At 27.9% G+C, this 288,358-nt stretch overlaps 10 protein-coding genes and 3 long non-coding RNA genes across 21 annotated transcripts in view; all 13 read left to right on the forward strand.

Moving 5' to 3' along the window:
• The window catches only part of LOC107444291 (uncharacterized), a 2,776-nt gene extending 2,468 nt beyond the window's left edge, over window positions 1-308 (forward strand). The window contains exon 3 of the mRNA XM_087156361.1: window positions 284-308. Within this exon, the coding sequence (XP_087012487.1) occupies window positions 284-308 (25 nt within the window). The remainder of the gene's footprint in view (window positions 1-283) is intronic.
• A 13,971-nt stretch (window positions 309-14,279) lies between these two features.
• LOC122268889 (uncharacterized) lies at window positions 14,280-23,416 on the forward strand. The gene is made up of 4 exons (XR_015431248.1): window positions 14,280-14,406; window positions 17,013-17,202; window positions 18,001-18,131; window positions 20,177-23,416. It is a non-coding gene; the product is annotated as an uncharacterized LOC122268889 (long non-coding RNA).
• A 17,198-nt stretch (window positions 23,417-40,614) lies between these two features.
• Window positions 40,615-103,164, forward strand: LOC122268915 (zinc finger and BTB domain-containing protein 8A-like). 6 transcript variants are annotated; one of them, XR_011636053.2, is made up of 4 exons: window positions 40,615-40,952; window positions 89,300-89,471; window positions 93,343-99,276; window positions 101,045-103,164. XR_011636053.2 is itself a non-coding variant. In XM_087156841.1 (3 exons), the coding sequence occupies exons 1-3, from the start codon at window positions 89,174-89,176 to the stop codon at window positions 91,054-91,056; spliced, it is 315 nt and encodes a 104-aa protein (XP_087012967.1). In that variant the 5' UTR covers window positions 88,799-89,173; the 3' UTR covers window positions 91,057-93,067. The 6 variants fall into 6 exon arrangements, 1 of the variants encoding a protein (XP_087012967.1); XR_015431250.1 differs by having other exon boundaries at window positions 89,300-89,350; window positions 90,812-99,276; XR_011636051.2 differs by having other exon boundaries at window positions 40,616-40,952; window positions 90,812-99,276.
• A 6,774-nt stretch (window positions 103,165-109,938) lies between these two features.
• LOC122268917 (uncharacterized) lies at window positions 109,939-118,730 on the forward strand. The gene is made up of 2 exons (XM_087156401.1): window positions 109,939-111,360; window positions 113,050-118,730. The coding sequence occupies exons 1-2, from the start codon at window positions 111,064-111,066 to the stop codon at window positions 113,323-113,325; spliced, it is 573 nt and encodes a 190-aa protein (XP_087012527.1). The 5' UTR covers window positions 109,939-111,063; the 3' UTR covers window positions 113,326-118,730.
• Window positions 118,731-125,126: 6,396 nt separating this feature from the next.
• Window positions 125,127-136,721, forward strand: LOC122268928 (zinc finger and BTB domain-containing protein 8B). Of its 2 annotated transcripts, none has more exons than XR_015431252.1 (3): window positions 125,127-125,371; window positions 126,083-135,132; window positions 135,861-136,721. XR_015431252.1 is itself a non-coding variant. In XM_087156843.1 (3 exons), the coding sequence occupies exons 2-3, from the start codon at window positions 126,442-126,444 to the stop codon at window positions 128,691-128,693; spliced, it is 279 nt and encodes a 92-aa protein (XP_087012969.1). In that variant the 5' UTR covers window positions 125,127-125,371; window positions 126,083-126,441; the 3' UTR covers window positions 128,694-131,755. The 2 variants fall into 2 exon arrangements, 1 of the variants encoding a protein (XP_087012969.1); XM_087156843.1 differs by lacking the exon at window positions 135,861-136,721 and having other exon boundaries at window positions 126,083-126,466; window positions 128,440-131,755.
• Window positions 136,722-138,136: 1,415 nt separating this feature from the next.
• LOC122268914 (uncharacterized) lies at window positions 138,137-142,663 on the forward strand. The gene is made up of 3 exons (XR_015431253.1): window positions 138,137-138,477; window positions 139,095-139,258; window positions 140,163-142,663. It is a non-coding gene; the product is annotated as an uncharacterized LOC122268914 (long non-coding RNA).
• A 920-nt stretch (window positions 142,664-143,583) lies between these two features.
• On the forward strand, window positions 143,584-152,885 carry LOC147814417 (zinc finger protein 711-like; the record flags this gene model as incomplete). Its single annotated transcript, XM_087156415.1, has 2 exons — window positions 143,584-143,835; window positions 149,297-152,885. Coding segments are annotated over 2 exons (492 nt in total), but the record flags the coding sequence as incomplete, so codon positions are not given.
• A 1,650-nt stretch (window positions 152,886-154,535) lies between these two features.
• On the forward strand, window positions 154,536-166,015 carry LOC147814418 (zinc finger and BTB domain-containing protein 8B-like). Its single transcript, XM_087156844.1, has 2 exons — window positions 154,536-159,654; window positions 161,481-166,015. The coding sequence occupies exons 1-2, from the start codon at window positions 159,455-159,457 to the stop codon at window positions 161,491-161,493; spliced, it is 213 nt and encodes a 70-aa protein (XP_087012970.1). The 5' UTR covers window positions 154,536-159,454; the 3' UTR covers window positions 161,494-166,015.
• Window positions 166,016-169,866: 3,851 nt separating this feature from the next.
• LOC147814419 (uncharacterized) lies at window positions 169,867-173,701 on the forward strand. Its single transcript, XM_087156418.1, has 2 exons — window positions 169,867-170,271; window positions 173,459-173,701. Exons 1-2 carry the CDS (start codon window positions 170,003-170,005, stop codon window positions 173,676-173,678), a joined length of 489 nt encoding a protein of 162 aa, XP_087012544.1. The 5' UTR covers window positions 169,867-170,002; the 3' UTR covers window positions 173,679-173,701.
• A 10,709-nt stretch (window positions 173,702-184,410) lies between these two features.
• On the forward strand, window positions 184,411-195,741 carry LOC110282082 (zinc finger and BTB domain-containing protein 8B). Of its 2 annotated transcripts, XR_015431255.1 has the most exons (3): window positions 184,411-190,772; window positions 191,572-191,964; window positions 194,574-195,741. XR_015431255.1 is itself a non-coding variant. In XM_087156848.1 (2 exons), exons 1-2 carry the CDS (start codon window positions 190,587-190,589, stop codon window positions 191,575-191,577), a joined length of 192 nt encoding a protein of 63 aa, XP_087012974.1. In that variant the 5' UTR covers window positions 184,411-190,586; the 3' UTR covers window positions 191,578-195,741. The 2 variants fall into 2 exon arrangements, 1 of the variants encoding a protein (XP_087012974.1); XM_087156848.1 differs by having other exon boundaries at window positions 191,572-195,741.
• A 15,800-nt stretch (window positions 195,742-211,541) lies between these two features.
• Window positions 211,542-219,604, forward strand: LOC107456386 (uncharacterized). Of its 2 annotated transcripts, XM_087156846.1 has the most exons (3): window positions 211,542-215,367; window positions 215,610-216,423; window positions 219,233-219,604. In XM_087156846.1, exons 2-3 carry the CDS (start codon window positions 216,162-216,164, stop codon window positions 219,451-219,453), a joined length of 483 nt encoding a protein of 160 aa, XP_087012972.1. In that variant the 5' UTR covers window positions 211,542-215,367; window positions 215,610-216,161; the 3' UTR covers window positions 219,454-219,604. The 2 variants fall into 2 exon arrangements, with proteins under 2 accessions (XP_087012972.1, XP_087012971.1); XM_087156845.1 differs by having other exon boundaries at window positions 211,542-216,423.
• Window positions 219,605-219,752: 148 nt separating this feature from the next.
• LOC139424933 (uncharacterized) lies at window positions 219,753-242,881 on the forward strand. Its single transcript, XR_015431254.1, has 3 exons — window positions 219,753-226,536; window positions 230,038-237,358; window positions 242,194-242,881. It is a non-coding gene; the product is annotated as an uncharacterized LOC139424933 (long non-coding RNA).
• An 11,794-nt stretch (window positions 242,882-254,675) lies between these two features.
• On the forward strand, window positions 254,676-277,906 carry LOC110282086 (uncharacterized). Its single transcript, XM_087156847.1, has 4 exons — window positions 254,676-265,553; window positions 267,266-267,331; window positions 270,632-273,620; window positions 276,680-277,906. Exons 1-3 carry the CDS (start codon window positions 265,535-265,537, stop codon window positions 270,931-270,933), a joined length of 387 nt encoding a protein of 128 aa, XP_087012973.1. The 5' UTR covers window positions 254,676-265,534; the 3' UTR covers window positions 270,934-273,620; window positions 276,680-277,906.
• Window positions 277,907-288,358: the final 10,452 nt, after the last annotated feature.

Consider the following 288,358-nt stretch of genomic DNA (forward strand, 5'->3'; position numbering starts at 1 on the left):
ATATGAACATTTTTTTAAAAAAAAGATTTTAAAAAAAAATTATTTTTTTGTCTTGCGTTTTTTTTAATAACTTTAAAAAAATTCAATAAAATAAAATAAAAAACGTTTGAATCAATTTTAAATTGATTAAAATATTATTGACATAGAAATTTAAAAAAAAAAATTTGTTAAAAACTGCTCCAAATACGTGTAATTAACGTTTCTTTATACTGCGCATATACGCAAAATAAAAATAACTAAATAAAATAAATAAATAATTTAAAAAATTTTCTTAATTTTGTAGTGAATCTTATTTGACTACTACTTAAGTCCAATTTGAATATCTTAAGCAATTTTTTAAGGAGTTTTTTTTTTTTCTTTTTAAAAGAAACCTCTAAATAATAAACGATTTTCCACAAATTTCATTTTGTACTATTAAACAAGATTTATAAATGACATCGGTTGGAGATTATGCCGATTAAAGTATCCTTTCTTTCGCATGTTTTATTTCCTAATTCCATCACACTTTGTTATCCAGACCATCATTTTCTGGGTATCATCATTTGTTAATAAATCTTGTTTAATAGAACAAAATGAAATTTGTGAAAAAACCCTCATAATTTTGAGTTTTCTCATAAAAGAGTAAGAAAACTACTTAGAAAATTGCTTGAAACTTTTTTCATTTTAAAGATATTCAAATCGGACTTAACTTATTAGTTGTCAAATACGATTCACTGTAAAATTAAGATAATTTTTTTTAAAAAAAATTTCTGCACATGCGCTGTATAAAGCAACTACTTCAATTACTCTTATCTGGCGCAGTTTTAATTATTATTTTTTTTTAGTTTTAAAGCAATAGTTTCGTTATCAGTTTAAAATTGATTCAAACGCTTTGTTTAATTTTTTTTTTAATATTTAAACTATAGCAAAAAAAAATATTATTTTTTTATAAAAATTTTCATACATCTCCAGAAATATTTAACCAAGGTGTACGAAGTTTTGTCCAATTATTGCATATAATATCCAAAATAATAGTTATGAGTTGCAAATTTATTGCCACATTTTTTGGCACAGTTGTTGAAAAACATTTTTTTCCGTTTGTGGTTCATTGTCGGTACCTCAAACTTCAAAAAGCGTTAACTTCATTGATATGTAGGAGAAATCGTACCATCTAATAATTTTTAAATTTATGAACTGATTCTCTAAGTATTTATTTTTAAAATATTAAAAAATGTGTTAGTATCGAAGTGTCTCAATTATTTTGTTAAACTCCTGTATTTATGATTAGACACATACATATATATAAATTTAAAACAAAAATTTTTATTAATGCATGTTATTCCAAATTTTTTTTTCATTTTTATTTAATAAAATCTCCTCTCCTAGAGATTGCATTATTACACTATTCTTTTCATATCCTTCTTATCCTTATTAAAATGACATAATCAGAAAGCTATTATGGGTAAATGTGATATATAATTTTTTCCCTGTCTTAAAGCATTTTAAAACATGTGGTGAATTTATTTTGCTAAAAATTTTATAACACAAATTAAATCTAAGACACAAATTTATTTAATTTTAATTACGTATGAAGCTTTAATGAAAAACAAACTTTTTATTTTAGTTAATCCTTTTGTTTTAAAATATATCTGTGAATAACAAAATAAAATGATTGAAATAAAGGGAAAAGGAAAAAAAAAAAAAAAGAACTATAGAAATGAAGATTGGTACTTGGTCAGTAAGCGAAGAACCACTTTAACTAAACAGAAACTAGCATCCACACAGAAATCGGAACTCTTCTGCTAAAGTTTTCATTCCGGATTCAAAAAATAAAAATAATTGGTTTTGTTGGCGATGATCTCGTAAGGCGATAAAGAATCATGCATAGTACACTCGCAGAGCATTCAGAATTCTTCGCTAACAGCTTCTAATCGTTTTCTAAACGATAATAACAGGGCCTTCGATATTCGACGGGTAAGGAAGGGGGAATGAAATTCTCCTCGAAGGAAAAACGGATGAATACCCCAAGGAACCGTAAAAAGAGTTCCAGAAATAGCAAAACGCCGCCCACTAGATAGCGAAAGACAGGGGTCTAAATATGGTCCTGTTTTTCACCATCACAGATCGTTTTTTGGAGACAACGACTTTCATCCTATTATCATTTTTTGATTGAAAGGCCATCGGTTTGATTTGGAGGAAAGGAAAATGGTAATTTCAATCGCTTAACTTCTGACAGGCTAGGGAAGTGAAAATTCTAAAACATAAAGAATTGTACCGCAGGAAGTTTTTGTGATGATTTGTCTCCCAAATTGTGATGATTTGTCTCCCAAAAAATCATTAAAAACGATATTTTTCGCAATTTTTTTTTACTCATTTTTAAAATATTCTAGTTGTTTTCTTCTGAGCACTCCTAAATATCTTAAATTTTTATCTACGAGAGAGAGATCAAGATGTACCAAGAATCTTCTGAGTTTTCTTGAAGGAAGCTTGGGAATTCTCAAAGAAAGGATTGATGAAAATTTCGAAAACTGTTCAATTTCATTTATAAAGCTTAGGAAATAAAAAGTTTTACAACATGAAATTTTGAACCGCAAAGGGAGATTTGAGGAATATAACCCCTTGAATTTTAAGAAAGTCATTAAAAATTGTTTTTTTTCGCAATTACTATACTATTTTTCTACATATGGCCTCATCATCCTCCCCAAAATGAAGAAGAAAGAATAAGAGCTACGAAATAAGAATATGAAGCCACAATTTTACGTAACAACGGAGATGTCCAGAAGTTCTCACAAGAATGTTTGGAAAAATGACTGTACAAGATCTTGCTGACCTTCCATCCCGTATACACGCTTTTTGCCAAAATTATGTCTCAGTATTTTGTTTTATTTTTCGCTTATTACAATTGTCTGATAGTGGAAAGGGGGTATGAATATATAAAAGTATATAGCAAATTAGTTAGAGAACAGCGAAAGAAAAAAATACAGAAAAAAATTATCTATTTAATGATTTTTTTTTTTTTTTTTATTATCTAAGGTGGGAGATCTCTCTCTTTGCTACATCTCTTCATGTTTTAGAATTTTTCTACTTTCTAGCCTCTCAGATAAAAAAAAATTAATAAATAACGTTGAAAATAATCATTTTCCTTGCTGCGAGAGGTCCAGAAGTTGGATTTTCAATATACGAGATCTTCCTGATCGTTCCCTCTTCATTCGATTTTAGTCAAAATTGTAGCAAAATAATTTTATTATCAAGTAGTATTAAGAAGTTCTGGTGATACTAAGAAGTTCTGGTGGTATTAAGAAGTTTTTAAGAAGATCTGAAAGCAGGAATCTGTTGAAAATAAATTAAAAACCTCAGAAAAAAATTTTTTTTTAAATGTTTTATTTTTCATTTGCAATTTAAGGGGAAATTTCCCTCCAAAATTCCCCACTTTGCTGTACTTTTTCATTTTTTAGAGCTTTTTTCATTTCTAGCATCCCACAAAATATTTGATACGCATTCCATTTAAAGCAATTTTTCCTATAAGGCTGTTTTAATAAGCTCTTTCGTTTCATGAAGCAGCCATTTACCCAATAGCTGTAGTAAGTTGTGAAACTTAATTTCTCAGGAAATACTCAACAGATTTCGCGCAAATATGTATTTTATCATGTAAAATTATATTCTTTTTATGATGCAAAAGTTTGTATCCTTTACAGTTCAAGCATTTTTCGACCTTTATTAAATAAAATAATAAGAAATAATAAATATTTACTGAAAGTTATTTTTTGTATGGATAAATGAATTTAATAATTGGGTACAAATAAATTTCAATTCGCTTAAACATTTCTCGAGATATAGCGAAATACGCAAAAAGTAAAATTAACATTAAGGGATCCAATCTTTGTCGCACTCTCCTGACCGAACTATTGGGACCAGATTTCCCAGATTGCGGCTACCCCTTAAATTTTAAGGGTCAGATATCCGAATCTGTCAAAAAAAGATGTGTTTATTCAGAAAAAAAAAATACGTTTCTGTGTTTGACTTCGTTACTTGAAATATCATCTGCACTAATTAATTACATATTTGAGGTCATCACCCCCCTCGAACCATTAGGATTGAGTCCTAGAACGTGAAGATCCAATCATTAGAACAATAGTTATTCAAGGTGGTCCATTATTTTTATTTTATTTATACTTTTTTTTTTTTGCCCACTGTTTTTGTATCTTGTTTAATGTACTCAAATTTGGCGAAAAAATTTTGGAAATCAGTCTCTTGCAAACCGCAACAACAACTATTGAGAATTTTCCTGCTTTGCCATAGTTTGACAAATCAGCAGTTCCTAAATCTTCTGCGGGGATGAATCAAGATTTTCGATACATATTCTTTGTCTCTTTAACAGTGATAGGCTCACTCTAGTAATATATCAGCTCTACAGCCTACATTCTTTATTTGCATAATAATAAATTGACATGGATAGTAAGAAGATGCTTACGATAATAAATAATCATTTTAGTCACCGGTTTTCAAAAATTTATGCGAATCACTCAGGGTTGGGAGAGTAATTTTCCAGTTTCTTGATTAACATTGAAGGCACTCTCTTTGGCATTGTAATTATAAAGTTACTTTTGGGATAAAATGAGTGTTGTTGACTTCGTCGTATAAGTTTTCCAGCTGATACACTTCTCAAGAAAATGTATTTCAAGACAAGAATTTTTATCAGCCAAGTTTATAATTTTGATTATAAGTTCGCTCATTTATTGACCATTCATTAAATTCAGCGAGAACTAGTTTAAAATTCACGATGTCTTAATCAGTTGGAAAAAAAATTGCTGTTGCCAATGAAAAAGTCAACTCCAAAATCGAAAAGCGAGAACACCATTTTTTGGTTAAATAAATAAACGCAATAAACTGAAGAGGTGAAATGTTACTTGATTAAAAAACTTCATTCGTTTCAAAAATATACAAATTGGAATTAACAGTCGACATGTTTCTAGCGCTCAAAAGCAGGCGCCCATTTTCAAGACTTGTCAGACATAAACGAAAAGAAGTAAAGGTGATTTGAAATATAAAACGAAAAGTAGCCTTTCGAAAAAATGCTTCTCGCCTTTATTTTTTTAATTTTATGTTGGCAACTTTACATTTTATATTTCAAATTACTTTTGTTTCTACTCATTCACATCCCATGAAAATGGGCTACTGTTTTTGTGCGCTTGAAATATGTTGAGTGTTATTTCCAATTTGTATATTTTTGAAGCGAATGAAGTTTTCAATCAAGTAATACCATTTTTTTTTTTTTGGTGTTACTTGATTCAGTTACATACAGTTTACTGCGTAACAAACCCACTTATATATATGCTTTCAGAATCCTTTTATGATCGTCATTGAACAGCTGACCCAATTTTTGGGTTTACGTCTACTAACGTTCAACTCCATGGGCCGCGGCTTTTTGAATCCAATCCAGAAGACAAGGAATCTCCTAGATCAAGTATTGTGAGAAATTTTTATTCGTGGAGGACTTTTTAATGTAACTCATCCGCATTTGCGTCACATGGAGAGGAAAACCTCCCACAGTTAACCTGACGGCAAAGGGGCTTTGACCCACGATCCCGTCTATCACAGGCGATATTTCACGTCAGCACTGTGGTCAGTGCAAGCCGAGTGCGGAATTCGTATCAACCAGCCATCGCTGGGATTCGAACCCGGTTCACTTCATTGAAAGACGAACGCTCTATCCCCTGAGCCACCAGGGCTCTTTCAGAGTCTTTGAAAATAATGAAGCAAACTAATATTCAAATAAGAAAAAAAAACATCAATAAGGGAAAGCCGACACTTAACCTTATTAGAATATCAGTTCAGGGAACACCCGATAAATGTATATTGGGCAATGAACTTCTGCCATTTTAAGCCAAGCATAAAAATTTTATGAACTGTGGTATTATTTTCATTGAAATAGGTTTAAATTGCATTAAGACACAAAAAAATTCCATGCTTAAAAATTAATATACTCTATTTAAGAAGTAAAGTGGTGCGTATATATGTTATCGTGAATGACCAAAATCAAGAGAATGTCGACTTTCACCGGTGAATGTCAACAATCACATAATCGCTTTGGTGAATGTCCGAAATATTTGTTGTATCCGATTTGATATTCATTTATTCGTAGATATTATTATGTTTATTCGAGATTTTAATGTCTGCTGAGGATAAATTAAAGAGAAGCATCAGTGTTCGGAGTACCTGTTAAATGCATATTGGTCACAGGCACTTGACCTTAGAAAAAATTGATGTAGTGAATACCGGGCAGAGGCACTTCACTAGACCTAATATATATCTCGGACATTTACCAAAGCGACTATGTGATTGTCAACATTCACCGGTGGAAGTCAACAAACACCGATTTCCGTCATTCACAGTACACTAATACACCATTGAATAATTACATTGACCAAATGGACGAGCTAATTAGGTAGTTGAACACTTTTTTTTATGACATTGGTTTTATTTTCATTGTATTTATAGAACTTGCAATTTTAGTCCACGATAAAAACATACAATTAATCTCAAGTGAAATAATTATATATTTTCAAAAAGTCGAATCTGATAATAACCGTTTCAAATTAAAGAGAAAAAAACTAGTATAGTAATTCTGTAAATTTCTCTACAGAAAGTGTTTTACCTCAATTGTATTACTAATATTTTATAATTATTTTCAGAACCACCCGTAAGAATAGCAGAAAAATAAAATTAGAAAAAAAATACATCACAGTGTTAATAAAACAATATTTATTAAAATATTTTTTTATTAACACTGGTGCGTTAACCATGGTTAACCATGGTGCGTTTACACACCTTTGGCATAAAATGGATTAAGCTCAGAAAGCATTTTTGTAGAGAATACCACGTAAGTGTGCATTTTTAAATGACCCGAGCAAGTGTAGACCACACATTAACCCTTTAACTTAAAAAAAATTTATAAATGAAAAACAGTGCATGGAATACTGGGCAATTACACATACATTCGTACTAAGTCATTAATCCGATTCATCTGATTATTATCAACAACTGTTATTAATAATAACAACTTGGGGGATAGAGAGTTCGAATTCGAATGAAGTGAACCGGGTTCGAATCCCATACATGGCTGGTCGATTCGAAATCCGCACTCGAATTGCACTGACCTCAGTGTTGTTGTAAAATATCCTCAGTGGTAGACAGATCATGGGTTAGAGTCCTCTTGCAGTCAGTCTAACGATGAAAGATTTCGTGGTTTTCCTCTCCATGTAAGGCAAAAAAGGATTAGTTCCATCAAAAAGTCCTCCACGATGGCAAATTTCTCCCAATACTTGATCCAGGAGTTTGTCGTCTTGATTGGGTTCAGAATTACAAGGCTACGGAGTTGAACATCAGTCGTTGTAAACCTGAAATTAGGTCCGCTGTTCAACGACGGTTATAAAATATAAAATAACAAATAATCACATTACTAATGAAACGCATTCCATTCACTAATTCACAGTACCATTTGCTGATTCACCGTCTTCCATTCACTGATTTCTTCCCTTTTATGATTTGTTGTAAAGGAAAACAATAAAATTTTTATAAAATAAAAATAAAAGTACTTATCCCTTCTACTAAAAAAGTAAAGTACTATTTTAATACAAAATATTATGTTGCACTATATCTAATGCATAAATTATATTTTGAAATTTGTTTTGAAGTCAAACTATAGATTGTGCCACCTAATATGAGATCTCCGCCTAAATCTCCCTTTAAATTAGTCCTCCTGAAAAAAAAAAACAATTTTCATCTTCCGCCTTAATTAAGAGATTTTCTTCCATGCAATTTTAGCAATACCTGTTTTGGCTTAGTACTATTCTATCAGAACTATTTATTTGCTTGGTTATTTTAGTGAATAACGAATATGACTCAATTTTCCGTTATTGCAATAATTAAATAATAATCAATATTTTAATACTTTCAATAGCATTTTAGGTAGAACAGGTTGAAATTATCCTAATAATGAATGAACCTCCTATGGAGAAAATCATTGGAATCAATTTTAAATTAACATTCATGTCATATTTAATACATTGTATTCTTTATACGAAATGTTAGCTCATTCTATTGATGAGAAACTCGTTCTTCATAAATTATTTTTGAAAGGGAAAAAAAAACATTCCTTTCATTTCCTTTCCCATTCTCCTCTGCAGCTAAAGAGATCGTTGTCTTTCGCTCCAAAAACAAAAATTTCTTCCATTCTCTATTTTATCAATTTTCTCGCATCTTAATCTCATTAAACAAAGGCCAGACTTGTTAAAAATATTGAAAAATCCTCCCAACTTACAAAAATACTTTTCTTTTTATCTCAGAAACATGGAAGCGGTAAATTTTGAAAATACTCTTTTTCTTTAAAAAAATATTTCAATGAACAAAATCTTTCTTTTTTAAAAAATAGAAGAAAAAAATATTCATTTCATTGATCGTTGTTTGATACAAACGGGTCGTAACAATTTAATTTTTAAAAGAATTTACTTTTGGAGGATTTGTTGACACTAGTGCCAGTCTTATAACTAAGTTGGCGATATTTTTCATTGTCTGCAGCCAACGAACCTTAATAGAGCTTCCTCGCGAATTTGATTAATTAATGCCTTGGCATGATGAACGCTTTTTCTGAGAGAAAATGACAAGAGTGGCGAAATAAAATAAAAAATGGAAAAATCCATCTTGATGGGATTAGAGCTTTCCATTAATTACCTAAGTCGGCCTTATCAGAAAACCTTAAAGAGAATATTTGCAAAAGAGATAAGATAGAATAAAGAAAGGATTAGAGTGTTTTTGGCGGTAGAATATCTGTTAATGGATTTGCTTATAATTAGCTTCATTTAATAAATATAAAACTTCGTGCCAAAGAAATTTAAAGAAGAATGCATCGACAAAAACCAAGAAAATTCTATTGAGAAAAGAACACGGGGATATATATTTTTTTCCATCAAATTTGTCAAAGAACTTTTTTTTTGAAAAATATTTTAAACAGAATCAAATATTATTTAATTTTAAGGGGATAACCTTTGTTTTTTAAGGAGTTGTGCATATGTCGCAGAGAAATGATGAAAACGGATATTTGATCAAATCCCTAAGGCTGATGATAAATTCACGGAAGATGTTAAAATACAAGTGAGTCATTTCGCTGTGGAAAGTAAATGATTTGATCAAATCCTTAAATTACTTCAGTAAAAAGATGAAATAAACAAAATATAAATTAAACTTGCGGATTTTTACCTGTGTTTTAATTTAAGATAATAAAAGTTCTTTTTTTTTCATATTATATCTATTGATGAAAGATAATTTTTGAAATCTTGAGATTATAAATTTTAATATTGTTACAAATTATAATTTCAAAAATACATTAGTGTATGGAATGCGGCTATCGATAATAATCACGGTTTATTATATCGGATTGATCAATAATCGTTTAATAATCGGATTGATCAAGCGAAATGATTACCATTGCCCTGTTTACCATACACTGATGTTTTTTAAGGTTAATTGCCACTGCCCGGAATACATTTGCCCTGAAAACCCAAAACTAATGCTTTTTTTCAGGTTAATTACCTTTAAAAAATCTAAAACGTATATGAATAAACAAAAAAAATTTTCTAGCAAAGCATTCGCACAACAAATGAGCAATCTTCGTATATAAACTCTACATTTAAAGTAAACAAGCAACTGATATTATCTAGCTGTTTGCGCGGGAAATTACTCTTGCGCATGTGTCTTGGAAATCTCTAGGCAATGAGTTGATGATCATTGCCATTGACCGGCAATTATTAATAATTACCTGCGATTATTTATATTAACCAACAGTAACACATAAACAATATTATTTCATCTTTTCTCTGTAACAATTTAGGGATTTGATCAAATCACTTTCTTTAGGTAAATGACCACACAGAGTTGTATTTTAAAATCTTCCGTGAATTAATCATCTCCTTTAGGGATTCGATTAAATCTTCGCTTCTATCATCTCCGTGACATACATATTTAAGATGAATTAAGCTGTATATAAAAATAAATTTCATTACTATTATTTCTCCAGTTTCTTGCAGCTTAAAATTTGATATCAAGACAAGTAAGTATTGTCTCTGGTGTATTCTTTTACGGTGAATTGAATAAAATCAAACTGAAATCGATAAGAGTAATAGTTGAGAAGTCATAGAGATTTTCTTTGTACTAAACGTAGAGATATTTGTTCTTAACCAACATTAGTGTCTAAAATTAAGGTCACAAACATAAAATCTGGGAAAACTGAAAAATTATTCACTGTGTAGCCACGAAATTCGGCACGGGAATGTATTTAGTATAGGAGAAGGAACATGAAAACACAACAATAAAGAAAAGATCTTAATTGTGATTTGAGAAACAATAAATATAGTGAAACTTCTCGGGAGCGACCACTCTCTGTTCCACAGTAAAGTGGTCGTTAATGGAGGTTGGTCGTTCTTACGGGTTACCTCCATCGACTTCAAAATGTTGTCGAAGGCTCTCCAATGCTCGGGCGAGCGACCATAGCACGCTATCCTCTTCCAATATCCACCACGCCGACCATTATTAAATTTGTGCAATATTCCAATTCCAAATTTGTCATTGGGCTTGGCACCAATCTGTATATGTAGTGGTTTTGCAGAGGAGGTGGCGAATTTCAGTAATCCCCCTTGAAAAAAAAAATCATTTATCCTCTTCAATTTTATTTATTATTATTTTTTTTAAATGTACCACTGCTTTGTTGCCAGAACTTGGCAACAATTCGGAATTATTAAAAAAAGCTTCCCAGATGAAATTTTCTTGTAAAGTTGCTGCATCATCAGTTTAACACTAAAAAAAGACTTTTATCTATGACACACATATTGCAGCCAGAGCCAAGAGAGTAATGCTAGCTGCAAACTTATGTAGAAAATTTTTCCAAGTTATAGCCAAACTTATTCTTTAGCCTTTCAAATGCAGAACTTGTTTCGAGGCTTGTTCAAAGATAGTTTAAACTACAGAAGTCATTTACATTTGTTATAATATCTAGGGTTTGAGGTTTACAGAGTTAAGTCAAGCATTTCGGTTTGAACAATGTAAGATTTAGGGTGATAGTTATTTACATGCAATACTAACTCGGACACGAATTGGACATGAAAGCGCAAAGTTAATATTTGGCTCTTGATTTCATTCAGTTTGGGGAGAAAAACCATTTTCGCCAAGCGTCGTCGTTTAATCACAGCTCATGTCTTATTACTATTATTTATTATTATTGCATATTATTATTATAATTTATTATTATTGTATATTATTATTATTATTATTATTTATTATTATTTTTTTATATTATTATTATTTATTATTCAAAAAAGATGAAAACGGGTATCACAACCATTATGTAATCAGTCTCTATCTTTCTTGTAGAAACAAAACAAAACTCTATATCATAATATATTAGTAGCATTATAAATCTTTCCTTTTTATTTGTAATCCTGGGTATGAGTTTTGTTTTTTTTTTTTTTTTTTTCAAATTTAGGTGGTAGCTAAAATAAGAAAATACCGAACCGATTTTAATAACACTATTTTTCAAATGATACTTTTTACATCACTGTAACACAAAAAGTCGGGAGCTATTGGAAAAAATGATTACGAACACCATTATAAAAAATGTATAATGCGGGATACTTAGCACAAAATACAAGATACTTAGGATACTTAGCAAAATACAGCATACAAAAATAAAAAGTCTAACAGATCCTTGATAATGCCTTTAAATGATGGCGAAATTTAAAAAATTTAGCTTGCTCAAACTTGATACTACTGTGAAATTGTTTCATTCAAAGAACAAGAATTGGCGCATGGATAAAAACGCTTAGAATTAGATAAAACAATGTTAATAAAGATCAATGTTAAGAAGTAAAGAACCTAACAAAATGTTTAGGTCATAATTTATTGAATATACTATTTAAAGAAATCATGTTTTATTTTTTAGTAAAATAGGGCATTCCAATTTATGAATAGCATCTTGTCGAGGTACTTTCCCTGATCGCTAATTTACAATCCAACGGTATTAGCGACTCACTCTCTTTCTCTTCCTTTTCTTATCATTTTTATTTTTAATTAATTAATTTATTTATTTATTTATTTTTGGATAAACCTCTTGGTTGTTGCTGGTCGTAATTATTATGCAAACTTTTATTTCTTTAAAAATTTATTAAATGAACTAAGAAAAAAGCAAAAGTCTTACTTTTCTTTATTTAAAAAAGGAAACCTAAAAGTCGCTGGATTGGAAAATTTCTCCCCGAGCATCCAGAATACTCGACCATACGATTTCTACCGCTTAGGACCCAGTGTTTAATATATGGGACAACATTTAGTTATTATTTTATTACCTAAGAAATAAAATTTTTAGATTCTTTTCTGTTTGCATGCCTTTACAACGCTATTGTGAATACACAAATATAATTAGATTTATCTTCGTTGATCTAAGTATTTATATACATTGAAAAATTGCAAACGAAGTAAGACATTTGATTCAAGTAATATTTTGACAGTTTTATGGCATATAAATTAACTGCGCTGCATATTTCTACGTAAAAATCACATTTTCTGTCATTATTCAAAGCTTGAGTCTGAAAGGATATATTTGGAGTAAACTTAAAATTCCATGCCTTTAAAAATGTAGATCAAAAAATAAGAACATGATAAATCTAAAGAAAAATAGATTTATTGTTGCAATTTTTTAGATGATTTCTCTTTAAGTTTAAAAGACATGATACGGACGCGTAATTGAAAAAACAACGCAAGTGCTTCACAATCGATTCCGAGGCAATATAATATAAGATATATAATGCGAGACAACAAAAAAAACGCTAAATCAGAATTTCAAAAAACTAATTTAAAAAAATTATTATAATTATTTTTTTTTCTTTGCAATTTGTAGTTTACTATACAAAAATGCCAATTATATGAAAGTAACAATTTTAAATTTTCTGTCGTAGATTTTTAAATTATACTATACGACAGTAATAGTGTATGTATTTATCGCTCCATTAAGCGCGAACAGTTCTTAAATTTTTTTTAGAATTGAAATTCATTTTGGTTCGTAAAAAATGATAAGCTTACTACTTTTCGTTTTGATTTGAGCCCCATCATTAGAAAACAAAGAACGATTTTAAAAAGAAGAAACGTTTCAAAACTTCCTATGGAAGGTCAAATATGGCTTAAAATTTTCAGTTCTTCCTGTGTTTGAAAATAATATATCGTTACAAACCAATCTTAGTATGAAATTTATCAAAACAAATTTTTAGATGAAGATTTTAGAATAAAACTTAGAATGGAAAAGAACCAAATTTGTCTTATGTTAACAATTTAAATAAAAAGTTAGAAACCAAAATAAAAAGCAAAGCGAAATTTTAAAGATATGTATATGTAGGCAAAAACAGCACTTCATCAGGGGACGACACACTGTCTGTTAACAGTTAATGGTTAAACCAAAAGCTAATTATGCCCTGAGGCCCCATAATAGAAAAACTTAATAAGAAAATGAAATACTTCAAAAAAGATTGAAATAAAGATGTAAATCCGATAATTATATCGTTACAAACGTTAGAGGAATAACTATTGGCATTGTTTTTATAAAAATAGTGCCAATGTTTTTTTTTGGGGGGAAGGATCAAAATTTATTTAAAAATATCGAATAAATCATCTGAATTTTTTAAATATTATACATTTAAAAAAATTATGAAATTTTACAAATTTTTTAATGAAAAATTTCATATTTCCAAATTTTTTTTTATAAAATATGCATTTCTTATTGAATAATTGCATATTATCGTCTTGATCGAGATCGTCCCTCCTTTTGACTGGAGAGGGGAAATAATTAGTATGATCCTGCCCTGGAAGTAACAAATAAAAGAGACTAGAATAAGTGCAAACTGCTCAATATTGATGCTGTTTTGTTAAACCATTATCTAAGAAAATATATAAAGGAGCATTGAGTGGATCTGAATGGAATATGAAAATTATATGGATTCCTTATGTCTTTATGATTCGAATTAAATTGATGACGAATATAATTTTTAGATTTAGTGACAAATGTAATTTTTCTGTTTCCGGAAAGAAAATTTAATTAAAGATTTGATGAGAGATTGTAAAACACCATTTTTCTATTTTTCCTCAAACTCCTTTTTTTATTTCAATTCTAAGACACAAACAGCAGGAATCAATCACCTCTCAATTAAAGGTCAAAACTAATTTTCTACCGTAAGAGGGCGGCACCATACAAGAGATCTTTCATTGAAATAAAATAAAATCTTAACTGCAATTGCTACCTGTGCATTTGTTTATTTTTCAGGCCAAAATCTTTTGAAAATTTCAAAATATCTGATCATTTATTTTTGGACAACCGAAAAACTTTTGTGTACTTTAGTAAGTTAACTGTTTTCTTTTATTACTTTTCTGTAAATGATTTCTTACAATTTGTCCGTTGTAACTTTTCAATCTCACTATGTGGCCATTTACGAAAATTTCTGGCTGCTGATAATTTTTAAATATTATTTAAAATTTTTAAATATTATTTCTCGTATGTTTAAAATAATGTGGTTTTATTCTAGATTACAGTTATTTTATACATTTTATTATTTCTGTTAAACGTTTTCATATGTTTATTATCTTCGAAATTATTAAAAGAAAATTTTAACACGTCAAGTATCATTTACTGTAGTTCAATAATATTGAAAATGTAGAATCACGTATAAATATCTTATTTGATTTTAAACGCTTAATGCTAGCTTTGAAATCTCAGATGTAATATGTTCTAAACATTGTATCTCAGCTCCTTTTTAAGTATTTGGTGTATCCATTTTTTTTTTTTTTTTTTTGTACCATAGCTCTCTGCTAATCTGAACTAATTATTTATAAATAATTATAATTCGTGAATGTATATCTGATTTTTATACTTTATAAATAGGAAAAAAATTACTTGAGTGTTCCAATTTATTTATTGTGATGGATAATAAATTTTTTGACAGAGTTGAAAGACCTTTCTGATTTGTTTTAGAATTTATAGCCTAAAATATGCTTAAAATTAATTATATTAAAAATATATTAAATTAGTCCTAATGGTTTATATAATTGTGTAATTGCTTATTGTTAAAATTTTAAATGCTTAAATTTTTTAAGAGTGCATAAAATTATGGCTGATAGTATTTAAAATATACATGTAATATTTCCCAAAATAATTTAAATTGTAAAGCTGTAATTGTGATCTTAAGCAATAAGTCTAATTTTTACATGGTCTAGCTTAATGTAAGAATTTCATATTCCTCAAACTCAAAGCTGGTGATTTATTTTATGTGCCTTTGCTTCCCAAAAATATTAAATCTTAATGGATTTGCTTAAAATAAAATTTTATTTATTGCTAAGCTTCTTAATTTATAAGATTGGTATTATTAATGATTTTGAGAGTTAAATTATGTGACAAAAAATATAAACAAAAATAAAAAAATTTTATTAATGCATTTACATAGAGAAAACATTTTTATAATTAAAAAATGGTTATGGTTTTTAAATAAAAATATTAAAATTGTATTTTTGCTGATTTAAAAAAATATTTTGTAATTAGGAATTATTTATAATTAGGTTGATGAATCAGGTTATGGAAATATTCTTATTCATATTCATAATTTTTAAAAAAGCTAACTTTAAATCAAATGCCTTTTCAAAATAAATAGTTCCTAGGATTAAAAAAAAAAAAAAAATTCTTACTTAACTTCTAAACTATGTAATATTTTTACCCATTCTTTCCATACTTTAAGAAAGAGCTACAACGAGTTATTAAAACTTATGACTAATATATTTACTCTATCCTGGATTTTTTATTTTTTAGCTTCAAAGAAGCAAACAATAACTTTCTATCACATAAATTTTTCATTTATTTGAATAAATATAAATTTTTATTTATCATTCACATACATATTTTTCATTTATTAATTCTTCCCAGCATATACTTTTTTTTTAAGGATTATTTTTCCCCCAATTCTCTAAAAAATTTTGCGTTAAGATTTTTTTTTTTTTTTGTGCAATTGTATAAACTTATTAAGATTTCTTTAATTATTTATATTATTCTTGATGTATGTGGGTGCCACTCTTCAGTCCTGAGGACTGAAATTAGTCTTGAGAAAAGATTAATGGGCTGAATTCTGTTCTGTTTATTTTCAATTTGCTTCTTATATTTAGTATTTAAAAATTAAAAAAACACAGTTATTTTCTTTTAACAAACATAAATAAAGAAGAAATTATTGCTTTATATTGAATTGTTATATCATTATTAGCAAAATTATATCACGCTGAAATAAAGTAATGAGATTGACTGAACTTCAGCATCTGCTTGTCTAAACAAACTTTGTTTTCTTGAATTTAAATGTGCCTGAGTTTGTATTTTTTTCCCAACATTTTAAAATGCTCGTCAAGTTATATTATGATTATTGATTACTTTTTGAAAAATGAAATTTATAGATCTAGGACAATAAATGTAGAAAAATAAGTGTTTATTTTTTCTTTTTCAAAAAGGTAATTAAGTTATTGATATTATATGTGCGCCATTCTCATGGAATGTGAATTTATGAAAAATTTTGCTAAGCTATACTTGACTGTGTTAATTGATTTGTGTTATTGATTTGTGTTTTTAGAGTGGCACCCCTATGACTTTATTCTAATTAGATAATAAATCTTGTATATCATTTCCTTGTCACATGGACTAGATCCTCTGTATTTTTTTTTTTTTTTTAAATAATCAAAGTAGTTGTTGCAAGGATAACTTTAAATATTTTATATGCTTATAAATATTTTTTTTTTCTTTTGAGAATGGGGCACATTTTTACCCTATGTTATGTCTATGTTTTAAACAATGTCACTAAAATAGCTATTAAATTTTCTAACTACCTTTGATTCGCCTTTTTTTATTAATTGAATTAATTTCTTATTAACTAACAATTTATCGTTCTATTTGGTTTTCATTTTGCTTTTCGTTTTAGGTCTTGAAACATTGCTACATCTCACTACAAGCGATGATTCTTGTGAAGGTTGCAATGCTTTTGCATTTAATCAATTTATTCATCAGCAAACAGGAGTATTGGTGAAAAAAGATCCTTTAATAAAACAATCATAATTTTCGTATGATTTTAAAAATATAATGAATGCATGCAAGACTTAAATAGAAATGAAGTATTAAAAAAATTTAAAAAACTTCCTTCATCACTGAGATTTAAAATTTATCATTAAATTTATTTATCAAAGATTTTGAAGCATTCATAAATATTAAATATTTTTTTTTTTACTGAATTAGATTTGCTTCGATTGAAATAATCTTAAAATCATTTATCTAGCCTATATTAAAGCTATCATGGTTCTAGTATTGTACTTATATAATGCATTCTATAATAAAAACACAGAATTTCTAGGGAAAAAATTTATAAGTTTTTTTTTCTGTGTCATTGATAATTTGTTTAGTAATGTTAAAATTTTAATTTTTATATCAATTTTATATTTGGTTATTCTATTTATGCATGTTATATTATAATTGCACTATTATTATTCAAAAAAATTTCTGTGTGAAAATAATATGTGTCTTAAATTAAGGCTTTCATGCACTATACATCAATATATTGACAATTTACATTTACTGCTTATTGAAAGTATATTCCAAATACAGCACATTGAAAGTATAGCCTGGTGAGCTGTAGATTGCATTTAGCCTTAGCCTCTGTAGTTTTTCCCTGACAAGTACTTTGCTCATTATTTTTATTATTTATTTAAAAAAGTTTTATTAAATTTTGTCAAGAAAAGGGTTAATCAGGAATTGCCACCTTTGGATGCCCCAACTAAAATACTGTAAAATAAATTTGGAACATGTTTTTTTTTTTTTTTTGTTACCCTACAGAATTATTGATTAGTTGTTTGTCATCATGAGTTTTATAATAAAATCTTGAATCACTCTACTCTAATTTTTCATCTTTTTTACAGATTGTAGAGTCAAAGCATAAAAAGGAATCCAGTAATGTAAAATGAAGAAATTTTCTCTTGTTCTATTTGCAATATTTGAAGAGAAGACAAATCTTATGAACTGTGGATTATTCTTGTTATTAATAGCTCATGTGTTTTATCTTATTTCATTTATACATATGCTTTATATAACTGTGTATAAATATACGATTTTTAATATTCCTACAAGATTTTGGTAAATTTTATTACTTAAATTAATTTCTTTCGAAAGCCTGTTAATGTTTCATTTATAATTTATATCTTAAATGAATATAATTTTGTTTATTTAAAATGCATACATATTTTTCTGTGTTTGTTTCCTTTCCATGCTAAAATTATATTCATAAGTTTCTCTCTAACGAAAAATGTTTCAAAAACACTCTTGAAGTTTAATTTTATTTTTAATAAAATGTTCATTAAGGAAGAAAAAAAAGTTACTCAAAAGACAATGTGTGCTTCTAAAGCAGTGAAATCTAACACTGTTCGATTATAACCAATATAATTTTGGTATATTTTACTACTTATTTTCTTGGAGTACTTATAAAAGTTCAAAAACATGTATGTTTAAATATTATAACAATTAGAAACATAATTTCAAAAGAAATATATCCCACTATGAGGATTTATTATTAATCTTCAAATAACATAATTTAACCAACATTTCTTTATTCACTTTGTTTAACGTGATATTTGCTAATTTAATTACTTAGCATCTTGTTTTCAATATACTTCACCTATTAGGTACTGATAATATGTGTTATTACTATTAAAATACAATCGATAATTTTATTATGTGAAGAAAACTTTTGCTTTTTTAATGCACATAAATTTTTTCATAAATTATTTTAATGATTGAAACAATGATATTATCTTTCTAACTATTATTATAATTCATATAGTTCCTTATTTCCCCATGTTCGTTCGAAAATTCTTTTAATAATATTCTTAATAATTAAGTTATGTTCTAATATTAAGTTGAAAATTGAGTGTTATTTTTTTTATGACTTTGTATTTGATTTGTACTTTATGAATGATTTTTCTGAAATTAATCTTTTCTCCCTTATTTGTATTTACTATTTTTCATGTAATTTAATATGAAAGAAAAAAGTAATGATCAAAGCAAGTGAAGTTCAAATGATGGAAATGAAAGCTTTCCCCTTATTTTTTTCAATGTCATTTGTTTTTGTAAATTCGTATAGCCATAAATCATTTTAAATTTTTTTTATTATTTTTATGTGTATTTAATTTATTGAATTTTCTTATGCTTTTATTTTTTTTTCTTTATAATACAATTGTAATGAAATTTTGCTTACCTGATTTCAGATAACTGATATCTCGCTTAATTTAAGCTTCTGATGTATTTTATGTTGCAGAGAAGGTTTCTTTTTTTCTGTTTGTAAATTTACTTATTTAATACTATTGAGACAATAAGTATTACTATATTATATTAAATTTCAATTTTAAAAAGAACTGTGATGCCAGTTTAACCAAAATTCTTCTATACAAGTTAAATGAGAGCAATAAGTTTTACTACTAAATTGCAATTTTTCTATGTATCAAAAACGAATGTAAAGTTATCAGCTATATTATGTAACGTTTTATTTACTTTTTGATTAAGTTACTTCTTTATTTACAAAACTATGGAATTTTATTTGTCTAATGTGATGGTGCTTGATATTTTCAGAATCACAGTTTAAGTGTAGACAAAAAATGTGCTCTTAATTCACAAGTATGCGCAGGCGCTCTGTGAAAAATTGTTTAAGAACCAATTTTTTAAATTTTATTTTGTTTATCTTCAGTTATGCTAATAAACTCGGTAGCAGAACTTATATGGTGAAGCTATAGCACTATCTTCAAGAAATCCAAATTTTTATGCAACATAAACACAGTCATAGAGATCATTATAAAAATTCTGTTTAATCTTCGATACATGTAGCAAAATTTGATGTAGTGTTCTACTCAGCTGTTTAATTTCTATTAGGAACAATTTTAAGTGTATTTTTAAAAGGAATCTCAACAATTTTTCCCTGTTTTATAATATTTCTTGTTTTAGTAAAATTTATAAAATTTCTTGTTGCACTGTTCCTTTTACAAAATTTACTATTTATATCTAGAATTTTTAAAATAATAACAAAACTTTTTTTTTTTTTTATTTCAGGTTGTGGGGAAAAGAATCCTTTCATTGGAATTATTTCTCGGAAAGATTTCAGCCTTATGCTGCTATTTTTTTTTTCAATTTTATTATGAATGATATTATTAACCATAATATTCATGTCTGTCAAATATATTCACTGAATATTGAAATAATTCCTTTCCATTTGCAGGGATTAACAAAGTGTCCATCACTCGAGTTGTTAGAAAGTCTTCAGATGCTGAGACTCCCGGATTTTCTTGCCCACTGTGTCCTTACGTCTCTGGAAGCAAAAGCCTCTTTATAGCACACATTTTGGACCATGCTAAAAATTATCCCAATGCATGTCCAGTCTGCAAGAAGACATTTTCAGGACAAGCCAGTTTAAAAGTGCACGTGTTCAGCCATTCTGGAACACGTCCTTTTAAATGTCATGAATGTGGACGTGAATTTGCACAAAAGGGCAATTTAAAAGCCCACGTGCATTCGCATGCGGCCAGAAAGTAGCTATCTGTTTTTAAAAAAGACTAAGTATATTGACTTTTTAAGATAGTTTGAATATTTAGTGCTTTATAGAGGTTGTTAGCTGAACCCTAGCTTAATAGATGGGCCTTCACATACCACTGAACTTGTATATATTTGTTCACTTGGCTTCACTGTAGAAAAGGCCTGCTATTTCAGGTTCAAAATTAATTCCTAAATGTTAAATTTTTTTTTTTGATAAGGCATCCTTTTTTTGGTCTAGATAGAATTTTACTTGTTTACAGCTCGTGATTAAAAGGTGAATTAAACTTTGTCCAAACAAGATAGATTTTCAATTGAAAAAAAATAATAATAATAGTCATAAAACCCTTCTTACCTTGTCAACAATATACCAACTTCGAAATTTAAACCTAGTTGATAATTTGTAAAATGAACTTAATTTTGCTGCTCGAACAATATGCTAACATTAATGTATCATGGTGTACGGCTTGCAACAAGAACAAACAGTATCAAACAAGTAAAAAGAGGCCATATCGGAACTGTCAAAAAAGCGAGTTCTTTCTAAATCTTGCAACCATGTCAGCTTTTTTAACAATACAACTATAAATAACTAAAAACAAATTTTCACTCACAAGAATTACTTAATGTCATAAAAATCTTGTGAAATACAGCAGATTTGAGCTCAGAAATTATATCTAATTTTTTTTTCCGTTTGAAAATATCGACTCTCAGAATAAGCTGTAGTAAGCAACTGTATACTTTCTAACTGGAAGTAGAGCTGGTCAAGAACTCGAGATTGTTGTTGTTTATATTTATGCTAAAACACCATCTATTATAATATCATGGATTGTGGATAAAAGTGAAACATTTAATTTTAAAAATTAAAACAACAATAGATTCATCAATCAACAAAAGATATGTGTTCAAATCTTAAAAGTACGCTAAGCAAAAACAAACAAAAAATCTTTCAATTAATTATTTTGAAATAAATTTTTATAAAATATTTTCTATGTAATATTTCATAATTAGTTTATAAAAATATATGTAATATTCTATTATTAGTTTTTAAAAATATGCATTTAAAAATAAAAACAAGTTTTACTTTTTTGAGTTTTAAATAAGTTGTTTTCTGAAATTTTGTACCTTTACATTTTATTTTTAAATAATACTACTCAGTCTGCTTGAATTCATATGGTCTTGTGTCCATATTTTAATAACTTATCACTTATATATACGAAATATTTGAATTTTTTGGGGGAAGCCTAATCAAAACTCTGCACCATTTCACATAACCGCTATTTTTAATTGTGAACTAGAACAATAGACAAAAAAAGGTTTTTATCAATGTTATCAAACTTCAGTGTGTGTGATAAAAATAATGCATAAGACGTTAGTTTGATGGTAATGATTACAGTTAATAATTTACTATTGCAAACTGTGGCTAATATAACTGAAATTTTTGTGGTTACATTATTCTTTATGTATTTACTAAGTAGGAAGTGCTCTGTTAAAATATGAGTACTCATTTTTTATATTATTGTTTCTTTTCATTTTCATGCAATGTTTAATTAATATCTTCAGGTTTTTTAAATTTCTTTGTCTCTCTTGTAATTTCCAAATAAAACCAAATCTTTAGACTTATATAAAAGTTGACTGTAAATTTCTTTTATTTCTATATTATTTTCGTGGTTTAAAAATTTTTTTAATCAAATATTTTTTTGTAATTTGAAGTAAATTGAAAAAAGAGAATGATGAATTTCAACTCCTAAGTATATGTTAATGTTATACAATTTAAAAAGATATCCATTTAGTATGAAGAATATTTTTTTAATTGTTTTCAATATTCTTAACCATTTAATTAGAAAACTTTTTTAAAAAATAAAGTTAACAGTAACTTTTGATGATTTGCTTTGTAATTGTATGTTAAGTTTTTTAATAATAATGTGGCGCCATCTATTGTAATAGAAGAATTTTAGACAACAACAAAGGAATTTTTTTCCTTCCACTCAGTGAAAAAGCCACATGAAAACTATCTAAACTTAGCTGATGTATTATTAATTTAGAATTTTTATTATTATGTGAAATTTCTTTATCATTGTAATTATTTTAATTTTTATTTACTTTTTTTTTGCTTTGCTTTATTGAGTGTTTAAAATAAGGTAGAAATAAATTGTAGGTTCTCTGCTTAATTTGCTTGATACTTGTAGTAAAAAACAATTAATTCTAACTAAAAATTTAATATGTAATTACTATAAAATTTAATCTAAAGAAACAAGCTATTTTTGCAATCTTTGTTGAAGTTCTTTATAACATGGAAAGAGTTAAAAGTGATGTGGTTAAATTGGAATAATAATCAAACCAAACTTATATATATGTATATATATATTTTTTTTTCTTTCAAAAAGCAATTTTTATCCTTTTTGTTTGTATGCTCAAATAAATGAAGAAAATTAGATCAAATTGAAGAATAAAATAGCATACTGCATAATTGTATGTTTAGAATAAAGTCAAAATCCACTTTCTTTTTCAGAGTGTCCATGCACGTGAACAAAGCTTTCAAAATGTGTATTTAATAAAATGTTTTTGGGAGAGAACTCTGTACTTCTTTTTCACGGAATTCCCTCAATGTCCTGGATTGTATGATTTTTTTTTGGCATAAGAACCTCAATTGCGAAAATTCAAGTTAGAACTATTTATAAAAATTATAATCATAATTATGTTCTTTACGTAATAACAAAAATAATTTATTCAGTAAAAGGCAAATAACTGTAGAGGTTATTCAAACTTGTAAGAAAAAATATAAAATTTTTTAAAATTCATTAAAATCGAATGTTTAGTTTTTAAAACGGATGAATAAAAAAATAATCAATGACCTTTTTTAAATATATGTATATTTGCTTCATGGGCATGTTTTTTATTATTATTCTTTTTTGCTTTCATTGAAACATTTTTTATTATTAATATATGATGAACAGTAACCTTTAAAAAAGTTAAAAGGTTAGTAATGTTTACATCTGAATGTTTTTAGTTGTATACAATTTTGAAATTCTATGCGAAAGAGGAGTTTGACATACCCTTACAATTTAATTTGTTATGTACTTATGAAATGTAATGTTTTTTTTGTTTATTTAATCTGCTTTTGTATTTTATTAATATCTACAACTTATGAATTTATGAAGCTAATATTTATGCCTTAAAATGCTTTGCTTGTAAATATGCATTCGTAAAATTCATTCTTAATGGGTACATTTTTATTTAAGTATTATTTTATGCATAAGGAATTGAACAAATGTTATATCTATGTTAAAATGCTTATATCTTAAATACTTTAGTTTTGTTTTTTAGTAACTTGTGTATAGTTCATGAAAAAATATTGTGCGTATATTATAAAATATTGTAATTTAAATTCTCAATATTTATTGCTTTGGCCTATCTTTTATCATAAATTTTTGAAATCAATTTTTATCACCTGTGTTATAATTTTGTTTTTTTCCGTTGAAAAATTTATCTGAATTGATAAGAGAGCTATTATTTTTTTTATTACAGCTTAACTATTAATTGATTATAAGATTTTTAGTTATTAAAGATTTATATTATGTATTTTCGAAATATTTCTTCGTTTATTAAGGTTTCCATAAGGTTTCCATTTTTTTTATACTCAAAATTATGGTAAGAGCAATATCATGTATACATTTTACTGTTATTTGTTATTGTTGAATTCTATTTACTTACAAATTTGTATTGTTTATCTACTTAATAATTTATAATATTATCTACTGAAAGATTTAAGTTTTTATTACCATTTTATACAACATTCTCTGTTTCAATTAATATTTTATTTCAATCCTAAAAGAAAATAGCTCTTTTTTTTCTAACTATTTATTTTTTTAATAAGTTTATATCTGGTTCTAATTAGATTGATTGTATAAGTATTAATGAGAAGGTGTCGTTTTTCTAATATTATGGTTTTGCTTTAGTGTATTTATTATTTCATCTATTTAATCTAGCTAGTTAGATTTATTAAAAATTGTTTTAATAAATTTTTATCAATATCACACAAATATTTGTTTGTTTTATTTATTTTTTATGATTCTATTGAATTAATACGCAGATTTGTTCAGTAATCACGATCATTACTTTGAAATCAAGGATAGGAAGTTTGTTAAAATTTAAAAGTTACAATGATGTCAATGGATCTTTAACCACACAGTGGTGAGAAAGTGCATAAAAACATTTTAGCTCTATTTTGGGCCATTAACAAGTTATCAAAAATGGAGATGGCACTTGCTTTCTCAAGAAGTTTCTTTAAAGTTAGTCCTCTACCCACTTGCGTTCTTCAGATTTCTGACTGGTATACCGCTAAACCCAAATGCAAGAAATGCCACAATGTGGAAGAATTAGACAATTGAAGGAATAAACTATTTTTACTATCTACTAAAATATATTAGGAAATGCAGAGTTCAGTGACATTAATGTGACCACGTGTCAAATATCATATACGCACCTTTCACAAGGTGGACCGCTGCAGGACTTGTTAGAAGATAATCAATTAGGTTCTTGAAGGTGTTCACTGTGATGTCGAGGCAAGCTTGCGACCAGGTTGCGTAGTTTGGGATTCATGGTTTAAACCACCCAGTCAAGGTGGTTCCACAGATTCTTGGTTGACCTTAAAGTCGGGGAGTTGGGTAGCCAGGAGAGTACCACATGCACAAATTGTATGTTGTATGACTCATCGCATTATTCTGCTGGTTGATGCCGTTATCCTAAGGGGGAAAATTCATGTTTAGGAGTGGACATAATTCGCAAGGACAGATGCGTACTTGTTTTGATCCGTTGTACTTTTCACAATAATGAGTACACACACCGATTGTAATTTTCCCATATCATATTGCTCCAATCTCGAGCTTGAACCCTTACAAAAAACAGGATGTTTCACCCCGTATACGCGAACTTCTATTAGTCCGATATAACATAAAACATGATTCATAAAAATAAGCCTCCATCGCCACTCAGCGGACTGCAGTACTAACGTGCAAACTCCAGCCTTCGCCAATGAACTGCAATCAGTACAAGTGCATTAACTAGGCCTCTTCTGCGGAGGCACATGGGCAACACTATTGATAGCTCCTGTGCAATCCAAACGCATTTCCCCAGAAGCCATTCTTTCATCAATGGCCCATGGTGCAGCGTGATTTTGGATACAACCACATGGTATACTTTTACCACTGCGACGCATAGTTTAGGAAATCGGTCTGAACTGACCGTACATGCACAATTCCCAGTAGAACAAAGAAGTCATGCATCACATGCTGCCGTCAGTAAGCGAGTGAGTGGCCACTTTGATCAGCCTGCGTAGGACCAAAGGTGCTTGCTGTTCTACCATAAAGTGGTTGACATCGCACGCAGGTCATCGGGCTACCACAGCAGTGGAGCCGTCCCCTCTGCAGAGGATCAAAATTGCAATGACTTGTCTTTGGATCATCCTCGGGGATGTTTCCCAGATTGTCGCTAATAGCCCATTGTGCAGTTCTAGTGCGATGTAAATAAAGCACCTGCTTAGCCTTTCGGGAAATGTTTCCACCTTGGCCAAAAACCCAATGATCATGCTCTTTGGAACGTCGGATATATCAATCCGTAGCTGTATTATGCCAAAAATTGCAATGTTTTCCAATTCCCTCAGACACCCTCACATGCGCTCTACTGCTATGAACTGCAATCTACATTCGATTCACGTTAATGTCGAAAGCAGGCGGTAGTCACACTAATATGACAGCGTAGGTATGGTGCTAAAATTGAATTACTCTATTTCTTAAAATTCGGTGAAATTAAAATTTCCAGCAGCCTCATGAAATATTTATCACCACCTTTTAAATGTTTCCCTGTTGTAACCACACTAGAAGGATAATTTTATTTCTCACATACTTGTAACAAATAGTAAATTTAAAGTCCATCAAAATGGGCTACAGATGGCCTGCAGCAGAACTCGCTTACTTCGCATGCTTTCACCATTAGTTTGTGGAGAGCTTAGAAGAAGAAAGTTTGTTAGTTTCTATCTTGATTTTTAACTAGATTAAAATCTTTTAAGTTAGGAAATTATATAGAACTGAAAACTGCATTAAACATAGTTCTAAAGAAAGCATCATGGAAATTTTAAGAAATATTTTCAATTAAATACGTCAAATATTAAGAAAAGGAAAAATATCGTAGTACATTCCTATACAACTAAAAAGAGGAGGAAGGGGATGGGTCAAAGGCATTGAAAGCCGGTCTTCTCCGATAGCGTATTCGAGCGTTGTGATCGCGAATGAGAAAAATTTCGAAGTTGTGTGGAATGGGTATAGGTATTTTATTTGCATCGCACTAAAGCTGTGCGTTGACCTATTGGCAACTATCACAATTTTGATCTTCTGCAGGGGGATCTCATTTTTGAAGAAACTGTCTCAATTTAGTCACAGATCTGAAAGGGCAGGAAATTTTCTCCTGATTCCTGAACCCATGGATGCACAGATTGTTTCCGCATACCTCTTATGTAATTTATCATAGTAGCCGATCACACTCTTTTCTAGAAGCCTATTTTCACTGTGTCGGATTCATACATGCTTGAGCCGTACAATGAATCAAATGTGTAGTGTACATAAAAAAAGAATAATGATCGGTTTTGTGGCATCAGCCAGATTAACTGTAACTGTGTGTTAACTGTATAGTTTTAGTTTCAGTTTACATTTATGTTAAGTTTCAGGATGCTAGATCCTGCTCATTTATTTAAGATATACTGAATAATACATAACAACACATGGTGGCAGCGGAAAAAGAAACAAATTAACGCAGTAAGTTTGACTCTCCTTCGATATTCCAAAATTGCATCATGACATCAGCTGCATATCACATAATGCCGCCAGAATCATTTCCTTTTTCGATTCCCTCGGAATGGCCTAAATGGAAACAAAGATTTTTACGTTTCCGAACTGCTTCTGGACTAATAACAAAAACAGATGAGGAGCAAGTGGATGCTCTCATATACGTCATGGGTGATAAAGCCGAGGACATATTTCTTTCGCTCAGTATATCGGAAGAGGATAAAAAGAAATTTCAGGAGGTTTTGAATAGTTTCGACACTCACTTTGTTGTTAAACGAAACATTATATTCGAACGAGCTCAGTTCAATCGGCGAATTCAAAAAGAAGGTGAGTCTGTCAACGATTTTATTACTGCTTTATATGCTCTTGCTGACAAGTGTGAATATGGTAATTTACATGACGAATTGCTTCGTGACCGTATAGTTGTTGGTATTAAAGATCAAACTTTAAGCGAAAAATTACAACTTGATTCTGAACTTACCCTGCAAACTGCAATGGACAAAGTACGTCTTTCGGAATCAGTTAAGAAACAACAATCACTACTAGTTGAAAATTCTACAGTTAATGCTATTAGTCAAAAGAAGAAATATAATAAAACAACTAATGCAGACAAAAGTAATTTTCATGATTCGAGAAGTAAATATCAAGATTCGAAAACTAATTATCAGCGAAAAAATTGCAAATGGTGCGGTAAACAGCCACATGAAAAAAGAAACTGCCCAGCAAAGGACTCAAATTGCAGAAAATGCAAGAAAGAAGGACATTGGGATAATGTTTGTTTATCTACTATTAAAAGAGTCAATGAACTTTGTGATGCTGGTTTTGTAGGACTAGTGGGAAGTACACAAAACACAGATGAGTGGGTTGTTCCTGTTAAAATACTAGGAAAATGCATCCAATTTAAAATTGATAGTGGTGCAGATCACTCTGTTATTCCAAGCAGTATTGCCTCCACAGTACTCAAACATGCAGAACTAAAAAGTACAGATAAAGTGATTTTTGGCCCCGATAAAACACCTTTGAAGTTAATGGGAAAACTGCTTGAAAATGTTGAACATAATGGAAAAAAGTGCTTAGAAGAAATTTATGTTATAGAAGGACTCCAAACATGTTTATTAGGAAAACCTGCCATAAAATTTTTTGGTCTTGGTCCCAATATCCAATCTCAATCTGTGCTCAACATTACAAGTTTTAATCCTTTTCATGAATTTCCTTCGTTATTTCAAGGACTTGGCTTACTGAAAGGAAGTTACCATGTTGAACTTAATAGTGATGTTAAACCATATGCCCTAACTTCTCCACGCCGAATTCCAATACCACTTCTGGAGAAAACTAAACTAGAAATACAGAGAATGCAAGAATTAAATGTTATTCAGAAGGTAGAAAAACCTACTGATTGGTGTTTTCCTGCAGTGGTAGTACGAAAAAAAGATGGAAGTGTGCGAATATGTGTTGACTTAACGACACTCAACAGAAGCATCAAAAGAGAATGGCACCCATTGCCAACAACAGAATACAATTTATCACTTTTGGCTGGGGCGAAAATCTTTTCGAAATTAGATGCAAACTCTGGGTTTTGGCAAATTCCTCTTGATGAAGAATCTTCATATCTCACAACATTCATCACACCCTTTGGCAGATTTCGTTTCTTACGTCTACCATTCGGAATATCATCTGCTCCAGAACATTTTCAACGTAGAATGTCACAAACTTTAGAAGGTCTTCCTGGTATTATATGTCACATGGATGATATACTCGTCTGGGGTTCAAATCAAAAAGAGCATGATGAACGTCTAACATCTACTTTAATCCGTCTGAAAGAAACAGGAATCACTCTTAATAAACAAAAATGCTGTTTCTCTGTTAAATCTATAAAATATCTTGGTCATGTCATTGATGACTCAGGAATACACCCAGATCAGGACAAAGTAAAAGCCATACAAAATTTCTAAGCCCAACAAACAAAACTGAACTGAAACAGCTACTTGGAATGGCAAATTATTTAGCAAGATTTATTCCACGATTTTCAGATATTATGGCACCTTTGATTTCTATGTTATCCACAAAGAATAAATTTGTTTGGAACTCTCCTCAGGAAACCGCACTAAAAAAGTTAAAAGACATTTTGTTATCTGAACCTATACTTACCATCTATGACCCAAACAAACAATCAATTGTTACAGCCGATGCTTCTTCTTATGGATTAGGAGCCACACTGTGTCAGAAGCATGATTCTACAATCAAGGTGGTAGCTTATACATCCAGAACTCTAACTCCTACTGAACAACGTTATGCTCAGATAGAAAAAGAAGCCCTTGCACTTACATGGGCATGCGAAAAATTTTCCAATTATCTAATGGGTACCAAGTTTCTTTTGGAGACAGATCATAAACCTCTTGTCCCAATACTTACTAGAAAATCTTTGGATGATTTAACACCTCGCCTACAACGTCTCAAAATGAGGCTCATGAGACATTCTTTTGATGTTTTCCACACTCCTGGGAAAAATCTTTGCGTAGCAGATGCACTATCTAGAGCACCACATCAACAAGAAACTCCAAATCTGGAATTGGAAGAGGAAGTTGAAGCTTTTATCAATCAAGTTTTAGAATCTGTTCCGATGTCTTCAGAGAGACTTTCCCAGATAAAACTAGAACAAGAGACTGACTCAACATGTAATATGTTGATCAATTACGCTTCTCAAGGTTGGCCTGAGAAAAACCAGATAGTACCATCCTGTTTACCCTTTTGGCCTCTAAGATATGAAATCTCCATACAGAATGGCTTGTTAATGAGAGGAAACCGAATAATCGTGCCAAATAGGCTACGACAAGAAATATTGGGCAAAATCCATGAAGGGCATATGGGAATTAATAAATGTCGAACTTTAGCGAATTCAGCAGTATACTGGCCTGGCATCAGTAAACAAATAGAGGAATTAGTTCGGGACTGTCCTTCATGTATACAGGAAGCTAAAAACTGTTCTGAACCTTTGAAACCAACTAGTTTTCCTCAGAGACCATGGGAAATTGTAGCTATGGACTTATTTAAACTCCATGCAGAATGGTATTTATTAGTTACAGATTTTTACTCACGTTATCCAGAAGTGGCAAAACTGGATAGTTTAACATCAAAAGAAGTAATTTTACACTGCAAATCAATTTTTGCCAGACATGGAATTCCAAATGTTGTAAGATCAGATAATGGACCACAGTTTGAAGTTACTAGAACAGCTGAGTTTCAAAACTTTGCAAAAGTATATGGTTTTAAGCACATTACTTCAAGCCCAAGATATCCTCAAAGCAACGGTTTTGTTGAAGCAGCAGTGAAGATAATTAAATTAAGATTCAAAAAGTCTAAAGATCCTTACTTGGCTTTATTGAGTTATCGGACAACACCTTTAAAGAACGGCTACAGTCCTACTGAATTGTTGATGGGGCGTCGACTACAGTCAACCTTACCTTTAGCAATTTCACTACTTCAACCAAAGCTAATAGAGAAGGAGATATTGGAAGAAAAAGAAGAGAAAAGAATAGAAAGACAGAAAAAGGATTATGATCGGAGGCACAATGCTCATGAATTGAAACCAATACATCCGGGTGACAAGATATGGATAACTGATAGGAAGGCTGTTGGAACTGTACAGAGAAAAGCTGAATCACCAAGGTCATACTTTGTTAAAGAAGGCAAACAAGTGCTTCGACGGAATAGGAAACATTTGATTCCAGGATCTAAACTACAGATTCCACCGCTAAACGATGATGTAGAGGAAGCTCTTTCAGAAAGAGATAACAGAAGGAGCTTACCAGAAATAACGGATCCAGATCCTACAGTGTTAACCCAGAAGAAGGATGTATCTCCAAAAACTGTTGTAACTCGCTCTGGAAGAATTGTGAAAGCTCCCAATAGACTAAATCTTTAAAGGGGGGAGATGTGGCATCAGCCCGATTAACTGTAACTGTGTGTTAACTGTATAGTTTTAGTTTCAGTTTACATTTATGTTAAGTTTCAGTTTGTGTTTGTGTATCTCGTTAAGTTGTTAATAAATGTGTTTGCGAGATGCTAGATCCTGCTCATTTATTTAAGATATACTGAATAATACATAACAACACAGGTTTCTCACGTGCTAGGACTCAATCTTAATGCTTTGAGAGATGACCTCAAATTTGCTAATTAGTAAGTGCTGACGATATTTTAAGTTACGAAATCAGACTTAAAGAAGTATTTTCTCTGAATAAACAACTCTTTTTTTTTTTTTTTTTTTGACGGATTTGTTGTTGTTGTTGTTCATTTACGTCGGACTAGAGCTGCACAATGGGCTATTGGCGACGGTCTGGGAAACATCCCTGAGGATGATCCGAAGACATGCCATCACAATTTTGATCCTCTGCAGAGGGGATGGCACCCCCGCTTCGGTAGCCCGACGACCTGCACGCGAAGTCGAGCACTTTACGGTAGAACAGTTTAACGAGGACCAATACCGCACACCCTCGGTCCCTACGCAGGCTGATCCAAGTGGTCACCCACCCGCACACTGACCGCAGCCAGTGATGCTTGACTTCGGTGATCGGCTGGGAACCGTGTCTTAACGATCAGTCCACTGCGGGACTTGACGGATTTGGAATCCTCAAAAAAGAAGACATGTAACCGCAATCTGGCAAACATGGTTCCGATCGTTAGGTCCAAATAATTTTAGATAGTCAGGAGAGTAGTCCAAAGTTTGAACGCCCTAATGTTCATTTTACTTTTTGCGTATTTTACTGCATCTCAAAAAATGTTTGAGCAAATTGAAATATTATTGCACGAAATTATAAAATTCATTTATTCAAAGATAATTCCATGCAAGAAAAGTAATTTTTAATATTCATTTATTATTTTTCAGTGATTTATTTAACAAAATTCGAAATATTTTTAAGTTGTAAGACATGCAAATTTTTATAATTGTAATATTTGCAGACTCCATGGCGGAACAACTTCCCCAAATTCCGAATATGACAAAGATAAAAGGAAAAAAAAATTAATTATTATTGTTCTTCAAAATCACGAAGGGCATAGAGAAGAAAGCAACAGTTGCTGCTGAGATAAAAAAAAATATATATATATATATTAAAAACTGAAATCACGTAAGACGCGTGGCGGACATAAAAGTTGCTTCAACATCAACAACATTACCATACAAAACGGAAATTAAAGCCCTGGATAGATTAAGTAGCGACGCGCCGCCATCTCTTGGTGACTGCAAATCTCTTGTGACAGCCAGTGGCGTATCTAGGGTATGGCAAGTATGGCGAATGCCATGGGCGCATTATTTCAAAAAGGCGCAAAATTGATCAACATCAACGATTTTTTTACTTAAAAATTTTATTAAGTGTTTTTTTAAATTTATATATATATATATATATATATATATATATATATATATATATATATATATATATATATATATATATATATATATATATATATATATATATATATATATATATATATATATATATATATATATATATATATATATATATATATATTATATATATATATATATATTATATATATATATATATATATATATATATGTATATATGTATATATATATAGAGAGAGAGAGAGAGTTAGTTAGAGGGGGAATTAAAATAAAGCATACAACATTTAACCATTTCATGTGTGCTCGAAAAAAAGACATCGTCTTTTGAGGGACTCTTTTTGTCACTGGGGGAGTGAAGTATGAAAGGGAACCGCTAATCGTAAAACAAAGTAGGTGACAAGCGTCAAACAATTCAGGTTAAATATAATTTGTTAATTTTCATGAATACATTCACGATAAATACTAAAATAAATAACTGAAAAAAATATCTTTGTCCTTTCTGCTGTTATACTCACGACGATTTCGGCAAAAACAAAATTTTAATTATAAAATCATAATTTAAAGAATAATGCTTAATTTTTAATAATTATTACTCTCTTTGCTAACTTTTTGATATATTCCAATTAAAATATTTTTAATTTTAGAAAATTTCCTAAATAATTCCCATTTAATTTTCATCAAAATCCTTTTACTAAAAGTCTTTTAACCACATACATAATTTCAAATGCATTTAAAATTTTCGAAAATGCAGCTTATCATTACTTCACAACAAGTCAAAGCTGTAATAGAAAAAATTTAAGTTATCGATACGACGATACGAAAAAAAAAGAAGAGACAAAATATAAGCTCATTATTCATAATAGAAAATTTAAGAGAATTAAATTCTTTTTTCTCTTCTCAATGTATTATGCATTTCATTTATTTCAATTAAAAATGAGAAATAAAGCATAAACTAAACGTAAAATTAGTTGAGGAAACAAAAAAAAAAGAAAAAAAATTCTGGTATAAGCGATCATAAAATAAGCAATTTAATAATGTTCATTCAAAAGAGTTATTCACGCATAAGAGTTTTAAAGTTCACAATCTTCTAAATAAACAAGACATTATTTATAAGACTTTATTGAAACTAACTCATAGCCAAACTATAATATTGCATAAGTAAAAAAAAACACTGAAATAGCCTCAAAAAATCATGGTTATATATAAAAGTAAAATAATTAACTAAATAAAATAATTTCAATTACAAAAGTATAGAATATGTACTAGTATTAAGAATGAATGTTATTATTATGTGTTAATGTAAATTATGCCATATTTCAAAGGTTTATATAGCCTGTGCTATGTATGATGTTGTAGCTCTTGAGTAGTAAATATATCGATATAAATCAATGTCTTTTTCCTCGGCAATGCATAACGTATTTATTTAAAATCATGTACTTTTCAATAATAAGAACAGAAAACAAATCCTAAAAATATTTATTGATTTTTATTTAGAATAGTTTACTTTGATATTTAAAATTAAATTGTCAATCAATTTAATCAAATCAATTTAAAATAATTTACTTAAAAAAATGCTTTTCGACTTAAATTATTTGATATTATTTATGCATATTTGAAAATAGCGTACTTTAAAATGAAACTATAGTAAAGAAACTGAATTTTTAAATCTAAAATATTTATCCATATGCAAAAATATTACAGACTAAAAAAATGAAAGGAGAACGAACGAAACTTAAGATGTTTAAAAGTAGGTGAGAAATGAAAAGAAAATTTTTTTCCCCTTATCTAAACGAAAGTGAGACCTCCCATAGTGCATCCCACTGTAACTTTATTCTCTTTTTTGTAGAAGTGCCCCGTTCTTAAACTGGAAAAGATTTTAAAAGATAGACCAGAATACAGAGAATCCACAATAAATTTTTATTTTCTTTATTTTTCCACTACCACAAGCGAAAAGAAAAAATAAACAATTCGTTCCTCCTCTTCGTATCACATTGCAAGACTGTAGTCCTTCTAAAAAGGCCGGGAGTAAAGGATGGAACCAATTCAGGCAGAGATAGATCTTTGGTGATGACCAGAGGACAGAGAAATGTAAAAACCATGGGGTGTCTCATGCTTGTAAATCTTTAGTTTAATCAGAGGTTAAAATCTCTTTGAAAAACGTTTTCGGAATCTGATGAATAGATTTCAAAAAGAACCCCAGCTGTAAATTAGTGTAAATCCTTGCAAAACAGGAAATATTTGCCACCCATGGTGAGAATCACCTCCACAGAAGTGTGAAATACTAAAAATAGGAGGTGTCTGTGCCTCTGCTGGCTCATCAACTAATTTGAACCAATGACACGATTTAACCATGAATACACAATGCACCCCACTATTTTGAAAGAAAAATAAAGACATACGTAATTGTAAGTTCTTAGGTGTTCACTCTCATATAAAAAATTCTGCTCCTACGAGTTGTTATTTCTAAATTTAATTCAAGAAAATAAATATTTAAAGTCTATTTTGGAATTTTATAATCTAATTTGATAGGTTACAGCTTTCAAAATTCATTCAATTATTTAAGTGGTAGGATTTTTCTTCCTCGATTGTAAGTAATTATTTCCTAAATATTTAAATAAATGTACTCCTGTAAATGTAATCCCAAATATTTAAATTAAAATACATAAATTATTAGTTAGTATTATAGACGTTCGTTATATTTTCTAGAAATGATGTTTATATGAAGGTTGTTTTATGACAAAACATTTAATATGCACATTGATTGTTTTGTATTAATAATTATACATTCTATGATTAAATACTCGTTAATGCATTATTATTAAAATTAATATGTAATAAAAAAACAACAAATGTTATTGGGTACATAATTTTTAAAATTTCCTGAAAATTAATTGTGATAGGTAAATAATTTTGTGTATATTAAGTGAGTAACATTCATTAAGTTCACAAGTTGCCAACCACCGAAAAATATTTTTATTTTTATTCATTAATGGATAAATTTTGAATTTGTACCACTTGTAAAACTTCGATTTTTTCTTTTTTCCTTTGAATGGTTAGATTAAGAAACATATCGTCAGTTGTTGGCATTTTTTTTCTTCTTTTTTTTGTACTAAGTTACAGAAGTATTATTCACTCACAATTTTTATAATATTTTAATGCTTTTAAATGTGAATTTCAGTAATTCTTCTATTTTCAAATAAAAGAAAAAAAAAGAACTTTTCAATTTTGAAGACATGTTTGTTTTGAATTATTAAATTTTATCAAACTGTCTTCGAGTTATGGAGCACGCTTCCTTACTTCTCGGGCACAAAATTTTGCAAATCTTTCTCCTATATTCTTTCTTTTATTTCAAATTGCCATTTTCTTTCATTAAAAAAAACTACATGAAATAAATACTACTTTTTCAATTTTATATAAATACTAATTTTTTAATTTTTAAGTCTTTTACAATATATATCACTTTCATTAAATTTATGTCACTCCATATCATATTGCTGGAAAATAAAAAATTGTTTACTGTTTTAAAATGGGTTTATAAAGTATCTTCTATTTATATATTTTATTTATTTCTTATAATCAAAGTAAAATAGTGACAAAATAATATTAAGGTTATAATATGTAGTTTATAACCAAATCATTACAACAGTTTAGTAACTTGAAAATAAAAGTTATCAATAAAGATATAATCACAATAATATTTTTTCATTAAATAATTATCTTTATTTTAAGAATAAAAAAATAAGCATCCAATGCATTGAAAAACTAGAGCCTGTATAGTTATGAAGCATGTGTATTCCTATAATGCATTTTCATAAAGATGCAAAATGTCATCTTCTCAAATATTTCAATGATTTATATATTTCTATTTCCTTAAAAACAACTTTTACATCTAATAAATTTTTATTAGTTTTAAATTTTCTTTTCTTTTTTAAACTTGTTCTGCAGGTTAGTCAAAATTCATGTAGTTCGAATATGGAGTTCGGATTCCTGAGAAATCGAATTTTAAAAAAGTCGGATATTTAAAATTTGATTTCTCATTAACTGTTCGACCAATTTTGCTGAACTATTGTATTTTCCCATGTTAAATTACCTTCTTTTAAAACGATATAAATAATGCTTACTTGCAATTCAAATTTTTAAGACTATTATTAAATAAAATAATAAATATTTACTAAAAGTTATTTTGACCTTTATAATTGTGCAAAAAACGTTTTTTCACTTTGCTTAAAAATCTCTCGAGGTACTTCTCAGATTGCGATTACCCCCTACATTTTGAGTTTCAGAAATTCAAATTCGTCGTAAAAATGCGAAATGGCGTCTATAAACAGAAACTTTAGAGAAAGTACGTATTGGTATCTGATTTCGCAACTTAAATTATCATACCTGACCTATTAATTATCATATTTTAATTCACCCCTTGAACCATTGAGACGAGAATAAAGTTTATCTGATCATTAGATCAAAAGTTATCAGGGTAGTCCGTATATTTATTTTTGTATGCACTGAACGTCTAAAAATTTATAATTCAAATCTGTTTAATGTTTTGCTTTATCTTTAATTTGTTCCATTGTGATGCGAAGAGAATTTTTCATAATTTGCTTTGTTTTTTTATTGCACATACCAGAATGTATTCTGGTCTATTTCTTTACTTTTTGCCTTTTTTTTTACTGATAGTAGAAGAATTACTTCTAGATATCCTTAAAACTAAAACGTCAACTTCCTCTAATTCATTTCTCAATAAAGAATGTATTATTGTCGATATTAAGTTTAGTGTTTTGTATATAATTATGTGTATATATTTTTATATTATCTCTTATAATAAAATGTTTATAAAACTTAATTATATTAGGAGCATCGATTTTTTTTTATTGAACAGTAAATAAAATATATCTTTTGATTGTAGCTATTTTATTTGTAATTATCATAACAAATTATTTACACTGTGATCTTTAATGAATTTATTATATCGCGATGATTTTATTGTTTTGATGTTAGCAAATCGTGATTATTTAAAAAAAAAATTATTTCCTTCAGTTTTAATTTTGAAAATGTTGGGTAATCATCCGGTCATGTTATGGTTCTTCTGTAACTCAGAGCTACATTTGTTATGTGTGCGTATTTTTGTTACCAAATTATATTTCTAAAACTTTAAAATATATTTGTGCCTAATTAAACAGCTAGTTAGAATTTTTATTGACTATTGAGAAAACGCAATACAACCTTCTGTAAAAATGACAAAAAAAGGTACTTTATTACTTACCAATGAGGATTTCGAATACACGTAAATTAAAAAGAGATGATTTTATTGTTATTTTTATGTTTATATGTTTATGAATTTTTTTTTTTTTTTTTTTAATTCAATGCAGTCTTTTTGCAATATTGTCAAAAGAGTTAAATACTTCTAACAATGCTTTTATTTTGTATTGGATAAAAAAAGGAAGAAAAATAAAAGAGAATATCAATATTTTAGAAAGGGCACCAGTAAGAGATTTGCCATAGGCGCTTCTTTCCTTAGATACGCCTCTGGTGACAGCAACTCTCAATGTTAAAATACGGAGTTTCTTTTCTTGAGTGCCACTTTTCATTGATTCATATTCTTGAAGATAACCTAAATATTTACTATTTATTATTCTAATACTTTTTCTCTCTTTGAAATTATGCTTTATTTTTATTTCTGTCAGGTAAAATAATATCTAAAAAGTTAAAACTTTCTAATTTCGTCTTTCATAATCTGCAACAACTTTTTTTCTTCTGAACTCCTTGGAATTTTTTGCAATCGGTTTTTCTATGAGGTCGAAAGGGTGATATGATATGGGATTTAAATCATTATGGACATTATTATGCTCAAAGAAAAAGTTTTTCCCCTAACTGTTCAAATCTTTTTCTTTTTAGTCAAAACCAATTGTTATTTGGTCTTTTATAATAAACTATTGCTAACATTCTTAAGTACAACTAATTAAAATTTAAAATAAAATTTTAATTTAAATTCTAAATGCAAATAATAACAGCGAAATCGAAAAATAATTTTACATTTCTGTTTAATTTTTAAAATACTAAATTAAATAAAAATGTATTTGTCAATTAAAATATGAAACATACTATAAATATTAAATCAATAAATTCACTTGAATTGCATTAAAATGTTCAAAAAAGTTTCATTTTTTCAAAATACAATTATCTTGTCTTTAATTGTATTTTCTTATCCATCATCTTATCGGTATCGAGAAAAAAAAAAGAAAAAAAATAGGAGGTGAAGCTACATAATTTATATAAATTCACTAAGATTGAGATAGATTATTTGAGTATTTATAATATTGTATGGTAAATATTTTTTTTTCGTAAATTCTTAACATTTCATAAAAAAAATTAATTTTATAAATTCCATGAAGTAAAACAATAAAACTGAGTGGTATATTAAATGAAAAAATAAATATATACTTCACTGAATTAGTTCAAAGATATTTAAATTGTATTCAATTTGCTTCTTTATATATTTTATTAATATGTAATAATGTTAATAACAAAGTGGAAGATACTTGTTATAAAACAAAGCAATCCAAATTTTTAATATAGATATTTCTTTAAAATGAAAGAGGCAAAATTATATGTATATATATATACAATTTTGCCTTTTGCTTATAAGCAAACAAAATAATGAGCAATATAAAATATAACGGGATCATTTTTTAATATAAAATTTTATCGTACTTAATATCGTTTAGAGTTCATTTATCTCTGACAATTCTATGCAGCCATACTTTCCGTCGTTCTTTTTTGCGATGGTCAAGACTTACTTGGCTTAGAAACATGTACCGAGATATGTGCAAAGCAAAACTAAATGAATGGGAGGAGGTAAAAGGAATGGTTCGACAGTGGGGCCTGGAAAAAGAAACATAACGCCTTAAGGGCCAATTGACGCGAAGAGGACAGGTAGATAGATGTTACGCAATTTGGCTATTGTCCTACTGTCGATATTCTGAAAAACATAGGCAAGGCACCTGAGAACGACAAAGACATGCTATAACAATTATGATTCTTTGCAGAGGAGATGTGTCCCCTGCAGCGGGAATAGAGCATATAAAAATCACGAAGGCTCGTCCCAATCTAAACAATACTATACATAGGAGGCACTTGAATGTAAACGATAAAAGTTACAAAACAAGCAAGTTATGTGCCTTATTTTGGAAAATACCTGACATTACTGTGAATACATGCGCTTGAAATCATTATGTATTGTATCACTCACAGTGGATGCGTCCCGCAGTGGACTGATCGTTAAGACACGGTTCCCAGCAGATCACCGAAGTCAAGCATCACTGACTACGGTCAGTGTGCGGGTGGGTGACCACTTGGATCAGCCTGCGTAGGGACCGAGGGTGTGCGGTATTGGTCCTCGTTAAACTGTGCTACCGTAAAGTGCTGGACTTCGCGCGCATGTCGTCGGGCTACCGAAGCGGGGGTGCCATCCCCCAGCAGAGGATCAAAATTGTGATGGCATGTTTTCGGATCATCCTCAGGGATGTTTCCCAGACCGTCGCCAGTAGCCCATTGTGCAGCTCTAGTGCGACGTAAATGAACTATAACAACAACAGAAATTCGCATATGACAATCCGGAGACGCGAGCGAAATCCTCATTGGAAAAATAAATTTACTCATACTAAACTCGCTCATCGAAATCTCGTTTGCATCTCTGAATTCACATACGCGATTTCTTCGCACTTATGGTTGGGTTCAAAATTGGATTTGGTCGCGCAAACGTGAAACGTAAGTGCACTATTTATACAGTGAAAACGTATTATCACTATGCGGTCACAGTTATTCTTTTCTTCTTTTCTTTTCATTTGTGCAATATTTTTTCGAATTTTTGCTGTGAAAAGTTGATAAGTCTTCGGCGATCTTCTGGTTGTTTGTGTATTTTAATTTTAGTAACTTAGCAATTTTTGTGTAAAAAGTGTTACCGATTTTGTATTTTCGATGCATCTTTCTGCTTTATAAAATATTAAAAATTAAACTTGTGAACTATCAGAACATTTCACATCTCAAAGAACATAGAGGGAAGAACAGATCTGTAGTGATGAATGGTTAATAATAACGAAATGTAAGTGATATAAATTTAATCGTTACGTTTTAAATATTTTTTGTAACTTTATTTATATTTGAATTACCTGTAGGACTTCTGTGTTCTTGGGTTTTAAAGATTGTTTGCATAGTCTTGCATCGTTTGCTAAATGGAAGATTTGATATCGGCTGTTAGTCAAATTGCTCCTTATGAAGTTAAATATCATTTTGTTATTAAGTTTTTTAATGCTACTTTTGCATTTGTATATTGTCGCTATATTTTTAGGAAATAATTGGGTTTTAGTAAACTTGTCAGTTCTTGAATTTTAATTTTTGTTTTGAATTCCTAGTCTTGAATCCTTTGCCATTGTCAAATAATTTATTTACGATTTTATTTGTTGTGATTTATAAACATTTAATAACTTGAACAAAAATAGCATTTAATTATTGTTTAGTATGCATATAAACTTCCTAATGTTAAAATTGTGTGTTCTGTGATTTTTGTTGTGATTTATATTACTATTAAAACTGAAATATATCATCATTCCACTGTTGACTAATCGTAAGACAATAGGTCACCATAGTCAAGTATCACTGCCTGCGATCAGTGAGTGGGTGGGTGACCATTATGATCTTTCTGGGAAGAGATTTAAGGTGTGCAAAATCTGTTAAGTTCTCGATTTTACAGGTTTAAATGCTATAAAGCAGGGGTGCCACCCTCTTTACAGAGGATCAGAATTGTCGTGAGATGTCTATGTATTATCCTCAGGGATGTTTTTTTTGGGGGTGGGATGAAAAAATCTAGCACTTTTTCTTCAATGCCAACAATGATCACTTCCTCTGCTTTTTTGTTCCCTCCTTCAAAAAACCTACTTAGTAACACAGTTTTCATGACAATCTCTCCAATTCGGTCTACTTGCTTTTCTCTAGAGCAGTGTTTCTTAACCTTTTTGGTATAATGGACCCCTTTTAAAATTTTTTAAGAAGTCACGGACCACCCCCCTGTGAAAAAAATAATTGCAAAAACCATCCATTATTAGAAAACATTTAATTTTATTATTTTAATGTTGTTGTTGTAGTAGTTAATTTACGTCGCACTACAGCTGCACAATGGGCTATTGGCGACGGTCTAGGAAACATCCATGAGGATGATCCGAAGACATGCCATCGCAATTTTGATCCTCTGCAGAGCGGATGGCACCCCTGCTTAGGTAGCCCAACGACCTGCCTTATTATTTTAATAGTATTCAAAATTTTATAATTAAAATTTTTAATGTGAAGGTTGCTGCTGCTTCTCCTTAATTAACTAATTGAATTGGGGGATAGTTTTCGACAAAGCAACGCGCATATCATGTTCAACATTCAATCGATTTCGATGTTTTGTTTTTACTGCCACGAGTGTGGAAAATCCCGCTTCTCAAAGATACACAGTAGCAAACGGAATTATAGCTGTCATAGATCGCTTTGCAGGCAATGGGTAGGCTTCCAAACGTTTAAAAAATTAGGAGTAGTTAGTGGACCCCCAAAATATGACTCATGGACCCCTTAGGGGTTCATGAACCACAGGTTAAGAAACCCTGCTCTAGAGTGTCAACTCGAGATAAAAAGGAGTATGGAATTCCAATCTGGAGCTCGAATAACTTTCTAATTGATTTTCCCGCTTCATATGAACGTTTGTTTATGATGTTTCTCTCTTGTGGTGCGCTGTGAGTGCTAGCTGCCATTTTAACTAGCTCTTTACTGTTTTATGCTAGAATTTTTGGAAATGTTTATGAGTGGAGCTGCAGTATATTTGTATTTTGTCATTATTAAAAGAATTAGTAATAGCTTATAGTTTTAATAAACTCACGAATGCTTTGGTCCATGGGTAAAGGTTTATATTTACCTAGCCCTGCACAAACAAATTTGCTCTACGATTTTTCTTATTTCTTTTTATTTTACTATCTATTGAAACAGTAATTCCATCTAGTTGTTGCACTGTTTTGCTGATCACGGGTCTGTCTAGGACAAATTTACTACCGTTTAGCGGACCTAAACAAATTCAACTTAAGGAGAAACCGTAGTTTCACAAAATACTTTTAAAAAAATAAGTTCTAAGATTCCCTTTACCCTGCCTCTTAAAATTTTTTGTTGTATTCCTGTAAAAACAGTAAATCCTGGGTTAATTTAATTACACATTTCAATTTGCAATGGAACTCTCCTGTGAATTGCTATTTTGATTGCTTTTCTGTGTAAAAAGAGCTCTACGAATACTTTGCGTGTGTATGGTGTGGTAAGCCTAACCGGTCGCTAACGCCATATTATAGCGAGCTTTTCTTCGCAGAGTTTTTTAAAATTAAATGACGAGGCTGTCCCTTTGTAAAGTCGAAATTCGAACTATTATTTTAAACATTATTCTTATTTAATTCTGATAGACCTTTATTTTTTTATGAAACAGTTTTTTCTCTGTAAAACTCTTTTCTGTGTGACTCATTCGAAAATGTTCTCATAATGAAGATAACTTTTAATGCTAGTACAGTTAAATGTATGTTTTTATTAAATTTGAGTTGAAATTTGACTGTGGACAAATGATTTTTAAATTTGGATAAAATTTTAAGCCCAAAATTTTACAATAGCAAAATTGTTTTTGAACATATGGGACAAATATATATAGAAATTTACCAGTCATATATGATTTTTGAAAATACTTCTTATTTTACCATGTTTTTGTGTTGATTTTTTTAATTTTCAGAAATTATGTCTAAATTTTCACAAAACCTCTTAAAAAAACCTAGACAGACCCCTGCTGATGTTTCTAATTTATATTTCTGTAGCTTTTTTTATTTATTTTCTTTTGATTTTGATGTTTTGATTAATCTTTTGTAGATTTACCATTAGTTTTTATTTTTATTCATTTTTACATTTGCTTCTTTTGTACTTTTTTTATTTTTGTGATTAATTTTAATTTAATTAAATTTAAATTTTTTTTTCTCCAATAATTATAGAGTGTAATTCATTGGAATTTTGTTTATTTATTTTTGTTGTCTTTTTCTTTTGCTTTTAACTATTATAAGTTATCCCACTCTAGGCAGTTTATATGCATAGTTTGATATAACTTTTCGTGTTAATTATTGTATTTCTTCTTGTAATGTTACAATAAATCTATTTATGGAGCTTGATAAAGTTAGATCTTTCATGCTAGTCAAAATATAATTTTATAAGAAACATATCATTTGGAATTATTTATAATAATTGGCTTTTTAATCAATGAAAATATACTTTCCCAATTCAATAACTGTGCAACAGCTTTGCTATTGCAAATATCCTATATTAGAAGGGTGGTAAAAGAAATTAAAGAAGAAAAAAGATATATAAAAAAATAAAGCTTCAAAATTTTTTTTTTTTCTGAAACATGAGACATTGATATAAAAAATATGCAAAAAGAAATCTGTTAATTTTTAAATTAAATTTGTTTTTGTCAATGATAATTTGTAAGGAAGTGTATACAAATATATACATATTAAACTAGTTATATAAGAATAATCAGATTATAATGTCATTAGTAGGGTTCACACTAGTAATAACAATTTAGTGGTCCAATAAGATCACCAAGGTATTCATTTAGTGGTCCAAAAAACCTAATATGGTTAAGACACTTAAGAGAAAAAAATTTAATTTTACAATTGCATAATTAATGTTATGGTACACACCAAAAATTAATAATTGTCATCTATTACACACTAAAACTAATTAGAGCCATTACCCCATAATGAATAAGGATTAGTATTTATTAAAATTAATGAAAAATTAAAGCTAAATTGATATTACTAAACAGATTCAACATATAGATGGAAATGCTTAGACGAAATAAATAAATGAAGAAAACAGGGACTATAAGAATTAACAAAATATTATATTAAAAATTAATTATCTAAAAATTATAAAATTCTAAATGAAGTCAATTATAAAGGAGCGAAGAACAATGTTTTATTAATGAACAATTATATTAGATTATATTATATTATAAAATTATAGACTAAAATTGGATAAAAGTGACTTGAAATTGTTTAATGATATTTTCATATTAGCTGCGTATAAAATAATTTGCTGGTAATAAACATATTTCAGTTATCTCCATTTAGTTCTTATATTTATTGCATTACAAGTGCTATTCATGCTTATTAAATATGTAGCTATTGTTTATCAATAATGAAGAAAAAAAACTTAAAATAGTTTGTTTTTCTTTAATGTAACTTTAATCGAAACTACTCTTTATTGGATATTTAAATGGCAAATTGCCCCCTTTCTTTATAATCGTAAGATGTTTAGCTTGAACAAAAATAGCTATGATTTTTATTTAGTGCTCAATTTAATTAAATTACTGTTTTTGTAATCTTTAAATAATAATTTTTTGAAACCTTTTCGTTAGAAATATAAATTTTTTTATCTATATAAATTATTTTAAATAATACTAAGTATTTTTAACACATTTTATCAGAAAGTTTGGTGAGTAAATATAAAGAAATAAAATTGTTTTTATTTCAATCAAATAAATCTATTTTTTCTTTATAAAAAAAATCAAAATTTTTGCCAACCCTGCCACATATAGAATAAAACTCTTTATGATATTTTTTAATTGTATGAAGAGTATCGAATTTTAAAATTTACTTTGAAATCAGTAGCTACCAAAAAATAAAAATCATCAAAAAGTAAATACTCTTAATGTGCAATTATTTGTATGTGCGGCCTTGCGGCAGAATTTTTTTGAGCTATCTGCGACAAAACTCTCGGCGACATACACATTGCTGATTTAAAATAGCAAAATTGATGCGTTTACCCGAAAAAAGAAAAAAAACTCTATATAATTTTTTAAATTGAACACATAATAATTTTTTATTTTTATATTTTGGGTGATATTCTCGCATTTTGTTGAGGGGATGCTCTAATTACTTCCTTTGTTTTTTGTAAATAATCATGACAATAAAAAAAATAATTAAATTTCATGAAATGTAGTAGTAATTGCCAAAAAAAAGATCAACGGCGAAATCATACAAATCGGACTTCTAAAAACTATTTAAGAACAAAGTGAAAATCAATATCAGTTACTGCCTAAAGTAAAATTGAAATATTCTATCGATTTACTATACTATTGGGGTAAATTGAGCGCGCCAAAAAGTGCTTATCTAAATTAGTGATTCAAATTTTACATATAAAGATCTGTAGGAAAGAAAACTAAGAATTTTTACTTTTCCAAAAGAAAAGAAAAAAATTTCTGCTAGAACTCTGTAAAGTTCTGCTACAATGTTGCCTTGTCTTTGCGATTCTGTCACCAGGATGTAAGGTTATGTCCATGAGATTCTGTGTTCAAAAGCAACTGATGTTTATTTTCTCATTCCCTCCCTGTGAGAAAATGACACTTTTGTAATAGATTGATTCAAATATTTTTAAGGCCTAGTTAAAAAGATATTTTTGTTTCACTTTATTTTAAATAACAGTTAAAGACTGATGTATACTTAAATACAATCATTAATATTTTGAATATGTTTATAACTAAAATTATTATTCTCTCCCCATGTAATCATTCCCTTTCTTTAATGTTTTTCTTGTCTAGTACTTTATTTCAAAAAATTAAAAGTTTCTGATCCAATTTTTTTCCTTGTTGTCGTCAATACCTGAAAAAACCCTATTTGTAGAGAATGACCCAGTACATGTTATAAGAATGTTACATAGAAACGAAATTTTTTCTTTTGAGGACATTTGTTGTGACATAAAGTCAAGCTTCTGAGGCTAGGTCACTTTGAAACTGACCTAGCCTCAGAAGATCATATACAGAATCAATTGAAAGGTCTAATCTTGCATACCTTTGCCTAATGCATAATTTTGCACTGATATTTGAAGTTTCCTTCTGCTACGATGGGCTAATAAGTTACAGATATATGTATGGACGCTTGTCGTTTTTTTTTACTGAAAAATTTAGGTTTTAAAATGTATAATCTAAAAATTTAAAATCTAAAAATTGGTAGAATTTCTTACTCTTCCATAATTAACACCAGATGTCATTAAAATTGAAGGGGGATTGGTCAAAAAGTGATATGATGTAGAATGAGTTACCTATTCATTTATTTCTTTAATTTATATAAAAATTTCTCCATAATACATAACATTCTCATTGAATATAACAAAGTGGGGAATGGGTTTTTCAAAAGATAAAACAGCTCTCTAGGCTTTGCTGACAAAAAGGCATATTTTGATAATTTTCCTGATTCTGTTAGCTTTTTATGAAACTATTGTGCATAAAAGTAACAGTGACTTTGGTTTTCCAATCATCTCAGAAACATTCAGCTGGTTTAATAATAATAAAAAGATAATGGTGGTTACAAAACTTCTATAATTTTAGAATTTTTTGATAGTTTAATAAAATTGTCAATAAAGAAACAATTCCAATTATGTCTGTATTTATCAGTAAATAATCTTGACATTTTTAATATTGTCATTAATAATGTGAGTTCACAAATGGGCAAGACACATTTTATGCTGAAATTAGTTCATATCAACATCAGTTCACAGTATTTTTAACTGTTTGGAAATTTGTATCTTAACAGTTCAGAAACACTTCGTACAAACATATTGGACTCTACATAACTTACATGCATATTTTATGCATAAACCTATAGATTTAGTTTCATGTCTGTAATTTATTTCATCCCTAAAATATTAATTTACCTATAATCTGATCCTGAGGCATTGAATGTTTTTGTGAAGAACTGGAGCTCAATTCCCATTGGCTAAAGGCCATTTGTGCACAATGATGACTACATTGCCACCATTGGTCATAAACTTGTGGAGCTTTAACCAAAGAATATGTGTAGGAGAGGAAGGCTAACTTTCATAGACGTTAAGTAAACCGGTCTCCCAATGGTTGGTACAGATTTTAAGTATGTTGGAAAAAGCAACATGTAGGGGCACAGCAGTAGAGGTTTTTCTTGAAACGAGCTAACGCACATCTCACCTCTGAACTGCCACAGGCGTTTAGGAGAAGAAATTTTTTCTCTTTATTTATGGTTATTCTGTTACTGTATTTTTGGACTATTTATTAAGAAATTTTTTCATAATTTGTTTATGTTATCCATGTTGATTATGTAACACATTTTGAGATAGAACAAAAAAAATAAAATGGTGGAAGGCGGCGAACTTAATCACTTCAGATGGCGTACTGTCATTTTCTTCGTATGCACTGAATATTAATGCATGTGAACGTTTTCCCAAATCAGAGCATGCTGTTCTTTCTGTTAGTTATTTTTCTGGCACAACATCTCGCACTGACAAGTTCCCGGCGTTAGTTATGTATTTGGAGAGCTGGAGTTCTCCTTTCTATGTTCTTTGCCTTAACTTCCATGACCTCCTGAACTACAGCAGATTGTTGCAGGAATGCTTTGCTTTTTTATAAATCCAGTTCAAAATCTTTTTCCGCTACTATATTTTGAAATATATTTTTTGATTTAAATAATCCTCAATTTTGTTTTTTTTCTTTCTATAATTTATCTTTTTCTATAATTTAATCCCATTTCTATATATTCTTAATTAGTCTTCACCAACTTCATTCAAAATATTTCACATATTCTAAGAATTGGAGATTAAATTTCTTTCTCTTTTCTTAGTACAAATTTCTTTCTCTTTTCTTAGTTACAGAAGGGAAAAAATGGAAAGAATTTTGAACATCAAGTTACATGACTTCTTTTTCCTGTGGCAGGTGTTAGATCTGTCTTTATGAAATGCCTAGATTATCCAAATATAAAGCTTTTCTTGTTTTGAAATTTTTTGTTGAGCCCTTCTATAGATCGAATAATTATAAATACACATATTAATAGAAAAACAAAGTTTAATTTAACCATTTATTAATATGCCATCTATTTATATTATTTTCTCTATACTTGTCAGAGAATTTATCCTTTGTTCAATATCACAGAGCATTTTTTTTTTTTTAAATCTTACTTACTTTTTTTACCCCATTTTTCTCTAGGTTTTGTTTTAATTTTTAAAATATCACTTGAAAATGCACATTTATTTTATCTTATTTTAATATTGCTAGTTTAGACTGTTTTAAACTTCAGTTTTTATTTTACTAAATGTTTGGTTGATTTTTTAAAAAAAAAATCTTCATTTATTTAAAAAGTTGAAAATTATGAAAAATGAGAGTATTTTATGTTAAGTTTTATTTTTAGTTAATTTAACTACTTTAAAATTAACCCTTCCACTGCTCCGTGCTTCTCAAATAAAAATGCTTCGTGCGAGCAGCTGACGTAGCAGTTGCTATCGACTGAATACTTTTTCTCTCAATATATGTCTTGTTGGTGACATAGTAACACTTCATAATGGGTTGTTCCTTTTTTCTCAACAGTTTTATATTTTTTTACAGCGAATTTCACACTTAAGATGCATAATCATTCATTACATAATCTGACAGTTGATATAACAAGGCTTGCTTGTGAAAAAGTTCCATTGATTTTATGTAGTAGTTTTTCATAGGTGCCCTTTCAAATGTGGAAAGTGAAAAGCATAATTTTTTGGCATATTTTGCTTTTTTAAGATGAAAAAGATAAAAATGCTGTTCAGGCAAGAAAAAAATTATCTAATGTATACGTAGAAGATGCATTGGCAGCACGCCTGTGCAAAACTGGTTTGCGAAATTTTGATTAATATGCAATAAAGGCATTAATCAATGCAAACATGCGAGTTACAACTTATGAGATCATTGAGACATTAAATTTATCGAATTCGACTGTTCGTGATCATTTGAAAAGCCTGAGGTTTAATCTTTGAGCTCGACCTATGGGTTCCTCTTGTTCCTACGGAAAGAAATTTGTGTGTCGTGTTGATGTCCGTTAACGTCAAGAAACATTCCAACGTCAAGAAACTTATCCATTCTTAAAACGCATCATCACTAGGGTCGAGAAAAACAAAAATTGTCTACAAAAATTTTCCGATCTCTACAAAGGTTTTTAGACAGTAAAACCTTAATTTAAAATACGAAGGCCATGAACAGTGGTTCGAAAAACATTATTTTTGTAGTTAAATAAACCAACTACTTAGTTACAAATATAGTTAACTACAACTACTTTTTTTTAAATGTAGTGACTACAAACTACTTTGGAGTTGTAGTAACTTCTTCACAACTTTAGTGAGACGAACTTACATTAAATGTTAAGGAATATTTAACAAATATTTATTCATGTTTACATGAGCCAGTTAGTTATTTCGAAACATTTTTTTGTTGTTGTTGTTTTTTTGTATTTGTTCTTTTGATTTTCAACTTTTTCTGCCTTTCTCGATAGCGAATATTTAATTTACGAAATGCCGAATCATTAAATACTTGGAATTGTTTAATGCTCTTTTATTTCTTCTAAAAAATTATGTGCATCGAAAATACGTTCCCATACTTTTAAATAACATCTATGTTTCATGAGTGTACATTCACGTGAGAAAGTGTGACCAAAGTGATCAGTTATCTATTTTTCGTAATGGCTAGTTTAAATATTAGTTACATGTAATTCTATATACGTAATTCCTGTTAACGCTCAGCTGCAGCCACAGGGTCATTTTCATTGCTTGCATTGACGGGGACGCGAAGATTTGTATTCATCAAATTCGAAAAATTGTGTTAGAGCCGTATTTCTTCACTAAACTATCTTTCTTTACTAAAAATAGTTTCCGGGAATCGCTAAAAACTACTGTGTTTTTTTTAGTATCGCAGTAACCTCTACGCTACTTTTTTTTTTTTTATAAAAAAGTTGCTAACTACACTACAAACTACGGAAAAAGTAGCGACTACTGTAGTTTCACTAGTTGTAGTGCGCTACTTCGGACCACGCCAAGAATCAGTTTTTTACCCCCAGCAAAGAACAAATATTTTATTTGCTTGGAACTATGTTTCTACCAGAACGATGGCAAAGGTATTATACCAGAATGAGCAATATATGATTCAATAAAATATTTATTCGCTAAAAGAAAATCGCCTTTCTTTTTCATTAAAAAGTAACAAAATTACTTTTTAAACAATCCTATAATGTATAGTACTCAATCCAATTAATATTATTTTGTTCTTCTAGCATTTTTTTTTTTTGCCTAGTTTTTTCTCCAATGGGGAATTTAAATTCCATGATTTGGTAGTTATAATGTTTGTATTTGGATATTGAAAAAAAAAAAAAAATTACAAGTTGGTAGCATAAATACTTTATATTCGTTTGTTCTAACTTTCTATGTAATTTTTACCCATTGGCAAAATGGGTCTTGATTTGGATTTGATGGCATCCTCATACTTTTCAACTATAACCAGGAACAGTAGTAAACAGTGCACTTGCGTCGTCATTGCATGCGTTGCTATGGTGACAGCTGCTGTTAGAGAATTTTTTTAGAATTATTCTTTTCACTTTTAATTTTGTTATGCATCAATTTGGTGGGTTTGTTTTTGAGGTATGGGACCAGAGAGATCCCATACATACTTCTTGAGTTGTGAATAAAAGAGAATTTCATCATTTGAACGATATTTTTGTTTTTATTGTTTTAATTAAGAATCAGAAATTCTAACCTTCAGTTCAAACTGGATCGTTTTCAATACTAATTCAGGTGAATATCACAAATAAAGTGGGCCCAAACTGATTGACACGGTCCCATAAGTTAAGAGGTGAGGCAAGAAAAAAACGATGCCAAGGCCTAAACTTACCGTGGCTGCGAAAGCCGAAGCCTAATAACGTAGACGGGAATACCTTAAGCTTTATCCACAAACGGAAAAACGAAATGATTTTGTTCGCAAACGCAAACATGAAGCCCGTCCCTCACAAAAGTACCAAAGTGGTTGAGAGAATTGAACCCTACCGAAGAGCAAATGGTGACTCTCCGAACCTCTTTCATGCAAATACGAGAACTGGGTGTTGATCGCCAGTTAGGGATAAAAGGATCCATTGTCAACGTACCCAATGACTTGCTCAAGACCGTAGACTGCCGCAGTATAAATGATTCATTCACTATTCATGTAAAATTGAAAAAAAGCTTAGATTCCAAATTTTATTTCATGTATGAACTTGTGAATCCGAAACGGGTGTATGCTTACAATCTCCTTCAAGCACCATTGTGCCAATCCGAAAATGTTAACATCGATCTCAATTGGCTGTTCTTGATTGTCTATTCAGTCATCAATAGAATTTACTCAGAATGTGTCTGAGCTGCATTCAAATATGTTTGCTAAATTGTGTTCCGAGCAGTTCTGGATTAACAGTTAAAGATGTCCAAGATCAAAACACAATAAAGTTGCTTTTTTCAGAAAAAAAAATGGACAATAACCATTTTGCCAATGAGTAACATGTGATCACCTTGCGACAATCACAATTTTTTAATAATTTTGAATTTTTTTTTACTCTGATTTTTTTTTTTTTTTTTTGAATTTGCATACCCTATAATATTGTGACATTTGGCCTAAATTATAGTTTTGCAAAATTTTATTAGTTTGAAGAATGTTAAGTTACAGCTCAGCGCAATTAAATGTTTAAAAGTACGCGATGTATTACATATTTTTTTACTTTTCTTAAATTTTATAAAATTTCAAACGAATTTCAATATATTATACTTTAATATTAATGCTAGTAAATAATGATTATATTGATTATGATTATTTATAAAGTATTTTTATTTTTAGAGGTTTTTGAAATTTTTTTTTGTGGGGTAATTCTATCTCTTTTTCATGCTACTTCTCTATATAAACATTTAATTGACCTCATTTAATTGACGAGTCAGTTATAAATTAAAATAATTTGTAATGAACTTCTATCGAAATTTTCCGTTTTTTCGTTTTTTACTCATTTGATTTCACATTATTATATTATTATTCATTTCATATTCGTACATATATCAAACTCGTTTCTAAAAGAAAAAAATTAAAATTTTGATAAAAAATAATTCGGCGAAATTTATTTTCAATTGAACAATAATGATGATAAAGTTAGATGCATTTAAACATCTCTCTACGATAATAGATCGAACTCAAAAGAAATTAATTTGTTATTTTGTAATTATTCTTATTATTCTTATTTTTTTGAATGTTTTTTCCCCCAATGCCCACCTGTGTTAACATCCATCAATTCTGCCATATACAGGGCAATTTTGTTTGCCCCTCTTTCAAGGACACCATATTAGGTGGGCCAACGTCGCTCCCACAGTGAGGACAAATTGTACAGAGAAGGAAAGAACATCAATGCCTTGCCCGGGATTCGAACCCAGAACATTTCAGATGCAAGGACAGTTCCCTGCCCCCTACACTGGCCAGTCGGCTTTTTTGGAATGTTTGAAATTTCAGAGCTATTTTTCTTGTACGATACCATTTTTCTATTATTCTATTAGCATTCCCATGTTTTTAAAGTTAAAGGAATTTTTTAATGTTTGGTGAACACTAAGGATAAAATTAAACTTTAGATCATTACAGTGTAAAAAAATAAATGAAACTAAACTAAAAGAGTGAGAACAGTTTAAGTTTCAAATAAATTATATTTCATTTTCAAAAAAGTATGGAGGAGCGAACTGCACAACAGATCCTACAAGAGATAAGACGTTTGGCGATTGCAGTTCGCAATTGGCGATGATATGGTGTGAAACAAAGTAATATTAAATGTGGTGGTAGAACGAAATTATATTGACCTAAACCGCGATTCGATTTTTTTTATTCTGAACTTTTGTTAAATAAAATAAAGTTACTGAATTTTAAAGCGCTTAGGCAAGAGATGTTTTACGTTAAAAGTTTATTCTTTTAGAAATATTGCACAAATTAATAAAAGTAGGCTATTAATTCCTTCTGTTTCATTTGTAAGAGAGGTTGTATTCCCGGTTTTTCCTATCTTCCTTACGGATTTAAAAACTAGGAGCGGGGCATGTAATTTTTTTATCGAATTTCGCGGAATTCCGCGTATCAAAAATCTTATAATCAGACGAAATTTTCACTCGCAATCAAAAACTAACTTTTTGAAACTTTCGGTTCTATTAATTTGGCGGATTATCGCCTTTTCAAATTTTAGGAACTGCGCTGGAATCCGCTGATATCACAATTCTTATTCACGCGGTTTAAATATCAAACATCGATTTTCGTATTTATCTTGTTTTATTTAAAAGTTGCACATTGCGATTCGTATTCACGCGTTTTTAAAATCCCAAATCACGATTCATACATACGCGTCTTTGAAATCCCATATCGTGATTCGTATTCACGCGTTTTTAAAATCCAGTATTGCGATTCTTATTCATCCGTTTTAAAATTCCAATATGTTTACATAGTGTTTACGCGTTTGTAATATCAAACATCGCATTTCGTATTCATAAGCAATTTAAGCTACGAATTGCGAATTCATGTATCGCAATTTTTGTTAAAAAATATAATATCGTAATTCATATTCACGCACTTTAAAATCCAATACCGTGATTTATATTCGCGATTTTAAAATCCAATATCGTGATTCATATTCACACGATTTTAAAATCTCATATATCGGTTGTTATATAAGAACTAAGATTTCTTCTTAAATTGGTTACTATAAAGGTGTGATATTCTTCATTGGTGGGTAATTTAAGTATAAATCTTAGTTCAAAAAATTATGTTAAATATGAAACATTTATATTATATAAATTGATATCTTGATATCGATTTGTTGCTCAGAAAATACTCGTTATAATTCCTATTTGCAGGGAATTAAATACATTGTATTGGTTAGATCACTTAAAATAAGCAGTATTTATATTTTATGAAACACATAACTATCTTTAGACTTCGTTTTTGATATAACATTTAAATTTAATTCACCTGATATTGTTAATTGGATACGGTAAATGTTTAATTACAACTGATTAAGTACGATTTTTACATTTTACCATTCTTTATACCAGGTGTGAAGTGCAGTATAGCCAGGTACTTCGGAATGCCACAGTTTTTAACTATTGCATTAGAAATAGAACTAACCAACAGAATTACGATTCTGTGTAACTTGAACATCGCATGCACTCCAACTTAGGTTAACTAAATAAAAATAAAAGAAAATATGTTTTCACTATGCTTTTAAGTTGAATCAAACTATAATTATTTCTGAAAAAATTTGTGAGGATGTTTTCATAAAGATATGTGAAGGTTATATTTGCAAAGAAATACAATTTTTTAATGATAAAATCATAACGAAAAAATCATGTAACATTTTAATAATATGTTTTTATTGAAACAATATTCCGAAGAATTAATATATAATTTTTTTTATTGTAGGAATCGTGAAAAATATAATCTTTTTTAGGTCACCGATGTTCTCTATTAAATCAATTTTAATAAAAGAAAAGATTTTTAAGAAGTATATAATGACATATTATTTGCTTTAAACACATTAAAAATTTTAAAAAAGTTATCTCCCTTTCTTTAAAGTCACAGAATTCTTACAAATGTTAAATAATTAATATTTCAAATAATCGGAAATTCGTTAGCGCTAAAATGAATAAATATATTGATCTGGAGGGGAAAAAATATGAATATTAGGATTTTCATTGTTTAGTCGTAATTATATTTATCCATCTGAATGTAATCTAATCTGAATCTATAAAAATATCTGATTTTATATGAATGATAACTATCTAATTTTATTTGGTTGAATAATAATGGTTGAGAGAAAATTAGGAAAATAATGAAAATTATTATGTGTGTTTCAATAGATATTTTATCTGCTCAGATTGTAAACCTGGAGTTAACCCAAGTGTTAAAATGTAACCGAGTAAAAAGATAAGTTTTTTTGTTCTTGTTATATTTATTACTTTTTAAAATGCTACATTCTATTGCTAGAAGCGTTTATTTTAAACCATCATTTGTTGGATTTTTTTATATTATCCCCTTGAAAAATTATTTAAATTCCTTTTAGCGGAGTCAAAAAATATGCCGTGCCTCGAATTAATTCTCAGGAATTTGGAATTGATTTTATTTCATATTGAACTAAACAAGTATAGTATGAGTTGGCGATGGTTTCTGAATTGAGCTAAACAATTGAGAGCCAAATAACTACTTAATTTTTGGCCTTACGACATCTAAAAGATCCGTCATACGCAAAATTTAATAGGAAAAAAAAAAGAAAAGAAAAAAAAAGAATTAAAGATATGTAGCAGGGTTGCAAAAAAAAGTCAGCCTTTTCTAAAAAGGGTCTGGCTGGAAAATTTTCCTTAAAATATTCGGCTTCATTTGCAAAAACAGATTATTATTATTTTTTCTAATAATCTTTTATTGATGACTATTAAGAAAAATTATTTAATCAAATTTCAGGGGTCTGTCTAGGTATTTCTGAGAGGTACCTATTTTGTGAAAATTTCGACATAATTTGTGAAAAATTAAAAATTATATTAAAAAATCAACACAAAAATATGGTCAAAATATGGATTTATCGTTTCTTAAGGGATGCAAAAATAAAATTTTAAGAAAAAGTATTTTGTGAAACTACCGTTTTTCCTAAGGTTGAATTTGTGAAACTACCGTTCTTCCTAAAATTGAATTTGTGAAGGTACCGCTAAACGGTAGTAAATTCGGCCTGGACAGACCCCTGGCAGGGGTCTGTCCAGCCAGACATTTTGTGAAAGTTCCGTTTTTATAAAATTGAAAAAATTCCTCGTAATTTGTTAATATAAAATAAACGTTAAGTCACATTCTTTCAACCAGGGTCCACTTTTGTGAATTTGTGCAAATAGGGTTCGTTATTGCAAAATAACTTTTTCAAGGAGTTTTTAAATTGTAAAGACATACAAGATTATGCTCAACACTGTAAAATTATAATAAAAAAAAATATATTTTAAAAAATAAACAGCAATTGCAGCTACTAAATTAGCTATGCAACCTATAAATATTTGGTATTTAGCCTATACTGCTGAACGCAGAATATTCATTTCGGACGAATAAAGGAAGAAGCGTCTGCCGAAGACAAAATTTAGTTCGTTTACATCTGTCTTTGAATGCCGGATCACAGAATTTTCCAGCTGTTACTTCGTCAACTTCGTGAAACAGGTTCGTTCCACGTCACCTGACGTGAAACTGATTGACGAATAGCTATCCGCAGTCCAAGCCTGGGAGAAAGCATGTTGAACGTTGGGGCTTGGCTGATAGACCCGAGTCAAATACAAGAGTTTGTAGTGTGTCTATCGCTACAAAAATACAATTCCAATTCACTAGTATATAAGACATGTTGACTCGATTTTATGGTGAGGTACCTTTTCATAGAAGAAGGTTGACATTATCGATATCTACTGCTCTCACATTGGTGACCTTCGGACGTGATGTGAACACGCCTACTTTGACAGAAACTCCTACTTCAATTTGAGCACGCTTATTTCGATGGATTGTCCACATTGAACAGTTGACTTGTTACTTGTGACTGCGACATTGTCCTCGTCACGCTGTCGCGACTGCTAAAATCAACACAGGAGCGACCACGACCGTGAACTTAATGCAGCTCTCATGATCAGCTCTCAAAAGTACTGTGATCTTAATACAGCTCTCCCGGCTTCTCACAAAACAGCAATGAATCAACTAGTGGTATCCGTTTATCGAATTCTATCACCGATATAATTCTGGTGGAGTAGTGTAGTGTGTTTACCGCTACAAAAATACAATTCCAATTCACTAGTATATAAGGCATGCTTACTCGATTCTATGGTGAGGTACCTTTTCATAGAAGGAGGTTGACATTGTCGATATCTTAACTCCCCACAAGTTGCGCATCACGTAGGTGTGAGTCATCTGATCATTTGTAGAGTGTTAAACGAAAGTCGCTTACACCCCTTCCATTTTCGGCGAATACAACTTTGAATCTGGCAAATTAGCCTGTCCGCCTGATCATCTGCCAATGGGTGGTACAGCAATGTGCTCTGCAGTGGGACTTCATAGCTCATGTGCTATTTTACACATGAAGCGACGTTTACGCTCGAGGGTGTCTTTAATGCTCTCAATTCCCATGTGCGGGCAACCGAGAATCCACATGTAACGCGACCACATGCATATCAACAACAAATCTATGTGAATGTGTGGGCTGGTATTGTCAACGAATGTTTGATTGACCCATACTACCGACGCGACTTAATGGAGAATGTTATCTTATTTTACTAGAACCTGTGTTACCAGAACTACTGCAGGATGTTCCGATCGACATTCGTAACCGCATGTGGTTTCAGCATGATAGCGCCCCAGCAATGTTGCTCTTGCCCACTTCAGCACTGATGTGTACACTTACCTGAATGCCATTTTTGAGGCTCGGTGGATGGGACGTGGGGGACCAGTCCCTTGGTTATCCTGATCACCCGATTTATAGATTCTCGATTTCTTTTTATGGGGAGATCCGAAGAATCTTATTTATGCAACTCCACTTGACTCAGATTTATTGCTAAACACCGTCCCGCCCCAAAAGGGGGCATCCGGGTATTAATATTTACAAAAGTTATAACATGATGAGCTAAAATATTCTTTATACAGATGAAAAGATGATCTCCAATACATTTTCCAGTTTAGACAAGTGGTAACAAGAGATAGGGCTATGACGTAATGAACTGAATTTAAACAGATGAATAGATGCTCTCCAGTTTAAAATTTACAAAAGTTGCGAATTAATGATCTGAAATTTCCCTTTATACAGTTGAAAAGATGTTCGCTAATACACATTACAGTTTAATCGAGTGATTACCCAAGATAGGCTTTGACGTAATAACTTGAATTTGAACAGATGAATCGATGCCCTCCAGTTTACAATATATAAGATTTATGATATGATGAGCTAAAATTTTCTTTATACAAATGAAAAGATGCTTTCCAATACACATTATAATTTAAACAGGTGATTGTAAGAGATAAAACTATGACATAATGAGCTACTTTTGAGCAGATGAATAGATGCTCTCCAGTTTACTTTTTACAAAGATTGTGTTATGATAAACTGAGTTTTCAATATACAGATGAAAAGATGTTCTCCGATACACCTAACAGTTTAAACAGTTAATTACAAGAGATAAAACTATGACGTAGTGAGTTGGATTTGAACAAATGTATAGGTGCTCTCCAGTTTACTTTGTTAGGTTCCAGATCACAATTCATATAGTTGTAGACAAAATTGAAACCAGTCTCAAATGTTTTGAGAAAAGTTGCATACTTCATAGTGTTTCCATTCCTTCACCATGAGGAGGTATGTTGCATTCGTCATATATTTCACTCTATTATTTGCACACTTTTCCATTGGATCCTATTTAGGGAAGTAGTTGGTTTTCATCTTAACTAAATTATTTCTGGTGTATTTTTTTCAAAGTGATCTTTGATGATTTCCCTTATACCCTCTTTTATCTTTTTTTGGTTCCAGTATTTCTTTAAATTTTCGTAGCTAAGATTTCTGGGAAAGTATAATTTTCTTTTATGTTCATAAGTTGGGCATTTTAGCAGTATGTGTTCCAAGTCGTCTGTAACTCTGCATTGATCGCAATTTAAAGGTTTATTATGAAATCTTCGTTGATAGTCTTTTTGTATGCCGTGATTGGTTAAAAATTGGTTTATATAGAAGTCGCTGTATTGAACTTTATAAGAGACCCCAGGTATTAAACTATGAGTATGCCTGCCCTGTGAGGTTGGGCTGTCCCATCTATTCTGCCATGTTATCACGTCTTGGTTTCGACATTCTAGTCTGACCGATCTTTTGGAAGGGAGATTGAATATGTCTATTTTTTCCTTTTTACATGCCTTTTTTGCCCACTTATCTGCTTCTTCGTTTCCTTTAAAACCAGCATGGGCTTTAATCCAGTGTAAGACTATATTTTGTGTGTAGTTGTTTTTGATTATAGTAGTCATGTAGTCACTTGACTCAGATGAGGATCTCGTTGCTCGAATATCAGAAGCGCTTCACGCACGTGTGTGTGTGCGTGAAGTACCTGGCATCTTAGAACGTGTACGCCAATCGCACCGCCGACGTTGTCAAGCATGCCTCGCTACTGATGGACGCAATTTTGAACAGTTATTGTAAACATTACACTTGTCAACGGCACTGTGTTTGCACCTCATCGCGTCGTTTGCTCCCATACAATAAATGATTGTTACAATGACCTGTATCTACTCTTAAAGTTTGTACCATGAATTCGGAACCACCCTGTATAGGGGTTGACAGTTTATAAGTTGGGCAGAGTTACACGTTGAACCAAGCTCAATTATTTTAATAAGTTAAAATGTGTGCCCTTTTTATTTCATCAAACTTTATTTTAGCATAGCTAAGTAATTTTCATAACTGCACAACTTTTAACTTCTAAAATTTGTTTCTATAAGAATAGATCAATAAGTTGCAATTTTGTTACAAGGCTAGATCTTTTATTTAGTAAATACTGGTAGCTATTTAAATTTATATGATAAAGGGAGAAATTGTTGCAATCCTCTGTGGAACTCAGAAAAGGGGGTACGTTTGTCCACTAAATCTCGGTATATTGGACTATCAGAATAATTTAGAGAAACTTTATTCTAAGCTTTATTCTAGTTATTTTATGAAATTATGCAGTAGACTTTTAATATTAATTATTTTTACAGAAAAAAAAATTATATTGTGAGGTAGAAAAGTTTTTAATTTTTTTTTTTTTTTAAAATTCTATTTTACAAATCTGAAATGAATAGCAAAATTTCTGGAAATCAAAGCTTACAAATGTTTCGTAAAAAATTCTACTTAAAAATTTACTTTAATTCTTCTTGTGTATGCATTCTATTAATTTTATTTATAAACATGACAATGAACCAGTTTTATTCACATATAAAATAACAAAATTTGTCATAAATATTGCTTTTTACCTTTTGTCAAACTGGAACAAAATTTTGAACATACAAATAACTGAGCGCGAAAAAAAATTAAACCATATATTGTACCTGTACTCCTAAAAATTACACAAGAAATTTGCTTAATTTAGACATTTTATCAAATATTGCAACCTTTTTAAAGAATTTTGATCAAGAAAAAAAATTTTTATGGCATAAGATTTTGAGATTTGGTCTGTATGTTTTATGTTTTTTTTTTTTTTTTTTTAGATTATTATCAAATTAAGTTTTTCACAGAACATTAAAAAAAAAAAAATCGTAACTGGTGAGAAGAATGTAGATTGTCTTGTTGAAAAAATCCAACTGCAGATACCGTATATCCTGGTGTATAAGACGACCCGTTGTTATAAGTAGACTCCCAATTTTTGATTACGGAATAGCAAATTTCTGGTGTCTCGGCTGTATAAGTCGACTATGCCAAATACTAAAATTAGAAAACGTAAAGGAAAAAAAAAAACTGAATAAATAACTTATTATTAAGTCTACAAAATGTTTTCAAGTTAAAAATATTTCACATTGTTTTTATCTGGATCTGATACATTGCCCTCATATGAAGAGATAGCTCTGAGGCACCCCCTGAAATTTGCATTAACAAATGCTGTGTTCACGCTTCTCCTTTAGATTCCATGTTATCAAATGAAACTAGATTCAATGTAAATGTGGATTCAAATGTTATTGTAAAATAATTTAAAAAGTGTGAAATTTCAAATTCTTTGGATAGGAATAAAAGTTTTTTTTTTTGGGGGGGGGGGGGGGAGAATGAGAAGGATTAGGATGAAGTCCTATTGCCAAGTGGATCCGTACGAAGACACTGCTTTTCTTGTTTTTTCGACACAGATGTTCTGAAAGCTTTTAATTTGTAGCTTTAAGTAGTATGTTTTGAAAGTTTTCATTATATTATTTTTTTCAAATACTCCCGAATAAATTATCTCAAATTTTCTGATTCTTAAATTTTTTTAAAACGTAATTCTAAGTATTTTTTAAAAAAAAGAAGAAAAAAAACATTTATACATTAAAAAAAAAGTAGGCTGAGAGAAAATTATATTGAATATAACGGTATTAATAGAATATAACTTATCAAAAAGAGTTTTTGAAAAAGGTAAATTTGTACAGAGATTTTCATATCTATCAGGGTGCGTAGCGTTTTTAAAAAGTGCTTGTTTTCGATTTTCGTTTTTTAAAAGTCCTTAAAGGTGCTTTTTTCATTGGGTGTTTTTAAAAAGTGCTTAATTTTCCCTCTGTCTAAATGAGATTTTTTTCCTTTACTATGTTGATTTTTTCTTCGAATTATGCAAAAAGACGCAGTTCACATTGTTCTATTCAGCGTCTTCATAATCAATTCAACCCCAATCTAATTCGGCGTATAGTCAGTCCGTAGCGTATGAAACGCCATTCGTTTTACATTATTCAAAATTTCATGATTTTTGACAATTGTCAAAAACAATGCCAAAAGGTTTCTTCTTTTTATTACATGACGGCTAAAACAAGATAAAACCGTCGATTGTCAAAAACTTTCCAATCCTGCCTAATTATGATATTTTTTTAAAGCGCTTAAAAATATTTTTTGAGTGCTTGAAAAGTGCTTAAAATGTGCTTCTTAATTTTTTTGTGTGAATAATTTGGCTACGCATCTTGTCTATCTCATTGTAGTGTATGGATATTTCACGATCAACGAATGTCCGACTTCATAACCGATGTCAACCCATTTATTTTTGTAAAATTTTGGGGGTTTCAAAAGTCTACTGATACACCGGGGTGTACGGTAATTTTTAATTACTACAGTAAAGTAAATACTTTAAAGTGGACCAACTAATTTTGATTTCTCCTACAGATTATTTTTATTTAAATATAATAATCTAATCTATATAATTCTCTTACGTGGCTCCCAAATTTTGGCTGGATTTCTTTTCCGCCTGTGGCAATGTTTGCTTTGTTTTGTTTTGAAAACACCAAAGCATTCTGCCTTTTAATGATGTGTTTCTGATCTAATATATATAATTCTCTTACGTGGCTCCCAAATTTTGGCTGCAGTACTTTGTACAGCTAAATAAGTTTCTTTTCACAACACTTCTGTTAGGTTAAAAAACATTTCGCTAAAAAAATAACGAATTCTAAAAGAAATAAAAATAAACAACTTAATAAGAATGCTGTTGCCCGCCGTAGAATTTTTTGAAAGTTAACTTAGCAACTTAAATCAAAATGACATGGAAGCGCAACTAGATCAAAATTATGATACCTGAGCGCTTGACGTAACAAATCCTTCAATTCTAAAAGTGTTGTATTGCCAAATGACCAAATTAACAATTGTGTTTTTAAAGAAATTCTATAAAATGTTTTAAATAAACAACCTACTTCTACAACTGCTTCTTGAAGAACTTGACTCATTGATTTAAAAATATTGTTTTAATTTTACAGTACTAACTTTACTTCTACTTTCATTATTGCTATGACCCTCTTTCATTACATTTTACAACTTCATGCTAAATTTGAGGACTTTAAGTTGTTTTGTGGTTCAATATTGACATTTAGAAATGTGTACATAAAAAAAAATATTTAGAGGTTAAGAAAAATTTGAATTGTTGATTCAGAAAAATTTGAATTGTTGACATTGAATTTAACAATGGAAACAATGGTTTTTGTGAAAAATTGAATTGTATTGTTGACATCAAAACTAAAAATATTGTGTTTCAACTTAACAATACTACCTTAATTTATAATTGCCTCGGAGAAATTTGAATTGTTAGCAATGACTTAAACAAAGTTTTATTTTGACTGACAAATACTATATTATAATTTTAATTTTTTCTATGACTATATTAATTTTCTTACTCTTTTCTTTGTTTTTTAAACATTTTATATTTTTGTGATAAAATAAAAAAACTTATAGTTGTTCTGCTTCTGGACACTGATGAAAACTCAAAATGATGGGCTTCATCAACAATCAAAAATATATACATTTATTTTACAAATTCCATATTAATAGGGTGGCGCCCTTCAGAGAATTAAAAAAATACAAAATTATCTTAGTAGTAATAGCCGCGGTAGTAATAGCTTAGTAGTAATAGTAATAGCCTATACCGCGGCTATTACTACTTATCTTCATCGATCGTAATTATCAAAATTATCTTCATCGATCGAATTATCTTCATATCTTTATCATATCTTCATCACCGATGCTTTACATCCGGCGTTCAGTGGTAGACTACTATTTCATATTGTTTTACACATGGTTTTAGCCCTCTGATGGGAAAGACTTTAAAACAAAACTTACAACAGTTACTTTTCTCAACAACTGAAATTTAGAATAGTGTGATTAAGAAAAATATGTGAACTGTTTGCAATTTCAAATTAATATTGAAATGTACAGGTTTAGAATTTTCTACAGTGAAAAGTTTTCGGAACTTCAGTATTCAAAAAAGTATACAAAAGCTAGACGTTAAGAACGTATCCAATGAGCGAGCAAAGCGACCATTGAATTGCGAAGCAATCCGAAAAGAACTGCGAAAGCAGTTCCGGGGGTTAGCGAGCGCCAGCGAGCAGGGGGCGAAGCCTCCTAGTATACATTATTATTTAAATTGTTGCAATTACTTAATTAAATTGTAGGTACTAATTATTGATTAAATTGTATGATTATATGTGTATGATAATCTGTGATGTCGTATGCCACTCAAAATATAAAAATAGAATTGAACAAAAATTAAGAACATAATTTAAGAACAATAAGTCAAAATAGAAAAGCGCAAAAAAGCAGCAAAAGCCAAAATGGTCTTAATTAAGCAATATAAATAAAAAAGTAAGAATTTAAATAGTATAAGCAAAACGAAATCTAAAGATACGTTTTTTTTGGTTTTGCTACGGACCACATGATTCGAATTCAACAATAATTACACAAATTGTAATATTAAAAAGGATTTTATTTCATTGTGGTTCAGTGGTTAAATCCAAACTGAAACTTAAGAAGTGAAGAAAAAATAATAAAAAAATTGTTTGCGCTCAGCGCCATCTGGTATTAAAATCCTCAACACTCCCCACTTGAACTCCTCCGAGTTCACTAAAATTTTAAACATAAAAATTAGACAAAAATAACATAAACATATTTTAAAAAAATAACATTTAAATGCAAATAAATTTGAAATGAGATGCAAATATTCACTTGAAAGAAAATAAAAACATAAACTATTAAAGTTTATCATTATTCATTTCAGTCATTGAGTTCTAAAGGATAAATAAGTTGTACTGGGCGTTTATATTCGCCGTTGGATTTGCGAATAAGGCAAGATCTTACAAGTCCATCACGCCCTTGAAATACTTTTGTTATAATACCTATGTCCCATAATAGTTTTGATTTTGTGGTGCCCTCCATCAAAACCACATCTCCTACTTTCAAACATTTTGTTCGGTTAGGAGAAGTAAAGTTGTGTGCAGATCTCAAATTAAACAAATAGCGCTTCTTCCAGTGCTTCCATAAATTAGCCAATAATGTAGCTTGGTATTTTTTTCTTTTTATAAGAATCTTTTTGGTGGATTCTCTATGGATGGTTTCTATGAAATGGGCTGGATACTCTGCCTTTTCTTTACCAGGGGTTAAAAATTGTGATGGGGTAAGAATTTCCGGTTCACCAATTTCGTTAGTGACGTAGGACAAGTGTCGAAGATTAACGATGGTTTCGATTTCAGTCAATATAGTGGTCATCTCTTCAAAATCTAAGAGAGCTTTTCGAAGTATTTTCTTTAGAGGCTCTTTGACACTTTTTACCAATCTTTCATAAAATCCTCCCCACCAAGGGGCAAATTGGACGATGAATTTCCAGGATATTCTTTTAGCAGCAAGAAAGTTTTTGAATTCGGAATTTTCCAAAATATCAAATAATCTCTGAAGCTCTTTATCAGTACATTTAAAAGTCTTGGCTTTGTCGGAGTAGATTGTATGACAATCACCTCTTCTAGAGAGAAATCTTCTGAATGCGAGCAGAAAATTTGAAGTAGACATGTCTGTGACTAATTCAAGATGTATTGCTCTCGTGACTGCACACGTGAACAAGGCTATATATGATTTCTTTATTCCATTTTCACCCTTGATGTAGATTGGTCCGGCAAAATCAATTCAGCATACAGTAAAAGCAGGAGTTTCACTAATTCGATCTTTTGGAAGCTGTCCAGTCATTTGGATAGAAGGCTTGGCTGTGTATCTGCGACAAATCAAACATTTCGAGACAACCTTTTTTACTAATTGTCTTCCTTTAGGCACCCAAAATCTTCTCCGAATTTGTACTAGAGTGCTTTCTTCTCCAGAATGAAATACATTTTCGTGTTCTCGCTTAACAAGCAACTCTGTAAATTTAGACTGTCTTGGTATGATTATAGGCTTTTTCTCAACAAAAGAATAATCTCCTTCGTCCCATCTTCCTGTGATTCTCAGGATACCTTTTTCATCAAGATAAGGAGCTAAATTGAAAATAGTAGAAGAAGCTGGAATAGGCAAACTAGATTGGAGAGCTCGTATCTCACTTTCAAAGAATTTTGCTTGAGTAAGCTTTACTAGTATATCTTCAGAATTTCGGAGCTCTTCTGCAGTCAAAGTGTCCATATTCGGCTTAACTTTCTTTAAACAGTTCAAATATCGCACTACCCACGCTATGATTCTAACAACTTTTTCGAGGTTGCTAAAGTTAGCGATATTTATCAACTCAAGTTCTTCACCATCTACACATTTCATAACGGTGATTTCATTTTTACGATACTCAATTTGTTCATCATTTTCTTTGAAGAGTTTTAATTCTGGCCACATTTCGGTCGGAAGGGACAACCAAGGTGGCCCCTTCCACCAAATGTCGGAATTCTTCAATATACTCATGGAAGCACCTCTACTAATAAGATCGGCAGGATTGTCAATTCCGGGGCAGTGGAACCAGTCCTTAGGTTGAGTAATCTCTTGAATTTCTTCCAATCGGTTACGCACAAATTGTTTAAAACGAATGGCAGGAGTCTTTATCCAACAACACACAATAGAGGAATCGCACCAAAAGAAACTGTCACACGGAATTTTTATGGCTCTAGCAATAGTTCGAAATAATCTAGCAGAGAGGAGGGCACCTAGTAGCTCAAGTCGTGGTAATGTAATCATTTTGAGGGGCGCAATTCTACTTTTAGCTGAAACAAAACATGTAAAAATATGCCCATCACTAGTTTCTGATCTGATATGGGCAACTGTACCATAACCCTTTAAGCTGGCGTCAGAGAAGATATGTAACTGTGAACTTATAATTTCTTTGTTACCTGCTTCGAAAAAATAATAACGCGGTATTTTCAAATCATTAAGTTCACCGAATTGTTTACATATTTCGCGCCACTGATTTTCCATATCTAAGGGTAGCTCTTGATCCCACTCCAATCCGCTTTTCCAAATGCTTTGAACTAGAGATTTTAGAAGCATTGTAAAGGGTCCCAAAAATCCTACTGGATCAAAAATACGCCCAATGATTTTCAAAATAAATCGTTTTGTTATTTGCCCTGTGTCTATCAATTTTAACAGATATTTGGACTCAAAGTAAAATACATCTCTTTCAGGATCCCAACAAACTCCCAAAGCTTTAAATGGAAAACCTGATTGACCTAACGATTCCTTTTCATTCTGAACATCTATACCTGCATTCTTCCATAATTCGCGTAATTTTTTATCATTTGTTTGAAACTTTCTCAATACCATGCCCGCATCCCGAAATATTTCAACACAATCAGAACTTATTTGAAACGCTGTATCTGTACTGTCACTTCCCCCTATGACGTCATCGACATATACCCTTTCATTTAGTAATTCATATGCAAGAGGCTTTGATTTTGCAAACTTTTTAATATGCTCTTTAACCCTTTGAGGCACACGAACATAAATTTTCATATTTTTTTAAAATTGAGAAACTAATTATGATGCTTAGGATCTAAGAATGGGAAAATGACATTTAAAAAAAATTCTGATTCATTGCACCACACAGGGGGTGGTGGTTTCGGTGGTTAACCAGTGTCCACATAGAACATTTTCATGTGAAAAAAAAAATATTATCTTTTTTAACTTTTTTTACAATAAATTTTCACTTTTCAGAAATCAAACAATAAACTTAAAGTACTAAAACTATTTATATAATTTTAAAGACCAAAAAAGGCTTTAACAAATATAATATAATACAAAAATAGTATATAATAAAATATATATTAGTGAAAAATAAAACGCATGAATTTCAAACACAAAAAATATTCTAAGTAAAATATAATATATATTATACAATATCAGGATAAAATAAATAGTACAGAAATATATAATAATAAAAATAAAATGTATAATAATAAAAATAAAATATAAAATAAAATGAATTGATTATCATTGAATTGAAATTGATTATCTTAATTGAAAATCAACAATATAAATAAATAATAATAATAATAAAAAATTTAAATTCTTAATTTTTAAGACAAATAAAATGCAGAAAAATTTTAATAGTAGAAAATAGATATTATAGCATCAACTAAATACGACTGTTCGCTTATTCTAAAAGAACTCAAATGAGCAGAATTAACTTGTTTTAGATAAGAAATTTGAAGTAATAGACTTTATTTTCAATAGAAATAGATAAGAGACACATTGCTCCCCATTTATAAGCCCCATGAAGAAAAAACCCTAATAAATTTTTACCCACTTCACTATCTGAGTGAAGGAAGGGGGAAAAAGAATAAAGACTCGTGTTGGTGGATATAATGTTCTAGGGGCACAGTGGCTTCACTCTGAAACCAAAAAATATAAAGGTAAAAATTAAATACTTTTCTGAGGAATCTTTATTTTGAAAAATTTGTGTGTCAAAAGAAGCTCATAAACAACAAATCTGAGTGATATACTTCAAACTTTTTTTGTATTTTATTGAGTAAAAAAAAAAAAACTTGTAGTAATGAAAAAGGGCCTTGAAAACTTTTTATTTTTTTCAAAGGAAGATATAATCTAAGTGTAGTGCTGCTATCTGGTGATGTTTAGTAAAGTTAAAATAATACTTTAATATTATTGGTTTCGGAGATTGACCTTTGTGCCGCTAGGAATAATTTTTTAAAAAGTGCGGTTTCGCTGTCGTACCACTGTGCTTCAAAGGGTTAATAGTAGCCGCCAAGAGAAAAGGGCTACAGTTGATACCAAATAGCACGCGGCAAAATCTATAAATTACTGTAGACGAATCATTATCGGGGTCATCTGACCAAAGAAATCTTGTGACATCTCGATCTTCTACATTAATCCCTATTTGTAAGAAAGCTTGTTGAACGTCCCCTATAAAAGCAATCTTGTTTTCCCGAAACGCTAGCATAAGTTCATATATATCAGGGTATAAATTTGACCCAATATACAAACAATCGTTAAGAGACAATTCATTTTTTTTATGCGCGGAACCGTCAAATACAATCCTTAATTTGCTAGTTAGTTTATCCTTTCTTATAACCGCCCTATGAGGTAAATAACATTGTTTATAATTTTGGGGATCAGTGTTTTTAACTTTCTCAATTATCCCTTCATTTTCGTAAGTTTTTATAACTTTTTTATATTCTTCAAACAAGGATTTATCATTTTTAAATCTCTTCTTTAATTTGTCAAACCTCTCTGAAGGCAGCTCAAAGTTATCATTTAACAAATGTTTCGTATTTGGTCTCCAGAGAAGTCGCACACTATACCTATTATTTTCAAAATGCAAATCAGAATTAAAACTTTTTAACAATTCACTTTTATTATCAACATTTTCTTCGTTCATAGTATTTATTCCTAATCCTTCAAGGTTCCAAAACAAAGAATAATCAACATCAGATATTATAGTATTGTTTACAATCCTACTTAATTGACAATTATTCATGAATCTCCCTTGAACCACAAAACCAAATAAACTATCGATTGCAACGAGCCCTTTTCCCAGCCTCAAAGACGTATCAAAGATTACGTCATGTAGGAAATCGGCGCCGATCAAAATGTCTATATCAGCAATTTCTCCGGTATCCGAAAGAAAAATATTATTTTTCCTTGCTAATTGTTTAATTTTCTCTTGGGGTGCGGCTATTTTCCCACACGTTATTTTTTCTACTACAAATGCTTCAATGCAAACATTTAATTTTTTATCGTTTTTGTTCTGAAGATTCACTTTCACTAAATCATAAGAACACCCCTTGGAAATTTTTTCTCCAAAACCGAAAACATGCAACCGTTCAGTTTTAATGGTCCTGAGGTTCAACTCATTACAAATATCCCGTTTCAAAAAACTGCGATGGCTACCAGAGTCAAATAAAATTCTAACCAACTTCTTTACATTACCATAAATCAAATACGCTAAAGAAGTCTGTAAATAGATCATTTCATTTTGTTTTCGTTTCGAAACACAAGAAGTGGTAACGGATGCCAAAGTATCGTTTTTCTCTTTCGACTCATTATTTATTGCTGATTTATCACAAATTAATTCGCTATGCGGTTTCTTACATAATGTGCAAATACATTTATTCCAACATTTTTTGGATGTGTGATATTTCTTTAAGCACCGGAAACAGCGAAATTGATCTTTTAGCGTTTGTTTTTTTTTCTTCGATAGTCAGAGAACAATCTTTCGATTCGTGATTTTTGGAATTACAAAACAAACAAAATATGTTAGATGCCGAAACTAATGCTGAGGAAGATGAGAACTTTCGATTATAATTATGTTTACTATGGCTCTCCGACCGTTGCTGTGTTTCGAAATGAACACTTTGTTTTTTAGAACTATTAGACAACACATGTGAGGCTTCTCTACATTCTACCTCTTTTCTAATAAATGAAATTAGTTCATCGATGTCAAAATCTACACTCGATTTTCTATTTTTATTATAATCCAAATTTAAATCCTCTGGTAGCTTTGTAAAATAACAGGACAGAGTAAATTACCATAACTACCTTTTGTTACATTCATTGATTGCAAACTGCGAATGTGGATTTCACATTCGTCATAGAACTTACGTAGAGCTTTAATATCATATGAATTTCTTACAGAATTAATTGATAAAAGTTTATTCATATGACTACTAATAATTAAATCTTGCCTACCAAATCTTTCGGTTAGCAACTTAATTGAAGAATCATAATTACTTTCAGCAGAGGCGTAAATCTCGGATATGGAAAGAAGCGCCTATGGCAAATCTCGCACTTGCGCCCTTCCTAAAATATTTATAGTCACTTAAATAAAAGCATTGTTTGAAGTATTTAAGCCTTTTGGCAATTTTGCAAAAAGAGCCGTGGTGGCTAAGGGGATAGAGCATTCGTCTTCCAACGAGGTGAGCCGGGTTCGATACCCTGCAATGATTGCTCGACACGATTTCCGTATCCGGCTTGCGCCTACCACAGTGCTGACGTAAAGTATCCTCCTTGACGGATCATTGGTTACCCTTGCAGCCAGACTAAGCGCGGGAAGCTTTCGTGATCCTCCTCTCCATGTAACGCAAATGCGGATTAGTGCAATCAATAAATTCCTCCGCGAAGGCAAATTTCTCCAAAATGCTCGATACAGGAGTTCCCTTGTCTTCTGAATTGGGTTCAAAATTACAAGGCTGCGAAGTTGAACATTAGCAGTCGCAAATTCAAACAATTCGATCGGCTGTTCAACAACGGTTATAAAATTTTCCAAAAAGATTGCATTGCATTTTTTTAATAGATTAATAAATAAATAAAAATTAACTATAACAGTAAAATTATCTCTTTTTAATTGTAATGCATTCACGTGTGTTCGAAATTAGCATTAGTTAGGAATAAAAAAAGTCTCCTTTATCATACTTAAAGAAGATTCTCTTGCGTTTCTGCAACTGTCAATAAAAATTCTAACAATTTGTTTAATTAAGCAACAAATATAATTAGGTAACAAAAATACTCACAAAAATACTCACTACACAAATGTCTCTGGGTTAAAGAAGAACTGTAACATAACCGGATTATTACCCATTATTTCCAAAATTTAAACTGAATGAAATTGATTGTTTTTAAACATAATCATGCTTTACTAATACCAAAACAATAATATCATCGAAATATAATAAATTCATCAAAGATCACAGTGTAAATAATTGCGATTTATTATGACAATTACAAATAAAATAGCTACAATCAAATTTTATAATTTGGTTAGTTTTTTATTTACAAAAAACCGATGCTCTTAATATAATTAAGTTGTACAAACATTATATAATAACCGATAATAAGAAAAAATATAAATATAATTAAATGCAGAACTCTAGACAAAATAGCGACAATAATACATTCTTTAATGAGAAATAAATTAGAGGAAGTTATCGTCTTAGTTTAAGAATATCTAGAAATAATTGGAAAAAAAAGGCAAAAAGTTAAGAAATAGAACAAAAAAAATTAAATTATGAAAAATTCTCTTCGCATCAGAATGGAACAAATTAGAGAAAAAGCAGAAAAAAAATTAAACAGATTTGAATTATACGTTTTTAGACGTTCAGTGCGCAAAAAAATAAAATAAATAAACTGACTACCCTGATAACTTTTGATATAATAATCAGATCGTCACGTTCTTCTCATGTCAATGGTTCAAGGAGGTGACTTAAAGTATGCTAATTAATAAATGCAGGGACAATATTTCAAGTTACGAAATCAGACACTAAAACGTACTTTTTCTGAATAAACATGCCATTTTTTCTACTGATTTGGATTTCTGTACCCCTAAGTATTTGGGGTAGCCGCAATATGAGAAGTAACTTGAGAGCTTTCCAATAGAATTTTAAAAAATTTCCCAGAATTATAAAGGTCGTTTGTTAAAAAAATAACTTTTCGTAAATATTTATTATTTTATTTATAATCGTAAAAAAATTAAATTGTAAGGCATACATTTTTTACATCGTTTTAAAAAAAGGTAATTTAACAAGGAAAAATACTATATTGTAGAAAAGATAATTTTACAAAGAAAAATACTGTTTTGTTTTAAAAACAGTATAACAATTTTTATTAAGTAATATAATATGTAGTGATATATATATAATGTAAGTGATATGTACTGTAAAAGACTTATAAAATTTAAAAAAAAGTAATTATTTAATCTCTTTTTTTTTTTTTTTTTTAAAGGAAGAAAATTATAATCTGAAATAAAATAAAAGATATAGGGGAAAGTATAATGCATTAGTTTAAATATTTAGGAAATGATTACTTACAATCAAGGAAAATCCTTGTAGTACGCGCTGTTCACTTAAATCAATGAATCAACGATAAAAGCCCAGAAGCTGCATCAAAATAGATTATAAAAATCTAAAGACTTCAAATATTTGATTTTCTTGTCTTAAATTTGAAACATTAACTAAAACGAGCAGAATTTTTTGTATGAGCGCCTAACTACTTATAAAGCTTGTCCTTTATTTTTCAAAATAGTGGGGTGTATTCATTATTAAATCGCGTCATTGGTTTAAATTATTTGTTGAGCGAGGCAGAGGAACCTGCTATTTTCAGTATTTCACACTTTAGTGGAGGTGATTCCCACCATGGGTGGCAAAAATCTCCTTTTGTGGAAGGATTTACGCTAATTTATAGAAGGGGTTCTATTTGAAATCTATTCAGCAGATTCCGAAAACGTTTTTCAAAGAGATTTCAAAGAGACCCCTGATAAAATTGAAGATTTACAAGCATTTCACAACAGAATAATTAGTCTAAGCTAGACTGGGACACCCCATGGTTTTCACATCTCTCAAGTCATCCTTCTGGTCATCACCATCTGGCCATCTGGTTTTTCTGCCTGAAGGGGTTCCATCCATTTCCTCCCCGGAAAATTGTTCTTTTAACTGGAGGTCTCACTTTCCTTAAGATAAGGGGAGAAAAATTTCTTTACATTTCTGACCAACTTTAGAACTTCCAAAGTTTCTTTCGTTCACCTTTCATTTTTTTAGTCTGTTGTACTACTAATTTTTTTCATATAGATAAATATTTTAAATTTAAAGATTCAGCTTATATTACTATAATTTAATTTTACAGATAGCATTTTCAAATACATAAATAATATCAAATAACCTAAGTAGAAAAGCACAATTATTTTAAATTTAAATGAATGTCTAAGTAAACTAGTTTAAATAAGCGAAATCAATAAATATTATTTTTAGGATTTGTTTTCTGTTCTTATTATAAAAAAGGACACGACTTTAAATAAATACGTTCAGTATTGCCGAGGAAAAAGGCAGTGAATTATATCAATATATTTAATACTCAAGAACTATAACATCATACATAGTACTACAATACACATTCAACACAATTCTACAATATACATTCTTAATGCTAGTACATAATCTATACTTTTGAAATCTAAATTATGTTATTTAGTTAATTATTTTATTTTTATATATAACCATGATTTTTTGTGGCTATTTTGGTGTTTTTTTTTTCATTTGTGCAATATTATAGTTTGACTCTGAGTTACAGTTTCAATGATGTCTTATAAATAATGTCTTGTTTGTTTATAAGATACGGAACTTAAATATTTATAACTCTTACACGTGAATAACCCTTTTGAATGAACATTATTAAACTGTTTATTTTATCATCGTTTATACATGGAAAAAATATTTTTCTTTTCGTTTTACTCAATAAATTTTACATTAAGTTTGTGCTTTATTCTTCGTTTTTAGTTGAAAAAATGAAATTTATAATACGCTAAAAAAAGAAAAAAATTAAATTCCCTATAATTTTACTATAATGAATAATGAGCTTACATTTTGTCTTTTCATTTTATCAGCGATAGTTTAAATTTTTTATAGTACAGCTTTGACATATCGTGAAGCAATGAAAAGCTACATTTTAGAGGGAAAAAAAATTAAATTCCTTTTATTTTAAATATGGGAGCTGCGATGGCTCAGGGGATAGAACGTTCGCCTTCCAATGAAGGAAACCGGGTTCGAATCTCAGTTGATACGAATTCCGCATCCGGCTTGCACCAACCACAGTGCTGATGTGAAATATCATCAATTGTAGACGGATCATGGGTTAGAGTCCCCTTGCGGTTAGGCTAACCGCGGGAGGTTCTCGTGGTCTTCCTCTCCATGTAACGCAAATGCGCGTTAGCTCCACCAAAAAGCCCTCCACGAAGGCAAATTTCTCCCATTACTCGATACAGGAGTTGCCTTGTCTTCTGGATTGGGTTCAAAATTACAAGGCTGCGGAATTGGGTCGGCTGTTCAACGACGGTTATAAAATTAACAATGGGGTTACAGGGGTCTGTCTAGAAAGAAATTTGGGTCCGTTAACGGACCCTTCACAAAATATATTTTCATAAAAACGGACACTTCACAAAATATTTTAACTTAAAAACGGACCCTTCACAAAATGATTTTTCTTTTAATCGAACCTTTCACAAATTTTTTTATCTTAATTATTATTTAATTAATCGAATAAACCCTTTCCAGGGCAGAAAACAAGAAAGATGGATGTAAACGAATTAAGTTTTATCTTCGGCAGACGATTCTTCCATTATTCGTCCGAAATTAATATTCTGCGTTCAGCAGTATAGGCTTAATACCAAATATTTGTATGTTGCATCTCTAATTTAGAAGCAGTAATTGTTATTTATTTTTTAAAATTTAATTTTTTTAATTATAATTTTACAGTGTTGAGCATAATCTTGTATGTCTTTACAAATTAACTCCTTGAAAATAAAAACTCCTTGAAAAAGTTTTTTTTTGTTGCAATAACGGATCCTATTTGCACAAATTCATAAAAGCGGACCCTGGTTGAAAGAATGTGAGTAATTTTTTCACAATTTCACGAAAAACGGATCTTTCACAAAATGTCTGGTCAGACCCCTGGGTTAAAAGTCTTTTTGTCAAAGGATTTTGATGGACATTAAATGTTAATTGCTTAGGAAATTCTCTGATATTAAAAATATTTTTATTGGAGTGTATCAAAAAGTTAGTAAAGAGAGTAAGAGTTATAATTATTAAAAACTCTGCATTATTCTTTAAATTACGATATTATAATTAAAATTTGGCTTTTGCCGAAATCGTCGTAAATGTAATAGTAGAAAAGAAAAAGCTACTTTTTATTACTGATTTTATTTTAGTATTTATCGTGAATGTATTCATGAACATTAAAATTTTTTATTTATTGCGAATCCTCTGTTGCTTAACTTGAAAGTATAATGAAAGGAAAAGTGTCAAGTGAATGAATGCAGAAACGTGTATGAATTGTTATCACACAGACGTCAAGTCGTTTAAAAAGAGTTCGTATGTGGAATGTTTTTTTTTCCTTATTTCCCCCATTTTTCTTAAGGTTGAATTTAATATAACAACTGAAGGAGATTTCTCGCGCTTTTCGAGTTATGCAAAAGAGCTGGAAACCTTGGCCCTCCTATTATCCCTAACTGAGGTGTGAGGTCCTATGATCCCTAACCTCCTATTATCCCTATGAGTTTTTAAACGAAGTTATGAAAAAAATTAAAACAGTGGGAGACTAAAATTGTTTAACGCTCGTCACCTACTTTGTTTTTATTATTAGCGGTTCCCTTTCATACTTCACTCCCCCAGTTAAGAAAAATAGTTCCTCAAAAGACCTCGATGTCTTCTTTTTGAGCCCACGAGGAAAGGTTAAATGTTGTATGCTTTTTTTTTTAATTCTGCCATAACTTGAAAAAAAAAATTAGTGAAATTTTTAATAAAAAATAATCGTCGATATTGATTGATTTTGCGCCTTTTCGAAATAATGCGCCCATGGCACCGCCATACTTGCCATACCCTAGATACGCCACTGACTTTCAGTTAATGAGAATCCAGAAATTGCACTCAAAGCAACTCCCCCTAAATACATCTTAAGATAATTAAATTTATCAATTTTTTTAAGACTCTCATTACTATGTATAGCTATGTTATAGCTATTCCAAAAACTGTGCCACTCACATGCATCACCAAAAAATTTGTTTATCTCCAATTTAGGTAATTTAACGTTAGCAACGTGCGAGATATTTTCATAAGTTATATTTTCTTGCAAATTATTGTTACCACCATTAACCGTTACTTCCTGTCTTGTAGTCTGGCATTTCAGTAAATATCTTTCAATTTTGCCTTTATAAGCCACTACTCGATCTTGATACTCTTGACTTTGTATGATTTCACTTTCTAATTCATCTCTTTTATCAAAATAATTTTCAATTTTCAAATCAAGATCCTTTAAAGTTTCGTTTTTTACATTTAACTGATTTAGTGAATCATACAAATCAGGATAATCAGGAAGTGTTTCTAATAACGATTTATCAATTTTATTAATTAATTTTGTAATCAGCTGTCTGATTACAGCTCTTTTGAACTTTAATTTTTCAAAATCATCCATTATAAACAGCTCGCACGTTACTATAATAAATACAATACAATTAATACAATAAAATATCAAAATAAACTACCGACTTAAGGGAGACCAAAACAAATGTTAACTTACATTTCACGCAGGTGGCCTATTTTTCGGCCGGTGTAGCACCATGATTCGAATTCAACAATAATTACACAAATTGTAATATTAAAAAGGATTTTATTTCATAGTGGTTCAGTGGTTAAATCCAAACTGAAACTTAAGAAGTGAAGAAAAAATAATAAAAAAATTGTTTGCGCTCAGCGCCATCTGGTATTAAAATCCTCAACACCACAGAAAGGCTTAAGCATGTTTGCAAGGCAGTGTGTCACCTAATGAAGTGCTGTTTTTGCTAACATGCATATCTTTAGATTTCGTTTTGCTTATATTTGAATTCTCACATTTTAATTTATATTGATTAATTGTGATGTATGGTTATAAGTGTATGATAACATGTTAATGTGTTGATGATATTCAACAGCGATTTTTTTAAAAATTTATTTATTTTTTTTAAAGAAAAACCATTCTAAACTTCTTTTAATATTTTATATGTTCAGGATTGCAATTTTTTAAAAGTGGCCCCGGTAGCTAACTTTAATTTTAAATTCATTATATCAATTGAAATAGTTTTTATCAATAAAATTTGTTTATAATACTGAAATTAGTGTTACTATTATACAGGGTGCGTAGCGTTTTTAAAAAGTGCTTAAATGTGCTTATATTCGATTTTCGTTTTTTAAAAGCCCTTAACGGTGCTTTTTTCATCAGGTGTTTTTATTTTTATTGTTTTTATTTTCCCTTTTCCAAAAATTAGATTTTTTCTTTGCGATATCAATTTTTGCCCCGAGTTATGCCAAAAGAGTGGTTTTCACATTTTTCTATTCAACGTTTTCACAATTCATACAACCACAATTTCGGCATAACATCAGTCCGTAACGTTTGAAAGCGCCAATCATTTTAAATGTTTGATGAAATACTTGTCGGTCCGCATACTGAGCTGGATTCGGTGGAAAGGATTCTTGCAATCTCATATGCAATTCTACTGCATTTTGCAAGATATTCTCAATTTCAGGCTTCTTTCTTGAAATTATAGATCCGTACCATAATCCTTGAATTGAACTTTGGGATCATTCACTAATTATGTATTTTCATCTGGGTCCCCAGAAAAGTAAAGAATCATGAAGTTTCGTCTCAAAATATCTATTTCCCTTTTATTCATTTATTTTAATTAAAATAAAAATTGAGATTTTAATTCGTAATGTTTTTACATGAGGGACCGTTCACCAATTGCATAAAATTATTAAAACCTAAACTCTGTGGTGCGAAAGTCCATAGGGGCCAAGGCCTACTGTGCCCATCTCAGTTTTCCTGACCTTGGGCTCTGGGTGCAAGAGCAGATATTCCGGTTAGGGGTTCAGCCGAACCCCAGTGCATGCTTGGTATTCATTTTAACGACCCACTGAAGGGATGAAAAGCTGAGTCAACCTTGCCCGGCCCGAGGATTGAACCCAGGATCTGTGGCACATAAGCGCGAAGCGCTACCATTCAGCCACCGGGCGTCGCATAAAAATCATTGTAAACGTTTATTGTAATTTATAACTTTTTTATTTATTACATTGTATTATTGCTTTTAAAATTTTCAGTACTTTTAAGAAGAAACTACACATAATATTTATAGGCAAGATTTTGAAAAAGTATTAAGTGAGGAGGAACTTTCGTTATTTTAAACGAGCAAAACATTTTATGTTACTATTCAGATTTGTCATTGCAAAAAACTTTAATTCATCTATCTCTTATTGATTTCAGTTAAAAACAATTGAAATAAAAAATTCAATCATCTCAGATTTGTTAAATATTATGACTGTAGGGACTGTATAATAGTTTAGTTCCGACAAAAACATTTAGCTTCAATACTCTTATTTACTTATCAAAAGTATTAAAATTTTTTTAAAGTATTTCATTAAAGAAATAATGAGCCAAGTAACAAATTTTAATGAAAATCTATTTGAGGTCATTCACTAATTTACATTTGTGATATGAATTTATTGAAGTTTTCTTAGTTTGCTTAAATTTTTACATATCTTTATAAATTAGGTATGATCAATAATAGTAATCTTGTTAATGTTTTATTGAATATGCTTTTTTATACGTAACTTTTATTCAAATCTAAAAAATATATTTGATAACCTTTTTAAATAATAGTTATTTTTTCCATAATTGTGGGAAATAATTATTAATTTAAAAAATAGAATGCTCCACTCAATATTGAATATATTTAAAATTGTGCATAAGTTGTTTTTTTGGTGGCTAATACAGTGTTTTCATCTCAGAAAAAAAATGGGTGAGAATTTCTCACCCTTTCTCAAAAACAGGGTGAGATTTCAGAAAGTTAAGTGAGATTTCAAAAATTAAAAAAAAAAAAAAAAAAAAAACGCAAAGAGACTTGAAAATTTTTTTTTTTTTTAATTATGATGCATTTTTAACATCTTCTAATTTTTAAAGCATTGAATATTTTTGCTGCATCATCATATGGAAAATGTTCTACATCTACTTTTTCATCAGCTATTCTCATTAGGTTGCTCAAATGCGTATTTGCTTCGTTTTGATCGCTTCTACCCACATTTGTTTCATTTTCATTTGTCCGTTTCGGAGTAGAAGATATTGCCTTTTCAAGGTATTTGTCCATCTTACATTAACGAGCAAAAAATTTGAACATCTTACATGAAGAAACCTTACCTACGGTAAACACGTGGTTGCAGAGAAATGCGTTCTGAAAGAGGTTCCGTGGTTCGGAAGGATGGTGTTCTGTTGTTCTTAAAGGTTCTGAACAATACTGGTAAATAGGGAAGCTAGAAAATGAGGCGGATGTTGAAAATAATAATAGATCCAGGAAAAGTAAAACGGATTTTATTCTAAAAGGCGCAAAAGAGAAATTTTTTTCAAAATGCGAGAAATTCGCGAATTTTGAAATTTTTTTATAGAATGCTCGAATTTCTCGCGGTAATCATTTTTTAATGCGAGAATATAAAAAAATATGCGAGATTCTCGCGCTGTAGTGAAAACACTAGTTTCTGACAAAGAATTCTTTTCTTGATTATATTTAAAATATAATCAAGAAAAGAATTCTTTGTCAGAAACTAGTTATTTTATCACGATCGTGTAACTTTGAAAATTGTTTTGCATTCTGTTAACATAAACTTTTAACAATATGAAGTAAAAAAATTTATTAGTGTGCATATTCTAATTATGATATTTTTTTCAAAGTGCTTAAAAATGTTTTTTGAGTGCTTAAAAAAAGTACGTGAAAGGTTGTTATTTTTTGTTGAAAAATTTGGCTACGCACCCTGTTATAAAATCATTATGTGTAAAACACCGAAAAGCTACAGTTTCATTTCTTTAATATAATCATTAAATTTATTTTCTTATCCAGTTGTGTTAGTTTTAAAGTTTTCACTTACTTAAAAGTGACTTATCTATATATATCTCGTGACTAGGCTTGAAAAATTAATACTATTATTTTAAATTAGGTTATGATCACTAACTGTTTAAAAAGTTGTTTTAACATTTTTGATTTATGTTTAAAAAGAGTTTCTTTCACTTGGGTTTGAAGAAATGATAATTCTTCCAGGCTGTGTGATAGAATCGGGGCCATGTTAAGGGCACGTTACAGAGTTCTTGCAGAAAGATATTTCGTATGGGAAGTAAAACAGTTTGCTTTTCTTTTCTGCAGAATTTTACGAATTTTTTTTTTTTTCTTCCCTAGAATTATTTTTAAAAGATGCCTTCTATATTTAATGAAATATGTTGTGAGGGGGGATTTTGAAACAAATTCAGATTTGTCACAAAACAATTACTAAATCAATTCAGTATACGTCACTCTCTTTTTCTTATTTGGTTGAAATAAAATCGATTTAATATTTTTGTTAAAATATGCTCTTAAAAATTTTAAATCACGCTTTATCACTACTCGCACCAATTCCATTGTAAATATATGTAGTATTTTGATAATTTTTTTCGGCAATTATTGTTGCGAATTGTAAGTTTTTTTTTTTTTTTTTTTTTTTTTTTTTTTTTTTTTTTTTAAATCTCGTTACCTTTTATTGTTCAGTTATTATTGATATTCTCATTATTTTTTTTCCTTTTAATTATCAATATTCTTACGACACGCGAAGTTCGAATCGCGTATTCTAGTAATAACTCTTGGACACGCTCGGTTTGCACCGATATAATTGTAAATCCACGCTGTGTTTCAATCATTTTTTCCTCAGTTTTTGTTACGAATTTTCACATTTAAAAAGAAAACCTGGTGTTTTTTTTTATGCAATTTTATTTCACTCAAAATTTAGTTCTCGCATTTAATTATTTATTTTTAATGTGACGATTCCACTGTTTTTGGACTTTTCGGCAGTTATTGCTATCGATTTCCACGTGGTTTCTGCTTTTCTTATTTGATAATATTTCGGCGCTTGAAATTTGAATCGTTCGCTTAAATAATCACTTTGTCAAGTATTCAATTTACTCTAATAGTATCATAAGTTCATGTGATGCTTCGACTGTTTTTTCTAAATCAAGATTTAAATTGCTTGATTTTATTTTAAAAAAAAAAGGATTTAAATCAATTGTGATTTTTAAAAAAAATCACGAGTTAATTTAAATAGATTGAATTTTTAAAAAAAATTAAATTCTAAAAGATAATTTTCATACAAAAATTTTTCTCAAAGATTTTTTCAACTAACTAATTAATCTGTACATTCGTTAGGGTCTGATTTTTTAAAAAGTCAGATTTTATTGATAATGAAGATTTTTTTACTCAAAAATAATGAAAGGAAAAATGCATGAATATTATTATATTTTAATAAAATGAACCTTTTCTATAGGAGTGGCATGGAACTTTTAAATTATAATTTTACATTATCGAGCTAAATTAATTTACATTTCATTGGATATCTAATTAACTGGTCTCTCAATGTTAAGCATTCAATTGCAAATTGAGCTCGAAAAAAATTTATGTGACTTTGTTTATTCATCAGTTTTTAATAATTAAATAAATTGTTTTTTAAATAATATTTAGTGTTATTAATATATTTTATTAGCTGCTTTGGTTTGTAAATGTTTTTTTTTTTAAAAATAAATAAATAAATCTTGATATTTTTATTCATTTATTTAAAAATTATGACTTTTCCAATCTTGCCAATTAAGCACAGGTGTATTGGATGGGATACGACTTGTTTTTCTGTTAAATTACAATTTTTCTTAATCTTTGATATTATTTATTAAATACATTTTATTTCATTGTAATATTTGTTTGTTTATGCATTCTTTTAGTACAGTCAAACTATTATTTTCTTTTAAAGTTTTTTGGTACGAGGGTTGCTATTTATATTTCTGGCCTTGGCAACAGTAAGTGTTGCTAGGCGACCGCAGACGATTTTAATCGAAAGTTTGATATTTTTAAACATAAATTCAGCAGACGATTTACCATTATAGCTTCATTTGTGTTGTTGACAGTAAATTGAAAAGTTCTTCTCTTTCAAAAAATGGAATTGAATCGTGAAAATTTTCGTGCCATTATTTTTCATAACTTTCGACGTGGATTGTCAAGACAAGAGCGCTTCGATGAACTTAATTCTTTATTCAGCGATAAAGCGCCATCCTACAACACTGTAAAAAATTGGTATAACGAATTTAATCGTGGTCGATGTTCGATCCAGGACGAATCCCGTGCAGGTCGTCCAAAATCCGTTGTTGTGCCAGAAAAGATCGATGCTGTGCGTGAACTGATAAAGCAAGATCGTCGTGTGACATACCGTGAGATAGAGGCGTCTTTGGACATTAGTATGACTAGCATCAATAAAATATTGCATGAACATTTGAGCGTAAAAATTTTTTTTTCGCGTTGGATCCCGCATATTCTGACAAACTCTCAAAAAAAAGGCTCGTGTCGATTGGTGCAAGGAAATGTTGGAAAAATACGTTGAAGTTACATCAAAGGCTGTGTATAACATCTACACAACTGTATGGGTCTCCCAAGGCGAGGCAAAACCAAGAAAAGTTGTTCGAGGAAGAAGCACATCGAAACAAATGATTGCCTGTTTCTTCAGCATTAACGGTCATGTGGCAACAGTGGCATTAGAGCAACGCAGGACGGTCAATTCTGAATGGTACATGTTTGCCAGAAGTCATCGGAGAAATTCGAAAAAAGCAGAAGAACAGGCGAATCATTCTTCATCATGACAATGCGAGCTCTCACACATCGACTCAAACAAAGGCATTTCTGACGGAGCGAAAGATCGAACTGATGGGTGATCCGCCCTACAGCCCTGATTTGGCACCCAATGACCTCTTCTTATTCCCACACATCAAAAATGAATTACGTGGACAACGATTTTCGACCCCCGAAGAAGTGGTTGATGCATTCAAAACGCATGTTTTGGAGTTACCTCAATCGGACTGGAAAAAGTGCTTTGAAAATTGGTTCAAACGCATGCAAAAGTGTATTGATCATCATGGAGAATATTTTGAAAAACAATAAAACCAATTTCGATCCTACATATTTTTTTTTTCATTATTAGGCCAGAAATATAAATAGCAACAATCGTAGAAAAGAAAATGCGTTTTATTGAGCATTTGGGTACAAAAGGAAAAAAAACAACACAATTTGTATTTTTTACTCCCCCCCCCTCCCGGACGGCCAGCAATGTTGAATACATTTGAAGCATCGAGTGAGTGTTAATAAGGGGCTCCCACTCCTGTCCCACTCCTCTAGAAGAGCTCTTTCCAATTCTTGGAGAGTTTGTGGTAGGCGTCCAGCAATATGTCTGCCTAAAGTGTCGTAAGCGTGCTCGATTGGGTTCATGTCCGGAGAAAATGCTGGCCAATCCATTTGTATGATTCCTTCCTCCAAAAGGAAATCATTCGCTGAGTTAGCACTATGTGGTCTGCAATTGTCGTTCATAAACATGCAGTCATTTACAATTGTTGCAGGGTAAGGGACTACTATAGATCTCAGGATCTCAACTCTATATCGGCTACTGGTCAGAGCTCCATTTCGAATGATATGGAGATCAGTGCGCCCATCAATGGAGATGTCAGCAAAGACCATCACTCCCCCACCGCCAAAACTTACACTTTCGTGTTCGAACACACGATTGTTACTAGTGCTACGTAGCCTCAATACGCCTATTATCAGGATAAACAGAAAAACTGGACTCATCAGAGAAAAGAGTATTGTTATTGCACCTGTGGAGAGTGTTATTATCAATATTGTCAACCTTCTTCTATGAAAAGGTACCCCACCATAGAGTCGAGTTAACATGTCTTATATACTAGTGAATTGGAATTGTATGTTTGTAGTGGTAGACACACTACAGTACTCCCCCACCAGAATTATATATCTGTGATAGAATTCGACGAAAGAATACCAGTAGTTGATTCATTGCAGTTTTGTGAGAAGCCGGGAGAGCTGTATTAAGATCACCGTACTTTTGCTGGTCATGAGAGCTGTATTAAGTTCACGGTCGTGGTTGCTCCTGTGTTGCCTTTAGCAGTCGAGTGAATACGGTGTATGTTGTGTGTGATCGAGACTGAATAGCAACAGCAGGAGGAGGTGGATAATGTCACAGTCACAAGTAGCAAGTCAACTGTTCAATATGGATCATCCATCGAAGTAGGCATGTTCAAATCGAAGTGGACGCTGCTGTCAAGTTTGGCGTGTTTGTCGACCTTCTTCTATGAAAAGGTTCCCCACCATAGAATCGAGTTAACATGTCTTATATACTAGTGAATTGGAATTGTGTTTTTGTAGTGGTAGACACACTACATCATTCATTTCTCCTCCAGTTCACATGCTCTGTTGCCCACTCCCTGCGGGCGCGACGGTGCTTTGCTGTTAACGTGACACACACCATTGGTCGTCGAGCATACAGACCTACAGCGTGAAAGCGGTTTCGGACAGTTTGTGTCTGTTAACTGTGGTGCCAGTAGCCGAGCCAAGTTGTTGTTGACGAAGAGTGACATTCATATTTCGGTGTCTCTGAGCCGTTAGCGTTAAATAACGGTTTTCATTGGACATTGTTGCACGCCCGCGTCCTTGCTCTGATCTTCGGTCTGCATTTCCAGCCTCTCAAAAACTGTTCACTCTTTGTGAAACTCCAGTGGCTCCTGCTACTTTGGCTTGTGTTTGGTTCCCTCTAACCGGCCGACAATTTTCTAAGCTACTGATTTGGTTAAATCACGGTGTTGAGATATCGCACTATCGGAGCAATGTGCTTATTGAATGTCGATCATTCTTTTCCGCTTTGTCTTACATTAAGTTGAAAGCCAAATCAAATTCTGAGCCACTAATTCAAAATTTGCATATTGCGAAGTTTAAAAATTAGAAAAATTTGCATTTGTGACTCTCTCCCATTTTGTGCAAAAAAATGTACTTAAACCGTTATTTTATACAAGATTTACAATATCCTTTAGTTGTTTTGAACAGTGTGTATAGGGCCGGGATAGCCTGGTCGGTAGGGCGCTGGACCCATGTCCGAGAGTTCGTGGGTTCGAACCCCGCCGGCCGAAGACGCTCCTTGTGGTAAAATGGTGACTGATGCACGTTAAATCTGTCGAGTCGCAAAGTCCTCCACGTTCCCACATTGTTTGTTCTCTGATTCAGGTCAAAATTACGATCTGTGGATGAATGAATGGGTCCGCTCTATAAACGGGCGTGACGTAATGGAATGTGGCAGAGTTCGAATTCTTGGCCATAGATGGCGCCACTTGAAAACAAGTACAATCGCACCCCTCTGCTTTAACAGGCATAAGAAAGTAAGCAACAGTGTTCATGAACTCTTATCTTTCTTTTCTCTCTCCTTCACTGTATCTTATTCTTCTGATTTTCATGTGAAAATCCTCATTTTTTGCTTCTATTTAACGATTTTCCATGTTAATACTATTTTCTCCCATTTTTTTTATGTATATTTATAAAGAAATAAGAAATTTTAGTGTAAAAAAATATCTGAGTTTTCGTAAAAATGTTTCTTTTTTTGCTTAAATACAGGAACTGTTGAAACTATTAACATTAGTGTATCTGCAAATCCATGTTAGTATCATAGAAATTGCTCCCATTAGAGAAATTATTGGATTAGATTGTCTTTAAATTTGGAGGCAATTTAGTCCTTAATTTTTAGATTCTGGACCCTTGAATGTGTATTTTTAAAGAAATTTTCAGTCTAACTTGATTTGTGTCAATATTTGGTGACATAAGTAAAAGTATAAAAAGGAAAAGGGTTAGTGCCAGGTGTGTTGTGTTAAATAATTGGGCAGAAAAACTCAAATTTTAATGATAATAATAATAATAAAGGCTGACCAGCCTGTGTAGGGGTTAGGGAACTGCCCTTTCATCACAAAGGTTCTGAGTTCGAATCCCGGGCAACGCATGGATGTTCTTTCCTTCTCTGTACTACCTGTCCTTACTGTGGGAGCAACGTTGACCCACCTAATAGGTGCCCCTGAAAGAGTGGCCAACAAATCTGCCCTTCAGGTGCCTGTATGACCTAGGTCATTATCCAGGTGGGTATTGGGGAAAAAAATAATAGCAATAAAAAAAAAACACATTTTATCCTTTTTGATGCATTTTAACCTTTAGTGAGTGTAACTTAAAAAGAAAAAAGTATCTGAGTAATTTTGTTATTAGCATTTTCAGGTTCATTTTTGTGCATCATACATAGCTTTTATTTCTGATCATTTTTCTTGACTTAGTTATGTCAAGCGTTCTGATTTAATGAGCAAATGGCCTTGGTCTTCGTGCGCTTATTATAAGTGCTTTCCTCTGTATATTTGAGAGAGCAGTATTACACTAAGCTAGCGATTCGATTACTATTTTTAATTTATATAGTTATGATTAGGGTTTGAAAAATCTTGGGTGCAGGGATGGTCATTATGGCAATTAAAGAATCGTACTTAGCACCTAATTGTTTTATAAATTTTAAATTGTTTTTTTTTTTAATCCATAAAATTAGAAAGTTTTCATTTAAATTTAATGAATAAAAAAGTCAATTCTTCTTTAAAGAAGTCGCATTTATTTTTAAGGAAGTTGTATTCTTGAAATTCTATTTTTCAGGAACTACGTATTTGGTCAATTTTTTTACAATTTTGTCTTATGCCATTAAAAATTACATTCTTTAAAATAATGAAAAAAAAAATTATACCTTACTAATCAAAAATTTTTGAATATTATTTATAAAAATAATACATATTTGCCAAAAGATATATTTTGCATGGAATTATTTTTGGATAAATGAATTTTAAAATTATGTGCAAAAAGTGAAATTAACATTAAGGTGTCCAAACCTTAACTGCTCTCCTGACCAGACTAACGGGACCATATTTCCCAGATTGCAGCTTCCCCCATAATTTGAAGGTCAAAAATGTGAATTCGTTGAGAAGTATGTTTCTTCAGAATCGTCTAAAATATCGTTTGCACAAATTAATTAGCAAATTTGAATTAACCCCCATGAACCTTGGCTTAGCCTTGGAGCCACACCCTACGAGACATTTTTCAAATTTATTACTTGATAATGTAAATTTATATTAATAATGAACATCTCTCTTTACTTTGGAGCTCCATATATTTCTGAAATAAAACATTTTTATCGTGAATCATTACTGGATTTTTTATTTAAACAGTTTATGTTTAACCTCTTAAAGCAAGAGTTCTTTTTGAAAAATTTGGTAAAAAAAATGATCTAGTTTTTTTTTTTTTTGGATAGAAAATTAATATATAGGTATAGTGTAAGTTATTTTTTTGCAATTTCAGATGTGGGGGTGACTAGGGGGCTAAGGTTGGAAACGTTAGAAAAAAAATTGTTGTACAAACGAAGTTTAAACAATTTGATTACAGGTTTTTTTTGAATTTCAAAAAATTAGAATCAAATTAAATCAACTCAAGAGATCATCGCTGACACTTACTGATAAATTGACTTGTTCAAAATTGGAAGATTCACTCATTAATGGATAACGTTTTTAAAACAAGTTACAAAAACACTTCATAAAACTAATTTATGGTTAATTGTTTACTTTTATGATATTTAACGCAATAAAAATGGATTTATTACCTTTTTCACCCCAAACAACTGCTTTATAACAGAGAATTCCTAACAAACTTATAACTGATCATCAAAATGCACCGCGTCTTTTAGAAAAGAAAATAATTGGAAATACATCTGTCATCTTCTTCAACTAATAGTAAATACATCAACTTCTTCAATCACCAAACTTTTCCTTAATAATTATACATATTCTATATTTACTTAGTTTTAGTAATTTATTTAATTTAATTAAACTAAATGGATATGATTATAATATAGATGTTAAACAACAAATTGTTCTTATTAAAAAATAATGGAAGTTATAATTTTAATGTTTCATCCACATTTGGATCTTTTTTTAAAAATTTATTAGTCCATTTAAAGCATCAAATAATAATTTAGACATAATTTCTGTGGATAAAACCTTCAGTATTAAGGAAATCAGACTTTAAAATGATCATTTTTTAGAAAATCAATGATTTTTGTTTGTTTAAAAAAAATCAATTGATTTAAATCATGATTTTTTTTTACTACTATATTTATTTAATTTGAGACAATATTAGTAAGAATATTTCTCTTTAAAAGTAATTTCTTTAAAATAAACACGATTACATAATACGCTGACTGCCATAATAAATTGGTCTTTGCTTCTAAAAATTGGGAATTTTACTAGACCCATGGTCATGTCATTCTTCTTCTTTGTCAGCGCAACAGCTTCTTGCAGGCCTTGGTTGCCTGAACAGCTGACAAACGCCAGCGCCTCCTATCCATGGCAACTCCCTTCCAATTTCTAATCTTTAGAGTTTTTAAATCATTTTCGATGTTGTTGAGCCATCTAGTAGGAGGTCTGCCTCTGGCACGTGACCCCTCTGGGTTCTTAAAAGTGACTATTCTCATGGCGCTATTTTTAGGGGTCATGTCATTACTAAAGCATTTAAAATAATTAAGCTATAAACTTTATTTATTTGTAAGAAATGAAAAGCAAAACGAAGTGTGTGTTAGCAGTGATAAAATATTTATATTTGTTTTAAATTGAAATTTAATTGCATTACATATTAACTAATCAATTGTCTGATACAGTTTTTTTTTAAACTTTGTAGGTATATCATCCCTAAATTTGCTAACGTGTGCTTCAGCTCAAGTGTACTTTGGTATTAGTACTGATTGAATCTCTCCTTTCGACTTACCTGGATTTTGTGAATATTTTTTCAAACTGCATTTCTTTAAAATTAATAAATATAATATTAGTTATATCAAGCATATAGAATTAAGGTATTGAATGTTTTTCAAATTTATCCAGTTGATTGAATAAGTTACATGTTGAATTAGTTACATTGTGTTTATTAAAATTTTCAGACGTTAATTTTAAAAACTGATATTGTGTTTAGTAATTTATTAGAAATGTTTGTAGAAAAATACATTTTAATTCTAGCATTGATTATCTTTTTAAAGATGTTGTATCCTTCTTAAATGCATATAATATTGACCATGCGTCTTATACTTTCCAAAATGGCTAAAGCAGTGTCCTGACATTGATCTTTTATATTTATATAATAGTGATTGCTGAGTTTTCAAATAAGAAATTGAATGTATCCTCTTTTGGTGTATGTTGAGATATCTGCTTTCACATTGAAAAAATTATGTAAAATATATATTTTGCTTATTACACTAATATTTCTATATTATTTATCCTTCAAGAGCAATGGGAATTTAGAGGAGAATTTCTCCACTTAGAAAATTAAACTATTCTTCACCTTGTAATAGAATGCCTGCCACTACACATGTTACATAGAATGTTTGTTACAACGGAAAGTTTAATATTTAGAAATTGACCCGTTAAGTCAAGTTCGAAATGAAATGTTATTTTATTTACATTTATAGTTTTTTTATCATATCTTAATGATGTTATTTTTAGAATTTCACATAAAAAGGAGTTATGATAGTGTAGTGTTATATCTAATATTATTTAAATTATGTATTTATTTATTTTTTACTTGTTTACTATTTTATTCTTTTAATACTGAATACCTTGAAAAAAAGTTTTGCATGTTTAAGCAGTGATGTAAAATTTAATTATTATTTTCTTTTTTCAGATTCTGACTAACTTATTATTTTCATAATTTTTTTTTAAGTTGCTTAAATTGTTTCATTAATGAAGTAACATCTAAGTTGTGTAAGGTTGTTGCTTGTTTCAATTAAAAAAACTTGTGTTTACAAAAATTATAAAAATTCCTTCAAATTCTAAAATCGTGATGTTTATAAATTTAAAATCTGCTCAATTTGAAAATCAATTAATATTGAGTTAATTCTTGAAGATTCATTTTGTATTTTTTATTCTTACTTTAAGAAATTTTTATGTGTGATCAATTTATTAAAATTCAATAATAATATGAATGTGAATAATGTTTGTGCAGTTCCTTTTATTGCTGATTTATTATTTTTGTTTTAGTTCAAATTATTGCAGCTTTTATTAGTATGAGCTGTTTTTTCATTTCTTCAAAATAATAATGTGGAATTTAAAATGTGGAATTTAACTAGGTTTTTCTTTTCCATTGAAGAACCTCATTCATTTTCAGGATAGTACATAGCACTGATCCTTTATTTTGTTTTAGGTCATAATCAATGTGCTGGTGGAAATGATAATGTTTTGTTATTTTCAAGCATCACTGTGTCCAGTGATGAATTCTTCTCTTGTCCTTTATGTTCATTCTCAACTTTAAGAAAAGCAGATTTTAGACGTCATATGAGAAAACATACTGGTGAAAAACCTTATAACTGTACATTTTGTAATAAAATGTTCAGTAGAAAAGACAACTTAAAGTATCATATGGTCGTTGTTCATTTTAAAAATGCGTGAATATAGAACCTATGTAGATATAGAACCTATGTAGACTTATATTCCAATTTGTTAACCTTCATTAAAATTTTTTGTTTGTGTAGTGTGTTTGTTTGTAAATGTTCAATTTATATGTGATGTATCGCAGTAAAATCATGAACCAACAAAGTTTCATGAAACAATTATTTACTAAGCACAGAAAATGATTTTAAAAAAAATAAAATAGGTAAGCAACAAATGCTGAGTATTTTCAAGTGATTAGCCAAAATATGTCATGGTATTAAGCAGAGCCCGCTCTAAATAGTTGCCACCTCGTCAAATACGATAAAATCATAAATTAGGTGAATGATTTTTTCCTTTGGTAAGAAAAAAATATATTTAACTAGTTCCTCAAAATTACGGCAAAATTTTTGTTGTTGAACAAATCAGTATTTTTAATTCGGTTACAGTAATTTTTGGTAGATGCGCCGCATAACCAATTAGAATTTAGTCCAATTAATAGCCTGAAACAAGCTATTGTAAAATAGTTTTCTATGGAAAAAATTATGCATAGAGATTGTCTTTTAGCATGCCTTTAATTATTGTTAATTAACTACAAATTTTTTTCATAAAAAAGTAGAATAGGGTAATTTAAATTTAAAAATTGTTTAGGATCAAATTCAGTTATCTGATAATATTACACATTATGATCAATTTTTACAGCGTTAAATGAATGCCCTTTCAAAACTCAAAGTGCCCTTTTTTGCAAAGAAGCATCATGGTCTTTTTTATTCCTAGAGAGAACTCTGTTATTCACAAAGAATATTTTTGTTTTCTGACTTGAAGAAAAATATTACAAGAATGATTATAAATATTAGTTTTATATTTATGAAAAAAATAGTTAATTGCAAAAGTAAGTTTGAATAAATAGATATCCATTTTTAATTTCTTTGCTCTTCAGATTTCCAAAGATTTAATTCATTGCCATTGAATATTTTTATTTTTGAAGTATTGAAACATGGTATGATTAATAATTAGAATTTGTGATTTAATTCTTTCTTTTGGTTGTCTATGATATTTATGTATTCCATATTTTTTGTTTTTAGTTAATTTTTTCCTCTCTTATAATATTAATTTGAATTCAGAAAATTCATCAATGATATGCTTTGCTTCAATTCAAGTTGGGAAAATTTCCGTATCGTGATCTGCGACAGAATAATCTCAAAGTCTTGACAACTTCCTGGCCCGCGAGAAACTAAAAAAGAAAAATAATTCTGAAAAGAACCAACTCGGAAGATATTACTCATAAACATCTACATGTTTTTTTTAAAAAAAAAATTTGCAAGTTTAAAATCTATTTGGCACCTTGGTGATTGTAGCTGGCGCAGCAGATCACAATGCAGAAGTATTCCTTTAAAGTTAGTCATTTAAATTATTTAAATGGGGAGCCATGGTAAACGAAAAGCATGTTTTAAAATCGAAATTTGATACATTCGTTAGCTGTTATATTTGGGGAGTAAAATGTAACTATTTTTGTCTTTGTGATTTATTATTGGCTGAAAAACTCTTTTACTTTTAAATGTATAGTAATATGCTAGTATCTGTGCTATCATTAACTCAAATGTGAAATGTTTAAAATTTCAATAATACTCAAATTTTTCTGAACGTAGATTTAATACAAATGGTTATAAAATGTTTTATCTTGTGAAAAAACTTAATAGCATTTTGTTATTTAAAAAAATATCTATTAACCAAAACTTATACACTTGTTTTTTCCTCTTTTTTTTTAAAAAAAAAAAAATTTTTTTTTTTTAGTCTCAATTAGTATCTTACAAACCAGACAAGGAGTCAATTTTTCATTTGTTCAGAGTTGTAAATAACATTTGCCTGATTATGAGCTCGAGCTTAGAATATTTGTTGCTTATGAATTGTGCTAGGAATGTAACTTAAATATTAAATAAATATTAGATCAATACATTTTGCCTGAAAACAGTTTATTTGTGCCATGTTCAAGAATTCTTTGAAAATAAACAGCATTTCTTTCATTATTAAATTTGTATTTTTATTCTTATATATATTTGTGCTACTTATTTTGCAGCTCTTGGAAAAAATGTAAAACATCCTTAATAACCATTTAATGTGCTACATTTTAATTTGATTCTTCTTAAAACTTTTATTTTTTTATAAAGGTGTTAAATGTTAAACGTATATACATATTTATTACAATTCTGGAAACTTAATTTATGTCTATATATTAGATATTTAACTCTGAATGCATTCAAAATATTTCTGATTTTGTTACATATTCTAATGTGTATTTTCTTTTAGGTAGCTTTAAAAAACAGCATAGAAAAATTACTGTCTTTAGCTGTGAGTACTGTACATACAAGAGTCCATGGAAAAATAACTTTGCACGGCATATGCGATCTCATAACAATGAGAAGCCATTCTCATGCAAACTTTGTGAAAGATCTTTTACTTCAAATCAAAGTTTATCTTATCACATGAGCAACAAACATAATTTATTTCCTGGAAAATATTATTGATTTTTTTTTATTAATTTGAAATAAAAATTGTTTTTTTTCTCCATCCCCCCTCTTTTTTTTCGTTTCAACTTATTTATTTTTTTAAAATTCTCTGTCTTTCCTACCATCTCTTTCATCCATATTTATGTGATTCATTCAAAATATTTTAAAAGTTAAATAAGTAATTAACTGATTAACATGCAAGCTGTTAATATATTACCAAAGAAATAACACATTTTCAGGTGTTGTGAAAATGTCACTTTAAGATCTCTTGGGGAAAACTTTTAATGCTAAATTAATAACATACAGAAATTTTGCTAGCTGCTATGATGTAAATTGCTAATATAGTACCTAAAGTTGAATTATTTTAGATTGTATAAAACTCTTCTTCTAGCTCTTGTAGTACTAAAATTTTTAATGTAGCATAAACGAAAAAACTGGAATTAAAAAAAAAAACTGTGCAGCATAATTTAAAATGGTTTGTACTTCAGTAATTAACTTTTTTCTCGCTGAACATTAATTAAAATAAAATAAAAGTGCAGTCAAAAATAAACTTTAATTTGTAAACTGCATAATGTTTTTTTTCCCCTTAACTGCAATAGCATTTATTTTCCATTAAGTTTTTGTGCTAGTAAACGGCACTTGTATCAAAAATTGTAAAAACATCGGATAGCAGTTAAAACTATAAATGGCAACAAATAAATAAAGAATTGTTAACCAAATTTTTTGCAGTCTGATTTTTTTAAAATCTTTTTGCAGATTAAGAAAACTGGTTTCTTAGATAGACTATTTGATTCGTGAATGTATTTTTCTTTCAACAACTTTCTATGAACTTAAAACTTATTCTTTACTTAATTTATTCATTTATTATTATTTTTCTGCCTGTTTGGAAAAATTTTTGAATTGTAATATTGTATTTTTTTTATGCACGTCTTAGGTCGAAGAAATTTTCATGTGGAGATGAATAACTTTGGGGTTTCACAAAGGACTCTTGATCTCAGTAAATATAATGAGTATTTATGCCCATATTGCTCATATAAAACGTTCTACAAATGGAACTTAAAATCACATGTTCGTATTCATACTGGTGAAAAACCATTTGAGTGTAAAATATGCAGAAAAAAATTTAACCTGAACCAACATCTTCGGCGACACATGCTTACTATTCATGAATGGAAATGATTATTTTGCTTCATGTATTTTTTTTTTTATCATTATGCAGTAAAAGGTTAATTATCTTTATTCTACCGATTTTTTTTCTCCAGAAATTTAAAATGTTTTAATGTTTAGCATACCATTAGGATAAATATTTTAAAATTACCTTCCATTAAGTTATTTCAAAGCAAAAATCTGACTTTGTGTAAATAAGAGCCCAGTATAAATTGGTAGTTGTTGGTTAAAGGGTTTTACTGTCTTGTGCTGTATATTTTTAATACTTCTGTTATAGCTCGTTCAATTAATTGTTGTTTGAATGATGTTCTAAACATTTAAAATTTTTGATAGTTTAGATTTTTCTTACATTTATCAAAATTTAAGTATACAGGAAAAATAATTTAATGGAACCTAAAAAACGGATTTTTTTTCCCCTTTGGATTGTTTACTGGATATTTTTTTCCTTAAATCTTTGAGTGTCTAAAGATAAATAATTTGTTATGTTTCATTTTTTTAAGATAAATTATTTATCTATTTACTTATGCTTAAGGAATCGACGCTATACTTAGTTTTTCCTTTTTTATGTGTATGTATTATGTTCTTTTACATCGTTTTTCTCTTATAATTAACAAAAACAAGTAATTATTGTCAGAAAAGAAATATTACATTGCATGATATTAAATTTTAAACTTTTAATAAACTGTTTAATTAAATTTTTACTGCTTATATTTTTAGTTTTTTGAATGTTTGTGGAGAAGTTAATTGATAGGATAATTCAATTTTTAAATGGACTTTCTTCTGTGATCATCATAATTGTAAAAATATTTCCCTGGCTGTAATTAACAAATAACTTGGTATACATTCTCTAAGATGTGTACTTAATTTCTTTATTTTCTTCTTTTTTATTCATATTTTAATTGCTGTAATGAAAACTGCTAAATGCTGTAAACCTAAGTATTAGAAATGTTTTTAAAAATAATATTGCTATTTGGAATTTAATTTCTCATTTTCATTCTGTTACTAGTGAAGATTTCTTTTTTCTATTTTTAATAAATCGGTGTCAAGTTCAAAGTTTCAGACTTTTAAAATAAATATAAGCATTAATGTTATACAAAAATATTTTTATTTATAATATTTTAAGAATAAAAAAATTTGCTAAATGATTATTAAATATTGAACTTCCTACAATTTGTTATAGTGTGAATAATTCGATGAATTTCAGTTTTGTTTTCATTTTATACTACTGCTTTGTTTCCCTTTGAGTAAATCACATTGTAAATTTTTTGTATAATTGTCTTGTCATTGTTAGTTTTCATGCATATTATGTAATAGTCATTTGAATAATAAAAAGTATAGTAGAAAATTAGAGAATTATTGTGTTCAATTAAAATCAAATTTTTTTAATTTACTGATTTACATTTACTGTAATAATATAAGGCAATTGTTTCAAAATTAATTATTATAAGAAATTTTATTTTTAATACTTGTAATTTCTGCTTATTTGTGAAAAAAATGTCTTTAATGAAAATACACCTTTATTCTTTTACAGTGATTTTTATTATTGCTTTAAGCTTTCTAATTTATGTGCTAAAAATTTTTTTTAGATGGCTTTGAGACTTTTGATTTATATACTGAAATGTTTTCTATTATTAAAGCTTAGTTATGCTATTTTTCAATACATTTTTTAAAAGGTTTTAGTTACTAAGAACTTTTAGAAATTATGACTATCAAGGTTCATTTTATCTTTAATTGGCTGACTGTTTTAAATTTTTTTCTAACATCTTTCTTATTACTTTCTAGTTTATACTCAAATGCTTCTGTTTGTTTATTTATTTATTACACTTTATTTAGTAATTGTCATCTTATTGAAAGCTTATAATTTAATTAAAAAATTTTAGTATTTGTTAAAGGTCTTATTTTTTAATTGTTTTTAAGCCATTTTTAATTTTTTTATTTAATTAAATAGTTGAAAAGAAGACTTAGTAAAAAGTATTATGTGTTTATAATGCACTATTGTAGATTGTTTTCTTCTATGTGCTGATTTCTAGCTGCTATGAAAATTTGTGAAAAAATATTAAATGTAATGGTATTTCTTTTCTTTTTATGCACAACCTAGATCGTGGAAAATTTGGTGTTGAAAAGAACAGTGGTGAGTTTTCAAGAAGAATTCTGTATGATAAATTTGTTGAATATTCATGCCCTCATTGCTCTTATACTACTGTCTACAAATGGAACTTAAAATTGCATCTCCGTGCTCACACTGGAGAAAAACCTTATCAGTGTAAATTCTGTAGCAAAAAATTTAGTTCAAACCAATACCTTCGGCAACATACTCGTAATATACACAATCAGAAGTAAAGTTTATAACTCTTAATTTCAGCTGGTTTATGCAGGAAATGCATCACATCTGTTTCTATGTTCTTCAAACGAATAGGATCTACTGTATTACCAAAAAATTATCTGTTGTTTTATTTTATGTTGATTTTGTGTTTATTAGAAAATGTTCCATTTTTGTTAAAAAAGTTTAATTTTTACTTTATTAATATATGTTTATCAAAATATTAAAAAGTTAATATTCAAATTAAAAAGTGTTGAAAAGTTTCACTCATTTTCTTAATTTAATTTTATCTGTTCTTTAGAACGTATATATATGTATATACAGTGCCTACGCTAAGGACTTTAAATTATTAGCCAATACATTAACCAAATATCAAAAGTATTAGCCTAATTTCAAAAATCTTAGCCAAAGGCAAGTCCTAATGATTAACTGTGATTTTTTATGATTTCCCATGAAAACTTTAAACCAAGTTACAAATATATTTTAAATTAAACTATTTTATAAAATTGAAATTTAAATCAAAAGACATTCTACATTTGGTCAGAAATAAATGAGCAATGAATTAAAATGTAGATGTTATTTTTCGTTAGAGGAAAAGAAATGGGATTAATTTTTAATAACTTGCTACACTAGAGCAGTAAAATAAGGATGATCTTAAAGCAACTTTTGATTTTAATTTTTTAGGTTCTAACTATCTTTTCTATAAATATATTTTAAAGAGAACGTTTCATTCTTTAAATCTTTAATTTTTTCTTACTGTCTCACTTATTTTTTACTGACACAATTGCAATCATTCAGAAAAAAGGATCGCGTAAAAGGTTAATTATTTAAATAATTAAATTCTACTTTATTCTCTTATATTGGTTTTTATACTACTCACAGTTTTTCATCACAATTTCGGCCGGGGCTTAACACGTTCATTGCCAGCCAAAGTGCCAGTGGTTATACTATATCTATCATTAAGGAGTGGTAATTTATAACGATAAAACCAAAGTTAAATTTTCTTATTTTAGCAACCATTTTAGTTTTTAAATTTAACAATAAGTTTATTTTAATAAGTAACACGAGAAAGCAAATTTTTTATGGAAATAGTTGGTTGATAATATGCATGTTGATTGCACTTAATCTGTTTTATTGACAACTGTAGGAAAAATTTTGCCCCACAATATCTTGTGATACCGGCAACGAACAGATTCACCTGTATTTTATGGTAGTTTGTTTCATGCTTACATAATCTCTCTTGTTGCTTACATTACCTGGATTTAATATAATTTTAATTGGTTATGAGACATATCTAGCTGAAATTACTGTAATCGAGTTTTAAAAAACAAAACAGGATTTGTTCAAAAAAAAAATGCATTTTGACGTAATTGTAAGGATTGAAGGGAATATATATTTTTCTTTTTAGAAGAAAAAATTGTTTGCCCGTACTTTTGCCAAAACACAATCTGTTTCGCCGAATTTACGATTTTATCTTGTTTGGCAAGGTAGCAAATGCTTAGCGTGGGCCCTGTATCTATACTTACATATATATATATTTTTACTGAACATTTGATCGGGGGATTTTTAGTATTAAATCTGAAGGTTTTCCTGTATAATTAACCTTTTTCTGACTGTTATTTAACAAAAATTTTGTGCAAAGGAAAAAATATTTAATATTCAGTGGATTAAATCTTTTATTTAATGATCTATTTTAATTTTGAAATTTTTCTTATGTTTTGTTTTGTATATTTAGTATTTGTGTTGTATTATGTAGTAAATATTATTACGCTCTTTTAATGCTAAAAATCATATTTTTTCAATGCTAAAACTGTACTCTCTATATTCATGCTGAAGTTTTTTTTTAACTGTTCTACGTAATATATAATATTGTTTTTTTCTTATGCATGTCTTAGGTAAGAGAATAATTCATGTTGAGCCAGCTAAATGTGAGGTTTCACGAAGATCAACCGATGTTACTGAATATTTATGTTCTTACTGCTCTTATAGAACATTTTACAAATGGAACTTAAAAATGCATTCTCGTGTTCATACTGGGGAAAAACCTTATCAGTGTAATTTTTGTAGGAAAAAATTTGCTTCAAACCAAAATTTACAAAGTCACATTCACAGTATTCATAGGTTGAAGTAAAGATAAATGGTTTTTACAATCACCTCAGCATGTGTTCTGAATGCAAAGGTTATAACAATGAGAAGATTATAAGAATAAGCGAAACATTTAATATTATTTTCTTATTCTTCGTTAATGTAAGTAACGACAAAACATTGTGTTTGAAATTTAAATAAATGTTAGAAAATTTAGAAGCTGTTAATTAATTTTCCAAATATAATTATCCTTTAATAATTCTTTCATAATTTCTCTGTTTTTATGTTGTGAAATGTTTTTCAGCTTGAAATAAGATATGCATAAATTTGATTAGTGAAAATTTGTTACAGTGCCCGCCGTTTATTAAAATCCCTTTCGTTTTATGCTCTTTTGATAAAATATGCTCTTTTAATAACTTTTTTTATTAAGCGACTGATTTATTAAGAGGCGATTCAACATTTGAAGAAATTTTTTTTTTTGCGTTATATTCTAAATGCACACACACTTTAAAAGTTGAAATAATGACCACATTAATGCTTAATTTTAACTAATTTAATTATTTTAATAAAGTGAAACCCTACATAAGATTAAATTTACAGAAGTTTTGCAAAAAACCGATCAATGGTTGCTTGAGTTGCAGTATTTAAAATTAACTTTTCAACATCATTGAGAGTTTATAGAAGTTTTTATAGTTTTCGATATTCCTCCTCTTTGTTCTAAAGCTTGCCGCAATACATTAAGTGCTTTTCTGACTTTCATTGAAGGTGTCACTGATGAGTTCATCTTCTGAGTCTGATTCCTCCATTTCTTGATGGGAAATAACTTTGGAATTTTTGATGTCTGTAACAATTTTAGAATCAGATTTTTCTCCTGATGTTTGCAGGTTATCATCAATAGCTACGTAACGTGAAAAATTCTCGTCCATTTCATTTTCTTCATTGCTGATCATTTCTTCAAAACAGTTATGAGCCCCGTCTCCATCTCCATTGAAGCTTCACATTGACTACATTTAGGAAGCTGATCATAGTTTTGCAACGCTTCGAATTTATCTTTAAGACTCAAATCCTTCCTTTTCGGCATGCTGATAAAATTTAACACCAAACGAACTTAAAAATGATTTGTGCTTTAACTATAATTTACTCAAACGACTTAAATAATATGGAACATGTGCACAGACAGTTTTTGGATATCTATTCATGTTCTGTGTTAAGATAGATAACAAAAGAAACTTGTCTCCCTTCTATGGTTCATTCAATAAAAAGTAAGATAAGAATTCGACCCCTGTTGAGTGAGATAGGTTTCTCCAAACTTCATTCAAGTCAAGGAATTAGCATTGATAAATTGATTTCTATGAACTAGCTGCTTACCACCCACATTTTTCCTTAACTCTTACACTATGTATATCGCAGGAAAGTGCTAACCACACCTGTTTCACAGGTTTGTGAGTAACTGTTGCTTCTTCTAAAAAAATCTTTAAACTTCAAAAAAATAAAATTTTTTTTAAATAAGAATAAAAAAAAGTTGAAATATTGCACCTTTGATTTATTATGTAGTCCAAATTTTGATTTCAAAAAGCGGCGGCATTGATTTTATTAAAGGATGTTTTTAACATGTATTAATATTGTAACAATTCGGTTCTTGCCGATTTGATTTTATAAAGCGGCTGATTTTATTATCCTGTGATTTTATTAGTGGCGGGCACTGTATATTGTAAATTGTGTAACATATTTTTGTTATCTTAAAAATTAAATTAATTTTTTTACTAATTTAATTCTATATAGTTTTAAAACACTTCCTCAGTATTTGAACTGAAATAATAATAATAATATTTTCCAATGCTTTAACTGTACTTTCTTTATCATGCTAAAGTTATTTTTATTTGTCCTGTATAGTGTATAATATTGTTTTTTTTTCTCATGCATGTCTTAGGTAAAAGAAATATTTATGTTGAGCCAGCTAAATGTGAGGTTTCAGGAAGATCAACCGATGTTACTGAATATTTATGCTCTTACTGCCCTTATAGAACATTTTACAAATGGAACTTAAAAATGCATTCCCGTGTTCATACTGGGGAAAAACCTTATCAGTGTAAATTTTGTAGGAAAAAATTTACTTCGAACCAAAATTTGCAAAATCACATATACAGTGTTCATAAGTTGTAAAGATAAATGGTTTTTATTATCATCTCAACATGTGTTCTGAATGCAAAGATTATAAGAATGAGATAAACTTTTTATATTATTTTCTTATTCATAGTTTATGTTGGCACCAGCAAAACATTGTGTTTGAATTTTAAATTTAGAAGCTGCTAATTAATTTTCCAATATCTTTTAAGAATTTGTTCATAATTTCTGCTGTGTTTTTATAGTGTGAAATTTTGTTTATAAAATAGGCATGAATTTAAATCGTAAAAATGTGTTATATTCTAAATAGTTTTGCTTATTTTAGTTGCCTTAAAACTTTTCATTATAAACCACTTATGTGTGATATTGAAATGAAATTAATTTTTTTGTATCAATTCAATTCTATATAATTTTTAAACACTTCTTCATTATTTAAACAGGAATAAATAAATAATAACAAAATTCCTCTAATGCAATATTTTTTAAAGCAATATTGTTAATTTTATATTTTTATAATCTTTCACTACCTAAAAATTTGGTTACAGAAATATGACATTAATATTAGTCTACACATTTTTACTACTCATTTCTAGAGCTTCTGTTCCCTATTTCACATTGATGTGTGATTATTTTAATTCGATTTCTCATTAAACAATATCAAGTTATATTTAGTTACCTGTGGTGTTAGCTTTAGAAAAAAATTGTGTTATCAAATATTTGAATTTCATAATTTTTAGCGTTGATGCATAAAATGTATATATGTATTTTGCATTTTGTATATAATGCAAAAGATTAAAAATAGAAAATAAAAAATTTGTATAAATTTATTTTATTTATTTTTGTTCTTCTTTAAGAAACAGAAATTTTTATTGTATATACATTTTTATTTTGAAGAAAGGTATATTTATAATAGTAGATCCCTTCGTTCACCAACTCTTGTAATTCTTCTCATCCTTCTTAGTTTTTTTTTCCTTATAAGTCAAAATTTTTCTCCAAAACAAGGAACATTTTGTTAACAAAACATGCAATTATTGTAGTTTTATGTAAGAACATTTTGTCAATATGTAAATCGTAATGAAATTAACGCTTACCTGAATTTTAAAAATAATCATCTTTCCTTGGAAATTAAATTCATCTAAGAAATACAGATTGTGTGCCTAAATAAGAAGATATTGTATATGCACATCTTAAGTAAGATATTTTTTAAGTATTTAAGATTGTAATACAGTGCACGTTTGTGTTCCATAATTATTAATAAAACTATTTTGTTCCATAAATTATTGATATTTCTTTCCTTATAAAATTTTATTTAAATTAATATGTTTCAATCAACTATATACCTATGTTCCTTTTGTATTATGTATTCAAACAAATGGAAAACTCGAGATTAATAATAAAAAAAAATTTTCAGCGCTATTTGTTCATTCCAAAATAAAAGCTAATTTAGTTAGGCGGTCAATTAATATTTTGTCTTGGGATTTAAAAATGAAAAAGTTTAGTCAATCATTGTCTTAAGATAGGAAACTCTTTCATATTAGGACTTAGTTCGATATGACTTTCCATTTTTATTTTCATTGTTTTGTTTCTTAATTTGATTTTACTTAGAAATTATTAATTTAACAAATTATGAATGTGAATTTAGGTCACAAAAATAAACTTAATAAATGCTTCATGTTTATTAAAAGCAATTATTGTGTTGGATTAGAATCAAATCTGCATTTTTAAGTTCTATCTTAACTTATTTTTTGAAAATTTTGACTTAATTGTATCCCGGATATAACAAGAAAAATTTTATTGTATGGTTGGTTCTTTCTATGTTTAAAAACCTATATAAAACAATGTTGTTTTAAACCTAGCTTGCATTCAATGTAGAAATTTTCACTAACTTGTGGAAAATTGATTTATTGAAATAAACTGAAAAAGTTGAATTACTGTTTGTGAAGATCTCACTCCTTTCAGAAGCGTTCCAAATAATCCCTTCATTCAAATAGTTGAAAAATTCTATGCAGATATGAAATGAAAAGTAATTATGTAAAATTTCTAATGTTATCAAAAATAGCCATGTTAATATATTGTGCTGTTATGCTTAGTATCATGAATGTTGTAGATTAACATAAGTTGATAATAAGAATAAGATAAGAATAAAGTTAAATCATAAATAATGCTCACATATTTTTCACTTTAATGTAAATCATAACAATTAACCCATTTTGAAACATTTTTAATTCAATTTTTGTGCACTATGACTTTTATTTGTGAAAATTTCTATTGAGTGGGATGTAACGAGCACACCTTTTTAAGGAACTGATTATCTCAATCCCTGCATTCTTATTATAATGGGGCTCAGCTTGATAGTTATTAACAGAAATGAAAGGAATTACTTAATAAAATTCTTTTATACTTCAAAACAAGAGTTTTATCCATCATCAAACAGTAAAGAATTATAAGAATCCACTCTGAATGCACAACGGAAACACTTAATCACTTTTCCACAAACTTCCCTGCTTTTTGTTCGGTATGTTGGTCTGATCATACAAAACATAATGCTGTATCTTTATTTAATTCACAATTAATCTAACTGTTCATATAGTTCATTACCTTAGTAATATGTAAAATTGTAAAGTGATAAAATTAGGCAGGAAGCATAATTTTATTTTATTATGTCGTTATATAGTTTTAAACTGCTTGTACTGTATATAAAAATTCTATATTCTAGGAACAGGATTTGTTTTGAAACGAGTTCTTCATTATAAAGACAATGGAATAGACTTGGAATTGTCGAAATTCCGTTTACATCCGTGCATGTATTGCAGCTATTCAACATACAATAAAACTAATTTAAAACACCATCTGGTTACTCATACCAAAGAACGACCATTTGTTTGTAAAGTCTGCAAAAAAGATTTCACTCGCAAGCACAATCTTGTACTGCATGAAGCTAAGCACTATGTAGTTTAATTGGATGTAGTAACTACACTGGTGGACAAAATTAAGAGACAGAAAGCATTTTCGCACATTTCTACGACGCTATATTCTTCTATGACGCTACCTCTGGACGGTTATTGATATGGAGGGAATCTGGAACCTGATACCATCCCAGCAACATTATCGAAAGGGTCCTAGATCCTTTCGGGAGGTCCTAGAACCCTATGTGCATCTTTTCAGGGGTGCTGTTGGCCCCGACTTCATTTTTATGGACGACAATGCACGACCACATAGGGCTCTCATGGTTGATGAGTATCTGGAAAGCGAGGATATTCAACGAATGAATTGGTGAGCCAAATTCCTTGACCTGAATCCAGAGCCGGATTATACCTTTCGTAGGCCCTAGTCATAGCCGTTTTTGGGCCCTCCCCTCCTTCCCCCACTCCTCCCCTCTTTTCAAAATGTATGCTAAAATTTTCTTGCATATTTTTTTTAAACATTTTTATTAATATGGATTTTATTTTACCAATTTGTTTATCGAACTTTATCTGCAATACCGACATACTGCCGATATTGCAGTTGATATCGATTTGGAATTCGACAGCATAATACACGATTTCGTTGAATCCAAAAATCGCAAAAAAGTAATATATTAGATCATAAGATTCTGCAAAATAATTTATTACCGAAAAATATTATATTTTTATTTGTATCTTCATAATTTTGTGCAAAATACACTTGTTGTTTTTAAAGCTAAATTATTTTTGTCAACAAATTTTTTTCTCCCAAGTTTTTCGTAGGCCCTAGGCACGTGCCTGAATCCTATTGAACATGCTTGGGATGCTCTTGGGAGAGCTATTGCGATGCGCCAACCTCTCCCCAAAACCTTCCACAAGTCCTCCTTAACTCCCTTATTAACAGCATGTATACTGGTTGTGCATGCAGTCTGTCTGTCAGGGGTGACCATACACCATACTAGAGGCAACACACGCTGTACAAGCCTCCATTTTATTGTTATCTTTTATCCTTAAGTTCAGACTACATTGGATTTATTGGCAATAGATTTTGCCAGTGAATGGCACTTTCATTTTTGTTTTGCATACTTTATTATCATGGAATAAGCTATATCCATACCAAATTTTATTTATTTCAATTCAGTATTTTTTGAGATATTTGGGAAAATGTTTTCCATCTCTTCATTTTGTCAACCAGTGTAGTTGGTATATATGTATGGTACATACTATATTATAATTAGGTAGTATGGACAAAGTTTATGTCTATAAGTGTATATTAATATTAGCTATTCAAAATGGTGAAATTTGTTTATCTTTTAAAATTCACTAGTTTTTGTGTGTGATAATTTAAAATTTTTTTTTTATTGTCACAACCATAATTTTGATTCTACATTAAATATTCAATTTGAGTATTTTCTTATTTATTTTACTTAATTGCTTTTAATATATGTATTTTAAAATGCACTTCCGTTAAGAAAAGTTGTATGCTTTGTTTAGCAAGTGTTCATTTTCTGCTATAAGTTAGTATTGCAATGTAACTTATTAATATTTTATAATTGGGATTTTTTTTAACACTAAACTGTAAACGGCTTAATACTGTTTTTACTGTCACCTTCATCTACGTCTGAATTTGCTTTTTGGAAAATGTCTTGACTTTACCCTAAAAATAAATTCTATTTAATTAAATGTTACATCGACTCTTGTAACTGTTATTATCTAAGAGCAATAAATGAATATAGTATTGGTAAATCTACAGAAAAAAATTGGTTCTTTGGACCAATTGACTTAAAATTTCAGTAGTTCAGAAATAAAATAACTGGTCTGTTAATGTTAAAGTATGTTCTACCTTTTGCAGCCAACAATGCTTTTTGATTGCAAATTTTAAAAAAAAATTGCTTCTTATTTGAAAAACAAATTTCAGTTTTTGTAAATCTATAATTTTATAGCTTTTTTAAAATAGTTAAAATTGTCTTCATGTATCATTTTCTAGTCTAAAGCTTTATTTATAATGTATGTTATTCCATCTCAATAAGCAAGTGTCACTTTTGGTATGTTCCTTGTCAGTAAATATTATCGCATTGTTGTTGGAACTCTTCTTATTATTGGTTATTTTTTATAATTTAGTAACGAAGGAAAAAAAAATTATAAGTCAATAAATTTTTATGTAATTTAATTCAATGCTATAATTTAATCACTCACTTACCTTAACATTTTTCTATATATGATGCCTTTATTTTGTTTGGAAAGAGATTACTTTTTTAAAATGGCTCTATCCACATCTTAATTCAGCCTAATGTTGTTTGTTTGCTTTAGCTGCTGTATTATTTTAATTTCTGAGGTCATCATTGAGACATTAAAGTAACAAAATTAGATTTTGTACACTTTTGTTTTTTTCCCCACCGTTCTCATCCAAATTTTCTGTTTTATGGTTGAATTATACTACTATTAAAAATAAAAATTCTGTATTTTAGGGACTGGATTTGTTTTGAAAGAAGCTGTTTATTGTGTGGAAAAAGAAATGGACATTGATTTGTTAAACAATCGTTTACATTCGTGCATGTATTGTAACTACACTACCCTTATTAAAACTAATTTGAAGCACCATCTTGTTACTCATACCAAAGAACGGCCATTTGTTTGTAAATTTTGCAAAAAGAGTTTCACTCGCAAACACAACCTCCTACTGCATGAAACTAAGCATTATGTTGTATAACTAGATCTGTACAAGCGTAAAAATATTGATGACTGTAAATTTATACTTTGTGCGTATAAATGGAGAATTTTAAATTTTTTAAAAATAAAATGTCTTTTTTTTTCTTGGGCTTATTTGTATATTTTTATCATTAGGATAATATACTAATCATCTTTACAAATAGCTTTGTATATATTAAGCCTAAATATTTCAATGTATCGGAAAATATTTAGTTGCTGGGCATTATTATTATTATTATTTTTTTTTGTCCACAATTATATTTAGTAAAATCTGTTGTGCAGTAAAGCAACCAGACCATATTATAAACTTCATTTGAGTTCAACATTTAAAAAAATTAAGTCAATGATATGTCTTGTTTTTGAGTTCAATAGTTCAAGGAATCAGGTAGGCAGGAATAAGTGACCAGGAATGACATTACTAGTTGCATATTAGATAGTTTTTTTTATCGAATAACATTTAGAAAAATCTGTTTTGTGCAGTGAACCAGGCCATATTTAATTCAGTTCCAGATTAGTATTTAAAAGGTTATGTTAAAGCTACTTAACTGTTTTGTTCATCAAAAGGGATAATATTTAAGGCTGAAAACTGTGCTAATTGGTCATCATTTTGATCTTTTTCATCATTCTATTTAACTATAGAATTAATGTTTTTCAAGTTTAGTATTTGTCCTTTCCCTCTGGGTGTTTTAGATTGTTGTAAGAGTAAGACCACTTTTTTACATTTATGAAAGCATTAGTACATTATCAATTGCATTCAATGCAATTGGTTTATTGCATTTCAACAGTGTTTTTTTTATTTTTTTTAAATAATTTTATTTAAATGTTACTTAAATCGTGAATGATAAAAATTTAATTTCGTGAATTTACGCCAATATATTTTCTAAACATCATACAAGAAAAACCATCTTATATTTTAGTTATTCGTATTAATAGGAATTATATGCATAAGTGATTTAGATTTTTATAGTTTTGCAATAGAAAACGAATCATAAGAAATTTATCAACCATTTATTAAAGTATTGGCTTTTAACTACAGTGGAGCATCGTTTATACGACGATCATTTATACGACGTTTACATTTATACGACGTTTTAGTGTGGTCCCAAATCATTCCTATTCATTTTAATGTAAAAATATATCGTTTATACGACGCACAGAATCGGTTATACGTCGGTTTTTAGATTTTGTTCACGTTTATTTAATTTTTTATTTTTTCTTGTGTATTTTAAAAAAGGGCGGAATTTGCCAACATGAATGATACAGAAAAGGGTGCCAACAAGAATGCTTGGATGACGACCGTAATTTTTACTAGATGACTGAAAAAACTAGACAATGTTATGAAGAGGCAAAAACGAAAAATTTTGCTATTCATCGACCAATGTCCAGCCCTCCAGCCCACCCATCGATTCTACATACATTCAAATTGCTCACTGCAATTTTTCTTCTTTGCCTATTTGTTTGTTTCGCTTTGTCTAATTTAGAAATTTATGTAAATCGACACGTTATACATTAAAATTAACTGAAAACAGAGTTAGTTTCAGTTTTAGAAGTAAAAATCGATTATACGACGCAATCGTTTATACGACGTTTTTCGGTGGTCCCTTCGGCGTCGTATAAACGATGCTCCACTGTACTTCAATTAGTAAATTTTTAAAATTAATTAGTAAGTTTGAGTGTTAAGCAATATTATCATTTTTTCTTAAACACTTTTCAAATTAAATCATGCATGATTAAAATTCAGTTTCACTGCACAATTAGCCTGCTGTAATTTTTTTTAATATGTCAATTGAATTGTTATTTAATATCTACTAGGAAAAATCTTTCCTGATTAGGTGTGTATTGAAAATAAATCAGTTTCCACTTGTTTAAAACTGACCACTTTATTTCAGTAATTTTTCAGATATATTTTTTTATATTTGTCGTAGGGGTGCATAACCTTTCTTGGAAGAAAGCTACAAAATAATTTCTTCTGTCTTTGGAGTGCTACTATGATTTCAGTTTTTAAATTTCTTAGTTATAACTTCCGTATTCTTTAGTGAAATAATAACAGTATAAATTTTTCTTCAAAATTAAAGGACAAAGTAAAAATTTATTTATTTTTTTACTATGTTTATAAAGAATGTATAATTTCAATCTAATTTTTTGTGCAAAGTTTGGCTTTTTTTGTTGTTCTTACTTAAATACTTATTTTTTCATCACTCGTGCATGAAGCTTAGGGCTTCCATGAACGTCTTCCACCTTACCCGAAAAGTCATCAGCAGCTTCTCATTCTATGATTTGTTAACAATTGTTTTAACTAAGTGGGCTTTCATTTTTTTTATAAAATTAAACTATCTATTTTTTAATGACATTAAATAATGGCAGGTTTATATATGTAAATAGAAATATTTATTTAATTTTTACATTTCACCTTAACTGAGAACAGAACTTTCTATAGCATATTTTGGTTAAAGAAAGTTTTCTTAGCATCAAAATTATATTAGTTTCTCTATATTTTGGAATATTATTGTTACAATATTGTGTTTATTTGTTTGTTAATATTAAAAAAAACAGCTGTTAAATATATTGATGCCTCTAGCTATGTTGTTTTCAATATAATTAATTTTCCTTTTTTTTTTTTTTTTGGTTGTGAAGGTACACATAAAGGCTTTTTAAAGGTTGTGGATTTTGCACCCTTATCTTACCATTTATTAGATAAATTCTTATCTACATTGTATATTTATGCTTTTATATTTGACATCAATTTTCTTATTATAGTCGTTAAAGATTTTAATATTTTTGTTTATGTATCTTATAGACATCTACAATGGACCTGAGGGTATTCCAATTAGAAAAGAAACATCTACTTGTGGTTTTGGAAATATTTCTACATTTTCTTGCTCTTATTGCAATTATTCAAGCAATTTTATGACTAACGTAAAACAACACATTCGTAAACATACTGGTGAACGACCTTTCGTTTGCAAGTTTTGCTGTAAAAGTTTTACTCAAAAACATAATCTCAAAGCTCATGAAGCCAAACATATAGACTCAATATCTTATAAAATTTAAATATGAATAACTGAATTTTTTAAAATAAATCAACCATTTTTTGCAATTATTCGTAAAATATTTTGCCGAGAGTTAAATAACCTGTAACTATATGTGTGCTTTTACCTCGGGCGGTTCATTCTCTCATTTTTGGAAGAAGTTACCTAGTTGTAATTAAATCTTCAACAACCTAAATGCTACATTTAAGTAGGCTTATCTATGTCAATACTCCAAACTTCTTAGAGTTTCTCTTGTTATTTATTTTACGAAGAAAAAAGACTTTAATGAGAAGCGCATTATACAATGCAAGCGTGTGTGTTCTCAAACAAAAAAGGTCATCCATGAAAGAGTATCTTCATCGGTGAAAGATAGGATAAATAAATCAATGTATCTTAATATAGTATCTTAAGGCCTCAAAAAATTCTGGAAGATAACAAGCATTGAATAGAGAACAAAAATCAATGTCCATAAAATAATAGTTGGAGCAATTTTAACAATTGGGGCCGATATAGGGTGCCTTAAACATCCAACAATTTGAGTTTTTTCACTATAACAGACTTGGAAGAACATTCAAAATCTCTTGGTCCATCAAAATAAGAAATAAAACAGTATGAGGGAAAAGCAAACTCCACTATAACAGAAGAAATCAACAGGAAAAGGGGAAATGGATGGGACATGTATTAAAATTGCAAAGACAAAATTTCAGAGATGTTTCACTCTCTTGGGGCCCCTGATGGCAAAAAGAAGTCCGAGGAGTGACTTGGCAAAGGCAAATGCTGGTGGGTTTCACGAGAGAGGTCTAAATCAACTTAAATGACAAATGACCATTTTGTTAAATGGTCTGTGTGAAAGATTGGGATAGATACTTGTTTTTAGGCTGCATGATTTTTAACATTTTTATTTGTGTTTAATTTTTTCTTCTTTTTTTAAAATTTTATTCTATTCATTTCTATTTTTTTTAACTTTCATTCAATCAGAAAAAAGGGAGAAAACTTGTTTTAAAAGTTTTTTATTTTTAATCATACTGTTACTAAAATAAAGGTGCAATATATTTGTATGTTTTAAATCTGTTATAGTTTTGTTAAATTTTTTTTCCTTTCTATTACTGTATGCATCTTTCAGTTTATGTGATTGCTTTAAAAGCATGAATAATAAATTAAAAGAATTAACATTGTTGTTTATGTATATTGTAGACATCTACAAAGGATTTGAAAATAATGCAATTAGGATCCAGAGGACTACAAGTGATTTTGGAACTGTTTCAACATTTTATTGTTCTTTTTGCAATTATTCAAGCTATGTTCTATCTAACGTCAAAAAACATCTCCGTAAACATACTGGAGAGCGACCTTTTGTTTGCAAATTTTGTTCAAAAAGTTTTACTCAAAAACATAATCTCAAGGTTCATGAAGCTAAACATAGACTCAATGAAAATTTTGTTTAAAAAATAAATTTGTTACATCTCACAAAATGTTCCCCAACAGTTAACAGCATGTAAATGTGCATTTTGTGTTTTTATCTCAAGTGATTTGTTCTCCTAATTATGAAAGAAATTGAAGACTTGTAATCTAATAAAACTGATTGATTTTGAATTAAAAATTTATATAGGCTTTATATCATTAAGAATTTGTAACATTACTCATTTTTAAATATTTATGTTTTTAAAAATCTTCTAAAAAATCTATTTATCTTAAAAATCTGTGTTTTATATTTTGTGAAGAAAAAAGGATTGTCACAAGAAATAGATAAAATAATGTCTGTACAGTGTGCCAAAAAAAAAAAAGCGGACCACTCTGAATAACTTTTGATTTAATGATTAGATCTTTATATTATAGGACTCAATCTTAATTATTCAAGAAGGTGACCTCAATTATGCTAATTAATTAGTGCAAGTGATATTTTAAGTTACGAAAACGTACTTTCTCTGAATAAACATACTTTTTTTACAATTGATTTGTGTTTTTGACCCCCAAAATATATGGTCCCCATAGTTAGGCAGGAGAGGGATCAAAAGTTTGGACCCCTTAATGTTAATTTTACTTTTTGCATATTTCGCCATGTCTCGAGAGCTTTTTAGGTGAAACGATAATTTTTTGCACACATATTAAAATTCGATTATCCAAAGATAATTCCATGCAAACTATAAATGTTAGTAAATATTTATTATTTTATTTAAAGATAGTTGAAAAAAATTTGGGTTGTAAAGAAATGTTGAATTGTTTTTAATTCTCCTAAAAAGTTCTTGAGATATGACGAAATAGGCAAAAATTAACATTAAGGGGTCCAACCTTTGAGTGCGTTTTTCAAGCCATTAAAATTGAGTCTTAGAACATAAAGATCCAATCATCAGATTAAAAATTATTCAGGGTGGTCCATTTTTTTTTGGCATACTGTACTGTACACGAACAAAAATAATTTAAAGAAGTATAATAGTTTTTATGTTAAAACAAGTATTGTCCGCAGGACTGTGAGACACAAAATAACAGATTAACTCAAATAATAATGCTTGTTAATAGTATCAAAATTATAGTATGGTTTTTGACCCTTTCTGTTTCTAATTAATTATGTTTTATATTTCTAATAAGTTTTTAAAAATTTATTTTTTGTTTTTCATCTCAAATGCCTTTTAAAAAGATTGTTATGTGCTTTAATTTTAAATTCAATGCTATTAAAAATAAATGTACAATTTTTTTGGAAGTTTTGAATAAATTTGAATTTGTTTACATTTTCTTTTTTATCCTAATATTTATTTTAGGGGCCGTTCAAAAAGTACGTACACAAAAATGGAGAAATTTTAACCCCCTCCCCCCTTTTCGTGCATTACCGTACATAAGGTCTTACTCCCCCCACTTAGAGTACATACATTTTATCAGTCTACCCCCCTTTTTCATAAAAATTAAAATAATTATGTTTTAAATAAAATTAAATATTTATTTAAGGAGTGTGTATAAAAAAGTCAAATTTAAATTTGATGCATGCTTATAATGTACGTACTTTGTATAATACCTCCCCCCCTCCCCATCATACAAAACCGTACAAAATAGCAAATCCTCTCCCTCCCCTTCGGGATGTACGTACTTTTTGAACGGCCCCTAATTGAATATTTTAAAAAATATTAAAAATGAATTAACAATCTCCAAATGCTAACATTTTGTTTATGTATATTGTAGACATCAACAATAGAGCTGAAAACAATGCAATTAGGATCAAGAAAACTTCAAGCGGTTTTGGAAACATTTCAACATTTTATTGTTCTTTTTGCAATTATTCAAGCTATGTTCTATCCAATGTAAAACAACACCTTCGTAAACATACCGGAGAGAGGCCCTTTGTTTGCAAATTTTGCTGTAAAAGTTTTACTCAAAAACATAATCTCAAAGTCCATGAAGCTAAACATAGGCTTTAAAAGATTTTAATAAGTTGGTTTGATTAATTTGTTCTTAAGTTAATAATGTTACTTTTATGTGCAGAAAATTTTTGTATGTTTTTATTCGGAAATTTCTTTCATTTGAAATCTTAACTATTTATGATCCTATTTTTGCTTTCTTTTAGAATTCCTCTTATTCTCTTTATATAATTTCAGTTCCTTTTTGTTATTTTATCCTATTTTTGCTGTTAAATATGATTTTATTTCTACTCTTTTGAAAGTAATTGCTAATGAGACCAATGTCACTAACATACTTTTTGCTGTAGAAGGGTGATAGTTGTCACGCAATGGCATCATAACCGATCAGTTGTCAGCCATCGTTCTATAATATTCACGCCTGAAAGTTAAGCATGTACTTGTTTTACTCATGAATCCACAAAAAGGGACCATATAAAATCATTCCAGTTGTCCATCTAATTTAAGATTTCTTAACAGATTCTGCTGTTAAAAAGTAGACAGCTTGGCTGCTTTCCCCCTCTATATACTGCTTTTGAAAATCGATTGAAAAGACTGATAGTTGCTAGTTATCTTCCATTTCTTTTGATCAGCAGCATTGAATATCTGTTCCTTTTTTGGATTTATAGCATCAATGCTCATTTTAACCTTGTGAATTGGAACCTAACCCAGAAGAAAAAGAACTTCCAAATCTAGGATCTGAACAAACCTGCCCGTGAGGAAATTTTTAGATAAATAAGGAGAGGAAACCCTCCAATAGTTAAAGGGGTTTAACCCTTGAGCCATCTGCATCTGGGCGGGGGGGGGGTTTACATCAGCTCTATTCAGTTTAATTCAGGATCAGTATACGAATCGAGCATTCATCAGCAGTATTTTTTGTTTTATAACTGTTGTTGAACAGCCAACCCAATTTTATGGGTTTACGACTACTAATCTTCTACTCTGTACCCTTGTAATTTTGAACCCAATCCAGATGACAAGGAAACTTCTGGATCGAAGATGGGGAGAAGTTTGCCTTTGTGGAGGACTTTTTTTTGATGGAGCTAACCCGCATTTGCTCTACATGGAGAGGAAGACCATGAGAACCTCCCACGGTTAGCCTGATGGCAAGGGGACTCTAACCCATGATCTGTCTACCACTGAGGATATTTCACATCAGCACTGTGGTCGGTGCAGTCCGGATGCGGAATTCGTAACGACTGGGATTCGAGCCCGTTCCGCCTCATTGAAATGGGCCCACTTTAGCCCCCAAGATGTCCTAGCTATTTTTTTATTTTTTGCATGACAACTACCGCCTTCTACTGAGTGAAAAATGAACAAATCCTTTTCACTCTGGCAGCAACTACGTTTTAGATCTGCTTCAATTTTTCTGTTTACAGTGGTTTTAGTTTACAGTTCACTGATCATTATTAATTTCCCACACCTAAAGCTATGCTTTTAAACCATTGTGGCATCTTTGCATATCCCAATGTGTTTGTACGTTATTGATATTTTATAACAATTAGAAGTAAATAAATGTGTTCTAAATAATAAAAAATTTAAATATTTATCTAAAAAAATATTTGATTTAACTTCTTTTTTTTTCTCTCTATTTTATCTTGTAGTGACTAACAAGGAAGCTAGACATATGTTTATAAAAAGGCATGAATCTGTGAGTGAATTTGGAAGTCTTGTAACATACTCTTGCCCAGTTTGTGATTATACTAGTTATAAACTACATAATGTCAAACAGCATGCTCGTCAGCATACTGGAGCACGACCTTTTGTTTGTAGATTTTGTCATAAGGCGTTCACTCGAAATCAAAATCTTAAGTTTCACGAAACAACTAAACATTGAATTATTTAAATTCTTTACTTCTTCATTTGTTATAACCTCAAGAAGTATTAACTGTAATTTGTTTATACTGTGGTAATAGTATAATTGAACTCATGACTCAGACGATATCTGGAATAATCAAGAAAAATTTTCAGATTTGTTTCTCAATAAAGTTCAAAAAAATGCCCTGCCGTTTATTGAACAAAGTTTCATTGCTCTTCTCACTGTACGAGTGCATTATGTGTCTTCATTGTTTAACTTTCCTGCTTTTTGTGACACACGACATTAACTCTGTTCATTATTTTTAATTCATTTGTTATTAACTAACCATTAACACCTTTCACTCGAAATCAAAATCTTAAGTTTCACGAAACAACTAAACATTGAATTATTCCATTTCTTACTTCTTCATTTGTTTTAACCTCAAGAAGTATTAATTGTAAATTGTTTATACTGTGGAAATAGTATAATTGAACTCCTGACTCGGACGATATCTGGAACAATCAAGGAAAATTTTCAGATTTGTTTCTCAATAAAGCTCAGAAAAATGCCCTGCTAGTTATTGAACGAAGTTTCATTGCTCTTCTCACTATATGAGTGCATTATGTGTCATCATTGTTTAACTTTCTTGCTTTTTGTGACACACACCATTAACTTTCACTCTTTGTGCATTTTGTAATAGTTTTGTGCTAATTAACCACACATTTACGGAGGAAAAATTTGTATAAACTCACCATACTTACAGGTAACATCTTATCTATAAGCATCGTTTTTTTAAGAATCTTTTTCACCTACAAAAAAAATTGTCCATCAGATGTTAATAGTGCATCTTACGAATACAAAAGCAACTGAATCACATTTCAAGAATAATGTGATTTACTGTAAGGTGCATTTAATCTGTGCCCATTTGTTTAAATGTGAAATGAGGTACAACACATGTGCACACTTTATAAAAGTTTTGATAAACTTTGTATATTGCATGAAATATTTTCTTTCTAAAACAGTTTATTAGCAATTATAAAAATACATCTTAATGTATCAATGAGACATTGCTTTCTTCACTGTAAAAAAAAAGTATCTTGTTTGCATAAAATTTTTTATTTGAATTGTGCATACCTCTAGATCATACTGTTTTATCTTCATTTCTTTACTTAATTTGTTCATCTTTGTGTCTAAATTAAAATGGTTCTGTACTGTTTCATCAAATCTTAGAGAGTTATGCCTTTCTCTCATATTTTTTTTCTCCATATAACTTGAGGGTAGACTACTTTCATACATCACACACAGAGAGAAACATCCATGCCTTGAGCAGGATTCGAACCCGCAGCCATTGACTTCACAGTCGCCCACCTGGTCAGCATAGCTTTTAACTTCATAAAGCTAAATATTGAATTATATAATAATAAATGCAACTGATGCATATTGTACCTTTGTTTTTTTTTTGTCCTTCAAAAAGTGATTAGTATAATATTTTTGTGACTAGTATAATATCTGTTTTAATAGGGAATCATTCTGTTAAACTTTTAAGAAATAATATATTTCCACTCTTACGTCCTTTTCTTAAAAATTCATTTCAATATATTTTGCGATTAAGGAAGCTGTTATAACATATAATTTTTGAACTTCACTGCAAGTGGTTTGAATTCTTTCAGATTCAGGGATAATGTTTTGTATAGATATAAAGAAATATTAGTATATATATTATAAAAAAATATTTGTTTCATTATGATGTGCTTTTTTTTTTACATGAAGATTAGTTTTTTAGGGTAATCGTATGAATTTATATCTTAATCAATGTTTTTGTTTTGTAAAATTGACTTAAATTTCCGCTAGAGTATAATTTAAACCCTTTTTCTTTAAAAATGTAATTTTTTTTTAAAGCATGAATTGATTAAAATTAATTCTTTAAAAAAACATTATTAAATATTTGTGTTTACAAAACATTATATTACTTATTAGAAATTTATATATAATGTAAAGCTCACATTTCCATATATGTTCCTTTCATCTTGTAGAGACTGATTTGGGAGCTGTGAATATAACAATTAAAAGACAGGAATCCTGAAGTGATTTTGGAAATATTGTGATGTATTCTTGCCCTTTTTGTAATTATTCAAGTTACAAGCTATTTAATGTTAAACAACATGTACGCAAGCATACTGGAGAACGACCTTTTGTTTGTAGATTTTGTCACAAAGGTTTCACTCAAAATCATAGCCTTAAGCTTCATGAAGTTAAGCATGAATACAAAATGATACGCAATTGATGTTTATGATAAATGATTCTATGCATTTTTCTATCTTTTTTATAAAAATAATATTTGGGAATCTAATAAAAACATATAATACCCATTATTTTTAATTTTTAAAAATAATTCAACCAATTATTTAAGTTTTCTCAAGAAAAAAAAATTCTATTTTGGATTATTAAATAATATTTTATGCTTTTTATAGTGGTTGTTTGCTTTTTTACACTTTTGTTATTTTCTCATAAATTACTTAATATGATTTTTGAAATTTAATACAAGTAATTTGCATTATTTTACCCTTCGGGAAATAATTATTCTATTACATATTAATGGAATTTTCCTGTATTTTATTGTATGTGTTCGTAGTTTAAAACTTGTGTCATTTCCTTGTCTTTCCTATTTTATAAGATTATGCCATAGTATTATGTATTTTCAATTTTTAAAACTCAATTTAAGGCAGTTGTATAACTTAAGTTTTTTAAAATAAAAGCATCCTGTTTAAATATTAAGAAGTGATGCATGTCTGGGTTCGAATCTCCCCCAAGTTATAGATGTTCTTTCATTCTCTGTTGTGGAAGCAACTTTAGCCCACCTAATATGGTGCCCTTGGAAATCTGCCCTGTAAATGCCTGAATTGACGAAATGTTAACACAGGTGGGCATTGGAAATAAAATAAAAAACTGTTTTTTGTTTTGATATGAAGAAATATTTTCTATGTTTTATTGGGATTATTTGTATTTTCACATTTTTTGTTGTTTACCCCGGAAAATTTAGCATTAAATTGAATTGTTTTAGCATAATAATAGAATTTACAACTTTCTTGAATGAAGTAATATTTCCGGTTAATTATTATTATTTTTTTTTGTTAACCCATTATTCCCATATCAGTCTAACATTTCGTTTTTGTAACATTCTTTACATCAGGTTTTGAAGTGTGTTTAAAATGCTAATGGGAACAAATGTAGTCAACATTATACTTGAAATAGTTATGGATGTTGTACTTAGCATTTGTAATTGAAGTTCTTTTTAATTGATAAGCGATTTTGTCTTTGTTCAATTCTAAATAATTTTAAACCTTTATTATGATTCTGTGAAATAAACTGCAGATTTGTAAAATATTTATTTGAATATATCTTATTGTGGCCTTAAAACCAATGCCTTTTGTAAAACTGATTGCTAATTATATATTGTGAATGACAAATATGTCATTGTTCCCTGTGCACTTCGTAAATAGAAAATGAAAAATGCATAATTTTGTTGTTTAGTTCTTTTGATAAATATTTAAATTTAATTAAAAGTTTAAAAATACTGTATAGTATTATTGTATAATTTTTTTATGAATAAATTTTGCAAATATTTGATGAACTATCGAATCTATGTCTTCATTTAAGTCTAATAAAATCATAGTAAGCCAAGCTGTGAAATCTAATCCTTTCAGTTTTTAAATAGTAAACTGCATAAAGAGAATAAATGTGAGTAAAAAATATAAATTGATATCTAACCTAATTTTTCAATAGTAAACTGTATTAACACAATAAATGTGAGTAAAAACTATAAATTTAATTAAACATAGCCAAATTCCAATTGTTTACATTAAAAACATATTTTGTAAAAATTTTCAACTAGCAACAAAAATCTTTAAAAAGTTTGTCCAATCATTACAAAGCTTTTTAATAAACTACTATTATAATTATTATTATTTTAGTTTTAATGGAGATATAGAGTCATTCATCTATTAATTTTAGCTATTCTTCAAAGTAGTGATTTCACATTAATAAAAGTGTAGTTATTAGACAAAGAAAGATTCTATAACTAAGATTTACTATAATACCAAATAACCTGTAGAAGTTCTGTGTGGATACTAATATTTATCATCTAAAATTTATTTTCTGCTAGATTTTTATTTCGTTTAATGCCAGTTCATAAATGCAAATGATGTTTGGGATCCATTTTTGAGGTTCAAATGAAATAAATTTTTTTTTAAAAAAATAACTTTTATTAGAAGTTTTAAACATTCCGATAAACTTTTATTGTTAGTTAGTAAATAAAATTTTCCAAATATAGTTGATAAACAAAAGACACACTAGTGAAAAATTTCCTAGTATTATTTTCCATTAGTAAAATTTATAGTAGTGAATTTGAAATATCAGACAGATATGGTGCTCGTAAACTTTTTATGCATTAAGATTATCTTATGATTTATGCTCAAAATATGTTGTTCCATTATTTTTAGTAAATATTTCTTTAAACATTAAAAATTTTTTGAAATTTGAAAGTAGGAAAAACTTTTTTTTTTGGGGTGCGAAAGTAGATCTACCTCCTCGTGGTGCACCCTGGTAACGTCTTTGACGGCTAAAAGATCTACTAATTTTGGCATATAGTTTGCCATTTCTTTGGAGACCATTTTATTTGATGGCTTAAGATAATAGAAATTTTCCCTTGCAAGATTGTTTATTTTTTATTATTAAAAGATTGCTCACATGCAATATGGAATTGTCTTGAAATGTTTTTAGTTACAACGTTTGAATTAAACTGATATGCTTTTAAAAAACAGTTATTACTTCGCTGTATTTATTTGAATGTAAATTTCTTTCTTTATTTTATTTTTGTATGTATTAAAAATTATTGCAGATATTTCAGTTGAAACATATTCTGTGTTTGGTTTATATTTTGCGGCTTAAATATTTCGGCTCCACTTCTTAATGTCTTAAATCCTGCAGATAATATTCATAAGGATAAAATACTTGTTAAAATACTTATTCTTAATTTTTAACTGATATTTTTTCTAAACAACATACAATTAACGCAAAAAAATATATGTATTGTTTATGGGCAAAAATACCAAGGAAATATTCTGGGGCAGTATCTTAGATGGTGGAATGATACATTAATCCTTGCAGTGATTACATGGCACTTGGCGCTGTACCAGCCTCCTATTTTCAGTATGGTTTTTAATCGAAGCTGAAAGATAAGCCTTCAGCAATTTCTTGAGAGATTCTATGTATGCAGCTGTTTAATCAATTTCATTTTTAAGGTATTTTCATTTCCTTTTGTCTCTAGATCTTTTCTAGTGTTTCTGCACCTCCTAGGTAATTGTAATATTTTAAGATGGACTATATACTGAAAGCAAAATGTTAACCCATGGACAAAATACGTATTTCATACAGTTTGCAAGATTTTTAGTCGAGTCGGGCTGGGGACAATAATATTTACCCTTTTTTTTTTATTTATTGTGACAAATGAACATAGATATATATGTATAGTTCTTATTTTAAAAATATTTATTTATTTTTAGGTATTCAAATGAATATTTATATGCAAGAATATGGTGGGTATCCTGTGAAACACAGAGTGTATTCCTGTTCCTACTGCTCCTATGAAACTGTCAAAAAGTTCAATTTGAAGACTCATCTACTGATTCATACAGATGATCGTCCTTATAAGTGCAATTTTTGTCCCAAAACATTTCGACAAAGAAACCATCTCAAATCCCATGAATTGTGCATACATAAAAATGAGCTTAGGTTGCTTTGAAGAAAGCATTAGTTTTCACAAAGCAGTTTGTATTTTTTCTTTTTCATGATTTTCAGATCGAAAAGTTTTGTCTATCATATAGTCAATGGAATAAATTTATTTTTTAATTATTTATTTTATTTCTCAATTTTTTCTCTCTCCCTGATATTGTATTATAGATTGGCCCCAGAAATCCATATAGCAATACAAGGTTTGTTAGCTTCCTTGCATTGTAGTATAGATTTCAAGGGACTGGAACTCTGCTTGGATTGTATAATTTTCTTGTTAGTAATTTTATATTCATAAGTTAAGAACTCGTTGCTTCTTAGCACACATGGGCCATTCATGTTATTGAAAGCGGCAAATATTTTTGAAATCCGGTGCAGTAGTTTTTGATCTGTACTTTATATTTTTATTTTCTTGTACATTTTTGGTTTATTAAATTATTACTTTTTATGTATTTCTTTGATCAATTTTACTATCGCAAAATTTTATTCTCACTAAAAAGTGTTTTTTCTTAGTTTAATTGCTGTTAAGTATTTTTTAATAACAACAGGAAATCTTTTATACAGTGTTTAAAAATCAATCAGATTAATTCCGTATTAACCATTTACCAGATTTGTTGATTTATTTATTTGCAATTTAACCTGATTGTTTAATACAAGCTCACCTATGGTTGACATCTTGTGGTTTGTCAATTCTTTTCTCTTGTTTAATTTATTAGTAAGTGGCTAATTTTTGTTAACTTTTTAGCATTTGATTTACTCATTCAGTGAGTGCTGTAGGGTGTCTACCAATACAATCATTCAATTCCGATTATATATAAGTATATAAGACATGTTAACTCAATTCTATGTTAGGGTACTTTTTCATAGAGGAAGGTTGACATTGTCAATAACACTCGCCTCTTATTGGTGACTCAGACGTGATCTGAATCTGAACACACCCACTTAGATTCGAGCATGCCGATTTCGATAAATGGTCCTCATTGAACAGTTGACTTGCTATCTGTAACTGTGACATTTTCGTCATTACGCTGTTGCTACTCATCGATTACACGCAGGCATATTCACTCAATTCTATGTTGGGGTATCTTTTCACAGATGAAAGTTGACATTGTCGATAACACTCGTCCCACAATGCGGATCTAAGCTTGCACGTCATGTATGCAACCGCTTTAGGGGCAAGCTAGGAGGGTGTGCATAAACTAGATAAAGTCTGAAAAAAATCTTTTTTAAGTATTTTTCATTTTTGCCTGCTTAAAAACAAAAATTACAAGCAACGTATATTCCCGAGTTGTGGAAAAATATTTTTATTTCTTCGCTACAAAAGAATCCTACTAGATGCTATGTAGCATTTCTTCTTTTTGCATCCAACCCTCATAAATACATACCCAAATATGGACAAGTTATACTCTGCACATGATGTTCAGTCATGTGCAGAATATAACTTTTACCTCATTAAGCTTTTAGGAAAACCCTTTACTTTAGCTGCCAACTCTACTAGATTTTCCAGCAAACTACTGGATTTTTCCTATTTCTGCTGGTCTACTGGTTTGATAAAAATTATTCTGGTTTTTGTACATTTTAGAAAATTCTCTAAAATTGAATAAGTTTCGTAAAAAAATTCCTATTGAAATAGCATTTTTTAACAGATAATTGTTTGCTTGAATATTTAATTGCGTATTACAAATACATAATGAAGCAAGCCTCATTTATAAGAATCAGTTTAAAACTTTTTTTGTTCTAAAATATTCAGTTAATTTCTATTCAGAACTCCCTTTTTGAATTCATTTAATTATCTTTGATGAATTAAATGCCTATTACTATTCAGAATTATGAGTGAACATAATACATGACGATTCAAGTTCATTTAATGTCAATCATAACTGGAAAATATTGCAGGTTTTCTATTTTGATGACTATAAAATTCCCTATGTGTAAAATATTTAGGACACTATGCAGCGATTATTATGAAATCTATATTATTTTGTAAAATCAATTGGACTTTTTCCTATGCATGTTCGCAGCTATGCCTTTAGTATATCAACTTGACTATAGCAATTTCAATTTTGAATATGTCTAAAAAAGTGCTTCATGTTGTAGTAGCTAATTTGCAGCTGAAAAACATGTTCACATGTTTTTAAATATCAAAATGTCAGTTTCTTTTTTTCCCTCTAGAAATTTCATGCAATTTTGATTTGCCAATTTCTGCCGCAACATAGATATTTTAACAAAAAACCACTATTATAATATTGCTTAAAAAAAGAAACGGGTGAGTGACAGTTCCCAAATCTGTCCTGTCTTTTCCGATAACACTACATGCTTTTTCCTCTCAGGTTTTACATATGGTTGGCTGATATAATGATTTTTTTGTATTTCAACAAATACTTGTTCTTAACTTTCTAAAGATATATTTCATGAAAGTGTTAAGCAGTCAAACGTAATTGAATTATCTTTTTTCTTTTTTTAGAACTTTTCCATTGTGATGTTATGTTGGAGAAAAACATGAAGATTAAGACATATGCATTCCGTGAGCTTAGAACATCACATAATTGCTCTTACTGTTCTTATGAGTGCTTCTCACGTGGGGACTTAAAAAAACATTTACGAAAACACACTGGAGAAAAACCATACATCTGCAAGTTTTGTAATAGAGGCTTCAGTCAAAAACATAGACTTAATTCTCATGTGTTGAGCATTCACCCTTCGGATATGTGATATATTCACGAGTCATAAATTGAAATAATATAGATCTAGTTTTAAAGCATTAAATATTTTATAAGGTTGTTTAAATTTTAGAAATAAAATGTTTCTAGTTTAATGCATTTGAAAGTGTCTTACTTTCTGTCATAAAAATGTTTTACAGAATACGTTAACAGTAATGTAATGTAAAAGCATGGTGATAAATACAGTGGAACATCCAGGAAAGACCACCTCTGTGTAGCAACCTACTCTATTTACGACCACTTTTGGGGGGCATGGAATTTTTTCCATAGAATTTGTGTTCAAGAAAACCTTTAGGAGAGACCACCAAAACCTCTCCCAGTGACCGCATCTGCACCAAATACTGAAAATATTAATTAAAGAAAAAGGAAAAAATATTAACAAAACCAATCAGTAGATTAAATGTATTCAAAATATTGTGTGAGGCTTTTATTTATAGAGCTCTTTTTGACAATCTTAGAAAGAGATCTACAATCTCATGTTGTAGTCAGAGTGCACTAAAGACGATGCTATCAAAGACTTACTTTTAGAGTTGAAAGGTAAATAAAAGAAAAAAGTTATTTTAGAAAAAACTAAGCAACTCAAATTAACAAACCTCTTCTTGTTAACTAAATTTTATGTAATAAGATTAAATGTAAACTTGAACAAAATCCTAATCGTTTATTTATTCAAAATAATTAAATCATTCATAATTGGTAAGTTTGTTTTTGCACATAATTATATATGTAGGGATCGTTTTTATTGATGCAAAATTTTATTCATCAATCTTGTTTTCATGCCGCCAACACAAGTGGCATTTCTGCACCAAGAAAATCATGCTAACTAAAATAAAATTGCATGCAAAAAATCAAGTACCTTTGATAACGTTTTGAAGTCAATGGACATAAATTCTAAAAACGACCAACCTTCACTAACCATTTTACCGGGGCACAGAGAGTGGGAGCTCCTGAGATGCCTCACTGTATTCAAATGCATTTTTCCTTTTCAATAGCAGATGATAAGTGAAACCTTTATTTCTAATTATTATAAATTTTTATTCAAAAGATTAAAAGTTCTGTCAAAAAGGTATTGTTTGTTTATTGAACCATTTATAGTATGAAGAGTAATAAAAATGACCTTTATTATCATGTTCTACGTTTACTCACTATTTATTCATTTAAATAAGGATATATTAAACTGTGGCATGATGTACAATTCCTTTTTTAAGCATTTCATTATGTTTGAAATTATGCTCATTTTTGTTTTAATTTGATAGTATTTTAGCATTAAAATTTTAAGTAATAGTTGTCATAAGTAAAAAATTTGATGTGCAGTACATAATTCATTGGGCATTGGCATAATAAATTACACCAAAAAAATGTAAATAAAATAGTTTTTAATGAAGGTTAAATTTTATCTGAAGTGAAACAATTATCTGAACTTTCAAATGTTTATATTTCAATAGTTTCTTGATTGAAAGTGTGATTAATTAGCTAATATTCTTTAAATAATTGCATTTATGTTATAATTTTTATTATTTTAGGTTCTAATATGGATCTCATTGTTGAAGAACACTTTTATGAAGGTTCTGAGCATTCTATTAAATATAAGAGATTTGCTTGTATGTATTGTTCATATACATCTACCGTTAAAGGCAATCTGAAAAAACATTTGCACATTCACACGGGTGCTCGTCCTTACAAATGTGGAATTTGCGGTAAAGATTTCCGTCAACTGAACCACCTTAAGTCCCATCAGATCACTGTACATCCACGAAATATGATCTAGGTAGATTTTTCTTAGAATGAAATTTAATTTGTGTTTATATTAATGTTGTTGGCTTATTTCTTAAGTCTTTGTCTTGATAAATCTTTCAGAATGGAAATTAGTTGTTGTGTATTAGTATAAAGTAGTTTTTCTTTTTATAAAGTTTTAGTCTAGGTAGATCTTTTAGAATGGAAATTAATTGTGTTGTGTATTAAAGCAATATTGATTTATTTATGTATTTGCAAAATCAGATGACTCTTGCTATCCCGGTTAAATTTGTTCTTTATTAAGGTGTGGTGCATAACCCTTGGTTTATTTTGTTTATGCTAACTTAGATTAGAGAGATAACGATTCATTATTTTTTAGAAAATAAACATTAATTTATAAGTCTATGCTTACTAAGCAAAATGTAAATCATAATTTTTGTAAATTTAACAATTCATCAATCAAAGTTAGCTGTTGATTCAGTAATTCTTTTTTTTCTCTCTCTCTCTTTTTTTTTGTTGTTGTTCTCAATGTTTGTTTTTTGTATGTTTTTAGTCTCTAATGTATCTTTTATTTCCAAATATACTTTCCACGTGTGTGTTTTTAACACTAAGTATATATTAAATTAGCTAATTTGTATAGTATATTATGACATTTATATTTTACAAAAACGCAATGCTTCTGTGTACTGCATTATTTAAAAAATATTTTTCACGTTTCTCTTAGAATATTGAAATTTATTTCTAGGTTTTAAAGTCATGGACGAAATTCCAATAATTCAAGAAGTAAAATCTGTGACTAAAGGAAGAAAACTAATAAATACATAAAACACAATAAGAGGATATACTGGTGGATCAATAAAATTTTTTGCCAAGATCACTTGTAATGCATGCTTAAAATTAGATGATTTGAGCAATAATTTACGTGTGCATACTGAAAATCACCCATTGAAATGCAGATTCTGTGAGAAGTATTTTCGCCAAATTCAAATTTCTCACCCATACAGCCATAAAAAAACACATGCATTCGTTAAACTTCTCACCTTTACAGCCAAGATAACAATTGCATTTTTCTGGAAGATAATATTAATCTCAATTATAAATGATATGGATCAGCTTAAAAACTATAAAAGTATTTTTCCTTATTTTATTAATGTTTGTCTAGGAATATTCTTTCTTTTAGGCTTGCTTTGGAATAAAAATAAATGAAAACTCCTGTTTTTTTCTCCTTGTACTAAAAGGGAGATGTTTAATGGTAAAAAATCATCTAGTATCTACTCGTACTAGAGATGATCATTCTATTTGTGAAAACCTATAGGGAGAAATATTCTTTTAATAGTAGATAACTAAATTTAAATTAAATCATCTCGTAGATTAAAAATTAAAAAGTACTTTTTTATTTTTATTATGTTTTAATTTATGTCAATTAATACAGCTTAACACAAAATACTCTTAAATTTTTATTTACATACATATAACTAACAAAATTAATATTCACAATCTTTGAAATCGGTAAAGTGTTAAGCTAACATGAACTTTTATAAAATCAGTATGAATATTATGATAATCATAGTTTTTGTGACAGCATAAACAATTAAAAAGATATAATTTAAATTGTTGAATGATATATTTCATTAATAAATGAACAATTTTATGCATATCATATTTCAATTGAAATAAAATGCAAGTATTGCATTTGAATTGTTTATGTGTGAAATGTTGCCTTGAGAGTTCAATATAGGTTGCAGTGACTTTTTGCCTTGATATTTTTCATTGCCTTGATATTTTTCATTGTTTGTAACAAGCACTTTCTATTTTACGAGAAAATCAAGTTAGAAAATATAAAATTTTATTCTCTAATTAAGTATTATGTTGTTTTTAATAGCATAAACGGAAGGATATTGAAGTTTGCTGATTTGAAATATGGAAAAAACATGCTGTGTGAATACCTAATTTGATCATAACACAGTTTCGAAAAAGTGTCGAGAGTAATATGTTCATATTTGGTATTTTAAACTACGTGGAAGAAATGTTTTAAACTACACTTATTCCAATAATTTAGTTTTTCTATTCTAATGCCATGTGATAAATTTTATACAAAATATTGCATATTTTAATGTTTAAAAATTCTGTTTTATAATAAATATTGCAATAGTATAAATTGCTGCAAAATCTTGTCTCGGTCTTTTTTAGATAATGTGTCTTTAAAAAGAATAACTTTGCAATCTTTAAAAAGAAGAAACTTGCATTTAATTATAGGGCTGTAACTTTTAATTATTTCATTGAAACAAAAATGAACTCTTTAAAATATAATAGTCTATATTCAAACAAAATAAAGAAAATAGAACATTAGTTACTATGTTTCATGTCTGTACTGCTATAAGCTCAGAAATTTCTATTTCATTCATAACAATTATTTCATATCTTTGGGGAAAATTTAATTTTTGTTCCATAGAACCGGAAGAATAATTTTTTTGTGTAAAGATATTTCCTCTTGATTTTTTATAATACCCCACTTTCAATTTATATAACTTAATTTGAAAATACCCCATATTTTCTTCATATTTTCCTTTAATTTTTTAAAGAATTTCCCTGTTTCATTTTTAGAATATTTCATTGAGCAAATTATTGTATTAAATGAATAAAAAGATTTGGAAAAAAAAGTTAGTTGTAGACTGAAAAAAAAAATCAATGTACTTATGCATAAAAATATTTATGGTATATTATAATTTGAGTTTTGTTATCCAATCTAAAACTAAAATAAATGTAAATATATTAAATTTAAAAATAAAGGATTGCTTTATTTTACACTTAAAAATTTGAATATTTTAACTAACTTTCTATTATTAATAAATGTTAAATTTATAATCTGAATGAAACATGCAACAGATTGTTCTTCTTCCTAAATAACATTGTACATTTAAATTAAATCACTATAGGCATAAAATTGTTTAACATATTCTTTTCAGATGTCTTTTCAGGTGATGTTTTCAATAATTGTTTTAGTTCATGAAAATATAATTGAATTTATCAATGTTTAATGTAATTTAAAAAGAAAATCATGTTTTTTTTTTGTTTATGTTGAACACTGAAATTTATTTCTAGGAATCGAAGTGAACGTATTTGTTCAAGAATTTGATTTTGGAAAGCAAGGAAAGCCAGTAAAATATAAAAAGTTCTCTTGTTCTGTTTGTTCTTACACTTCTTTCCAAATGGGTGATTTAAAGAAACACATACGTATACATACTGGAGATCGCCCATTTGTTTGTAACATTTGTGGTAGATCATTTCGTCAAATTTCTCACCTACGTAGTCATGAGTACAAAGTACACCCTTCTCTAGCGAAAACTTCTTTGTAATGAACCATGTCTAAAAATTTTACAAAGTAACTTACAAAAAAAAAAGAACTCAAGCCTCAACCGGTCTGTATATGTTTACTGTTTATGTGATCTGGTCTGTATATGAGAAATTATATGTTTGCGAGACTTGTAAATAATGAGTTGCACCCCAACACTTTGTATGTTATGAACATGCTTTAAAAGAGTCTTATTAAATGTTTAAACACTTACCACAGCCATCTTGTTTCTTAATAAATAGAGTTGAGTTCTTTATTTTAAAAACTCTGGTTCAATATTAATAGGAAATGAATTAGTTTTACTTAATATTGTTTTAGCTTAATGTCAACTACCATTGTGCTGATTTTTTTAACAGTATATTAAATTGTATGGACATTCCATGATAGAACTTTGTAATTTAGGATTAACTATATATATAAAATTCGTTTTTACAAGTACATGCTTCATCTCATATTTAGACTGCTGTCTCATAATGCTTAAGAAAGGGAAAAACCTTTAAAATTAGATTTCATATTTATGTAGTAAATTTTTAAAAAAAATTTACAAAATTATTTTCTTTAATTTCTTCTTCCTTTCGCATTTTTTTCTGACGATTTTCTGATTTTAACATTTAAAAAAGAAACAGAATTAGAAATTGGTACTCCAATTTAAATTTGGATTTTTATTTGTATAGTGCAGTATTGATTAACTCAACAATGAACTCTTGAGTTTATAGTTAAATACAAGGCATGATGTTTAAAATCAAGTGTAATTAATTGCTTTAATATATTACCATATTTAATAATTTTTGGAAATATATTTATTTATGAAAATTTTTGTTTTTCACAAATGAAGAAAATCTGGTTCTTTTAATTCTTTCTTATCTGTGTAGATGTCAGTAAAATGGGTTTGAATAAACGAAAATTCTATTTCATAACTTAAAAAGAAAATTTTAGTTTTAGGCAGTAATCAATGGAATTTTTTCGACTTATATATATATTCGTTTCTACATTTTTACACTTTTAAGTAATGAATTATGGTTATTTTATAGTATTGTCGTAATGATTGTATAATAATGTTCTAAATTAATATTAAGAATTAATTTTCTAGGATATTTTGTTATTATTTTTTTTTAATTGTGCAGTATATATATCCATTTGGAAATGAAATATTGCTCTTGATTTTTGATACAATTATGCTATTACGTAATGTCTGAAGAGAGGTGATTTAAAATTAAAATAAATTATTCATGTTTAGAAATAAATAAGTAATCCTATGTATGTAAAGTTTTATTTTATATTGTTTATTATGCTTGAATATATAAATTTGTTTTCCTTGAAGTATTTTAATTCATATCTGAATTTCAATTATTTTTCTTTCTTGATAAAATTTTGGATCCTGTGGTGATTTCAGCTACTACAGATTTTTATATAAATGGTGTATACAAAAAAACTTTAAAAGTCAACTTCATAATCTTTTTGGTATCATACAAATATTACTAAACTGATTGATGGGGAAAGAGGTTTGTGAATTGCTTATTTTTGCTTACAGCAGGGAAGAAGGGGTGCAAGCAATGCTAATGTAAAAAATAAAATGTTCTTAAAAAATTGCAATAAAAAATAAATTATGCATGAAAACGATTTCAAATTTGGATTGAAAGTTTAAGAAGAGAAAGGAAAAATTGGAAAAAATATTTCTCTGAATAGTTTCAGATAGCTATGATTTTGATCATAAAAGAATATTCTACTCAAATTTTTTTTCATAAAAAATAATTGAAATGTGCATTTTTATCTTATGCAAAGTTACAACTTTGATTTGAATTTATTCCTAAAATTAGATAACTATAGTGGAAGTCAAAGTTAAGGTAAAAACCAGAATGGTAATGTTAAGCTGTAACGTTATTTAAATTTTAAAAAAATGAGTGGCCACCAGATGGCAGCAATTATGATGTCAAGAAAGAGATGATTTTGGTAACAGAGAGAAGTGTGCGTACCGAGTGAGATGTAGAAGGAGATCACATTTTAATATCTAAGTATCATTAAATATTATGCATGTTTTAGTTTATCAAACTCTTACTTCCTCACCCGAGCTACTCAACACCTGATATAAGGGGATAGCCAACAATTAGGGTCTGTTGCAACTTAAACATGGGTCGAGTCCAATAATGCGAAAAATATGTTTACGCAAAATTTGGACGGATGTAATTGATGTCTCATCAATTTAGGACATGTTTAAACTCTTCGAAATACTAGTTATCTTGAATTCTTATAATTTTTCCCCTCTTAGGTTCTGTTCTTGAAAACTCCATTTATGAGGTAATTTTTAAAGAAAATAAGTATCATAACTGTCCGTTTTGTTCCTATGCCACTAGAAGAATTCAAGATGCAAAAAACCACCTGTGCATTCATACTGGAGAGAGACCGTATCACTGTAAGACGTGTGGGAAGACTTTTATTCAGAAGCAACATCTTCACTCCCATCAAATCAGACGTGCATGTGGACCCACTTATAAAAAATACAAAGATTTACCATTTAAAAAGGGAAAGCGATAAATTTCTTAAAAACAAATTTGTTCTTCTGGATTGATGTCAAGTTTAATATAGACATGCCAACTGATGTAGATTTGTCATAAATTGTTGGGATATTACTTATGATTTTGTGAAAGTGGAAAAACTTTCAGCATCAGTTTTTGTAATTATTAACTAAATATGATTAACTTTTTTTACCTTTAAAACTTAAATTTGAAACTGTAATACGATTCTAAAATTTATAATAAAATTTCTTGAAATGTTTAGTCGTTAAATTTTGATAAAGTTTCTGGTGCATCCGTTTATTCCAAAAAAAATAAATTATATGTTTAACTTTATGTGTAAACTTGAATTGTTTATATATTTTTTAATGAATTATATTGTAATTAAAAATTATTGCAAATTTTGAATATTTTTACCTGGAGCAACAGGATTATTTTGATGTTCGAGAAAGGAATAAATAATTGTAAAAAAGTAGCTGAATGACAGCTCGAAGATTTACAGAATGTAGACAAAGAGATGAAGTCAAGAAAAACTATTAACTCAAAGAAAAAATCATGAAAGCTAAAAAATTTCTAAATCGAAGACTTCCGAAGCATTATTAGTTTGAGTTCTTACTGTTGCATTAAAAGCAATATAAATGCCTAATTCCTTAATTTCTTTTGTGTTATTTTTTAATGTACATTTCTTTCCAACTTAAGAACTGATACTTGATTTTCAGTTACTCGTTTTTTCTATTTTAAAAACAAACTTATTTTTTCCTCTTAAAGTTAAACTTATTTACTTATTACATAATTTAATTTAAAAACAACGAGCAATTTCCCTTGTTTAGAATGCAATCCGAATCGGTGAAGTAGTTGAGTTTGTTTTGGTACTTAAAGAGTTGTGACAATTCACTCATTTTCAAACTAAACTTAGATGAGAGAGATATTCTCTCTTCCTCTTTTTTTTCTTTTTGCGAACAAAGAATTCAGTATTAAATATTTTTTATGAACTTTTATTTGTGTTAGAAAATATTACTATATTTTGTATTGGGAAATATTACTGTATTTGTATTGGGATTAAACTTTTCGTTATATTGAAATTCCTATGACGTATGCTTTGAGTAACTAAGAGTCTGAATGGTGCCTTCACACCTGCTAGTCAAACCAGATCCTGTATTAACGTTTCCTAATTTTCTAAAAAGGATTAACCAAATGTTATCGGCTATAGTTTTGTTTTTCTTGCAGAATTTTTTGAAGTATTGATTGAAGAATTCGTTTTAAATTAAGAATTTTTATGTCCTGTGGAAACTATGTTGTGAATTCTTTGAAATGTGTGCAGTCAAATGATTGTTTAAATTTAAGAGGTAAAGCAAGCTGCGCTAGGTATTAGCCCATTCTTTTTGACACTAATTACAACTATGATTCTTAATCTTTATTTGTTTTTTTGTTTTTTTTTTGGAAAAAAATTATGCGTTTTAAATGTCAATTATAATTTCACATTTTAATGTCATTTCTTAAAAATTCATCATTATTAAAGAAAAGTAGTCTCACAACTGTAAAAGTATCATGACAGATTGGTATCGGTATAGTAAGAATATTTTGTGTGTGGTTTTAATTGCTTTGTAGCCGATTCAGGTTTGAGGAATCATCTTGTAATATTTTAATTTCTTTCATCACATGGCGTTTCTGTATTCTGCATGGATATTTATCTACTTTAAATGAAGTTACATTTCTATCAATTAATTGAATTATTTGCAATTGATGTCCCCTATGATGACCTATTTCTGTTTAATTACTGAGAAGTGTAATTATGTTCCACTATTATTTTTAATTACACACGCCATAAATGTTAAATTTGAAATTTAGTCTGAGGGGGCAGAACAGTGTTTTATGTACTGTTATGTTTGCAGTCTTAAAATAAAATATTCTTGTTGTAATATTGTATTGAATAGGATGGCAGGGTTCACCAAGGTGGGCCCAGCCCAGAAAAACAAACAGATTTTTTCAGATCGGGCCCACCCATCTTTGTACCAAGTGTTTTTTTTTTTTTTCATATTTAATCATTTCCAATAAAAAATTTTTTGCAGTTATCGAATAAAATTGCTCATTGCAATTATGAACTTATTGTTTGATAAATTTAACTTTGAAACTTTTTATTCAGAATTATAAAAAGTTAAACATTTAAAAAATCTAATTTTTTTGTTGCAATTATATGAACTGCATATGTGATAAAAATCAGGTACATGATTAAGAAAAATACTAAATTATAATACATTATTTATTTATGAAGACGCCCGATGGCTGAGCGGTAGCGATTCGCGCTGTCGTGCCACAGGTCTCTGGTTTGATCCTCGGGCCGGGCAAGGTTGACTCAGCCTTTCAACCCTTCAGTGGGTCGATAAATGAGTGCCAAGCATGCTTGGGAACTAAACACTGGGGGTTCCGCGTTCGGCTGACCACCTGACCGGAACATCTGCTCCTGCACCCCAGAGCCCAAAGTCAAGAAAACTGAGATGGGCACATAAGGCCTAGCTCTCTATGGGCTGTCGCGCCTCTGAGTTTAGTTTTATTTATTTATAAAACAAATTTTTTGTAATAAACCATTACACTAATCTAAATTTATTGTTACAGAATCTTTTTAAATTCTTAACCCTTCGGGGTTTGTTAAAATACATACACATATATATTATAAATATCCAATATTTAAAAAAAGAATTTTATATATTTTTAGACAAAGAATGCAGAAGCAAACTTTTTAGTTTGACAAGAAATTTCCCTTTTTATTTTAAGATTTGCATTATAGATTGTACATGCTTCCCTCTCTTGTGTTTTTATTTTTAAATTTATGTTTAAAGATGAAGTTAAAGTTTTGAACTCATAATTTAGCAGAATACCATAATTTAGGATATCAGTTGAAAGCCAATACATATCATATTGCTCAATCATTCACCATTTCTTTTATGACAAATGAACTAGAAAGAATATTTTCTAATTTTTGATTAGTTCAGTTCAAACTTTGAAATCACTTAGGAGCAGAAAATCTGTTGTTAAGTTTATCTATTTTAATCAAAAGAAATAAAGACTTTCTGACATTTTTAATCTTTAGTTTAGTGAAATTGTCAAGACATTTGAGATTAAGTTCATATTTTATCTCTTAATGAAATTAATGATTAAATTAATAATCTCGTTAATGGGATTAATGATTAAGGAAGATTAAATTATATAGTATCATATAATGAAATTTTTTGTAATGGAATGTGAATACATTTTGTAGATCCTGGTTGTTCGTGATATAGTTGGTCATTCATCATTTTAAATTTAATGAATATTTCTGCATGATTAATAAAATCTTAAATTATATACTTTTAATGCTTAGAATTAGAATATTTGAAATTTATAATTTCCTTAATTCATTTTAAATACAAAAAGTATAATAACGATAAAAGATGATAATTTTTTGTACATTGTAAGACATATAAAAAGTTCAATCATTGAAATATGCAAATGAACATACCATGTGCTACGAAAAGATATGTACATTTCATTTCATGAATGTATGTTTATAATTTGAAACATATGATGTAACATATTATGCTTCACATTTTACAAATAATCACAGTAACTTGATCATTATGCCATTCATTACACATTAAGAAGGCAGAAAAGCTACTGGCAGAATTATAAATTCTCATAATCGTTTTCTTTATTATTCTTTTTGGGAATGATCAAGTTATATTTTTTCAGTATATACTATATTTTATTCTTATATTTACTGTATATAAGTATGCATATAGAATATATTAAGCAAAAACCTACTTATCTCCAGACTAAATTAGATTTTTACATGAAAAAACCAACCTGCTGGTTTTACGCATTAAAACTCAGGGTGAATCCTGGTGGCAGGTCTTTATTAGCCTGCAGTTCAGTCATCTGTTACCTGATAAAACGCTGGTAAAATTAGATTTTTTTTTTCTAAAATAATTTTTTAATTTCATTGCATACATTTTAAAAAGTAATGTTTTGTGTTTGTGTTTTTATTATTTTATTTTTTTAATTTACCTTATATTTTTCTTTTTACCTTGTATTTTGATCAACAACTATCAAGCATTGTGCATTAATAAAAAATCTAATGTGGCATACCTATTATAGAAAAGCATATAACTTATGTTTAATTGTCATAATTGTGTTAATTTTTAATGATTATATTTGTTTAAAATCTCAATCTATTAATAATGTAAACTTCAATTCTATCTATTTCAAGATCTAACTTTTATTTGACTTCGCCATTACACAAAAGTAATAAAAGTTTGCACTTCAGTCTTCAGTCTCTTACTCTTCAGTAAACATAAATGGGTTTCATCCTTACATAGTATTTAGCTTAAAAATATTTGAACTCTTGTAAGATAAAACATTGCACGTTTTTCATTAATGAAGAAAAGTAAACAGCTTTTTATTTTAATTTTATCATATTCCATTTTCCTTTTTCTTCAAATTTTTCTCTTATTGCTACCTATTGTTTAAAATGAGCCCTATTTATCTTGTTTATCATGTGTAATAAAACTACTAAAACTTTTTTTCATGCGTTATTTTCAGAACATTTAAGAATTATTTTTATCTTTTCTACTTATTCTTAAGCTTTTCTTTCTTTCTTAGTGTAAACATTAAAATTTTATTTCTAGATGGTGATGACTTTTTTGTGATTTCTGGACAAGAATTAACAGATGATCAACTGAGGAAAAAATTCATAAAACTTTATAAATGTGTGTATTGTTCATTCTCTGGAAGCTCTATGTATAGTTTGAAAGAACATATTCGTGTGCACACAGGTGAAAGGCCTTTCTCTTGCAAAGTTTGTGGAAGAGCTTTTAAGCGAAATTATCATTGCAAAATGCATGAATTGACTCACATGGCATAAGTTGGTGTTTGCAATTATTTTTTGAAAGCAAGATGTTTTCAGTACTTGTTATATAGTTACAATATATTTACATTCATTTATTCACATCTCTGTAAATTTATCACCTATTCACTTGTTACATAAAAGTTTAATTTCATTTCGTATGTATCTAATCTTAATTATCAATGTACTTGGGTGCATTTTAGAATTTATGTGTATTAAGAGAGATTACTTGCTAAAATGACATTTATTGCACACTTTTGGAAGTAATGTAATGTATTTCATCATTAAATGCTTTTGCAATATAACGTGCTTATATATGTGATCTTAACAAGCATTTCCCAGACACAAAATATGCTTTTATTGTTAGACTGGCTCTAAATATAACAATCATAATTCAATCATTTTATTAAGTTTGTTTTTCTCTTAAATACAAAAAGTTTATTATTTCAAATTATATGAAGTATCAGAAAAATATTGTAAAGGCTATGGCGCCACTGGAAAGCAAGATAAAGCACACTCCTCTGCCTCAAAAATAGGCTTATAGTCTTGACAAATGCGATATGACAACAACAGCATTGTAAAGCCAAATAATAATTGTAAATAATTAAACTATGAAGATTTTTATTATTAAATATGTCAATTTTAGCCAACAGTTTCCAACCTCTTTTTTTTCTGTACTATTTAAAAGACCTTAAAATCCACTTTTGTTATAATCTTTTTAAAAGATGCTTAAAAAGCAGCTGTTCCAATACTACTTAAAGGAAGATGTGTTGCAATTAATTTATTTTTACTGAAAATGTGGGGGTTTGTTTAGTTCTTATGCAAATTTCCCTTTAATGAAATTCAGAAATTGTTAGATTTGAAAATCCATTGTCAGCATAAGGGAAGTTTGCAATTTTCTAACTTTTGGTGTTTGGAGAGAAGATTTAAAAAAAAAAATGTTTGTATAATTTTATATAAGGTGTATATATATACAAATATTTATAAATTTTTGGGTTTACGACTACCTATGTTCAACTCTGTAGTCTTGTAATTTTGAACCCAATCCAGAAGACAAGAGATCTCATGGATCAAGTATTGGGAGAAATTTGCCTTTGTGGAGAACTTTTTGATCGAATTAACCAGCATTTGCATTACTTGGAAAGGAAAACCACAAAAGCCTCTCACGGTTAGGCTGACAGCAAGGGGACTCTAACCCATGATCCGTCTACCAAAGAGGATATTTTACGTCGGCACTTTGGGTGATGCCAGCCAGATGTGGAATTTATATCGACCAGCCATCGCTGGGATTCTAACTCTGTTCACCTCATTTGAAGGCAAAGGCTCTATCCCCTGAGCCATCACAGCTCATATACAGTCGGACTTCTATTTAACGAACTTCCATTTCGCGAATTTCTCTATTTTGAGAATTTTTTTGAGGAACCAAAATCATTTTGGAAATTTTATCGTGAATTACTCAATTGTAAAATAACTACCAAATAGCGAAGTGAATTTCTATTTAACGAACTTTTCTTTGAGATCCACTTTCCCTATTTCCCACTTCCCTATTTACCTTCCACTTCCCCTATTTAAAATTACTTTGCTGTTATAATTTTATACAGCAAATAAATACAGTCAAAATTTTATGCATAAATTTAGCTGTTTTTTAGTTGAAAATGTAAGTAGCATGATAGTGTAACACTGGATAATGTTTTGCTCTATTCTTGCTCTCCATGTAGATTTCTTTTATGGCTAAGATTTATAAAATGAATAGTAGATACTAGCTTACAAGATAAAGATGTATCAATTGCTTTTTTAAATATGTCTAAAAGGTGATTTCCTATTTAACAAATTTTCCACATTACAAACTTATTATCGGGATTTAACAACTTCATTAAATGAAAGTTTGACTATATATATATATATATGTATGTATATATATATATATATATATATATATATATATATATATATATATATATATATGTATATATGTATATATATATATATATATATATATATATATATATATATATATATATATATATATATATATATATATATATATATATATGGAAAACTGCTCAGCAGCTAAATTTTTATATAATACTTAGTATCTGGAGATTAAAATGTAATGGTTATAAAGATTAAACTGCTTCTCCTAAATATTTTTAGATCTTTGTTTTCAATAGTGCTTCTCCAAAAAGCATAACTAGTCAATGAATAGTTTAGCATAGTCCATAGCAATGATTCAGTCCATTTCTCCAAGAAATTTATTTAGCAGTTCCTCTTTCAAAAATCATAAATTTCCTTTTTGTACTTCCAGAGAGCTTGTGCACAAGTGGTGTTCATTCCATTAGTTAGAAATGCTCAGCCTGTTTATCAATGGATTTGAAAAAATATTCATTGTTCAAATAAAAGTATATAAAGAGCTTGTATTATTCATTTGAAAAATAAATGTTAAACTAGTTTAAATTGAAAACATTTTGTAAGAAACTAATTAAAATTAAATAAATAATTATATTGTTTGGAACGTGTGTAATGTCAATTAAGAATTGCACTTTTAATAAGAATTGTTAGTAAATAATGCGAACCTCAATTGTTTCTAATAAAAGTTCTCATGTTTATTAAATAGGTTTTTTTAAAGTATCTTCTGATTTTTCATAGTATCTGTTGATATCGTCATTACTTTTGATATAAAAACTACTTTTCCACCTTTTAAGATACAAGCCTAATGGTTTGAAAAATAGGATAACCTATTAATATTAACTTTCGATACAGTTATACTATCATATCACTTTTCTAATAAATGCCCATGTTCTCTGCTGTAAATGTTTCCTTTTTGCAGATTACAGCCAAGTATTTGTAATGGTTTATATAAAAAATAATGAAATGCTAGTTTTGCTGGTTCGGAAATTATAGCTATTATACTATGTTATTTTTAATCCTAATACTTATCTGCTCGGTGTGTAAACAATCTATTTTGTTAATTTTCAATTGAAAATGAGTATCTAAACAAACTAAATTATATTTTCAGGTAAATGTAACTTCAAAATACATCAATGTACTTACTGCCCTTATTCAACTGTTCAAATTGGGCATTTTAATCAGCATATTAGAGTTCACACTGGAGAACGCCCGTTCACTTGTGAGACGTGTGGAATGTGTTTTAAACGTAAAGAACATTGGCGAAATCACCAGGTTAGAGTTCATACTGGAGAGCACATTTTTACTTGTAACACGTGTGGGAAATCCTTTAAGCGTAAAGGACATTGGCAAAATCACCAAATGACTCACTTGAACACATGAAAATTTTATGAAAGGCATTTTTTGTAAGATTTATAATTATTAATTTTATTTCAACCCCCATTTCCTTGTTCTTATTTCCATGTTGTAATTATTAATTTTATTGTGTGAAAAGCTTTTTTTGTGCGTATTGAGTAACAATAAAAGTTTTTGAGGAGGGAGAACATACTAAAAATTTCCGCCAGCAACATATTTTTTTAAAATAAAATGATTAAGTTGTAAAGAGTATGTTGTTCACATACCTTTTATTTCATAAACTAAATTGAAACTTAACTGCTTATTTGTAAATAAATTATAATAACAGAATTAAATGTTCCCTTAATTAAATTAGTGATTTTTTGTAATAATAAACTTTTTTTGTGTATTATTTATCATATTCATTTTATTGCTTCTTGTCACAGTTTTTATTGATTCAATATAAATGAATTACTTGTTGAAATAGATACAAATGTGTTACTTTTTAAAATGAAGTACATATTATCACTTGACATTTCAAATTATCTTTTTACTCATATATTTTTTAAAAAGAATTCCTTGGGATTCAGCAACTTTCTGTCTTGTGGTAATAACTGGTTATGCAATTTATTAAATATAATATGTCTTCAAGTTATCCTTTTGAAAATGATTCTCCGTTGCCTATTTTTGTACAGAAATATTTTGAATGTTCAAAGAGAGTCATATATGTTAAAATAATATTTAGTAAGTTTTGAACATTTGTTCAATGTTTGTAGAGTATTTAAATTGGTTCTAATCCTTACATTAGTTATAATTTTTATAGATAAATGTCTTTTTTTTACAGATTTTCTAACGTTTTCACGCTATGATCAATATCCTGAAAGAATTGTTGGTCGACAGAAGAAAAAAATTGCCAAAGTTTATAATTGTGCAAACTGTTCGTACTCTAGCAAGTTATTGGGTAATCTTAAGCAGCACCTTTTAACTCACACAGGACAAAGACCATTTGAATGTAAACATTGTGGAAAACGTTTCAGACGAAAAGCACATTGTCAAACACATGAGATCACTCATTTATCTTTAAATCTAATTTGAGTGTTCACGCTCAATTCGATCAATTGTGTTCAAAAGAATGATAAAGTAGCAATTTTGTTCTTTTTTTTAATTGGTGTCTTTTTTGTCTAACTTTTTTTAAAATTAAATGGAATTTAAATTTTTTATTTTATTGTAAAAAAAAAGTCATGTTACATATGCACCATTTGCTTTAATAATTCATTTAAAAAATTTCTTTATCAGAGTTTGTCAAATTGATTTTTTAGTTATCTGTTTCGTACTAGAAGTTGAATTAAATGTAAAAAAAATAACTGATTTCAAAGTTAAGTATTAAATTGTATATCTGGCAGCGGTCACAAAACTGGATTCCCACTGGTCAAAAGAAATCTTTATTACATTTTTTTTCTTTTAAAACTATTGAATATCCTATCATAGAGTTAATAGTAACAGTAAGTAGTCATTGTGATTAAAGTTATTTAATTTTAAGATTTATTACTACTATTCCATTTGGCAATGGAAATTTTATAGCAGACCTTCACTTAGTGATTATTTTGTATCGCTATAAAATGTCTAATATTTAATGAAAACCTTGCTTTATGAGGAAGATTTGATTTCTGTAGCCGATTTTTTTTAGCCTTCATGACCCTCTTGGCTAACAACAAAAATTTTTTCATTTTTTTTGGTGGCAGTTAATTATTTTCACTTTTTTTATGCATAATCAGATGTTCAAATGTACATAATCAAACAAGGAACTTATATTCAACTGTTTTGTTTATTATAAACAATTGTATACAGTTAAATTAATTTGGGGAAAAAATTATTCTAGTATGTGTAGTGTGCAAAACAAAATCCAAAATTTAAATGGAATCTGTCAAGTAGATCTTGTTATTAATTGTATGATTGATAATTAAATGCGAAATTTATATTCAATTATATTGTTTATTGAAAATAGGTGTATGCAAAACAAAACCAAAAATTTAAATGGAATCAGTCAAATAGATCTTGTTATTATTGATATGATTGATAATTAAATGAGAAATTTATATTGTTTATTGAAAATAGGTGTATACAGTTCAACTAATTAGGTAAAGAATTAGTTAGGTATTTCTAGTATACATTGTGTACAGTGTGCAAGACAAAATTTAAAATTAAAACAGAATCAGTCAAATAGATCTTGGGGAATGCCAATATTTAGTCAATTTTTCTCAAATGTTTTATTTAGTCATTTTGCATAACATATATTAAAATTTAGTAAATGTTTGTGCAGCTTAAAATTCAAAAAGTTTTTGACCATTATTAAAATAAATAATGAATAAAACTAATTAATCATAAAAATATTTTTTATGCAGAATTATCTTTTGATGAACGAGTTTATAATTGTATGCAAAAGTTTTCTAATTTTCTTAAATAGTTCTAGAGATTTTGGTGAAATATGCAAAAAAGTGAAATCCCTTCAGAGACTGCAACTATCTGCTGCTCTCCTGCCTAAATTGTAACCATATTTTTTAGATTGTTGCTACCTTAAAGTATCATTTGCATAAATTTATTGTCACATTGATAGTCAAAAACATTTTAGTACATGAGAATTCAAATATTAAATCAAAAGTTATTAAGAATTTTTTTAATGTTCTACACATTATATATTTTACATACTTATTATCAGTTTGGTGCTTCTTTAAACTCCACTTTTATGGTTTCCCAAAGATTTAAGTGGGAAGAATACTCCCACCTCATTCTTCCCATTTAAGTGGCTGTCCATAATGCATGACATAAAGTAGTTTGAATCAGATCTTTTAAGCATAAAAATAACATTTTGAAACCTTGGAAATTATAAGATAACTATAATTAATAATTATTTTTATCATCTGTTAATTTTCTTTATTATAATTTTGTCATTTCTTTATAAATGTTGGTCGTTTTCTATTTGTTAATACTTTGATATCACATAATCCATTGTTCTATAGTTTTTATTTAATGTCAAAGAAAACCTTATTTTTTCTATGATTTTTATTTATTAACTATTTCGCCAATCTTGTCGACGTTTAGAGTATTTTAATGGTAATACTTATTTTTAGTTTTTAGATGGAGATTACACTGTTATGTTTTAACTGGATTTTGTTGTTATGTAGATTTGTTTTATTTATCATATCCCTTGTTGCAATGTTTGTTGTTATAAAATTTTAATTCATAAAATTATTTTTTAAAAAATGAAAGCAATGGCTAGGATGAAATGTAATAGCTTTCGGATGTATATTATTTTAAGAAATAAAGATATAAAAATTTCACACCCTTTTTCTTGTTTTTTATTAGTTAATTTATCGATTATATTTTTATATCTTATTGAGTTCGCAATATCAAAAATCCAATTAAAATTTTTATTATAAATTTTTTTTAAAATTTTGTCAAAAGTTAAAAAATATTTTTAATATTCCTTTTATACTTTTTGAAATGTACAGCAAATTACTTATGTTATAATTTATTTTCCAGTTATTGTTTTTCTGCTTCTTTTAAATTGTATCTTAAAACAGAGTGTGAAATTTCCACTGACCATTGATAACCAAATATTTAGAGCGAGCGAGAAAGTTATAGTTGGGAATTTGAGTTTGATTTCAGGGCTGTAATTGATAGTTGGTCTTACTGATATTTTAATTTTCTTATCTTGAACAACTTTGAATGATACATGGATGATAATCCAACTAACAATCCCTTAGTTTACTTTAATATTATTTTGAGATAAATGTGTTTCCATTTTTCAGATCTGCATTCTTTCAGGGCATGTACAGCCAAAAGTTCTAACATTTTAAAAATTGTTTCTATTTTTCGTAAAAATAGTGCTGAGTGAAAATTTTTGCCTCTGTAAAATTGAAGTTTCGTGCCCTGTTTTAAAAGTTTAAAATATGTTATTTATGCCTTGTGATCATATTTTTTAAAAACAATCTTTTCTTATTTTGATGTTTAAAGAATTATTTTTTAAGTTAAAAAATATTTTGCAACTTAAAAGTAAGAAGAAATCTTATAATTTTTTAGTACATTTAAATCATAAAAATGTATGTTTTTTTTCTTCTCCATTCTTCATAAAATTTAAATTGTATTCAATACATTTTTATTTTTGCACCGGTTTAAAAAACTGCCTTTTCATATATAAGGGATTTTTTATAATTACACATTAAAAATAAGCTATTTATTTGAACTAAATGATTTGTGTGTTATAAATTATTAATTCTTTTAATTTTTTAGAAACACTCTACTGCCATATTGATGGAAAAAAAACTCATTTTTGTCCATATTGTGAATATTCAACACGCCGTAAAGACCACCTGAGAATTCATATTCGAGTTCATACAGGTGAAAGACCTTATGCTTGTCAAACTTGTGGTAGAGCTTTTTCTCAACTGAATTCTCTAAAAAGTCACGAAAAAATTCACACAAGGAAGCAAGTTTTCAAATACCCTCCAATTGAGTGGGTTTAATCCATAACTTTACAACTCATTTTATGGTGGTAACTTTTTTTAAAAATATAGTTTTTTTTGTAATATAATATGTACAAAAATATTTATAATTTATGTTTTTAAAAATTATGTTGAATTTTTTTCATAGTGGAACTTGATTTATTTAAAATAATGGAACTAAACCTACTTTGGAAAATCAGAATGTTTAGATTATTGAGATTAACCATTTTCATTAACGGATGAAATATATCTATATTTTTTTTACATTTAGCAAGATTTTGTAAGAATTTCTTGTTATTGTACAAGTAGAAAGTTTTTTTACTTTCTACAAGGTAGAAAATAAAAAAAAATTTGGCCGAAAAAACAACAAAAGAAAAGTCTTTAGGCATTGCAAACTCCGTGTAAATTTATAAACTGTGACAATTTAGCTTATTGTTAAAAATAATATGGTAAAAGCATGATTGTCAGTAACACTTAATACCAAGGGATGGCAGAAAATCAAAAATATTGAATAATTCTGACCTTTTCAAGTCAGTGTGCTAAGTGTTTAAACATTTATCTAGGAGTAAAAAGACTCCAAATTTAATATAGTTAAAAAATAACAATTACTCAAGTTTTAGTTTTTAGTCACAAATAATGATGCAATATCATGAAAAAATAGATATATATATGTTTCATCATTATAGGATTTTTCGTCACAACAGTAATTATATAATAATATTAGCTGGAATAATGATAAATTTCTTGTTGGAATGCTTTTATCGTGTATCCGATAACCGTGTATCATCCGGTGTCAAATAATCAGATTTCTATGATATTACTTTAAATTAAATATTAATATTGTAATGACTAATGAGTAAATAACATTTATTGAATAGAAATGCAATAATACTAAAATATATAGTGCTTGGTAATACTATAGCAACAAGAAAGTAAAGTCAAGGTTATTAAGGTAAAGGGGACTCCATTTTCAAATTACTTGGGATCCATAGTGACCCCTTGCCAACCAATAGGATTATTACATTAATTTTAGTGTGTGTTTTTTTTTAAAAAAATTTATTAAAATTATTTTGAGAAACAGTTACAGTAGTTGAATTTTCTCATTAATTTTTGGTTGGAAGCCATAGGACCACAAATTTATCTCTCAGATTGAACTATAAAAAGAGCCCATTTTTATATCAGTGAAGCTTTTCCTCTGTCTTTTTCTTATTACTGTCAAATCCGGAAATTGGACAATGATAAGTATGATGTTAATGGATATAATAAAAAGGATTTTCAAAACATTTTATTATCTAGTGTGCAATACCTTTAAAATAAGTTATATGGGGAAATATGAAATCTTGTGGTGTTAAGTCATCAGAAGCATATAATTTTACAGAAGAGATGAAATGTAAATTGATTTAGATATTGAATTAAAATTTTCTGGATTATCAAGTTCCACTGTTTTTCGAAATTTCGTATCTGAAATAAGATGGCAAACTTTATTTTGATATTGAATTATGATCTGTTGTAATTTATTTATTTTTTATATGTTAAAATGTGTGCAATAATGGTATATATTTTATTTACTTTTCCTACTAAATTTTATTTGCTTATTCATTTAAATAGTTTAAGGCTTTTTTGTTCGATATATATAAAGTTTCTATTGCTATGAATTTATAAAGGAACTTGTTAGATATTTGTTTATTTGCCAAGTGGTGAATTTTATTTAATTTGTCTATTTAGAATAATGATCTGTTTTAAGAATATTTAAGTATTTTTTTTTCATTCATCGTATTGTTTTATCAATTTCCTGTTATTGACGTATTTTTTTCTTTGATTCTAAATCATTGAAATTGAAGCTTTTGTCTCTTAAAACTTAAAGTGAGCAAAAAAAAAAAAAAAAAAAAAACTGCAGAAAACATTTTCTACAATTAATCTTTGTAAAATAACTTGGTATGTTAAATGTCTTTTCATATGTCCACACCAAAAGTGCCTTAATGTATTAAATAATATTTTAAAGTGATGAAAAAAACAAATAATATTTTGAGCTATTTAAAATTAGAATAAAATTTCAAGTATTGTGATCATAATTAGAATGCAATTCTAAAAAGCAATTTGTGTTATGTTTAAAATTTTCAAAACAAATTAGTTCTGAAATTATAAGCTTTAAATTATGCAGACTTTAAGTATGTATTAATCTTGTAAGAATTTAACTTAAAAAGAAAATTATTTTTTAAAAAAACAAAGTATTTTTTTCAGTTTTGTATTTTTTGATCAATTTTTCTGTAATTGATTAAGACTAGCAAGAGAACTTGAATTTTCAACAAATGAAGTTTTTATTTTCATCCAAACGTAACAAGATTATGTATTTCAGTGTTGCAATGTGCAGGAAGCATTTTTTTGTAAATGAAAAGGTTAAAAATAGAATTATTTTTAAATTATTCAAATCTCTTTTGTTATGTTTTGTGTTTTTCTGAAGAAAAAAAATAATTGTTGATGATTATGTTAGTCCATAGTATATATTTTTAAGTGAAAAAATGTCTGAAAATTTGGTTTTCTGTCTGGTTTTTCTTCTATTTGATGATTTGAAGTTTATATTTGTTGCTGTTTAGGTCAAATAAATTTTCTTGTTGTTTCTGACCTTAATATGTTATAAATAAAATTTTATAATTAAATACATTTTACGCATGTAGATTCTTGCCTTCTTATCTTTATTTAAAATAATTGTATTTGTATTTATTTCTTATCTTTATTTTTAATAGTTCCTAAAACATCTACTCTTGCTTTAAAAATTCTGAAATTTTGAAAATTTCAAACACATACCTATATAATCAGTGAGTGGCTGATAGTGCTGCTCTTAAAATACTAAATTAAAAAATGCAATGAACTGTTTTTGCAATTTATTGCTATTTTAAGTATATTGGTAAAATTATTGCAAATTGTGTACTAATATATAACGATTATTTAGCTTTCAGAGAATAGTTAAATAAATAAAAAAAAGCCACCCCTGAAAAAAATCCTGGCCTACATGCATTATCAGGAGAAAAATTACCTGATTTTTTCCCCAGGTATAGCTGGAAAATCTCAATGAAAATCCAAACCATATTTTATCTATACCATGCAGTTTTTCATCAGACAACTATGATTTTTTATTTGTAATGTCAAATATTAGATTTTGTGAGCAAGAAATGTTGTTGAATGAGGATAGAAGCATTGAAGTCTTACTAAAATGGGAAATTTTTTATAATAAATAATTGTAATAGATGTTAGATTTATTTAACTCGATTCTCTATAACTGATACGGACAATACTGAGACTGGTAATTTTTCTGGTATAGAGGAGTTTTCATGGTTTTTTTTATAAAGAAAATTGCGATTTTCCCTGATTATTCCCTGTTTTTAATTAAAACTGTAAGCAATTATAGGTTTTCTCCGTTCTCCCTGACCCATGGAAATCCAGAGTATTGATTGAATGAGTCCAGACTTATCAAAAGATATGTTTTTTTTTTACACCAAATGTTATACTATGTAATTATATGGCTTAAATTTCTTTGAAGCCTTTTTATTTACTTTCCTATATTAGATATGAACGAATGAAAGTTCACAAAGAGTACTTTGGTGAAACCTTCTTAGTATAGTTGAAAGAGATCTTTGATCAGCAAGTGTACTAATTTTATTTTATTGGCTCTTGAATTTTTTTTAATGTTGCAATAAATTTAATTGTTTAATAATTTAATTAAATTCATAATTATAGCGAATTTTAAATTGTCTTTTATGGTGCGAATCTTCTATATCGGTATTTGATATCTGTGAAGCAGAAAAGTTCAATATTGTTGCATTATTAGCTTAGTTTTTTATGGAATGTAATTATTTTACCTGCCAAGAATTTCACATTTTGGTTAAATTGTATATAAATGTCTCCTCAATTCAAAACAGTGTGAGTGATGAACAATGAGGAAACTGGCTTTCAGGCAGACTGAACAAGAGGTAAAAAAAACCTCTTTAGGCATTTGCAAATACTCCATCAGTAAATGCGCTCCTGTACATAAAATCACATGTTTTTTAAAATTGATTACTATCTTTTGTATTTCTTAATATTATATTTATATTCCCCATAATGCAGTAAGTGACATCTATCATCCTGAAATTGATTTTTAAGTTTTCCTTTAAGCAATGTACTAAACTTCTCAAAAGGCTCTTATATTTAAAAGGCTCTTCGTTTGAGAAGCCTACTCCTAACTTAAATATGAGCATAAAAAAATTTACAGACTATAAAATGGTAAAATTTTACATCTATTTTCTTGCTTTATTATGCTACCTATTGTGTCTTCTCTCTATAGTGTTCTTTAAAAATTAAAATTATTAAATCATATTCCAACTAAGAAGTTCTTGCCTGAAAAAAAAAATGATTTAGATAACATAATTGTATAGTATAAAAGAAATGATTTAAAGTTTAATTAAGTATTCTTAGATAATTTCTGTAGGTTTCTAAACTGAGTACTTTCGTTGCAGATAATTATGTTTCGACTAAATTTCACTCTCATAATAAGCAATACAATGCAGATAACTCTTCTGCATCTTTTTATGTCTAAGGATGAATAGTCAAAATAAATTCTAATCTAAATAAAGTATCTTGATTTAGAAGAAAACAATAGTGATATACTGAGTTTTTTTCTGAAATTCTCATAAGATATATTTTATTGGGTTGAATGAATGTCTTAAAATTATTTGGTATTCCCTAAACTTTGCAATCAGCAAAACTTAAAACAAAATTAAACTGCTGTGCACTATTTTTTAATCTTCTTTTCATCACAGCAACTAGAGAAGAAAAAGTCTAATAATGCTTGGTGGATTAATATTACAATTGCCATCTGTTGTTAATAGAGATAGAATCCATGAGCATCAAAAAATTCAAAATTAATTCCTTTTCTTTTTTTAAAACATGAGTTATTTGGTCAATCAAGATGTCTGATATACCCTGAAAAAAAATACAATAATATTTTTTTTATATTTCAATGCAACAAAAAATAATATTTTAATATTATAGACCAAATCTGTGTACAGTAATAATTTTAGTGTAAACTCACAAACTGCACCAAAAATCTAAATTTTGTTGAGAAAAGCATCTTAATGCCATTTACTTAAAATTTTAGACTAATTTTGGACAGTGGTTAACCTAGTTTCTATTGCTGTTAAGATTTTTTTTATGGTATTTATATTTCTTAACAAACAAAATGTTAAAGCTTATCTTTTATAAACATTAACATTAAATTTTTCTTTTTTTAAATAAATAAAGTAATAAAAATATCAATCATGCAACAAAAATTACATTAGTGTATATATGTTACGAAATCAAAGGAATTTTTGTAACTATGTGAACGAAAAACAGTGTTATAAGATATGTTATTTAATTTGCGTGAAACTTATAAAAATTCTAATCTATAAAATTATCTTTTTGTATATCTGTATTAAAATCAAAATTATAATCTGTATAATCTCTCCTTATTTCAGGAATGTTTTCTGAAACTACTAGAATTGTGCAAGGAATAATGTACCACAAATGTCCTTACTGCAACTATTCTACACCATATAAATACCATTTAAAGCCACATGTCAGAATTCACACTGGAGAAAAACCGTATGCGTGTCGTGTGTGTGGCAAATGTTTCACGCACAGAAACTCTCAGAAATTTCATGAAACAACTCACTTCATTAAAAAAGGAAAAAAACTTTAACCAATATTCACAAAACTCAAATTTTGGTTTTTTCTTTGTGTTTCAGGGATTGGCAACAACTTTGTTTTTGTTTCTGCTGATCAATATTGGAGTTTTATGTTATTTGTTTGCAGTTTACATTTGAAATTAAAATTCAATGATTATTATGGAACGATGGAACAAAAAACAATGAAATCTCATTTCCTTAAAGTACTTGCATTTTACTTCTATGTTAATCAAACCTTGATGATTTGTTTGAGAATAAATTCTAGACAGAATTTTTAATAATTTTTCATTCTTTGGTATGCCTTAATATTGTTGTACTGTAAGTTCCTAATTATCCATGGTCAGTTTTAGGACAAATTTATCGTATAGATATTTGGCTAAAATAAAATCTTGTGGGTGTGACAATGTTACTTGAAGGAAAGTGGCATGGGAGCTTTGAACGAGATGGCAATTACTATGTGAAATACTCTAGTATTGATGGCGAATGTATCAAACTTGATTTAGTTTGCTGAGAAACAGAAAATTTGATAAAATTTACTCCTAACAGTGGATTAATTGTTAAAATTTTTTAGCCTCATTTTTCATTTGTACAAGATTTTGTCCCACAAGAATTTATCTCTGATATTTTTAGTCAGTACTCTGCATTACCCCCCTTTTTTTTTTCATTCTTGCTGGAGAAAACTTATTCTCCAATAACTGATTGTTGCAAATATAAATAATAAAAGGGTATTACAATTCTAAAAACCAGTATAAAATATTTTATCTTTTGCTATTGTGTGCAAAATCTATCTGTGAATTGTGTGCAAAATTTGTTTATTTATTGCTATCATCATGCAACCTAATACTACGCACTATCAGGAGTTTACTGTGTATGGAAAAATACCAGAAAATAGAAATTTATTAGTAGATTAAAAATTATGACATAATTTTATTTAAAACTATGGCTCCTGAAAATAATTTTTTTAATTACTAGTTTCTCTTTCATCTGCATTACTCTTATATTATTAATTGGATTAGCAATTAAAGATCGTAAGTTGTATCTCTTGTTATTACAAATTATTAACTTTATATCAATGTTTTATTTTTATAATATTATTGCCTTATTTGAATTATTTCCTTTTAACTTTCTTTTTTCTTTTTCAGTGATGCCCTATGTGGCTGGTGGATTGGAAAATCATAAGACGATACTTTTTTCCTGCACTTACTGCAGCTACTCCACACGCTATAAATATCATTTGAAAACTCATCTTAGAACTCATACTGGAGAAAAACCATACACTTGCAAAATATGTGGCAGATGCTTTGCACAAAGTTCTACGATGAGAACTCATGAAATTTGTCACATGAAAAAGAAACTAAACAAAACTTGATCGCAAATATTTCAGAATACTGTTTGGAACTTTGTATATTTATTCTTGTATACGTTACAGCTTTTCGCTGGAGGCTCTTCACGATTTCTTTACTTTTTTCATGCATGATAAATTTTTTTAAAGCTTTTTTATACTCTTTTTTAGTCTCAGCATTGCTGAACTTAAAGCCAATTGCTTGTTATAAAACCAGTTTCTCCCCAAGAAAAGAAATTAGCCAAAAAATGTTAACATGTTTTTACCTGGATTTATAATGCTTAGAGAGTTAATAATAAAAATGAAGGATTTTTTTTCAAGATTTTGTCTGTGTTTCAGGCTGAGAAATAACTAAATATTTATATATAACTACTATTTGCTGCCCTACTATGGTACGACTTTCGGGAGAACTCCTCCAGATATCAGTCTCATGTCGACACGGTTTCGAGGAAAAGTCACTTGGAATAGGTCTGTAAGGTAAATAGTTTTGTCCTGATCTTTGCATAGGTCAGCGTGATTAAACTAATCAACATCTTCATTCCTCCACTGCACCCCCATTAGAAATGTGCTCTTGCTTGTTACCATAGCAGCAGACGGCCCCAGGCTTTAGTCTGTAGGAGTTCTTCTCGTAGCCGTGCAATATATGAATGGTGTTTTCAAAACAAATCTCGAGCTTCGTACCTTTACGACTTTCGGTTAGACAGTTTATAGTTGCTTACTACAGCTTATTGAGCAAGGCGATGCTTTCAAGCAAACAATTTTATTTTCATTAAAAGAAATGTTTGTTCAGTTATTTATAAATATATTGCTAAAAAAGGAAACCTGGTGGCTATGTTCAGAAAGAATTCGCTTTTTTGGCAGTAATGACTTGACTTGTTCATTTCTATTTGTTCATGTTGCAAGCAGTGTTTACGTTAGTGTTAGTATTTAGTAAAAGTAACGATACAAAGCTTATTTTTCAAATTATCATTTAAAGTAAAATTTTAAAGTTATTGTTTACAAGGTAACAAGTTTTTTATAATGATTTTTCTTCTAATACAATTTTAAGTTTTTATTACCTCTCAAACCACATGTTTATTATGTTTCTACATGTACTGACTTCACTATTTACTGTCTTTTAATTAATTATCTTATTTACTCTTAATAAGTTGAGCCAAATGGCCACAAAATACACCAGATACAGTAACCTAGAAATATAAACAGTAATGTGCCTGCAGCATTTATCTAGTGTAGAAAACACCATTCATATTATATTGTTTCAATTGTCATACTAACAAAAGTTTTTTTAGGTTTTAAATGCAGTAAGTCACTTGTTTTATTGTGCTTCGAGGTACCCAACATTCAAATATATTGCCCTTTCGAAAATAAATACTCGGCTATTCTAAAATACATTAAAAAAGAGTCATTACATTTTGAAGGTACAATAATTCCTTTTATTCAAAGAAACCTGATTAATAATTTTTTGCTTCTCATGAAAAGAGACTGTAAATCAAAATGTATTCTTTATGTGTGAAAAATAAAAATTAGCAATTGAGAATAGAGTAATCCTTTAATTTTGTTATCCCAATTTGTTTATATGTTATTGATGTTTTACATAGAACTTTAAGATTTTAGTATACTGTTGCATTTTTTTAACCTACTCCTCAAACATTTGCAATATAATAAGAGGCTACTATATTAATAATTAATTTTTTCCATTAGTTATAATTTTGTTTAATTGTAACTTCATTTTTTAATCTTTATTTACAAATTTTATGTTGTGTTGTTTTTATACATGTTGGCAGTTTTTTTTTATTATTATTATCCATTTTATTTCCTTGCTCATTGATAGCTTGATTATAATTTTATATGTTAATTATACATTGTGAGCATTTCACACATTGTTTATAAATTCATGGCATTATTTCTGACTTTTTATTAAAAAATATACTTATTATTTTAGAAAACTTAGATTATTATGTGTATTTTGGATAAATTATTACATCCAGTAAAAAGGAAATAAAAAATGCTTTGAAAAGCAATGTTTTATTTAAGGTTATTAATTTTGACTTATTTGCTCTTAGAAATTTTTGATAACTTAAGCAAAATTAACATTTCTACATAGTAAAGGTTTTTATATGGACCTGATTTACATGTATGATGCCATTTTATTTTAAGTTTTAATTCCATGTTAAATTAGGTCTATTAATATTTAAAATTAACAAAATAAAAAGTACTTTCTACAATTTTTATCCTTAATTTTTTTTAATTGATAGTAATTTTGAATGATTATTTGACTTTTATGCTTAAATTTTTAATTTATGAATATTTAAAATTAAACATTGGATTAAAAAATAATTACAATTAAAGATAAATGCAACATATCTGAGATACTACAAAGCAAGTTTGAACTTCTTACTTGCTCATAAAAGTGGAACTATTATTTCAACAAATAAAAAAAGACATAATATAATTAGACATGATATAATTAGAGTAGTCTAATAATATCACGATGTTTTTTATATTTTGAAGGAAAAAAAAATTATTTTTTTGTTAAGAAATATTGACTTTTTATTTGGCAATAAGATATTTCCATGCATTGTGTTTTCATATTGTGGAAATTCTAGAAAATTTCATAGTGCTTACTATGAAACAGTACTAAGCTACAGTTTCATCTAAAAAAGTCACCTTTGCATTGAGTGAGGCTCCTATGTTTCTCCAATTTTTTCAAAATATTAATTTCTTTTATATTGTTACGAATGAAGAAAAAATAATAAGTAATTAAATAAATATTTTATATTTTTTGCATTAGTATGTAGTTTAGATCTTCCTTTTGATTCAAAAACCCCCTGAAATCATTAATTATAATAACTTATTCTAAGTTTTGAAAAAATTCCTTTTTTTAGAAAAGAATATTTCTATGAAAAAAAATGCATATTTTTAAATCAATGTGCTTGTTTTTGTTCAAGCATAGCCTTTTAGAGTAACATTTAATATTTTAAGAGAAGTTTCCAAAAATTTATTTTCAGAAATTACATTGTAAACCAACTAAATTGTTTTTATCTTCTATTTGAACTATGATTACAATTATAGTTTTGGGCTCTCAAAATATGTCAATCTTCCTTTCATTTTAATTGTGAAATGTTTCAGTTACATTGTACTATTAACAATTGCATTTCCGGGAATCATTTATTTAATTCTTTATATTCTTCTGTTATGAGATAGATACATGATATTAATTTCAAGTAAAAGTGCGAGCATTAAAATTTTCAATTGTTTACTGGAATGGTAAATAAGATTTTCCTCGTTGCTATTTTCAGAAAGAAAAAAAAATGAATTGGAATCTAAAATTTGTCTTTGCTTTTTTTTTTTAGGTTTGGGCAATGCAGGAAAGCAGAAGTGTAACAATAGTGTAAATCTTTTTGAAACACAAATCACTTATGACAGATTTTGCTAAATAAATACAAATTGTAGAAACTGGAAGGATTAAAATGAAAATAATAAAAAACTTTTTGGAATTTTATTAATTATTTTAATTTAATTCTGTAAGCATGACTAATATAGTTTGGAATTAGCTTTCAATTTTAAAATCCATTAATTATTTCCTTGTAGATTGAAAGTCTTCTGTTTATTTATATATTTTTTAATATCTTTACTTAGTTATTTTTTTAACTTATATATACAAATAATGCAAAAAAAAATTTATGGGTATGCGTAAACAGCGTGAGTTTAAGCAATTGTTAAGTTTTCCTTTTTTGTTTTAATGAATGCTACAGTGTCTTATTTTCAGCTTTATTAGTAAGCATTGATAACAGATTTTTTTGAAACAATGGCACACTTAGAATTTTATTATTTACTTAGATGTTTGTATACGTGTAAAAATAACTGCAAATGTTAACGAAAAGAGTATGCTTTGCTGTTGACTGTGTTTACAAAAATTCTATCACATATTGATTACGCTATGTTCGATAGAATACAAGATTTTTTTAACAGTACTTTTTTACCGTCCTGATCTTGCTGATGAGTGTTGGTTCAGTTAATGTATTTAGTCTAGTTTTAAAATTTAAGAACAAAAGTAAAAGCTTTGTGAAAAAATTAATTATAATGAATTAGAAGATGGGTACGATTGAAGTACTCAATGAAGAAGTATCTTATCTTTATTTTTGAAAACCTATCATGTGTAATACGTGAAATCTTTTTTTTAAACATAAATTCAAACATTAATAAATTCTTATTTCTATTATTATTTTCTTGGTTGCTCGAAAAAAAGAGTTTTTCAACCTTTATTCGTACCAATTAATCATACCAGTTAACAGGCTTCCAAGGAGATGTCATTAATGCGAGAATTATTAACATTATAAAAATGTTAATAGTCATCTTTGATTATTATAGTTTATTATAATAACAAATAACATTATTTATTATAATAAACTATATAATTTTTTAATCAAAAAGTATATTTATAATGAATTTAATTGCAAAAATAATAATAGTTCATATTACTTCATCTTACATCTAAAATTCAAACCAGCGTGCAAACATGTAAACTCCTTTCGAATACCAATTAAAAAATTTCCAAATACTTTCCTCTGGATAGAACATCTAAAAAGAAGTGCACTTAAGGATAATGAAATTTTCTATTTTGATACAAATTTATATGGTTTTAATTTGCGGAGAATGACCATGGAAGATAGTTTTTATTGAAAATAAATTTATATTTTTAACTTTTTTTGACATTTCTTATATCATATCTTTTTGTTTCAGAATATTCCAGTGTGTTTGTTGAAGGTAATATTCGTAGGAAGAGTCACAAATGCCCTTACTGCAAATATTGCACATTTCATGGTGGTCACATGACGTATCACATTAGAACTCACACTGGAGAAAAACCATTTGCTTGTCAGATATGTGGCAAACGCTTTGCACAAAAAAGCCAGAAGAGGATGCATGAAATAATTTGCAGACAGAAACAATTTCAGCAACAATGACTGAATAATAACAATGTTTTCAACAGAAAATTTAAATTTCAGTCTTTCACTTGCTTTTTTAGAATGTATAACATGTTTTATAGCTGAAAATATAAATTTATCATAATTTATATAGTTTATAATTACTTTTTTGAATATTAAATTTATTATTTATTAAATTTACCATTTAAATAAATTTATAATATACATTTTTCACTCATTGAAAATGAAACACATTACTTTTTAGTTTTTAGAAATGTTTGCACTCTTCAAAAGAAATTTTTTTTCATTGTCAATTTGAGTTTTTCATACATTAAATGTTTTTGCAGTCTGTTTCAATTCTTTAAAATAATGCTTTATTGTATTTATGAAGTAAAATAATTGTAATTTGCATGTTTTTTCTTAGTATTTCGTAATTCCTTTTCGTAAAACCAGCATGCTTTCTAGCAAAACATATAAAAATTATCTTGAAAAATGCATGCTTAGAAGAGAATCATTCACAATTATGTAAAAGTGAAAATTTAGTGTTCCTGTGTGTTACTTGTAATGATAAAGCATTTTTTCCTAGAAAAACATAAAGAATAAATAAATCAGTATTTTTCATTCCTTTTTGAATGTTTTAATTATTTTAACTCAGAATTGGAAATTGTAAAATCTCACCTACAATTATAAGCTATCTGCATGTTTTGCTGCCAATTATGCTGAAGTGTATAATATTCGTGTACATGTTTGCGGAAAATTTGTCACCATCATGGAAAATTTTTTAGCATTTTCTTTTTTTTTAAATGCTCAAAATGTCCTTACTTAACAGTGCAAATATGAGAACTTTTTTCTCTGCTTGGTGCAGCTGCTATTTTCCTGTGATTACATCATCGCATTTAACTTTCAGGCTGGCGGGTATTAGAAATAAGTTTTTTTCCCTCTTTCTTTAAATTAGTAAGAAAAATTCCGTCTCTTTAAAGAAAATTCCTCTTTTTTGAATTTTCGAGGAAAATCGCACATCATGTTTGGTATTTCCAAGATTTTATATCAAGCATCGTGTTTGGTATTTTCAGTATTTTATATCAAATATAGCATTTCATATTTGCACGATTTAAAAGCCACTATCATGATTCGTGTTCAAGTGACTTACAAATTAGTCATCAGAATTCCTATTCATGTAATTTTAAAATCAAACATCAAGACTTGTATTCACATGATTTTAAAATCAATCATTGATGTTGATTCATGTGATTTCAAAATTAAATATCAGGATTTGTATTCGGGAGATTTAAAAATAACACACTGATATTCATATTCGCAATTTAAATAAATAAATCGAATCTAGCATCGATGTTTTTATTTAAATGTCGGGAACATTCTGTGGATCCAAAAAAAGAGATGCTGATGAAAAGGTTGATTCTTGCTACAAAAGTTAATAAATTGCTTGCAGAAAGTTACTTAATTGATATTTTGAGTTTGCAGAAAGTTTTTATTTTCTCCAATCTGCTGGAATGTTACTCTATTGAAAAATGCTTAGAAAAGGAACAACTGAAAACGTAATAATTTGGAGTATTTCATGAAGGAAAAAAAAATGCTTTAATGTATCACTTTCAACATGTCTTACGAAAGTATGTTTTCTTTAATTCAATTTAGTGTTTGCATTGGACAGTGTTGAAGGTTTGTGGAGACTAAATTGATGCTCTTTAGTTTTTATTTATTTTTTAAGACGATTTTATATTTTACTTTATACTTTTTTTTTCAGAATCGACTCTTAGAACTAGAGTTCGCAGAGGAAAGAGAAAGACGCATGGTTGTCCCTACTGTAATTATTGCACATTTCATACCGGCCACTTAAAGAGCCACGTCAGAACTCACACTGGAGAAAAACCTTTTGTTTGCAGGAAATGTGGCAAATGCTTTGCACAAAAAACTGGTCAGAGGATACATGAAGCAAATTGCTTACGCATACCATATAATTTACTATAGTGGATAATATTTGACATAATTTATGAACTGCTGCATGTGTACTTAATTATAATGCTTTAAACTGGAACATTGGAGTAGTTTGATTGTTTTAACAGAATAGTTGTGTATTTATCCTAAAGCATTGTTTTTCAATAGTTAATATTATGCTTTGTACTGTCTTATGTATAATCAGCTTATTTTAATTATCGATACTATTATTAACTAAAAAACAACAAATAGTTTGATTTTTTAAACTTTAAATTTTCCAACTAAAGTTTTAATTTTTTTAAAATTTAATTACTTTTATTTTAATCACTTAATTAAATAAACAGTCATATTTTTGTAATGAAGTTTGTTTTGAATATTTCTGAATGAAATTTTCATTGTTTGTATTTAAATAAATTCAAGAACTGATTTTTCATTTAATTATTTATTTATTTTTATCCCATTATTTTTAATACCTTTTCTGTTAAACAAAAATGTCTGACTTTTTTGTGTAATGAATTATTGTCCTTCAATGGCACATTAATGTAATTTTTTAATATTTTTTTAACGTTAACTATTTATTTTTGGTATAGTTGCATACAAGGCTATATTTTGATTTAGCCATATGTTTGCTTAATTGATTTATTTTGCATGCAGCTATTTTGAGATATTGTACTTTCAAATTTTAGCAGCCTTGAAAGGTTTGCCTTGTTATAGCAGCCAGTACTATGATTGATTTTTGATGTAGCAAGTGAATAAAGATAAAAAAAAAGAATGGATTTAGGTTAATAAATAGGTGAACCAGTTTAAAACTCACAATATAAATAAAGTTTGTGTACTTACAATTTATAATTCGTCATTTGACATTCGCAATTTTTTTCTTCATTCAAAACAAACCTATTTTCAAAGATAACATTCCTTGATAATTTTATATGGAGTATATATTTTAGACCAGACTTAAAAAAGGAACGAAATATATTTTAAATATTCAAATATATTTAAAATTTATTGGTTATTAATTTAATATTATATATTAAATATTAAAATATATTTAAATTTTACAGATTTCACTTCCAACATTAAAGTATAATCTTCTGATTCTTTTGTTTTCAATTTGAAATTGATCCTTTTTATTCAAACAATTTTTTCATTGTGCAAAAATTTTTACTATGTAGTATTTGTACTATTATTGAATATTGTAGAAAATTTGTATCATTTATGAAAAGTAAATATTTTTCATTGTTTCATTTTATTAAGTAAAGTTACATTTTTATCGAGTTTTATATCATTTTTCACAGTACAGCAATTTTTCACTTGCATATGTAATATGTATAGCTTTATATTCTACTCTGATGCTTTATAAATTTGTTTTTATAAATAAATGCGACTTATCATTTTTTTTAAATCATAAAATATATAGTTTCCTCAGTTATTTGAATAATTTAAAATAGTAAGTAGTATATTTTAGTTTTTTTGCTAGGAAAAAAAATCATTCTAGTAGTTACTTAATAGTTATAAAAAAACTGTTTTTCTGTACAACCAAGCTTTTATAGTTGACTAAAAATTTATATATGCGTTATACACTAACACATGTGTATATGTATTTTAATTGTATGATTAGATTCTATGATAACGCATGCATGTTATCATACGACTTTAAAAGCTGAATAAAGTTTGAATAACACCTATTTTTTATTCATTTTGTTTCAGAAATGCTCTATGTCATTAGTGGAGGAAAAGCACATAAGATACACCAGTGCTCTTTCTGCAGTTATGCTACAACTAATAGTACTCATATAAAGGACCATTGTAGAACTCATACTGGTGAAAAACCATATGTTTGCAAAGAATGTGGCAGCTGCTTTGCTCAAAGCTCCACTTTGAAGAGACACCAGATGACTCATATCAAGAAGTAACAACACAAAATTTACTTCAATTGTTTACAAACCACACTTTGGGGCTCAAAATGGAACTTTTCGTCTTTTGTTATTTTTCATGGGCATATTTGCAGAATTCTCATCATCAGTAGAACTAAAACTTTTATCCTACACTGTTTTAATTACAGTCATGTATCAACTAAATGTACCGTCATAATGGATCCATTGACGAAAAGCCATGCATTTATTATAAAAATGTGGCAGCTGCTTTTCATTAAATTTAACTTTGTTGTTGCTGTATAAAATACTCTCATTATGAAACTTAATCTCGAGTGTTAAAAAAACAATTGCTACCTAATTTTTAACTTTTCATCATTTAATACTTTTTACAATAATTTTTCAAAAATGATCTATATTATTAGGGGGGGGGGGAAACCTTTTAAAATACACCATTAGCTTTTAGAACTCGTTCTGGAGAAATGTCATATGCTTCATAAGGTGCTTTGCACAAACTCTATTTTGGAAATTCGCAAAATAACTGTTATGAAAAATTAGCAGCACAATATTTAACCTTCAGCTTTTGTTAGTCTTTACTAAATTTCAATAACTTTAGTTTGCAATTATATTGCACATTTGATTATTACCATATTTATTTTCAGTATTTCTATCTATTTTTTTTTATTGTAAAGCATAACATTTAATTATGTTTATAGCTGTATATTGAACTTTTCTTACAGTTCTACATTTCACAGACTATTAATTTTAACTGCATTTGTAATGTTGCATCAATTTTTTTTATTTTTATATCTTATACCTCTTTAAATGTTAAATTGAATTTTTGTTGGTCTTAACCATAAGATTTAAATTATGCTGTTTGTAATGATACTTCAACTATATTCAATAAAATTGTTATATATTGCAGTTGGTTTAGAAATAAATCATTTTTAAGTAATGATAGTGAATTTACTAATAATTTTTTTTTTTGTACTTTACGAGGTTGACACTCCACAGAAATTGAGAAAACCTGAAAAGTACAGGGAAGTTTGTTTCTTATTTTCGTCTTTTAAGACATTGTGACCACTCAACGTGTAATCTATGTGATATTTAAGGATGATATTTCAGCAATGCTAAGCTATTTCATTTACTATAGCATTTTTTAAGTATGTTTCTTTTTTCTCGAAATTTTTCCAGCAATTGAAACTAGTATAGTTAGCGCAATATAGTTGACACAAGAGCACAAAAATTGTGTTTCCTCTTAATATATTGTCTATAATATGTATGAGGAAAACACCAGGTTTGAATGACATCCCTGATTTATCCTTTTGTTGGATACCAGACTAAACTTGTCAAATCATGCCAAGTTCGTCGTCAACCCTCTTAGTTTTAATAAACATATTTTCCATATTAAATTTTCTAAAAATAAAAGTATTTTTTTAAAACGGTTAATTTTTTTTAAAGGTATTTAAGGACAGATAAAAGATAATTGTTATTAACTCTGGGCATTTGTCCAGGCTTTTTTAAAATTTTACTCTGTAGGTTTTCCTCAATCAGAAAACTTCTTTTCCATGTTATTTTAATGGAAATTTTTGATACAATTTTCTGCTCAATGCTTCGAGTGTTAAAATTCCAAAAAACTTCTTGTCCATTTTGATTCTGAGATTCATGCCTATCTAATGGATTTGTATCATTTTATTTTTTAATGAAATATCCTAAATTAAGTTATTTTCCACTGGAAATAATACAGGCTTATTAACAGTAAGTATTTTGATGTGTTACAATTTCTTTTTTTAAGATTTTTTACTGATATTTATTGTTATTTCTGTAAGTTTCATTCAAAATTGACTATTTCATAAATTTTCAGAAATGTTACGTAGGAATGTCAGGAGTAAACAGGGTATAAAGATTCATCACTGTTCTTACTGCAACTACTCTACAATCAACAGTGGCCACTTGAAGACGCATCTGAGAGTTCATACTGGCGAGAGACCATATGCATGCAAAATATGTGGGAAATGTTTTTCTCAAAAAATTACCATGTTGTCACATGAAATGACTCATTCCAAAAAAATGCATAAAATCTTAAATTATAAATTAGGATAGGATGCATAATTTTTTCATTTTGTATGTTACTCAAACTCCTTATTACCCTGTCCAGCAATTCTGTATCTAATCTTGAGTATATTTAACTACAGTTAGCTCATATATTATCTTTGTGTAAAATTTTAATTTATATGTTTTTCTCTTACAATTGTCCTTTTTATCCTTTGAAAAAGTAATGTATTTTAAAATATTTCTCTAATAGATTAGTTTATTATCTTCTTATTATATTGATGCAAGTATTTTTCTAAATTTTTTTTCCACAGATTTTTCCTAGGTGCTATAATTTTCTGCTTTTTTATTAATTTTATCTATTGTTACTAGTTGATAAATTTGCTGTACTCAAATCAGTCTTGCTTTTCAAATTTTATTTATTTATTTTTTTAATTTCTTACCATATCATGCCTGTTCTTACTATTGCTGATTTTCAGAGGGCTGATTTCTCATATTTTTAATGGCTCTATTTTCTGTAGCATTTTAAATTTGTCCCACTTCCTTTTAATGTTTTTTTTTTTTCGCAATTTAAAAAAAATTTGGTGTTAGGATGTGTATTTTATATTGAAATTCAAAATCTTTCTATTACTTTTGTTGCTCTGAGATTTATTGTTTGGAAAAAGTGTAACTTTTATAGCTACAATGAATTGTTTTGTTACAGATTTATATTTTAGAAAATTGCAGAGATGTGGCATGTTTATTTATTTTTATTTTTTTTATCTTTTGATTTCTTTTTCATATGTGTTTCTGCTTCCTATTTTTTTTCCTTATTTGATCTGCTTATTTACTTAAAGCTTCCCTGATCAGTCAGGTATACTTTTTTTGTCAAAGCAAATTTAAATATCTAAGCTTTAGACATATAGTCAAAGTTTTATAACATATTAACTATATAACATATTGTCTAAGCTTTTGAGAAATGTCGCCTGTTTTTGTGCCTTGTGTTTTTAAATATCTTGCAGACATACGCCATGCTTTAAGAAATTCCTTTTTGCCCTTTTTCATATTAATGCCAAACATTTGAATTTATACTAACCCTTAACTTGCATCTACACATGACATGTTGGGTTAATGAAACTTCAAAATTACAAGTTTGTAATTTATTTGCTATGCAAAACCAAATATTTCTGAAGTTTTACGTGTAATTTTTTTCTTTGTTGTTTTGAATAAATTTACTCTAGAATTATGAAATTAGTCATTGATGCCATTTTCATTTGTATTTTTTAAATGAAAACAAGTGTCATACATCTAATTTGTGAATCATAGCTTTTTTCATTAAGTTGGTGCATTTCTTATCCTCCTACTTTAACAATATTCTTTTTTAATTAAAAAGTAACAATTTCATAAATTACTTCTAAAGCTTAGTTAATTCTTGATAAAGGTGAGTGTTTTTCCACCTTGAAATTTCTTCTTTTTTTGTAGCGTTCATTATCACTGGTAGTAAACTTCAAAAGATTCATTTTTATTATTACTGCAATTGCTCTACAATATATCATAGCCACTTACAAAATCATCAAAGAATTCGTTCAAGTGAGAGATTTTGTTTGTGATATTTGTCAAGCACTTTGCTCTGAGGTCCAGTCACAGGAAACACAAAAGAACTCACCTGCGCCAATTTAGAACCACTCATTCGAAATTTAATTACAGTTGTAATGAAATAAGATTTGTAGTTCTAATGTGAACTTAGAGGAAAAATTGACTGGAATGTGTCAGACCAATCTTTTATTTAAATATTTGTAGAAACTTTTACTGTATGGCTATCGTTCGAAGACTTTTAAAAGATAAAAGCAGATACTGACTCATTTGAAGGTCTTAGTGGAACTAGGTTCTCAAGAAAGGTCTTATTTTAACCTCATTTAACTATATTACGTAAACTCATTAACTTAATTTATTTTACTAACTGTTTTAAATTATGCAAATCTTGATTAAGATACTGGGATACAGTTGAGAGATTTTGAAGTGGAAAAAAATACTTTAAGTGTTTTTGGCAATACATGATTGATTATCAACCTTATAAAAACTATCTTTTGGAATTAAATTTTAACAAAACTAGGAGTGTGAATGCTACGGCGTGAGCAGTTTACATTAAGGTTAAAAATATTTTTTCGATGTTGAACAGCCAATTTGATTCTGATTTTACGACTGTCAATGTTCACCTCTGTTGTCTTGTAATTTTGAGCCCAGCTCTGAAAATAAAGGAACTCCTTGATCAAGCATTGTTACAAATTTGCCTTCGTGGAGAATTTTTTAATTGAACATCTCAATTAGTCCTGCTTTGGTAATTAACTTGAACTATTTAGGAAAGGTATAATTTTTATTTCTTATTTTCAACATATAAGCTTAAAAGCGAATTTACTTGAATTTACTAAAATGTCATTTAGAGCCTTAATTCCATTAGCTCTTTATTTTCCATAATAAACATAACTATGGTAACAAAACAAAAGAAGTCAAAGAATGGCAAACAGTAATACCATGTCTACTTACCATAGTTGAACAATGGGTGTTATAGTAATGGAATAAAGATTATTTTCATTAATATGAACAATGCCTCATTTGTTAGCTACATTAAACAATGTGGGTATTAAATCCTTATAACAAAACAAATTCTGCATGATAATAGAAGACCTTCTTAATAAAAAGAGATAACCTACAATTTTTTTAGTTTAGAGATAAACAAATTTATATTTTCATAAAATATCTTTGTTATTAGATATTTCAAATTGGAAAACTTATTACTAAACATTTACTGTTTTGCAATTGCTACACATTACTTCAAAATGAGAGTTCTTATTGGATGCAATTATTTAGAGTACGGAATGGTAATATTTATAAGATGTGAGTTATTATTTTTTATCCATGAGGTCTTTAATAATAATAAATAGTGATTGTTAAAACTGGGCAATTACAATGATGAGTTGTAGATTGTTTGAAAAAGTCTATTCTCTGATGTAAACCCAGATTTTTGTTATCTCAGTTTTATTGTAAGTTTTTTTTTTAACTCTTTGAACATTGAGCTCTTAGGCAGAATTGTACTGATTTCTTGCTACGCTCTACTATCTCATTGAATAGCGTGGAGAAAACTTGATTTTTTGATGTTGCAGAACCTGCACCTGGAAATTCAGAGTTAGCGAGAACTTATGCTCAGAGGGGTTATTTAAGTATGAGTATCATTAAATCTAGAATGTTTTTTAAGAAGAAAACCTTATGCTGGTGAAATATTTCTCATTCATTTTTCTCAATGTTCTATTTGTGAGTGACCCATTATTTCATAATGGGGTAAAGTGCCATAGAATACTCAAAGATCCATATTGCAGAACGGTGAATTTTCTCCGACTGGAAAAATTCAACATGGAGTCCACACAGAAGAATCACCCATTCACTCATACTGAAAAAAGTGACATAGGGTTTGATCTAAATTATTCAATAATCTTTACACATCTTATTATTTAACAATGAATTATTTGCTATTTTTCACAAAATGGTATTCATGCAGTATGATCTAACTTTGAATTAAATTCATTGAATAATCATAATAATTGTTAACTTTAATGGCTTGTTTACTAAAAAAGGGCCTTATTTCTAATATTTGATTTTTAAAACTGAACTGTAACTCTTATAAATCTTATCTATTCTCTGTTGTAAATCCAGTGTTGTTTACTTTTGTTTTTTTTGTATAGCTTTTTTCTTTATTTTCCGGAAGTTTTATACGAGTACCATTAATTTTTGGAAGTTTTAATGAAACTTTGATTACATGATACTTTATTCCTTTTGTTTTAGATTTGTTTGTTAACCTTTGGGGACGAAACCTTCCGAAAATTCATCACTGCTCTTTCTGCCGCTATTCTACGCCTTATCCTAGTACCTTAGAAAATCATCGTAGAACTCACACTGGAGAAAAGCCCTATACTTGTGAAATATGTGGCAAATGTTTTGCTCAAAGTGCCACTCTAAAAAAACATGAATTGTCTCACGTTGAGAAACATAAATTGTCTCAGTTGGTTAGAAATTTAAAAAAATAATCTCTGCAACTCAGGATAGAACATTTCATTTTTAGCTGCCTTTTTCAAAATGACATTTTTTTTTAAATATTAAGCATTAACAGATTCTGTCACTTCTGTTTTTTTTTCTATTTTTCAAGAATCTTAAATTTTATTCATTTATTTTGATTTTACAAGGAAATGGCATTAAGTGAAACAAAAACAAATGCTCTTACTAGTCGTATAACAAACAAATTTTCAAATCTGAAAAAATTTGAGATTTTTTTCTTCTTTAAGCTGATTATTAAAATGAGATAAAACAAAAAAAAAAGGAAAGATAACTGGAATGTAATAGATTAAGCAATTTTAGGAAAAATTTCAGTTTTATGAGCTTTAAAACCAAAGCCACATCCGTTTTAAACAGTCTTAAAGCGCTTTAAAATTTATTTTAAAACAGTAAAAGTTGTTTAAAAAAATTATAACTGTTTATGTAACTCAAAATCTATATGGAAAAGTGTTGGTTCATGCGTAATTTGTTTTGGCACCATTGGTTTCGTTAGTGATAAAATTAAGGAATTGTTTTTATATTTTATTTCAACTTTCTACAATTTTCTTTCATGAAATTTATTATTTTTATTTAAGATTTATTATTATTATTATTTAAAATAATTATAACATCCTTTTAAACACATTTTTAAAGTGTTTTAAAACGTATTTTGAAATGGTTAAAGTTGGTCAAAAAAATTATAACTGTTTAAGTAGCTCAAAATTTATATGGAAAAGTTTTGTTTCATGTCCATTTTTTTGGCACCATTTCTTTGTTAGTGATTAAATTAAAGAATTGTCTTCATATTTTATTTCAACTTATTATAAATTTTTTAAATCTAAAAATTATTTTCATTTTATTTATTTATTTTACATTATAACAAAGATATTTTCACAATAAAGATTTTCCCATGACTTATATTCATGTACTCTCGGTATCTAATATTCTCGATATCTCAAAAGCCTTCTTTTGTCAAAAAAATATTTTTCTTCTTTTTATTATACATCCACCTAATGTTAATTTGAATTCCTATATTAAAGGTTTTCTTCTCAAAACCTTGCTACGTCAAATTTTTTTTGAAATGGAAAAAAATTTTTTTTTTAAAAATCACTGTGTAAATTCATTGTAAACTAATTCTTTTCTATTTAATGCATAACTGCTCTTGTCTTACTTTTAAAAATAAAATTATCATTGTTGTATTTAAACTTATTGTCAACTGTCATTTCATACACGTTTAATAGCAGTTATTTTTATTTTTCATGGTTCTACTTTTTAGAATATATTTTTTTACTTTTTAGAACGTATGTAGGTTTGAACTTGTTATCTCAAAAACCTGTTATCTTAAAATGTTTCCAACTTTGAAATACATCAGGAGTATAATGTATTTTTTGTTTACTTTGGGATTTTTCTGCAACACTTTTTTTTTACTGCCTCTTTTTCTTTTTTATAAGTTTATCGTCACCCTTTTTATATTTATCTTTTTGAAACTTATAGAATTTGAAAATTTTCACGATATTCCGAATATCAGTAAAATTAACAAATAGAATATTATCAACTTTTTATTAGAAATTTTAAACTATTTTTTTTCTTAAAAAATTATTCAATTTAAATTTTTATATTTTGCTAAAAATTTTAGGAAGAGGAGAATTTTCAGTGACATTCTATATCTTTGAGTGCATGAATAGACACATTTTGGCGTGCATTCTGTTTAAAATTTTTGATGTCGAAATAATGTTAATAGCTTCGAATGAGGAAAAAAACTGCTTATAAACACCTTATATAGTTAAGATGTCTGAATTTCAAACTTTAGCATACGTTAAAAATAGCCAAATAATAATGGAAAAAAAGAACTTTTCCATATGAGTAAATCCTGCTCTTTTTGTCATTTTTCAACCCTGTGTAATGAAATTATAGAATAAGATCTCTTAATTTCAAACTCTAGCATATGTAAAAAATAGCCAAATAATAATGGAAAAAAGAACTTTTCCATGTGGGTAAACTCTATCCTTATTGTCATTTTCAACCCTGTTTAATGAAATTGCAGAATATGTAGAAAAACTATGATTTTTCGATTTCCATACCAACATTTTAATTTTGTTTGTCTTTCTCCTTGAAAATCTTTGTTGAATTGTTTATTAGGTGCAATTAAGCAATGTTGAATTTATTATTGTAAGTATTAAGGTTAGACTAATATATTTTTATGTACGAATATATAATTTTCTGCATCACTTTCCTCTGCATATAAGAATTGTGGAAGATATATATATATATATTGAATTGATAAGTATTATTTTTCTGCTTTTCCTTAAAAGAAATACTTGTTGAAAATTCATTTTAAAAGTTCTAGTTAAAATTTTTTTAAATTAAATCTGTGATAAAATTATTACTAATTTGTTTATGATTATTAATGTTAATTAAGCACAATATTCATTTATTGTAGCATGATGAATATTTTTAGCATTTATTAAGACCTAAGACATTATGAAACAATATATTCTGTTTTTCTTTAAGTATTAAAAGGTTATTTTGCTGTTTGTAGATATTTAACTAGACTGATTTTCTGATCGGATGTTTCATCCTTTTTTATGACATGGTTAAAAAAATAAAGAAAATATTTGAGTTGCTATGGAGAGTATATATTAAAAATTGGTTTGGTAAAGAATTAGTTTCATTATTTAATGTTCTCCATCTTCAGTTCTTCACGCTCATTTGAGGCTTTCTCTGTTTTTTTTATTGTATTTTCCTTAAATACTTATAGCAATTTTACACTGTAAATGCATTACTGTGTTATAACATTGCTTGAAATAGTTTGTATTAATGCACTTAAAGAAAGTATAGGTTATTATTTTAAAAAAAAACTGAAGGGCTGTAGCATGAAATAATGTATTAGTGATGAAAGTGGTTAATAAAGAGTCTTCAATATCTGTGCAGTAATGAAATGTACTATTCACTGGGCTTTTCATGGAAAAACGAATGAAAAAATATAAGCATTGCTTCTTACACTGATTAAGATACTTCAATTTCTTTTTTCAATGACAAAAGACTAAAAAAATGTCTTTCCTAGTTTAAAAAAAAAGCATTTTAATAAGATATATAGTTATTTTATTATTTTGTTTTTTAAAATTTATTACCAAATGATCTTTACAAAATTAATACTTCCTCACATAACTACTGACATTTTTCAAGCAGTTAGCATATGGTAAAAAATGTTTTAAATTTCTTTTTAAAAAAAATGCTGCTTTTAACGATATAAGAAAGTCAGGTAAGCTTTTGTTTTACGATAAGAAGCCATACAACTTTATTGTGATCATTTGTTTACCTTTCTTTAAGTTATATGAGATGAGTCTAAACATCTTTTTAAACTCTAAATTGGTCTGGAAGTTTTAGCTTAATAAAAATATATTCAGGCCCATTTTAAGTTATATATGAGCTGAGCCTAAACATCTTTTTAAGCTCTAAATTAGTGTGAAAGTTTTAGACTGATAAAAATATGTTCCGACCCTTCTAAAATTTCTAAAAGAAGGAGAAAAACAAATTTCACTATGCAGAATGGTATCAATTTAATTATCTTGTAGCCAAAGTTTCGAGATCAATAAAAAGCTTCAAAGACCAACCTTCTCACATCATTTACTACAACGTTTTTCAAAAATATTACAAAGGTTCTAACCAAGTGTTTCAAAGGTTAAGCCAAATGTTAAATGCCAGGATTTGTACTAGAATTCTGTTGAAAAGTAACCATGTTTGTATATTAGTCTGTTTTTCATTTTGACGTTTGGTAGTTACATCATTTATTCCTTCTCCTTTTTTCTATGGCCCACCCAATGAAAGGAGAACAATAGCTGTAATATTTTATGGGAAAAAAATGATATTTTCCCATGATGTAGATTGTTAAAAAAAAAAAAATCACACATTTTTTGCTGTGATATAAAATTATCAGTATCTTCCTTTTATGCTCAATGAGTTCTTTTATTGCATGATTATTGACAGGTATACTAATACAAGAAAATAAAGCATTTTCGAAGAAAATTTAATCGAAATTTTATAGTTTTCAATACATTTTCTTAAGATTGCAAATAGATTAAAAAACTATTGAATATTTCTATTGAATAGTCTAAACGTGTTCTAAGACTATAACTGTCAATGTTTATTTCTTTTTAAACAATGACAATTTTGTATGATGTTTATTTCTTCTTGTATATATAAAAGGCATACTTTTTTGAACTGAGAGTATTTTATTAATAGTTTTTGATATTCATAATTATCTGTTATTTCATGAAACATTTGGCTAAACTTATATTTTTTCTTTCAGGAAGATTAGTTGTGGATTCTAAAAGTAAACGTAGTGTGAAGATTCATAGCTGCTCCTACTGTAGTTACACTACATTTAATAGTGGTAACTTAAAGATGCATTTACGAACTCACACCGGAGAAAAACCATATGCCTGCTCCTTCTGTGGCAAGCGTTTTGCACAAAAGATTACTATGTTGTCACACGAAATGACCCATACAAAAAAGCGTTCCTTTTACAATCCACTAGAATGACATTGTTTTATTCTCTCATGTGTGAAATTTAAAAATTAATACTTTTATCATTTTTGTTTTCTATGTTAGGTCTCTGTTATTGTATACTTTGGTTTTAGTTTTTGGTAGCTAGTGAAGGAAACAAAAAAGCATGAAAAAGTAAAATCGATTAGATTTTATAAATCCTAAATATTATTTGATTTAAAATTATTATTTTTTAATCAAAATTAGCTCTTTGTTTTTAATTTCCTTAGTTGGGCCAAAAACTGTTTAACCCTAATCACTGTATATATGAAAATGATTCGTAAAAAAGTCGATAGCATTGTTTTAAAGTTGCATGTTGAAGGACAAGCACTTGTTAAGAGTTTTCTATAATTTTTATAATGCTACTTCTTTGTTAATAATAATGCTCTTCACTTACTCAATCTTGCTTAATATTTCCTTGTGAATAATACTACCTAAAAATTTTGATAATAATCCTTAATATTTCTGATTTATATTTACAATAAAAGTGTGTGGGTATAAAGTAATTGGTGTTATTTTTGTTTTGACAGATTAATTATAGGTGCATTCAAATATTTTCATTAATATGGAATGAAAAATAGGTGCTCGATCATGCAAAAATTTTGAGATTTTTCAAATCTCAATACTAAGTGCAGTAGGATTTTTTTTCATATATATATATATATATATATATATATATATATATATATATATATATATATATATATATATATATATATATATGTATATATATATATTTATATATGAGACCAAAAAACATTTTTGAAAACTCAATTTATGTTTGCACAAAGCAAGGCTACCAAAATTTTGACTCTAAAAAGCATATTATGATAATTTGCATTTTTATGCATCATCATACCTGGAAAATTCTTACATCATGCCTGGATAATAACCAGTCTTAGAATTGTCAGTAACAGTAATCAGTTATTGAGATTCAAGTTAAATAATTCTAACAACTATTACATTGGGCCAGGATGGCTTGGCTGGTAGGATCCAAGTAGACGTAGGTTCGATCCCTGCTGGTCGAGGACCCCATGTAGTAAATGGTGACTAATGCACGATCTGTCGAGTCGCAAAGTCCTCCATGTTCCCTTAACAAATCAATACCTCTGGGGGTACTGAATTGGAGATTGATCGTTCCCTGATTCAGGTCATAATTACGATTTGTGGAAGAATGAATGGGTCCACCCTATAAACGGGTGTGGCAGAAGTCGAATTCTTGGCCATAAATGGCCCCACTGGAAAACAAGAACAATCGCATCCCCTCTGCCTTAATGGCATACGTCAACAACTATTAAATTTATTTGTTATTAAAATTCCACATTTTAGTGAAACTTTTCTATGTTTCCATCCTCATTCAATTATATTTTTTTGCTCACAAAATCTAATATTTGATATTACAAACAAAGAAATCAAAGTTTTCCCATGATATGCATGGCATATGTAATTGCATGGCATATGTAAAATATGGTCTAGATTTATACTGAAATTTTTTTCCAAATGCCTGGAAAAGTCTGTTTTTATGAAATTCGGTGGCAACCCTGCAAAGTTAAAATATGAATGCTTATTGTAGTCATACAGTAATGTAGCAAATGTTTTACGCATAAAAATTCTAAGCTATCACTCGACATGACTCATGCAAGGACACAGTCATTTTGCAGTCCACTAGAATAATATTATTTGTGTGTGTGCAAAACTTAAAAAAAATTAATCTTTTTATTTTTTTACTGTGTTTATATGAAAATCGTGCAATTATGTTTCTGTGGATAGCTATATTTTCAAGATTTTTTTAATTATATTGATTACCCTAAAACATTATCTCTAATAGTACTAAGTGGAATGAAATTTTTTCTTTACTATAATGACATAGTTTTATTTAAAAATCTTTATGCAGGTTTCTAACATAAATGCTTATTGTACTTGTATTTATACAAAAAATTCTATTGTATAAGGAGTTTTTGGGGACTCTAAGCATTTATTTATGTTAAAAAAATTTCTTTACATTTCTTATTTAGATCTTTTTCTTATGGATTATCAGATTTCACAAATTAATGGTTTTAAGTATAATAAAGTATGTGAAAAATAAACTTTTTTTGTGCAAGTAGAGCATAAGTGAATCTTAGAAAAGCCATTTGTATGAATTTTAATAATAAATTATAATAATCTTATGTGCACTGAAATTTCTCTAAAATATGTACTCATTCAGATTTCTTCTTAGTTGCATTTTGCTATTGTGAAAGATAGTTTTGTTTGTTCATTCTTAAAATTAATGTTTTACGATTTTCAAATTCCTCTCTAATCTTTTTTAACCAAAGAAGGTTTATATTAAATTTGAAATGTATTGCAGGTCTTCTAAAAATAGTCATGATTTGGTAATGCCATGTAAAAGCTAGGTTGAAATTTATGTAACTCTGTAAAGATAAAAATAACTGAGTTTAAATTCACGCCATTTGACTAAAATACAAACTGCTAGGTTGTAAAGGAAGCAGGATCAGTAAGAACTGATAACAGTTACAACCATGGATGTTAAATATTCCTCATTCCATGTTAAAAAATCAGCATCTGCTGCATTCAAGTTAACTCAAGAAGACTCTTTGAAATCAGGTGTAATGAGCTAAAAACATTCTAGAAGCATGGTAGTTCAATGGTGTGTTGACATTTTTAGACAGCCCTTATGTATCAGCATTATTAAGAAACACAAGATCTTCTAGCCTGTTTTTTGAATCAGAAAGACTTTTCATCTCATAAAGTTGACTTAAGCATTTTTTAATAACAAAATTCACTGTTTGTCTGAATCTGCACTTGAGTACAGCATAATGGATTAAATTTATAGCTTGTAAAATAATTTTAAATAGTTTTTATTAAAGTTTTATTAAACCACTCAATATTTTTCTGATTCTTGTAAACCAAAATCAAATCAGAATTTTTTTTTTTAACTCTCCAAGTGATATGTATTATTTGTACATACTGATTATTGTTTAATTTTTTTATTATAACGAAGATAAATTTACCGAACTTATACTGAATTCAGAGAAAAATCACTCAATAGTCATATGGCCTATTTTTCTTTAAAACTTGTACAGAAAATAAATTGGGATTATCTTGAATGTGTTATGCAATTTTTTTTAGGTAAAAACATGTTAATGTTTTCTTATATTTATCATTGCATTTTATTACTTATTGTTACTTTCTCATAGGTAGGATTAATATGCTTGACGGCACAAAGAATGGTAGAAAGTTTCGCCAATGTCCCTTCTGCAATTACATCACCTATCATGGTGGACATTTAAACAGTCACCTGCGAACACACACTGGAGAGAAACCATATGCTTGCAGGTTGTGTGGCAAACGCTTCTCTCAAAGTGCTAGTCAAAAGACACATGAAAGACTCCACTTCAAGTAGCAGTGATGCAAATCTCAGTTGTACCTTTCTTTTGATTGATTTTGCAGGACAGCAATTTTTTTTATGTATATTTGTTCTAGAGTATTATAGTCTGCCACATTATATGCGTTCTTTATAATGCATCATTTGGTTGTCTGTCATGATTGATAAAATGACTTTTATATAATGAATAGTAATGTTAATGAATTTTAATTAATGTTAATGAATTCATTTTAATGAATAGTCATGTTTCATGTTAAACCAAAAGGACTCCTTTTTGTAGTAGTCGGTTTAAAGCCAAAAGTACCTATTTCTTCTGGTAACAGTTGGTTGAAAGCCAACAGGCAACTAAAAATATTTATTACTTTCACTCCATTCTCGATTGAAGTGTAAAATAATGAAAATAAAAATATATAAAGTGATGAAAATATTAAAGCGATTTGAAAGTGCTAAAATCACGTTACTTAGTAAATAATTTTGTTTAAAGTTATTACAACAGGATGACTTAAAAATACTGTTACAATTGTCAAATAATTTCATTGTACGCATATTAAATAGAAAATGATAAATACACAAATAAAAGCATAAATGGAATTTTCCTTGAAATTTTTTTTTTCAAATTGACCACTGTTGTTTCCAAAGACAATCTCTTACACCATTGTCCGATGGCAGCATGAATCATTTTAAAAGGTAATTTGATTCATGCAATAAAGAAGCCCTGATAGAGTCCAAACTTCTGCTTTGTTTATCATTATTTTATCTAGCAAATCTATATGCTTAGCATTAAGACTCTAAAGTTTACCAGACACAATAGTCTAAAAGATTTAGATTGGTTAATGAAAGTGGCATTTGGGGCATTTAAAATGAAGCCTAGCCTGTGTTGTTTGGGCTCAATTCTTGTTCTGAAAGTTTTGTACACTTTGAACATTTCCATGTATATCATCTAAAGTTGCTGAATATATATTATTATTTTTAGCATTATAACTTCGTTCTGTTGAAAATATTTTCTTATCGGAAAAGGTTTTTCTGTTAACATTTTGGCTACCATGCCAGTTCAGCAATTCCTTGCATCTTTGTTACCTTTTTAATTTTTCTGCAGTAGTCGAACTTTGCAATTAACCCAGGTCTTCATTTAATATAGCTTGCATAGTTCTACAACTTACACTCTCTTCTGCAGCCATTTTACTAGCAAAATGTTGTGGGTTTCTTCGTATCTTTTCATGAATTCTTTTAATGCCCTCTTTTGTACGAGCTTAGCATGGACGCCAATACCTGGGTTGATCTTTACAGCTATTAGTATACAGTAATCTGTTTATAGGTCTATATATAAATGTTCCATTAACCAAAGAGATTTTAATTGCTTGAAGATTTTACCTGCAGTAAATCCGCAATTGAAAAGCTGTTTAACCATTAACCTTTTCGATTCCATTTTTAAACTGATTCTACTTATTTTGCTTTAAACAAGAATTGTCAGCACTTATAAAAAGTGCCACTCACAGAAATAGAGAAAGTGCAATTGTTTTACCGCACAATTAAAATTAACTCCTATTTTTGGAGTATTACACTATTTTAATAGCCACTCTGTGATACTTGATTTTGCAACAGAGATTGTTTACATACAATACTGTAATAGATAGTTAAAGCATTAGTAAAGAATACTTTCTATTAAACAACTACTTAACTTAATTAATATATGCTCTTATTGCAGTCATTGGCCTGAAAACTTGATTCTAGATGCTAATCTAAATGTACCACTGGCTTGTTATTTATATTATTTAAAAAAGCTCACAAAATAATTTAAGTTGGAAACACGTAGGAATGATGTGGTTATGGCTCTTGTTAATCTTATTCATGTTTTAATGTTAACCATTTGAATATATGTTTCTTCATCCATAAACCAGAACTGTAAAATGTTTGTAAAACATGTCGAAATGTTTCTTATAAAGTTACTCATTTATAAATGCAGTTTTTATCTTCATCCTATTTATAGCGAAAGAAGACACTTCTTAAATATTTAAAAAGTGTCTTGATTCAAAATTTTGTAAGCTTATTCTGTTTGAAATAAAATATTTTTTCATGAAGTTAAATTTGTTGATGGAATTTTTATTTGTAGTTAACTATTTGACTACATTTCTATGGGTTCGGAGGAATATAATGATAATCCATGAAAACATTTCAGATCCAGAACACAATGATTTCCATTTTAATAATAAAATGTTTTTTTTAATCAATTCTACTGTTATCTTGTAGAATTTCTGAAAACTTAAACAACTTTTCTAAAAACAATGATTAGGAATAGTTGAATATAAAACCTTAGGAAGTAGTATGGTTTATTACTAAATTGCCTCCTATGTTTCTATTGTATTATGTAGAGTTTTCTTAAAGCTTTATCATTGTAATATTTTAATTTTAGCATTCCTTTTGTTTCAGATGTGAACTGTATTGTTAGTGGAAGAAGACTTAAGATTTTTCATTGCTCTTATTGCAACTATTGTACACCTCATCAGAGAAATTTAAAGAATCATGTCAGAACTCACACTGGCGAAAAACCATTTACCTGCAAGATATGTGGCAAAGGATTTATACAAAAAATATCCCGGCAATGCCATGAAAAGATTTGTAGCTTATTTTTCATGCAAAATAAATCTCTGCAATGACGTGAAAAAACTCATTAGTAGATTACTTTTTACTACCTCTCAGTTAAATCCCTCTTCACTGTTCAACTTGGACAACTTAACCTTCTGAACGTTCTGTTTTTGCATTAAAAAATCGCTTTTCCCCATGTAATTTACTGAAAAAGTAGGGCGAAGCAAAGATATTTTAGTGCAATTTTTTCCATGGGCTCAATGCATTGAGGGTTGGACTCATTAAATTAGATTTTCTTTAATATTTATAATTGTTTATCTTAAATTATTTTTGCTTTGCCTTTTTTTTGCATTTTGAAATAAAGAAATAAAATGTTTTTGTTTGAAAGCAACATCATAATTTGCTGTCTCAAGATTGATCTTTAAGGAGCTTTACTTTTTGATAAGTAACGAAGTCCACAACTCGGGACACAAGTGACCTTTTCTGTTCCAACCTTCCTACTTTGTTCCTCAGGGGGTTTGCCTTGGTTTGGCAAACACGGGTGCCACGACCCCGAGGTACCCCAGTGATTATTTCTTCTTTTTATTTTCATTATTGTTAGACTTTGTAATAATTTTGGCACCATGCAATGTCATAAAAGTTTTGCTCAGTATTGCATATTCGACTCTTGTACCAATCTTGTGATCATTCTTGTCGTAATTGGTAAAATCATTTGCTGCGAAACCATCTTTAAATATATTCTGCGATTATTAAAAAGATTCCAATGTTTTCTCCCTGTGTGTAACTTACTCTGTTACTGAATTTGAATTATGACGCTATGTATGTCATAGGTAACACTTGTTCTGGTTAGCTGTACTTTCGCAAACATTTAGTTATATTGCAGCTTCTGATTCAAATTTTCCTTTGATTGCATTTATTCGGATTAAGCTATACTTTCTAAACTTAATTACAAGCATTTAGTTATAGTATAACTTTAACTTAATGACAAACATTTAGTTATAGCATGACTTTTAGCTCAAATTTCCCTTTGATAATTTGCTTATGATATATGATTTGCTTATAGCTCATTTTCCTTTGATAATTTGCTTTTTATATTTTTTTTTCAGCACACTAATGATATATAAGAGTGTCCTGTGATTTTTTTGATAACTTTTTGTGAAGCAGTATTATTTTCTGCTATTGTAAATTAGTTTATTTTTAACATTTTATTTAAAATAAACTATGTATTGTTTTTGTGAAAGATCATGTTTTTCTGTATGATTATTATGTCTTAAAATTCCTGTCTAGTTTAACTTTAAATTATTTTTAATTAACTTTGTGGATGATTGTGCCCTCTTTCTTACAGAATTAGTTTATGTGGTTGGTAGAAGTGAAAAGCATTACAAAAGGAGTCATCAGTGCCCTTATTGCAATTACTCTACAGACCACAGTGGCCATTTAAAGACTCATTTGCGAACTCACACTGGAGAAAAACCATTTGCCTGCTCGTTGTGTGGCAAGCGTTTTACTCAAAAGAGTACTATGCTATCACATGAAATGACTCATGCAAAAAAACATTCATATTACAATCCACTAGAATAATATTGTTTCTTATGTGTAAAAGCTTAAAATTTTTTTTCATCATTATGTTGTTTTTCTTTCACTACAAAAGTTTAGATTCTGTTTATATATATTATGAGTAATTAAGTAAGTATATTTCAAAGGTTTTAAGAATTATACTGAAAATTGATTATAATAAAACATAATAATCTGAAATAATTCTAAGTATAGCTTTATTTTCATTTGGTTGCATGCATGTGACATTACAGACTTCTAACATGAATGTTTATTGTACTTGCACAGTAATAAAGCTGCATTTTTGGAGACTCTAAACATTGCTTTATGTAAAAAAAATTATAACATTCTTTCAGTTTTCTTATTCAGACCTTTTTTTTATGAATAATCAAATTTCACAAATTTATGATTTTACTCATAAGAAGTATGTGAAAAATAAAGTTTTTAATATGTAAATAGGACAGAAAAAAATCTTAGATAATAAAATCTTAAAAAAATGAATACAAAATTTAATAATAATTATATTTGCTCAAATATCTCCACCTTTTGCTAATGTGTAGTATCTCTATAACTGTATTTAAATTTTTTTAAAGCTGTATCTCACTAAGGTATAAAAGATCTGGTTTTGGGTTCATGTTTATAATTAATATGTTCTGTTCCTCGCTTTTCTATTTTTTTTTTTTTTTTTTTTTTTTTTGGTTATCAAAGAAGGTTTATGTTAAATTTGAAATGTATTTCTTCCAAGTCTTCTGTAAATAGACATGATTAGGTAATGACGTATCAAAACGTGGTTGAAATGCAGTATACTCTCGATGTCTCGAACTTCTATATCACGAAAAAATTTATTATGTGAAAAAAAATTTTTTTTCCCATGACATTAAATGACCACCTAATGTTAATTTCATTTCCTATTTCGAACAGTTTCTTCTGAAAGCCTTGTTACGTTGAATATTTTTCAAAATAGAAAATGAATTTTTTTGAAAAAATCAGAATGTAAGTTTATTTTAAACCAATTCTTTTCTATTTAATGCATAATTATTTTTGTCTTAATTTTAAAAATTATCATTGCTTTATTTAGACTTACAGTCAACCATAATTGCATGCATAATTATTGGTAGTTATTCTTACGTTTCATGACTTTACTTACTTTACTTATTAATTTTAGTAATAAAATACATTGTTCGCTTGAATCTAAACTTTTGGGACATCTTGTAAGTGCAGCATATTGTTTTAAATGTATATCTTTAAAGGTTTTAAGTAGTTTTTGTTAAAGTTTTATTAAACTGTTTAATGTTTTTTTTTCTTTCTTATTCTTGTATATCTGTCTCAAATGGGATTTTTTTTTACGCTTCTAGTAATATATTTGACTCTTAAATGCTGGTTATTATTTCATTAATTTGTTTTAATAATATAAAAGACATAAATTAGCTAAACTTATACTGAATTTGAGAAAATAGCTCAACAATTATAAACATTTAAAAGAAATGTTCTTTTTTGTGTTTAAAAGATATTTAGTTTATGTTGGTAGCATTAATTTTCATGACTTCTGCTATTATAACTGGCTTTCTTTTCCTTGGTCTACGTACACTTAAGTATTTCACTTCTAATGTTTGATATATCTCTAATTGCATTTCATTTATAAATATTTTAACCTCAATAAGGCTTCTCGCTTTAATGAGGTATATTGTTGTCAGTAGGACAACATTCCTGCCCTGTATAGTGAAGTGATGACATATCTGCTTCCAAGATGCCGAAATTCAGTATTTTTAGTGATGTTTTCATTATTTTAGTTATAAATAAATTGTAAGTGTTTAAAATTTGTTTTAGAAAGATTTAATTGGCAATATTGTTGCTTAAAAGAAGGTCTTGAAACAACTTAGAATTAAGAAAAACACCTTATGTATGTTTAAAAAAATAGTGTCAAGACAAGTTTGCAATTAAAGATAGAGCCACCCCGATGGCCACTGAGAGCTAAATAAGTTGTTTTCATCAGACATACTTTTTCTGGACAAATCTAGTAAAACTATGATTTACTTGCAGAGTGCACTTATTCGGGAATCTCAACTTTTTACTAAAAAGCTAATTATGTATTAAATGCTAGTATTTCAATTGCCAATAAAATTGCAATTTTTCCCCAGCAAAAATTTGTCAGTTGGGTATAATTCAAATCAATGCTCTCAAATACAGACATCAGAATTTTATATTTATTTATTATTTTCGAAAACTAGTTTTTGTTGCTGTTTTATACATCAATGAAAATCTTTATATAATTTATAAAAATACAGCAGTATCCACAGATACATTGATTTTTTTTTTATTAAACTCTAATTCATATACTTTTTATTATGAAAAGCACTTATTTCTCTTTAAAACTTGTACAGATTATAAATTGAGAATATCTAAAATTCATTATTTAAATTGTTTTTTTTTTTAAATATGTTGATGTTATCTGATTATAATCATTGCTTTTATTGAGATAAGTTTTATTAAAATTGATATTTTACTTTCTTACAGAAAAGAATGTGTTTCTTGGCACAAAGAATGGTAGAAAATTTCGTCAATGCCCCTTCTGCAATTATATGACCTATCATGGTGGACATTTAACCACTCATCTACGAACTCATACTGGAGAGAAACCATATTCATGCGAAATTTGTGGCAGACGTTTTTCACAAAAAATTGGCAAGATGCAACATGAAGTGATTCATTTGAATAAAGTTCCGAAGATCAGAGTATCAAAGGAAGAATCGAAAAAATTTAAAAAGTTCCGAAGATCAGTGTATCAAGGAAAGTATAAAAAAAATTAAAAAAGTTCCGAAGATCAGAGTATCAAGGAAAGTGTAGAAAAAAATTAAAAAAGTTCCTAAGATCAGAGTATCAAAGAAAGTATAGAAAAAAATTTCAAAAGTTACAAGGAAAACTAAAAAAGAAATTTTAGCCAACTGGCAGTCCACTAAAAATTTTATTCTTTTTCCTCTGTTGTGTAATAATTGTGTTTCTATGCAACAAAGTTTTATTAGACTTCAATGTCGTATACGCTTTAAATTTGTGGAAGTCGTCAGAAATATAGTTAAAACAGTTTCTCTTTTTAGCAAGGAAATGAGAACTTCGAGAATCAAAGAAGGTGAACTTAAAAGAGAAATATGGTGTTAAAGATCAGAGTATCAAATCTACTGCAAACCATTTTATAGTACAGTGAAACCTCTCGGGAAGAAACCTCTCTGTTCCACAGTTAGATGGTTGTTGATTAAGGTTTCTCGCTCTTAGAGGTAATGTCCATTGACTTCAAAATTGTTATCAAAAACACGTGATTTTTCGCAAATGATTTTAATTTTAGTCAGTGTCATTTTTTGGTGCGGAATCGCCTATTTTGTTGGCATCATGAAAAGAGGTATCAGTGAATAAAATTTAGCTCTATAAAAATGATCCCAACTGATAAAATTACGTGTGAAAACAAATTTGCCAATTATTAACGATAGAGCTTTTTCAAATAAACAATTATGTTTTTCGTTTAAGTTTGTATTTAATTTTATATCAAAAAAATTAGTTAGCTTTAAAGAAAAGGTTTGTTTGTTTGAGATGCTTGTTTTTTTCTAAAATGACTTTTTTTTTCTAATTTAACTTCCTACTCTAAAAGTAAATCATTGATAACATCGTGTTTAGTGCACTTTGACTGCAACATGAGGTTGTATCCTCATAAAGAACTCTTTAAATAAGAGCATCACTCAAATATTTTGAATAAATTTTCTGTGAATTGAATACTTCATACAAGTCTGTGGAAAGAGTTCCGTGTCTCTCGAAAGTGGTCGTAATTAGAGGTGGTCTTTCCTGGAGGTTTCACTCTAATTTTTTATCGAACTTAAACGAAGGAAATATCTCGTATTTGTTTTAAAAATGCCCCTATAATAATTTTAACTGGACAAACAGAATAAGAACTGCAATAAACATTTTTAACTATTACTAAAAGTTCATAGTGCAGTTTACAGCATTTGTTTCTCATTAATGGTTTGAAGTATAACTTGGCAATTTTATTTGAGTTTGGTGCAACCTGACTTTAAGTCTTCAAATATATTTTCTGCTCTCATTTTGGAAATAAAAATATTTTCCCCTCGGTTTTTCAGCTGGTGATGGAATTTTATAATAATTGTTTTCTCATTGAGTCATCCAAAAATTATATTGAGACTTGACTTTTTTCTACCTGACTTATATACAGTTAAAGTTCAAACCACTGTTCGTGCTTCTTTTTTCTTGGATATATCGCATTATTTTAATGACGAAATACTATTTTCTTCAATGTTTATAATATCCGTTTAGATCGTTTTTTTAAATAGCTGATTCCCGCCTGAAAATCGTTTGGGAATTCACTGACATTTGACAAAAAATATTCTTGACAGTTACTCCCGATGTCAGTGTAGAGGAAGAAAATGAGGATTTGTTACTCTTTGGAAGAAACAGCTTCAAACATCAGGTTTCGATGTTTATACATCAATTGATGTCGGTTCATGAACTGAGTAAAGAAGTGCAAAGCCATGCCAAGGAAAACAACTTACTTAACCACAACCAGTGACAACATTTGCAGAAGACCTTCAATCCTTTGAACCAATGAGGAACTTTCTGTATTTATATGAACTTACAAAATGTGGATTGCAATCTGTTACAAATCGCGAAAATTAATTGTTTGAGTATGTTCAAATCAAAATTCCCAAATATTTAAAGTAAATAAATTTGTTTATCATTCTGTTTTTGCTCATAAATATTTTTCTTTAGGTTCATAATTTTTTTCCAATTAAAATTTTTTTAAATATATTCACTTTTAAGTTCATTAGTTCTTTTTATTTTTCATACATTTCCAAGTCATAATTTGTTATTTGAAACTAACTTGCATTTATTATTTTCCCATATCAATTGTTTGTAAGAAGCTTAAGAAACGATCGATCAAGAAGTTCATCTGTATTAAAAATAAAATCTCTGCATCTTAAATTTGCTTAATTTACCAAGTCTTAAAACTCAGGCTTTCATTAGAAAGTCCGAATTGCAATTATAGAGATTTTATCTTTTTGTAATCTTAATTCCCTGAGTTCATTATACGATATTTTCATTGCTACATCTTTGTATTGTTTACAAATTTTTAATTATCTATTCATTATAAAAATGTGTGGTGAAAAATGAGATTTACTTCATTAGTTTTTTTTATTATCTGTGCTTAAAATATTTTATGCAGTATATGCTACTTTTGTGTATTTTCTAGTTAAAAAATAATTATGGAGACAAATAAATCTGATAATATTCTTATACAAATTTTAATGAAAAAGCTTCAAGTTTTTTTTTTTATATTTAAAACATCTAAAACATTTTATTTTTGTAGTGTAACTGTATGAATGTTGTTGAAATGTTTATTTAAAGTTTGAATGTTCACTTTATAATCCATATTACACATTCAACTGAAGACTAAAGCCAGAGTCATATTAATTTTGCGAATTTACAAAATGCATTTCTATTAAAATGATAATATTAGATTTGTTGCATTGCTTTTTGTATAGTTTACATTCATAAGACTTTTTTTTTATCTCATATTATTTCTGTCTTAAAATACTAGTTTTCTGATAGTTCAACAAAAACATAAATTTCCTTAAAAATCTTGAAACTAGTTTCATAATATTATAAATAAATTTATCTATGCCTTTCTTAAAGATGTAAGTAAAACATTTGATGAATATGAATTAAAAATTTGTAATGTGAAAATAATTGCACAAATTCTTATTATTGGACATATGAATCTATATTTGCTTAAACACAAATTAAAGCTGCAATATTAGATATTAAAAAAAAATTTAACATTTGTAAACTTACTCATTTAGCTTAAAAATATCACTAGCTTTAAAAGGAAAATAAAGATGTTTTAAACGCTACACTTGTGAACCATCTTTGTTTAGTATAAATTAACTATTCATGAAATGAGTGTTTTTGATGCATTTATATTCATAATTGTAAAAGTTTTCGAATTGGAATTTTTTAAATTTGATGCAATTAAAATTTTTTATTTATGGGGCGTAAACAACATATCACCATTCTGTACCTATACCAGCAGTACCTATTCCTATGATTACTAATGCTTCATAAATAATATTTACTAATACTTACGAGTAATTAATCATCACTTATGTCATTATAGTATATATTATGACTCCATAAATTGAGTTATGCCCAAATTTCATTGCTGAATTAATTTATGTTATTTAGCAAAGTTTTTTTTAAAAATATTATTTAATAAGTTTTTAATCTTGTTAATGTATATGTTCTTCAGATGTATTCTTCGTTGCTCGTGAACGGAAGTACAAGATTCATTGTTGCTCTTACTGCTGCTACACTACATTTAATACTACCCACCTTAAGAATCATGTTAGAACTCACACTGGAGAAAAACCTTATGTTTGTGACTCTTGCGGCAAAAGTTTTGCAGAGAAGAGGAATTTAAGAACTCATGAAATCACTCACACAAAGAAACACTTATATTTATGAGATAGTTTCTGGCTCTTGGTGTAAAATGTGTTGCATATATATATATATATATATATATATATATATATATATATATATATATATATATATATATTAATAGTTAATGTTTTAAGATTTCCAATTTTTCTTTTGTATCATTTTATACAAAACTTGATTATAATTTTTAAAATATTAAATGCAAATTTATTTATTTTCATAATTATTCACTTATAAGAATTAACTGTTTGTGTTTGCAGAGTTGTTATGGAAAAAAAAACCTAATAAATTTATGTTCGTTAAATAATAAAGTTTTTATATTAATAAATTTCTATTACAATCGTCAAAACTATGTGTTATTTAGAAATTTGTTTCTATCACTTTGCTTGTCATTGAATAATTCAATTCAGTTTTCTGACGAAATAATGTTTGCTATTGCAATGTATTCATTCATTAAAAAATATGATTTTTAATATTAAATCAATGTTTTTTTTTCTTTAAAATATGCCAACTCTTGTTAATTAAGATAATCATTAAATGTTACAAATTCTGGAAAATTCATATTTTAAGACATTTGAATGATTTGACATAATGTTAAAACCTAAATCACATGTTTTATAATTATTAATTAAACATCTTAATCAGCGTTAAGAATAATTATCATTGATAATGCACTTAGTTTGTTTCCAATAAATTAATTATTCAAGAAATAATTGCTGTGGACTTCATAATTTAGACATTACATAAAACAAAATGCCCAACTTTCTGAAAAGAATCACTTTTTAATTAAAGTTTTCTGAATGTTCAGTCACATATTCATATTTTTTTCTTTTTAGCACCTACTGCTGGTGGAAAAAAACGTAAGATTCACCACTGCCACTACTGCAGCTACTCTACATTTCAAAGTACCCACTTAAAAAACCATGTGAGAACTCATACTGGAGAGAAACCATTTATATGTAAAATTTGTGGCAGATGTTTTACACAAAAAATTACCAAATTACAACATGAAATGATTCATTTAAAAAATGTTCCATAGAAAAATTTTTAAAAGACAATTGGCATCACACTGAAATTTTCATTCACTTTCCTCAACTGTGTAATAATTCTCTTATTCGTAGAGAGATAGGAACTTAAGAGGAGAATTAAAGGAAGGAATAAGAATATAAAAGAATAAGTTGTTGGAAAACAAACTAATTATTAATGCTCCAGCAAACCCTGTTACAGAACAATTCTTTTCAGACACTTAAAAGATGTAGTTTTACTGAGCAAATGTCTTGGCTTTGCTTTAAAAGTGCTCCTATAATGTTTTAACTGTGCCAACAAGGAGAAAAACGGAAATAAATCTTGTTAACTTATTACAAGATATTGCAGTTTTAAATATTTTCTTTACATTTAATAAATTTTTATTTATCCTTTTTACTTGACAATTTTATTAGAGATTGTTGCTTACTGGCCTTGTATGTTTATATCTAGTTTCTGCTCTTATTTTGGGAATAAAAATATGTTTTCCTCTTGTACTTTCAGCTGGTGATGGAATTTTTTTGTAATACTTTTTTATTAAATTGGACAAAAATTAAATAATGATCATGAGATTTGGATTTTTGCTTTCATATTATAAACTGTTTCTATGTATGCGGTTGAACAGAAAACTGTCGAAAATTGCTTTCAAATAGGTTTGAAAATAGCTGTTTTATTGTCATCATCATCATAGTTGGCCTGACAGCCCAATGTGGGGCAATGCCTTCCTCTGAAGATTTCTCTTTGATCTCTAATTCTTTTTGTTTGCTGATTTATTGAAATTTTATGATTTAGCGAGCGTGTTTGGTCCGGCCCCAAATCATCAAACTACAATAAAACAGTTGATGCTGAACCAATTTAAATGCAATTTTCAACAATAATTATTAGAAAATATTAAAATTAAGATAATTTCGATAAATAAAAAATTCCATAATGTTCAAAGGCACATGCAGAAGGAGTTCATAATGCTGAAGTGATTCTAGTGGCGTGCAATAACATTTCTGGTCTTGGATTCCTGTGCAATTCTTAATCGTTATGATATGCTCTACCTTTCCTCTAAGGTGGTCTCATGATTTTAGAATCACCCTGTATATTAAAAAAAAAGTTTGAACTAAAATAAATTGTTACCTAAATTATGCATGTAATCTAAACCCAACTTATGCATGTAATAAGTACTTTTAAAAAATCTGAAGTGTTAAGAATAATTATCATTGATAATGTAATTAGTTTGTTTCAAAAAAATTAATTATTCATTAAATTATTATTTTTGGCTTCATAATTTAAGCATTAGTATACATAGAACAAAATGCACAAATTTGTGAAATGAATAACTTTTCATTCAAAGTTTTCTGAAGTTTTTGTGGAGTGTTCAAATTTTTTTCTCTTTTTAGTGAATACTGCTTTTGGAATAAAACGTAAAGTTCACGATTGCCCATACTGCAGCTACTCTACATTTCAAAGTACCCATTTAAAGAACCATGTGAGAACTCATACAGGAGAAAAACCATATGCTTGCAAAATATGCGGCAAGCGCTTTACGCAAAAAAAATCTCAAATCTATCATGAAGTCACTCATGAGTGGAATAATAAATTCTAATAGATAATAGTGGAGTATTCACATAATGTTTAATAGTAAATAATGATAATGAATAATTACTCATTGTATAACAACTTTTTTCTATCTACTTTCTTGAGTACTATAAGCTTCATAAATTTATGGAGACATGTAAACTTTAAATAGTTTGAAATTAAAAGATAAACTGTTTCGCTAGTTATCTCTTTACTGAAAGAATGTAATCATGACGATTAGAAAAACTTCACAAATTAGTTTTATGGTCTACTTTTAAAGGCTTCACTCATTCTAATTATTTTTCTTTTGTTCTTTCCTAATTGAAGCTCTTGAATGATCTAGTCATGCACTATATTTCTTCCAAAAGTTACATTTACACATTGTACTGTTCTTAGTATAATTTCCAGACAGGTATTTTTAAATTTTATATTATTTTCCACAAAGTAATGGTTCAATGCACAGAAACATCTTTATTTTCTTGGAAATCATATGTTTTTTCCAAAAAAGAATGTTGTGAAAAATGTGAAAATGTGGCTTATTATTATATTGCCCCAAACTTTTCAATATATTTTTCTGTATTAAATATGACTGATTAATTATATGTGTATTACTGATTTCATTTAATTAATTCACCAAACTAGTGATTTAATTTTTCCCTATCTTTTACTACAATAATATAAAAATGTTAGATTAACCCATATTTAGGATTATTATTTTTCATATTTTTTTAATAATGATATTTTAAATTTGAAGTATATTTTCATGTAAAATTGAATATTTTTTAATCAATTAATCTTCTAAAATTTATCTCTTTGTTTTTGTTTTCTTTTGGTATTTATTTATTTATTTATTTTTTTTTTTGAAAATATCTCATGATATTTTTAAAGGCTTGCTATCAAAAGACCTTTTGACAGATTTAAAATTAGTGATACAAGTTTGTAAATACAAACTTGAATTTACCTTCTGTGTTTTGTAGTTATTATTTCCGTATTTAATTAACAGACGGAATAAAAGTTTTAATAAATTGGAAAGTGGAACATCAAATATATTTTCTTTTTAAATATTTAAAAGTTAGAAACTTGAGTATTAACATACATAGTTTTTATTATGTGTGTAAAAAATTTTCATTAAAGTTGTCATTAGTGTTTTTGATATTTAATGTTAAATTAATTATTTCTAGTTTTTACTTGAAAATATATTTGTTTCTAAAATATTTCAAAGGTATTAACAATATTTCAAAGGGCATTGTAAACTTATTTTGTTTAAAATAAACGAATGATTTATAAAATTATGTTGTTGCTGCCACTTCATAATGTTTTAAGCAAATAGAGTAAAGATACGATTTTGCATAGAAATAGTTGTATAAAAGTCATGTACAATAAAAAAAATTAAAAAAGCAATGTGGAAGCATTAAAAATAATTTTAAGATGTATTCATAATTTTGAATACACAACAAAAATCTATGTCTGAATCACTGAAAAATGGATGTCGAAGAAAAAATTAGTACATACATACATCAGAAGAGTGTTCATACATAAAAATGTTCAGTTACTTTTTTTATAAAAAAAAACCTATTATCAATCACTTGTAATATAATTTTCTATCTCCTCACAGATAATTGGGGCTCTACTGCAATTAGATATGTTAATTTTTTAAATTATTTACTTTTAACCTTAAACATGCATTGCATTTAAGCGAACAAATTAGTGGGATAAATACTGTTACAAATAAATTAAGATTTAAGTAGTTTTTAATAATAATTCTTTTTTTCAGTGTTTACTGTTTTCGGGGGAATAAAGCGCAAGATTCATTGTTGTCCTTATTGCAACTACTCTACATTTCAAAGTACCCACTTAAAGAATCATATAAAGACTCATACTGGTGAAAAGCCCTATGCTTGCAAGATGTGTGGCAAAGGCTTCAGGCAAAAAGTTCATCTGTTGTTTCATGAATATACTCATAAACCACAGTCAAAATAGTTGCATGAAATTTATCATAATTGTGATAATTAACCATTATGTATTATCATGAAATATTCTATTGTTTGTGAAAATTGCAACACTATAAAGAAATTATGCAAATTGAAGCAAACTTACATAAAATCTAAATTGAGTTAAGACACGTAAATTATTAGAATTTCAAAGTAATTGGGCGTGTATCACTGTTGCCCATACTTATTTGTGTCTTGATCAGTAATGTGTGGAATAAATTTATGTCAATTCTTTTTTAATGTTGCAATTTTTACAAACTTTAGTTTATAAACTCTCAATTAAGTAGTAATTGTTTCTATGTGAAACAATGAATTTGTTATTATATGTCAATCAAGTGCATTCCGACATCAAACTAATTGAAAAATAAATTAGGTTGGGCTAAAAGTTGTCATTAAAATTCATTGATCTGACATTGTTTCTAAGTTTGAAGACACTAAAATTTAAAATTACCACATTGTTTGTGTACCACACAACATTACCGCATTGTATGATATAAATTTATATTTATGCATTTTTAATAACATGCTTGGAAACTACTGTGCAATTTCCAAACCACTGTTTAAATAATCTTAAAGCACACACCACACATATGAATTTCTTCATAAGAATATTTCTGCTCTTATATGTTTTACCCTCTTTTTTTTTCTTTTATTGCTAATTTTTCTCGTGTCTTCCCTTTTCAACCAGTTTTATATTTCGATTGGACTGATGCATATGGTTCCAATTAAAAGTCCCTGTTTTAGTTTATTGTTTCTTTCTAATAAAATATTTTAGAAATTTATGATCTTCAATAATTAATATTTTTCTATATTCCAATGTTTTTTCTCAACTAAGGAATTGTATTTTTGTTTATGTGTTGTAAAACGGTTTTCTTTTCATGTGTAGTAAATATCTTTGAGAAGCTAGAACTTAAAAAACATTCATAAGCATCAAACTTAGGATAAGCATCAAATTTACAAGCTTGTAATTTACTTAGTAATTTAAATAATATCTTCCATTCCGTCATATTTGTATATCCTTTTCTTTAAAATAAATGTGCTATTAAAAAAACTCTGTAATTAATGCTACTTCCAGTAATACTGTTTTTCCTCTTGGATTTTACAGTAATTTATACACTACTGTCCTAGATTTTAAAATTCTCTCAATATATTGCCATTTCAGTTAAACTATTAATGAGCAATAATTTCCGTGTTTTCTTCATTCAGTAATAATTTGGTTAAACCAATTCTGCTTTTTTTTAAGCTGTTAAAACTTTGAATAAATAATTTCAGATTTTATTTAAGCTAATTTTAAGATTATGGAATACAGCAAAGTACATCTGGTGGTTTATCATCTTCATTTTTTTCAAATTCCCATAATTGCACTTTTTTTGAGCTCTTAGCTTTATCTAATTTCTGTTATAATCCTTATAAAAAATTATTATTATTGCAACAATCATATTTTTTACAAAAAAACTGTATGGTGGTCTCAAACTTTTTTCTATTACTTGTATAAATGCAATTTCATCGCACCAGCTGAAATTTAATGATGTGGCATAGATTTCTGGCAATGAAATTTAACAGATACTCTTTGCTACTCCACATTTTTAACTCTGGTCAAAATTTGCATAATTTGATGCATTTTAGACTTCCATTGACTTGTCAATTATTAAATTTTCATTATTAATACTATCACTTTAATATCCATTTTCTTTCAGAGTCATTCTTCTTTGTTATGCCAGGTGGAAGATGCAAGAAGATTCATTGTTGCTCTTATTGCAGTTACTCTACTCCATATCATAGAACATTAGAGAATCATCAAAGAACTCACACGGGTGAAAAACCATATGCTTGCAGGATGTGTGGAAAGCGCTTCTCTCAAAGTGCTGGTCGGAAGGCACATGAAATAACTCACTTGAAGGTGCCGTAATGCAAATTTTGCTTATAAACAATTAAAAGTACCTCTTTCAATTGATTTTACTGGACAGCTACTTTTTATACTTATTTAACTTCAATATACTAGCATTGTACTAGTATGGGGCAATTTGTTTTACAGTATAATATTGTGCTACTTGTTCTTTGGTAGTGGAATCATTTAGTGGTTTATAAAGTACAAAAATACTTCCATAACATATTTCTGATATTAAATAATTAATCCCAAAGAGCTGAAGCTGTAAAATATTAATTGGTTAAAAATTTCATTTACTTCTAAAATACACAAATTGGAAATAACAGTAGACATGTTTCAACGACATTAGTAGCCACCTCTCCATTTTGATTTGCCTTTTTTAACCCCTGTGGTTTTTTCTTGCTCTGTTTTTTTTCTCTCTCTCTCATGGCAACAGTGGCTTTTCTAGTTTTGTTTCTTAACTTTATTTTTTTCATTTCTTGCAGGCAACTTTTATATTTCAATGAATTTTTTATCTTTCTCATTCACGTCTGTCGAGTTGTGGAAATGGGCGCCTGATTTTGAGCACTTGAAACCTATCGACTGTAATTTCGAATTATATATTTTTATAGCGAATGAAGTTTTTAATCAAGTAATGTTTCTAGTTGCTAATTATTTTCGAAAGTATTTGATGGATTAAAGAACTTATTGTATTTAAATTAATATCCCTAAAACCATCGATATAACAGTACATAATTTATTTAAAAAGCTGTTTAGTATCTCTACACCTTAATTAAAATGTGTACATTAATTTGCCTCTAATTTCTTTCAGGGATAGTGTATACAATTGAGAAGAACGGATTGCGTATAAAGATGCACTGCTGCTCTTTCTGCAATTACTCTACGCATCACAGTGGCCATTTAAAGACCCATTTACAAACTCACACTGGGGAAAGACCATTTCCTTGCTCTATCTGTGGCAAACGTTTTACGCAAAAAATTCACATGTTATCTCATAAAAGAATTCATGAGAGGAGGGGTTCTTTTAAAAGTTAATTAAAAAATTATGTTTCATATAGTCATTTATGCTTTTTTTTAAAAAAAATTTATCAACTCTCTCACTATGCAAAAATTTTCCTAGCCTTAATTCTAATATAGCATGCCCTTCAACTACTATGGATTTTCCGTTGATAATATTAGAGTATTTTTCCTAGTGATAGCAAGGGTAATGTATTAATATTGTTTATAAATTAGAACTAAACCATGCTTCTAGATTCTCATAAATATTTTATCAAACTTATTTCATATTATAAAGTTTTGCTTTTGTTCCCTACCACTAAATAAACTTTGTCCAAATATCTCAAATGTTGGCAGGTATACTTCAGCGACTCTGTTGTCCTGTGACATAAGGTGAATGATTTCTATTATATACTTCAGCAGTTATTCATTTGCAATTTGATTACATTTAGCTCATCTTTAGACAGCACTTTCTAAGTTCATTTTGAAAATTGTGGAAAATCTCAAAATAATGAAAAGTTTCCAGTTTTGCAAAAATAAAATGTGTTTCTGGTCCAATTTTTTTAATAGTTTAAAAATAACTCAAATTCTGAATTGTCTACAAACTATTCATTGATATTAGATTATTTTCATCTAACTGGAAAAATCTCGACAAATTGGTAATTTAAAAAAAAAAAAATTTTTTTTTAAAGCACTCTAGTTATTTGTTCATAAATTAAGGTGATTGTTTTCAAAATGACAGTTTATGTTGTTAAAATTAAGGCGCTGGTAAAATAGCTTTTTATTTTCCTTGGTGAAAACGCTTTGACAAGTACCATTTTGGTAAATTTTATTGAAAATCAGTTCTAAAAAAAAAAGATTTTCCCTTATTTTTGATAAATTTTTTACCAGCAAAATACTAGGCTTACATTTATGAATTACTTATAATTACTAAAATTCAAAATAGTTTTAATTTGATAGCTATGGGAAATATGTAATTTAATTTTTCCGTCTTTTTATCCTTTTCTTTAAACGATTAAGTATAATTATATTTAAATGGATTCCATACAAACTATCTTTTTTTCTTTCTTTATCTCTGAAAGATACATGTGATGAATCTGTGCATTAATTTTCTACAGTTTTAATATGGTTGATCTCTTTGTGCTCTTATTTAAAGTTTAAAACAATTGATGGGAATTAAAATTGGTCATGATAAACGGATAAAATTCTTTTGTTAATCTTATTCCTGGTTAAATGTTAAACATTTGAAACTATGTTTCTACATCTGTTAGCAAGAACTGTAATATGTAACAGATGTTAACAAAAATTGTAAATTTGTTACCCAAGACTGTTGTTTAAATCAGTTAACACAAACTGTAATATCTGTTAATAAGAACTATAAACATGTTAAAATGTATGGTGCAGATGTATCTGCATTCTTATAAATATTTATGCATATGTGAAGGATTTCTCTCTTTTATACCAAAAAGAATTCATCTTTTCAATAAGTGTCTTGAATTTCAATATTGTAAGCTTCTTCTTTTTGAAATAAATTAACTTTTAATGAAATTAATGTTAATGGAATTTTCGTTTGTAATTGTCATATTTTAAAAAATGATTTTTAATGACTATAGAATATGTGCATTCATAGATGAATACATTCCATGGGTTTGGGTTAAAATAATGATAAGCTACCTTTTTAAATTGTTGAGAAGAGCATTTTAGAGCAAAAACACAATGATTTCCATGTGAAAAACAAGATTTTTCTTTACCGATTGTGTTGTCAAAAGTGTCTAGAAACTTTCAAAGAACCTTACTGGGAATACAAACAAAAAATAATTAGATATAAAACCTTTGATAGTAGTGTGACTTATTGCAAACGTGTCCCTAACTTCTCAATTATATAATGTAGAGTTTTCTTAAAGCTTTATATGTCTAATATTTTTATTTTAGTATTAATTTGATTTCAAGAAGTATGTCTAAGAAACTGTTAGTCTAAGAAGACATAAGATTCTTTATTGCTATGACGTAGAAAATTTAACAAAGATATATATTTTAATATATATTTGTAAAATTTTCTACATCTCAAGATTGCTTTTTAAAAAGTTGAACTTTTTAGGTAAATAACTAAATTTGCAACCTTTGGACACAATAGTGATCTTTTCTTTTTCAACCTTTTTCCTCTGTGGTTTTGCCTTGTTTAGGTAAACACGGGTGCCACAAACCCAAAATACCTCAGTAATCTTTTTATTATCATTAGATTTCATTTTTAAAATTTGAATTTTTATCATGTGTATATGTAGTGCCGTAGAAGTGTTACACAATGTTCAATTAGAGCTTATGTACAAAGTTTTTGATCACATACATCACCCAACCATGGCCGAGCTCCTAGTTCCATTTTAAGGGTTCTATCTTTTACTGACTGTGGGAAAAATGCCTCTTCATTTTGATCTTGATCAGACGATATGAATAGTGACTGAGCTGATTCCTCTCTCTTTCCAAAACTTAACGCCACTACAGATGTGACTTTAGGTTATTATTGAATGTCGTAATCGAACTCGATACCACCCTCCCTCCAACCATCAATGTCAGTGATCAAGCTTCTGATAATTGTCTTAATTAATATGGTCAATTGTTAAGAAATCATCTTTAAAAATGTTATGAAGGATTCAGATCTTTTCTCCATTATTGTGACTCAACTCACTCAGTTTTTGAATTAGTATTATGAAGTTGCGTGTGTGTGCCACAGGCAACATTGTTCTGGTTAAATTATACTTTTATATCATCGTTTTGTTATTATTTGCATGCTTTTCTGAAAGTCCTTCAATATTTTTTCAGAAACAGTCCTGAGGTTTCCTGGAAACAGACGTGGATTAAAGGTCCATTGCTGTCCATACTGCAGTTATTCCACATCTAATAGTGGCCATTTAAAGACTCATCTCAGGGTTCATACTGGTGAAAAACCGTATGCATGTCGATTTTGTAACAAGTGCTTCACGCAGAAGAATGCACAAAGAGCTCATGAAATTACTCACTTAAAAAAATAATCTTAAAATGTTTTGAATTTAAATTTTTGATTTTCTCACCTTTTTCATGTGTTATAGGGTAATTATTCCGCATGTATATGTTTTTATATGAGTATGATCATCAGTAGAGTACATCATTATAGAATTTCTGATATGCATCCCTAAATAATTTGTATTATATATTCATTAACTGATAGTATTAGTTTTTTTTTCATCTTTCAGAAAAGAAATATGGAATTTGACTGTTGGTATCATTTCTTATATAATAATTTGGAAACTAATGTACCTAGAAAGTCCTTTTCCAAATTTTAAGCTGGCAACTTTTTCCCACGGAAAAGAGTATCTCTTATGTTGTTTTGTAAGAAAGTAGTGTATAGCAAGGTAAATTCTGCACAGTTTTGCCCACAAATGCCAAAATATGGATAACTGATTTGTAAATAAATGTATTTTTATAGTAAATATATATTTTAAATAAATTTATTAAGTTTTAAAGGATGTAATTAATTGTTTTTTTTGTGCATTCCATCAATATGTTTAAAAGAAAAACTTATAAATGTGTTTTCTCCCTTCTGCAAAGGATCAAAATTATGATGGCATATCTTCGCATCATCCACAAGGATATCACAAACTATCACCAGTAGCCAATTGTGCGGCTCTAGTGTGACACAAATAGAGCTCTAGTAAATTCATAAAAATAAATGTAGAATTATTGACTCTCTTAATACTTAATTGTAAGATTGATAAATCAATATTTTTGTGTGTTTTCAAAAGAGCAATGTAAAAGCTATTGCTATTTATAAGTTTGTAATTGCATAACAAACCATATAATCAAATCCTTATTGTCCTTATCCAATCCAAATCCTTATTATTATGTTTATGATTTAAAGGCAGTTATTTTTGTTAAAAATCAAAAGTATTTTGTCATCCAAAATGTATAAACTTTATAAGTTGTAAATAAATTGTTTACAAAATTTGAAGTATATACAGATTTTCTTTTCTTATTAACGTTTTATAGTTTAACCATATAAGTATGCTTTATTTTATGTAACGTGTTCTTTTTTTAATTGTTATTAAATCTAAGTATTAAGTCCTGTATTTTTTTGTGTGTTTGTTTCCTGAAATATTAAAAATTATATTTTTAATACCAGTGCTACTATTTGTTATCTTGAATGTGTTAAGAATTTAAATTTTCTTTCAGCTCTGATATATGTGGCTGATGGATTTAGTGGTGAACGGAAACTTCATAAGTGTTCTCATTGTGGTTATTCCACACGACGTAGCGACCACTTGAAGTTACATCTTAGAACACACACTGGGGAAAAACCATATGCTTGCAAATTTTGCTCCAAATGCTTTTCACAGAAAAACAATCTGAGATCTCATGAAATAATACACTGGACAAAATATTCTTAAAACACTGACTTGTTAATATTAAAGCATTATGTATGCAAATTAATTTTTTTCTGTAACCCTTTATCAATCATAAAGTAACTATTTTTTCTCACTATTTTATTTTTTAGGAAAGCTTTAAATATTCTGTACCTTCTAAATAATGTAAGCAATACAAACTTTGTTACTTTCATCAATCGTAAAAGTTTTACTTTTTTTTCTTTTTATTTTTTTTGGTTTATAGCAAAGTTTTTTTTGTTCTGTATATCAAAAATTTTGGTACTTGTATCTACTTTTTGATCATTGGTGTTTTTCGGTCTACTTTTTTATCATTATTTAGTGCTTTAAAATTACTTGCATATTTTATTTAAGATAGATATAAATTTGGTCATAAATAAATTAAGAAAATAATTCGGAACATAATAGATAATTTGGACAGGAAAATAATTTGGTCATAATAGTTTCTAAATCTTAAGTTTGTATCTGCTTTAGATTTATAGACTGGTTTTCCATTTATATTTATCTTGTTTGTAATAATATTTATATATCCATTCTTAAAATTTGAGTTTTAAATATGGCATTATTGTTTCACCTTAAAATATATATTCCATATTTTTGTTCAGTTAAGTAGCTTTTTATTTTTTCTCTGTCAAAAAAAATCTAATTTTGTTCTATGAAGTTTTGGAAAAAAGGGTTATATTTCCCAGAAAGAGTTATCATACATTTAAAATATAATATTAAGTGGCATGAAAGTTCTATCATTTCTAATTAAATCTGTGTACTGTATTTGCATAACATCGTTTTTGTTTACACATTTTTTAGTAATAGCAGTGTGAAAACACTAACATTTTAAAACAATTTTTTTAGCAGTTCTAAAAAAATTGAATAGACTCATGTTTATCATCAGAAATGTAAAACTTATTCTCTTAAATTATATTGAATAAAGTGTTCAAAAAATTACAACTTTTGTATGGTTTTTATTGTTAAAATATGCAGTTAAAAACAGTTTTATCTGTAAAGATAAACTTATTGGAAATTTTCTCCTCTTTTTCCATTAAATAAGGCCAGGTATGTCTTGTTAGAATATTTTATTTTATTATGAAATAAATTATTAAAATTTTTATATTCAATTTATCCATTACTTTCCATTTTCTCTTAGGTCTGATTTTTATGGCTTGTGGTTATGAAATGAAAGTTCATAAATGCCCTTATTGTATTTATTCTTCACGTCGCAGTGATGTTTTGAAGATCCATATCAGAACACATACTGGAGAAAGACCATATACATGCAAGATTTGTGGCAAGAGCTTTGCACAAAAATCTACTTTAAGGTCTCATAAACTGACTCACATGAGAAAATGATACGAAAATCAATTTGAAATGTCTATCTGCATCATCAATGTAATTTTAATCATGTGTAAATTTTTCAAGTATGAATTCCATGCATAAATAATTCTGTAGTTTTCATAATTTTTTTATTTATTATTATTTATTTAGTGACACTGAAAAGGCTTTATTTTCATGCTTTTAATTGGACTAATTTTGATAATTTCAGTTTAGTTTCAACCATTTGATTTACATTGGTTCTCATGTAATTCTGAAAATAACCTAAAGCACTGCACCCCCCCCCCCGAAAAACAGCTGCACAAGAAACTACTGGATCAAATACAATCAATTTTCAAATTTATATATGTACAATTTTAATTAAAAACTTTAAAAATTCTCTAAGTTCTCTTAAAAAAAATTCCAAATTAAATAAATAAAAATCGAAATTAATGTAAAACTTTTTTTTAAAGAAAGTTAATTGTGAAACAAGTCATTTTATTAAGTGTTCAAGCATTTTACACTTGGGAAGAAATGTACTGAAATTTCCCTACTGCCTGCTAATTTCTGATTGACTAAACCTACAGATAATTCATTTTATTGATGCAGAAATGTCATCAGCTTAATATTAGAGAAGTCTAACACTTAGAAGGGTAATTTGAGTTTCGATTTTTCTTTCCATTTAGTTAACTTGTACATCTCAGAAAATTATCTAAACAGAGTTTTTATTTTTTAGTGTTTCCATAGTTTATAAACCTACATAAATCTGAGAGTAAAAGATTTTTTTCCGAAACTATAATAACCAGTGACTTTTAATTTTGACATTTGAAACTTAAATTTTTTTCTATTCATTACCTATTAATTAAAAAGGAATTTTAAGATAATTTCTTTTTAAATGTTATTTTTCCAAAATTTTTTTACCGAAGTTTGTAACTCCTTACACACTTAAATTTTTCTGTTGAAAAAGAATCTTTCAACCCCAAGAATTTCTTGTGCTCGTTCTTCTTCTCTCCTTCCCTCCCTCTCCCCCTTGTGTCTATTTTTTTATTTTATTATTATACCTTAACTTTCATACAAAATGCTGTTTATGTTTAGTTCAATTTAAGCTATTTAGTTCTATATTCCCTTGTACTTGGAGAAAATTGAACCAAGCAAAAATAAAGTTTGCATATGGATATAATTTCTATTTTAAATGTTCATTTTAATGACTATATATTTTGAAAGAATAAAAAAAAATTGAAGTAACAGTACCATTTTGCTGTTTTATATGTCAATATGTTTGGTTTTTCCTTCATAGAAATATTTTGATGATATTTTTGCATTTATTTTTGATAATTATGCAAATCTGAAATATATATTTCTCATAGCTTTCTACTAATAATATATTTATTGTTATTTATTAAAAATTGCTTAGTTTTATGAAAAAATAAATAACGCTGTTTTTATACTATGGCAAATTTTTGGTTTGTATTAGCGAAAATGCATAAATCAATTTTATAAAAATGTAAATCAGTCTGAGTTAATAAAGGAAGTTATGAAGATTTAAAAACTTAAAGAATAAATATTCGTTTTCCACCCAACCCTCTTATTTATGTACCGATACTCTCTCTCTCTGTTTGCATTCTGAAGAAAAACTTATGATTGCAAACGTTGTGAGAATATTTCTTGCCAAAATTTATATTTTTATTATTCTGAATTTAAAGAAAGGTTTTATGTCTATTCATTTCTACGTATATTAACAAAAAAGTAAACCTTTTTTTTATTAAAGAACAATTCTACAAAAGTCGTTCTTTGTACTGTGAGTAACTTCACTATGTTTTTTATAAATAGACAGAAGTGCCATTTGTTTAATATATACATATATATATCACCGCTATTTTCCTATCTTCTTTACTGTTGTGTTAAAAAAATTTATATAAACAATAATAATTCATAAAACTTAAAATAAAATTTAATTGCCATCTACTGAAAAATTTTAAAATTAGAGGACAGTGAAAAATAAACTGCATCTGTAATTTATAATGTAAATATAATCATTTTAAATTTTAGAATTTTTTTTTTCTAGGTTTTATTGTTATTTATTAAAAATTGCTACATTTTTAGTTAAAAGAAACAAGTCAAGCTATAAATATTGTACCAGTAATTAGTGACTTGTAAAATTTCAAGTCAAATTTTAAAATATTTAATTTATGATGTCTAACCAATGAAGGTAAGCTAGATCAGCAGCCCTCCAGCTGCACATTAATTGTTTACATACTCTCGATGCTAATGGTAACAATACTTTGCTATTTTACTTTGTTTGAACTATTTTACTTTGTTTGTTGTTTTACTTTGCTAGCAATTTAAAGATTATTTGATATATTATTAATTTAAAAATGGCTCTAGGGGGGGGGGTAGTTATCTTTTTCATATTTGCCTGTGCCTAACATTGTATGAATAACCTTACTTAAGTGCTCTATTTCTAATAATTTCATCGAATTTTTACATGCTGGTTTTAACCCTCTAACGGTCGTGCAAATGTTCCAGTTTGAGCAAGTGCTTTTCCTCTTTACTGTGTTGTCCTATCTAAGATCGTTACTGCTGTACAAAAAATGATGCATCTCAAAATGTGATTTTCTAAGTTTTTGACTAGAGCATTTGGCATCTAAACAAGTTTGTATTGAACTTTTTTGTTTAATACATATGTTTTTACAGCGAGTATAATGGTGAGAATCTATGATGGTTAAAGGGAGGAATTTCCAGTCATTTTTATTATTGTATTTTCTATTGTGTAATTTTGTTACATTTACTAGCTTATGCCATAGTGCTAAGCCAAATGTATTATATTTTCTTTTTCAGAATTGACTCTTGTGACTAGTGGAGTTAATTTTGGAAAGAGAGTCCATAAGTGTCCTTATTGTACTTATACTACCTATCGTAGTGACCACTTGACGTTGCATATCAGAACACACACTGGAGAGAAGCCATATGCATGCAAGATTTGTGGCAAGAGCTTTGCACAAAAATCTACTCTGGTGTCGCATAAAATAACTCACATGAAGAAAGTCATCAACGTTATTCAACGAGTGAACACAGGGCTGTAAACAATATAAAAAACCCTTTTCAAAATTTGTTATATTTACCCACTTATAAAATTACTCAATTTATCAAAAAATGTATTTTGAAGAAAGTTTTTTAATTTTCAAAACTTGATGTTGGTAACAAGAAGATTTAGTCTTTTTTTCATTTCTAATTAATAAAATATTCACAAAATAGAAAATGCTTAGATGTTTTTTTGTTGTAAGAATAAAGAATATTTATTCATGAAAATTGGTTCAACGTATTTGTTATCTAAAAAAACTTATGATAAGACAATGAAAATCTTCAGGATTGGATTTAGTTTTTTTTTAACTCTTATACATAGGCTCTATATTTTATAGTTTTGCTAATGCTTTAATTGTTATACATTTCACAAGTAAGCTTAATTTATTTGGGAAAAAATAGCCTTATTATTTTGTTTAAAAATGTGACTTGTCTTTTAAATAAATTATTAAAGTTAACAAAGAAAATTGTAGCTTGTCTTTTGTTTTCAATAACCTTATTATCTCGCTTATTTTTTATGAATTTAATTCATCATGTTTTATTTTTATAAGGTTTTTCTAAATCCAAGTTGTGCTCTTTTTTAAACTTAATGTAATCTGTTAATTTTTTCTATATTTTTTTATTCAATTTGTAATTCTTATTTATTCATTTCTAAAAATTAATTTTTCTAGCTGATTAAAATATCTTAAAAATCCTTATTGTACTTATGCTTTTCATTGTAAAAATGACCTGAAAATTCATATCCAAATACTCGCTTGAGAAAACCATATAATTACTAGAATTGTGACAAAAGATTTTGATAAAAACATGTAATATGAGTAGAAGAAACTATACAAAAATAAATTTATATTATATATGTGAACAAGATTTACCAACTTTCCTCACTCATATTTTTTTCATATACCTCTAACAATTCATGTTCTCATAGTAATATTTATTTTGTTAAATTTAAAGTTGAGCCCCTAGAAAAAATACTTCTTAAAAAATTCTAAGCCATGTAAGTATTCATATTGATGTATTATCAAAAAAAACAATTTTTTTTTACAGTTTCAAGTAAAGTGTTTTCCAAACTGAAAGTGCAATAGATATTTAACATTAAAGTACTTTTTTCTTTTAGAACTGACTTACATGTATCAGGGAATGAAGTATTACAAGTGTCCTTATTGTAATTATTCTTCCCTTCGTAAAGATGTCTTGAAGATCCATGTGAGAATACACACTGGAGAAAAACCTTATACTTGCAGCATGTGCGGAAAGAGTTTCACGCAAAAGTCGAATTTAAAGAAGCATGAGATGAAGAAATTATGCAAAAATAAATTCTAAAGTATATACTGTTCTACAAAATCTGTTGACATTTCTTGGTGACTTATCTTTATTTTACTGAATGTAAAGTAGATATCCTAAACATGCAATGTTTTATATATTTAGGGGGCTTTTTTTAAATAATAGTGCAGAATTTATACTCATTAAAGTATTTGGATTATCTTATCAAAAATTTTACTTTTTTTTCTTAAAGTAAAAGGTTTTCTAAATAGTAAATGCTTTATCAGTATGAAATACCTCCAAAGCATATTATATAATATTGAATTCTTACTTTTTATTAGATTTTTTGAATGGAAATAAGTCCCAAATTACAAGGACAATCATCATTAATGTTGATTGTCCGTGACTGTCCCAGCCGCTTGTGATTTTTATTTCAGTCCAGAACTGATCTCCGTAGAGTGGATTAGATTAAAGAAGGAAATATTATAAGTGTCCTTATTGTAATTATTCTACACTTTGTTTTGTCTTGGAGATTTACGTCATAATATACACTGGAAGAAACTATATGCATGTAACATTTGTGGCAAAAGCATCTTCCAAAAATCTAATTTTCACGAGACATGAAACATAGAAATTGTGCATCACATGTGTATCATGGTAAAATGCATCCTAACAATATTTGCAAAACTTTTCTCGGTTACTCCTATTTATCTTGCTAAATTTAAAGTTGAGCTACTAAAATATTTTAGAAAAAAACTTTCTTGCATAATGTGTCAAAATTGTAACCCAAATAAGTGTATGGCTACATCATCAAAAATGTACACTCTTTTCTTCTTTCAAATAAAGTTATATCTGAAGAGTAAGTGATTTTTGTGATACCAATGCAGTGACTGCCACTAATGAAATCACTGGATTCTAAAACCAGCAAAAATAAGAAAAAAAAATTGTAAAAGTCAAATCTGCAAGAACGGAATCATAACAATATCATGGCATGCTAAAACCATCATCCTCACTACTTTTTCTTTTCCGAATAATTAGAATTCAGACATTCCAGTTTATAAAATCAAATGTTCTTAGAATTGACATGATTTTAATAGGTGGTGAGTACTGTATTTGCCTTTATTATTTTATTCCTGAAAATTTTCCTATGTATGTATCATGTTATACTAAATTCTTCCCTTATTAAAGTATTTCTTATTTTGATACAATCGCAGAATTTTATCTCAGTACTTTTGTTTGTTCTTGAATGTTCCACCGACTTGTAATTTTTATTTTCTTTCAGAACTGACTCTTATTACTGATGGATTTAATCTTGGAATAAAATATCACAAGTGCCCTTACTGTAATTATACTTCCCTTCGTAAAGATGTCTTGAAGATCCATGTCAGAAAACACACTGGAGAGAAACCGTATACATGCAAGTTCTGTGGCAAGAGCTTCTCGCAAAGATCTAATCTAATGACACATATGAAGAAAACATACTGCAGATATTAGTTCTGAAACATCTTTAACATTAGTAGGCAAATGCTTGAAAACTTTATATAGGCAGAAACCAGATAATTTTTATGAAACAGAAATAAAATTGCTGAAAATGTATGTACTAAGCTGATCCAGAAATTAAGTATGGCTTATGCATGTCTTTGGGTTATGCATGTCTCACCAACTGTGAAATAAGTTTTTAAATATTGGAAATGAATCTTTCAAAATTCATTTGGCTAAGAGCAAATTTTCCATCATAATATGGAACTAGGTCTATGTGACTTCTAATTTTTTTTCTCATCTCGAAAAAAGTCTTGTTGACTAGCACTTTGCATGTGCTCAGGGGACAGAGCCTTCTTCGTTTAATGAGGTGAACAGGGTCCAAATCCCAGAGTTGGTTGGTCAATTCTAATTCTGCACTCAGCTTGCATTGACCACAGTGCTGACAAAAAATATCCTTTAGTCGTAGATGGATCATTAGTTAATGTCTCGTTGCCGTGGAAGGTTTTTGTGGTTTTCCTTTCCATGTAACTCAAATGCAGGTTATTTCCATCAAAGAGTCCTCCACATAGGCAAATTTCTCCCATTACTTAATCCAATAATTTCCTTGTCTTCTGGATTGGGTTTAAAATTGCAAGGCTACGGAGTTAATCATTCGTTGTTGTAACCCCAAAAAGTTGGGTTGGCTTTTCAATAAAGGTTATAAAATCACAGAAGATGCTAGGAAATCGTCCTGGTCACAGACAGCTGAAATCAGCTAAAGAATGTAACACATGCCTTTGTAAACATGGTTTATATGTTGCAACGTTCTAGGTGTGTAGATTTTCCTGTAGTTAAATTCAAATTATAACATATTGCTAATCTTTTTTAATGTCCAAAGAGTATTTACCTCATGGATGTGCTTTGTTTTAGATTATGATAAGTAGCAGTAATGTTTTGCTAATGAGATTTTATATTAGTTTTTATTCTGTTTCTGATATTTTCCTACTTCATTCTATATTATGAAAGCTATCCTTTGTTTAGAATTTCCAAAACCATTTATTATTAGCCTTCACATTTACTCTTTTTTTAAAAAAATGATTTATGTTACTAGAATTATGTTGTAACTGGTCTGACTCTTTTTTTTTTCACATTGTGATAATTTACTATCTATGTATTACATTCTTTCTGGATGTTTCAAAATCATTTGCTCTGGGGGTTCATTGCTTCTCACTTATATTAATGAAAGCTGAGAACAAGAAATCTGACTATTATAAAAACAAAACTGCAAATTTCAGAATCAAATATAAAAATTATGTGATGACATTTTATGGAGAAAGCTAGTCTTTTTGACTTATTATTCACTCAATTTATGAAAACAAGAAATTTAACTATTATAAAAACAATACTGTAAATATCTGAATGAAATATGAAAATTATGTGATGACATTTTATAAAGAAAACTAGTCTTTTTGACTGGGTTAGGACCTTTAGCTAAGAAACCTAATGCATTGATGTATGGACCATTAGAATGAGATATGTGTGCCTCATGTGCTCCACGAAATATCCTCCTTGCTAACTCAGTCATGAAAAAAAAATACTTCTATTATGTCTTCCAACTGCTCTGGCTTAAAGTTATGAATTTTTATTAAAAGGTTGCAAGTTCTTGTCACCAATTACAAGGTTTGTTATGTTTCTTATGTAAGCATATTCAGCTGGCCTCAAAAAAACTAGGTTGACTGAATGTAGTGAGCTTCCTAAAACAGGAAGAAATTTAGTGTATTCTTCTGTTTATGCAATGCTTGTGCATAACTTAATCATTCATAAGAGTTTTCTCTAATTTATAAATTCGAACTGGTCTTAAGCCTAAAATTAATATTTCAACATAAATAAAGTGTGAGGTTTGCCATGTTTTAAGTGTTATTCCTTATTTGGCTATATTTGTTTAAAATAGCACCCTTTTGTTTCATTGAAAGTTAAATTGGAAGAATGCATTATATTGAAAATGCTTTAAGTATACTACAGTAGGGAACCGATTATCCGGAACAATCGGGACCATCGCTATTCCGGATAACTGATTTTTCCGGTTTTCTGAATCGCTACAAAAAGTCGTTTTTTTTTATTGTTAAACCCAACTAAAAAAAATAATATTTGGAAATAATCTTGAAAAAATGAAGTAATACACTAATGATTATTTCCAAAATGATGCTAGGGTAAACATCTTTCAAAAAAGAAAGAAAAATCCTAAAATCTTATGAGGAAAAATAAATTTTTTTTTAAAAAAATAGCGGGAAAATTTATCGAATTTCGTTCCGGTTTTCTGATTTCCGGATAACGGGTTCTGTACTGTAATATTAAAAGGTGCGTTTTTTTTCATTTTTAGGCGTGAAAAGTCAGTCGAAAGTAATAAGCCGAAAGTCTTGCGACAAATTTTAACTCCGAGCGCCAACTGCGTTTAGTTTTACACGGTCAACCATCCATAAGTGTCATGTGGCATATTTAAAAGTTAAATAGTTCATCATTTTCAAAATAACGTTTTAGTTGAGTTAAGTTTTTTTTATGTAAGAAGAAGTAAAATTATGCAATGGAATTAATATTAAAATCATATACATAAGAATAAACACTATTATTTTCCTTGATAATAAATATTTTCAGTTGCTGTTTTTAGAAATCTGAAAACAGGTTTGAAAATCATACTCTGATTTCTACAGTTGCCTTGCATTGTAGATACAAATGAATTAATGAATTTATAGGTACATTGTCAAATCTAATTAAACTGTTTTTAAATAGATTTGTAAACTTGTCTGTATTTGTAAAATAACAGTTGCATACTAAAGAGCATAATCATATGGTTTTAAACAATGCATTAAAAACATTTTCACAGTTTGTAACCATTATATAATTATTAATATTTTTTTTTGTAATCTTGAAATTATTTTCATTAAGTTTGAATGCTTGTATATTAATTTGTATATATATGTATGTCCATTTGCATCATATAAGTGTAAATATTTTTTTCTTCTCAAATTTCAAATAAATAAAGTGTTTCTAAAATTATTGTTCATTATTTTGCCAGCATCTCCTATATTAATCCTATTATGTATATCTTATTTTGATCCATTTATGTTATTAGCAAAGCAGGAAACCATTTTTATGTTATGATTTTTTTTAATCAATATCATTGATTTTTAAATACATATATATTTATTATTGGAATTTCAATTTCTTCCAGATCCGATTTATTTGCTTGACGGAATTGGTGTTGGAATGAAAATTCATAAATGCCTCTATTGTAATTATTCTACACTGCGAAAAGATCACTTGAAGTTGCATACTAGAACACACACTGGAGAAAAACCATACGCTTGCAAGATGTGTAGCAAGTGCTTTGCGCAGAGATCTGCACTCGTATCTCATGAAATAACTCACTTAAAGAAGACATTGTACAAAAATTAATATTTTTCTTAATAATATCGATACAGAATCGCAAACTACTAAGAAAAACTAAAAATTATGCTTTTTTTTCTTCCTTGATGACAAACCTTCCTTAAAAAAGGTTATCAAATGACATTAGAGCTAAATCTATTGGCTGAGCTGATCTAGGATGTTTTATTTTTTGTTATTTTTAGAACAATTTTAGAAGCTTGTTTATTATACTAAAATGAACTAAAGTTTGTTTTATTAATGTTTGAACATTTAACATTTATGTAAGCTTTGAGCATTTTTTTGTATGGTTTGCATTATACGAAATGTAATCTCTGGTTTTTTTCCCCATTTAGAATAAAGAATGTATTTAAAAAAAAATATTTCCATTTTAATTTACAGTTTAAAAGATCCTAAGATAAATAACTGCTGTAAGGGACTAGTAAATCTGAAGACACAGTGGCTTTTAGACAATGTGATCAGTCTACTTATAGTTTAACATTAATGTATGTTTCTATTTACTTAAAAGCAAAATTTTTTGCTTTAGTTTTTTTTAAATAAAAATCTACTTAAATAATCTTTTTAAGGAATATATCTACAAAACTTGCCGAAATAACTAAAAAAAAAAAAGAAATTTTAACAGATTTAATTGCTTAAAAAATTGCACTCTAGCAACCTTCTTGTTATGATGTTCATGCTATTAAACAAATACAAATTGAAAACAGTGACTCGTGTCTGATGTGTCAGAATTTTTTGACTGATGTCTACAGTCTCTATTTATAAGGATGATTAAAAATGATCTTGTGATCTGAGTAATGTTCAGAAGTTGTGGCTGCACTGTCAAATGTGATCGAGTCAATTCTGTTCTACAACTGGACTCAAACACTTAAAACTGAAGAACTTTTGTTCTAGTAAATTCTGTAATATTGTGTATACAGCTAGACTTAAGCACTTAAAACTGACAGATTTTGTTCTAGTAGACTTGATAATTTTTGATCTATGTTTCTAAGTTAAGAATAGCTTATATTGTATAGTTTTAAGCTTTTTCCCAAAAGGATAACGGGTGTTTTTAAATAACTTGGTCATATTTTGCTTTTTTTTGACTTGATCACTTTTGTTTCTCAACTCTTATTTCTTTTAAATCTCACGATGTTTGCTTTTGGTAATTTTATAACTCTTAAAAAATATTTGTTTTTATGCTGCTAGTATTTTTACATACATAAATTTTTAATTTTATTTCCAGAACTGATTTATTTTACTGGTGAAATTAGACGCAGTTTGAAAAAGCATCACTGCCCTTACTGTAATTATTCCACACATCGTAGTGATGTTTTGAAGATTCATCTCCGAACACACACTGGAGAAAAAACGTATGGGTGCGAGTTGTGCGGAAAGCGTTTCACGCAGAAATATACTTTAGTGTACCATAGGAAAACTCACATGAAAAAGAAGAATTTCTAAACATTGTTCTATGTATTGAACTATAACTTACACAATGTTACTTTTTATTGATTGTGCTACATTTTCACTTATATTTTTTATTTATGGTAAAAAAAAATCATAATAACATTAAGCGTGATGGTGTTTTCTAGGTTTGGGGAAAAAGGCAAATGTTTTTGAAGAAAAGTTTCAAACATCTGATGGATGTAAGAAAAAAAATGTAATAAAAAGGCACAAATGCACTTTTTGCTCTTACACAACTTTGAATGCTGGAAACTTAAATCAACATTTACGAGTGCATACCGGAGAACGGCCATTTATTTGCGAGTTATGTGGTAAAAGATTTGTGCAAAAACAGCATTTGCAAGCACATAATTTCACTCATTTATCCAAAAAACATTAACCACTAAAACAATTTTTATTATATGTTTAAACATTAGTATGTATTACTCAAGTATGTAATACTTCATTTGTTGTCAAATTTTTTTCTTTTCATATTTTTTAAATTAATTTTGCCCTAATCGTAGGTGTTATTGTTTATTTATGCTCAAAAATACTGATTGTATTGATATAACTACAGAATACAATTCTGTTAACATGTGTGAATCTTAATAAATTTTTATAACTATTTGCAAATTTCAGTTTTAGTTATTTTAACCCTTAATGGTCTGGATGTATTTCAAGTTTAATTCTTACCAGGTATATCTATAATTAACTATGTCACTAATTATTATTATGTATTTCTTCTGATTCTAAACCGGATTGCAAATTTGAGAACAATAGCAAAGAAAAAATATATGCCATATATGTGGTATTAGACAAAATGAGTTAAAGCGACATGCAAGTTAGAGGGCGGCATTAATCCAAGAGTAAATATTTTGCCTATAAATGAATGCAAAAAAATCAGTTAGAACTTTCAACTATTCTATATTTTGTTATCAATTTATAATTATCCATTATTTAAAAGAAAAACCATTTGACTTCATTTATCACGTTTAATTTTAAAATGAAATGCTTTTTATACTAGCAATATTTCATAAAAGTAATAGGTGACTATTATAAAATCTGGTTGATTTTGCACGTTAACATTATGTATTGAACATTATTTTATCCCAGCAAAACTAATACCTTTAAAAAAAATTTGAAGTTGATAAAAACTAAAAAGAAAAACTTTAAAAAGTATTCTTGTTTAAATTGGAGAAATAAAATAAGCAGCTCTAATGTCAGTTATATCGAATATATTATATTAAAATTCATAACTCAAATAATGAATATAAAAAAGTCAAAAAGTTTCTATTTGTTTGATAATATGGAAATGCAAAATTCAAAGACCTAACAAGAAAGGAATGAACTTTAAAGTTTTGAAACTTTAATTCTAAACTTCATTTAAAACAAATCTATCAAAACTCGTTATGAATAGCTTGGAGAAAAATTAGTGCTCAACTTAAAGGAAAATAATGCATTATAGTATTTTCTGTTAAATTATGTTTTTTCAAGATTGTTAACTTATATTTTATTAGTTTTCTACTACGGTATATTTATTGATTTAAATGTCATTTTGATTGAGAATTTTTGATTCCATAAAAAAAATGAAATATCTAGTTGTGTGTATCAAATATTTATGACAAAAAAATATGTTTTTTTTTTTTTTTATAATGTAAAAAAAATAATATTTGTTGGTTTTAAAAATTTGTATGAGAATATGGAAAGGCCTTATTGGATATGTATTCAAACTCTCCTTTTGTTTATTTTATTATACAGAGCTTTAAAGTTAACATGTGTGAAATATTTCCTATCTTGTCAGAATTTGGATACCTTGTGTTAAGCAGCAGAAATAAGATTTCAGACTATTTTGAATTTAAGATAAAAAATGACTTTTATGAACTTCTTAAGATGATAATTTTTAATTTTATTAAATGGCATTAAACCACTATACAAAAAGAACATTTATGTGTAGTATTATGCTTTATATAGTGATCAAATGGCTGTAGTAAAATAAGTACTGTAATGTTTTTTTTAGGTTTTCGAAGAAAAGACGCTGTTTTTGGAGAAAAGTTTCAAATATCTGATGGCAAAAGAACATTTCAAGTAAAACAGCACCAATGCACTTTTTGCTCTTATACGACATTTAACGGTGGACATTTAAAACAGCATTTACGAATTCATACTGGTGAACGGCCATTCGTTTGCAAATTATGTGGGAAAGGATTTGTGCAGAAACACCATTTATTATCACATAATTTTATTCATTTACCCAAAAAACTTTAGTAAATAACAAACACTTTCATAACATAGAATAAATTTTATTTAGTAATTTAAGTATTTTTTTAAACACTGCAAAACTTATAAAGTTTTTTGTTGCATGAGGGTAGATACCAGGCCTCATAAGCATGCGACAGTTGAAGCTTATGACAAAAAAGAAAGAAACTTTTTAAAAAATGCTAAAGCACAAAAATTTTGTAAGCTCTTTGTTTTAAAATTATAGTTTAAACCAGAAAAACCTATTTTAAGCTATGTGTTACATTTAAAATTGATATTTTGGATTATTCTGTCCAAATATAAGCATTAACAAAGCTGAACATCATTAATTGGTTTTTATCAGTTAGCGTGGAAGTGAAAAAGTTTTCAATGTTTCAACATCAAGGCAAATGTGTTCTTATTTTTGCAGTGAATTTTGTCCGGAACCTAATATAGAAAAACTAGTCATTAAAATCCAAAGCATTTATTACTGAATAAAAATTAAAATAACCAGCATGGAGCATATTCTTGAAATATTGGATAGCCTGAAGATAACCTTTAATTTAGCCATTGGGAAATTGCAATAGTTTTTCTGCAAGTGTGGTTTTTCTGTTGTCATGTACAAGTTTCATCTTTCACTTTGCTCTGTGTGCTTGTTTTAACTGTTAATTTTAATCAAAATACAGCTGTCTGATTAAAATGTCATACAAATATGTCAGAAGATTTTTATGTTAGTTTGTTCATATATATACATATGTTACTAAAGGTTAAGTTAATATTTGCAATTTTATTTGTAACTTTTATTTGTTTTTAGAAACCAATACCTGACTGAAACATGCATTGCGTAATTAGTTAGAGTATTTTATTATTAGTGAAAAAAAAGTGAAAAAACATTGCATTATTTATGTTTTTCTTTTGTTTTTTAAATTTTTTATGTGGAGTATCTGTCTTATAAATTCAGTTTTTTTTTCAAATATGTAAATGAAATAACTCTTTTAAGCAGATAACTTTGTTGATATGCAAATAATGTTCTTTGTTGATATGCAAATAATGTATTTTTTATTTATTAGAAAAAAATAAATTTGGAGCAATTTTGTTAATTTACTTTTAACATATAAATTTAAATATTAATATTCTACAGAATAAAAATTTCTAAAATAGTTCATATATTGTACAGTGTTTATGATGATGCTGCAATTATAATTTAGCTACTTTAATAAGATCTGAAATGCTGTACAATATTTTGTAACATGCTGATATAAAGTCATTACTTTTTTTTGTAACAAGGAAAGGGTTGTTAAAGTTTGATTATTTGCTTTAAGTGTTTTAAACATTTGAATTGTGTAGAAAACCTATATTGCTAAATATAGATACTATTTATGATTCTTTTAAAGGGGAGGTGAAAATTCATATATATAAAGTTCTTTTTCTTTAAGTAATTGTGTTAATGGAACATATTTTCGCCCGTGTATAATTTCTCCGTAATATTTATGAAAGTTACAATTTTTCAGAATTTTTATAATAATCTGTTATAAACAAGTTTTTTTTCCATAACTTTTAAGAGATATGAAATATGAACCCTTACATGTTTTTTTTTATTTAATGGTGAATTCATGCATAATATAATTAATACTAATTATTTACCTATATGAAATTAAGGTGCAAAAATATCTTGAAATTGCACTATTCAAATTTTATTAACGCTATATGTATTATTGTATTTTTGATTACGGATAGCTAGTTTGGTAAGTTGAAACCTCTGAGTTTTAAATTTCTTGAAAAGTGGTTATCTTTTTAATTGTCTTCATAAACTTTTTTTAGCAATTTTTCTCAATTCTAAATTATCTGTATTAAATATTTTACTTTTAGGCTTGAAAAGGATTGTTATCTATGATAGCAGTGAAGATAAGAGGCTAAAGAACCTAAGTGCAAAAATGCATCACTGTGAATTCTGCAGTTACTCTACTTATGTAACCACTAACTTAAAAAACCATCTGCGTGTTCACACTGGGGAGAAACCATACGGTTGTCAATATTGTTCAAAGCGTTTTTCTCGTAAAGATCATCTTTACAAGCATTTATTCAACTGTCACCGCAATGCAGTAATATGATTCAATTTTGTCCTCAAGATGTACTCCTCTACCTACACTAATTCAAGAATTTAATCACACAATCATCCAAAATTTAATGCAACTAGTCAATAAGAAATCATGAAGGGCATTGACAAATTAAATTAATAAGTAAATTTTTTGAAAGTCATATAGAAGTAATTTAATAAAGTATTTCCCAATGTGGAATTTATTAATCCTTTTATAAATAATGTGATTTTTAATTTTTTTTTAAATTAAATAATTCAATTTGTACTGACTAGTTAAACTGTAATAGTAGGACCTAACTTCTATTTATTATAGTTCATTTAAAAACAAACTCAATTTTCAAAATAAACTTTACAGTTGTTTAGTTTTTTAAAATATTTGATCTTTGAAAAATGTTTTAACTTAGAAAATTATACCTTGAATAGCAATGGACATTTTCTTTCGTACTTATTTGGATTTGATTATATTTATTTCTGGAATATTAAAAAAAAAAAAAAAAAAAAACTATTAAAAATAATGGTTTGATGATGTGTAAAAATCTTTAGCTAATGTGCAAATGAGGACTATTTTCTAAAATTATATTAATTATATAAAAAAATGGTGATTAATTAATGAGTTATAACTTTTAAACTGTTGATTGTTTATTAATTATCAAATTGCAAAAATTTTATAATTATTAAAATTTTTCTTTCCAATAATTTAGCTATTGGCTTTAAGTTCAGTTCAGGTTCCAGTTGCTTTTATTCTTTACCAATCTAACGAGAATAATTTTATCGTTTTAAATGTTAACATCTAATCACTTAATTTTGCAAGTGTATAATTCTTTTTATAATTTGTCAAACTCGTGGAATATATGTAAAATGGGAATCATGTACTACTTTTTAGTCAATTTTATGTAAAATTAGAAGAATTGAAGTATAGTTATTTCCTCTTGAAAGTTTTTCTATGCTAATTAAACCAGCTTCTTTGAATTGATAGAGAATTTTGTTACTTATTATACTTAAAAACTTTTAAGTTTCATGTTTAAAAAAAATTATATTCCTAAATGCTTGGAAAAACAGTTATGTTGTATTGTGCAATAAAAGAAAATTTCTCTATATTATAAATTTATTTTTCTTTTGTTAGTATATTAAGAGAACATTTATATTTATCAATAAAATTTTAAAATATTTATCAATACCATTATATATTTCATTTATTGGTTAGGTATTGTATTCATTAATACTTAAAGCAATACTTTTTTCATATTTTATTTATTAATATCTATTTTAAGCTTTCATTTTATTTTCAGGCACTCGTATCAGTCATCTTTAAGCCATTTTAATTATTTTGTTCAAAATTTTAATTGAATTTGAAATCTATTTCAACCATATTTTTAACCAAAATGAATTGCTAACTTTGATATCAGTATATTTTGACAAGTTTTTTCTTATTGTATTTTATAATTTTCAATTGTCAATTTAATTTCAAATACTGCATTAAAACTGTTCTCTGATCTAATATATTTCTAAATTTATTGTATCATCAACTTGACTCAAATAATTTATATTTTGAAAGAGAAAAAATAAACGCTTTTATGAAATTAATATTTTGCAATCATACCCAAGAACCAAATAAAAAGTAAAAGGTTTTTTTACTTCCCTTTTTTGCATAACAGATTTTAGTTATTAAAAGTCAATTCCCCAAGGCCTACAAGAACTGTTAAATTTTTATGAGTGAATATATCAGGGATTGAAAAGTAATATATTGGCATTCTGCTTTCATGCTAAGTTTTACTGAAATATTGAGTACCAACTAAGTTTTTCAAGGCAACTAAGATTCATATACTCTTATTCAAACTATTTGTTTTAAACATCAGTAATGTAATATGAAGTCTTATACAATTATCTTCAACTGTATTATGTTAAATGTATCAAACTGTATTATGTTAGAGTCTAAAAATTTCTAAATTAGATTTTTCACCCATGTATTCAGAAAATTGTTTTTTCTACATTTGTTTTTTATTATTTTTTTTATTATTACATGTAAATGGTGACACTTTAGGTCTCATAGTGGTAGCTCGTTAGGTAAAGTTTTTGAAATGATACTTCAAATCATATTATTAACAACTTCCTAGATTATCTGGAATTATCTCTGGTTGGTTACAATGAGAAAGCATTCTGCTTGGAATGGCAATTTGCCAAGTTTTGTTCTGAAGCTTCAGAGTTCGATCATAGAATTTAGCGTGTGTTTTGCCAGGTTGTATGCATCATGGATGCAGAGTAAATAAGTTACACTGAAAATTTTTTATGAAAAAGATAAGCGCATGCAAAAGCAATGCATATTATTGCTTATTTATTTTGTAATTTTGAATAAGGAAGATATGAATACATAAGAAGGGATTTTTTGCAAGTAGCTTCATCAAGGGGTGAAAGCTCAAGTAATTGGGACAATCCCACTGAAGTTGCCTGAGGGAACTAGAGTTGGTAAACTGGTGATAAAAACAATGCTTTTTAACATAGAGATAGTTCAAAATTCATAATAAACCATATGTATTATCTTTTGTTACAACTCGTGTTAAATAATTGAATAAAACTTACAATTCTCTTAACAGTCTTTATTTTATTTATTTATTTTTTTGTTGTTGCTTTTTTTATTATATTTATTTATTTTCTTTTAAAAAAATTGATGAGGGAAGCTGTTACAATTAATTTTTATTAGTTGGATGTGTTCATGTATTTTCACTTCACATTATTTGAATCTAAAATTTTCAACATTTTAATGAAGTTTTATTTATGCAGCATATAGGCTAAGAAGAGTTTTGAAAAGTACCAACGGTAAATAAAAATGTAAAATGACCTTTGAAATGCTTATTAATGAGCCAATTTCACTTTAGAAATGTTTAGCAAAAACGTGGTAAGTAACACACATCCACTTATAAAGATCTTTATTACCATTTTTGGAAGTATATTAAAAAAAATGTTATTAGCAAAAGAGGCACATCAACATGTCTCCAAGAGAAGCACAACAAAACATATGTCTTCTATTTTTAAACAAGTTAAAAGTATATTCTTCATTTTATAGTAGTACTATTTATGCATTTCTTTATTTTCAATCTTGTATATATATACATAACTATGTTTTTCCTTTTCTTTCAGTTTTTAAAGTTCCGCCCAAAAGAAAAAGAATACGCAGTAAAAATCGTAACAAAGTGCATTCCTGTCTTTTCTGTGACTATGTGACAATGCATATTACAAACTTGAAACACCATATTCGCACTCATACCGGAGAAAAACCATTTGTGTGCCAGATTTGTTTTAGGTGCTTCATGCGGAAAGAACATTTAAAGAATCACATTGTGAAGTCCCACGTTCCTGTTGCTAAAGCTTGAAACATGTAACATTTATTGAAGTGATGCTTTATTGAATAATAATGTTTTAGATTTTGTTTTTAATCTACTTATCTAAATCATCAACGTATATATTAATTTTCAGCATTTTTAAACAATTTTTTAAGCGTGAATTAATAAAATAGGATTTCATATTGAACTTGCATTAATAGTAGCAATTTATGAAGTTGTGGTAATGTGGCATGATTACCTACTAATTTTCACTTTATTTTGTTCAACAAAATTTGAAATTTTACTTTAGAAAGTGACAAAAAAAACTTGAATGATTGTTGAAACTGAATAGTTTTATTGTATACTCAATATGGAAAATGGTATGTTTCCTTGGTCAAAAAACTTCTTTGAAAACCAAAAATGGATCCGTTCAGCAAGATTCATTCTCTTGCCCATACAGCTAAAAGTACTCAATTTTGCAAGACACATTTTTCAGACTGAATGGCCACCTAATTCTCCAGCCTTGTATCCAATGGACTTTACTATTTGGTGTATCTCTGAGATAAATGCTTACCTCATAAGAGTTTGCTGGCCATGCAAAAGCTTTTTGCAAGGAATAGAACAAATCATAAGTAAGTTACTGGCCAAATGCAGAAAATTTTGTAATACATATCTATATTAAGGGCTTTGAAGATTAATATGTATGTTGCTTTTTCATGTTCACTAGAAGGTTAGGTTTTAATATTGTAATAAGCATTATAATATGTTTTTTTATTGGGTTAGTTATTGGTTGTCAACCTTGTATGTAACCATATATTGCATGTATGAAAAGCACTTTTAAGCATTTTTCTTTTGTGGTTTTTTTAATATCCTAGCAAAAAAGTAATTTTATAATAATTAATATGCAAGCTTTTTTTTCCTTATACAATTTTAAAAGACTACTAATGAAAACATAATTATTTGTTTACTTGTTTAAAAATGCTGAGTAAAAATACCAGTTAAAAGGAAACAAAAATTTGTCATTATATAATGGTACTATTGGCCAAGTGTGCACTTTTTAGTTTCTTGGCATAAAATATGTTATACTTCTTCTTTTACCTTTAACTTAGAAATTGACGGAGTGATTGTTCTTTATATATTTTGAAGTGCTTTTTGCAAAGACTCTTGTTCCAAATTTAAAGAGTTTTTAGAGGATTTCAGAATCTAATTTTACCAGCCAAGCGAATTGCTATTACAGTATGTATAACACATATACTCGTTGTGTAAAATAAATAAAAATTACCATTAACTATCAAAATTTCAATAAATCTTTTCTAAATCTTTTTTTAAGATAAGAATATCATTTAGTGGTGTGTTTTCTTTATATTATCCATAAAATTGCTAAGTATTTTATTTTGAGGAATGGTTCAAAACTGATTCTGTATGTAAGCCAGAACTTGGACAACGAGCATTGATTTGAGAAGTTGCATAAACAATTAAAAAAAGCCAATATTGAACTTTTGTTCTAATGAGACAGAGTCCTAGTCATGGATGAGGCATTCAATTAAAAACAATTTCTCACTTTTATTGCTTTTGTGTTGTATTTTACGAATTCTAATATTTTTTGACAAACTTTTAAATTTCTAATAAGACCATTTGCCCTACATTTAACAGGTATGAACATCGTTGCTTTATTTTATTTCTGCACTAAAATTATGTGCTTAACTGCTTCGCAATTGAACTCAGGGTGCGTAGCGTTTGTAAAAAGTACTTAAAGGTGCTTTTTGGGGGATTTCGTTTTTAAAAGCTTTTGCAGGTGCTTTTTTCACCTGGTGTTTTTAAAAAGTGCTTTTTTTTCCTGAGTGATATCTGGTGGATCCCATGCATTTCACGAAAAATGGGGTGTTTGCTTCGTAATCATTCACACGGACTTCATGTCGTACCCACATTATGACTTGCGCATGCGCGCGCACTCGAAACTGAAACCCGAGTGCTCCAATTCGGATAGAGTTAGATCCTTATTAAATGTTTTTCTTTTTAATTTATTTTAATTTTATTCTTCTTTATTTTTTTTTACTTCTAACACTTTTTTGACGTAGGGGGTAAGGGTACTTTTGTTCTGAGTTCAGGGTCAAGTTGAATTCACTCGGTGATGTGGGAAAGTACTGTTTGTTTTGATTTACGTCCGTTTCTTTTTGGGTTTTTTTTTTAACGCTAAAACTGTTTATAAAAAGTTTTTGTTTTTCAATAATATCATTGATTGAATATGAATTTTTTGAGTGCTTGAAAATTTTTGTAAAGTGCTTAAAAAGTTTTTAAAAAGTGCTTATTTTTGATTCAAAGATTTGGCTACGCACCCTGTGAACTGTATGCTTCCAAACATATTTTTTAGTTTTTATTCTTATTTATAATGCATGTTTTAATTTTTCCCTGAACAATTTACAACTTCAGCTCTTTGTTATGCATTTCAGTTAAATCTCATAAAATTATTCAATCTTTTTTTTTTCCCTTCTTATGATTTATTCGAAATGTATAAGAACTAAATGCTACATGATTTTTCTTTTTTGTTATATCTTATATTAAATCTTGAAACCGTTGTTCACACAATCTGCTGTTTTAAAAATATATATTGTTTAAAATGTATGTTGTTTAATTTACAAGCATTTTCATGTTTTTAATGGTTAAGTCATATTAAGCTTTTTCAGTAATGTTGATAGTTTGAAGAATTTATTAAAGTGCAAATAAGTTCACCCAGTAATTTACTTTACAAGTAAATACAAGTAATTTACTTTACAAGTGAATTACTTTTATCTTTTTAAAATATTTTCTGTTGTTCAATCTTTATTCTTAGAATGTGTAATTCTGTACTTTAAACTACATTTTATGAATAAAATAATTTTGTTATAAACTATTTTTGTTCAAAATTTGTGTTCTTGTTTTATATTTTAATTATTATTTTCTATTTATTTAATATTAATATCAAATAATTAGAGTATTATTTTGTTATTAATATTATTTTTCATTCTTTTTTTATTTTAATTATTTTTTTAGTGTATGCTTTGCTTCAAATTTAATGATGGTACCAGTTTTAATTGCTTTGTTTTATGATAATTAGACCATGCATCACATATATTTTTATGTGAACTTTTTTTGAACATGAATTAGTTGGAAATTTATTGTCAATTAAAAATGTATTCTCAAAAGCTTTAAAAATATCCTGCACATTTATTTGTGCCAGTACCATATTCATTTATCTGCTCCAGTAAACTCTGCTTTGATACCTCCCATAATCCTAGACATGGACGAAGCATTCAATGCAAAAATTCACAGATTATTTATTATTAATTTTAAAACTTAACGTTATTATAATTTTTTTTATTATTATTGTTTTGTGTTATCATTACTTCTTTATTTTACTATTTTTATTTTGTTATTTTTATAATATATGTTTTTTTGTTTCAGAATATTTTTCTGCCCCTGCTGAAAGTTATCTTGGTAGAAAAATACATCATTGCCCTTACTGCAACTATTCTACACTTCATAAAGGTCACATGGAAAATCACATTCGAAGTCACACGGGAGAAAAACTGTACCCATGCACCATATGTGGCAAATCCTTTGCACAAAAAAGCCATCAAAGGAGGCATGAAGTAAATTGCAAAAGGAAGCAAATTTATGTCTAACAAAAAACAATGTCTTAGACTTGAAATTAAGGAGTTCATCCTTTACTTGTTTTTAAAGAATGTATATTTATTTACTCTCATGAATTTAATGTATTCATAAGGGCTTGATTTTCGAGAAGTTATAATGAATAAAATGTGTTTTGTTATGGAATCGCTTTTTTAAGTATTTGATGAAATAATTTTTCTTCAGACTTATAAAAGAAAGCCTCTATGCATAGAATAAACTATTTTTTAGTATGTAGAATAGGGAGAGGGATATAAAAAAAATTTCTCATTAATTTTTCGTATCTACCTATTTGCCATTGGTGATAGTTAATAGGCAGAAATTGATAGGCTTAAGTTCATATCTTCATAGGGCAATATTTTTGTTGAGTAGTTTTTTTCTCTCTAGTGAAATAGTTACGAAAATAAATGAAAAATTTGAGGCATAAAAACAACTCTAAAATTTAAGGAAGCAGAGTCTTCTATTAATATGTTGATTGTTCAAAATAAAAAAATTTTCACTAAATTATGAGCAATGAATTTAATTAAAGCATTATTTCTTATCATAAAATTTGAAGGAAAAAAAATCAGTTCTTGATATGCCCCTTTAACCCACTGTAAGTTTAACAAATGGGCAAAATTAGGAGAATGTTTCTCTCCAATACATTATTCGCCTATCTAATAACATGCAAAAACCGATATTGCTATGCAAAAAACACTGCAGAATAAGACTTTTTATGTACAGAATGACTTTTAGAATAAGACTTTTTATGTACAGAACCATCAGTGGGTTAAGATATTTACTGACATTTGTTACATTTTGCACATTAACTATGTATCACCTAAAGCAATTTTTGAGAGCTATTAAAAGTTAACATGAAAAAAGATACTGCATGAATCTTTCACATTAAATATTAGAACATAATAAAAAACTTAACCTTTTTATATATTTTGCATTTTTTTAGCATTTCCAAATCTATACCACTATCCTGTATTATTTTTCCTTTGTCTAAATTGTTGATACTTATTCATTTTTATTCTGTTTTCAGTTAGAGATGACTGTTATGGCTTTCTTGGTCTCAAGAGTGTGAAGGAACTTTTTTGTACTTATTGTAACTATAAGACTGTTTATGCTACCAATTTAAAAAACCATATTCGCACTCACACTGGAGAAAAACCTTATATGTGTAAAATTTGTGGAAAACGTTTTATGCGTAAAGATTATTTAAATGGTCATTTATTCAGAAAGCACAGACAGGAAGCAGCATTTTGAATATCTTTTAATAACTCTTACAATCTTTTTTTAAGAAGTCATTTATTTGTTTATTTTTTTGATGTTGTGAATTCTATTTCTTCACGTCATCATATTATTTACTTTATCCATTAATACCCTAGTCCCAATTTTATGTTCTGTTTATTAATATTTAATTTCATGAAATGAACTGAAATATTGTCAAGAAATAAAATTGTTTTATTTGAAATAGTCAGAAAATTTGAAAGGCAAATCAATATGTTAAAAAGAACTACAGAAATATCAATCCCTTTAAGATTTAAAGAAATCAAATATTCTAACAATTATTTTTACTAAAATATTTACTGGATACAAATTAATTCATAAAAACTTAAACTTAACACGGTTTCCTGTACAGCACAAAAAACTAGTTTCAAATTGAACGTGAAAGTAAAAATTTGATGTGTTATCACTGATGGCTTAATGAGTACAATTGATAAAACTTAAAATAACGAGAGTACTAAAGAGTAATATCTCTTGTAAAAGTGATTCCTACGAATGTTTGTTGCTTTATTAAAACTGTCTTAAAAAATAAGTCCGTGGACAGTAATGAACTTAATAGTTTGTTAATTAACGTTAAAATAGTGTCAGTTTTTTTACTTGTTTTTGAAGCTGGCTCCAAAATGTTCTGACAATACTGCTAAAAATCAAGCAAAAAACTTTCCTCGGTTTAAGAATAAAGACTAGATCATTTCAAAACTTGACTCTCAAAGGATTGTTTACTTTTCACTGAAGCAATTTGGAGGTAGCTCCAAAAGCTCAGTGTCATGGAACTGACCCATTGCTGTACGAAATAAATTGTTATTCTCTTTGGTTCATTAAAAGTAAGTGCTAGATCCACTTTTACAATTTAAAAACCTTTTTTTTTTTCATTTTCAGCTATTTGGTGATCTCTTTAAAAAATTTCTTTTTAAGTGTATTTTAAAAAAACAATAAATGTTGATTTATTTTTATTTTTTCATTGCATCTTCCTTTTTGCATTGTGTTTTGTATAAATTGTTAATATAAAAAGATGGGGAAAAAAATATCTACTAAAGCTGTGTAGATAAAAATATTTTACTGTAATACCAAACAAAATCTTTTGATAATTTAAAAAATAAATATATTAATTTAAATTCTTTATCATGCTTTGTTCTGTTTAATTCTGTTATCATTTAATAAAATGGTATAATACATCTTTTCTCCCTTAATTTTTATTGTAAAGCAAAAATAAGGGGTGGATTTACTTCCATAGTAGATTAAATAAACTTATAAAAAAATTTATAATTCTTTCAAAAATAGGCCACACTTAATTTTATCTATTTCAGCAAGCAAGGCAGTAGTTAGTGTATTTACTCTAAATTATAAAAATATAATTAAATTAATAAAAAAATATTAATTTTTTATAAGATGTCCATATTTCCATAAATATTTAAGCTAGGTGTAAGAAAGTTTGTGCACTTATCTCGTACAATAACAAAAATAATTGTTCCAACTTACAAATTTATTGTTATAGATTTAAACACTATTTTTTGTTTGTAATTAATAAAGCAAAAAAAGCTAAAGCTATTAATAAAGCTAAAGCTCTAAAAGCTTTAAACTTCATTGATAAGGATGCGAAATCGCATAACCTAAACACTTCTAAATTTATAAAATTATTCTCTAAGTATTTTTTGAAAACGATCAAAAAATGTGTTCCCATTAATTTGCCCAAGCCCTGTATTAACCTTTGGGTTAGTTTTTTTGCCGGCGTAAATTACAATATAAAGGCAAAAACGGATTGATCAAAGTGCTCGGCTACCTGGAACAGCTGGGCAATATCAGTATTCTACTGTTTGTTATTGTTATAAATTTTTAAGCTTATGCATTAAATAAGATTTTTCTTTTCCTTTAACATTCTTCAATAATAATTTGTAACCTATTTTTATGGAGCACTAATGATTTTATTCATAACAGTAATACTGTTATATGAAGTGCTTTCCAAAGAAATATTATTTTTTCTTACTTTTGTATTCTACTGGTATTTTGGTTTTGTTATTAGAATTACAAGGATGAGCTGTATCTTGTCTAAAAACTTAAACTGTTAAGATTGAGCAATTCTATCCATATCTAATATCAATTTGTCAGGTGAATCATATTCACTCAGCGTGCTAAAAGAAAATTAATATCAAACTTAGTAAAAAATAGCCTTTCTTGTGAGAAATTTGAATTAAAATATTAGCAAAATGTACTAACATCTAAATCTGTTAATGAACAAAAATTTATGCATGCATGTGCTTTCAAATATGCATCATTTTGATCATGCATTGTTTTTATTAGATAATTTGTTTTCTGTTGAATATTTCCTACATTCAATAAAATTTCATTTCATCCAATAATTCTACATTCATTGCTGAATTCTGTATGTTAACTATTTTTTCATAAAGTTATGTTTATGTATATAATTTTAGTAATGCAGCTAGTGCTGGTGTAATTAAATGTTTTATTGAAGAGTTGTTATATAATTTGCAGATGGAGCAGATACATGACAAATTGCTTGAATTGCAAAATAATGTTTTTTTTTTTATTTAAAATACATATCATAAGAAATGTTAGTTAGTGAAAATAATTGCTAAGAAAAAATTTTAAAAATAATTAAGTAGTTTTTTCTGAATATCACTGAATTTAAGATGATTTTAGATTGTCACAATTGTATATATAATCTATATTATATGAAACACTAATGCATGCGTGTAAACTTTATTGCCACCAAGTCGCAAATATTTTTTTTTGCACTGGCAACAAAGAACTGAAACTCAAGTGAGTGATTCGTCATAAGCGTCAACTAGAAAATATTCGTTATGACTTTCAAATGGACAAATAAATTATTTTCTTTTAGATATTTTGTTAATTCATCCCTTAAAATTCCTCGATGTATATTTGCCTATGCAAAAATCATGAATTTGCCAACTGGCAGTTTAATGTTTTTGGTGTGGTGTCAATGACGTGTCAGTTCTAAGATCTATTACATGAAATTAGTACCGCTTTGTTAAAATATTTGTTCATCTTGTTTTTTTTTCTCTTCCTAATAAAGGTACACATTCTGCATTGTATGAAAAAAACTTGTAAAGAATATATTGTTATCTTTTTATTATAAGCTACTGTTACTATATAGTTACTAAAATTATTAGTTTAAAACTAATTTTATCTAAGATAATTCAGTTGTTAATGTTTGAAAGGTTTGATTACATTAATATTTCTCATATTTTTATTTTTTTTTTACCTTGAAAGAGATTATTTCATTATTCATACTAATGACTTTTTTCTATTTTTCAGCTTCTGTAACTAATAGTGGAGTTAGCATGCTAGTCTTCCGAAAAGAACTGAGTTGTACTTACTGTGACTATAAAACAATCTATCCTACTACTTTAAAGAACCACATTCGCCTTCATACTGGTGAAAAGCCATACACGTGCAAATATTGTAACAAGAAATTTATGAGAAATGATTATTTAAAATATCACATAGTGACAAGACACACAAGTGTAAATAGTAAATGTTGAGTTTAGTAGAGGGCTTCTTCAGGATTGAAATTAAAATACTCTAGAATGTGTAAATTACCTTGAATTATACACATTTCTATCTTAAACTTGTGATAGATGCCTTTGTAAGAAGTCAAAACCACAAATATATTTACAAAATTGATTTCATTATGATTTTGTTGATTAAAAATGTTATTTATATTTTTAAGACACAAGTTTTAAAAATGGATTTAGAGTAAATAAAATTAAACTGATAATAATCAGAGTTGTAGCTTCTGTCCTTCATAACAGATCTAAATGAAATTTCTCATTTATGTTATGTAGATCAGGTAGCTAAAAACACAATTAAAGTTTTTACCTTAAGGTGGCATTCTAATGAAATTTTAAAAAATAAAAAGAGGGAGAGAACAAAAGAATACCAAGTTTGTCTCTTTTGATTATTGACACATCTGTGTGCATATCTTGTTGATCTACAATATGCTGAAAATGTATCACATTATTATCAGCATATATCAGCAACACCATCTTTTCGCAAACTTTAATGTTATATTTTCCCACGGAAATCAGGACCACAATGTTACTTGTATTTTAAGTTTCAATTGAATCTGTTCTGTGGAACTAAAAAAGCTCTGAGTACTTTCAGTTTAATTTTAACTATCCCATAAATAATGTATTTTTAATTAATTAAATATTTTTTGACTATTTTTAACTCTTTTTTTTTTAAATGAAGAACAAAATATATCTAGAGCTTATTTATTTGTATAGTTTAAAAAGCTCTTTTTTTTAATGAAAAACAAAATATATCTAGAGCTTATTTATTTGTATAGTTTAAAAAGCTCTCTTCAAAACCAGTAATAAACTAAATTTTGTACTAAAAAAATTTTTTTCTCAAAATAATGTACCAAGTGTTTTAAAATTATAAAATATTATGTATTTATTGATAAGTATCACTGTTTCGATGAATGTATATTTTGGTGTTCTTTTGCAACTTTAAATATAGAGAAAAATAAAAGAAATTGCTGTTGCACAAGCTGTTTAGTTTTATTTTATTTATCAATTTTGCTGCTAAACAGTCAGTGCTACAAACAAGTAGTGGCGCTTATAAATATTATGCTTTTTTAAGCTATTAATGAATAAATATATTTTTATACTGAAAATCAGGTGAAATTTCGTTTCATCAAAGTTTTATTTCAGTTACATATTTTTAATTGATACATATATATCAGTTTTATTTTTATAATTTATAGCATATTATGTGACTTCTTTTGAAATGTCTTCCACTTTATTTTGGATAATATAAATTCCGTAGTGTATTTGCCTGTTCCTGTTTACTTTTTCATGTGCATGGAAATTATTGATATTTAGAAAGATCGTTTCTCTATAATATATAATCTTATTTATTTTCTGAACAAAATTTAAAAAATATTTTCCCCTTTAAAGTTATTTTTCAATGTTTGGTTTTTAAAATTTTTGAGTACTAAAAAATTTTTTTCAAAGAAAAATTTAAATCGCAGTAGCCTAGAAAGTTTTATTTTTATAATTCATAACATATTATGTGACATCTTTTAAATTGTCTTTCACTTTATTGTGGCTAATGTAAGCTCCGCATTTTATTACCGTTTTCTGTTTATTAGTTTCATGTGCATGGAAATTATTGAACTGAAATAGAATTTTAACACTTTAAACAATATCATCAAACTACCTAACATTAAAATGCATAAATAGAAATGTGTGAATTGATCAATTGATTGAGATTGATTGAAAAATTAATAATTACTACTCTACCATAATAAGTCTAGAAAAATCATTAATAATTAGAAAGATCTATAATATACCACCTTATTTATTTTCTGACAAAAATCTAAAAGTATTTTTCCCTTTAAAGTTCTTAATTGCTGTTTGATTTTATTTATTTTTTCAATGAGTTTTACAATATCTACAATGCAATAACTGAATTTCATATTTCTAAAAAATTTATTTCAAATTTTACTTTTATTAAATTCTGTGAAACTGGCAAGTTTTGAAAATTGCATATATTTCATTTGCAAAACTCATCATGTGAAAAAATATAATTTGTTGTTTTTATCATTTGTAGGATTAATGCCAGATATCTTTAAAGAGACCTCCATTAGAAAGACTCAAAAACTACTCAAAATACATCTATGCCCATACTGCTCTTATTCAACAAAAAACTCAGGACATTTAAAAAATCACCTTCTTAGACATACTGGTGAACGTCCTTTTGCTTGCCAATTTTGTGGAAAAAGATTCGCCAGAAAAGATTCAAAGGATTATCATGTAGCTTTGAAAGTTTGTCGCTGAAATTATATTGCTTTTTTTAACTATGATATTAGTCTTAAACAAACAATTTTTAATATTGAGCTGTTTTTTTCTTCTTTTGTAATTCAGTTATGCACTGCTGTCATTTTTTTTATATCTGTACTTACTTTATTACACTGAGGTGGCTGTTGAAATGTAACTGAGTGTATTCATACAAAAAAGTCTTTCGAAAATTTACAGACAGATGGCGCTGTAACATTGTAAAAAAATCAGTTAAATTCAAGGAATAGCAGAACATTTTATTTATTTACAGATCAGTGTCCATACCATGTTGGCCAACAGCGCCATTTGTATTTGGTTTTTAGCAGTATGATGGCATCTGATGCTGAAATTTAAAACTATTTCTTAGGACAGAAATATTGACTATAGGATCTACTAACATATATTTGCAGTTCCATTTAAATCTTTCAATTTAATCTGATCTACCAGTCTTTGAGTTTAGATAGTTTTATTTTAACTATAAAGCATTCATTGTAAAGAGCATGCAAAATGATTAACGAGGGTTTAATATTGAAAATTAATTTCTTCGCAATCAAAATTGTTATTTGCAGTGGAAATGAAAGTTAATTTTACTCATTTTGAATCAATGAAATGCAATTTAACCACAATATTCAGTTTAGAAGATTTATTGGAGTATAGTTATTGTACCATCAATTTTAGTTACAAGTCTTCACAATAATCTGTACTTTATGTATTAAAAAAATTGTATTTTATTTGTAACTTTAATTTTATAATTTTAAATAAAAAATAAATTAAAATCATAAGATTATTCTGTTACTATTATTTTGAAAAAGTAATATATACTCACAGTAATAAATGTATTTTAAACCCTTTTTATAAACAGGAGAACTTAAATGCTTGTTCTTTTATTTATGGATTTGGTTCACAAATTTTTAAAGATATCTTCAATGTCCTTTTTTTGTACATAGATTTTAAATTTGTTTCTTGAATTTATATATATATATATATATATATATATATATATATATATATATATATATATATATATATATATATATATATATATATATATATATATGTATGTATAACAGTTAGACTGTAATCTTGACTGAAATTGTAATAATTAATAAAACCGAAATTCAAAAGCACCTTTTTTATGTTGGTAAAAAAGGAAAAAGTAATTATATTTTTGTCAGTCCTAAAAACATATGGAGCAAATTGTTTTCACAATAAATTTGCATCATAATTTAAAATTTCCCCTTTTTTTTTTTAAAGCTGTGTGATCGACCTATTAAGAGTAATAAAAACTAAAATATTTACTAAAATATATACTCCTCCTTTGTAGTCCACTTGAAACATTTAGCATTTTAAAAAATTATGTTATTGTTTGCAAGATTTAAATTCTAGTAACGCTGATTTTTTGATAAAAAAAAAATTAAAATAAGTCTGTATTTTTGCATTAAAACCCCAAAGTTTATGCTATCAAATCTTTATGAATTGTTAGCTAACAAATAGGGGGGAAATATTTAACTTGTCTATTTTACCATGTCTACCATGATTCTGATTTCTTTAGTGTTTCATTTTAATCTAAGTGTTAAATATCTAAATTTTATTAAAAACTCTTAAAATCGCAAATTTTGAATATTTTTTATTGAAACGGACGTGTCTTTTGGTGTCAAAATGGTATGGTGAGTTCAAATGACAATGGAGAATACAGATGAATTTCTTCTATTTATGTCAAACGAAGTACTGTACCTCAGAATTAAACTTTTTCACCCAACAAGTTATAAAGTTAAAGGTGATTTTGTCTAGGAATAAAAATCTGAAATTAAAATTACTTAACTAGTTTTTTGATGAATATAAATAAAATTATGTAAAATAAAATTATATGTATTAATATTCTATATTATTTCAAGTATTGATGCATGTTTACAAAATATTTTTTCAATAAATATATAGTAAATTATTTTCTTGCACAATATGCATGTTAAAACTGTGGAACTTCCAGATACGTGATAAAGTTTAACATTTGCATTCTTTGATAAGGTTAAAGTGCTTAGTGGTTATATTCACCCTTCGGAGAGCTGTTTTTTTTTTTGACAAATGTTTAATTATCTGTGGTTAAGCAATGTTTTTCTATTTAATAGCATAAGGATAAAATCAGCTGACTGTACACAGACACAACAAAATCCCTACTCAAACTAAGTTCAGTGTCGAGCATAAAATTACTTATAATGCCAAGTTTATTATTGTTTTGAATTACGTTTACTTTTTCAACACACTTCTGATCAAAATAAGACAAACTTGCTTTAAAGAATACTATTTTAGTGATCTAAGCTTGACGAAAATAGCTACACAATTATTACTCCATACCCCACAGAAAGTATGGAAACACAATCAAAAAAGCAATATAAAATTTTAACATGTATAATTGATCAAGATTAACTACATAAAGTAAAGCAGGGAGTTCAATCTTCAAAGATTTCTTAGTCTAATTTTTCTACTGGAATTCTAAATCCAAAATAAAATCACAATCAGAAATTTCGTATTTTAATCTGAATAGAAAATTAAATTACTAATAATGATAGTGCTGTTTCACAAAGTTTTTACTGTACCCCCCTCTCTCTCTCTCTCTGGCAGTACAAAAACTGGATAAATAAACATGAAATGTTGCATATTTTAGAGAAATTCAGAAACTTTTAACAAACATTAATGATCCATTTTTAACTAAAAAAGTTTTGTTACTTTTCCAGAATATTAATATCTTTCTTCTGTGCTCCGAGCTTTACCAACTGAACTTCCTCTCTGCTGAAACTATCAATATGTAACTTATCTTTTAAAGAATTTAATTATCTAAAATAGGGCATATAATTCCAATCTAAAGGTATTAGCCTGATAAAACTTTTGCTTGCTTGCCACTATTTTCAGGAAAAACGTGATTGATTTTTGAAATGTTAACAGATGTGCTACAAAAACTTTTGTGATCAATTTTAAATGTGATTAATTTTTAAAATGTTATCAGATGTGGTATAAAAACCTTTTGGTGTCCAAAATCATGTTGAAACTGAAAAATAGAAATACATTTACTTTAAAGTAATATTAACATAAGGTTACCAAAAAGTCTCAATGGTATCAATATCTTCCTCATATTACAAGCCAGTTAAGTAAGAAAAATTTTTATAAAATTAAAATAACAGAAATACTGTTTGTCTGTTGTAAATTTAGTGTCAAACTTTGTCAATTACTTCCTCATCCAAATATTTATTAGCCAAAGTGGAGTAGAAATTTTGCACCTGTTCTAAAACCTTTATTTGCGTGTTATATCATAAAGTAAATTTCTTTTCTTAATTAACAAAATTTTTGAAATTACATCTACCAGGATAAATATATTTGTAATGTAAATTTTTGTTACAATATTTATGTGCTTTGAATGTCATAAGTTGTAATGTTTGCATATTCTTATGTTATCTCATAGTCTTTGTTTTCAAACCTTTGAATAATACTTTTCAGGACGAAAAATTGTATATAATTACACACAGATGGTTCCAGGAAATGTTTGTGTCTCTGCAACCATTGCTTATAAAATTCATCAATGCAAATTCTGTCCATATTCCACACGAATAACAACAAATTTAAGAAACCACATGAGGAAGCACACTGGTGAGAAGCCATTTATCTGCAGTGCTTGTGGAAAAGGTTTCACAACTAAGCAACAATTGTTGAAACACAGAGAGAAGACTTGTTCCTTCTGAGAGGGAAAAAATTAGTGATTGGATAATATTTTAGTATATGATTTACTGGTAGCAGCTATTGTTTCTGCATGTAACATAGTTATATTGTTACAACATGCAGGTAGCATTCTGTAATTTATTAGCAGAGCGCTTAAAATTACTGAAAAGAAATCTCCTCATAGACTTAGCATATCTTGATCTGATAAAATATCGATCTTGTGATAAACAATTTTATTAGTTTCATTTATTTTATGACAATGAAATTGTTGTGTACAATTTACCATTAGATCTGACTCAACAAATTGTTTGGTGCAGCATATCCTCCTTTAGATCTTGTGCCATTAAACTTCTACATTCAATCAAACCTATAAAATATCGGAGTTATATATTTGTAATTAAAAAAAAGTAATAATAGTTTAAAAGTATTTAATTAAAGCAATACCTAGTAAAATTGACCTAACTACTCAAAGTGTCTATTGTATGCTAACCATAATAAAATAACCCTATATTTCCATAATAAAATGACCAATGATACTTTATCCAATTATTTATGTTATTACATGCAAAATAACGCCATTAATTTTTTTATATGACCTTAATTTCTATGCTAAAAAGTTATTTCCAGTAGAAAATTTTACAAATGAATTGAAGAGAAAATTATATTTTTATTTTAAAGTGTTGTATAAGTTCATTTACGCAACATTAGAATAGTTATGTGCCTTTTGGGTTAGCTTAATTCTGTACAACAAATTTAATTTTGATACAAAATTTTAAAAAAATAAGGTTTGTAAGAAATTATACCAAGTGTGTCAACTGACTCCAATATCTTTTGCTATTGCGATAGTAATAGGTATAATTTTGCTATTGTAATTGATAGGTATCTTAAAGCTGCTTGTTGTAACACTGTAACTAAAGTTATATATTATTATTATAGAAGAAATCTTGTAGTACTGAGTATGCTTACAATTATATGGAGCTGATAAACTTTTACTAACAAACTCTTTATTACTGAAGTTTCTTACTTTTTAATTATGTTTTGTTCTGAATTGAAATTTTTAAAAAAAATGTGCTACTATGTTTTTATACCATAACTGTACATAAATTTTTGTTAGTAATTAATTTAACATGGTTTAGCCTTACTGTTAAATGTATAATAACTTTTATGTTATTTATTTTCATTTTTATATTCTCATTAAAACCTTTTTATGTTTTTCTTAATTTGAATGTTTCTTTTTATTTTTATATGAAAATATTTCCATTTTTTTCTTATTCTATTTTTTGCATGTCAATTCTTCAAATAAATTACAATTCTTCAGTAAAGGAAAATTTATCATAACTTTCCGCGTTCTGAACATATGATGTGGAATAGAAATACTTACACCATTAAAAGAATCTTCAATATAACTTAAATAAATGTCATGCATGAATTTATGTGTTACTGTGAATGACCGAAATTGGTTGTTGACTTCCACCAGTGAATGTTGACAATCATATAATCCCTTTGGTAAATGTCCGAAATATATACTAGGTCTAGTTAAGTGCCACTGCCTGGTATACATTTTTCTGGTTTGCCCTACATTAATGTTTTTTAAGGTTCAGTACCACTGCCCGGTAAACCCTTTATTGATATTTTTTTAAGTTAAGTGCCACTGCCCGTTACGCATTTTACCAGCATTCTGAACACTGGTGTTTCTCTTAGGCTATCTTCAGTAGATATTAAAATATCAAATAAATATAATATCATCGAATAAATTAATATTAAATCGGATATAACAAATATTTCAGACATTCTCCAAAGAGATAATGTGATTGTTGACATTTACCGGGGATTACTTCTGTGAAACCGTTCTCTTGATTTCGGTCATTCACTTTTAACATATTAACATAATTTTTACATATTAACGTATAAACATTTTTTAACATATTAACATAATAACATATTAACATATATATTAACATATAAACATAACAACATATAAACAAAACAATTTTTAACATATTAACATATAAACATAATTTTCATATTAAAGCATTATTATTTTTTTTTGAAAATCCATTTAGTTTCCTCTTTATTAAAACTTAATTTTTCTTTCTTTCAAAAGTTCCCTTTTTTCATATGTTCATTATATGGCTTTTGAGTATTGTATTTTCTTTTATGAAGATTGCATATTGTATATTTGTCATTATAAGTCAAAAATGTAATTAAATTTATAGTTTAGTATACTCTGTAATAGTAATATATTCGGAGCAAGAGCTATGGTCACCGTAACAGGGCCATTAAATATAGCTAGTGATGATTAAGAACCCTGGCAATTTTCACTTTTATTGTTGAAACAGTGCCTCATGTACATTTTTTTATTACTATTTTTTAAAATATACCCGGAATTATTATGAATGTTTTAAAATAGTCTAAAAATTACTTTAATTCACGTTTGTTTCACAAAATTTTTGTTAATTTTAGAAATGAAGTGTTTACTATAATTGATGAAATTTCTCAAAAGAAATACCTTAACAAAATCAACTGTTTTTCAAATGCATAAAATTATTGATTTTGAAAAAAGTGACAATGCACCCATTGCAAAATTTCCTAATTTTGCCCTTTAGTGTTAAACACTAAAAGAAATTTTCATGTTCTTCCTAGATATCCTATTTTTCTACAAATATAGTACAGAGTCCCATATCCGGATGTCTGTTTACTGTGAACATTTGCCAAACACTTCTTAACAATCAAAATGAACATCTCTTTTTCCAAAAGAAAAGTCGAATTTTTTTTTTTACCTTTGTGATCTGTTCTAAAATCTTAGGTATAAATAAAGTAAGGGAATAAACTATGAACATTAATTAAACTGAATATTAATAATGTTAGAAAAAAACACCTACAGACAGGCTTTGTTTTGGTTTAAATTATAAATATTTTCATTACAAAAATTTACTCAATTCCATTACTTGTTGAATGCTTTTTTTTTTTTTTTCATTTTATTAAATAGATAGATTCTCCCTTCCAATTTGAAGCTTGTATAAAATGTTATTTTTATCTGAATATCTAAAAATGAATTAAATTAAAATGGAAGAAAAGGAAATTAAAAGAAAATAAAAAGAGCAGGAAATCATGTCTTTATTCATGATAGAAATTTTTATTATTTTAATAGTGACATTTATTTTATCATGCTAAGTATTCTTTTCTTAATTAACTGTCATTTAATAAATAAAAAAAACTTTATTTTATAAATGTTAACGTTAAGTGTCATTTAGTTATTATTCTTCTATTGAATAACATACTTTTTAATATTTTTTACCTATTATCTGGGGTCTCAATGATTCCAGATGTGGTACTTTCCATTGTGCTCGGATTTCTTATTTTTGTAACCATCCTCAAGTCCTTATAGAGTAAATGAAAAATATTTTCATTTTGATTGTATAATACTTACTATAAATGAAAACTAAATTTAACCTATGCTGCTTAGCAACTGTAACAATTTTCTCTATTTAAATAATTAAGGATATTTGTATATTGCAATATTTATGACTAAATGCGAATGTGAAATAAAATTACAAAATAATTTTCAAGATTACTGTGAATAAATTTGTGTGTCTTATTAATAAACATTTGAGTAAAATTTGTATGAATCAATCAATATAATATTATATTTTTTAAATATTTGTATATTTTCTGCATATATATTTTTTCTTCTGTCACATTGCATGATGTATTTGGGTGTCACTATCAGGTGACACATAATCTGAGTGACTAAAAAATATTTTTGCATTGCAACTGTCGTTATATTTATAATCATTATTTTTACTTCTAATATTTCTTAATACAACGTATACTCTTTTTTTTTTGCAGAAAATTTTTATCTTTTTTCAATTAGAGAAAAAATTTTCTGTGGCAGCAGGTTTTTAAATAACGTTTTTAGTGAAAAGTGTGACAATATCGTTTTAAGCCTATTATATAGGTTTTCCCATATTCAAATCATTTGATTTTTTTACATAAAAAACTAGTCCATCCCTATCATTGAAATATTTTATTTTAAAATATTTAATAAGGAAATTGTTGTCCTTAAAGAAAAGTCTTCAGCACTCATGAATTAGTTATGATTTTTAGTTCTTGTAGTATTTTTTTATTTATAGATATATGTTTTTAATTATTTTGGGATGTTAACAACCCTTGTTCAAACAATAATCATTATTGTGTTTTAAAACGACTCAATTTTTACTGTAAATAATTAACTTATCTTGTCATATTTTTTTTTGAAGATTAAATTCTAAGTATATTTTAAGTGATTTCATTGTTTTGTGTTCATTAAAAACAGGAGGCATCCAAATGTACACTGAATTGAAGGACTATGGAATTAAAAATTCCTCAGGACAATAAAGTTTTAGAGAAAAAAAACTGAATGGTTTTTGTTTTTAAAGAATGTATGTTTGTGAATAATATTGTTGATATTTTTATGCAGAAACAGGAAGAAAAAAAGAGATTTTAATAAGACAATTAGAGTTTTGAGAAATTCTGGTTTGGATAAAAAAAAAATTTGAATTTTTCTTTTAAATGATTGCCTTTTGTTTATAATATTTTTAATGTAAATTATGAATAATTCAATGTGAAATATATATTTACCTATTATGTTATCTACTTGATAATAAACTTTAGTCTTATCTGTTTTATTATAATGTTAAGAAATGTAATAAAATTGGAATAATAATGTTCTTTAAAAAAATGCATGTTCTGAAAGCACCTTTTGTCCTTTTAGGATGGATCTGATCTTATTAAAATTGAGAGTTTTATGTTGCAGTATTTTATTTGGTGTTTTTCAAATTTATTTTTTGAATAATTGGTATTGGTAATTAGTTTTAGTATCTAATATTTTCAAATTTTGTTGTACTAAAATTTTTCTTATAAAATTAAATGATTTTCAATAAATATTTAATACATATTCTTTACATCTTTTTATGCAGAAATGTATGCTGACTTGACTATTCTACCAGATGTCTATCCAGATCGGAAGAATTATTCCAATTGTCCTTACTGTCCTTACTCAACAAACCTAACAACAAATTTGAAGAACCACATCATCAGGAAGCACACTTTGGAATATCCATTTGTGTGCAATGTCTGTAAGAAAGGATTCACTAGCAAAACTGGCATGGAAAACCATCAACTGGTTCAGCATCCGTCTCCAATCAAAACTGAAGATGGCAGAAGAAAATTGTTTTTTTAATTCATTTAGTCAATGCCTGGTTCAAGTTTATTGTAAAAAAAATGATATAAAAAATTACACATTTCATTGACATTCATCTATTTCATTCAGTTAAATCTAAAATTGGGTAACTTCTAAAATTTCAAACATACAAGCTGCAAAATTTCTGTGAGCTGGAGATAATATTCTTGGTAAAAAAATAAAAATAATTACGATTAAAATGTTGTGGCAAATGTAGGTTTTGAGCAGGGAACTTAATTGACAAAATGACCATGACTTAAAAGCATACGCAGGAAAATTTGTGCCATAAAAAACAAATAGATAAAAGTCTGAAGAATTTTGAATTGCACTATTTACTCACTGAACATAAAAAAATAATATTAGGAAGCACACTAGGGAATATCCACTTCTGTGTCAAATCTGCAAATAATAAAAAGATTTATTGGGGAAAAAAGGGGCAGCATAAGTCTGCAATAAAAATCGAAGATATGTCAAATCTTTAGTCATTGCTTCAATAGTAATTTAAATTTGTTGTAAATATTATACAAAGAAAGTACATTAGATTTTTATATCTTCCTCACTTCCCTTTTTCCCATTGTCTTAATTTAACATCATTTCCCACCTCAAACCAGATATGAGATAACCTTTGTAAGAAATCTCTTTGCCTCCTTAGATTTGAGATATTTTACAGTGCTGCAGATTATCAAATATAAGTGACTTAACCAGCACTTGAGAAAGTTAATATTGAAATTTGTTTGCAATATTGAACTTACTAATTGAATAACAGGTATTTTAACAGTAAGTAAATATGAAATGACACATTTAAGCTTTGCCTAGTCTGTACAAGATCCAAATTAACTTGATAGTTTTTTTTAACTATTAATGTATTTAGGAGTATTTTTACAAAAAAAATTCTTGCTCATATATTATTCTCTTACAGTATGAGAAATTTCATATAACTTCTTTGCTTTTCTTTTTCCTTTCCATTTCATATAACTTATTCCCTACCTATTAATTATTGCAATTTACTTAAAATTTAAAATAATTTAACAAAGATTTCATAACTATTTAACTCACTTAAACACGTGCTTGAAATATTTTGTAAAATTAATGACCACATCATTTTTTGATGATTTTAATTAAAGTATGACTCACTCATGTTTTTGAATCTTCAGGTCACATGTCTTACAAAAAATTGTGAAAGATGTTATTATCTTGACCCACTGATAGATCGTGTAAAAAGTTGTTTTTTATGCATTCTTCTCTGTATAGCAAAACCAGTTTCTCCATGTTGTTAGATAAGAAAACGGTGTATTAGAGAGAAACATTTTCCCTGTATTATACATTTGCTAAACCGCCTGTGGAATAATGAGAGTCAATGTTGATGTATTTGTATGCTCATGTTTATTAAACTTTTTTGAATATGTATATAAGTTATTTTTAAATTGTAATTCTTAAATATAAAATGTCTTTTTACACTCTTTCTTTTGTTAAATAATTTTATTTAAGTTTTATTTTTTACAATTGAAAGTGATTTTGAATTTTAAACATTCTTTTAATGCAGAAATTAAAAAAGAGAAAGATCCTATGGAGATAGATTTGTTCCAAAAATGTCCTCAATGTTCTTTTTCAACTAACATCTCCACCAGTATGAAAACTCACATTATAAATGAGCACATTTGTTTGCATCCACTCGTATGTCAGTTTTGCAACAGAAGATTCACTACCGAGTCATTATTTCACCGTCATCAGACAATACATCAAGATGAAAAACCGCATGTCTGTGAAGTCTGTAAAAAATGCTTTAGCTCAAGAGAACTTCTTGATAGCCATATGCTTGCTCATCGAGAAGCATAACACTCAAGAGAAACAAAAAAGAAGAAAAATTGACAAAACTACAAGGTAGGATTTAGTAAGCTCACTAGACACAATTAATCACCTTTAGGGGAATCGTACACCACCTAACCATATCTACAAATTTTGACTCCAGTCAAACGACATTGACTGTGCCCCCTCTCTCCTAGTACCCTCTCTCCAAACTTTTACTACCATCGAGAGGACTTTCAGCTGTGACTGATTGAACATGCATGTACTGGCCAAATGTGTAGTCAGCTTCTAGAATTGAACGCACTACCAGTGGAGTCGGCGACTCCTGTGCTATCAGAGATCTGTAAAGAAACCACTAAAAACCTAAAATATGGTTTGGTGGCGTTTTTGTTATTATGAATTGGGCACCACCAGCATGCTTATTTTAACATTTTGGATCATAGAGTGTTACCTTACAACCAACATCTTCTTATAGAGTATTCTATTGAAACCCCCATTTTTCAAGCAACAAAGTTCAGCTGACTCGAAGAATATGTGATTAGAACATTAATATTGAACAACCGACTCAAAAAATTGAGTTGGTTGTTTAATGACGGTTATAATCTAAATAGTTTGGGGAGTCATTGGTGACTAATTTTTTGTCTGGTGAGCTTATTCTAGTGAACTTTTTTTATCCACAATTAGGATTTCCTTTTTCAAGTAATCCTTAAATAGAATCAAGAAAATATAGATTTTTTTCTTAAATATTTTTTTACAATATCATACAAAATTATGAAATATTGCATTTGTTTCTTTTACAATTTATCTTTAATTTCTGGAAAAAATCGATAATTATGAATAAAAATTATATTTATTTGTAATTAATTTTTCATTCGAGTATTTCTTGTTATTGTACTTTGTCACCATTTTTGAGTTGTGATTTTCCTTAAAGTGAAAAAAAACCACTTTTATTTAATGAATCATAAATAAGATTCCAAAACCATTATATACTGCAATTTTGCGATTTTTTCAACTCATAATATCATAAGTTACTTTATCAAAAACAAGGAATAATATAATACATTGCTGAAAATTCTTAATTACAATGAAAGAAAATTGTTTTGTTAGTTGATTTATGTTTAATAATGGTTAGATTTAAAACTACAGACTTCTATAATAGGCTGATTATTTTAAATTATTTAATTTTCTTTAACTCACCAAGCAATATACCAGTGGATAAAATTGTGCGAAAATTTTCCTGCTACTTGCTACACTCCCATTTAAAAGCATCGAAAAAAACGGTTTTTCGTTGTGAAGCTTGGAGCTAAACGTTCAGAAAAAGCCGAAACTAACGTTCAGAGGAATAAGACTCAACATTTCCAAATGATGATTTAATAAGAATAAGTCGTGTGCTTGTTCAGCTATAACTTACATGAAGAGTACATTAAATGCATTGATAAATTTTTTTTCAGATCAAAAACTAAAATTAATTGTTTTGCAGCCATTGCTTAACTGTTGTTGGTTGCTTAGTTGCAAATTATCATTCTAACTCCGAAATTTTTAAAAACTATTAAAGAAAGCAAATTTTTTTAATTTGACCTCATTTTTTGTAATTTTTTTCTTTTGATTTGTGTACTCTGTGTTATTTAAAATGAAGTTCATTTGGAGTGTAACTTTTTAATTTATTCGGTAAGTAAATGCATTTCAACTTTCCTTTCTTTATACATGTTAATAAATTGAAGCTTATTTTTTTGTTTGGAAAAATTTAATTTATTGAATGTTCCTAGTGCACTTTTAGTTCCTAGGTTTTCAGGTGTAGGTTAGGAAAGTGACTAAGTTTCAGTGTATTAAAATTAGCATCTTAACAAAAAGTTTATCTAATGTAATCTGTAATTCAAAATATTACGATTGCACATCATTTTTATTTTGTTTTTCTATTTTTCCTTAGAATTTCATATTTGTTTTGAAAAAATATTAATGCTGTTATGAGTTAATTGAGTAATGAAAAAATATTAATGCTGTTATGAGTAATGAAAAAATATTAATGCTGTTATTTTTCATCAATAATTTTTGAAACTTGGCAAGATGGGTTTTTTTTATTAAAGAAAAATGGGAATTTAAAATTATGTGTTGTGTTTAAAGTTTTAAAAAATTATGAACAAAAAGCACAATTAATGTCATTAAAGCAAACATACAATCGTTCTGATAGTATAATAAAGCACGTTTTCTAGTGTTTAAGCTCAGATAGAGAAAGGTGCTTTATTATAGTAATACCAAAACGATCATAAGACTATTTTTGTGGAAGGAAATTGTGGCAGGAGATTGAGATTTTTTTTTAATTTTAAAACATTATGCTTTTTAAAATTCACATTTAGAAATAAGATTAATTTTTATTTCCAAAATATTTATGTAGCAATAAATTGAGTGTATAATGAAGTTTCATAAAAATATATTTGTCGAAATTCCCTTGTTGTCACTGGGTTAAGTAAATGTAATTGCACGATTTACTATTGTGATTGTCGTAATTAAATAAATTTATTTGTCGAGAGATTTTAAATTAAGTTAAAAAAAAGGAGTTATATACATGATTTACATTTTTAAAAATGTTTGTTGTATTGCAAATCGTTGTAGATAAAAATGAACGTCTGCTTGTTTGTCCCCTGTAATTTCTTAAAGCATTTGTCGTATTGCAATTATAAGTTAAAACACTGATAGTTTGAAAGACTAACATAAGAACATAACAACATTCAACATAAGAACATTTACTTTCAACTATTAAAAAGAATTGTGTCAAAGATAATTTTTTTTATGGGATTATTAACCTATGAGTCAGGGAGAGCAAAGAAAACTTGGAATTGTCAGGGAATTTTATTTTGACTCTAAAATCCTAGGAAAATTGAATTTTTTTACTAAAACCTGGAAAGTGCCTATATCCTGCCAGAAAAATAACCAGTCTTAGAATTGTCAGTATGAGTAATCAGTTATTGGGATTCAAGTTAAATAATTCTAACAACTATATTACAATTATTTGTTAAATTTTAGTGAAACTGCCATGTTACCATCCTCATTCAGTTATATTTTTTTCTTCTCACAGAATCTAGTATTTGGTATTTAAAAATAAAAGAATATTGAAGTTTGCCTGATATATACCTAAAAAAAGTCTTGAAGTTTTTTTTTCTGAAATTGAGTGGGACCCTTGATTTATCATTATATATTGTTGCAACTTTAACTGTAGATGCTTTTTTCATTCAAAAGGTAATATCTGTCATTTATGATAACTTACTGCTCTATTTTATTGAAACTTAAATTCATTTGGAATTAAAGCATAATTTCAAATATTACTTATGTTTAGTTCCTTGCATTAGGTGAAGAAAGTAAAATCAATGTATATAGTTTTCATCATATGTGGGAATAGCGTCACTAAACTGTTTTTTTTTTTTTTTTGCTGGTGTTCACATTACTTATAATTGTAACCCTTGCAATGAACTGATTTGTGGCAGTGTGGTGTTTATAATGTTGCTCGCTTCTTCTAGCTTAGGTTCACAAGTGCCCTCTGAGTAATGTTAAATGAGCAACAGTTTTGGCATCTACCAGGGCTAAATAGCCAAAAAAAATCTGTGACTACCGTTAAAAAAACATTGATTATAATTTTGCCTTTCACGCATGTTTCTATAAACCTTCTTTTATTATGAAATTAAAAAATGTACGGTTACTGTGAAGCATAATAAATATGAAGTTATTTGTAAAATTGCTTTAAAACTAAACAGATTAGTAAGAAAATAATACATAGACAGGAAAAAATTATTATTATAGAAGAATTAGTGGCATTAGTCATCATTAAAAATAAGATAGTGGCATATCTTGACTGTTACAAATTAATATTGAGAAAAATATTTGAAATGTAACGTTTTTTTGAAGAAAAAAAAATTGTCCTTCTGAAGTGTGTTTTAATAGATCTAATAATTTAAAGTTACCTGGGAGGGAAAAAAAGGAATTAATTAGTCAGTGCAGTTCAATTGAAAAATTTATAGCTAGAAAAGATGCCTGAACACTAACACCAAAAGTATTTTCCAGAATTTCATACCGTTTATGTAAATCACTTAACCTGAGGGGATTTCTTTCAAAAATTTGAAATAATATTCTTTAATGAATTTAAATTTTGAAAAATAAGAAGTTTTAAAGGCAAAAATTTTAAAAATAAATTCCAAGTTTTCGAAAACTCGTGAACATTTATTTATAGACTTATTCCATTTTTTAGGTTTCAATTATTTCATTCATTTAAAAGTGTATAAAAATTTTCTATTAAAATAATACATTTTATCAAAATTTTTTTGAGTATAATTTTTATCTACCTTATATTTGTTAATTTTATTATATGCGTGTTACATTAAGTTTATTTTGTATTTTTATAATATTAGTCTTGTCTGACTATGGACGCATTACAGACAAACTTGAATTTTTTAAGATGTTCCCTAGATTGACTTAAGTTCTGCCACCGATCTCCTAAATAAGCGTAAGGATGTAGTGGGGAATGTTAAGATACATAGTGACTCTTTCAGCTGCTAGTTAACCTTTTGAATTCAAATGTTATTCTGATCCACTTGCTGTACGAGCTGTAAGCAGAAGATTAAGTTAATCAATGCTTCATATGATTATTTATTTACAAATTATAACTCTTATTATGTACAAAAAAAAATCAAAACTGGAAAAGCACTAGAAGTTAATTAATGAACATTTTAGTTTAAAAACAGGGATTTTTTTGAAAATAATGTTTAATAAATTCTATTTTTTTAATGTAAAAAAATCATTTGCTGTTTCTTTGCATTCTCTTTTGAAAGTGGTTCTTGTTCCATTTTTTCTGTACTAAATTCTATTTGTTATGTGTGTTAAAACAAAAGCCATTTTAACGCTTTATTTTAATTTTATTTTAGAAAATGCCTGTGGAAATTTTCCTCTGATGGTGGAAATCAGAAACCAAGCTCCTTTTACCATGGTTGAGTTAAAAAAGAATTCTTCTTCTTTACATAATTGCCCCTTATGTATTTATTCCACAAGCTACAGTAACAACCTGAAAACTCATATGAGAAAGCACACTGGTGAACGGCCATTTGTTTGTGAGATCTGCAATAAAGGATTTACTGTCAAGGCATCATTGCGACGTCACAATCTTTTGGTGCATGGCAAATAAGATATTCAAGTCATTAGTGTAGCCACTTTTGCCTAACAAGTTACTTATAAGCAAAATTGACAACCCATGATTCTGTTCTGGAAGAATCGGACACTCCATTTTATTATTAACTGTTTTAAATATAAGCATTAGAGAGTAAAGTGTTTGATAATGGTGCAGCAAATTACATTTGATTTAAACGTTTTGATTTTGTAATCTGTAATATTAGATATTTTATTTTGAATCATTTTGCCTATTTTGGATGCTGAGTCCTTAAAATTCATAGTGAAGATGTGAATTAATGTCTAGAAAACTTGTAAATGGCCATTGGTGTATTCATAAAATGTTTACTGCTAAAGTATAAACTACTGTATTTTTTTAGAGTATTTTTAATGTATGTTTCAATGTGTGTTATGTGTACAATAAAATATTTTTTTGTAAAATATTATAAATTTTTTAATTGGCTTTTTTTGCACTTAGAGGTTTGAATTGTACAATTAATTGTTAAAATATCTTTAAAGTTATACGATGGGGGACCTATTGTGGACATGACTATGTAAACTCTATGATAACAGTTTTACCTTGGTCTGAAGCATTCCTGAAAAATTGAAGGTTTCAATAACTTAGAATATTTTGAACAAAGTTTTTTTCTGTTCAGAAAAGGGGTTAATTATTGTATTTATAGAAAATTTTAATTTCCCTTCAAATAATATTATAATAACTATATATTGCAATTGTTTTAATAAATATATAAATGAAAATGTACAAATGAATTTACAGATATTCTTAAGATGCACCTGAAAAGAAAAATATAAAATAATTACTGCTCAAATCTAAACAAAATTTACTTTTTTTTTGTGTGTGCAATAGTAAATCAGTGAAAAATGAGATAATAATTTTCCATTGTTTCTGCAAAGTGAAGGAAAAAAACAGGGTGGTCACAGAACAGGGAAAAATGGGATAATATTATTAACCAGGAAAAATCAAGAAGATGTCTGAAAATTTAATTAAAATTCCAAATAGTATTTTAATATGAGTTAATTTGATTTTCAGGTACATAAATGTTCTACATTTCCCCCCCCCCCAAAATCTCATAAAATGTCTTAATTCTTTAATTTTAATAACTATTTTGTTATATATTTTCTATGTGGCATAACTGAAAATTAAATACAGTAGAAGATTTATTTAATGTGGTTCTATAAACCATAATTCATTATAAACCATATTTACTTTACAATCTCTAAAACTAACCACGATTGATAAATTTGTTGATTTTTAGTTCTAATGCTCTTGGTAATTTTTTTTCCTGTGTATAATAGATACTTGAGTGCATATTTGTGAGTTTTGAACTGTTTAAAATTAAAAAATAATTTTAAGGCATTTATATTGATCTGCTCTAGATATGTTTATTACTATGTTTAGGTAAGTATGCAAAATCATTTATATGATGCAAAGCCACACATTTCAAAGTTAACATCATAAAGATTTTCTACTATAATTTAAATTTATACCCCCAATTGCTAAAATCCAAAAAATTTGATGAAGTCAGGAAATGTTGGTAGATTTCTAATTTAGTGATTGTGTTCACACGGAAAAGTTTCTTATAAAGTTAACAGAGTTGGAACACTTTTATTTTTAATCGGGTAAACACTACTTATATTTGAAGTTAAAGATGGTTTTATAATTTTCATATTCAGTATTTTTTGTATTTTATATCGTTAGGTTTATTGACAAAGTGCATATTTTGAAGTATGTATTACAAAAGGTATTTTATACCTCTATAGTTTTGATTTTTACATTTTGATACATTATGAATATTGTTTTTTTCTATTATAATTATTTTAATAGAGATTTAATAATAAGAAAAATAGCCAATAAATGTTTTAATTATGTATTTTTAACATTCTTAATTCTTTTAATGCAGAATATAAAAAAGAAAAAGCACCTTTAAGGATGGATGTGCTACAAAAGAATTTTGGTTTGTTACATTTATGTCCTTATTGTCCCTACTCCACTAATATCACAACTAATTTGAAAAATCACATAAGGAAGCACACTGGAGAAAGACCATTTGTCTGTGAAACTTGCAAGAAAGGATTTACTACAAAACAGTCATTGCAGCACCATCAGTATTTGCATTCCACTCAAAAGCTGATAATGTGCAAAATCTGCAACAAATGCTTTCGTTCTGATGGACTTCTTCATAGCCATATGCTGACTCATAAGTAATAAATTGTTAAGCACAACCAAAATATTTGCAAGAAAGGATTTACTGCCAAACAATCATTGCAGCACCATTAGTATTTGCATTCCACTCAAAAGCTGATAATTTGCAAAATCTGTAACAAATGCTTTCATTCTGATGGACTTCTTCATAGCCATATGCTGACTCATGAGTAATAATTGGTTAGGTACAACCAAAAAATGCACATTGTTACCAAAATAGAAAGAATAAAGAAACACCTGAAAATTTTATCTATGAATTTCTACAAAAATAATTTCCTATTTTTTTTAGTGTCATTTCAAATTTTAAGTGTTAAAAAAAATTTCATACTTGAATGTTTTCTTGAATTTAAATATCTATTTATTTTATTTGTTTTCGTATCTGGTATATGGAGTGTTAAAAGCATGAAGAAGAAAAAAGAAACAATGTGAATAAAGCAAGAAAGAAAATACGTAAAATGACATACTACAGTTTCAGTTTTTTGAACAGAACCTTCCTCAGTGTCTAAACATCAAATGAAGGTAGTGAAATAAAGAAAATAACACATGTAAAGTGATTTAACCAATAGGGACAAAGGAGCAAGTTTGAACAAAGAAATAACTAAGGATAGATAAGAAACAGATGTGCGGGTATTTAGTGGGAACCCCAGGTAAATTAAAATACAGTACCTAATATTGGAAAGCGGCAGGATACTGGAAAGATCATTAACTAAATTATTAGAATTTTTCAAAATAATTCCCAAAAATTGAGTTCAAAAGGTGAAGAGCAGTGTTGAATGATTTCTGTTAAACTGAAAATTAAAATTTTTTTGAGGCTTAAGTTTCTTGTTAAACTGGTATGTCAGTTTATGTATTTTTTGTTGTTAATTTACGTCGCACTAGAGCTGCACAATGGGCTATTGGCGACGGTCTGGGAAACATCCCGGAGGATGATCCGAAGACATGCCATCACAATTTTGATCCGATCTCATGCCATCACAATTTCGAGCACTTTACGGTAGCACAGTATAACGAGGACCAATACCGCACACCCTCGGTCTCTACGCAGACTGATCCAAGTGGTCACCCACCCACACACTGACCGTGATGCTTGACTTCGGTGATCTGCTGGGAACCGTGTCTTAACGATCAGTCCACTGCGGGACCTCAAACTGTTATGTATTTGCAAACCAGATGACTGAGCATTTAGCATGCCTGACTGTGAAGCCAATGGCTGCTGGTTCGAATACCGGTCAGGGCATGGATGTTTCTCTGTATATTGTGTGTGAATGTGCCCCACTCTGAGGCTATATGTGGCAGTGTATCATGGGTTATGTTGCTTGCCACTGTGACTTTAGTCACAAGATGCTCATTGGGCAATGCAAAATGTGCGACACTTCTGGCACCTTCCACAGCAAGAACGATAAGTTCTGTGCCTGCTGTTAAAAATAGAGTTTATTATTTTCTTTTGCGCTTTATTCGCATTGTTTTTCGTTTCAGTCTATTTAGTACAAAGTTAACCCTATTTTTTATTATGTATGGGATATTTTTTTTAAATACTTTAATTGCATGTTTGATGTATGTGCTATTTTTTATTTTTGTTTACTGTTGGGTGTATTATACTTTTCATTTTTATTATTTATATAAAGTTATTTATGCTCTTTAATTCATGTTTACTTTTTAAAAAATTGTCAAATTAATGGAATTTGTCTATTAAAAACATTTAATAGATATAAATAAAAAAAAATAATGTGCAGTTAGTTTTTAAAGAAATACAGTAAGATTCCAGTAATTTGAGTTAATCTGCACTGGCACCAACTTAGAATTTTAAAAAATAAGATTACGCAATTTTTTTATTATTATGAAAGGGAAAATATGTTAAACCTAACTTGTTGAGGAACAGTTAAATTAGTGAAAAAAATATTTCTGTTTGCATTTTTAAACCTAACTTAACTGCTGCTTTTGGACATGAAAAAATTAAATATTTTTTACTCTCCTTAATAAGGTAGTATTCAACTTACTGCAGCTCGATTTATTGGGACTTTGCTGTATTATGAATCTACAATAATCTTTTAACTTGTTGAAATATGAAAAGGCTTTATTTAAATTGTGGGTTAATTTTCTCATTATTTCATCAAATATTTTTTAATTCATTTCTTTTTAGTTCTCTTTGGTTGTTAATTCAAATTTAGTTATTTTCAAAAGGTTGTGGTCTTAAATTTATCAAAAATATGGTGATATAGTTAAACGTTCATTATCTGCAACATTGTTGTAAAAACCTTTTTTGCTATAACTTTTTAAACTTTACTTGTAATGTACTATTTCTGTAATCTAAAATTTTAGTCATCCTATTTGGACAATTTTTATTCTTAGCTATATATACTTATGTCTATGCTTTTACAGATTGAGACAAGACTTTTGTTTCAGTCCCATCTATGATTGAACAAATTGTATTTAACTTTATTTAATTATTGAAAAAAACTGAAAAGTTTCCCTCTTAACATGTTTCTGACATGTTCTTTGAGCATGTTTCTTACAATAATTTTTTTTTAATTTGCAGATAATAAATTTGTTTTTAAATACTGTTTTGTATGCCTTGTTCACATTGTACAGTTTACTCTATAAAATCCCCTTCCCTACATCCCATCTTAATTTTTAAATGTAAAGAAAGAACTACCAATTGCAGTTTTTTCCCTAATTTGTTAATTAAAAATTTAAAATATTATTAATTCTTTTTAAAAGAATATTTTCTTTTGAAATAATTCTCATGTTTGATCATATTTGTATGTTTTTCAATTTGTTCGAAAATGTAAGATATAAACATAATTTTGAATTCATAGCTCTTATTTTAATTAACAGCTGCTTCAAGAGTTAAAATTATTTTATCAAATTGACTAACTGGCAGAATAGGTGATATTTCTTACTTATTTCTTTTTATTTAATATTAATAATCCCTTTTTATTAAATTATAATTTCTCTGGAAAGTATCTATTAGTGAGGTCATGAGTGTAGAAATAATTCAATTAAGTCAAAATTATTATTTTTTTAAATTTTATTGATATAAGGATCTTAATTCATTATTTTTGTCTACAATATATATATATATATATATATATATATATATATATATATATATATATATATATATATATATATATATATATTACTCCATCAATTTTTATAACTAATATGATCTTATTTCTTACTTTATTAATAATATTTATGCCTCTTTATGCTTTATCAGTATTCCATTGCTGATTTCTGTTGTTAGTATTATTTATACAAATTCTCCTTTGGTTATAGTTTGCAATTATTCATAAGTGCAATTTTGTTATGATTGTACCGAAAACTTTTTTTAAAAGTTGCATAACTAATAAAATATTCAATTGAATATGTTCTTTCTTTTCTTATCTATCTTTATTTATTAAAAAACATATCTCTGCTCTTTATTAAAATAGCAATATTCAGGATTTAGTAATAATAAAGGTAGCAACATTCAGAACTCTTTTTGACTCTTAAAGTTTAAACAACTCAACACTCTTGATTAATTGTATTATTAAGAGAAATCTTTTCCTCTGTCTGTTAATGCTTATTATTGTATGCTGTTACACAAATAATTACTAACTTTTCAAAATTGTTTAATTTTCCATTTGCTTAATTTCAAGTTAAGAAAATTAAAGTAAGGAACTTGCTTACTATAGAACTTGCTTTCTACAATTTAATAGTGGAAAATTATTCTTTTTGTTTATATAATTATAGTTTTTCTTTTTATGGGTATGATTTATTTATGCTGCTATGCTACTGTTAAGTAAATTTTTATTAAATTATTTTTATTTCAATCATTCCTTAGAGCTTCGTGAAAAAGTCTTACTGAGGAAATAACTTATAGTTATCTACTCAGATTTCAGAGAAAATACCTTATTTTTGTTCCTTGTCGTACTAATACATCTAATAAAGTTGTTAATTTAAGGTGACATAGTTTTTTTTTAAATAATTCTAGCAAAATCATATTGTTTTAAAAAGTAATTTTTAGTTTTAAAAAAAAAGGGAAAAGAAGATTTGAAACCAATGTACTAGTGTAAATAATGGTTTTACTCTAAAGTAATAAAATTAACAAATATATTTTTCCCATAATTAGAGAATATTAACCTCATTAAGCCGTTGTCAGCCCCAGAGCCCCTACACGTATGCTTAGATGCCATAGGGCAAATAGTTACCTTTTTGAACTGCTGTATATTAGTTGACTAAAAATATTCCACTCAATTAATTTAAGTTCAACGATTATTTTTGAACTATAAATTTGAGCAGTGACTTCAAATTTGATATTGATCTAAGTATGACTATACTTTGTCTGTGTAGCATAGTACTTAGTATGTGTTGCATATATAAGGATAATACATAAACATTCAGTGTAGACACATCTTTCTTGTCTTCAAGATTTTTTCTAATTACATTTATTATAATTTATTAATTATAATGCTTAAATGCATGAAGAAAAGTTATTACTTTACTTTAAATGTAACATAGAACTTTTTACTATGAGGTAAAAGGGGTTGTATAAAATTAAATCAATTATGTATTTCACATTTAGCGCATCAACCTGATAGTATCTTTTTTTTATTGTTTGAATTTCCTATTTGTTCTAATTCAGAAATTGTGTGATTGCATCTACCTTTACTCTTTTTACCTACATGTTTTATAAAACAAAAACATCTTTTCAGGATTTGAAGACATTTACTTAAGCGATGAAACTTTTGGAATTATATCTTCAGTGAAAGTAGCCTCTCAAATGAAAGCATCCGGTGGAATGTTTCGTTGTCCACAGTGTCGTTACACAACTAACTACTCTCACAACTTTAAAAACCACCTAAGGACACATACAGGTGAAAAGCCTTATGTGTGTAGTAAGTGTGACAAAGCTTTTAAGTCGAGGCAAGCCATCAACTATCACCACAAAAAACATCATTCTAACCTGAATTAGTTTAAATCCGGTATGCAGATAGTCTATTTTTAGCTTTCAAGATTCATTGTGGTGTAATGACTTTTGTGATTTCAGTAGTGATTTTTATCTGTATTGTTTTGTAAATTTATATATAGCTATAGTTAATAAATTGTCTCAAGATGTTACATTTAATCTTATGTTTCATTATTTGATTTTATGTTGCTATAAAAAATATTCTATTGCCTTTTTAATCTGTATTATGTTTGCTTTTTAAATTGTTCATGTGGTATAATTAATATTCATAAAAATAGTTCAAATTCCGGTCTATGTGGGCGATATTCGTATCATCGTAAGAACTGATCTCACGTTAAAAAAAAGTTTTTCTTTCTGTGGACCCGACTTCTAATCGCATTATATTTATAAACACTGAAAAAAAACGAATACATGCCTTTATTAAGTAATGAAATCTTTCCTAAATCTGGAAATAAGTTTATACCAATTACAGCTTTATACTTATTTACAGCTTCACTTACCTTGGCTTTATAGCAAATGCTATTAATAGTATTGTAAAAAATGTTAATAGTTTCATATAATGTTTGCATATAAGCCTTTTACAGATTAAAATGACTTATTAAATGCTCACTATCACTATGCAAAGTTTTGAGCAGAAAATTCAATTGGCCGTTCTTTTGAGATAGAAATCAACAATGTTTGTAAAGGAAGATTTAATTTCAAGATATATAAATGCAGAGAGTCTGATATTATAAAATATATAAAAATTAACCTAATGTACTGGCGAGGGGCTCACATAATTAGAATGGATGATGATTTCATATTAAAAAATGCTTCTTCAATAGCCATTGGTAAGCTTACCCTGGGCTGTCTGGTCAACTACAATGAAAATGTTTTGTTGACAACTTTTCTGCATTAAACTTTAAGTTCCAAAGGTTGATCAACATTCGGCAAACTTTCAATTGAAGCATCCAGGCTTCTATCACACAAAAGCTTTCTGCATACCTAAATTGATAAAACATTAACTTATTTATTATTATTGTTATTTTTATTTTATCGTTTTGTAAGTTGATATTAAAATACCCGATCTTGCAGTTTCAAATGGCCGCATATTCCTTTCTATTAAACTGAACAATTGCAATTTCTTTTAAAAGAAAATGGTATTTTTCTGTATCATAACATTTAAAAATTATTAATATTTTTATTGCATTTAAATTTATCATATTTTATATAAAGTAGCTGTATTATGCCAAAGACAACTTTTGGAAATAATAAATATTATACAGGCTAGATACTATATAAAACCTTTTGCCATTTCTTTTTTTTAAATAATTTTTGAAGAAAATTATTTGCTTAACGCTTAACTACCTTGATTGAAAACAGGACCATTTGAGCTGCCTGCGCCAGAAATTTGTCGTGAATTGAGCAAGTTGCCTGTATCAGCTCTCGTCCTTTATGTGTCTGGGAAATGATTGACATGACTCTGTTACAATAATGATTCACATGACTTTATTGTAATTCTTTTTAATTGAAGTTGCTCTATCTGTGTTATCTAAATCTTTTGATTTTTTTTGTGGGAGTGTGTTAATTGCTTCTAAGAAGTATGTTGTCAGTCAAACAAGTTTTATTATTTTTTGCTATTTGAATACTTTTGATTTTTAACTTTGTAAATTTCCACCATAAAGTTTTATTTTATCATGTTCTTATGTTTTTATAAACTAATAGAATTTTTTACAGGATTTCAAGATTTCCCCTCCTTTGGAAAATGTTTCAATGTTAAATCTTCGGCAAAATTTGTGACTCAATTAAAAGTACCCATTGGATCAGTTCACTGTCCGTACTGTTCTTACACAACAAATTCAAACTACAATCTGAAAAGTCACTTGCGGACACACACTGGAGAAAAGCCGTACGTGTGTCACGAGTGTGGAAAAGCTTTTAAATCAAAACAAGCTCTTAACTATCACAAGAAACTCCATGCAATGGAGAAAAGCATGTTTTAACGAACGCTTGTTTGCAGATACAAGGATATTGTCTACATAAAGGTTGTAAATTTCTTTATGTTGTAATGCTTTTTGGCACTTTTTTTTTTTCTCAACCAGTGCTTTTTATTTATGTAGGTATTAAAATAGATGAAAGTCTAGGGATAGTATTATAGCTGTTACATTTCATTATTTGTATTTTATAAAGAATAACTGTTAGGTTTTATTTTTACACTTAACTTATCTCATATAGTTTAAGTAACTAATATTTTAGTTGGCTTACTTGTAAAATAAAGTATAATAAATCAACTAGCCATATTTGGCATCCAGCTTGGTCACCTTTCAAAATCATCTTGTACAACATATAAAACTTTGATGGCAACCAAGCTGAATGCACAGAATAACTTAATATATTTAATATTCTTTAAATATTCTAATTCTTCAACCCCTTCTCTTGTCCTAGCACCTTAATTTAAGCAATATTTAAACTTTTTTTTGTCCATCTAGCTGTTGTGTGCTACTTTCTACTTGTAGATGAACTATGATTTCAATTTTAACTATTTTTGAGAGATGTCTGTGACATTGTCAAGGTTCTTTATAAATTGAATTTCAGTAATAATTGAAAATATATGTATGACTAAGAGCCTACATTTTCATAAGAATTTATATGAGAGCAAGTTTGAGACTTTCAGTATATTAGGAAGAAGAAGTATTATAAATTTTTCCACTTCTGTTGTGAGATAAGATATAAAAATTCATCCCCATGCTCCATTTTGTACTGAACTACTTCCTCACACACCTCTCATGCCACAACTTTATTATTGTTTAATGTAATTTAATGCTTGCGAAAGATGCAAAACTATAAAGGAATTGTAGTAGTACATATAAACAATAATTTTATGAGACAAAAACCAAAAATAAAAAGAACATTGGAAATCAGTATTTTGAGTATCCACCACACTAAACAATGAGAACCTGCGCCCGTTATGGCATTGAATCAAATAAGTTCTGAATGTAATCTTGGGAAATATCATTCCATTTGGCTCCGACTTGATGCCAAAGTTCAGTTTTACTGTGTGTTTCACCAGTTATATGATTAAGTTGCCAACAAATGACATTCCAGGGAGAATAGGGAAAACCTGGAATTGTCAGGAAATTTTATTATAACTCCAAAAATCAGGGAATAGTCAGAGAAAGTTGCAATTTTTTTACAAAAACCTGGAATATTCCTATATCATACTTGGAAAATAACCCGTCTTAAAATTGTCAGTAACAGTTATCAGTTATTGAGATTCGAGTTAAGTAATTCTTGCATATATTACAATTATTTGTTGTAAAAATTTCACATTGTCAAACTGAAACGGTCCCATTCTCATTTAATAATATTTTTTACACATAAAATCTAATATTTCTCATAACAAATAAAAGAATCAAAGTTTTCTGATGAAAATTTGGTTTCAATTTTCATTGAAATTTACCTTGGTATACCTGCAAAAGTCAGGGAATTTTTTTCATCACAAATCGAATATGAACCCTACATGCTCAATAAGCCATGATGTTGCAATTTTCACAAACATTATGTATGCTATTGCTCAAAAAACACAGCTCTGTCACCAATAATTAATGTAACAGCATTGTTTATGTTTAAAATTTCTGCAGCTATTTTAGAATGGATTGAAAATAAATATAAATAATTTCTTCGTAACTGAGCTTTAATTTCTACATGGATACAAAATCATTCTAAGTAAATACTTAACGTATAACTAACTTTTCAAGACTTCTTAAATTGTTACTTAGGACAACCTGACAAAATGAAAAATAATTATAGTTATGCCAATAAATAGAGAACAACTGGAGTTTATGATGCCATGTAAGAAAAATATGTATATAGATATTAAAAATCAATAATTTCGATACTCTTCCCTAAACATTTCTTTCAAGTTTTATTTGTATTTTTCTTAATATCTATATAGTGTACAATTATATTATCACTCTTTAACTTTGTTCACTCTTTAATTCAGGGACAAAAAAAATATATAGTTTTTGTAAGTATAATTGAATGAACTATTTGGAATTCTAGTGGAAAGGAAATAATGTTTTTGCAATTTGATACAAGTAGAAAACAGTTGAAGAGTTAAATTGACCTTTTAAGAAAATTATGGTTTGTTTCATAATTGATAATATGTTATATGTTTAAAATTGTTTATGCAATAAAATGCGCATTTATCAAAAGCATTAAATGATACCAGAGTTTTATATTTTCATAACTATATTATATTAGTGATAGATAGAAGGATTTTTTTCTTTTCCCAATTTTATGCTTCTTTCAGTTATAAATGCTTAATGTGTGAACCTTATGTAACATGCCAAACATATGATCTTTAATAAAGTGAGTCTTTATTTCCCTAGTTTTTTTTACTGTCAGCAATTTTTAATGATTAACTGTTATGTAAATTGTTTCTGGTAATATTAGCTGATATATACACTACAAAGAGCTTCAATTAACTTAAGTATATATAATCACTGCATCAAAAATACATTAAAACTTAGAAAGGTTGGGAAATGTTTACAGATTAGTTGTTACCTATGTTAATGCTAGTTCGCATATCCAACATTTGTTATTGAAAAAGAAATTGTATTATTTATTTCATTATATGTATTATTCTGAAAAGTTAAAAATTTTAAAATTTAAGTGATTACTTTTACTAACGTTGTATTTTGTTTAAAATTATACATGAAGTATTCTTAATTTTATCTGTTGTTAAAATGATTTGTTATTCATAAGCAATGTGTTGACAAAGTAAGCAAAATATATTGAAGATAAATATTAATTGATTTCCCATACATTATCTTTTAAATCATTGATTTAAGCTTGTTTTAAGGTGTCAAAACTAAGTAGTGTTCCCATTAGTTATTAAAATTACTTAATATTATTTGTTTTTAGTTAAATTGAAAATTTAAACCTGTGTTAGTTGTTACTTTAATTGTAAAATTATTGGTTAATAATAAATTAATTTTTTTTGTGACTCTAAGATTTTGTCATTATTTGCTGTTGGGTTATTTTTTTTAAAATTATTTTTAATGATTCTTTAATATAATTGATTTTTTTAATATACAAACATGAATTTTTTGTTATGCGTAAATTATCAATAATTAAGACTGTAATAATCGTATATGTTAATGATTCTTACAAAATTTTTAATGATACCCACATTGTATACATTTTTTTATTATATATATATATATATATGTATGTATTACATTAATCATTAATGTCATTATCCCTATGAAGAATAACTAGTTCTTCCTCATGATTTGCTGGTTATTTTTAAAGGGTACATAAAAGTTTGTCATTGTTTGTGTTTTAACTGGGATTCAATTTTAGTGGAGTTAATTTTTTTTAATAGTTTGGTAACCTCAGGTAGTACAAGCATGCAGATTTAGGCTGTTGTTAAATAAACATTAAAAAAAATTGTTTTTTTCCTTCTTCAAATGTTAACAAAAAAAAATATTCTTTCTTTTAATCATTTAATATTTACTATAATTATCATCTACCAAATTATATTTATACTGTATATTTCCAAATGCTGACCACGAATTTTGAAACTGAAGTTGAGGGTTGGTTTATAATGGGATCCACTGTAAGTTTAAAGAATTCTAAAGCATCACCAAAAGAAATATTTCTCCTTTTGTCAATCTTCAGCGATAATCATTAAATATCATTCGACGTACACATAAAACATAAAATAATATCTGATATAGGAATGCCTAAAAAGTGAAAATAAAACACAAACTGGACAATTTGAAAAGGAATACTATTATTTTTTTTAATCTTCTAATTCTGAATTTGGAAGTTCCATGCTTATTTTATTTGTTGTGCTACTGTTATCATAAGAGAGAGAGAGTAAATTTTTATTTCCAAATGTAGCATCCCTTCTTTCTTTTTTTTTTTTTTTTAAAAATTTTTCCATTTGCTTTTGAATTTGAATGAATTTTAATTTTAGGCACATATTCGGAAATATCCTGTCAAAATTCTTTTAACAACCTCTTTTTAACAATGTTAACTCTGAAAAATGTCCTTATGCTTGTGGAGCTGAGCGCCTTCCTTATGATTTATATTAATGGAAACCTCTGAATTGCCTTTTCCAAACAACAGTCATATGTTGCTAGTAAGAATTTTTTCAGGGTTTTTATCTCCGTTAATTTGTTTCACTTTTTCTTCACTGGCTTGCAATAATTTCAACTGATAAATACTAAACACATTTTTTCAATTCAATTTCATTCTAGTCTTTCTAAAAGAGCAATTTTTAAACCTTCACAGAAGTCAATAATAGTTTTAAATCTGTAAATATATATATACACACACAAATTGGTTTACCCAAATTGATATTCTTTTTTAATTATTTTTCTTTCAAAATAATCTGAAAACAGTTTCTGTATCACAATTATGATCATTAACAAATTATTTCCTTCAATTTTTTAATCATCATGAAATCTAATCTATATTAAATCATTTATTGTTATTGTCTTGAAAAGCTGAGGACTTTTGGAAATAACTATTTGTGTACTTGTACACATATTATTATTTTGTGTATACAATTATTATTTGTGCACGCAAATTTTTATTAATTTTTTATTATTTTTCCTTCAAAACAATCTGAAAACAGTTTCTATATCTCAATTATGATCATTAGCAAATTATTTCCTTTAATTTTTTTATCATCATATAATCTAATCTATTTTAAATCACTTTATTGTTATTGTCTTTTAAAAAAACTATAAGCTCTTGGCAATGACTATTTATGTGCTCGTTTTATATTATTTAAGTTTTTAAAGCCTATATGACCTTTTTAATATTTCCCATTGCAAACAGTAATATTAATATTTTATAACCAAGTTTAAAATTATGTCAGTTAAAATCAGTTAGGTGAGGAATTTAACTTGCTTTACAAATTGTTACCATTCATCTAATTTATTAGATCTAAATAATTGCTTACTTTTTTCAGAAGTCCAGGTATCTGTTATGTTACAAAGTAGAAGATATGTTGAGAATTATGCACAACACTCTTGTTTGGTTTGCTCTTATTCAACCTCTAGAAAAAGTGACTTAGAAAGACATGTAAGGAAACACACGGGTGAACGTCCATTCGTTTGCCCCACCTGTGGGAAAGGTTTCACACAAAAACATTCTATGATTAGTCACAAATTATTCGTCCATGAACTCAAATCTATGAAGCAATGAATCGAGCATCTTTCTATGTGTATTTTGAACTTTCAGACTAGTAAACTAAATAGTTTCACGTATCTGTTTTTTTTACAAACTTTGCAAATGCTTACCTCATTGTTGCTGTTGCTAGAGTGTTATGAAATATTTTTTTTGTATTATCAGCATGGGTGCCACTTTTCAGTCCTGGGGACTGAAATCAGTCTTGCGATATAATCAGTAGATTAAGTATCATAAATTAATATTTTCTTTCCATTTGTTTTTAATATTAAAATTTTTGTTTTTTCTTAAAAAGGAAACACTTATTTTCTGTTAAATAAAAATTGCATTTTAATGTAACATTTTTAATTGTAATTACTACAAAAATAATGAAGTAACGATGTAGCTCAGTAATGAAAATGAGATTGAGCTTCAGCCTGCTTTCTTAAACAAAATTTGTGCTATTATTGTATCGAAATTTTCTTGTTTTTATTTTTTTCCCAGAGTTAAATTGAGATTATTTTTTTTTTTAAAGAAATTTATAGAGATAGGATAAAAAATAAATAATGATGCAGTAAAAAATAAATAGAGTTGTGTATAAAAAAATTTGTGTGTTATTATTCAGTGATTGATGTAAAAAGATGTACAAGGTTAGCTGTTATTTTTATCTTGTTTGCTGTAAAAAATTAATTAATAAAATGAAGAAAAATAACTCCGTAATTGATTTAGTATGTGAGCCCTTATCATAGAAAGGTACATTTTGGCGTCAGTGAGCTATAAATTTCTGAAAATTCAAATAAACAACTCTATGGTGCGACTTTGAGGCGAACTCCTCCAAACTAAATATCTGGGACTGTCTGCTATTATGATATCAAGCGAGAGCACATTTCTAATGAGGGTGAAAGGAGGAAAGAAGGTGTCAACTGGTTTACTTACGACAACCTATGCCAAGATTAAGACAAAAGTATTCTTCCTACACCCCTAGAAGTTTTTTTCCCCTAGTAACCATAGTACCCGCCACGACAGACGTGTGTCTGGAGGAGTTATCCTGGAAGCTGCAATAGAGATTGTGTTAAGTGATCAAAAAAAAATTTATATATAAATTCAGTCATGAAGTATTTTTAGAGTGGCATCCATGATAACCAGAACTAATGTTACTTAAGTAAACCAGCTTAATTTATTTAACTGTTTATGAACTTTACCAATTCCAAATTTATTTTATCATCATCTTTAAATTATTGTTGCTTTTTTTAATAGCTGTTTGTAGCTTGTGATCAAAATGGCATGTAGAGTGTGCTTAGCGGAATTCTTTCAAATATGGCTGAAGGAGTATGACATAGTCTAGTTTATTGCCAAATTTTGAAACTGATTCTGATGAGTATATTTGAAATTTGTGACACAAAATGTAATGATGAAACAATGAGTCTGATTTTTGGATTCCCTTTTAACCTGAATAGTATTATCACTTCACAAAGCCTGATTGAAAAATTGGTTTTTAAAAAAAATTTTTTTTTTTACTTTACCTTAATTTATAAATCTCCTTAACTTGATTGGATATATACAAAATGAAAAATTGAAAAGTGTTAATCCTTTAATGCAGAATTTTTATTAAACACATTTTTCATACTTTTTTATTATTCTGTGTTAAATAAAAATATTATATTTAGCATTTAAATAATTTATGGCTATGAAATACAGCACGGAATTTGCTTTAAAGGTAAAATCTTCAATATTTTTTTGAAATTTGCAGTTATATATTATTCCTTATAAAAGATACATTTTTGAAAATGGGAAAAAAAATCTTTTTCAGACTACTATTTTCAGATTTTGCATTTTAGTACAAACATAATACTGATAATCTAACAGATTTTTTAATGTAACAATTAGACTGTTTTTTTAAAACTAAAAATACCAAAATATATTTTTTGCTTTTAATTAGAACGTCAGAAATAATATAGATAAAATTTAGTAATTTTTGAAAATATTTCCCGTCTACAATACCTGTAAAACGTGTGATTTATTTGCTCATTTCTTCTATTTTGTAAAAAATCAAACTCTTTTTTAAACTTATGTTGTTAATAGAAATTTGTTTTAAACTTTATTTAAAACTTTTTTTTTCAGGTACATTTGCAGTGAAAGTGATTGGTTTATCGGCGAAAAGTTCATGCATTCAAAGTCGGCATGTATGTCCATATTGTTCATACAGCACTTATTATTCTACTGCTCTAAATAAACATGTTCGAACGCATACTGGAGAAAAGCCTTTTGAATGTGATGTTTGTAAGAAAAAATTTAGTCAAAAGCACTCAATGTTGTCTCATAAGTATAATAGACATTATTCTGAAAGCTTAATAATTTGACATCTTAAATTTATTAGAAATTGAAGATTTTTTAGATTTTGTAATAATTATATTAATTGTCACCTGTTTAGGCACTGCACAAAATAAGAAACAGAATTCCTTAATAACTTTGTATCCTGTGTTCAAAGATTTCGATTTTCCTAAATGTTTATTTTTCTTTTTGTGTATTTCACTATATGTTGTACTTCATGAGGCTAACTCTTTAGAGCATGCGTCTTCCAATCTGGTTCGAATCTCATCAATGTCCGGTCAATATGAATTCCGCACCCGGCTCGCACCGATCACAGTGCTGACTTAAAATAATCTCAGTGATAGACAAATCATCTGTTAAAGTCTCCTTGCATCACGCTAACTGTGGGAGGTTTACGTGGTTTTCCTCGTCTTGTAAGGCAAATGTGCATTAGTTTAATCAAAAATCCTCTGCGAAGGCAAATTTCTGCCAATACTTGATCCCGGAGCTCCCTTGTCTTCTGAATTGGGTTCAAAATTACAAAGCTCTTAAGTTGAATATTAGTTGTCATGAAACCAAACATTGGGTCAGCTGTTCTGGGATGGTTATAAAATAAAATTAAATTGTTCGTTAGTTACGAAAGTTGCCGACTCTAGGTTAATTGACTTTAACATAGAGTAAATTTTGATGAGCAAATTAAGTTTTTATTATAAATTAATTCTTAACAATTACCTGCTGCTTTATTTTAAACTTGTTTTAAAATAATAAACCAAAGGAATTTTTTTAATTATAAAAGATCGGGGGAATTTAAATTTTGTGTAATTGCATACAAATTTAAATATACTTTTTATAAGCTTAGCAAATTCTCTTTTTTTTTTTTTTAAATATTTGTAACTCGTTTGTAGAATATTTGATTTAATTTTATATACATTTGTGTTATATTTTTCTTGTGATTATAATTTAATTATGTAATAAAATGCTTTCCATATGCTGTTATTAAAATAAATAGTTATTGTTATGCATTTGCTTAATTATATCTTGGCTTACTACTACATTATGTTATTAATAAAATGTCAACACTTAATTTTAATGAACTGTATTTTCCATTTATCTGTTTTACATTTGTTCTAAGACTAGCTTTACGTTTTCAAATTTGATTGACTTTAACGTAAAGAAAATTATGAGTGCTAATTTAAGTTTTTGCAATAAATTCTTGTTAAATACATACTGTTTTATTTGAAATTTATTTTTAAATGATAAATCAAAATGTTCCCTTTTTTGAGTATTACAAGCCCTGTATTGAATTTAAATATAGTATAAGCACTTAGGAGGATTAAGTTCGGCTTACGAAACAAATATGTATCATTTAAACTATGACTTTGTTATTCAAGACCAGTAATTTTTAAATTAGTTTACTTTTGGTCAAAATAAGGTATTTTGTTTTCTTTCCCTTCATGCATGGGTAAGTTTAAAAAAGCAAAACAAATTTCATGCATTGATAAACGTAAACTTTTAGTTTTAAAAATATTTAAAGTGAGTTAGAACTTAGTATTGCTTCAGTAGATTGCCTTATTTTTTCCCTTTTGTAAGTTTATATTGTCAATTTCATTTGTCCAATAATAATCTATTTTATCTGACCAATAAATAAGATGATAGCTTTATCAGACTTGTCTCATGGAGAGAAAAAATTCATAAAAGTTATAAAGTTTTTATTTATTATAAAATTTGTAGTATAAGGTTTAGGTATGGAGTTACAATTAGTATTTTTTTCATTCGAGCAAGTTGTGTAAAAAAAAAAAGACTAAAAAATTAATATTTTTGGAAATGTGTAACCTCCTGTGCAGAATTCAAAGGTATGACTTCTTTTAACTTTGTCATTAAAATTTTCATTATAAAAATGATGTTAAAATATATATACATTACAATTCTAGTTTGTCTATTGAAATAAAATGTAAGTAAATGTGTTTTTTTAAAAAATAAGCACAAAAAATATCTATTCACAAAGTCAGTTTCTCTGATATGTTTAAAAAATTAAAAAGTAAAAAATTCTAATTTTTTATCATTCTACAGCGTAAAATATTTCAATAACTTTTTTTTAGATTATGCATTTTGAAGATTCTTTGTAATTTTAATATACGAAGCATGAATCTGACTACTTTACCTTTTTTTGCTAATTTGTTTCTTCCTTCTTTGATATATCACTGAACTGATTGTGCAAATCATTACATTTTGGCAATAAACTTGCTCTGCAAAATACTAATGATGATCTAAAGGTATGTTTATTCATTGAAAGTACGTCTTTTCCTGATTTGAATTAATTAATTAGCATATTTTAGTCGATCATATATTAAGATTGCTTCTTACTGTGTAAAAACTTACTTGTTTGCCTGCAAATTAATTTGAGGTTTTTTTTTTTTGTTTTTCTGACTGTACAACTCTGACTGGTACTGGATTTATAAATATCATAAGATCAAAATGTATCTTAAAATCAATCACCTCTTACTTGTAATACATATCAGTCTCAAATACTGTGTGTGATCTGTTTTTTATTTTTGTTTTTTTTTGCCTATTTGATTTCATGATCTGTTAACTTCTAACTAAATTAATGTTAAAAATTGTACTAAACAATTATGAACTGTAGTTATAAATTTCAAATGTTAAGAAAGTTAAAGTCATACAGTTTAAGGGTGAACCATAATCTCTTAGCTTAAGGGTAAATCATAATCTTAATATTTTATGTTGTGAGGGAATTTTTTTTAAATTTATTATCATTACAAATATTTCCTCTCAACTATACCTTTAAACTACAGCACACTCTCGATATCTCAAACTTCAATACCTCGAAAACCGTGTTATATCAAAATATTTTTTTCCTCTTGACATTATATATCCACCTAATGTTAATTTAAATTCCTATGTAGAAGTATTTCTTCTCATTATCTTGTTATGTCAAATCTTTTTGGAAATAGATAGAAAAATCATAAAGTTTGCTCTATTCAAAATGTATAAAATGTAATCAAATAAACTTTGAATTGATGGTTTGATGAAGATTGAGGTTAGTGCCTGACAATTCAGATTGTTTATTAATTTATTTTTACTAAATTATTATATTTGTCATTTGAACTGAGTTTTCTATGACCAGACTTGTTAAAACTTTTTTATTTATATTAATAGTTTTATTTTTATGTAACAGTATGATTTTATTTAATTAAAACTAACATTTCATTATTTTAAGATCACTTTAACCTTTTTCAACAACCATTTTTTTCTTACCTGTTGATCAGCTCTTCTTCTTAGGCACTACAGCCGGTTACCAGCCAAGGCTGCCTCAGTAAGTTTACCCCATCTTGATCTATTCGATGCTATATTTCTACATCTATTAACGCCCAAGTCCTTTAATTAATTCTCTACTTTATTCAACCATCTTGTTCTAGGTCTCCCTCTTTTTCTTTTTCCCTCTGGTGTTAGGAAAGTTATTTTTAACAGAATTTTCATTGCTATATTGAATTACATGTCCCAGCCACCTTATTTGAGAAGCCTTAGTCATTTTTACTCTGTTAGATTCTTTTTATTTTGATTGTAATGTGTGATTGTAACAAGTGGTATATAAATCTTTTTGTTTAAAAAACTTACTGTGAATATTCACTATATGGTATTAAATCTGATAAATTTTACTCCATGAATCAGCACTTGAAGCACATTAACCCTTTCGCGACGCAAAGCGTGAAAGCGCGCTTACCGCTGAGGCCGGCAGTCTCTCTAGCGTGTGTCTCCCCTGGGCCGGAGGGTTTTTCGATGTTAAGCCTAATTCCATGAAATTACCGAAATATCACCGCGTTGTTTAATATTGTTCTGTAGAGTATTTAAGTGACATGTGCTTTATATATATTTCTATGGCTACTTTATTTACTTAAGTTATTTCTTGTTTAAATGTATATTTTACACATTTTATTTTCATTATAGTGTCACTATCACTACTATCCGAATCTGTTTCAGAATCAATATCTGAAATATTTTGCATAATTTCCTCTATTTCCAGCTCAGTCAAAAATTTTCGACGCTTCGACATTCTAACGGTAAAAAGAAAAAAATTCAAGCCTACAAGATCTAATTATCCACTAAAAACTAATCCGAAAATCGAAAGTAGCGCGAGAAAAAAAACTCCCTTACTTACTGTAAATAAATATCGCGTGCTAATTTAAAGAGCCCTCATAAAACATTCCCCCCCTCCACTCCTTTCCCTAAAAACCACGTGACTGTACTTTCATCTTGAGTAGAAGGTCAAATCTACATGTATCTGAAACCATATGGACATACAATGCCATCTTTTGGAAGAAATTTCATTTTTTAAAACGTTCCGAAACGCTGGCACAAATAAGTGACGGTCGGGGGTGAACGAGAATACTCTCTGACACGCGGGTGTGTCGGTTGGGAAGTGAGCGCGTTTCTTGATGGCACATATATGTGACAGTCGGCTCGAAAGGGTTAAACATCAAAATATTTTTTTCACGTATATTCATTTTATATTTCCATTTAATGTGTTTTTTCACTCCTTTTTTGGCATATATTTAATAAAAACTTTACTGCTTCTTTTCAGGCACATTTGTAGTGAAAATGATCGACTCATCGCTGACAAGTTCATTGATTCAAAGTCGACATTTTTGTCCATATTGTCCCTACAGTACTTATTATTCCACTGCTCTAAATAGACATGTTAGGACACACACAGGAGAAAAGCCATTTGAATGTGATGTTTGTGAGAAAAAATTTAGTCAAAAGCACTCAATGTTGACTCATAAGTATAAAAGACATTTTTCGCAATCTCAGTCAGGCAATAGTTTTACACAATAAGTGCAAAATGTTAATTAACATTTAAATATATTGAAAAAAAATTTTTTATATATAAACAAACATTATTGGCTGCTATAATTTAAAGTAAAATGTCTTTTAGATGGAATTTTGTAATTATATTTGTTTTTAAAATAGTATGTTATTTAATAGTGTAGTCATAGGCGTAGTGTGAGAACACTTTTGTTTATAGGTAAGTGTTTGTTTATTTTAAGTTTTATATATATAGACCTATTTATTTTTTTATATGTATGCATATTTGTATATTAAAGAAGGTATAAAACTTAAAATAGATGAACAGTTATCTAAAAACAAAAAGTGTGCCCCCTCATGCTGCACTTATGATAGTACAGTAGGGAACCGATTATCCGTAACGATCGGGACCATCGATATTCCGGATAACTGATTTTTTCCGGTTTTCTGAATCGCTACAAAAACCCGTTTTTTTTATAGTTAAACCCAACTAAAAAAAAAAAATTGGAAATAATCTTAAAAAGAAGAAAAAACGATGAAATAATACACTAATGATTATTTCCAAAATGATGGTAAGGTAAACATCTTTCAAATAAGAACGAAAAATCCTAAAATCCTATGAGGAAAAAAAAAATTTTTTTATAATGGCAGGAAAACTAATCGAATTTCGTTCCGGTTTTCTGATTTCCGGATAACGGGTTCTGTACTGTATTAACTACTATTCTGCCATGACCGTCAATTTAAATAGTGCTACAACACTGAATCATATAAGACATTTATTGACCTAACTAATTTTAAGCTTTACAATTCATTTTTTTCATTTGTATTAATGAATATGTATGTAGTTTTATATTATATATTTGAGGAATCATCTATGTATGTGAGTATATTTGTTTTTAACTGAATATACACTTTCAATAAATTTAAATATTTAGTTGCAAAATATGTCTTTGTTTATCATTACAACGGTTAATTTAATATTTTATAAGGTTTAAATTTATCTCTTATAATATACGTAAATGCATATTCAGATTAAAACATATTTTTTTGGATAAATATACACATTTGACATTGTTTACTTCTGTTATGAAAATTTTCATTGTTCAAACTAAAGCTTTCCATTAACCAATATTGATAATTTTTTAATTAGAATAGATATTGTCTTACAACGAAATAACATATAAAGATAGGCAAAACATAAAAACTTTATTCTTTTCTTACTGTGAGCCTGCTGGCAATTCAACTATGTGAATAATAAGAATGTAAATTCACATCACTCTGCGGTCAAAATAGCTATATGTGTAACAGCTATTTATGTTTCTTACTATCATTTTTAGTTGTATTTAATTAATTGTCATTTTGCATTGGCTGGTTTTTAAAAGAGGCTTTAATTTGTCTTTCTTTTTAGGAATCAAGGAGTTAGAAAAAGTTTTCAGAAGAACAGATTGTAATAAAATGGACAGAAACATCATTCAGATCAAATCTCCTATGATTCATCCATGTCCGCACTGTTCATATCAAACATTGTACAAATCAGATCTGACTAAGCATATGAGAAAACACACTGGAGAAAAACCATTTATATGTAGAATATGTGGTAGAGGTTTTACACAAAAACATAGCATGATATCTCATGAAATATCTAGTCATATGTAATTGAAAGATTCTTTATCATTTATTTTCTTTGCCATTTTTTTATTTCAAAATGTATTTTAGTTGAATTTGAATTAGTAAATCTATTCATATAAAAATATGAAGAATTCATATAGTAATAATGAGTGAATCTATTCATATAATAATGATAATAATAAAAACCATTTATGCATAGAATATCTGGTGGAGGATTTACACAAAAACATAGCTTGATATCTCGTGAAATGTCTACTCGTATGTAATTGAAAGGTTTTTTGTCATTTCTTTTTCATTTTTTTAATTTCAAAATCTGTTTCAGTTTATTTAGTTGAATTTGAATTAATAAATCTATTCATAAGAATTCATATAATAATGAGTGAACCTATTCATATAATAATGATAATAGTTAAAACCATTTATATGTAGAATATCTGGTAGAGGATTAACACAAAAACATAGCTTGATATCTCGTGAAATATCTACTCATATGTAATTGAAGGGTTCTTTATCATTTCTTTTTCATTTTTTAATTTCAAAATGTGTTTCAGTGTATTTAGTTGAATTTGAATTAATAAATCTTTTCATACAATAACAGTAAGAATTCATATAATAATGAGTGCACCTATTCGTATAATAATGATAATAGTTAAAAACCATTTATATGTAGAATATCTGGTAGAGGATTTACAAAAAAACATAGCTTGATATTTCATGAAATATCTACTCATATGTAATTGAAAGGTTCTTTTTCATTTTTTAATTTCAAAATGTGTTTCAGTTTATTTAGTTGGATTTGAATTAGTAAATTTATTCATATAATAATAGAGGTTGTGTATCTGTATCTCCATCACATTGTAGGAAAATGGTGGTGCTTACAGATGCAGAGTATGAAATAAAGATAAAATGAAAGAAGATGAGGATAAATATTGATCTAAAGTTGTGCCTCTGAAATCTAATTGTTCGATTATTTTTAATGCTTGCTAAATTTGTAAAGTTTTTGTTGATCGTAAAGGAAAACAAGTTTTCAATCATCTCAGTATTAATACTTACCCATGGTATTATAAAATTCTGTGCATAAATTACAATTTTTCTTTGCATCCTTTTCTTGATGATTTTTATTCAGTTCGTAGCATTAAAATGTTACCTGAATGAATGAGGAAAAATTCAAATCATGTATTCAAAGGATTAATTAAAATATTTTTAAAAGTATTTTTTATGGCTCTATTTGTCAGTTTCTGAGGAAGATATTTATGCTAAATTTTGTTTTATGGCATTAATTTTTCTTCTAATATTCATTGATATGTATAACAATATTGTCTAATTATGTTAATTTTTTAAAAAAAATAAATATTCTTTTCATTATTTCAATAGACTTAGTAACCTATTGATGATATTCATTTTGGATTTGTCAATAGTTATTAAAACAGTATTTAAGAATGAGTAAAATTTTAGCCACAAAGATTCCTTTTCAAAGCTTTCATTATTAAGTTGGGTTTATTGATGCAATGTTAATACAGAAACTTATAATTAAGAAATTGAATGTTCATTTATATGATTTTAAAAAAACTTTTTATAACATTTGTGTGGAACTACAATAAATATGCATCTATTTGTCTTGAAAACTCATTTTGTGCAAATTAGAATTCATCTCATGGCATTTAAGTTTCTTTCTTTTAAAAAAAAAATAACTTTGTCATATTTGACTCCAATTCTTTTTTTCTTTCTTTTTCAGTGTTTGAAATAGCGAGACCCTACATCAAGAAGGTTTTTGGCCGCACTCGACATATATGTCCACAGTGTAATTATTCAACCATTTATAAATCCTCTATGACTAAACATTTTCGGAAACATACGGGTGAAAGACCATTCCACTGTGATGTGTGCGGTAAAACTTTTGCTCAAAAACACCATATGTGGTCCCACAAGCAATGCCACCGAGATTTTGTGTGAAAATTAAAACATTGAACCATTGCCTTGGTGTTTGCTAATATAGTACATAAGTAAACTCAATAGCCCATAGAATCCATTTTATCAAAATCTAATGAATTGAGTAATTTACTTACTAAGCTATTAAAAATTCTATAAGCCCAAATTTTTAGATTTACTCAAAACATTTACAAAGTTGCATTTGTATAAGTATTTTACGTTATGCATAATATTATTTTCTATTATACATATGCATATGTTATATCTGATTGTACTGTTATGTTAGGATATATGATTATCTTGCTATTGCAATTATGAAAATAGCACCAGTTAAACTTTATTTTCTAACCATTCGCATTGAAATTTTTAATGTTATTCATCTCTTAATTGCTTTTGTTTATTTGTTTTATAATTTACATGTATAAATAATTAGTTGGTTTATTGATGAGCTTAGATTTGTTATGAACAAAATATTCTACATATTTGATATCTGATAATCAAGTTATGTGAGCATCAAAATAGTAATTGTTATGCTTAGTTTTTTAATCATTCATGATAACTAAGCATGTTATAACAATATAATTAAACATGTTTTCACATGATAATTAAATATGTTTTTGAATCAATCACTGACTTATTGATTTTTTTCAGCAAAATATTGTTCCATATTCACTTAAAAAAAATTTTATAAAAATTATTTGCTTCAATTGCTGATAGTTTCTTTTATTATTAGTTTTCATATTTTTTGTCATTTCTATTTCATTCCATTGTAAATAATGAAAAAAAAGCTTTAGTTTATTCTAATGACAATTGTAAAATCTTAAGTACAGTATATTCTCGATATCTCAAACTTCTATATTTTAGAAACCTTATTATGTAAAAAAAATATTTTTCCCTACTTATCCACCTAATGTTAATTTGAATTCCTATGTCAAAGAGTTTTTTTCTCAAAACCTCATTATGTAATTATTCCTTTGTTTTATGACTAATTTAGAATAAATTTTTCTACTTTTTAGAACGTATTTAGCTCTGAACTTCTTATCCCGAAAATTTTTTAGTGCCCCTTCAACTTGGATATATCCAGAGTTTACTGTATTTGTATGATATTTGATTATCATGTTATAACAAGATGAAAATATCACCAGTTGCACTTTATTTTTTGACCACTCAAGTTAAAACGGTTAATCATTATACAAAATATTCTATATATATGATATCATTATTATTTTTAGCCTTTCAAGATAGAATCTTAAACAATTTCTATTTTTTAAATGTCATAGTATGTTTCTTATATAATTTTTAAAGACATAATTAGTAGGTCTGTTATCTGTTTGTAACATTTTGTCATTTGATTTTTAATTAATAAGAAATCTTTACTATAAACAATTATTTTTTTAATTTCTATTTTGCATATGACATAGAATGCAAAATATTCTAGGTAAACCTTTGTTCCTTTTTGTTAATTTAGTATTGAATAAAGAGTATTTGCCAATAAATAACATTCAATCAAGTATAAAAATTGTAAATACTTCTTATAATTATTGTTCTATTAACATGTACTATTTCCTTCTTAAGTCTATCTTCTATTATTTTACAGTTATGTACTATAACATTTTTCACTACACAATATTGTAACTAGTAAAATAAAATTTAGTGTTTCAAAATTGTTTCTCGTTTTGCTTAAAAAATATTTAGAATAAGAACCCTATTTTCCAGGCAAACATTTTGAACGTGTTTCCTCATTTACAATTTTGACCCTCTGACTTTTTTTAACCTTCTATAAATTTTAGATTACGTAACTCCACTACCAATAGTTTCTTGAAAAATATCGTCCAAGAATCTAGCTTGCTTTGTGGCCCTTGTAGAGAAATTTCAATGCGTTTAAGTATTAGTATGTTTTTAATTATACATTTTAATACTTAATTTATTTTTTAAATGTTTATTTTATCAAAATTCTTTTCGGGAAAATTCTTTTCGGTTTGTTGGTTGCACAAAATTTAAATTAATTTTTAATTTATTGTAGTTTTTCTGCAATATATGAAGAATATTCTTAGAATGTATTCTTACGAAGTATTTGTTAGTATAAATATTTTTTTTAGAAAAAGTAAATTAATATTTTGATATTTGTATTTCAATGTCTCTGCTGAGATGTAGGCAAACTGAATCACTGACTGTTGCTAAATTTTTTTTTATGACAATACAAGTCAATCCTTAATTTTAAATCTTAAAGAATTTAATAAAATTGGTTGAAACTGAATCTACATAGCAGTGAAGGGGAAAGTATGAGTGAAATGAAAATGCATGCACTGAGAGACATAACCAAAAGTAGCCAAGTGACTTAATAAACGAACCATATGGCAATTTGAAAACTGTGTTTTTTATTTTGTTTCTTAATAACTCTTTTTTTTTCAAACACTGAAATAATGAAATGCAGTAAAATTATTTTAGATTTGCCTCCTTATTTTATTTTAGCCTTGCTATATATTATATTTTTTTCATCCCTTAAGAAAGCTAGAATACTGTTTATAATTTTCCTTATTGCTTTTATTGAATCTCTTATAAGTTATATAGCATACCTGCCAACTTTTAATCCTTCCCATTTTCATTTTTTCCAGTGGTATTAAAATGGAATTAAAACTTCAATTTTAAGCAAACAAATACGTTGTATTTGAGAAAACTGAAGTTAACAATCATGATAGTAACGCATATTAATATATGTGTTTAATTTTTGTAAGAATAGTGGTGATCAAAATCATCTAAAAATTAAGTTTATAAAAGAAAAAATAGTATATTCTTACTACCACTTTAAATATGAAAATAAAATCTTCCGGAAAATCCGGAAGAGTTGGCAGGTATGATATAGTATGTACTATTCTTTCCCTATGCATAATATTACAGGACTTTTAAATATGTTTTTTACTATTTAAATTCTGTGTTTCAAATGAAAGAAATAAAAAGCTTGGACTTTGACACCAGATCACTCTCTTATTTTTTAATGAAGCTTTCCTTTTCTTTTGCAGAAAAAAAGTTTTATAGTTGTATCTTTCTAATAAAATAAAAACTAAGAAGTTGTAAAGATTGAAAAGCAAGTTGTATAACATATATTTAGTCTATTATTATTAATTATTGCTGCTATGAATGCTTTTGACATTCTTTTTTTTTCATACGTCAGATTCAACGAAGATTCCAGAAGGTTTGGATCCCTCATTGGCTGAAGGCTATACTAAATATTCATGCTCTTATTGCAAATATTCATCTTTCTATAAAGGTAACGTACAGAGGCATATGAGAAAACATACTGGGGAACGACCTTTCTCTTGTAGTTACTGTCAAAAAAAGTTTACTCAAAAGGAAAATATGCTTATTCATGAAAATCTTCATGCACAATCAAGACTGTTAATGTGCCATATTTGTAAAGAATGTTTCCGTAGTGCCTCGTCATTGGGTATTCATATGTTGGACCATAACCTGTAATACCTTTTTTTCCCTTTTGTTTCTGAAAACTTTATCAGTACTGTAAAAATTGTACATTTTCTTCTTAGCATTTGTTTCATTTGACTGTTTATTAAAACAACTGTTTTTGTACTGCTTTTTCATGACAAGTAATTATTAGTGTTTATACAATTAAATAGAAAGTAAAATGTGTTCATGTATCAACATTTCTTTGTATGCGGGAAGCAAAGAAGAAATACATTAGATACAGATTGCACTCTAAACTTTCAATTGCAGGAAAACTTTAAAGTGTTTTAAGCTGTTATCAGTGTTTATTTGATTAAATAGAAACTAAAATGTTTTTATGAATCAACATTTCTGTATATGATGAAAACTTTAAAGTTTTCATTATCCTGAATCGTATTGCATATGCAGGTAATATTTTTAATGCATGGTTGTAAAAAGTTACTTGAACATATATAATTTAAAATTTTAATGCTTATTAAAATATCAAGTTCTGAAAAAGATATTACTTCTGGCTATATATCTGCAAATTTAAAAAATTACAACCTTAGACCTTAATCCAGGACTGTAAACATGTGCCAATTTTTTGGTTATGAGTAGCTATGCACCTAGTAATATTTTATCTCATTCCTTGTACAAAAAAGAAATTTTTTTTTGATGCTTGAGTCTTATAGAGATGAAACTTTAAATCATGTCCCCAAAATGCACCAAAAAGAAAAATTCATTGTATTCAAGTCTGTTGGATAAGGTGGCTATTCTTGGACTGTAAAAAGGTCTGGAAAATCTGCTTTGCTTCATTTGTAAGGGTTTTTATCTACTTACACGATTCCATCTCTTTCTTTTAAAATAAAAAAATCTTAAATTAAATCGAATTGAAGCAAAGGGCTGTTCTTAGTTTTTGAAGATATGAATTAATTATAAATGAAAATTTTATCAATCACTGTTTGGTTCTAAGACTGGTTTATAAAAAAAAATCAATCTGAAACATGAATGTGTAAGAAAATCATGAAATATTTAAGTGTGAAGATTATCTTAATCAAGTTTTTCCTGTGATCAAAATTGAACCAGGTATAATGTCAAGTTTTACTTTAATATTTTTTTCGTTTAATTATTTAAAATATTTTGAAATTAATTTTTTTACTTTGACAAAATGGAACTTGTGCTTATGTTGCTTATCATAAGGATGGTCTCCATTAATCGTCATACATGCATTAATATTATTATAAGTAATGATTTAAAGATATTATTACTTTGTGATGGTTGTTATTCTTAAAAATATTTTTTAACCGTTCTGTTTTATCCTATTAGAATTTGTGTCTTGTTTTTTGTTTATGTAGTTCAATTTTTGTAAGTTTAAAACAATTTTCTCTGTGTTTGATAAACTTGTTGAATTGCTTAAAATTATTTGCCTGTTTTTTAAACTGCTTTTAAATCAGTTCTTTTTACTTAATAGTTAATTAATTTTTACCCACTTCATAAAGGTTTCTTTAAATGTTTTATATTTGGATTAAACTTACTTTTAATTATGACTTCCCTTTGACTAACACAAACTTTTTAAAAGTATCTTGTATTTAACTTTACTAATTATTGTTATCACTTTTTTAATAAAATTTTTTGACTGCCTACTCCTTTCAGTTGAACCATATTTGTTCCACAATTTATAAACAACAAACCAGTAGCGTCTAAAATTAGTAATCTGTGTAAAACTAATTAACTCTGAAATTTATTTGTTGAACTTCAGATCTTCCAATCCATAACATATTAATTAATTTGTAATTGTATTGAGAAAAATGCTCACATTTTACCTTTGAATTCACTTGATCCAACATATTAGGAGTTAATTTGTGATTAAATTCTGAATAATAATTTACATTATAACTCTGAATTCACATAATCAGCTTCTGATCATCCAATATACAATATAGGAGTAAATTTATAGTTGAATTCAGAATAATACTCAATTCTTTTTCCTCAGAATTCTTCGATTAACCTCAGTTATCTAATGAACACTATAAAAAGTAAATTTCTAAATGTATTCATAATTGAATTGAGAATGATATGAATTTTACATCTCAATTCACTTGATATAACTTAGATCACCGGATTGATCTCATAAGAGTTCAAATTCGTTTTCAATTAAAGTCTGAATAATATTAGCATTCTACCTCTGAATACTTTTGTTTAGCTTCCAATAATCTAATTAATTATATCATTTTAAAATTATTAAATAATTTCTGAATTAACTGGAGAATAATACTAACATTCTTTTTCTGAGTTCCTTTAATTAGATCACTTAATTGATCATAATATTTGTTAAATTATTAAATTTAGCAAAATTGGAGAAAATATCAAAAAATTATAACCATGTTTAATGAACTTATAATTATGTGTTTTAATATAATTATTGTTGACTTATTTATCTTTAAATCTTTTTAGGTTTTCAAGATTCTTCAAAAAAGTCGTTGATTGCTCCTGAAACTTTACTCCGCTCTTGTGTTTTTTGTCCATACACTACTTTCCATAAAGGTAACTTTGAGAAACACATGAGGAAGCACACAGGAGAGCGTCCTTTCTTTTGCAAGTTCTGCGGCAAGACATTTACCCAGAAAGTCAACATGTTACGTCACGAAAACTCTGTTCATTTGTTTCCAAAACTCTACTCTGAGCAGTAAAAAATAATAATTGTTTTACTTCTTTTATTTAAGGTGCATTCAATAATAAAAAATGTTCTTAATTTTTTCATTCTCTTTTAATGCATTTTAAAAAAGTGGATTTTTTAATATGTTTTATTCTATTTGATCAACTATACAAAAAAGATTGATGCATTTCTTTAGTAATTAAAAAAATGTAGTAAATGATGAAATTATCTGTGATAATTTGATAAATTTAGGTATATATAAGAACTTGCTTGATCTAAAATCATGTTAAAGTTACAATATATAAATTATACTATTTTAAACAGTGGTATTGGCTTTAGGAAGTAATGTAGCATGTGTGAATTACATTATAAGAACAGTCAGGAAGAGATTTGCATATCTAGAAAACAGCACATCATAAATCTCAACTTTTTAGCGACAAAGGAACCCTTTTATCCTCTGAGTGTCAGTCCTTACTTTTTACAAAATTTTAAATGCTTTCAAAAACATGTTTTCTCCCATGTTTTGCAATAGGAAAGTAAAGAATTGCAAGGATACATTTGTTCAGAGACTCAATGCTTGAAGGAGATTAATGATATGGTGGAAATTTTATTAAATAATTATTTTGATAAAATTCCTTCACACAATGCTATCCTATGCATAAAATATTTATATGCATTTAAATTGTATATATGACACAAAAAGCTGAATGACAAATTGTTTAAAATGGAAAAATGTTTGAGCAATTGCTAATGAGTCCCTCACAACCTGAGGCCTTGGGCACATATGCCTCACCAAATCAGCCACTGAGAACAGCAGTAAAAAATGCCATGATGCAAAAGATTGACCCATGACAACTTTTTCAGTTTGTATGTCTAACTTGCTTATAGGTTCTATAGAAATTGCCTCTGTTAAGTACTGAATCTTCTCCTCAGTCTATTTGAAAGACAGATTATGATTAAAGCTTTTAATCTGCATTAATGTCCCAGGGGATGACTAATTTTTTTGTCAACAAACTTGTTAATGGCATTTTGGATTTTTATTTTTTTAATAGAAAAAAATTAAACTTCTAAAATACTATGATGTTTACTATGTTAATTGAAATTTGCATTAAGCTAAGTTCCTTTTATAGCAAGTTTTTTATCATGTGTTTTATTATTCATTCAGTTGACGCTGATTAAAAAAATTTATTAAAAAATTACATATATATTATTAATTTTTTTGTATTTTATAATTTACAGATTTTTGTTAGAGCGTTTATATGAAAATATTCATTACTAATACAGTTAATAAGAAATTTCTTACTTACACCCATGTCCTATAACTTGGTATATTTTCTAAACAAAAAACTGGTCTTTGTAATTTTGAGTTTTAATTATTTAGGAATTGTAAACATTTTAATCTCTATATTTTGATATTAGAAACTTGATCTAAATCTAATGCTATTATTAAATATTAGATTGTAAAATTTTTCTGAAATTTTAATTATAAATCTTAGTTTAGTAATATAAAATACATTTTATATTATTACTACTAATTATAATGTTAGAATCACATTCAGTGTTTTAAAAATGTTTTTAATTTTATTAAAAAAAAACTTTTTATTTATTTAATTTTTTGAAAAAATTTTCACATTTAAAAATTAGTGTACTTTTTAATATTTAATAATTTTAAATTGGATGAAAAGCTAATTAATTCATTTAAAATGGGTGATAAAAAATTAAAAGGATGTTTCTGTATTCATTTAATTTTGTACATAGTAACATTTTCTTCTACATGTAGTTTTTAATTATACATATTTGTATTGTTTTTAAGCTGTTTTATGACAATTTTTAAAATTGAGTAAAAGTTATTTCTTTTAAAATACATATTTAACATTACTATTTTATGAAAACAGATAATTATGATGGGAGTTATAGAAGAAGAGCTAAAATAGGTTTTCCTGTGAATTATAGTAATTTTACTTTACGTTTCTCACAAGTTATTCTAAAATAAGAAATTTATTACCATATTGATCTTGTTATAAACATTGTTTTTTATTGCTTTGTATTGTTTTTTATGCCTAATATTCTATATTCTCAATGATTTTTTGGCAATGTAAATCTTGAAACATTTGTAATAATTTTATTGTCTAGTACAAAACAGAAATTCATAACACAATATTGTTTCTCAATAACGATTTTCTTTAACCTTACAATGCATACTACATTGTAAGGGTAAAGAAACAACAAATTACAGTTCAAATTTATACATCTATGCAAAGAAGCATGTTTATGCTTAATTGAAGTAAGAGAAATACATTTCATAATAACCACAAACAGCACTTAGTATAATTAATTTAACTAAAATTGTCCAACAACAATCAACAAAAATCCAACAACATTGCCATGAATTATTTTATTTCATTGTTTCTACAGTAAAATATTTCTAATTTAAAACTTATGCTGGCCAAAATTGTTTTTTATTTAGTTATTACCCAAAATACTTGAGTAATGAGTTTATGTGTGTCATTAAAAAATCATATTTGGGACAATAGAAAAAGGAAAATTTCTCAATTTTGAGTGTAATTATTAAAAACATTATTTTCTATTAGTTTAATTTGATTAGGTCACATGACCTACTCATCATTAAGATAAATTTTAAGTAGAGTATGATGTCATGGAAAGCTATTTACGCAAAATGAACTATAATGCTCAAACTCCTTTATAACCGGTGTTGAACAGTCAACCCAATTCTGAGTTTACGACTAACAAAGTTTAACTCTGTAACCTTGTAATTTTATACCCAAACCAGGCCCGAGTCACATCATTGGGAGGCAAATTTTCTATCCCCCGATGCACCACGGTTAGACATAAGCTCTTCTATAAGAGAAAGAGTTCAAAATACTGAGTATTGTGCAATATTTCATGAAAATTTATTTTCAATAATTTTTTTTTGTACCTACTATGTTCCGTTATATTTATAAACTTAAAAGGTTTAGTTTAAAATTTAAATTTTTCAATTATTTTTTATTTATCCAAATTTGTTTTGCTATGTGTCATTATAATTCCATACATTGTAGGGTTGATGAATATCATTTGTATTGTTTTTAGTTTAGCTGAAATTATATTGCATTTTGTATATTATAGTGTCAGAGAGTAAAGTGGCCCCTTTGGATTTATATGAGCAACAGTTGCCCAAACGGCTGCAAGCAATCAAGTGGGCACATTTTCCTGAACATATACCACCCAGTCGTAAAAAAGCACGTCCTGCGAAGAGATGCTACGTGTGTTCAAGAAACAATAAAAGAAGTGAAACTACCTGGCATTGCAAAAAGTGTCGAATACCTCTGCATTTACCAGAATGTTTTGAAAAATTTCACACATTGGAGGATTATTGAATAATTATAAGAAAAATTTTAGCTCTCCATTTTTTTCTAGCTTTTATAATTTGATGCTTAATAGATCATTGCTGCAAAATTTTACAAGTTTTTTGAGGAAGATTTTTCTGAGTAGTAACAAAATTTAAATTTGACTTTTAATAAGGCTAGATTAGTAAATTTGATTTAAAGATACTGTGAATACCACAACATAATAATAAAGCAAGCGTTACATAACAGACCTGATTAGCATTTAAATAGTCTCGGTAATCAGTAAAGGTAAGTCCAGTTTTAAAACTCGAACCCCCATAGACTTAATATCACAGAAAACCCAAAAATTATTTGATTTCACCCCCTCCATGATACAAATTTTAAAAAGATTTTGATTTAGTACAAAGCAAAGGTAGTACTAGTACAGAACAAAAAATAAATAAAATTGCTTTGTTAGTTTTGAAAATGTTATAGAACAGGGCTCCCACTGGTCAGGGAGAACAGGAGAAACCTAGAATTGTCAGGGAATTTTATTTCAATTCCGAAAATCAGGGAAAGTTGCATTTTCTTTTACAGAAACTTGGAAAATTCCTATATTACTCCTGGAAAGTAACCAGTCTTAAAATTGTCAGTAACAGTTATCAGTTATTGAGATTGGAGTTAAATGATTCTAACATCTATTGCAATTACTTATTTTAAAAATTTAACATTTTAGTCTGACATATTCTATCCTAATTCAATGATATATTTTTTTTATTTACAAAACCTAATGTCTTGCATTACAAATGCTTGAGCTATTTTGGGATCCAGCTGAAACATTAAATGTATGTTAAAATGGGTGTTTTCTCAAAACTCTGTAATGAACAATCTTACAATGATGAACTGATTGCAGCAGTGATTTAAACTGTCAGGTTTGTTGAGTGTTATTTCATGTTTTTATTCTTGTTTTGATTAAATGTTAATTTGGATTTATCTGAAAATTAAATAAAGAAATTATATGCCTTGACTTAAATGAGTTGTTTGTACAATATGCATTTTTTTTAATACTTTTAGTGATTAATCTTCGATAAGATATACAACTAAATCTGTATCATACTCTCAATAACTAACTTATTTGTTTCAGTCGATTATATTATGTGGAAAATCATGTGGATATTGGAAGTAGTGTGTAAGATCACATGTTGAATGTCTACTAAGCTTAATTGAGATAATTGTGAGAGGCAAAGGGATAGCTATGGCCTGGTGACAAACTCAAAATAATATCAGGTTTTGGGGGGCCAATATTAATTTAGATTCTGTGAAGCTTAATTCTATAGTTAAACTTTATAAATTTAAAACCTTTTTTTTTTAAGATTTCTAACTTCGAATAGAAAGTTTTAAATCAGCGTAACCTGACAATACAAAAACGTTCAGTTTAAAATTAAATAGTATGTGTTGCTAATGTAGTTTCTTTTACATTTAAATTTTGATTGTTATAAATATCAAGAAAATTTGTTTTTTTAGTTCTTTTTTAAAAGAAAAAAGTTAAATTAAATTTCTAAAATACTGTTAATGTTTACCATGTTAAATTAATTTTACATTAAACTAAGTTTAATGCAATAGTAACAGTCTTTTATAGCAAGTTTTTTTATCTCATACTTTATTATTCATTTAGCTAATGCTACTTAAGTAAAATATTATTTAAAAAAATAAATATGTATTGTTAATTTTATATTTAGTAATTTACAAGGTTTACATTTTAAGCAGTTTTATTAGAGCATTGATATGAAGTGATTTATTACTGATATAGTTAATAAGAAATTTCTTACTTACACTATGTCCTGTAACTTGAAAATATTTTCGAAACAGAAAACTGATCTTTGCAAATTTGAATTTTAATTATTTAAGTATTATAAAAATTTTAATCTCTATATTTTGATATTCATTAGAAACTTGATGTAAATCTAATTATTATTTATTAATTAATTGATAATCTAATGCTTATGTAACATTAGATTGTAAAATAAATTTTTTCAATTTTTATTAATAAAATTTAGTTTAGTATTATAAAATTGATTTTATATTATTACTACTAATTAATATGTTAGAATCACGTTTAGTGTTTTAAAAAAAAAATTCATTTTATTAAAAAAAAACTTTTTTTATTTATTTAATTTTTTGAAAAATTTTTAACATTTGAAAATTAGTGTACTTTTTATTATTTAATAATTTTAGATTGCAGAAAAGCTAATTGCTTCATTTAAAATGGGTGATGAAAAATTAAAAGGATGTTTCTGTATTCATTCAATTTTGTATTAATGTTTTCTTCTACCTGTAGTTTTTAAATATACATGTTTGTATTGTTTTTAAACTGTTTTATTACAATTTTCATTATTGAATAAAAATTATTTCTTTGAAAGTACATATTTAACATTACTATATTACGAAAACCGATAATTATAAATTATGATATGCGTTATAGAGGAAGAGCTAAAAAAGGTTTTCTTGTAAATTATAGTACTAATTTTAGTTTAAGATTTTTACAAGTTATTCTAAAATAAGATATCTATTATTATATTGACTTAGTTACAGGTAGCATTATTTTTTATGACTAATATTCTATATGATTTGTTTGCAACGTAAATCTTGAAATGTTTGTAGCAATTTTATTTTAATGTCTAGTACAAAACAAAAATTCATAACACAATATTGTTTTTCAACAATGATTTTCTTTAATTTTACAATGTATATACGAGTTAAACAACTAAGTATCAGTTCAAATTTATACATCTATACAAATAAGCATGTTTATGCTCAATTGAAATAAGAGAAATACATTTCATAATAACCACAAACAAGCACTTAGTATAATTAATTTAACTTAAATTGTCATTTGTCCACCAGTAAAAATCTAACAACATTGCCATGAATTATTTTATTTCATTGGTACAGTAAAAATATTTTTAATTTAGAACTTATACTGGCCATAATTGTTTTTATTTAGTTTTTACACAAATCCTTAAGTAATCAGATAAATTTATGTGTGCCATTAAAAAATCACACCTAATACTGTAGAAGAGGAAAATGTCCCATTTTTGAGTCTACTTATTAAAAATACACTTTTCTATTAGTTTAATTAAAATCACCTAAGCTACTCATTATCTTGGAAAGCTATTTACGAAAAATTATCTATATACAAGCTTTTTTATAACTGCAGTTGCACAGTTGACCCCAATTCTGAGTTTACGACTAACTAAATTCAACTCTGTGGCCTTGTAATAGTAAGCCCAAACCAGATGACAACGGAACTCATGGATCAAGCATAGGGACCAACTAACTTTCATCCTGGGCGTTCTAAGAGAATTAACCCACATTTGTGTTACGTGGGGAGAAAGACCACGAGAACCTCCATGACGGCAAAAAGATTTCAACCCATAGTCTGTCTACCATAAAGGATATTTTACATCAACACTGTGGTTGGAGCAAACTGTGAGCAGAATTCATATCAACCAGCCACTGCTGAGATTCAAACCTGAATCACTTCATTTGAAGGCAAACTTTCTATTCCCTGAGCCATAAGCTCTTTTATAAAAGAAAGAGTGAAAATACTGAGTATTAAGCAATATTTCATGAAAATTTATTTTCAATATTTTTTTTATACCTGCTATGCTGCATTATATTTATGAACTAATAAGGTTTAATTTAACACTTCAATTTTTCAATTATTTTTTAATTATCCAAATTTGTTTTGTTATGTGTCATTATAATTCCATACATTGTAGGTTTGATGAATATCATTCGTATTGTTTTTAGTTAAGTTGAAATTATATTGCATTTTGTATATTATAGTGTCAGAGAGTAAAGTGGCCCCTTTGGATTTATATGAACAACAGTTGCCCGAACGGCTGCAAGCAATCAAGTGGGCACATTTTCCTGAACGTATACCACCCAGTTTTAAAAAAGCACGTCCTGCGAAGAGATGCTACGTGTGTTCAAGAAACAATAAAAGAAGTGAAACTACCTGGCATTGCAAAAAGTGTCGAATACCTCTGCATTTACCAGAATGTTTTGAAAAATTTCACACATTGGAGGATTATTGAATAATTATAAGAAAAATTTTAGCTCTCCATTTTTTTCTAGCTTTTATAATTTGATGCTTAATAGATCATTGCTGCAAAATTTTACAAGTTTTTTGAGGAAGATTTTTCTGAGTAGTAACAAAATTTAAATTTGACTTTTAATAAGGCTAGATTAGTAAATTTGATTTAAAGATACTGTGAATACCACAACATAATAATAAAGCAAGCGTTACATAACAGACCTGATTAGCATTTAAATAGTCTCGGTAATCAGTAAAGGTAAGTCCAGTTTTAAAACTCGAACCCCCATAGACTTAATATCACAGAAAACCCAAAAATTATTTGATTTCACCCCCTCCATGATACAAATTTTAAAAAGATTTTGATTTAGTACAAAGCAAAGGTAGTACTAGTACAGAACAAAAAATAAATAAAATTGCTTTGTTAGTTTTGAAAATGTTATAGAACAGGGCTCCCACTGGTCAGGGAGAACAGGAGAAACCTAGAATTGTCAGGGAATTTTATTTCAATTCCGAAAATCAGGGAAAGTTGCATTTTCTTTTACAGAAACTTGGAAAATTCCTATATTACTCCTGGAAAGTAACCAGTCTTAAAATTGTCAGTAACAGTTATCAGTTATTGAGATTGGAGTTAAATGATTCTAACATCTATTGCAATTACTTATTTTAAAAATTTAACATTTTAGTCTGACATATTCTATCCTAATTCAATGATATATTTTTTTTATTTACAAAACCTAATGTCTTGCATTACAAATGCTTGAGCTATTTTGGGATCCAGCTGAAACATTAAATGTATGTTAAAATGGGTGTTTTCTCAAAACTCTGTAATGAACAATCTTACAATGATGAACTGATTGCAGCAGTGATTTAAACTGTCAGGTTTGTTGAGTGTTATTTCATGTTTTTATTCTTGTTTTGATTAAATGTTAATTTGGATTTATCTGAAAATTAAATAAAGAAATTATATGCCTTGACTTAAATAAGTTGTTTGTACAATATGCATTTTTTTTAATACTTTTAGTGATTAATCTTCGATAAGATATACAACTAAATCTGTATCATACTCTCAATAACTAACTTATTTGTTTCAGTCGATTATATTATGTGGAAAATCATGTGGATATTGGAAGTAGTGTGTAAGATCACATGTTGAATGTCTACTAAGCTTAATTGAGATAATTGTGAGAGGCAAAGGGATAGCTATGGCCTGGTGACAAACTCAAAATAATATCAGGTTTTGGGGGGCCAATATTAATTTAGATTCTGTGAAGCTTAATTCTATAGTTAAACTTTATAAATTTAAAACCTTTTTTTTTTAAGATTTCTAACTTCGAATAGAAAGTTTTAAATCAGCGTAACCTGACAATACAAAAACGTTCAGTTTAAAATTAAATAGTATGTGTTGCTAATGTAGTTTCTTTTACATTTAAATTTTGATTGTTATAAATATCAAGAAAATTTGTTTTTTTAGTTCTTTTTTAAAAGAAAAAAGTTAAATTAAATTTCTAAAATACTGTTAATGTTTACCATGTTAAATTAATTTTACATTAAACTAAGTTTAATGCAATAGTAACAGTCTTTTATAGCAAGTTTTTTTATCTCATACTTTATTATTCATTTAGCTAATGCTACTTAAGTAAAATATTATTTAAAAAAATAAATATGTATTGTTAATTTTATATTTAGTAATTTACAAGGTTTACATTTTAAGCAGTTTTATTAGAGCATTGATATGAAGTGATTTATTACTGATATAGTTAATAAGAAATTTCTTACTTACACTATGTCCTGTAACTTGAAAATATTTTCGAAACAGAAAACTGATCTTTGCAAATTTGAATTTTAATTATTTAAGTATTATAAAAATTTTAATCTCTATATTTTGATATTCATTAGAAACTTGATGTAAATCTAATTATTATTTATTAATTAATTGATAATCTAATGCTTATGTAACATTAGATTGTAAAATAAATTTTTTCAATTTTTATTAATAAAATTTAGTTTAGTATTATAAAATTGATTTTATATTATTACTACTAATTAATATGTTAGAATCACGTTTAGTGTTTTAAAAAAAAAATTCATTTTATTAAAAAAAAACTTTTTTTATTTATTTAATTTTTTGAAAAATTTTTAACATTTGAAAATTAGTGTACTTTTTATTATTTAATAATTTTAGATTGCAGAAAAGCTAATTGCTTCATTTAAAATGGGTGATGAAAAATTAAAAGGATGTTTCTGTATTCATTCAATTTTGTATTAATGTTTTCTTCTACCTGTAGTTTTTAAATATACATGTTTGTATTGTTTTTAAACTGTTTTATTACAATTTTCATTATTGAATAAAAATTATTTCTTTGAAAGTACATATTTAACATTACTATATTACGAAAACCGATAATTATAAATTATGATATGCGTTATAGAGGAAGAGCTAAAAAAGGTTTTCTTGTAAATTATAGTACTAATTTTAGTTTAAGATTTTTACAAGTTATTCTAAAATAAGATATCTATTATTATATTGACTTAGTTACAGGTAGCATTATTTTTTATGACTAATATTCTATATGATTTGTTTGCAACGTAAATCTTGAAATGTTTGTAGCAATTTTATTTTAATGTCTAGTACAAAACAAAAATTCATAACACAATATTGTTTTTCAACAATGATTTTCTTTAATTTTACAATGTATATACGAGTTAAACAACTAAGTATCAGTTCAAATTTATACATCTATACAAATAAGCATGTTTATGCTCAATTGAAATAAGAGAAATACATTTCATAATAACCACAAACAAGCACTTAGTATAATTAATTTAACTTAAATTGTCATTTGTCCACCAGTAAAAATCTAACAACATTGCCATGAATTATTTTATTTCATTGGTACAGTAAAAATATTTTTAATTTAGAACTTATACTGGCCATAATTGTTTTTATTTAGTTTTTACACAAATCCTTAAGTAATCAGATAAATTTATGTGTGCCATTAAAAAATCACACCTAATACTGTAGAAGAGGAAAATGTCCCATTTTTGAGTCTACTTATTAAAAATACACTTTTCTATTAGTTTAATTAAAATCACCTAAGCTACTCATTATCTTGGAAAGCTATTTACGAAAAATTATCTATATACAAGCTTTTTTATAACTGCAGTTGCACAGTTGACCCCAATTCTGAGTTTACGACTAACTAAATTCAACTCTGTGGCCTTGTAATAGTAAGCCCAAACCAGATGACAACGGAACTCATGGATCAAGCATAGGGACCAACTAACTTTCATCCTGGGCGTTCTAAGAGAATTAACCCACATTTGTGTTACGTGGGGAGAAAGACCACGAGAACCTCCATGACGGCAAAAAGATTTCAACCCATAGTCTGTCTACCATAAAGGATATTTTACATCAACACTGTGGTTGGAGCAAACTGTGAGCAGAATTCATATCAACCAGCCACTGCTGAGATTCAAACCTGAATCACTTCATTTGAAGGCAAACTTTCTATTCCCTGAGCCATAAGCTCTTTTATAAAAGAAAGAGTGAAAATACTGAGTATTAAGCAATATTTCATGAAAATTTATTTTCAATATTTTTTTTATACCTGCTATGCTGCATTATATTTATGAACTAATAAGGTTTAATTTAACACTTCAATTTTTCAATTATTTTTTAATTATCCAAATTTGTTTTGTTATGTGTCATTATAATTCCATACATTGTAGGTTTGATGAATATCATTCGTATTGTTTTTAGTTTAGTTGAAATTATATTGCATTTTGTATATTATAGTGTCAGAGAGTAAAGTGGCCCCTTTGGATTTATATGAACAACAGTTGCCCGAACGGCTGCAAGCAATCAAGTGGGCACATTTTCCTGAACGTATACCACCCAGTTTTAAAAAAGCACGTCCTACAAAGAGATGCTACGTGTGTTCAAGAAATAATAAAAGAAGTGAAACTATCTGGCATTGCAAAAAGTGCCTAATACCTCTGCATTTACCAGAATGTTTTGAAAAATTTCATACATTGGAGGATTATTGAATAATTATTATAAGAAAAATTTTAGCTCTCCATTTCTTAAGCTTTTATAATTTGTTGTTTAAAAATTTATTGCTGCCAATTTTTACACTTTTTGAGGAAGATTTTTCCGAGTAGTCAAGAAATTTAAGTTTTACTTTTAATAAGGCTAGATTGGTAAATTTCATTTAAAGATATAAGTCCAGTTTTTAAACTCAAGCCGCCATAGATTTAATACCATGGAGAACCCAAAATTTTCTGATTTCACCCCTGCCTTAACACAAATTTTGAAAAATACCTTTGATGTAGTACAAAGCAAAGATAGTGCTAGTGCAGAACAAAAAATACATGAAATTACTTTGTTAAGTTTGAAAATGTTAGGAAATGTTATGGACAACTGTTAGAACCTGGAATTGTCTGGGAATTTTATTTTTATTCCAAAAATCAGGGAAAGTTACATTTTCTTTTACAGAAACTTGGAAAATTCCTATATCACACCTAGAAAGTAACCAATCTTAGAAATGTCTGTAACAGTAATCAGCTATTGAGGTTCAAGTTAAATAATTCCAACATCTATTAGAATTATTTGTTCTAAAAATTTCACATTTTAGTCAAATTGACATATTCTATCCTCATTCAATGATATTTTTTTTTACTTACAAAACTTAATGTTTGGCACTTCTAATAAATAAGATCAAAGTTTTGTGATGAAAAGTTGTTTGGTATAGATAAAATATGGGCTGAACTTACATTGAAGTTTACCTGATATGCCTGGAAAAGTCTGGAAGTTTTTTCTCAGAAGTTGAGCGGGAATTTTATGGAACAAAAACTTACCATGTGTTTATAAATTTAACCAAACTATTGAACTTCAGTTACACTATAGCTAAACCTGACTGATTTTTACTGACTATCTTTTGGTAAAATCTTCTACTATAAGTATAAAACTTTGCAGCTTGACAATTTTTTATTACAAATTTTCTAGTTATCAATGCTCTTTACATTTGCATATCCTGTACCTTCAAGGTATTTATTGCATGCTTAAAATTAAGGGGAAAATATAAGCACCAGATTTGCTTTGTTTTCTAACAGTTCATTTTTTTATTGTTTACTCTTACTGTTCTACCATACAAGAATTTTTACTTAATAGTTTGCACATTATTTATGAAATTGTATGTGCAATATTCAAAACATTCTAAATTTGTTTTTCACAAAACTGTTTTTTTCTCCTTAGTTTTATATTAAAAGGCTCTCTTGCTAGTTAATTTATGTGAATGAAGTAATTTGTAAACATTATGAAATTTTCTATATGAATGTGCATAAAACGTTTTTATTTTCTTACAGTTTTTAATGAAATTCTATTTTTTTTGGATGAAAGAAATACAATTATCTCCCATTCTTGCTAGGTTATTAGAAATGCATTTTTTTTCAAGCTTAAAAAATCAAGTAATTTTTCAAGAAGTCTTTTGGTTTTAATGATTCCTCTAGACGCAGGGAACTACGTCTTTAGGACCCAGTGTTTCCAAATTTCTGGATCCCTTTTAATAAAAAGCGGTCCCTATTATTTGAAATATAATATGAATATTCTTCATCTCAATTAATATGCACATTCTATCTTTTGAGAGACAAAAAAAGAAAGAGCAATCAAGGCTTTTTTTATAAGGACTGATCCAGCACCTGCCTCAAGGAAAAACAGCAATGTAATAACAGGGTGGCCACCCACCTGGAAAACCTTGAAAACCTGGAATTATCAGGGAATTTTTTTTATACTGGAAAAAACCTGGAAAAATCAGGGAAATATGGATAAAAACCTGGAAAACCTGGAAATTTTAAAGAAAAGCTGGAAATTTTTTCTTATATATTTTTTTAATTTCACTAATTTAAATTATTTGCTAATTTTCTTAATTTAAATTGTTTCATCCATTACACCCACATTTTTTAGACAGAAATGTATCTCCAAACAGTTATAATATCATCTACTTACTTTGCTTTCTTCAAAATTTGCTCCATTATAACCCTGTTAAACTAGAATACAACATAAAATTCTCCCATGCAAATGTAGTATGCAGACTATGGGACTGTGCAATTTAGGAAAAGCAAAGATTATGGTGGATTCGGTTTTTAAATTCTGTCCGTGGGTTTGTTCACACAATGATTCAAATTTATTCGCAATTGAGAGTGGTAATTTTTTTCTATTTTGACAAAATGAGAAAATGTTTTTGTATTTTTAACTTTATTAAATTCTCTAAAAGTTAGTTGGTTATAATTTAATAATAATATTGCACTCTTATATTGCACTATTTTTCTGAAAGCTTTTGAACTCCTATTCAAAGAAATCTGTAAATTATTTTTTCTCAGCAAAAGCCAACCAATCACGCATTTTCCCCCATCACTAACAGCAATGTTTCTCGACAAATTGTTACAATTCTTGCATTAATGCTAATTTTTTCTATTTCATTTTAACCTTTTATAGTATATTTTTATTTTAAAAGAAGTTTTTTTTTAGAACTAACTATATATTGGTATCAAATTTTACGGTTTTGTTGGTAAATATTAATTTTTTGATTAAAAATTCGAATTGTATAGTTATCACAATATCGAAAGTTCGTAAATGTTGCTTGCATTCCAGAGATGATATTTCAAAACTATTCCTCTTTTTACCTCAAAAAGCTGACAATGAATAAGGAATATATAGGAAACATATTAAATGATATATATACATAAAATATATATTTTTTTATTCATATGTGTTTAGTCAGGAGAAGGAAAACGAAACTTAGTGTTTTAGTTCTGCACTGTACAAGATTCCAGTTGTTCAAACAAAAACAATTAACTATGCTAAACTAAAAAACTGTGCGTTTAGATTGGAATTCTTTAAATGTTTTAATTTCAAATAAGAAAAAAAATCAAAAAAGTATAAATTTTAAGGAATTTTATCTATTTTTTTTCTTCTATAGAGTATAGAACTAAAAATTAGACAATTTTACATTTCTGACATTTATTTTTTTATACTGAATCTTTTAAAATAAAATTGCGATTTCAAAATACCGTTATTTAAAAATTTGACTTGAGATATTGGTTTAAGGAAAATATGATCAGTGAATTTTATAAAAAGCACTGGTAAGATGAAATACAATATAATGCAGTATATAGTACAGCTTTATATTGAAATGTAATTACAGTGATTCGCAAAACTGTTGATACACTTTATGACTTTCAATGAAATAAGACTATCCATTAATTAAAATGAATGTTTCAGAATGTATATTTGATGATAAAAAATGTGTTCGAATCGTAACAAAACTGAAATATTTTAAGTGACAATATGAAATGTTTTAAAAACAAAGGAAAAGTTTA

This window comes from Parasteatoda tepidariorum, chromosome 2 (assembly GCF_982258835.1).
Source record: "Parasteatoda tepidariorum strain Cologne lab strain chromosome 2, Ptep-v5.0, whole genome shotgun sequence".
Classification (NCBI taxonomy): Eukaryota; Metazoa; Arthropoda; class Arachnida; order Araneae; family Theridiidae; genus Parasteatoda; species Parasteatoda tepidariorum.

Coding starts and splice junctions, on each gene's coding strand:
- LOC122268915 (XM_087156841.1), top strand. Junction 89,351..90,811: donor TTCAGCTCAAGTGTACTTTG/GTATTAGTACTG, acceptor ATTTTGTTTTAG/GTCATAATCAATGTGCTGGT.
- LOC122268917 (XM_087156401.1), top strand. CDS start 111,064: ATGAATAATAAATTAAAAGAATTAACATTGTTGTTTATGTATATTGTA. Junction 111,361..113,049: donor GACTCAATGAAAATTTTGTT/TAAAAAATAAAT, acceptor AAAATGAATTAA/CAATCTCCAAATGCTAACAT.
- LOC122268928 (XM_087156843.1), top strand. CDS start 126,442: ATGGATCAGCTTAAAAACTATAAAA. Junction 126,467..128,439: donor TCAGCTTAAAAACTATAAAA/GTATTTTTCCTT, acceptor ATTTATTTCTAG/GAATCGAAGTGAACGTATTT.
- LOC147814418 (XM_087156844.1), top strand. CDS start 159,455: ATGCTCTATGTCATTAGTGGAGGAAAAGCACATAAGATACACCAGTGC.
- LOC147814419 (XM_087156418.1), top strand. CDS start 170,003: ATGAAACATTTGGCTAAACTTATATTTTTTCTTTCAGGAAGATTAGTT. Junction 170,272..173,458: donor TTTTACAATCCACTAGAATG/ACATTGTTTTAT, acceptor TATTACTTATTG/TTACTTTCTCATAGGTAGGA.
- LOC110282082 (XM_087156848.1), top strand. CDS start 190,587: ATGCCAGGTGGAAGATGCAAGAAGATTCATTGTTGCTCTTATTGCAGT.
- LOC107456386 (XM_087156845.1), top strand. CDS start 216,162: ATGGAAAATGGTATGTTTCCTTGGTCAAAAAACTTCTTTGAAAACCAA. Junction 216,424..219,232: donor AGGAATAGAACAAATCATAA/GTAAGTTACTGG, acceptor TTTTTGTTTCAG/AATATTTTTCTGCCCCTGCT.
- LOC110282086 (XM_087156847.1), top strand. Junction 267,332..270,631: donor TCGACATATATGTCCACAGT/GTAATTATTCAA, acceptor TTCATACGTCAG/ATTCAACGAAGATTCCAGAA.